Source organism: Gopherus evgoodei, chromosome 10 (assembly GCF_007399415.2).
Source record: "Gopherus evgoodei ecotype Sinaloan lineage chromosome 10, rGopEvg1_v1.p, whole genome shotgun sequence".
Classification (NCBI taxonomy): Eukaryota; Metazoa; Chordata; order Testudines; family Testudinidae; genus Gopherus; species Gopherus evgoodei.
In genome coordinates this window covers 60,213,473-60,483,887 of record NC_044331.1, presented here as the reverse complement: position 1 = coordinate 60,483,887, position 270,415 = coordinate 60,213,473, and the positions used below count along the sequence as shown (strand labels likewise).

Genomic DNA, 270,415 nt, shown 5'->3' with positions numbered 1-270,415 from the left:
CAAGATGCACCTGGCCCTTCTACTCAGGCGTCACCTTCCCTGCACAGAGCTCTGAGATCAGAGCATAGTTCCTAGATGGTTCTTGAGTATGGAGCTAACCTGACTGGATAACGTCCAATGAACCTAGCAGAAAACCTAGTACTTGCAAATACCTTCAAAAGAAAAATGCTTCCATTCCTGGTGGTCTCCTGGGAACTTCTGAGGCTTAAGAGTGCCTCCCACATCCTACTGTGACTGGGGTCCCAGGTTGCTTAATTAGGGCAAACAGGCATGAGTGCAGTTCTGAGATCAGTTTCATAGTGAACTTTGGAGTTAGAAAGAGTTCTTAGAATTAGATTCAGTCCACTGTTCATGTCCAGGATGATCCAGCTGGGACTGGAGATCTCAGTCTTATGACTTGAGCTTCCCTTGCATAAAGCTCAAGCATATCTGAGATTAAAAGGGCTCAGGACCTAAGCATCACTGGTAATTAGCTACACAGATTAACATAAGGCAATTGCCTTATGTTATATATGCTTTAATGAGAAATCAATATGCTGATATCACTATATTTACAGTTCATTTACATGTTAAGATTTCTGAATTAGCAGAATACAGCATTACCATATATACGTAATCAAACAGGTCCTGTCTGAGGTTGACCATGTGAAGCCTGCAGGATGCTTAACCCTTTCCGGCCGTCTGGCCCCTCCTAGACTGCCTGTTGGATTTAAAGACCATGTACTCTGTCAGAGTACATTTGGCCACTATCACAACTTCCCATTTAGGGCTGCTTGGTTGTTGCCCACACTCCTACAGCCAAATTGCTGAGGGTTACACAACTTATTTTCTTCCTGTATAGAATCCAGCCCAAATGAGATTTTAATGTGGGTCTCAGTGCCCTCAGGAACTCTCCCATCATCTTTGAACCGATGGCTTTCCATCCCCTCTCCCTCCCCACCCTTGCTTCCTGTTTAAGGTCTCTTTGGAAACCATATTCATCCCACAAGCTGCCTACCAGTGAACTATCTCAAAGCCTTATGCCAGCAGATAGGAAACCAGCCTCCCTACCCTCGATGATAGAAGGGCTCGCGGCTGCTACCTTGTCAGTACTAAGACCCTCTGGGCCTCTCCTAGATCATTTGCAGAGAGGATGAAGGAACAATCTATTTCGACTCAAAGACCATCAAAGTGGGTTGTGGGTTGCTGTTTAACCGGTTATGAATCTGCTGGGAGGCAGGCTCCCCCTTCCCACCCCACCCCACCCCAAAAGAGCCAGCATATTGAACTAGCACTCAGTCCACAGCTATAGTTCTACTAAAATGTCCCAATAGCAGAAACCTGTAGGGCTGCAACTTGGTCTTCCATTTGCCAAGCATTATGCCCTTTTTACCTGCTGTGACACTCCTCTGAACAGTTGTCCCTCCTTGAGATCTTTTGTCCCTATGAGCGTGCCACTGCCTGCGTGCCTATCCCTCAGTGCTGCCGCTCAAGTGAGCAAGCATAGAGTGGTGGTAGGGGGCCATGCTTCCCGTTTTGTGTTGCAGAAACTGCTTTGCATTCTTCTGTTGCGCATGCATGGGTGACTCTTACAGGGGTGTGGCCCATGGGGATAAAACATCTTGACTGCTAACATCATCTGACAATAGCAAAAAGCTCCTTAGCACACAAAGACTGAGCTGTGAAGACAATTCAGACAGCTCGTACTAGAACAAATGTGTGCTAAGACAGACTCAGGAAATTGTATATTGAAACATCAGTCAAAGCTGTATCAGATGAGTCTCTTGAATGATGGGCTGAAAAACACAGGAAGGGTTGGAGCTTCCTAAAGTTCTTTTTAACCATCTTCTAGAAAATGGATTGGCAACAGTACAAAAAAACCCAACACTACATGAACAAGGTTAGTTCTGTGCCTTTTACACTGCTAATGAGAGCAATATGCAGAGCTGTTCCTTTTTTTAAAAGGTAATTTCAGTGTTGCTAGCATACACACAGTGAGCTTTGTCTCAGGCCAGTCAACAACTTTGACCAAGAGAGGGAAAACAGCAATACCATAGAACAGAGGTACTCAATTATTTTTTTGCCTACATAATACAAAAACACCACCACTAATGATACTGTCCATTCAGTCTGCATTTGGCCTGTGGTCCACTTATTGACTATCCCTGCCATAGATGACAAATTCAGCCCAATTCTCTTAGGACTAGGTCACTTCAGCAGTAATAAGCAGTATTTCCCCTTACTAAGCTGCAGATTGATATTTTTTGTTACAAAGAGGTTGCGTTTACGTATATAAGGCAATGAAAAACTAGGTAATACTGTAACATTCAGGACTCTGATACAAGACACATGAACCACAGTAACTGAAGAGTAAAAAAAGAGGGGGCTGCAGTATTCTCAGTGCAGGTGCCTATGACAAGCTTTCCAGTGACTTAAATAACATTTGCATTGCCTTTTGACCAATGAAATTACACTAAGGTTGAACTAACCCCACCTGTGGGGCATTGTGGCTCATTCTGAGTACTTTGGTCAGCTTTAGTCATATCCTGTTCACTGGTTTGTCTGCAAGCTGTTTTTTGTTTACATAGAGGCTTATTTGTATGCATGAGACAAAATTCAGTACCAAACTTGTTTCTCAGTGCCTTGAAGTCTTCGGCTCACAACAACAAATAGTAACTTGTATCCCAGGTTTTCCAACTTTCATCTTCCATTTAAGCTTCATACAAAATCTAAAATAGTTTAAAACCTTCAGTATGCACATTACTTTTAGTGTGCAATGCAGTGTGAACAATTTGTTGCAGCACTATCATTTCCCTGTATAACTAACACTCTAGGATCTGCTCTTAGACCAGAATGTACAGTACGGGCAACATTCTGCTTTGCTACTATCTCACATAGTTGATTCTTCAACTTGTTATTAAATATACAAACCCCTCTCTCTCAGTACAGACTAGTTTGCAAGGCATGATTAATGTTCTGACAAGTTAATTATCCTACACTGTTACTATCTACACTCATAGATGTGACAGTTACACTTTGCAAGGAAAACACAGTAAAGAGTGAGACATTTTAAAGGTAATTTACACAGAGATAAAGGTGCTGGGCCTTTTGTGACAGTTTGTTATATTTAAAGCACACATCTAAGCATCAGTAATTTTGCTGGAGTTAACCTTAGAGGACGATGGGAGCCATGTTGGCTCTTTAGCTCAAATATTTGGTTGAACTGCAGTTAGCAACACAGCTTAACTGAGAAGGGAAGAGATGTTTGTTTATGGCATTGGAAGTGGAACTAATTGGTCCTCCAGGCTTTCAGGTAAAACAAGACGACTTGAGAAAAAAACCTCCACCCCAAACAAAAACCGCAGTGTTCTTTATAAAGTATAGAAAGCAGGAAAAAAGAAAGAGAGAAAGGCATACATTAGTCCCTCCAGCACCCTTTTGCAGGTCATTTTTAAGGATCTTCCATCAGAAAACAGAATTCACTATAGCTTAAGTCTGTTTCAGTATTTCCAGTGTTAAGAAATGGGCATTTCTTAATTGCCAGCTTTTCCCCACAGGTCCCATTTCATTAGGTAAGAAAACCTCTTTGGATGCAGAGATTACTTTATTTGAAGGTCACAAGTCTCGCTCCCTCTTTTTTACTACACCTGTTTTTAAAGCACATTAGCTTAATGGTGTCATTCCTCCCTTATCACAGAATCCACTACATCTAAATCCAAAACTAACATTACTAGGAATCAAATATGCCAGTGAATTTTTAATTTTAACCTATGAGGAGTTAAATCAGGTAGTGTTAATTTGAGCCAAAAATGTCTAGTTGTAGGAGTTTTCAATTATGTTCCCAAATGTACCACTTCAGAGAAAAAACAGCTGAATCTACATATCCTAGTTAGATAACTCATTTTTAAAAAGACATCAGTACATAACTGAATTAAGCAGCAAAGAATCCTGTGGCACCTTATAGACTAACAGACGTTTTGGACCATGAGCTTTCGTGGGTGAACACCCACTTCGTCAGATGCATGAATTAAACTTGTGTCTATGGGAATACAAAAGAGTTGTTCCTAAACAAATTTTGCTATACTTGACAAATCAACACTGAATTTTGCTAGTGATGTATGATTAACAGGACATTTGCTGTTTGTGAACCATTAAGAAAAAACACCACCGGAAAGAAGTGAAATTTCATGTTTGAAGGGATTGGTATTTGTTCGTGACTTTAGCTAACAGAGTGTTTGGCTGCTGTCAAATCTAAAGGAAAACAGTCATTTATTTAAAAAAAGAGCTCTTCACAGATTCTTCTTGTGTCCTCTGGTGATGTGACGCTGTGGCCTACTGTTCGAGAGTCTGTGTAGATTTCATAATCATTTCCACCCTGTGGACAAGAGAGATAAGTCAGTCAGCTGCCTTCTTCCTAGTATACATGCATGCCTGCTTACATACATTAAGGACATTGTGTGTGTTGTGAAAAGGGTGGATGTCAATGGTTTTCAAACGCAAAGGGAGCAACAGTCCACTAAAAAGTTTGCTGGAGAGCCAGCTTGTGCAGCACAAACCACACACAGGTTAGGCTTAACCAGCATTTGAATTGTTGTTTACTGTGATAGTAACTTAACACATTTGTAACTTGAGGTATTCACCAAACCGTGTATAAAATAGAAAAATACTAAACAACTGGACCAGTATGCTAAAAGCTGATTTATATACAAGTGATTAGACGGTGTACTAAAGTCAGTCTGTCACTTACTGGTCAATACGCTCAGATTATTTTCTTAGAAAAATTTCTCCAGTGTATCATTTAACCAATTCAGTGTCCTTCAAAGATGGGAATAATTAAAGAAATACTAAAGTCACTTTTAAAAAGCCTGAGCTAAATAGTACAAACCTTTTGGCCAGGTCTAACACTACACAGTTTTGTTAGTCAGATGTGTGCCAACAGGCTCGCAAAATCCCCATGTATATGCTGCCATAAAAATGGTGAACATATGCTGTGTCTACACAAGGGAGATTAGTCCTTCAGATTTTACTAGCCCAACTTGACACTCACAAGTAACTTACTTATACCGCAAATAGGAAGCTTGTCTGTAAAACGTCTACTGTACAGTTGATAAGTGTGACAAATCACGACTGAGTTATGCATGTTATTTCCAACTCGCGCTAATAAACTTTTATCCCATCCCACAGCTTGTACTTTCCCTATCACATTTTACAGAGAAACTATTTTAGATGTTTTGTTTTAATAAAAGGTGCTTTTAAAAAAAAAATCAGTCTGTCTTACTATTGTGATTGTACAGATCTCACAGCTACAAATAGATAAATGCTAATCTTTAAAGCCTCTTTATTTCAACATCTCGATTTATTAAAAAAACCCACCCTTTTCAGCCCTAGAAAGATGCTTAAAACCTTCTGATAGAGGGGATGTGAAAAGGCTGATGGGCAGGGGCAAGGTCTTCCCCCACAATTTGATGTTGGGAGGGAGCTGTATCAGGCACTCTGCCAGCTACACAACACAGCTGTGCAAGGGGACTGGGACCTTACTCCTTCATATTTCCGTGTGTGACCACAATAGAGTTTAGTATCAAGTGGTTTTTAAAAATCTAACCACGTGGATATCTCTTCAATTTGATCTGTAAAAGCTGGGTTGGAAACAGAGGCAGAGGTTACATTAGTATATCCAACATATGATTTTTCAGAAGCCAATGCAAGTCCTTGTTTTCATGGTGTGAACTAACTGTCTATGTGGACCCTGCTGGTGTGCACTAGGGAGCTTTTAGTGCATGTTAGCAGGGGCCACTGGTGTGCACTGATGCACCTTGTAGACAAGCTAAGTAACTGCAGCTAGCTTGGTCTGTGCACTCTGATTTAAAATCACTCCAACAGCACACCTGTACAGTTTAGTAACACCACACTGGAAGAGAGTTTGTTTCACACACAAAGTTCTTGTGGTTTTGAGCCTGCACAGCACAAGCTGTTCTGACCCAACAGTGCTGCTGAATAAGTCTAATCCAGAGGTTCTCAAACTTTTTGTCCTGGTGACCTCTTTCACACAGCAAGCCTCCGAGTGTGGACCCCCCCCCACTCCTTATTAATTAGGGTGTAAAGCAGGAGCCCAGGCAGAAGAACTCGCTTTCAGTGTGTAACATGCCAGAGGCCCTTTGAACTAGAGAATTTTTATGATTTTACACTGAATGGGTTAGAGCTCATGTCTAGTACAACTTTTATAAAGGTAGGAGGGAGAGATTTTATTCTGTCAAATGGCTAAACAGAAATTGGGTTAAACATTTTTGAGGAAGAAAATGCAGGGTATTAAATGGAGGTAAAAAAGTTCAGCAATGTGAGGAGGTGCCAATCCCACAAATGGGAGTATGCAGAGGCAACACTCTTGAACAGCATCAATTCGCTGTAAGTAACCCCTCTCTCATAGTAATACCAGAGAGAAAGTCGTCATTCTTATTTCCAGCTTGGGGACAAAGCCTTCTCTCCTTTGCTCTGCTTGGGTAGAAGTCAACTGTCTCAAATAATACAGTGAAACAGTTTTTATGGACCCTTATACCTAGATGTAATAAAGTCTTCAGCTGACTCTTGTGAACTTCAAAATGGAATTCTGTTCCTTCGCCACTGTTCTCTCCAGCAAAGGGTCTGATCTGAAACTTACTGAAATCAACTGATTCTAACTGGATAATTTACTAAACTTTCTAATCCTTTTGCTCATGTGCGCAGAAACAACTTTGGTGAGTTAAGAATTGCTACAGAGGAAGCTCACAATAGTAGATTAAAAAAAAACAACACAAAACTTGAGAGAATATTCATCAGTATATTTTAAAATAGAGTCTAAGTTGGGGCAAACATCATTGATTTGCCCCAAGAAAAGATTAGTTTTAAAAGCTCTCTTTGCTAGCAGAACACATAGTAATGAAAACACCAGATACAAGATTTTTCCTTTTAAATTTTCTGGACTGAAATTTATTAATCCGATTTAGTAGTTTCTACACCCTGCATTTGCATCCTCAAAACAAAAAGTATTTAAGACAATTTCTGTGTAGCCATGGCAGAATAATTTTGCAAAATCCCAGAAGTAAATTGAAATCTTTCCATATTATGATTTTGAGGTTAGGTGATATTTCATATTATAGCCCAAGAAGCAGGCAGATGCAAGCACCTTAGAAACATTTCACTTCTGAATTAATTATAAACTGCAATAGTTTTAAAGAAAATGTATCATAAAATCTGATTAGGAATATTTTGAGAAATATTTTGAAAGGGCATTCTGAAAATACACGAATGTTATGAAAATACTTGAATAGTAAATGCTGGAGCTGTGTTCATATCACTAAATGTCATTACTTAGACCAGAGGAAAATCTGTTTTCAAATGGAAGATTTAATATATTTTAATCTAAACTGAAATGTTAATAAGAGTGTTTTTAGATCAGACACTTTCATTAAAATATGTTCTTGCTGAATAACTATACTGGAAAATCTCTGTTCTTAAGTATACAACCATCAAGATAAATGGTTGGTGTATCTGGTTATGCCTTGTACATGTTGTCAATTACAAACCCATGTCAAAAACACAATGGAAGTAAATCATTTAGTCTGGAGAAGGCTTCAGAATAGGTCACCAAGTTCTCACCTATAGATTTCACCACAGTGTGTCATAGCTCTGAATACAGAGTACTGGTGTTGATCATTAACATTTACCTCTTTTACTAAGATGCCCCTCAGTATTGTTACAAGCTGGATTAAACTTTATCATGGGGTTGTGTTAAAATCCCATTGATAGCTGTGAACTCACCCTTCAGTTACCATAACTGTAAGCATAATCCCCCACCCAAGAATAAAAGTGTGAGAGAACCTGCCCAAGACATTTTAGCAGAGCACTGGTTTTGGTGGGGGTATTGGGGGAGGGAGAGATCACACCAAATGAGAACAGAGAAGTGGCAAGAAAGCCAAGCAGCAGACTAAGCACAGTCTGACGCTGGAATAAGCCGCACAACGAGCTTTTGGGTCTGGTTTTCACAAAAAAATGCTTGGGGGCTATAAACTAAGCAACTGCTCCTCTTGTTCTTTTGCACTCAGAAAGTCAGGAATTGATACATTCCTTGTAAATAAACAAGATAGCATCAAAGAAGATACCAGACTATCAATTTCTACTTACAACTGGAACATCCCATGGGCCCTGAAGACTCGCTGCTCTGGTCGAAAAGGGGCAATAGTATAATTTGGATCACCTCAGTGAGGAATGAGGAGGTTCAATCAAGCTACTCCCAGTTTACAGACATGTGAAATCAGAATCAGGCCTAGATGTTTGAATATAAGATGACAGTAGTAAAATTCTTCTATCATCATCTCTGGTAGATGCTTTGTATTCCTTTCAGGAGAGGGAAAACTGCTCACACTCTGGAGCCAATTTGCTTGCTGTGACTGCCTAATATTACATAAGGCATGTTAAGGGAGGTAAATATGTTTGACAAAAGATTAAAGCCATAGCATGGATTCAGTCTCTAATGTAACTGATTAAAAAGTCCTGTTTCTGGAGCTTTCAGTTTGGGAAAGGGATTCTAAACGTATATGCAGAAACAGTGCAGTACTCACTGGCATGGTCTTATCTCCAAAGAAATAGATAGTCTTGTATCCATCGTTGCAGGCAATTCCTAAGCAGTATGTCTTATCCCAGCCGTTTGGAAATACATCAAAGCTTATCTGCCCCCCTAAGTAAAAGGTAGAAAAGAGGCAAGTGTTAAGGGGCAGGGGGAAGGAACTCTGCTTTTATGGAGGGAGAATGACGGAGGCTGAACTCCATTGAAGCAGATTCTGATAGAGGAAACTGAACAAGTCCGAGACAAAAACTACAATGAAATGGAGTTAAGGCTGAGAGAGGACATCAAGACTTTAGTGTAAAACACATTACAGGGATGTTACAATTGTTATCAACCCAAATGTTCTACACTCAGGATATTCAGATGTTTACATTTAAAAGAAATCCAAACATCTTTAGCACACCTAACCCAACCCAACCCTGGCCTGGGCCCACAGGATGCAAGACCACAGGATTTTGACTAAGGGATGTTAGTGTGTGTGGTCCCACATTAAACTGATTTTTAAAGGTTTAGATTTCTTCCTGTCCACGGTATCATGCATCTACTAGGACCAAACTTCAATTCAGACATCTCTCAAAAAATTTAAAAATAAATGTTTGAAGTTCAAGTGCCCGCTTCTGAGTGAAAGCAGATCATGCCACACCCTTGTTCTACAAGCAGAAAGGGTTTCAGGCTTGGCAGATTCAGATATTAAAGAAAAGGTAAGTGAAGCCTTTACTCCATTGGTCCCCTTTTTTCCCAGCCCGTAGAAGCTTCAGAGGCTTGCCTACAGGCTTGCTGCAGCATTTCTGTGTAGACATTATCTATGCCAACAGAAGGGATTCTCCCATCAGCATAGGTAATCCACCTTTCCAAGAGGTGGAAGCTAAGCTGATGGAAGAATTCTGTGTAATGCTGTCTTCACAGGGACGTGGGCAGGCTTAACTACATCGCTCAGAGATGTTGATTTTTCCCACCGTGACCGATGCAGTTAAATTGACCTAATTTTCTAGTGTAGACCAGTCCCCAGTGGGAATCAAGCTCTACAAGTGTGTTTGAATGTGTGCTAGGGGTGTGTCAGCTACTCTCCCTGACACCAACTTTGCAACCAATTCAGCAGAAAATGAGTGTAAATTAAGTTTTTTTCTATTAATGAGGATTGTCAGGTTATCACTTTATGCTTTGAACCAATTCATTCTGAATGGAGCCAATGCCAGAATCCCCATCACCTCTACAAAAACAATGACCATTTTCAGGGATACCATATATCAAGGACTGTATAATGCTGAGTAGAAATGTTTATGCTTGAGAACTTATAGATATACAATTAAACTCACCCACTGAGATAATCCCTCAGCATTGGAAGGAACCTATATGACTCAGTGCATACCATCTTCTGGAAAGATGCTTTCATACACAAGTAAGATTTTCAGGTAAGAATTCCAATCACTGAGAAACAAATCCATTTGAATAGCCTGTGTGGAGTGCACAAGACCTGCTCTTACTCCTTTTCGCTATGATCCAAAGGAATATACAACATTATGGGTGAGTTCCTGGTTCTTTGAATATGACTGTGTTTACACTATCAGATTTCATAAGAGTTTTGAAATTGACTTCCTCCTTTTTGCCTATCTTTTTAATGGCTTGCCTACACTGGCACTTTACAGTGCTGCAACTTTCTCACTCAGAGGAGTGAAAAACACCCCCCCCCGAGCGCAGCAAGTTTCAGCGCTGTAAAGAGCCAGGGTAAGCAGTGCACCAGCGCTGGAAGCTGTGCTCCCAGTGCTGGTAGCTACGCCTCTCATGGAGGTGGGTTTTTTAGAGTTCTGGGCAAGGCTGCCTGGGGGGGAGGGGGGGCAAGAGGGCCAATTTGCCCCAGGCCCCAGGCTCCGCAGGGGCCCCCATGAGAGTTTTTCGGGGCCCCTGGAGCGGGGTCCTTCACTCGGGGGCCCCAGAAAACTCTTGCGGGGCCGGGCCCCGGAGCGTCTTCCGCTCCCGGTCTTCGCTGGTGGGGGAGTCCTTCCGCTCCGGGGCGGAAGGACCCCTTGCTATCGCATTACCGCCAAAGCGGGACGTGCCTGCCTGCAACCCGGTCTTCAGCGGTAATTCGGCGGCGGGGGGCCCTTCCGTTCAGGGACCCGCCGCCAAAGTGCCCCGAAGACCTGCGGCGGGGGCCCCCTGCCACCAAATTACCGCCGAAGAGCGGGCTGCACTTTGGCAGCGGGTCCCGCTTCGGCGGTAATTCGCCGGTGGGGGGCCCCCGCCGCGGGTCTTCGGGGCACTTCAGCGGTGGGTCCCAGAACGGAAGGGCCCCCCTCCACCGAACAGGACTGGCTCTAGACATTTCACTGTGCGGGGGGCCCCCTGCCGCTTGCCGGTCCCACGGCTCCAGTGGACCTCCCGCAGGCGTGGCTGCGAGGGGGGTCCGCTGGTCCCGCAGCTCTGGTGGACCTCCCACAGGCGTGCCAATGGCCCCAGGCCCCAGGAATCCTCTGGGCGGCCCTGGTTCTGGGAGATCTCTCTCCCAGCGTTCTGCTGCGACTACGCAAGCCATGTTAAAGTGCTGCCACCGCAGCACTTTTGCATTGCCAGTGTAGACTAGCCCTAAGATAGTGGTCTTATAAAGCAAAGCTTTTCACTCTATTCCGGTGAACTTTGAGTTGCTACTTTTATTGTAAAAGTATTTGTTTCCAAGGGATTTTTAATAATGTCAAGCTTAACACTGGGCTGAAATTTGACCCAAAGTCTCAAACAGGAGGATTCCTTGATATTTTAAAACCATTTTGCCCAGTTTAAGTGGATGTCAGCATAGAGGATTGTTCATGGCAAGCCCTGTTTGAAACTCATTTTGCCCCAAATGTTTAACACTGCCAGAGGTAGAGGCAGACAACCATTTGTTCTTTCTACTGTAAATGAAAGAGAAAGGGGAGAATTTGCCCAGAGATTTTTAGTAGGAAAAATTAGGAAAGAGAAGTCTAGAAAGACACATTCCTACTGTACAGAATCACTGTGCATCTTGTGTCTCCTGTTGAATTTCCTTTGTCTCAACCCCCCCGGCCCCGCTCTCCCCACACACACACAATACAACCACTGAAATTAAAAGTCAAGGGCTAGTAATGGAGGCAGTGTTAATGCAGTAAGGATTTGTAATGTACGTGGTGGACAGAAGAAGCATCTCTCATTTGTAAAAATGTATTACACATTTCTGACTAATCAAGCAAAATCAACTGTATTAGAGACATCAGAAGATAATAAACTAATGAAAAGAGATGCAGTTTTCCTTTTGTTGTGGTGTCTTCTACCACAACGTACCTAATGAAAAAGACTTCATGTACTAAATGGCAGCAGCCACCCCCACCCTGACAACTGAATCACACAGCGGGAGCCAGCAAGAGGATATGATTTTTTTTTAAATGAAATTCTTTTTTTTTAAAAATGTGATACCTATAGAAAATGTGAGGCCTTTTCCTGCAAATTCTCTTTGTAAATCAGCTACAAATTTCTCTCTTATATGTTCCCTCTGTTAAAAACAAAAACAAAAGATGCATCAGTTAAGTGATTTCTATTTAGCAATCAGTATCAGAAAAGGCAATATTAAGCAGGGAACTGTGGTTCAGCCAGCCACTCACAAGTCCACAAATGGAGTGGTGCAGTACTAGTATTATAGTGCTAAATTCTGCTCAGCATACACATGTGTAGTCTGGAGTATCTCCATAGGGCTACTATGACATTACACAAGTATACAGTAAATGCGAACAGAAATTTGACCTATACCATGTTATTTTTCACTTCCATCTGAGGATCTCAACGTATTCTACATACTAATGAACTACAAATTAATTAATTATGTATTATACCCTTGCTGAAAAGCACAGTTTCACAGATGGGGAAACTGAGGTATTGTGCAGTTAAGAACAAATTTTCAAAAGTGGTCTCTAATTTTGGATGCCTTACACTTTGGGGCCTGAGATACACTGAAAATCAAACCCTAGTTGTCTAAAAGTCAGAGTACCTCAGTTACTGGGTGCCTAAATTAGAGACATTGTTTGAAATCTTGGGTCTTGGTGACATGCCCATGGTCACAAAAGTCTGAGACAATATAGGAAACAGAGCCCAGATTTCTCAATTCCCAGTCTTATGCGTTTAGGCACAAAACTATCTCTGCCCTGGTAAACATAACTGCATTTTAAAGAAGGCTAATGCTGCGTAGTTTAACCTCAAGTTTAGGCTTTGTTTAAAAAGTATTAGAGAAGGTAATAAATTTTTTTTACTTGTTTAAAAAGTATTAGAGAAGGTAATAAATTTTTTTTACTTTCATTAATTTTCAAAACATAAAAGCTACTATAGTGATCGGTACTATAAAAAACCCAAGATACACGGATAGATGAGGGTTTTTTGGAAGGACCTGGTGCAGGGTGAGAAGGGAGGGAGATTTATAGTGTTGGAAACACCTCTCAACAGCATTGTGCTAGAGCACCAGAAAGACACAGTGAAATCAGCTAATCTGTTTTTTACATTTCCTGCAGTTTGAACAATGAAACTCAATCAACAGCAGGGAGAAAGGTGTTAAATGCAAGAAGGGGAGTTATCGAAAATACTGTCCTTTAGAACAGTGAGGAATAAGAGATGTGAAGCATTTTAAAAATTGACTCACTTTATCAAGTTCATAGAACTCAATTCGCTCTTCCTGGCTGCAGCTTCTCCCAACAGGGGAGACATTCAGCATCCCATTTCGGAACTCAATAAAAGTACCCCTGAAAAAAAGAGTCAACTGTCACTGCTGAAAAGGGACATAAGTCCACATATATCTGAAAGACAAAAAACAGTTATGATCAGATTGTTGAAGTTTAATCTCAAGAACTTTTGCTCTATTACTGAGATCTCCAAAATTGGCATTATGTGATGAAAATATTAGTTTAAAGGAATTGTGTTTGCCCATTACATTAGTGAGAGCTGAGGAACACACATAAATTTGCATTTCAAATTGCAGAAGTAATTACCCAAGTAGAAATTTGCTTAGAACGTCAGCATAAACATGATTACTACATATCCTGCATTGCTGATAAAAACAGTTATAAGTGCTCAAGACCTTGTGGGTCAGATGCTCAGCCCCATTCCTCTTCCTTTGTGTAAGCAGCCAGAAACCCAGCAGGATTCGATTCCCCTGGCGTGGAGGAATCTGTCCTTGGTGCAAAGCCCCTTTAGTCATCTCTACACTACCCATGCTGATCTCTGGTACAGAAGACACTCCCAGTGAAAAAGAATGCATGGCGGATGCACCCCTTCACTCTAGCAATCGCTCCTTTGCTGCTGGATCAGCTCTTCTGAGGCAGTGGCTGGACAGAACTGAAAGCAACCTTAGGACAGTTCTTAGCCAGCCCCAATATTGGGGCACTGCAAGGGTAACTTAAACCTGTCTTTCACACTCCTTGTCCTAACTGTGTGGAACAAAGGGTCTAGCTCAGCATCTCCAGCAGCTGCATTCCCAAGTATGGTGCAGGGCAACTGGTCTCAAATTTTAGAAGAAAACTTGCAAACTTATAATTTATGGAAGAAATAATGCCTTTGAATTCCAACTGCATCAAGAAAATTCCTTTTACATCGACTTTAATTCCACCCCCTGGGAAATGAAAATAAGAGGTATCCCAAACAGTACCCAATGTTCTGTCTGTCTAGATTTTTATAGAACAATTTGTTCTATGGGGAATAAGTAATTCCCTGTTCCCTGGCAAGCAACTTTGGACAATCTTTTCTTTTGATCCTTCTTCACCTGCTCCAATAGCAGAACTTGTCTTCCTATGGATGGGATTGCTGGAACAATAATATATATCTCTATCTCAATTATACAGTGTGCCCTCAAACACAACCATCCATCTCTAAGTGGACTGGACATTGTCTTCCCTATTGATGCTCAACATCCCAGAAGTGGGAATATCCTCTCCCAACGATGTGCATGCGCATATACCTACCTTTTCTTTGGCAGTTTAATCTTTGCAATGTAACTCAGACAATAGTTGATTAGATCTTGGAGCAGGTCCTCACCCAGGTGACTTTGAATGCTCTAAACATACAAAAAGACCTATCAGCTATAGGTCCAGAATTTAAGGTTCTGAAAATAGCTAATTGACAACACAGATTTTGGATATTCATGTATAGCAGATCCCAGAAAAACATGCCTTACATAAGTGATTCTCCGTTAGTATGAGTATGGTATGGTAGGCTCCTATTCTCTATCTTAATTACATACTGCTGTGCTGGGCAGCTGATCACCTCTCCGTATAACATCCTCCTCCAAGCCCCTACTTCAAACTGTGGGTTAGAAAATGCAGGATTGAATGGAAAAGGACAGACGGTGGCGAGTACAGTGTGGGATACAACTGCCTCAGATATCAATCTGGGTCCTAAACTATTTTATTTTCCATTCTCCAATAGCTAGATTGAGACAGTTAAGATTATCACAATATTAGATTTAATCAACAGTATTTTCTCATCCACTTACAGTATTTCTTGCAACTTATAAAATACACTAATCAATTAAGAGTTCACTCTATGAGCTACATCCTAAGCAGCAGCCAGGGTACACTCCACTCATTCGGAGGGTGGTGAGGGAAAGAAGATGAAAACCGCCTTTCCAGTTTCCCAAATCTGAGGCCTGTCAGGGATCAGACATAATTTAGAGTAGCCTCAAGTTTGCTCTAAAGGAGGCCCAATTGTCATGGATATTCTCTGAGCTGGGGCTCACTAGAGGGTTCCAGCTATGATCCCTATGCCAGAGGCTAGGAGAGATGTCACTCAAGAATTTCCCATGCTGAAAAAATTCTCATCTAACCAAATCTACCAGGTTTTGAGCTGCACAAAACAGGAGGTCTGAGGCAAGGATCTGGCCCATACCTTGTGTTAGTCTACAACGAGCAAAACAGTCAATTATACAAATAAAAGACAACATATCAAATAATTTCAGACTTTATTAAAAAATGATCACTAAAACTGCATACATACCTGCTTGCACAAAAATTTCCCATCTTTGTATGCTACAAGACCATTTTCTGGAAAGACGTAGTCAAATTTTTCAACCACTAAGATACAAACAAAAAAATGTTGCAGCTTATACTTTAATTTGTCATTCCTCATACTTTATAGTATGCAAACCTTTTCAGGTCAAAATACAGTAGTTTTTAGAATATTAAGCCCAAAAGCTACACACTTGTAACGTTCAGTGAGAAACTTCAAGGACCTAATTCTGCACTCCTCTGTATTTGTTCCTCCTTCTGAAGTCACCAGAAGTCTAATATCATGTGAAGAGTTTGTAGTTAAGTTACATGCATTTAGTGTTAAGGATCTGACTCCATCCTTAACACATTTCTTTGTGCTTTATTACTGTAAATGGTCCTGGATCCAGTAAGTATTGCAAAACCTTGGAACAACTATCTGGATTTAAATTGATAAAAAGATGAAGGAAAGTGTACCTATTTGAGTGTGATTTTTTTAATGCAACTCCGTCTTATGGTGTGTGTGTGTGTGTGTGTGTGTGTGTGTGTGTGTGTGTGTGTGTGTGTGTGTGTGTGTGTGTGTGTGTGTAAATTGAATTATAGGAGTATTGAGTCTCCTCTGAAATATGTAAGTAGTATTAGAAGATGAAAATATATGGTTACAAAATGATAAATCCAAGCAGCTTGTTCTGGACCACTATATTTCAATAGGAAAATGTACAGTACTTTTTATTTCACTATAAGCTGTGTGATACCGCTGCTGAAATTCAGCATTTGGATTCAAATGAATTTGGCAGGAATAGGTTGAAAAACACTATCAGATCTTTTCTTGAAACAGAATATTCTGTTCCACAACTGCTGTGGAATCACATCCTTATCTGAACATTTGCAGTAGTTGTAATACTGCTGGCGATTATTTCAAGGTGACAGGATGACTTCCTGGAGGCTCCTTCCAGGCCACGGGAAACAATGATTAGATAAAATGTTCATGGCATGTAATAGGCTTGCATACTTGTGAATTATGGAAGGCTATTAACATTGATCTTCCACATTAAAAATATTATATAGAATTAAAAAGGAAAAGAAGTAGATTTTCTTTTCAGAGCCACCATCTAATAAAATCAGCTCCTGCATGGATGAACACATTAGATAATTCAACAACCTATGTAATGAGATATACACAACTCCAATTTATAAAGTTGTTAAAATATACCTGTTACTACAATGCTAGTGTTGAGTCAGTAATTCATTCTGAGTAGCAAGCCCTTAAGAAGAAATTTCAAGATCTTTAAGATATAAATAATTCTACCCAAAAGCATAGGTACTAGATAGGACTTTTAATCTAGCTGGTAGCTGTCCACATAAGGTATAAAATCCAGCAATTGTCATATGCTAACCTGGGCAGGTTCTGAGTGGGACAGTAAATAACTAACATTTCATTAAACTGGTGTGATAATAAACACAGAGAAACTGATACTCAGAACAAGGAATAAGGAAGCTTGCATTTAATATGCAACTGTTCCAGGAGAAAGGGTTTGTATTTACGCATCAGGACTTTTTCATAAACCATTCATTTCAACTTGGATTGCATCATCCTCTTTTCTTACCATCGTCTCCCAGCTGCTCTTGAACTTTGTCAAAGTCTGAACCACCTACAACTCCAACTCTCACCTTCTTCCGCAGCTTCTGCAGAAAATCTGCCATTTCTGCTGTGATTTTCTATATTAAAAGAAGAGTTTACAATTTTTAGGTAATCTAGGTACTTTTAGCATGAGTTATCAGTTGACCATAAATACAACAGTTCAGTGGGAGAAAGGTCACTGGGAACTAAATTGTGTGGGGCTTTAACAAACAATATGAAATCTTTTAAAAAATGTCTATGAGAAAATCTTCTATTAAGGTAAAAATGTCTTAAATAACAAGTCAGTCACTATAGCATTTGGCTCACTAATGTGGCGTGTTCCCTACTGCTAAAAAGTCAAAAAACTGCACTGGCTTCTGAAGTGTCTTCTAGGGCAGCCTCCACATAGACTGAACTAATCCCCCTCCTGCCCCTAGTTTGAAAGTCAGAGGCATCAGTAAGCGTGGCACAACGTCCATATCAGAATAAATGGCTTATCATCATCACACTGAACTCACAGATTAAAAAAATGGCGCTTATGGGCAATGCTGCTTCCTGAAACGAAGAAAAATTGAGAATCCAGGAGCTCCCTCCCTTAAACTGAAAGCCAACAACATACTATACACCTCAACTCTCTCAAGATGGAACAGTAGGCATTTCTTCCGAATTACTGCCATTATCTCCATTTGTAATTCACTGAGCTTCAGTCAGCTCACTCTCATTCCAGCCAGCCAGCTATTATTTATTGGGACAAAGTTATTCCTAAAAACAGAATAAAAGACTGTAAATAATATTAAGGTACCCCACCATCTCAAAGCTAATGAATTTAAAAAACAAAAAAAAGTTAAATTACTTTCAGGCCAGACAACTGCCCACAAGCATCCTTGCCAAATTTGTGTGGCTTTAGAATAACTTTTTTTTTTTTAAGATGTCTCTTCTGTTACTGTGTGAAACGCTCATGCAAAACAAAGGAAACAACAAAACTGGCTATATGCGAAATACTGTCAAAGGTACAAAGTAAATAAACCGAAAAACAGTTGAAAATGTCATCTGTGTTTTCGAGTATAATTACACTGAATATACAAAATATTCAAAGGTAATATGATTTTTATTTTGAAGCTGGTTACAAAAAAATCTCAGTTTGATATAAACTCAATGCATATGACTGTATAATTATTCATTTCCTAAACCTCGCATGCACCTTGTTATTTTTAAATCAATAGAAAATAAATATTCCAGCCATCTGGGGAAAAAACGTGAACTGCACTTTTATTTATTTGTCTGAATCTCAAAGTGAGATCTATTAATTTCTGTTCAACAAAATCCATCCCCCAGTGGAATATAATTAGTGCTAGCAGAGGGGTTTTGGAATAATTAAGGAAAGAAGCTCCTGTGACAATTAAACATTGGAGCTGACAACACAACATGCTTCTTAAAGCAGAATCCCAATAATCAGGATATTATAAAAAAGTTATAATCCAGAAATTATGTTTTCTTCCTTGCCCACACACTGAACTCATCCTATGTGGCAGCAATGGATACTTTAAGATTGCTTTATATAACACCTCTTCTGTCACTCCGACCCTCAGTGTACTGGTTCCTATCCTTTCAGGACTACTGTTCCAGTTTATCAGACAAAGGCCTCACGTGAACTAGTCAAACAGTCTCCCATTTAGCAGTATGCACTATAATATCATGTGGCATTTGTTTTAATCCAGTCTCAAAAGTCACCTAAACTATTACCAAAAAATGACTGCAATCAGAATGGACAGGGCTCATCATTAAAAATAGCAACACAGAGTACTTGTCACAAAGCCCTAAGTTTCTGGGTGGCTTTTTCAGAGTTTGCACATGGGACAGAATTGGCACTCAGGATGTCACAGCAACAAATGATTTTTGTAGTGTAGTATGTATTTTCTAAATGGACAACCAACCTAATTCTCAATTACTGGGGGACAATCCCCACTCATTGGTATATTTTGCTTTCCACAACCAAATCTCTGTATAACTTTTCATGAGTGATGTACCTGAGTATTTGAATTCTAATATCTAAACTGTATTGTTCAATCTATTCACCTAAATTTGGGTTATTGTGGATTAAGTACCATATGCCTTTTGAAAAATAACTTCGTATATGTGGCTAATCTAAGCACTACACCCACATGTACAACTACTCTTTTCCCAAGCTATTATATAATTTTTTTAACATTAGCTTTAATACAAATTTTAAATCTATCACAAGTGCAGCTTGTGTGAATATTTTAAGCTAAAACCGATTTTTGCTGAAGAATACAGATTTGGGTCAACCAACAATTAATGCAAAGCCATGACAAATTTGCAGAACAGTTTCATACCAAAAAACTTTTTAAAAAGTTTTGATTTTTTTGTACTTGAAATGAGTTTTGTTCTGAAGTTTACTTCAGTTTTAGAGCTTTTTTAAATAAAACAGAATGAAATATTTAGTCTGGTCCAAACTAATTTTTTTTTTTAACATTTTGGTTAACTGAAAAGTTCAAAAAATGTTCATCTCATGTCAACTTGAAACTATTTTCTGCTCCAATTTCTCAGCATGGCCAGTTGAGTTGAGGGAGCAGGGAAATCAGTTATTTGCACAGCTCTAATCATAAATCATGGTCACATGGTGTTGACAAGCCATAATACTAAATGGCAACGTTACCATCTTCCATCAGTATGACAAACACAGCATGAAATGAAGATGCCAGTAATACAGGGTCCCCCTACTGGTGTAAAAGTGATGCAGGGAATGTTAGTACAGGAGGGCAATTGCAGGTGTCAGATCTTTGGTGGGACTGGAAACGGCTATTTTCTAGGTCTTTAATAGCAGGGCTTTGGTGGCGGAGCCCGGAGCTGGAGGTTTTTGCGAGGAGCTGGAGTGGAACCGGAGCACAGCTCCAAAGCCCTGTTTGATAGTGTAACTCTCAGGGTTTGTCAATTGCATATCTTGGGAGTCAGAGCTGACTGGTCCGAGACCGTATCACTGATAACCCCGCCCAAAGACATCCCTCACCCCAGTAACCCACCCTATAACCTCCCCAGGCTCCCAGTCCAGTCAGAGACTCCCCTAATAACCACCTGCCCAGGTCCTTCTGCCCTGCAACTCCAGACTCTGTGCCCCACAAGCTCATCCCTATACTCCATAACCTCCCATATGTCCCCCATGTAACCCCACAGCCCAGCCCACCCCAGTAACCTCCCTCACCCCAATCCCATAACCTCCCATATGTCCCCCATGTAACCCCACAGCCCAGCCCACCCCACCAACCTCCCTCACCCCAATCCCATAGCCTCCCATATGTCCCCCATGTAACCCCACAGCCCAGCCCACCCCACCAACCTCCCCCACCCCAATCCCATAACCTCCCATATGTCCCCCATGTAACCCCACAGCCCAGCCCACCCCACCAACCTCCCTCACCCCAATCCCATAGCCTCCCATATGTCCCCCATGTAACCCCACAGCACACCCCACCCCAGTATCCTCCCTCACCCCAATCCCATAACCTCCCATATGTCCCCCATGTAACCCCACAGCACACCCCACCCCAGTAACCTCCCCCACCCCAATCCCATAACCTCCCATATGTCCCCCATGTAACCCCACAGCCCAGCCCACCGCAGTAACCTCCCCCACCCCAATCCCATAACCTCCCATATGTCCCCCATGTAACCCCACAGCACAGCACACCCCACCCCAGTATCCTCCCTCACCCCAATCCCATAGCCTCCCATATGTCCCCCATGTAACCCCACAGCACACCCCACCCAACCCCATAACCTCCCATATATGACCCCCCACCCCAGACCCCTCTCCAGGTCCAAAGCCCCAGGGACGCCCCCGCCGGCTCACCTGCCTGGGGGCGGTCAAGGTCCCGTCCACATCGAAGAGGCACAGCACGCTGCTGCCCGGCGCCGCCATACTGCGGATGAATGAGGTGGCTCAGCCCACCCAGCCGGGCGCTGCACTGGCTTCCGGCTCTGCGCGATCCCGCCGCGGTGGATGCCGGGAACCCAAACAGCTCCAGCGGAAGGCGCCCGCCGGCCGCCACCCTCCCCCCGCGCCAGCTGCCAACTGGTTCCACAGGGCGCCGGCGCAGTAGAGTAACGGTAGCGGCGGTGGCGCACGCGCAGTGTGTGTTCGCGTATCCTCGTCTCTCTCCGCGTGGAGATGGTAAGGGGGGGCCGGGGACTGGCGTTGGGGGATGCGGCCCGGTGCTCTCCTCGCTTGCGGTTTCCGGCCCGAGGTGCCGTCCGGACCCAGCGCCCGCTCGCCGGGCACGGCCCTGGCGGGATTCGCAGCAGTGCTGTCCAGGGTCGGCTCCAGGCGGCTCCGGTGGCCCTCCCGCAGACACGCCTGCGGCAGCGCCACCGGAGCTGCCGGACCGGTGAGCGGCAGAGCGCCCCCCGCGGCGTGCCGCCTTGCTTGGGGTGGCGAAATTGCTAGAGCCGGCCCTGCTGCTCTCGGTGCTAGGCGCTGTACATAGCGCACAGCTAGCGCACAGCGGGACGGGCCCCGCCCCGCCCCCCAGCGCTAATACTCCGCCAATCAAGGTCCGGCCCCAGCAGCAGCTGGGCTGGGGAGGGGGAAGAGGGGAGGCAGGCCGCCCTAAGCCGCGGGGCGGGAGGCGCGGTAGTACAGTTTCCATGGAGGGAAGCGTGTGGCACCTTGCCGGCAGACAAGCCGGGGAGGTGGCGCTACTAGCGCCTGGACAGCCCCGACAGGCATCATGACGTTCACAGCGTGCTGGGGCTGGTGCCAGTCACCTTGCTGCCCTAAAAAGAGGAGAAGGGGCACTCCAGGGCCCTTCAGCCTGTGTACACCATGCATTCAGGTGCTCCTGGTCAGATCTAGGCCTCTGTAGCAAGTAATTTTGGCTCTTCTGTGCTGTGTAAACAGGTCTCAAAGTGAAATATACATATGACTAAGTTTCTCAACAGGAACATGAGCTTCACCAGTTCGCTTAGAACAAGCTTAGGAATGTAACTTAGGGCTTGGCTACACTGGAGAGTTGCAGCGCTGGTGGTGAGTTTACAGTGCTGCAACTTACTCACCGTCCACACTTGCAAGGCACATACAGTGCTGCATCTCCCTGGCTGCAGCGCTGGCTGTACTCCTGCTCTGCCTGGGGTATAAGGATTGCAGCGCTGGTGATACAGTGCTGCTCCGCCAGTGTGGCCACCAAAAGCACTGTAATTGGCCTCCAGAGATATTTGGAGGTATCCCAGAATGCCTGTTCAGCCACTTCCACCAGCGCTGCAAATGTGGCCACACTGCAGTGCTTTCTCTACACAGCTGTAACTCCCAGCGCTGTACAGCTGCAAGTGTAGCCATACCCTTATATACACCAATTGTCCTTAAGCTGCTTGAGACACAAATATTGTAATAACTGCAATTCTCTTGTAATGCCAGTATTGAAGGATTTAATGGTGTGGTATGGGAATCTTCTCTTTTAGGCTGGAATCTTCAAAATTAGGACTAGTCTCCACTTGCTACCTTCCTTTGGGAGATCTCTACCAAGGGAGTTATCAACAAGATTGTGGAAAAAAGAAGACAAGTGCCTACCCCGTTGCTTTGGGACCCATATGTTCTTAAAGCCACAGAAATGGCAACCTGACAGTGCTTATTTTTATCCTGGGACAGGGCTGGTGCCATACAGATGTGCTGGCAGCTTAACCCCCACCAACAGTGTCTTGGAAAAGTCGATGATTGAGAACAAAGAACAGTTCAAACTGGTCTACAAGTTTCCAGGAATTAAATATTGTAGAATATTTTCAAGAATGAAGTTGCTACAGACTGCTCTAACCATAGTCATCCTCCCACCTGTCTATCATCTCTATCTGCAGGAACAAGTTTCTCAGGGTTTTGTGTTGTATGTCACTGGCACCGCTTGCTTTGCTGCTACAATGCTGTATGGTATAAGTTATTTTCTCAGACGAATGATTGGACTGATGTACTTAAATGAAGCTGGCACCGTGGTAAAAGTGGCACACTTGACATTTTGGGGAAGAAAGAAAGAAATTTATTGTCCAGTTGAAAACGTGATGACCTTGGGTGACACTGGAGATACCAAGAATGAAGTACTGCTCCAGTTTAAACAGCATAATAGTACACAGGTTTTATATTTTACTCTAACATTTGGCCATATTGTGGATAAACAGAAGTTTGCCCAAATATTTGGAGGATTTTAGTAACTCATTAGATGCAATGACCAACATTTCCCAAAAGTCTTGCTTGTTTAATGTTTTCCATTGCTCTTCATGCTGAATTCATCACATCCATAGCTGAATAGATTTGTAAGCACACAAATACAAAGCCTCTGAGCAAATATGCACACCTGTATTTGCGATACAGCGATGTGGCAACCCACTAGATAGATGTTCCTGTACAACTAGTTTCAGATGAAAGCGGAATCTCATCCTACACACACAACCATTATGTAAAGAAATATAGTTTAATACTCATATCTGATGGTAAGTTACACAGTTGAAATCATGTTAATATAAATAAGTTATTAAAACGGTATCTTGGGACACGGATTTGCAAAGATATTGTATGGAGATGTGGTGGAATTGCTTGCTCAGTCCCTTGTCTTCTGGGCTGGCACCAGCTGGGAAGTGTGCCACTCGCTTTTTTCTGAAACAGTTCTTCTGTCAGATCAAAACGTGTTAATGTGATCCTGAGTGAACTTTGTCCATTGTTCATCAGTGGCTTGTGGGTTCAATGCTTGGATGATTTTCACAAGGCGCTAAGCATTACTTGGAGAAAAATATGTTGCAAGAGAATATCTGCTTCAACTATGTGAAAGCAAATAAAGTAGCTGAACAGTGTCTTGAGAGCCCCAGTAAAGCATTTTAACTTGTGTACATAGTGAAAAGGATCAAAAATTCTGAAGAGAAGTATGTTACAGTAGTACTATTTACAGACACATCATCAGGCCCCTGTTCAAGTTTAAAAAACATTTTCTTACCCTGGGCTATAGACAATATCTTAGGTTATTGAAACAGATAATTTTAAGCATTCATTTTTCAGTGCTTGTGCTTGTGCTCTGTTGGGATTTTCTTTTTCAATTTAACCAACTGAAACGGTCAATTTCATTTTCTTAGGTGTAGCATCATCATAGGGGGGTTGTAAAAACAGCAGGGAAATGGTTATTTTAAAAAAAGATTTACATTAGAACAAAGAATCATGGAAATATTTGAATTGGGCTGAGATTTTATAAAACGTGTGTGCATACACAGCTTCATTTCATCACTGGTTCAGATCTTTCACCAGCAAGAGTGCCCATACAGGAGCTAAATGGCACATCAGTTCAAAATATCTTTTCACTGACTGGACTACAGTTAGAATAAATTTGCTTTTCTGCTGTGTACTGTAGATATCACAAATTAAAAAAAGCCAAAGTTGTACTATATAAGTGTTAACAGACTCCAGATGTGTTGCTTACTGTATAGAATGACAGGTAATTAAGCAGATTTATACAGCACAGTATGTATTTGAATAAAAATGTAATGGCTGCCTTTGTTACTACCATGTGAAAAATTACAAGTGTTAACACAAGCAGACCATATGATATAGTGGGAGTTGTTTAATGAAAGCTGCACCACTTCACATAGTATGAAAGTTCACAGGAGTAAATGTTGCCCAATGCCTCTCCAGATATGGAATGCTCTGGTTACAGAAGCAGTATGTGTGTTTGTGTTGGCTTTTGGCAGTCTCACAGAGGGCATATAAGGTCCCGTCCCCCACCCCTGCAACTGCTTGCACAGCTGTGCACACCTGGGGAGGCTGGAAGGACCAATATTCAAATCCTCTATTTTCCCCCCTACCAACTGAGGACAGCAGCTTTACTGCTCCATGACCTTGGGTGGGGAATAGTCCTTACCAGCCAGCTGAAAATCAGGAGCAAGATTTATTCCATAATGAGAAGCAGACCTGTACATGGAGAAAATATGGACTCAGGGCAACCCCTGGTGGGGCAAAAGGGGCAGTTTGCCCAGGAGCCCTGTTTGAGAGGGCCCGCAAACCTAGTGGCATTGCAAGCTGATGTATCAGGTTGCAACATCACTCACTGAAATTTGGCCCAGTGAGCCTTACCCTGGGGTGAGTGTGGGGCAGGCTCACTCTCCAACCCCTGCCCCTCAGTGGTAATCTTTTTGGAAGGGTGGGGAGCCTCTGTTTTAGATTTTGCCCTGGCCCTGTATGGACTTTACACCTCTAATAAATTTCATTATGTATTAATGAAGAGCCTAATCCTGAGAGGGGCAAAGCACTGCAATTTTCTCATTTTCACATTAAAATAACTGAATTAGTAAAGGGAGAGGATGGCTGATGGGATAAGATAGATTACTCTGTACAAAAACACTTGAAATTGACCAAATAAAGTACTACACGAAGTCATGGTTTTAGAAGCACAAAGTATTCTTCCAGGGTAGGCTTAGATAAGATCAGAGCAGCTGCCAAAGGAGGTCACTAGGACATCATAAATGGAAATGTTCAAGAAGAACATAGCTAACGCATGTGATCACCTTAGAGTTCATTCCATCTTTAACATCTTTGGAGGTTCCATTTGTCATTACATAGCTGCTCTTGATTATTCTGGAATTACTGATTTCTGTGACAGATTTACAATTCACTGTCAAATGTTTTGCCTAAAGTCAAATAATTCCTAAAAATGTACTGCACGTTACTGCAAAATCCTCTGTGCTGCACTGGTATGCAAGAGAGTGGAGGAAGAAAGATAAGGATTAGGAAACAAGCAGCAAGGCAGGATCTTATGAGTGCTAGGATAAAAGGCCAGCCAATGTGAGATTGCCATGTCCCTAAGGATATGTCTGCACTTTGAGCTGGGGTTTCATTCCCAGCTTGAGAAGGCATCTCTGTACTAGCTATGATTGAGCTAGCACACTAAGGGCTTGTCTATACTGGCAATTTACAGGGCTGCAACTTTCTCGCTTGGGTGTGAACCCCTCCCCCCCAATGCAGCAAGTTTCAGTGTTGTCCGAGTGCCAGTGTAGACAGCATTGGGAGCTATGCCCCTCATGGAATTGGTTTCTTTAGAGTTCTGGGAGCACTTTAGAGCGTTCTGCAATGACCACACAAGTCACGTTAAAGCGCTGCCGTGGCAGCACTTTAGCATTGCCAATGTAGACTAGCCCTAAAAATAGAACATAGCCACGGAGGCACAAAGGGCAGGAGGAGCTAGCCATCCCAAGTACAAACCTGTCTGAGATGCTAGGCACATATTTGGGGTGGCTACCGCCTCCTGCTACCACAGCTACACACAGGTTTTAATGCATTAGTTAAAGCTAGCACAGTTGTGTCCTCAAAATGGGAATTACACTCCCAGCTTGAAGTGTTAGACATACCTTAAGGGATGGAGATGTAACCCTACCCCACTCAATCAAATGGATTATATGCTGCAGTCACAGCCGCATGAAGTGCACAAAGTGCACGTTGCTTCTGCTTGTAAGGAGCACCTTCAAGCCTGTCCTGTGAAATCCTGCTACAACTGGATGAAGTTCATAGTAGGACTTAGCAGGGAGTATGTCTACTCCCTCCACTGTGCTGAACTGGGCAGGATTTTGCTCACTGATGTACAGTGAACCTTGAGGTCTGAAGGTGGGGATGAATTGTGTCTACAGTAGAGAAATGGGAGTTTGGAGTAAAATGTTCTAATCCCAGTTATCACTGACTCACTGTGTGAATGCTGACTGATATTTAAACTCTAGGTCTCAGTATCCCCATCTATGAAATGGATAAATTTCTTAGGTTTTTTTTTTTAAATCCATCCTCAACTCCCATAATTACACCTACCCTGCTGGCATGTTGTGATACTTAATCAACTGATGTTGAGAAAACTACTGATTCAGAGAATGAAACGATAGTCATCTGGAAGGGGCTCCCTCTGCGCTGAGTATAAATCAAAGACCTGTACATGAAGTCTGCTAGATGGTAACATTAACATTTCTATCACAAATACAAGGAAAACTTACATATGTTGAGTTGTTCTGGAAGTGCTTAAGTCAAGTCCTTACAGCATTTTTTTATCTGTCATGCATTTTTACGTCACGTAGCAAACCTAGGACAATGGCAAATAATTCAGCTCTCAATGTTCACTTACCTTGTGTTGGGGTTGTCTCTATCCCAGACTTTTCAGGTTCGTTATCTGATCGCAAAAGACAGACAACCCAGCAAAGTCCAAATACCAAGTTCTTTATTGATGAATGCACACAAACAACAAAGAACAAGCCCGTTTTCCACACAGAACTAGCCCCCCTTCCGCAAATACAAATTGCTTTTTATTAGCTACTCTGTCGCCTCATCACTTACGTCACGTCATCACTGTACCTTCCCAGTTATACTTTCCCAGCATACAAGAGAAAAAGAGCAACTGTTATTTCTTGATAAGCTTCAAAAAGGTACAAGTTGCTTCACAAAGTGTCTGCAAGCATTTTCCCCAGACTTTGCAAGCATTCTCTTATCTAACAAGGTCATAAATCTGGCCTGTCTACCCCAGCCAGTAAATTTTTCAGTAGGCCTTCATCGGTTGCTAGGCTGAACCGGTTTGCTAAGCAGAACAGGTCATCAAGGCAAACTCATCACTTGGAAGAATTAGCTATAATTTTCAGGGTTGGCGCTCTCTGGTATTTTCAGGGGAAAATCATAAATGCATCACTCAGACCAACCCTGATTTGCAGTCTACTAACAGAGCCAGTAGGGGGAGTTCACATCATTTATATGACTTGGCAGAACTCAATACTACTGCAGTAAAGCAAAAGGAAACGATGAAGCAGTCATGTTGGCTAATGCTTCCTCTTGGCCTAAATAGCAATGCAGCCAGAGGTATCACCAGAATGAGTGGGCTATGTGTATGGTGTACAATCCCCCAAAGAGTATATAAAAATACAGAACTATGTAGTGAGCATAACATTTATGAGTGTATATTTTTATTTAAAAAGTGTATTTCTAACAATAAAAAGGGCTACTTACTGGAGGAGTTCAATTATAAATATTTTATTTAAGAATACTGATTACACAGGAAACTTACTTATTTCATGGAGTCGTGTGCATTGTTACCAGTTACATCATGAAGTGCAGTTAGGTATTTTTGTTTAAACATTTATTTGGCACTGTCCACAATATGCTGTAAACAATATTACTTTATTATGCTTAGGTTGCAGTGCTCTATGAGTATGTTTTCTAACAATCTGATCAACATACATTGTGCACAATTTTACACAGTTACTGAGTGTCAGTAAAAGTTAGTAAAAACACCTAGAGTATTTATAATAAAAGTGAGGATGTGATAAGACTTCATTACTGGACCTTTGATTCTGTAAAAGTACAAGACTTGCTAGAGACATTTACTAAAATCTACTGCACTGATATGTTGAATGAACTAATTCCCAAAATGTTGTCACATGAGGAATTTCTTAGTTTGACTTTCTTCTTGATAGTATTATATCTACTAGGACTGTGATGACAATGAGGTTTCACTGTACAGTTATTTACCAACCCTCCATCAAGTCTTTTGTAATCTACAATTCCAAGTTTTACCCTGACTTTTGCTGGCTATTTCCCCAACTATGAACTTTTACAGATAATCATCAGAAAACTTATAGTCAAAAGCCCTGTCTACACTATGAAAATTCTGACCAACAAGTTCCAGAACAGTGTGTGGCACAGACAGGCTTACATGGGCCTGCTTATTTTTAAATCAGCAGAAGTGAATTTCCTTGGTTGCTAGTTGCCAGTAATTTTGAAAGTTACTTGTTAGGCAGAAATATTTTCAAAGCAGACCAGAAGACTTAGACACGTTTCACCGAACTTATCAGAACGTATGTCTAAATCTCCTATGCTGCTGTGCAGGTCTCAACCTAAATATTGAAGTGCTTCCACTGAATTACATTGTAGAACCTATTGGCCACTGGGAGCTTAATAGTTTAATTTGTAATACTTCTCTATTCTCTATCTGGACATGGAAAATTCACAAATCAGTTCAAAAGATTTTTCACCCCGAATAACGTTCAGTTATTATTCAGTCAAAATTCAAACGTTCACTAGGGAAGAGAAAGGGAATACATAACACTATTAGTTCAGCAAATCAGCTTCATGAAAATATCCTTTCTACTAGACAGAGGAAAGCCATATATAAAGGAGCTATGTCTAGTAGAAAGGATATTTTCATGAAGCTGATTTGCTGAACTAATACTGTTTATGTATTCCCTTTCTCTTCCCTAGTGAACAGGGAACAAAACAACTGTCTGATAGTGAACAGATTAACAGACCACCGACATTTACAGATCCTGTGATTTTCTAAAGGACCCTTCAAGCATGAGAGAAGAAATCTACTAAAACAATAGAATTATTTTGAATTAGAGCTGTGCACTTAGTAAGGACCCCATCGCAACAGATCTGATGTCAAGTAATGGCTCGATACAAAACAATGCATCTGTGGTTTTGCAAAATATCTTGAATATTTGCTTAGAAATTTTGCTAAATCAATGGCTGCATATTATGGGCAAGCCAGTTAAATAATCCTGCAGCCCAACACATTTTAGATTGCTAAAATAAGGCAGCAGTACATGCTTCATTTTATTTCTTAAGTTTCAGCAATTCAGAAACCTTTGGGTACAGTTGTGTGTGCACAAGGCTGACTTTTTACATTAGGAATAACTAATCAAGGGCCAGAAAGGAATTATTTCCCCCTCTCACTTCCATGTAGCACTCAACTGCATCAGTGCCTCTGAAGAACTAGGTATAGGCCGAAGGTAGCAGATCTGATGGTCCCTTGGTCCACTCTGGTATGGCAGATTGTGTGTTTGTATTTATGGGAACACAGCTGGAAGCAATTCTCTGAAATACTGTACTTGGCAGTGCTGGAAAGCAGAGCTTGCTTTGAAACATCTGTTCTTTCCTCCCAGTCACTGTCAGACAATGGCACTTTCTGCTTGGCAGACATCCCCTAAGCTTCTACCCCACACTCACAAGACCTGCTGCTTCATCTGGACACAAAGTGGAGAAAGGAAAGTTACAGCATTTACCTATGAAAATATATATATTATTGTGTTCTTTTTAAATAATCAAATATGCAAGGCAGTGCATGTCTGTAGGGTTTTTCCTTGTTTCCTGCTTTGACCCAAGGCTGAAAATGGAGTGCAATCTAGCACTCAAGTGCAATATCCCTTGCAAACACACTGCTCAGAGCATTTGGATGCACTTGCTGGGGGTCTATGAAACTCCAAAGCTCCATGTGCGTCCAGAGATTCAGTTTAAAGCAGCCTGACTTGATGGTAAGCATGGGAAAAAACCAACAGCTTCATTTTATGAATTCACATTTTGTCCTGTAAGTGAAAATATGTACCAATTAAGTAAACTAATTTCATAATCTTAGAGGACAGGACAGGACTGTTCAGTGCAAGGAAAATGTGTGTTTACTTGAAGTCTGCTAAGATGTCACTGAAGATGTTCAGAAAGAGGTGCGCATGGTGATCCTTGAAGATCAGAGTTGGGCGGAAACGGATCGATCTGTCGCCACAGCCTCCCAGCACAACACCTAAGGCAATAAGATGTACCATAGTGACTTCCCTCTTTGGAGGATACACAACACATACCATTCTCTCAGGATGAAGTTCACCCAAGTGCTGAGGGCCAGTATAAGCTTCTCCACAGCACTGCAGACCCATGTAAAGCCATAAATGGGGTTTCAGTGATGCAGCGGGGCCTGGAGCTGATCACTTGACACAATAACAAACATAAGCAGCATGGTAGCTGTTTGATGCTGTTCACCAGATGTTTGAAATGTTGGAAGTAGTCCTAGCCGTGACAAGGGAGGCCATATAGTATCACAAAGAGACTGATGCTCAGACAGTGACAGACTGAAAATGAGCATTAATACTCTCAACACAGTCATTGCCTACATCACAGAACAAGATGTTTGCTTGTTTTCATCTTTGGTGTGACATTTTTGTATTTAATACACTGTTGAGTACAGGAGGTCAAGGGTAACCATCCAAAGGGACTGGCCAATCATTTCATCTCTGTTACGTTTTTAAAAAAAATGTAAAGTATTCTAATTCTGAAACAATCTATCCGTTTTCCCAATCAAAGGCTGCAGTACTGTTAAAATCTCTGTTGTCAGCTGGGGCCATGTCTACACTACAGAGTTTTGTTGACAAAAGTTACGCCGCCCTAACTAAACTGCTTTAATTAAACCACTATTGCACATCCACACTATACTCCTTGTGTTAGCCGAGTGCTTCCACACTAGCAACTCTTGCATTGACACAGAGCAGTGCACTGTGGGTAGCTATCCCACTGTGAAACTGGCTGCAGGATGCTTTGGAAAGGGTTTGCAGTGCCTCATGGGATGGGTACAGTGTCACGTGATATAGGTTCCTCAAACCCATTGTTCCATGGGCATCTTACGAGATTGCCAGCTGATTTTCAACTGAAGGTGGGGGGAGATGAGGGGGAGGGAAGAGGGAGGGACTGTGACAGGGATATGGTTGCCAACCCTCCAGGATTGTTCTGGAGTCTCCAGGAACGAAAGATTAATTTTTAATTAAAGATCATGTCATGTGATGAAACCTCCAGGAATTCATCCAACCAGCAACCCTAGACAGTTCTATAAACTATGAATTATTGTAAGCTACAATGCAAGAACAGTGGATTATATAGGGATACACACACACACACACGTGATTATGGGGTTTTCGATACACAAATACATTTTGAGTATTACCAGCCTAACTAGAACATTTAACTGTTATAGAAAAAAGATCTCATTTTCTAATTAAAACATTTGAATTATAAATGGCATTATAAAATATTACTTATAAATACATGATAAATTAGCATGGTGGTATAAATGTATTCACTAACAAAAAACAGCCTTGGTAGAACTAGCCTCTATTTTAATATAAAAATTAAAATCTCCACTGAAGTGATATTAGGCTTTACATAGAACATAAGGAGAACATTTCTGTTGTCTTACATCCCGAATGTGGAAACAACCTGAGGCTTTGGTATCATGCTTACAGAAATAGTATGTTATTTCCCCAGCCAGGGAAAACAAAATTTTCTGGAACTTTTCATTCATATGCCACAGGAGAAAAATCAAATGCATGAGGGGATGAGATACTGAAAGCCACTCTCCTGCATGACATGCAGACAGACTTTATCATACCTTTGTTTCTGGCTATTGCAATTAGCTTGTTCCTAGTTGTATCATCTGGAGTATCAAATGAACAGAATGTTCCTCGCCCTCTCACTCTGCTGATGAGATGGGGGTAACGAGCCTAGAATAAAGAGAGTTAGGAGAACATTACTCTTACATCTGCTGTCAGACTTTTCCAGCAGAGAATTCAGGGCATCTTACTGGTGAGCGGTGCACCTAGGCATTCTACAACATGGAAACTTTGCCTTCTCAGTTTCTGCAGACATGGAAACATTACACAGTTTTAATTTCTGTGACCTATTTACCCAGCTGCAAAAACTGCCTGGTGCTGCTGGAGAGTTTAGTAATCAGAAGATTAGATGTCTATGGCTGGAAGAAATTTTGTTCTCTCTCTCTCTCATAAGGATATAAAGGAGTCTGACAGAGTTTACACCACAGAACAGGATCAATAGGCAATATTTACTTGGATTTTTAAAATGCACCCATTCCATACATTTAGGATACTACCAAGGCAAATCAGCACAAATGGCTTACTGAATGGTGCTAGAAACCAGCTTACCTTCATGTTGCAATAAGCTGCAAGTTTTGCTAGACACAAATATATTCAGTTGCTAAAAATACATATGGACAGTAGATATATTCAACCCCTTGGCCTATATGATGCTTATTTCTAGGGACGTGGTAACTCTGTTTTCTAAGTGAGACTAGAAAGAGTTTAGCTCTTTATTCCCCAAGGAAGCATGCGCTGCTGTGTGGCTGGGACATAGCCTTTTTTAATGAAAAGAGAAAAAGGAAAAAAGGGCAACAGCGGAAATTTCTATATAGGAAGAAAAATCTCATTCCCCAATATAAGAGCATAAGAACTGCCATACTGTGTCAGATCATAATCCATCTTGCCCATATCCTGTCTCCAATGGTGGCCCATTAGAGCTTCAGGGGGAGTGTACAGAACGGGGCAATTATGGAAAGATCCATCCAGTCTTCCTCTCTGGGCTCTGGTAGTCAGAGGTTTACAGTTGCTCTGAGCACAGAGTTGCATTCCTGACCATCATGACTAATAGTCATCCTCCATGAACTTATGTCTGAATCCATTATATTTTATATTTACCACACTTTGAGGTGATGGCCTTATGTATGACTGTCTCTGTGCAGCACATTGAACTAATGTCTGGTATATTCTATAGGATTGCCTTTAATTAAAAAACAAAAACACAACCACCCATGATCAGTAGTTTAGTACAGGCAGCGAGATCTGTCATGTCCACAGGCAGAACCCATCAAAACTCAGCTTCAGGACACAAATCCTGCAAACTGAAGCTAAGGGTAAACAATTTTGATTTGCCCCATAAATCTCAAAGAAAAATAAACCACATTGTCACTTCTCCCTGTCTCCTTGGGCAGGATCAATTAATAAGTAGATCCTGAGGGAGAACAGCGTTAACCATTTGCAAACAAATGTGCTGACTGTGCTCCTCTCTGCCCACCTACTATTCACAGATTGGACAATCCCCTATCTTAGTCACACAGCTAAGTGCCAATAGATTCCCAGTTCAGAAGTACTTCTAGCATTAGCTTAGTATCTAACAATAAATTACCATTAAAAAACATTTTGTGCTAGTACAGATTGGCCTGATTATTGTAAAGGCATCAGTAAGCCCAGATTTTATTTGTATTAAAAACAACTTCAGTGAATGCACCAGGATTGTATGTATGAGGCAGTCTGCAGGTGATCACAATGGGGCTCAGACACTATGCTGAGCAGTGCGATGAAGACCTCAGTTGATAAAAACCTCTAATACTTGTGGTGGAAAAGGCCCACTATCTCTTCATTTTCTTGTCTAGAAGACAAGTGGGACTTCTGTATTACAAGGAGATATTTAACCTTAAAACACTAAAACTAGGACAATTAAATCTGTGAACACTGATTATACACCACACAGTAGAACTCAGACTCATAGACTTTAAGGCCAGAAGGGACTATTGTGATCATCTAGTCCAGGTGTGGGGAACCTACTGCCTGTGGTCTGGATCCAGCCTGCAGCAAGTCTCCATGCTCTGGGCTGGAAGCCACAAGCTTCAGCACCCCCACACCATCTCGGCGGGGCTGGAGCCACAAGTGCCGGCTCACCGGGAAGCTAGGATTGCCAGGCCGTTAAAAGTCTGGTCAGCTCTGCATAGCTCCCAGAAACAGCCGGCATGTCCAGCCCCTAGGCACAGGGGCGATTAGGGAAATGCATGTTGCCGCTGCCCTCAGCACCGGCTCCGCAGCTCCCATTGGCTGGGAGCTGTGGGGGCAGCACTTTGGGCGCGTACAGCATTCAGAGCCACTTGGCCACACCTCTACCTAGAGGCAGGACATGCCAACTGTTTCTGGGAGAAGCATGGAGCCAGGGGAGGCATGGAGCCTGCCTTAGCCCTGCTGTGTCGCCAACTGGGAGCCGTCTTTGGTAAACGTAGCCCAGCTGGAGCCTGCATCCTGAACCCTCTGCCCCAGGTCGGAATCCCCTTCTGCACTCTCCAAGTCACCTGTAAGTCCAGCAGCCCGGCCAGTAGAGCTTTCCCTGCATGGGTTGCATTGTTTAGAAGGTCTTCCCTCTTAATAACATTAATGACTTCAGCAAGCATGAGGTTCTTGGAGGGATCTCCAAGCCAGGTGTTAAAAATCCGATACGGCTGGAGAGAGAGGGGAAAAAAATTGTGGAAGATGGTGAGAGGCAATTTGAAATCAAAGCAATGCTCTACACAAAGGAGAGTGAGCATATGGGCATCAACAAATTTCTGGGGCACCAGAAATGAACACTAGGCGCCTCTTCTGTGCCGTAGGAACAGAAAGCCTGCCTAGAAGGGAGCAGATCCACAGCATTTAGGACGAACTACGGAGAAGCCACTCTGCACTGAGAATGGCACCCTGTTCTTTGTGACCTCACTGAAATGAATGTTTGTGTAACTGAGGCCAGCAGTTAGCACGGTGTGATTTTGCCTCAGTGTTTCCATTGTTGTCCCATTGGCTCAGTTTCCATATGTTAAGTTTACAACTACGCACAGATTGCTAATTGTCTTAAAAAAATTCTGATTAAAAGAATCTGCAGATCTTGAAGAAAAGAGATATAGCTTCCAAAAGTACAAGGTCAATTCTTACTCACATTTGGTGCTGAAAATAAAGCATATCAGAAATACCAGCCCTGATTCTTCACTCCCTGACACCAGTTTTATACAAGCAGAACTTCAGTGTAGTTAAACTAGTGTAAGGGCATGGAGAACTAAGCCCACTGTCTGTGCTTGTGAAACTACAATAACTCCCCACTTAATGTCCTTTCGTTTAACATTGTTTCGATCTTACGTCCCTACCCAATTACAGAACATGCTCCATTTAAAGTTGTGCAACGCTTCACTATAACATCATTTGGCTGCCTGCTTTGTCCACAGCTGGCAGCCCCCCTACAACCCACCCCCCCCAGTGCCTCCCGCCCGACCCCGCGGATCAGTGCCTTCCCCCTCCTCCTCCCACTGGCAATCAGCTGCCTTGCGGTAGGAGAGAGGAGAAGCAAGGACTTAGTTCACAGGCTCCCCCTTCCTCCCCCACCTCCCGAATGCCACAAGCCAGCTGATTGCCACATGCAAGAGACAAAGGAGGGAGGGGGGAGGCAGCGCACCGGGTCCTCGCTCCTCCCTCCTGAATGTCGCAAACCAGCTGATTGCCGCAGGCAGGAGGGAGGGGAAGTCTGCGTGCCGTGTCCTCACTCCTCCCTCCCCTGCCTCCTGGCTGCAGCAATCAGCTGGCTTGTGGTGTTCAGGAGGCAGGGGGAGCCTGCATGCCACATCCTCGCTTTTCCCCCTCTCCTGAATGCCGCAAGCCAGATGATTGCTGTGGGCAGGAAGCAGAGGAGGGAGTGGGGAGGAGCGAGGACGCGGCGTGTGGAGTAAAGGGGGAAGGGGGAGAAGAGGCAAGATAAGAGTGGGGGCTTGGAGGAAGGAGGGGTGTGGGCAGGCTGAGGGTTGAGCCCCCCACCCCTGGTGCTTGGGGAAGCTGCCGCTGCTGCTGCGCAACGTGCTTCTCCTAGCCTACCGCACCTTCAGCCTCCTTACCTGCCTCATTGTCTCCAGTGCCAGTGGGCTGTGCCTGTGTAGGGCAAGGCGGGGGCACCTCCCAACTATAGTACTGGACTGTAATGTACTGCATGGCAAAAATAATTTCCCTGGAACCTACCTCTCCATTTACATTCATTCTTATGCGGAAATTGGATTCACTTAACATCATTTCACTTAAAGTCGCATTTTTCAGTAACTAAAACGTTCAGTGAGGAATTACTGTATACAGAATGTGCGTGTCAAATAATAGCTCCATCGTATTCAAATAAGCAAATATGTGCATTGCCACATATCAGATGAACTCAGCTGCAGGACAGCTGAGTTTATTATACATGCAGCAATACTGTTCACCAGGCATTTGAGGACAGAAGCATGTCCCAAGGTTCAGCATATTTTAGAATCACTCCCAGAAATGGACCATCTTCCTTCACTCATTAACACTTAGGACTACAGAATCCAAGGTACACTAAAACACTTACACCATTGGGCCTGAACTCCTCCTTGTGAAAAAATCCTCCTGTCATCATCTTCTTACTAAATGTTACCACATCGGCTGGGTCATCTAGGCCCCAGTGTTCATGGGCCCAAAACTTCCCAGTGCAGCCGCCTCCTGTCTGCACCTCGTCCACCAGAAATGCACAGCCATGCTATTCAGAGAGATTGAGAGATCAGGGAACCTGAATCCATGTTTCCAAAACAAATATTCACCTCTCTTACTAAACACAAATACTAAGAGTTAAAGAATAGTGCACAGAACAATATGTCAGGAGAACTGTTTTGAACACCTCTCTCATGTCAGTCTGTAAAACAGTTGATCATTTAGGTCTTTGTGACTACAGCATCAAAAGAAATTCAGTTATTTTTCAGGAAGGTACACAGTAATTTGGTTTCTATACAAGCTTGTCAGGACAACAGAGAAAAGAACTATGTTTTATATAGACTGTCTCAAAACATTTATAAGGGATATTAGAAAACACTAGAGGAGAGATTTTAAAAAGTTCAAAAAGCAGTTAGACTTTAAACTCCCAATGAAAGTCAATGGGAGTTTAGAGCTTAACTTCCATTTGTGCTTTTGAACGTTTCCACCTACAACACTGGGGGCCAGTCACGTTCGATAGACACAGGCAACATCCCAGCACATCTGACTAGCTGAAAATTCCAGGTTTAAAAAAAAAAAAGATGTTACTTGCAATGGACTACTCCACTGATCCTGTGCAGGCAAGGAGATTTTGAAAAGTCACATTAAAACAGATTACTAAGTGTTCTCAACACATTTATTGTTACAACATTGGCACATCCTCAGTTTGGGCAAGAAAAAACTGCTTGACTTAGCCTCATACTTGCCCATCTAATCTAAACTGCTCAAATGATGAGAAAAATGAGTGGGCAATGAGAGCACTTGTTAACAAAGGAAAATTATGCTGCTTCATCCTACAGAACAGGGTTACTCAAATGTCATTAACATGTTTTTCCATGAACACACATTCAGGTTTCTCGCCCGGAACATTTACAAGAAGAAACTGAAAGGCAGGTCTCATCTCCCCTTTTAAATAGTTCCCAAGATATTCCAAATGTCATAAGACATCTTATCTATTTTTGTCATTTACTGGAACATCTGAACTTACATCTGGACTCAGCTTCTGCTTTTACTGTTCCTGGGTCTATAGTTGCAAGTGCAAATGTTCCAGAAAGAAAAATACTTCTTCACCATTCCAACTACTATTCCTGGAATTGCGTGAGCCTCTCTATGGAAGTTAGCTTTATAGCTTAAGGAACATGGATATGGAACCAGGATTTATCAGACTGGACCAATCCCTCAGTCTCCCTTGAGAGTGGGGGAATTTATTCAACAGAACAATTACTACTAACTCTCTGAGAACACTTCAAATGGAACAGGACATGTTACTGTGCTGGTGAAGAGGCACTGTTGGGTCTGAGCTTACACACATCATTGCCACCAGTGCCATTTTAGAGGTCTTCCAGGAGGTCTTCCAGGATGTTTGGACTCTTACGTTAGTCTTCAGAAGGGGATTATGGGAAACCCATTGAAATGGTCTGGAGAAAATGCCAGTTAACTTGAGAAGCAAGAATGAAGTCTGGCAGACTGAACTAACCAGTTAGTGGACCTCTAAATGTTTGATTTACCTTTCTGGTAATGTCCCGTAGCTTCCTGAAGAATTTATCTGAAGCATGATTGTCTCCCCCTTCTGACTGAATTGGTTCAATGATTATTCCAGCAACAATCCTCTTCTTTTTCCTGTACTTTACAATCAGATCTTCTACCTGTATCAATCACAGATATTACATTTTCTTTCCAAGACATAATGGCAAGTTTCTTCCCAGGAAAAACTAGTCCTTCCTGGCACTAGAAGCTGGACTTCTTTGGTGCAAAGAGCATTGGTGATATCAAAACCCACAAACATTAACATGTGGTTGCTGCAGAAATTAGAATGGTTACCTACTTCTTAATTTTAATTATGTTAAAGTGCTATAATTTTAAACCATTTTAACACAACTCACATTAATTTACAATAATGCTTATTTGAAAGTTGTAGCAAAACTCAGGGAAATAATGGAAACCACTTTTGTTTATTAAGCCACTCAAATGATGCTGAAGAAAAAACAGTTATATATTGTGCTACTAAGTGAAATCTCATCTAATCATTTTGAATTATTAGTATTACAAGGAAATATACTGCAGATGCTTTGAAAATTAATCAGATTAAATAGTGCAGAACTTTTGTTGCTGAGAACATCTTATAGAAACATTTTAATTAATCCCAGAGTACCAGTTGTTGATGGTTAGTAATATAATTTGTGCCTGGTAATTTCTACTCCAAGCTTCCTGGGGCTGGTAACAGTTTATGCTATTTAAAGTGACACTTTTCTGAAGGTGCTGATCAGCTTCTAATGGGTCTTTCAAACAAATCACCATCTCTTTATAATCTTTAAGTTTGTGAACTGATCCTTTGCATCCTTGCTTTCTACACTGACATGTTGTTTTTTGCTGTTTGTCATAACAGCATGTATCCCCAAAGCATTTTGCTAGGCTTGTAGTTTTTCCTGTTGTTATCCAGTGTGACAAAGTTCCTTCTCTACCTTGTATCAGAGGAGTAGCTGTGTTAGTCTGGATCTGTAAAAGCAGCAAAGAATCCTGTGGCACCTTATAGACTCAGACGTTTTGGAGCACGAGCTTTCATGCATCTGACGAAGTGGATATTCACCCACGAAAGCTCATGCTCCAAAACATCTGTTGGTCTATAAGGTGCCACAGGATTCTTTGCTGCTTCTCCACCTTGGTGGGTCCTGTGCTTATTGGCAGATTTGCTCACCTCAGTGATCTTCTCCACAGCCTGGGTCAACTTCTCCTGAGTCTGATCAGAAGTTGGGAGGTTTGGGGGGAACCTGGGCCCGCCCTCTACTCCAGGTTCCAGCCCAGGGCCCTGTGGATTGCAGCTGTCTATAATGCCTCCTGTAACAGCTGCATGACAGCTACAACTCCCTGGGCTACTTCCCCATGGCCTCCTCCAAACACCTTCTTTATCCTCACCACAGGACCTTCCTCCTGCTGTCTGATAACGCTTGTACTCCTTAGTCCTCCAGCAGCACACCCTCTCACTCTCAGCTCCTTGCTCCTCTTGCTCCCAGCTCCTCTCACACTTCCTCTCCTTTAGCTCCCCCTCCCTGATTGGAGTGAACTCCTTTTTAAACCCAGGTGCCCTGATTAGTCTGCCTTGATTGGCTAGGTGTTCTAATCAGCCTGTCTGCCTTAATTGGTTCTAGCAGGTTCCTGATTACTCTAGTACAGCCCCTGCTCTGGTCACTCAGGGAACAAAAACCTGCTTCTCCTGTGGCCAGTAGATCTCCCTTCTATTCCTCTGCTGTAGAGGGAAGGAGAGAGAGGGCTGCTGCTGCTGTTCCTGCTGAGCACTGGGCCCTCGTTGCTGCTGCTCTTCCTGCTGCTCCCTTGGCTGGGCCAGACACCACCACTTCCATCCCAGCCTCCCTCCTTCTCTGCTACCCTCTAGTTGGCTGGCTGCTGATCCCCTCACCGCTCCCACCCTCAATTACTGCTATTACTCCACCTAGAGCCCTGGGGGGGAGGAGAAGGCTGCTGAAGGCCTGCTTTCCAGAGAAGGAGGAGAGTGAGGGACCCCAGCTCTTGTTGCTGAGGCCACCACCATCTGAGGAGGGTCCCTCCTGCCTGGACACCAGACCACCACCTGGAGCTGCTGGGACTACTGTGGCTGTTGCTGGGGAGCTGTTGGAGCCCCGAGGAGGAGGAGGAGAAGAGGACCACCCGCTGCTGGAAGACCACGTGAGGACCGTTGTGGAGGGGGCTTTACGAACTGTGCTCTTCTGGTGGGGGTTTGGACTGTGTCTGTTGGGACACCGGGGGTGTGGCGTGGAGCCTGCCCCCAGTCCATCCGTGTCCCCCTTCGCCCCCACCACCATTGTTGCCCCCTCCACCACCCCTGCTGGCTGCTTTCCTTCTACTTTGACCTCCTACCTTTGGGACTGAGCTGCTTGCCTGGCTCACCACACCCACTTCCACCATTTGAGCCTGCAGCAACAGCAGCCAAGCATTTACTTTTGTGCATGAGTGCCCGTGGGCGCACCCCCCTCTGCCCCCTGGACGTGACAGAGGGCAGGGTCCTTGCAGCCCAACGGGAGAGGGCTGATGACGGAGATGGGGCGCCCCAGGGCAGAAAGGGTGGGCAGCAGGGTGGCATTGGGCAGGAAGGGAGGGACAGAGGTCAGGATCAAGCGGACCCCCAGATCTTCCAACGGCTTCAGGGGGACAAACATGCCCCCCACCGCCAGGCCCGTCTCTACCACCTCCTGGGCGGTGGCCTCCGATGCCAGAAAGAAGACCACCCTCCCGTACATTTTAGAGGCCGCCATGATGTCCGTGGGCTCCACCACCCTCGCCAACGCCCACACGTAGGTCTCCACATGGAGCGAGGTGGGCACCATGAGGCAACGGACGCCGTGCTTCCTGGCCAAGGTGGGGAAGGGGCCCCGGCCGCTATAGATGGAGGAGATTGAGGCCCTGGGTCTGACTCTGGTCACGCAGAAGGAGGATGACCCTCTGCCAGTGGGCCTCGATCTGGGCGACCTCACCTCAGTCCCCTTGTCCCCGTGTTCCCTTCCCCTAACCGCTGCTTCTGCTCCCGCCTCTGAGGGTCTCCTGGAATCTTCCATCAGCCTGGCTGCAGGTGGCACCCTGCTGACGGCCGCTGAGCCCATTGAGGCAACGGCCAGTGCCCTGCGGCTGGGACCCGGTTCCCAGGGGGTGTCCCTCTTGGGTGTGGAGCAGGGACCCCGTTGACGACCATCCATCTCCTGATGTTGGGGCTACTGCCCAAACCATAGTGGCTGAGCCTGGCATCGTTGGGGGTCTCCTTCCCACTCCCCAGATCTCTGAGCCTAACCAGGAGGGGCCAGCTTCCAGCGGCCCAACTACTGAGGCTCAGGATCCTACTTCTGCCCCCCTGCCCGGTTCCCTTCCTGATCCCTGCCCTACTCCTGTCCCCTACCCTATTCCTGATGCCAGCTCTGTCCTTGTCCCCTCCACCTCCCATGCTGCCAGTGCGGCCCCTGGGGATACTCTCTAGGGAGTGGTTTTAGTTGTTTTTCCCCGTCCCGACCCATTGGGGGCTGCTGTTTTCCTTATGCCGCCCCTGTTGAACCGGGGAGTGGGGCAGGTCGCGTGGCGTCAGCCCATCGGACGCCACGTCGGGATTCTTCCCCCTCCCTGCCTGCCTCGGTGGGCCACGGGGCTGCAACAGGGGCCTCACTGGGGGACAGTCGTAGATCAGTGACCCCGCCCCCCCCCCATGCGCTGAAGGAGAATCTGCGGGAGTTCCTTGAGGATGTCCGTGGCTCCCGTAACAAAGTCCAGCTTGTGCTCCAGCGGTGGGGGGATTTCCATCAGGTCCTCCGGGCCGCAAGAGCCCTCATGGGGGAGGGTAAGAGGACCGGGAAGCAGGCCGCTGTGGCCTACCAGCGAGTCCGTCTTTTCCGCGACTCTTTACTCACCTATGGGGTAGGTCATGGACTGCTGCGTGGCCTGACGGAGGCCGTGGGGGTGTCTGCCGGCAAGGATCCCCCCCAGCCCTCCTCATGGCACCAATCATCTTTGCCACATTAAACACCCGGGGTTCTAGGATGGGTCTCCACAGGAGCCAGGTGCTCTCCTTCCTTCAGGACGGGGGGGGGTACTCTGTGGTTTTCCTGCAGGAGACCCATACAGATCCGGCCGCTGAAGCTAGCTGGTGGCTGGAGTGGGGGGACGGGGTCTACTTTAGCCACCTCTCGGTCTGCACGGCTGGAGTGGTGACCCTGTTCTCCCCCGACCTACGGCCTGAGGTGCTGGGGGTCGCCGAGGCTGTGCCGGGCCACCTGCTGTGCCTCCGGGTCCATATGGAGGGGCTTGTGGTTAATCTTGTCAACGTTTACGCCCCCACATCGGGCCCGGAGAGGTTGCGTTTTTATCAGCAGACGTCCACCTTCCTCGGCTCCCTGGATCCTCGTGAATGCCTGGTCCTGGGTGGGGACTTTAACACCACCCTCAAGGAACGAGACCGCTCAGGGACCGAGTAGTGCCCAGCTGCCGCAGATGTCCTCCGGGAGATCTCGATTGCCACTCATCTCAACGTTCACCTTCGTCCGGGTGGAGGCCCATTGGTCGCACCACTCCTGGCTGGACCGCATTTACCTGTCGCGTTTCCACCTTTCACGGGCCCACTCCTCCAGTGTTTGGCCAGCCCCCTTTTCAGATCACCACCTTGCCACTGTGACGGCCTCTCTCTGCGTGGAGAGGCCGGGGCCGGTCTATTGGCACTTTAATAATAGTTTGCTGGAGGATGCAGGCTTTGTGGCGTCCTTCTGGGAGTTCTGGCTGGCCTGGCGAGGGCAGAGGCGCGCCTTTCCCTCGGCGCGGCGGTGGTGGGATCTGGGGAAGGTGTGCGCCCGGCTTTTCTGCCGTGACTACATTCGGGTGCCAGCCGACAGAGGGATGCGGCGATAGGGCAGTTGGAACGGGAGGTCTTGGAGCTGGAGAGGCGTCTGGCCGCCAGCCCCGAGGATCCATCCTTCTGCGGAGCGTGCCGGGAGAAGCGGGAGGAGCTCCGGGCCCTCGAAGACCATCAGGCCCGGTGTGCTTTTGTTCGATCCCGCATTCACCTCCTTCGGGAGATGGATTGCAGCTCCCGCTTCTTCTATGCCCTGGAGAAAAGGAGGGGGGCCAAGAAGCACGTCGCCTGCCTCCTGGTGGAGGACGGCACCCCCCCCCCCATGGATCCGGCGGAGATGTGTGAGAGGGCCAGGGCCTTCTACGTGACTCTTTTCTCCCCTGATCCGACCGATCCTAATGCTTGCAGAGTGCTCTGAGACGGACTCCCGACGGTCAGCATGGGCGACTGGGACCGGCCAGAGCTGCCTCTCACTGTGGCCTAGTTCTCGGAAGCCCTCCGTCGCATGCCCACCAATAAATCTCCAGGCATGGATGGGCTGGCCGTGGAGTTCTACCGCGTGTTCTGGAACGTCCTCGGCCCAGACCTGGTCACCATCGGGGCTGAGTCTTTGCAGGGTGGGGTCCTCCCTGTCTCGTGCAGGTGAGCCATGCTTGCCTTATTGCCGAAGAGGGGGGATCTCCGTGACTTACAGAATTGGCGTCCCGTCTCGCTTCTCAGCACAGACTACAAAATCATTGTGAAGGCCATCTCGATGCGGCTAGGGTCCGTGCTGGCGGATGTGATCCACCCAGATCAGACCTACACCATCCCGGGCCATATGATCTTTGATAACCTGTATCTGGTCCGGGACCTTCTGGAATTAGGGTGTAGGGATGGTCTGTCGTTCGCCCTCTTGTCCCTGGATCAGGAGAAGGCGTTCGACATGGTGGACCACGATTATCTCCTGAGCACTCTGCGAGCGTTTGGCTTCGGACCCCGGTTTGCGGGTTTTCTCCAGGTGTTGTACGCTTCTGCGGAGTGTCTGGTCAGGCTCAACTGGACAGTGACCGAGCCAATCAGCTTTGGGCGAGGAGTGCAGCAGGGGTGTCCCCTCTCGGGTCAGCTGTAAGCTCTGGCGATCGAGCCCTTCCTCTGTCTCCTCCGTCGGAGGCTGATGGGGTTGGTGCTTCGAGAGCCGAAGCTGCGGCTGGTCCTGTCGGCATATGCCGACAATGTGCTCCTCGTGGTCCAGGACCCGGGCGACTTGGTGCGGGTTGAGGCTTGCCAGGCCATCTACTCGGCTGTCTCCTCTGCCCGAGTCAACTGGGTTAAGAGCTCTGGCCTGGTGGTCGGGGACGGGTGGCAGGCAAGCTCCCTCCCACCCGCGCTTCAGGCCATCCGGTGGAGCACAGGTCCAAGGCTCTATCTTGGCGTTTACCTTTCTGCCATGCATCCGTCTCTGCCGGAGAACTGGCATGGTTTAGAGGGCAGGGTGACGGAGCGGCTCCGGAAATGGACGGAACTACTCCGGTGTCTCTTCCTTCGAGGGAGGGCGCTGGTGCTCAATCAACTGGTCCTGTCCATGCTCTGGTACCGGCTCAACACCCTGGTCCCGGCCCCGGGTTTCCTGGCCAACCTCCGGATGAAAACTCTGGAGTTCTTTTGGCCAGGGATGCACTGGGTCTCTGCAGGGGTCCTCCACTTGCCCCTGGAGGAGGGAGGACAGGGCCTGAAATGCCTACACACTCAGGTCCATGTCTTCCGCCTCCAGGCCCTGCAGAGACTCCTGTATGGTGCAGGTAGTCCGGCGTAGAGTGTATTGGCTCACGCCTTCCTCTGCTGGTTCTGAGGGCTCCGATACAACCGGCAGCTCTTTTACGTCCATCCAAGAGGTCTTCCACGAGACCTCTCCGGGCTGCCGGTCTTCTACCAAGACCTCCTCTGGACCTGGAAGCTATTTTCAATGACCAGGTCCATGGCGGCCACCGTGGGGGCCGATCTCCTCGCAGAGCCCCTGCTACACAATCCCCAGCTTCGTGTGCAGGTGGCGGAGTCCCCTGTGGTGCGCCAGAGGCTGGTTTTGGCGGGAGTCACCAGGGTCGGAGACCTCCTGGACTACGATGGGGGAGACTGGCTGGATCCCCTGATGCTCTCCAGACCTCGTGCTCCCCGGCACGTACTTCAGGAGGTGAAGGCCGCTTTACTGCCTGCTGCTCAGGCTTACCTCAACTGGGTCCTGCGAGAGGGCATTCCCTGCCCACCCTCCACCCCAGGCCCCGTGGACATTTTTATCGGGCCCCTGCCCCGTGGACCCAATCGGCCACCTCATCCTTTCACTGTGAGCCAGCTGCACGAGCTGCAGCTGGTTCTGTTCCAGGCCGCACCACGGAAACACCTGTACACGCTCGTGCTCCACACTCTCCACTACCTCACCCTCGCTTCCCGCCCTGATACCAAATGGCGGGACCTCCTGCCACCTCGAGGGTGAGAGGCCCAGGTGGGCCAGCTTATACTCTGCCCTGGTTCCGAGGCCCGCCGGGATGTCAGTTGGTGGCTCCTTCACGGGGCCATGAGCACGGGCGTGTATTTGGCGCGGTTTACCCCTGTCCCCAACACCTGCCCTTTTTGTGGCATAAAAGAGACCCTGGCGCACATTTATTTAGAGTGCGCCAGATTTCAGCCCCTGTTCCAGCTCCTCTTGAACCTTTTATTGCGTTTTTGGTTGCACTTTTCCCCTCACCTGTTGATCTACGCACTCCCCATCCGTGGCCCCACAAAGACACGGGATCTCCTTGTCAGCCTCTTCTTGGCCCTAGCCAAACTAGCCATCTACAAAACCAGGGAGAGGAGGTTGGCCGACAGGATTTCCTGCGACTGTGGGCCTATTTCTGCTCCTCCGTCCGTTCACGTATCCGGGCAGAGTTCCTCTGGGCGGCATCCACTGGCTCCCTTGATGCTTTCAAGGAGCAGTGGGTGTTTTCTGGAGTTCTCTGCTCGGTGTCCCCATCAGGTTCCCTTCATTTAGCCCTTTGTGACCTCACTCCCAATCCTGTTTTTTCATTAGTTGTCCCCCGTACTTATTTGGTGTCACGGACCTGTGGATCCTCCCCTTAAGCTAGGGGGAGGTCCTTTAGAAGTGGGTGGCCTTTGCCCGCCCACCTCCTGGATACCAATAGGAACAGACTCCTGTACCCCCACTGGTCTGGGTCTGTCACACCAGGTTTGAATAAAAAAAAATAATAAAAAAACCTCTCCAGTGTAACCCAACATGCCCATCTGAATGATCCTGCTGTGGAGTGATAGTGCTTTGTTTAGGATATCCTAGCCTGTTGAAGTATAAACAGTTATGAGGTCTCAAATTCATCACTTTTGTGTCTGAGATCACAGAGCTGCTATGTCTTGTAACCCTCTGCAGTCTTTTGTGAGGACGTGCTTCAAGGTGATGGGCTTGGGCCTCCACTTCATTGCCACTCTCAGGGCAGGTCTACACTACAGCAGGGACTGATGCTCTGAGATCGAACCACTGGCGGTCGATTTAGCAGGTCTAATAAAGACCCACCAAATCGACTGCAGATTGCTCTCCAGTCGACCCATGTACTCTACCCCTGACGAGAAGAGTAAGGTAAGTCTATGGGAGATTTTCTCTCGTCAACTCCCTGCGGTGTAGACCCCGCAGTAACTCGACCTAAGGTACGTTGACTTCAGCTACGTTATTCACGTAGCTGGAGTTGCGTAGCATAGGTCAACTTACCACAGTGGTGTAGACATAGCCTCAGACTGGGTGTCCCTTGGCTGCGACACCCCTTGTTTCCCACCATGGCTTCTTTATCAGTGCCAATCTGGCTTGGCTCCTTGCAGGAGTATTCTCTCTTGGAAGTTCTGTAACCACAAAATGTATGTATTCAGCCTTTTCAAAACAAAGTACTTCTTATTAGTCTACTTCTTATTAGTCAGCAAGAACACAGTCAGAGAAATGGGTTAAAATAACAAATAAGGCTGACATGGAGGAACCTTACTTAAACTTCATTTTCTCCTTGCAAGTTATGGGTAAGTTCCAATCAGCCGAGACATTCCTACTCTTGGGCTAGGAGAGACAGCCCATGCAGCATACCCTCAGGGTATGTCTACACTGCAATTAAAACCCCACGGCTGGCCCATACCAGCTGACTCTGGCTCATGTGGCTCAGGCTAAGGGGCTGTTTAACTGCAATGCAGATGTTCGGGCTCAGGCTGCAGCCTGAACTCTGGGACCCTCCCACCTTGCAGGGTCCAGGAGCCTAGGCTCCAGCCCAAGCCTGAACCTCTACACTGCAATTAAACAGCCTCTTAGTTTGAGGCCGAGTCAGCTGGCATGGGTTAGCTGCGGGCTTTTAATCGCAGTGTAGACATACCCTCAGTATCTCTGTCACAGCCTTACGTCCAGCTGCTCCTGCCTGCTCAATAGACAGAGGACTTTAAGGGTTTAGTATCCTTTTGATCCTATGTTTGGATCTTGGAAAAATAAACTAGGTACTTGATTGGAGCCATGCAAGGGCACATTTCCCTATTAATAGCTTAGTTCGGTTGAGGACCCTTGGTATTCTCTGCAGAAATACCTTATCTGTCATTGTTTTATTTCCTGTTTGTTTTCCCAGTAACAACCTCCTCTGCTTTACTCACATGCAGTGTGACAGACCCAGACCAGTGGGGTACATGAGTCTGGTAGAGGGCAAATATACTAGTCACTGGATGAGTAGTTTTCTGTTCCCTGAGTGACCAGAGCAGGGGCTGCACTAGAGCAATCAGGAACCTGCTAGAACCAATTAAGGCAGACAGGCTGATTAGATCACCTGCAGCCAATCAAGGCAGGCTAATCAGGACACCTGGGTTTAAAAAGGAGCTCACTCCAGTCAGGCAAGGAGCTGCCAAAGGAGAAGAAGTGCATGTGAGGAGCTGGGAGCAAGAGGCGCAAGAAGCTGAGTGAGAGGCTGTGCTGCTGGAGGACTAAGGAGTACAAGCATTATCAGACACCAAGAGGAAGGTCCTGTGGTGAGGATAAAGAAGGTGTTTGGAGGTGGCCATGGGGAAGTAGCCCAGGGAGGTGTAGCTGTCATGCAGCTGTTACAAGAGGCACTATAGACAGCTGCAATCCACAGGGCCCTGGGCTGGAACCCAGAGTAGAGGGTGGACCCGGGTTCCCCCCAAACCTCCCAACTCCTGATCAGACAAAGGAGGAGTTGATCCAGACTGTGGGGAAGATCACTGAGGTGAGCAAATCTGCCAATAAGCGCAGGACCCACCAAAGTAGAGGAAGAATTTTGTCACAGCAGTTATACAGAATAACACTGAGCAGCTAAATTGGGGCAGATATAATATTCATAGAAATAACACAGAAACCTACCATGTTCTGCATAACTTTACTGCAGGATTGTGCAGAGGAAAGAAGAGGGTTTATAAGCATGATAAAACTCTTCCTGAAGCAGAAATATCTAAATAATCAGGAAGAGTTGACCAGAATATTGAGAATCATGAAAGGGGAATATTTAAGCTATGTTAAGATCATGCTGAAAAGTGTCTATGAAAAACCCATACACCTCTTTACTCAACAACATGTGTCTGCCCAGAGTAATTTCTACTAATAAAACAAACATTTACTTATCTTAGCACAGCAACCTGGACTTTGTTCTGCATTACGCTTCAACAGAAATATCAGCTATATTCTGACTGCAGTGCTATTAGTGATGATGAAGGCTCCGTGTTTGTCACAGAGGTCACGGATTCCATGACTTTCCGTGACCTCTGTGACTGCTGCAGTGGCTGGTGTGCCTGGCCCAGGGGCCACCTGAGCAGCTCGGGCAGCCTCTAGGCCAGTTTCGCCTCCCCTTCTCCTGCCCCGCCCCCCCAGCAGCAGGAGTTTAGGTATGGGAGGCTGGGGACGGGGTGGTGCTTACCTAAGGCAGGTTCCCTGGAAGGGCTACAGGAACTCCCCTCCCTCAGCTCCTAGCTCCACAGGCTGCCTATGCGGGCAGGCACTGCCCCCTCAGCTCCTATTGGCCACGATTCCCAGCCAATGAGAGCTGCAGAACTGGGGTTTGGGGCAGAGAGGAGGTGCATGTGGAGCTCAGGAGCTAGGCAGGGAGCAAGCCCCAGCCCCATCAACCCCACAGGCCATCCCCCCAATTTCCCCCCACACCTCCCAAGTTTTAGTCAGGAGTGTATAGTAAAAGTCATGGACAGTCACGGGCTGTGAATTTTTCTTTACTGCTTGTGACAGGTCTGTGACTTTTACTAAAAATAGCTGTGACTAAAATGTAGCCTTAGCGAGGATGTGAAAGGCAGAATGGAACAAAGCTTGATTTCCAGATTTAGTATGGAAATGAAGCCTCAGTCCCACAACTGAGTCTGCATAGGACCTCACTACACCTGCACAGGAAGACCTCATTGGCTTCACTGGGGAGCCACACTGGCATATAAGTTCATGGAGCTGGTTATAGGATCAGAGCCTGAATCCAGAAATTTTGGATAGAAAAGCAGGGAAATCCATGTCACTTTTACAGAGATGCTTTTCAGAGGACTAAACACACTGAGGTTTACCCTAGTGCACATTTTCCTCTCCCAAATTTGGGCAAGAAAATTAATTCAGACATTTTTAAACCAACCTTTCCTTGTATGTGAAATTTCACTCTGAGGCAAATTTCTGCAGACCATTCATAATATCATAGCAGACAGTTCCTTTTAAATGGCAGCGGAGGCAGGCTACTAACTGTAACAGCTTAAGGAGTACTGCTTTCATCGAAAGCCATTCCAATTCCTGAAAATTTTCTTCCAAGTTAGCAGCAGCTAATCCCACTAACTTCATTATTTCAAAATGAAAACAGAATGCAGATAGTGAAGTACTCACCTCTTCTAAACAGCGGGCTTCTTCCTGTTGATTCTCTTTCACAAACTCTTCCAGGGGGTATTTTAGTCTTGGGAACGGAGCAATTGGCCAGTCAAATGATGGAATGTCTAATTTGTGAATTGCTTTAGAGTGAGTTGTAGCTAAGCAACCTAAAAACCAGAAAAACCAAAATTAAAACAAAAATTCACTAGAAGTAAGAAAAGAAACATTCTGAGAGGTGAGAAACAGTCTTCTTCTGAGCTACTGGAAAGAATTGGATGGTTCCATTTTAACTGCAGTGTTCAGATTAATTTATATTTGATTATTCTGGAGTACTGATTGATTGGGTTTGGGGATTTCTACTAGGCGGAGCATCATTCTGAAGTGTTGGAAGGCATCCACACTATTTAAAATGTAATTTAAAAAAGCTAGGAGAATCTGGTTACAGGATGGTAATGGACACCACGGTTAAATCTGGGTTTCATCTTCCCAGTATTGGAGAAGACCAAACCATGTTCTGAATCACGCTACAGCCCTGCAAAGTTCAAAGCAGCAGCAGAGTTAGGTAACGTTTAAAATATGACACTCTCCCATCTGCACTGGCAGGACCAGATAATATCCTGTAAAACAGGTCCTCCCCAATACGGTAGATTTTTAATAGTGTAGATAGCAAAACAATGGGCCTAGAATGAAATTGGGCCATCTCCCGAAGATGAAAATCCACAATTAACCATACCTCCAGTTGAAATAAAATGCTGTTTCAGTACATTTCTAACAAATTCCATTAGCATCAGATTTAGGTTCCAAATATTTTAATAAATCTATGTTTTGTTTTGTTTTTTTACTGATCGTATTTCTATCACCAATTCATTGCAAAAGAACCTTTCATTTAAAAAATATAAATACAATGAGATAAATATGCACTGCTGTGTCCAATATCAGCTGAGAAAGGAAGAGGGAAAAATATATAGATTACTGGGAGTGTTTTACTTACCCATGGTTCTTCCATGGAATCCACCCATAAAGGACAGAATACTATAGTCAGGGCACCCTGGATACTAAAATAAAATACAGGATATGTCAATGAACTATTCAAACAACAGGAAGGTGGCAGTGTAGCTTATTGGAATGGAATCATAAGCAGCATTACATAACTGGACTGAAGAACACACAAACATCCTACTTGTAATCAAATGGTCAGTCAAGAATACGTCCATCAGAGCATTAGGAAAGACAGGAAGATTTTTACTACTTTTGGCTGTTGCCTCAACTAAAATGCAAGCAAGTTTCACTCTTCAGGCAGCAAGTTCAGTAAAGTATATTCACACATTTCTTTGCCAAGAAATATTTTTCATCCCTTTAAAATTATCTGACCTCCTGTAAATACCATGAATATTAAAGACAAATATCAGCTAATTTAGCATTTCATCTTCAGAATGCTTTGCAATTACTAACTAATTAATCCTCCCAACACACGAGGGGTGTCTGTGTGTCTCAATCAGCCCAGTTTTTTAGAAATCAAGACAGATGGTAAATTGCCAAAGGTCACAAGGGAATTAGTGCCCAACAAATGGATCAATGACTTCAATACTTATAAGCGTAAGCATGTATGTAGGTGTTTGCAGGATTGGGTCCAAAGCAGCAATTAGGCACAGGAACACCTGAGTCCTCAGTGCTGCACTCAGATCATCACACACACCTCTCTATTTTGATTCACTTATTAGATGCTGAATGAAAAATAAACTAATATAAAGCGTATGGAAACTTTACATTAGCTGAACTTTAAAAGGGACACTGCTGGGTTATTTTAAAGAAACTGGTCCCCTTCTGTGTGATTTAATCTTAAAAGTGATAGAACTCCCTCCACTCCTGCTGTTGGTTTATATCTTGTGCTAATCAGTCTCTCTCTCTCTGTCTCTCTCTCTCTCTGGTTCCCAAGTCCCCAACATTTAGTTTCCAAACACCAAAGGTGAATATTAAAATTATACAAACCCCTCTTCTTTCTGCATTTGTTCTTTTCTTTTAGGATTTCATGGAAACTCTTCTACTGTTATGTTTTCTAAGGTTTGTTTCTGTTAAATGCAAATCCTAAATTTTGGGCCTAAAAATACTCAAACTAGTTTTTCTTTAGCTATTAATAATTCAATCCCACTGCATGGTGGGGAGCACTGGAGAGAAAAGCAGGCCCAGCACCCCTTGGAACAGAGGCAGGGAGTGCCTTAACTTCACACTAAGGAAGGATGGCCCATATATATCACAAGACTGGTGACTTCATTGGGACCTTTGCAGCTTTGGAGAGGCAGAAGATACCCTTCCTAGGACGAGCAAAAAAATGGTTGGATCAAACACACTGTGAGTTTAATACTAAACTGCAATGAGCTCACACAAGATGTAGCTGTGTGATAAAAGTACTTCTAGCACATTTACTACTTCACTCAATCCTAGGGTTGCTGATATAAATCAGAGTAGTCATAGGGCTGCTTTAACTCATGCCAGCTGGAATGGTCCCTATGAGATCATTCCATCAGTCCAAGATCGCAAAAACACAGTGTGCTCCAGTACCCAGTTCTCTCCCTGGCTGTGGCCCAATTTAAAGCACATCCCAGCTCCCCTGCCAGCAGAACCACCTCCAGGAGCCTCTTCAGACAGTTTTAAGCATTGCACCACTGGAGCAACACAACAGGAACATACCCTGGGCCAAGGATCTGGCCCTGGAGTTATAGATCCTGTAATTTCCAAGATGCTCACATCTTAGAAGATGTCCCAAATTAAACACATCCCCCCACTTCATTAGTAACCTTGTGTATTAAGGTTTGTGACTGGCTAGAGCAACACAATCTGGGTTAGAGCTGAATTGGCACTGCACGGGTTTTCCAACTGTATGTTAATTTCTTGCTCCCATGTGATTAAGTGATTATTCCATGGCAAACTAGCTTCTTGTTTAATTTTAAGACATTAAACCCCAGTTTTGGAAAAAATTATGAGGACTGTTAACGTTCTTAATCTTTATTTATAAAATCTGTGTATATTAGTGCTCCCCATAGTCTCTCTCAGCACATGCACGTCTCTCTAGCAGATGGTGTATCACATAAAAAGGGCAGTTTTAACACAAGTCACAACTACTATCTTGGAAGGTAGCAGGGTGCCAGTAGCAGGCCTAGAATTTTGGTTTGGAGTGAGTTATAATTGGCCATTCTTGAGGCTTTTGTTAGAATATTGCAATGTTAGAAAGCCCTGGATTTTTTTCTGTGAACAAATCAAACACTAACCATCTGGGTAAGATAACAGAACAGTAAAGTTACCTGGTTAATCATGCACGTCTCCAGTTCTTCCTTTGTGACATTATTGTTACCCCTTTCTTTGTTCTGCAAAAGTAATGAAGAAGTTTTCATGAGGTATCCTAGATGAATCTCTCATTACTTGCTGGTGAAGTCTTGCTGAAAAATCCTAGTGTAATAAAGTGTCTGAAGGATTAACCAGCAGGTAAAATGACAGACTTGATGAAACCATATATGGATTTTTAAGCCACAAATTACATGAGATCTCTGAAGCTTAACAGGCACAAGTCTATCTGGAGTGGGCATGAGAAAACAGTCAGAAATTCCTTTTTATGTCTCTCTTTTTAAAAAGAGAATAAGACTTTTCAGTATTTCAGATGTAGTGGAAGCACCAGGGTTTGTCTGTGCGACCACTCTTGACTGCCCGTTTGTCTCTTCTTTAGCTAATTATGAGTTTGTTTAGTCTAAAGTTTTTCCTCCCAAGAGCTACATACATTGTTTCTCGAGTGTCATGTCGTGTGGGATGATCTAGCATTAGAGGCATTATATGCTCATTCTGAAAGTCAAATGGAGAATGAAGGGACTTATCTATTTTGTTATTAGATGAATTTAGAGGGGCCAGAGAATGGCTTAGGGAACTAGTAAAAAGATTAGCTTCTTTCAGATGGTAAGCTCTACAGAGCAAGGACTCTCTCTTTATCTATGTTAGCATAGGGACAACGGGGCATGAATCCTAATTGGGACCTTTGGGCTCTACTGTAATATACAAGGCAATAATTCCAGCATATGGATTTAAATTAATGGTTGCTGCAGCTTTAACTGGTTGACTGTATGCTACTGTTACCCAAAAACATTCCATTCGGTATATATCTTCTATGCACAGATGTTAAAAGATTGGCCAGCACTAGTTTAGTTCACAATATTAGGAGAGAGAGACTGTGAATGAGCACAGCTACTTGTGACATAGGCTTTGTTTATACTAGCACTTCTTCACACCCCTGACCGACGGAAGTTTCACCAACAAAAGCGCCGGTGTGGACAGCGCTATGTTGGACAGGACAGCGTCTCCCACTGACATAGCTACCACCACTCTTTGGGGGTGGATTACTTATGCCGGCAGGAGAGTTCTGTTCCACCAGCATACAGCAGCTATGCAGGAGACCTTACAGTGGTGCAGCTGCAGCAATATAGCTGTGCCGCCTTAAGGTCCATAGTGTAGATGTAACTTAATACTGTATTTCCAAACCAGGGCCAAGGAAAATTTTATATCAGACCCTTGCATTTTTAGTTTAGGAAACACATTTTAAGACAAAAGCTTGAAAAATATGTTTGTTTAAAAAGACAGCCTCACTGGTACTTTTGTAACCAACTTCTTCTAACCCCTTTTTGTCCTAGAATCACACACAGACCTTGAAATGCCGGAAACAAAAATGCACTGCAACAATTTTAAAGAAAGCAGCTTTTCCAAAATCGTTTTGCTATGAGCCATATGGGCCTACTGGCTTCAAGGTGGAATTTCACGTGTTGGTTTTGACCTAAAAAACGCAGAAATTGCTTGGTATCTGTCCCTCCTTCCCTCGTCCCCCCTCCAATGCCTTACTATCACAGTTGCATCAGCTGCTTTCCTTTCATTTGGAATGTTTTTGTCCCTTTCTTCCCCTCACCGCACCCAAGTCTGAAATAGCCCAATTTTATACACTGCAAAGCCCCTTTGTTTGCATAAGCATTGTCAGAAGACAGTTGAGGGTAGAATTTCTGGTTAGTGCTGGAGGGTTTGAAGCTGCATCAGTCACATGATTTCTCATAGTAAAGAGAGATGAAGGAGTGCTGCTGCACTGACTGATCTTTACTCTATCTCCTGTGTTCTTATGTTTTTAAAATGCATGTCAAGGAAGCCCAAAGCCCTATATGGGTGCCTTTCAATGCGGAGTTGGTAGCAGATTCGAATCTAAATAAATATTGTAGAAACCAGGATAGAAACACAGCCTCTGTTTGGAGCCCTGCCAGCTCATGAGAGAGCAGATCTTTAAATATTCACTTGTTCAAGCAAAATGTGAATTGTATATCTCTATTTTAACCTGATCCACCTAATTCTGACCAGGGTGAGGCAGCAGCACAGGGAGAAAAAAAAATAGTTTTGTAGTGAGAAAGCTGCTGACACATCTGGGATCTTCCAAGTGAGAAAGTCGAAAGTGCAAAGGTCTATTCTGGTTTCTACAGTTTAATCCATAGTTGTATAACTAAAGGAACACATTCCATTCAGTTCTTACGAAGCACTGTCGATGTCTAGGTTCTGCAGTATTGTAAAGAGTCACACTCAGTATTTTGACTCACCCTGTACCACATGAATATTGCTTTAAAGGCATTTTCATTAGAGCAGGATCCACAGGACATGGTCATAACCTGTTGCAGGCCCTTAGGAGCCACCTGTCAACAAAGAGACATAATACATCTAAATTGCAGTTATGGAACTAAGCAATAATACTAACCAGCCCCATTTCATTCCCTTACTCAAATAAATTCAGTGTGGTGTCTGCATGCAGACACCACCACCACCTCTCACATTCAGCTCTTAAGAGAATCAAAGGTTTGATTTCATCATGGTGGGGGGTGGGAGGTTCTCTTTGAAATTTCATCTGCACAGTTCTCTGCATGGGAACATCCAGCTTCATTTATGGATCCTATTCTCTTGAAAAGGGGAAGGCAGGTGATTCAGCTGCTAACAGTTAAACCACAACATATCCTATTCAAATGTTTTTATTTTTACCCTGGTAAGTCTGTACCCTGAATACCATGTGTTTCTTCTTCCTTTTAAGAAGGAAAGAGAAAACACACATTCCCTTACAGAATAGTTACACAAATAACCATCATCTGCAGAAAGCACACATGGAAAATAACCTCAATGCCAAGCTCCACATGCTCAGCATACAAGGAAAAGAAGGTTGACAAACCGTGCCTCACTTGGAGAAAGCCTCTAGTGAAAATACAGTGAAAGGTTTGGAGGCCTCATCTTTAGCTATTCACACTTTGAGCTAAAGGATTGTTAACTTTAGCCTTGTACTTTCTGGGTTCCATGTGAAATTTCCCATTTACGAATGGACATTCATAAACCGGAAAAGAGGTAGAACACTAACAAAGCAAAACCATTGCTTCCTTTGATGCTTAGTTCTTCAGTCTGTAAGCAATGATTACTCTCAACACTCAGTCTCATTATCCATAATTTCAGTCAACATCTTCAAGAATATAGAATGGTTATTTAATAATAGTTCCAACTTTTGAATCTCTTCAAGAGCAGAAGAGCAGCACCATCTGGTCAGTTCTCTGATGATCTTTAAAAAAAATCCTATCGTTCCTTAAAATCTCTTCAAATCCTGTTTCCATCATAGCTTTAAGCATTGTAGGTTGGATTATGTTATGCTCTTTAGGCCCTGATCAAGCAAAGCAGGTAAACACATGCTTAACTTTAAGAATATGAGTAGTCTCATTAACTAAAGCAGCTACTGCATTTTTCATTGCGTTTCATACCTTCTGAACCCCTTCATTGGTGTTAACATGGATGGTAGGAATATTCTAATGGGGGGTGTTTAAGATAAGTGCACAGTGCTCTATTTCTTATTTGTGATTAAGTAACTTTGCAATTTACTGCTGCAACAGAAATTTCAGATCCTTCCTCTCGGGGCGGGTTCATACCATACATGCACTTTGGAGAACACGCAGACTTAGAATACGGTAAATGATCATAGTTCATTCTTAAACTTACGGAAAGCAAAGATTCCTTTAATTTTTCAGCAAAATTCTCTGGAGGTAAAATCCCAAGAGCAGGTCTGTTAACAAATGTACTCTGAAAAGTGAAGGAAGGGAAACAGTAAGTATTTAACGTCATAAGAAAAAATCTGCGATGTTCAGACTGCGATTCAAAAAATATGAATATAAATTGAAGTCTAAAGTTCAAGTATACTAACATCAGGCAAATTCTTAAATATTTGTAGTCATGATACAGAAGTTTAAAAAAGACTGAAAATATTCAAGTCTCAATAAATTCACCCATTTTTCTGTCTAAGCCCAAATTTTATTCTCTTTGAGGATCAACTTTAAAGAGAGAGGTTCTAGATTGCATTAAATGTTTTTTCTTTAACACTGATTTTTTATCCCTTCACCCTATTCTTTCACCAAAATCTCAGTTCCTTTTATACAGAGGAAATAAACTTTAAAGCCTTAATTATTTGGCTTCAGTAAGAACGGCTAAATCCAAATTTAATTAAGATAGTGTAACAGTTTCTTCCTTATCAGGCTTCAAGGGAGACCAGTTCTGAACACTGTAGGTATAAACACCCTCCAGATATTATAACAATATAGGATTTTGAGGCTGGGGGAACTAGACAAAGATATGTTCAAAGGACAAGAGAAAGATAAGCTGCAAGAATCAGCAAAGCAATGTTGCAATAAAATAGTTTCCCTGCAATAAAATTATGCACACAAACACACATGCTCTCTCTCTTATAAAATCCTCTCATACATTTACAATAGTGAGTGTACATCAAGGGAGTAACATGTTAGGCAAAACCATGTCTGGATGAATGGGGATTTGTGTTCTGATTTAATGAGAGATACTGCTACACCATATTATGTAAAATTGCATTCAGTGGCTTTGTGCAGCTTAGTTTTAGTAGCAACTTGATTCTGCACTCATAGATTGATCAGATTGGTACTGGATTGTGAGAGAAGGGGGTTAAAATCATCAAAACTACTGGCCATAGTTACCATTTTGAGTTGATTGTGTCTACTCAGCTGCACATAAGTGTCTCAGAATGCTGTTGCAGACCTGAACCAGTTCCAATCCCCAATACTCATGATGGTAATCTCACCGGTGAGACAGAGCTACGCAGAGAAGACTGACATGAACAATGGCTGAGAAAGCAGAGATGATATTCACAGAATCACAGAAATGTAGGACTGAAAGGACCTTGATAGGACATCTAGTTCAGTCCCCTGCATTGAGGCAGAACTAAGGATTATCCAGCTCATCTCTGACATGTGTTTAACCTGTTTTTAAAAACTTCCAATGATGAAGATTCCACAACCTCCCTAGGTAATTTGTTCTGGTGCTTAACTACCCTAAGGCCTGGTCTATACTGGGGCGGGAAATCAATCTAAGATACACAACTTCAGCTGCGAGAACAGCATAGCTGAAGTCGACGTATCTTAGATCGACTTACCTCCCGTTCTCATGGCGCGGGATCGACGGCCGCAGCTCCCCTGTCGACTCCGCTTCCGCCTTTCACCCTGGTGGAGTTCCAGAGTCGACAGGAGTGCGTTCAGGGATCGATTTATTGCATCTAGCCGAGACGCAATAAATTGATCCCCAATAGATCGATCGCTACCCGCCGATCCAGCAGGTAGTGTGGACGTGCCCTTATAGTTAGCAAGTTTTTCCTAATGGCTAACCTAAATCTCCCTTGTTGCAATTTAAACCCATTCCTTCTTCTCCTGTCCTGTCCTCAGTAGTTAAGGGGAACAATTAAATCACTCGCTTCTTTATAACAACCTTTACATACTAGAAGACTTCTGTTCCCCCAACATAAGTCTTCTCATCTCCAGCTTAAACAAACCCAATTTTTTCAATAGTTCCTCATGTCATGTTTTCTAGACCTTTAATTAGTGCTTTATTTGTAATGAAAGAGGTGCCAAGGCTCAAGCAATTTTGTTAAAAAACTTTTATAACAGATGCAGCAAGCTCAGAGGTGCAAGGACGATGAACTGCCAAGCCTAAAGGTGCTGGGTCTCAGCCTTGGCAAGCCCAGACACAAATTAAGTACTGCCTTTAATCATTTTTGTTGCTCTCCTCTGGTCTTTCTCTAATTTGTCCCCATCTTTCCTGAAGTGTGGTTCCCAGAACAGGACACAGTACTCCAGTTGAGGCCTTATGCTGAGTAGAATGAAAGAATTACTTCGTGTGTCTTGCTTACAACACTCCTGCAAATAGATCCCTGAATGATTGTTTGCTTTCTTCAGTTCTGTTTTCCATGCTGTTTTTGGGAGATACCTGGAAGGCTCTATTGTAGTGTAGTATATTTGTGTTTGCTGTTTAAAGCAAATGGCATGATAAATAATATTTAACACCTTTCACCCATAGATCTCAAACACTTTGCAAAGGAGAGCAACATTATCCTTATTTTATGGATGGGGAAGTGGAGGCACAGAGAGGTGAAGTGCTTTCTCCAAGAGTCCACACCCAGTCAGTGGCTAAGCTGGAAGTAGAATCCAAGACTCTTGGATTCCCAGTCCATTGACTGATCCACTGGACCATTGCCACTGTACGTGTAACTCTCTCACACATTAGGATGTGTGGGTAAGGATAAAAGGGGTAAAAACAAGGGTGATGTCTTGGTAGGGGTCTACTACAGAACACCTGACCAGAAAGAAGAGGTAGATTAGGCTTTTTTTTTTAAACAACTAACAAAATCATTCAAAGCACAGGACTTGGTGGTGATGGGGGACTTCAACTACTCAGATATCTGTTGGGAAAATAACACAACATGGCACAGATTATCCAACAAGCTCTTGGAATGTATTGGAATGTATTTTTATTTCAGAAGCTGGAGAAAGCTACTAAGGGAGAGGCTGTTCTTGATTTGATTTTGACAAAGAGGTTGAGAATTTGAAAGTGGAAGGAAGCTTGGGTGAAAGTGATCATGAAATGGTAGAGTTCATGATTTGAAGGAATGGTAGGAGGGAGAATAGCAAAAAAGAGAATATGGATTTTAAGAAGGCAGACTTCAGCAAACTCAGGGAGCTGGTAGGTAAGATCCCCTGGGAAGCAAATCTAAGGGGAGAAACAACTGAAGATAGTTGGCAGTTTTTCAAAGAGAGGTTATTAAGGGCACAAGAGCAAACTATCCCACTGCGTAGGAAAGGTAGGGAGTATGGCAAGAGACCACCCCTGGCCTAATCAGGAGATCTTCAGTGATCTAAAAATCAAAAGAGAGTCCTACAAAAAACTAGGTCAAATTACAAAGGATGAATATAAACAAACAATACAAGTATGTAGATACAAAATTAGAAAGGCCAACGCACAAAACAAGATCAAACTAGCTAGAGACAAAGGGTAACAAGAAAACATTCTTCAGATACATTAGAAGCAAGAGGAAGACCAAGGACAAGGTAGGCCCGTTACTCAATGATGGGGAAAAACAACAAGAGAGCATGTGGAAATGGCAAGGGTGCTCAATGACGACTTTGTTTTGGTTTTCTCCAAAAAAGTTGGTGGTGATAGGACATCTAACATAGTGAATGCCAGTGAAAATGAGGTAGGATCAGAGGCTAAAATAGGGAAAGAACAAGTTAAAAATTAGACAAATTAGATGTCTTCAAGTCACCAGGGCCTGATGAAATGCATCCTAGAATACCCAAGGAACTGACTGAGGAGATATGAGCCATTAGCGATTACCTTTGAAAAGTCATGGAAGATGGGAGAGATAATGAAGCAAATAATTAAGCAATCAATTTGCAAACATCTAGAAGATAATAAGGAGATAAGTAACAGTCAGCATGGATTTGTGAAGAACAAATCCTGTCAAACCAACCTGACAGCTTTTCTTTGACAGAGTAATGAGCTTTGTGGATTGGGAGGAAGCAGTAGATGCGTTATATCTTGACATTAGTAAAGCTTTTGATCCTGTCTCGCATGACCTTCTCATAAACAAACTATGGTAATGCAACCTAGATGGAGCTACTATAAGGTGGGTGCAAAACTGATAGAAAAACCGTTCCCAGAAAGTAGTTATCAGTGGTTCACAGTCATGCTGGAAGGGCATAATGAGTGGGGTCCTGCAGGGATCAGTTCTGGGTCCAGTTCTGTTCAATATCTTCATCCATGATTTAGATAATGGCATACAGAATACACTTATAAAGTTTGTGGACGATACCAAGCTGGGAGGGGTTGCAAGTGCTTTGGAGGATAGGATTAAAATTCAAAATGATCTGGACAAAGTGGAGAAATGGTCTGAAGTAAATAGCATGAAATTCAATAAGGACAAATGCAAAGTACTCCACTTAGAAAGAAATAATCAGTTGCACACACAAAATGGGAAATGACTGCCTAAGAAGGAGTGCTATGGAAAGGGATCTGTGGGTCATAGTGGACCACAAGCTAAATATGAGTCAACAGTGTAACACTGTTGTAAAAAAAGCAAACATCTTTCTGGGATGTATTAGCAGGAGTGTTGAAAGCAATACATGAGAAATAATTCTTCCGCTCTACTCCACGCTGATGAGGCAGGAATAAGTATGATCTAGACCATCCCTGACAAGTATTTGTCTAACCCGCTTTTAAAAATCTCCAATGATGAGATTCCACAACCTCCCTAGGCAATTTATTCCAGTGCTTAACCACCCTGACAGTTAGGAAGTTTTTCTTAATATCCAACTTAAACCTCCCTTGCTGCAATTTAAGCCCATTGCTTCTTGTCCTATCCTGTTGTTATGTCCCCGCTCAGTCTTCTCTTCTCCAGACTAAACAAACCAAGTTATTTCAATCTTCCCTCATAGGTGATGTTTTCTAGACCTTTAATCATTTTTGTTGCTCTTCTTTGGACATTCTCCAATTTGTCCACATCTTTCCTGAAATGTGGCGCCCAGAACTAGAGAATACTCCAGTTGAGGCCGGTCCCTCCTAGCTCCCCCATAAGATCTGCGGTTGAGCTATTGGTCCCATCGACCCCGGAGACTTTTGCTTCGGCACGGGACCTGATCGCTCTTACAGAGCCAACTCAGCCTCCATCCCCGGTACCCCCGGCTCGGGTTGTGTCCAGAGGCAAGTCGATGATCAGAGCGCCGTCTCGGGATTCACGTTCACTGTCGAGGCCCTGTCACCGTGGACGCTCCCGATCCCGGCGCCGCTCGCAGTCCCGGCACCGCTCCCCTCGGCGGTACCGGTCGCACTCGCGGCGCCGGTCATCCTCCAGACAGTCCCGGTCTGGTTCAAGTCACCAACACCGGCACCGGGACTCTAGGAGCCGTTCCCGTCGGCGATCAACTCCCCGGTCAACCTCCTGGCACCGAGCTGGTGGCAGGTCTCGGTCCCGGTCCCGCTCCCAGCACCGAGTCGGCGGCAGGCCCCGGTCCCGATCCCGGCACCGAGTCGGCGGCAGCCCTGGTCCCGATCCCGGCACCGAGTCGGCGGCAGCCCTGGTCCCGATCCCGGCACCGAGTCGGCGGCAGGCCCCGGTCCCGATCCCAGCACCGGTATGATTCCCGGTACCGGTCCCCGGCACCGAGAACATCTTCGGCGTCAGGACGAAGGGATCCCTACCAACCGCGTTCGGCCCCTCCATGGCCTTCCAGTGTTTATGCGCTGGACACAGACAGGCACGCGGCCCTTTTTCAAGACCCTCCTCCGCAGGACCAGGGGCCACAGCAGTGGGGTTCTGGACACCCTTGGCGTACCACCAAGTCCAGGGCCCCCAGAAGCTTCCTCCTAGGCCTGCGATGGCTGAGCACAGGGCGCCGGAGGCATCGCTGTCTCGCCCCCCTCCCTCTCCGGACAGGGAGGACAGGTCCAAACAGCAGGACCCTGAGCTCCCTCCGGAGTCAGAGGCACTGGCTCAGACAGACCCCCCCCATGGACACTCTCTTGCCAGGGGTCTCCTCCTCATCCTCTCCCGATGAGGCAGTGGCAGGCACTTCTTCCACCAGCCCTCCCCCACTCGACCTCAGGGCACACCAGGACCTCCTCAGGCGCATAGCGCAGAACTTAAACCTGCAAGCTGAGGAGGTCTCCGAGATTGAAGATCCCGTGGTGAGCATCCTCTCCTCAGATGCTCCCACCAGGGTCGCCCTGCCCTTTATTCGGACTATCCAGGCCAACGCCAATACGATCTGGCAGTCGCCGGCCTCCATCCCCCCTGCTGCACGAGGCGTGGAGCGTAAGTACATGGCCCCCTCCAGGGGCTATGAGTACCTCCATGTTCACCCAACACCGTGCTCCCTCGTAGTGCAGTCGGTGAATGAGAGGGAGCTTCATGGACAAGAGGCCCCAGCTCCCAAGTCCGAGGAGGCCAGGCGTATGGACCTCCTCGGCTGCAAGGTCTATTTGGCGGGGGCCCTTCAGCTCAGGGTTTCCAACCAACAAGCCCTCCTTAGTCGCTACGCCTTTAACTGTTGGGTGGCAGCGGATAAGTTTAAGGAGCTGTTGCCACAGGAGGCGCGTCAAGAATTTGCGGCAATTCTTGATGAGGGCAAGAAGGTCGCAAAAACCTCGTTGCAGGCCTCCTTGGACACAGCAGACTCGGCTGCTCGTACCCTCGCCTCCGGGGTTACAATGCGCCGCATCTCCTGGCTTCAGGTTTCTGGCCTTCCACCGGAGCTCCAATATACCATCCAGGACCTCCCGTTCGAAGGTCAGGGCCTGTTCTCGGAGAAGACAGACCCCAGACTAAAAAGTCTGAAGGACAATCGGGTCATCATGCGCTCCCTTGGGATGCACACGCCCGGGACACAACGCAGACCCTTCTGGCCGCAACAACAGCAGCAGCGCCGGCCGTACTCCCAGTTCCGTCAGCGGCAGGACCTCAATAGGCGCCGCGGCAGAAATGGCAGGCGTAGACAGTCGGGGAACCAAGGGGGGCAGAACCAGAGCTCCTCCAAAGCCACACCTGGGCCCAAACCTTCGTTTTGAAGGTGCACCCGAGGGCGCGGTACCAGTTTCCCCCACGGATCCTTCCCCCCCCCGTTTTCCAACCGCCTTTCGTTTTTCCTCCAGGCGTGGACCCAAATAACATCCGACTGCTGGGTCTTACGCACTGTGCAGACGGGATACCATCTGCAGTTTACGTCTTTCCCTCCTTCCCGCCCCCCACCCTCGTCCCTCTTCAGGGACCCCTCTCACGAGCAATTCCTCCGCCAGGAGGTGCAGACGCTCCTCGACAAAGGAGCCATAGAGGCGATTCCGGAGAATGAGAAGGGCAAGGGGTTTTATTCCTGCTACTTCCTGATCCCCAAGGCCAAGGGAGGCCTCAGACCTATCCTCGACCTGCGGGAACTCAACAAACATCTGGTGAAGTTGAAGTTCCGCATGGTATCCCTGGGGACCATTATCCCATCTTTGGATCCTGGAGACTGGTACGCCGCCCTTGACATGCAGGACGCTTATTTTCATATTGCCATATTGCCACAACACAGACATTTCCTTCAGTTCGTGGTCGACCGCCATCATTACCAATTTGCGGTCCTCCCGTTTGGCCTCTCCACGGCCCCGAGGGTATTCACCAAATGCATGGCTGTCGTTGTCGCACATCTTCGGCGCAGTCGCATTCACGTGTTCCATTACCTCGACGATTGGCTGATTCGGGGCACATCAGAGCTGCAGGTCCGCAACCACGTCCGCAGGATCACCGGCCTCTTTACTACCTTGGGCCTCATTATCAACGTGGACAAGTCCACTCTGCTCCCCACGCAGAGGATAGAGTTCATCGGGGCCGTTCTGGACTCCACCTTGGCCAGGGCCCTTCTGCCGTTGCCCAGGTTCCAGTCGCTGTCAGCCATCATTCAGCGCTTGCAGGCGGCCCCCCTGACCTCTATAAGGACATGCCTAACCCTCTTAGACCACATGGTGGCCTGCACATTTGTGACAGGTTATGCGCGGCTCCGCATGAGGCCCCTCCAATCTTGACTCATCGCGCAGTACCGGCCGACCAGACATTCGCTGGACATGGTTGTCACCATCCCCCAGGGGGTATTGGATTCCCTCCGCTGGTGGCTAGACCAGTCCGTCGTGTGTGCAGGGCTCCCGTTTCATCCGCCCCAACCCTCGGTGTCCCTAACAACGGATGCCTCAGATCTCGGCTGGGGGGCCCACCTGGGAACCCTGAGGACACAGGGCCTGTGGTCCTCTCAGGAGGTGAATCTACACATCAACATACGGGAGTTGAGAGTGGTCCATCTTGCTTGTCAAGCGTTCTCCCATCAGCTTCGAGGTCGTTGTGTCGCGGTGTTCACCGACAACACGACGACCATGTACTATATCAACAAGCAGGGCGGCACCAGATCCTCTCCCCTATGTCAGGAGGCGATGCGGCTCTGGGACTTTTGTATAGCCCACTCCATTCACCTCACGGCTTCCTTCCTCCCCGGAGTACGGAACACGCTGGCGGACCGCCTGAGCAGATCCTTCCTCTCGCACGAGTGGTCTCTTCGCCCGGACGTCGCCCTCTCACTCTTCCAGAGGTGGAGTTGTCCCCGCGTGGACCTCTTCGCGTCCAGGGGGAACAGGAAATGCCAGGCGTTCTGCTCCTTTCAGGGCCGGGAACCCAGGTCGGTAGCGGACGCCTTCCTTATCCCGTGGACGACCCACTTGTTCTACGCGTTCCCACTGGTCCACAAGGTCCTTCTGAAGGTGCGCAGGGACAGGGCCCGTTTGATTATGATAGCTCCAGCGTGGCCCAGGCAACATTGGTACCCCATGTTGCTGGACCTGGCCATAGCCAACCCAGTCCCCCTGCCCCTTCACCCGGACCTCCAGTCACTGCACCTGGCGGCGTGGCTCCTGCGTGGCTGACCAGATCCGAGTTACGCTGCTCTACCCCGGTACGTGAAGTACTCCTGGGCAGCAGGAAGCCTTCCACCAGAGCGATGTACTCGGCCAAGTGGAACCGTTTCTCCTGTTGGTGTACAGAGAGGGGTTTCCTCCCTATGGAGGTTTCTGTCACCAATATTTTGGACTACATTTGGTCCCTCAAGCAACAGGGCCTGGCGATATCGTCCCTTCGGGTTCACCTGGCGGCTATCTCCACCTTTCATCTGGGTGGGGATGGCCTCTCGCTTTTCTCTCACCCGACGGTGACTAGATTCCTGAAGGGACTAGAACGTCTCTACCCCCAGGTCCGACCCCCTGCCCCTACCTGGGATCTCAACCTGGTTCTGGCTTGGCTCATGGGGCCTCCCTTTGAGCCGTTAGCGACTCGTTCCCTGCTCTATCTTTCCTGGAAGACTGCCTTTCTAGTGACCATCACCTCAGCTAGACGGGTGTCGGAACTCCGGGCCCTCACGGTAGATCCCCCGTATACGGTCTTCCATAAAGATAAGGTACAGCTGAGACCGCACCCTGCCTTTCTCCTCAAGGTGGTCTCAGCCTTTCACATCAACCAGGCAATCTTCCTCCCCGTCTTTTTCCCAAAGCCTCATTCATCATGCAGGGAGCAACAACTCCACTCGCTTGATGTCCGTCGGGCTCTCGCGTTTTATGTGGACAGAACCAAGCCGTTCTGCAAATCCCCCCAGCTTTTCAAGGCAGAAGCGGACCGCATTAAGGGGCTTCCCATTTCCTCGCAGAGGTTATCCTCGTGGGTAACGTCCTGTATCAGGATTTGCTATGACTTGGCTCACGTCCCTACGGGCCGTGTAACTGCGCACTCTACCAGGGCGCAGGCGTCGTCGCTGGCTATCCTCGCCCGCGTGCCCATCCAAGAGATCTGTCGGGCAGCGACCTGGTCATCGGTCCACACCTTTGCTTCCCATTACGCCCCTGGTCCAGCAGTCCAGAGATGACGCGGCCTTCGGCTCTGCAGTACTCCATGCTGCGACTTCTCACTCCGACCCCACCGCCTAGGTAAGGCTTGGGATTCACCTACTGGAATGGATATGAGCAATCACTCGAAGAAGAAAAGATGGTTACTCACCTTTGTAATTGTTGTTCTTCGAGATGTGTTGCTCATATCCATTCCACACCCGCCCTCCTTCCCCACTGTCGGAGTAGTCGGCAAGAAGGAACTGAGGAGCGGGTGGGCCGGCAGGGGTATATATCAAGCGCCATGGCGGCGCCACTCTAGGGGGCGACCTGCCGGCCCACTGGAGTTGCTAGGGTAAAAAGTTTCCAACAAACATGCACGTGCGGCGCGCACACCTAACTGGAATGGATATGAGCAACACATCTCGAAGAACAACAGTTACAAAGGTGAGTAACCGTCTTATCTAGGTGGTGGAATAAGAGTGTATAGTTGCTGCAGAGCAAAGGGCCAGTGTACATAAATGCCTGAAACTCTGTCTCCTAGCAACTGATGGCCTAGGCCCCTCCTCTGCAAAGGTGCCAACTGAAGGTGTTGGACACAAAGAAATCAAGTGACTTCCTGGCCCAAGAAAGGAACTGAGCAGAGGAGGAGGAGTTAGAGGGGGTTCTCAGTCTGGAGCTGGCTGGGGACGAGGAGTGAAGTGCAGACATGGGTGTCTGGCTCACTGCCCCCCAAAATGGACCTGGCTGAGGGGTCCGGTTCTCTGTACTTACAAGCTCTGTTTTAGATCATGCTCTTGTCATCAAATAAACCTCTTTTTACTGATTGGCTGAGAGTCTTGTCTGACTGCGAAGTGGGGGTGCAGGACCCTGTGGCTTCCCCAGGATCCCGCCTGGATGGACACGCTGTAGGAAGTGCACAGAGGGGCAGAGGATGCTGAATTCTCCAAGGAGAGACCCAGGAGGTGAAGCTATGTGAGCTTCTTGCCCTGGAGACAGTCTGCTCCAAGGGAGAGGAGGCTCCCCAAAGTCCTGCCTGGTTTGGTGGGGAGCAGTTCCAGAGCATCACCTCTGACACCCCCAAACCCCTACACTCCTTTTCCTGGGGAGGCTTGAGAATAATATCCTCACCAATCGGTACAGGTGAACAGACCCAAACCCTTGGATCTTAAAACAATGAAAAATCGATCAGGTTCTTAAAAGAAGAATTTTAATTAAAAAAAAGCTAAAAGAATTACCTCTGTAAAACTGGGATGGTAAGTACTTTACAGAATAACAAAATACTGAAGAAAACAGAGGATCTCCCCTCTAGGTAAAACCTTAAAACAGTGGTCCCCAACCTTTTTCATCTGAAGGACCATGGCGGCAGTCGAGCATCCGCCGAAATGCCACCGAAATTTGGCGCATTTCAGCAGCGACACCTCTGGATGATGTCACAAACCAAAATAAAAGTAAGCGAACGCATTCCTTCGCTAGTAATTACTAATACTAATGGAGTTGGATAGCTTGCTTTCTTTATCAGTCTCCGGGAAGCACACAGAACAGACAGACAAAGAACAGACAAAACAAAGCCTCCCCCACAGATCTGAAAGTATCTTGTCTCCTTATTGGTCCTTTTGGTCAGGTGCCAGCTAGGTTACCAGAGCTTCTTAACCCTTTACAGGTAAAAGGATTTTGTGCCTCTGGCCAGGAGGTGGATTTTATAATACTGTATACAGGAAGGTTGTTACCCTTCCCTTTTTTATTTATGACAAGCTCTATCCCCAATTTTCTTCTGTGCAACAACATGCAGGGACACACTGTGGAGCTGGACTCCTCTTTGCTTCCCAGGGATGGGGTCCTCCCCAACTCTTCCCTCTCTTACTCAGTAGAAACAAAATGTCTCCACAACAAGAGTCCTTGGCACCTACAGAGGTGGCAGCAGCAAAATTTGCCCCACCACAGAGAAGCTAGCAAAAGACTAACTACAAGCTCATCTAAGTGAAGCCAACATACTAGCCCCAGCACAATCTAGCTTTAGTGGCACTGATGGATGATGATCTGACAATGGATTCTCACCGCCCTACACCTCTCTGCAGCATTCAACACTATTGACCATGAGAGACTGCTGTTTCACCTGACAGAGGTGGCAGGAGTTCAGGGTGATGCACCAAAATGTTTTCAGTCCTTCCTGGAGTGATGCACCAAAGAACAGTAATGGGAACTGCACTTCCATCACCACATCCTTCATTTGGGGGGTTACACAAACATTAATTTTCTCTTTGGTTCTTTTCCACATCTATATGGAACCACTGGTGAACTGATCAGATGACATGGACTCAAGTGCCAGTGATATGCAGATGATACACAGCTCTTCAACACTTTTGACCATATCAACCACCACCAAGATGGCTCAGTGCTTGGATGAGATCAGCTTATGGATGAACAACAACTGGATGAATCTGAATCCAAGCAAAAGAGGGCAAAGCAAAGTATTCTGAGGAGTTTTCTGCCATGATAGAGTCTTCTGTGATTGAAGGTTCACATCCACAATTGGTCAATTCAGTCCATAGTCCAGGAATACTCTTGAATTCCTCACACCACAACAGCCACAAGTAATGCTTTCTACCTTCTCTGGTTGGCTGGGAGACTCCCTCCCCTCCTGAAGGATGAAAACCTGGCCTTAGTTATTCAGGACTTCATCACCTCTCAGATGGACTGTAGCAATGTAATATACCTGGGCATGAAACCTTCAACACTTACAAAACTCCAATTAATATAAAATGCTCTTCAGCAACACAGAACAGGTGTGATGTGCTCGCAGTAATCTCTGTACTCTACACTGGCTTAGGAAATTAACTCTCCAGGACAGGACTATCACAAACCTCACCACTTTCCGTTCCAAGTGCAAGGTGGATTTCTTTGACCTTGCTTTCTCTAATATATACACACAGAAAAAAACAAACAAAAGAAATCCATGCTATCAAAACAAGACACTCCACTGCTTCTTCCTCTGGGAATAGGATGAGTGAACAAAACATGACAACAGTTAGTCAAGTTGCTTAATGCACTCCTAGAAGGTATTCAGATACTATGGCAATGACCATGATATAAAAACCCTTATAGAATAGAGTTTGGTGTTGGTGGTCAGTAGGTGGTAACTGAGTGGGGAGTCAGTAAGCACCAACTTGTACAGTACACTGTTTGAAAAACAGTTTTTGTTCTTCAAAATCATTGTTAAATTATTAATACAGATGAATTTGGTAAATTTATTCAAGTGACTTGAATGGAATGTCATGGATTGAAGTGTTCCTCCATAGCACAGATTTTAATCTTTGCAGATGTTCTATTGTCAAACAATATGCTACTTTTATCGGTATATTAAAAGTGAATTAAGTACAAGTCAATAATGTTTGGCAATGAATTCACGTATGAAAGCAGGCTCAACAACCCATGAGTACTACAAAACAATGTTACTTTTTTCAAGTTCTCATTAGAATTACAGTCTGAGCTCCAGTGAAGTAAGTCCTTATAGGTCTCCAGAGAGAAGAGACTGTTTTCCTAAATCCTCTATGTTTTTCAGTGAAAAGCAGTCTGCATATTATCTGATATTTTTCAAATCTCTTTCTTTGGGAGAGAAGCTCATCTTATTCAGGAAATGCATGGAACATGATCAGAGCAACGAGAAATGTGAATTGCAATATTTACAATGTGTAAGGAAAACATCATCAGAATTCTTGAAAAATACACAGGGTCTAACTGGACACTAGCCAAAATTTCATAATTTATAAAAATATGTCATTTCTGAAACAATGTTTACTTCTGTAGGCTCAGATTAAATAAATCTAAATACAGATATTCCTCTCCAATTGTTTGAACAGCAAATTTTTTTGGTGTGTACTTGAGCTCTTATTTAACTTTTGTCTTTACGAGAGAAAAGTTGCCATATAAAACTAGATGCTTGAGAAAAATTCACAACAGATTAATGGATTATGGGCCATTTTGAGAAGAAAGTGTGTTTTTTTTTTGTTGTTAAAAAGAGACAAGCCCAACAACAAGAGAAACAGAACATTCAAATCATCTGCCACCATTTCAAATTAATGAGAATAGATTCCTCACAATGGGATAAAAATATAGTACATGATGGATTAAAAAAATAAGGACAATCCCCAGAAGTAAATTTTATTTTTATAATTAACAATAAAGTCCCTGGAATATTTTGGTGCCTCAGGGGAGATTACTCCAGTAAGACTAAGGGCTAGTCTACACTGAAGTGCTACAGTGGCACAGCTACGTGCTTCAGCTGCACCACTGTAGTGATTCAGTGTAGATGCTACCTATACTGACAGAAGGGGTCCTTCAACTGGTGTAGACAATCAACCTCCATCCATCTAGTACTATCTACACAAGGCCTTAGGTTGTCTTAACTACGTTGCCCAGGAGTATGGATTTTTCACATCCTTGAGTGACACAGCTTTGCCAATCAAATTTTCTAGTGGAGACCAGCCCTGGGAACATGAATGGATTTTCACAGTATGGCTGACACTTAGCAGTCTGCAATCACACCCCCATATACCAGTTGGCTGCAGTAGGTTTCCAGAAGCCCTTGCTTTTCATAATTCCCTAACTATAGAACTAAATGCTTTCAGTATACTTCAGTGGAAATGGACATATTGCCTACAGTTGCCAAGACAAAGCATTGCCAGAAATAGACAATGCACAGACGGTTTCTGGCTGACTCAATTCTGTCTTTTTTCCCCACTGAACTGGCGGAGGCCTATATCATCTACTCTAGAAATAAAACCACAATACTAACAGTGTCTGTGCAGATCATGTTTAGGAGAGGTGGACCGAGCTATAAAGTTCCTATCTGGACTTTGCAGGCATTCTGATCTGAGATTTGTTCCAAGCTTTTCTCTGACATTTAAAGTGCCAGGAGACAAACAGGCTAGTGCCACTAAACACCATAGTGGTAGACAGCTCTTTTTTAGATTAATGCTGCACTGTAATTAGGGTGCTTTGAGCTGACCTAGCTCTCCATGTTGGTTTTTAAAAAAGTTTTGAGGCATTTTGTTTTACCTTCAGGGAAGGTAGAATCACCCACCCTGGAGAAATGAGAACTTCCCTTGAGAATTCACTGGTCTGGTCTTTCACATCTACACAGTGCTGCTGAGCTTTTGCGTTCAGACTCTCAAACAGTTCAGAGCTTAACTTGGAATCATGCAAAGTTTTCAGTTAAGTTAATTCAGTTCATCATTCGATGCATCCAGGGGCGGCTCCTGGCACCAGAGAAGGAAGCAGGTGCCTGGAGCGGCCAATAGAAAGGAGCGGCACTCTGTCCGTTATTGGGCAGTACGTCTGGGTCTTCAGTGGCACTTTGGCGGCAGCTCAAGCACTCCGTTTTAGTCTTCGGCGGAAATTCGGCGGCGAGTCCTTCACTCAGTCTCTTCCTCTTCAGTGGCACTTCAGCGGCGGCTCAATTGGGTTTTTCTTTCTTTTTTTTTCTGGTTGGGGCAGCAAAATACCTAGAGCTGATCCTCGATGCATCTACTCATATGCACAAGCTAAACTCAAAAGTCATGGAAATTAAAAAATATATATATACAAAAATCATGGAACCCATGACTTCCAGAAAAGCTATGGCAAAAAAGCAGATTGAATTAAAATGCAATATTATTCAAACATCTTTTATGTGGGATTCCCTCCCATAATTTCCAATTCATAGGCAACAAGGGTGTAGGATGCTGTTCTTTTTGAAGACTTAGGCTTTGGCTACACCTGCGACTTACAACACAATAAAGCTGCCCCGGGTGCTCTAGCTCCCCATCCACACTGGGAAGGCATGTAGAGCGCTCTGACTCTGCAGCTACAGTACTGCTGGTATCACTGCTCTACAGCCAAAATGCTTCTGAAATAAATGTAGTCCAACTTTACTAATTCTGGGTCACTGAGAACAAAAATGATGCTTAATATTGTTGATTGGCTCTAGTTTTCAAGATATGCTATTGGGTCAGTATATACGACCCTTGACTTGGGAATGGCGGAGGATAAGTGAGTTATAAAGGGAAGGGATCTCAATTTAAACCAGAAATGACTAAAATACATCTTTGACTGGATCTATGAATAAATCTATGACTGGGTTTGGACAGTACTTGCTTTTGAGGCAAAACAATGAATGATGCAATCTGAAGCTGGTGTTGTGTCATACATGATATGAATTGCATCATGTTATTCCTAGAAGTCATGGATGATGCAATCATAACGAAGCTTACATCACTCTGCTGAACAAATTGCCTTAGATCAGCTCTAGAAATCATACAGTGTCATGCTCTCTTATTTGTCAGTGTTTGATTTTGCAAAGGGACACATTTCTGTTTAGCCGAAGTGAGCAGAGATGCCTCGTGCTTGTGTGAACAGTGCAGATAACTTCTGCTATGTTTGTGGTGAAGTGACTTTTGCATCACAAAAGCGCAGTATAACCACTATGGTTAAGAAAGCCTATCACCTTTCTTTTGGCTGCAAAATTGGAGATCATGACAAGAGGTGGGCCCCACACATATGCTGCAGCACTTGTGCAACAAATCTTCGCCAGTGGTTGAACAGGAAAAGGAAATCTATGCCTTTTGCAGTGCCAATGATTTGGAGAGAGCCAACAGATCAGACCAGCAATTGTTACTTCTGCATGGTGCCTCCAGTTGGGAAAGGTGTGTCAAAGAAGAAAAAGGGGACTGTGCATTATCCAAACATTCCATCAGCTATACACCCAGTACCCCACGGAGAAGGACTGCCGGTTCCTGATGCACCAGAATCATTCTCACTTGAGGCAGATGAGGAAGAGGATGAAACTTCTGGTCCTGAACCATCCATGTCACAGGACCCACATTTTCTCCCATCCTCCTCCTCTGAACCACACCTCATAACACAAGGTTAACTGAATGACCTTGTCAGGGATTTGGAACTACCCAAGAGTAAGGCAGAGCTGTTGGGCTCCAGACTACAGCAGCGGCATCTCCTGGCAGGCTATCAGGGCGAACGGAGCTCATCAATGCTTGCAGACTATTGCTGGACAGTGACAAGAGATGCTCCATTTAATGAATCCAAGAGACAAGCCAAGAAGCGCCAAGTAGACACCGAATAGGACTAAACTATGTACATAATAGTTTTTTGCCTTTTGTTTCATAATAAATTTTATTTATATAACCTTTTTGCTGATTTTTAAAGTGTTACATAAACAGGACAGGTGAAATATTATCATGTAAAGCAACCATAAACACATGAAAAGACCTAGGTTTACAATTTATGATTAAAACTCTACTATTTACACAATATACATAGATATAAAATGTAGAAACTTAAATATCTTAGAAACAGTAGCCAATCAGTTGTTTTAATTGTCATATTTGAATTCAGCACATCAAAATACATAATAAATATCACATTTTATCTCTGAAGCAGATGACTTCTCAAAAATTGTAGACCAGTGTATTCCACCTCGGCGAGTGGGATAACGTTTGCTGTGCCCCTGCTGGAGCACTGGGGCACCAGTGTGAACAAGGTATTACATTACTGTGCCGTGATCAGCCTCTGGAAACGTCCCATAATCACCTTAAATCAAGTGGCCACTCTTGTCATTGTCGTGAAATCGGTTGCAGGAATACGGAAATGCCCTTTCAAAGCTCTGTTTTGGAGAAACCAGCTGCTTATCAGCTCTGAGAAGAGCAAACATTTACTGTTTGCTTTGAGTGAGTGAGAAGGGGTGGGGGTCTGAACTTACAAGACAGCATGCTGACATACTCTCAGCACCCCAAAAATCCACTCTCCCCCCCACATACACACTCCCTGTCACACTCCCCTCCATCCTCTCCCCCCCCATTTGAAAAGCACATTGCAGTCACTTGCATGCTGGGATAGCTGCCCATAATGCACCACTCCCAAAGCCGCTGCAAGTGCCACAAATGTGGCCATGCCAATGCGCTTGAAGCTGTCAGTGTGGACAGACTGCAGCGCTTTCCCTACTGCACTACGAAGGCAGGTTTAACTCACAGCACTCTATATCTGCAAGTGCAGCCATGCCCTTACACTGATAAACAATATATTCACATTATCTGCATAATTACTCCATATCTGACATCCCAGTCCTTGTCCTCAAAGGACACCTGCACAACACCTTCAAAAGACAAGCCTGAGAATTTAAATTTACAACTCTGCTAGACACTGAAAATCATGGACTTAAGACACTGAATTTATGGCTCATTACAACAGTCTATAAGCCACAAACCCTCCTTTGTCCTACTCATATCACTTTGAATGGTCTTCTGCAATATGTGTTAAGTCCTTATCTGTTCCACCATCTATTTAGCTGTAAGCCTTGGCTACTCTTGGAGGTGTGCAGCGCTGGGAGTTACAGCTGTCTTCGTACAGCTGTGTAGGGATAGCGCTGCAGTGTGGCCACATTTGCAGCGCTGTTGGGAGTGGTGCATTGTGGGCAGCTATCCCACAGAGCACCTCGTCCCATTTTGGCGCCGTGGGTTGTGGGAAGGGGACGGAAGGGTGAGGGTCATTCCGCTTCCTGTCCCAACGCCCCATGGTGTATCGCTTCACATCCCAGCAGTCATTGTTTTTCCGCCCATGTTTGGTGCCATTGTGAGTCTCCCAACGGTTTCAGTGCAGCATGATTTCTGTGGGAAATGGAGCCCGAGTTGCTGAGGACTTTGCTGATGAGTGTCGCCAGCACATCACATTTGGCAGTTGAGCTATTCCTTCAGCTCCAAAGTGACAGTGAGGAATCCGACGATGATAGCGAATCGCCTGACGCGTATGACACTAAATTGCTTGTGGCAGTAATGGAAATGCTCAGCACTGTGGAACGCCGCTTTTGGGCTCGGGAAACAAGCACTGAGTGGTGGGATCGCATCGTCATGGATGTCTGGGATGACAAGCAGTGGCTGCAGAACTTTCGGATGAGAAAAGCCACTTTCATGGGACTGTGTGCTGAGCTCACCCCCACCCTGCGGCACAAGGACACGAGATTGAGAGCTGCCCTGCCGGTGGAGAAGCGGGTGGCTATTGCAATCTGGAAGCTGGCAACTCCAGACAGCTACCGATCAGTCAGGAACCAGTTTGGAGTGGGAAAGTCGACCGTTGGAATCATTTTGATGCAAGTTTGCAGGGCCATTAATCGCATCCTGCTAAGAAGAACCGTGACTCTGGGGAACGTGCAGGACATTGTGGATGGCTTTGCACAAATGGGTTTACCTAACTGTGGAGGGGCGATAGATGGGACACATATTCCTATTCTGGCACCACCCCACCTAGCATCCGAGTATATTAATCAGAAGGGGTATTTCTCTGTGGTTCTCCAGGCGCTTGTGGATCACCGTGGGCGTTTCATTGACATTAACACAGGCTGGCCTGGAAAGGTGCATGATGCACGCATCTTTCGGAATACTGGCCTGTTCAGGAAGCTGCAGGCTGGGACTTTTTTCCCCAGACCGGAAGATCACAGTAGCGGATGTTGAAATGCCCATTGTGATCCTTGGAGACCCCGCTTACCCGTTAAATGCCTTGGCTCATGAAACCGTATACAGGGAAGCTTGACAGGAGCAAGGACCGGTTCAACTACAGGCGGAGCCGGTGTCGAATGATTGTGGAGTGTGCGTTTGGCCGTTTAAAAGGGCGCTGGAGATCTCTTTATGGGAAGCTAGACTTGGGGGAAAGCAGCATCCCTGCGGTTATATCCGTGTGCTGTACCCTCCATAATCTTTGTGAAGGGAAGGGTGAAACATTCAGTCAGGCATGGACCTCCAAGGTTCAACGCCTGGAGGCTGAATTTGCACAGCCAGAGAGCAGGGCTAATAGAGAGGCCCAGCACAGGGCTACAAGGATTAGGGATGCCTTGAGGGAGGAATTTGAGGCTGAAAGCCAACAGTAATGTTTGGTGCCTTCCACGGGAGTGAAGTGCAGTGGTTACAATGATTTGCAGTGGCTGTTTTTTCCTTGGGGTACGGTATCTTTCACTTTCTGCAATAATAAAAACTGTTTTAAAAGCCAAGAAATCATTTACTGAAAAGAAAGTAAGTAAAAGGGCAGGGGGGTAGGGTGGTGAACTGTACAGCCAGAGGTTTGAATATGTCCTGCCTGGAGTGTTGTGCAATGACTGCTGCACTTCAGGATGAAAATGCTACATGCTGATGGGGGTTGAGTGCAGAGGGTAAGGGTCCTAGTTCTCAGGGCTGGTAGGTGAACGTACAGGTGTTGGGGGCAGCTGGTGGTGGTAAGAACCTGGATGCTGGAGAAGGGGGGTTTGAGCTGACACTGGGGAACAAGGGAGAGAGCTTTGGGACTGGGGGAGGGGTGGCACGGTAGTGCTCTGCCTGCATGGCTACGAGTGACTGGATACAGTCTGTTTGGCGCGCCAGGAGGCTTATCAGCTGCTTCGTGCTTTTCTTCTTAGCCAATGCCTTTCTCCTGCGTTCTCTTTCCCTCCAGTGCTGCATTTTTTCTCTCCAGTCCTGCAGCGTCTTACTCTCTCTGGCAGACTGATTCATAACTGCTTTCACCATATCTTCTTTGCTTTTTCGTGGCTTTTTCCTCAGGTTTTGTAGCCTTTCAGCAGTCTCTGATATGGCCAGTCGAGTAGTAGTAGTTGTCGTCGTCGTTGTCAAGGACACTTATTAGAAAGACAAAAATTGGAACATTTAACAGAGAGGCAGCATTGTGTATAATCACAGTGAAGGAGTTTACAGTCTCACTTTAGCATACTTTCCACATACCAAACAGAGCACAGAAAGCCCACAGCAGTGAAGACATGGTGAGTAAGGGGGAATGAGTGCAGGAGTTAATTAATCCTGGAAGCTATCTTGCTTCTGCGGGTCACCTGGGAAGGGGGACTGATTGGTTCAGGGCTGCACTGGGGTTTCTGTGCGTTGGGGAAAGCAAAGAGCTGCAGGGTAACCTACACTGAACACTATCCCTACATTTTCCACAGGAGTTAATCCTGGAAGATATCTCACTGCTGCGGGTCACCAGGGAAGCAAGGGAGGGTCTTCTACAGCAATGCGGATTCCGCCCTGGCCCCTATGCAGCTTGCCTGTGTGCAGCAATGGTCCCCCCACCCCTCGTGGCACAGTGGCGCGGACGCGTTAGCCTGACTGGGACAAGGACCACAGTGGCTCTCCCTATAAACTTGCGCAAGCGCATTGCCCGTGCTCTGGCAGAAACTTTTGAGGAGATTACCGAGGCCGATTACAGCGACATGATAGACCACATCAATGGGCTATTCCACATCTAGGCATGCATGCATGCAGCCCTAACCCCCCTAACCCCCCTCCCAAAACATTTCCATCATGAAAATAAAAGCTGCTTACCGGGAACCCGCTCCTCTGCTTCTTCTTCACCAACAAGTTCCAGCTGCTGTGACTGGCTACCTTCCTCCTGGCTTGAGAAGAGCTCCTAGCTGCATGCCTCCTGGGACTCTGGGGTATCTCCCCCCACCCCAGTACCCTCACTCTCGGTTTCCTCCCCCCCTCCACCTCCCTCTCCTCTCCCCGCTCTGAACTGTCCAAACAACCAAAAATAATGAATTCAAAACAGCCTGGCTTTGAAAGGAGCATTTATTTGAATTAGTCTGCATCCATAAAAACAACAAGGAGTCCAGTGGCACCTTAAAGAACTGGGTTTTTTACCCACAAAAGTTTATGCCCAAATAAATCAGTTAGTCCAGGGGTCCCCAATGCAGTGTCCGCGGGTGCCACTGAGCATCCGCCGAAATTCAGCAGCATTTCGGCGGTGATGCTTCTGGATGACGCTGCTTGCCGCCAACAAGCAATGTCATCCAGAGGCGTCGCCGCCGAAATGCTGCCGAAATTCGGTGGCATTTCGGCAGATGCTCCACCGCCACCACGGTCCTTCATCTGGCGCCCGCCAGATGAAAAGGTTGGGGACCACTGTGTTAGTCTTTAAGGTGCCACTGGACTCCTTGTTATTTTTATTTGAATTCTCTCTTTCAAATATGTACAAAGTGATGCATAAATATGTCACATCAAATTCCCTTCTTCTGGAACTTGCATATAGTCATTGTTGTTGTCCTTAAACTTTACAGAGCTTTTTTTTAAAATAGTGAGTCTCCCCACCTACCCCCAAAAAATAAAGCCTGTCCACTCACACACAAAAATGATTTGCGAACATGCCATTTTTAAAAAGTTAACACAAGATAAAGCAATAACAAGGGTGGGAGGAGTGAAGAACTGATTTAAATTATTTTGTGTCTTTTATACAAACCACTTACCAAGTTCTGTGGCTGCTGGAGAAGTTTCATCAGAGATGGATGGCTGTAACCTAAAAAAAAAGAAGGAGACTATTTCCATCTGGTTTCAAGTAGCCTTTTTGAGATTTATTCATCAGTATGTACTGTAGGGAATAACTTTATTTTCTTAACTTGCTTTTTCTTTAGTATCAGAGGGGTAGCCGTGTTAGTCTGGATCTGTAAAAGCAGCAAAGAGCCCTGTGGCACCTTATAGACTAACAGACGTTTTGGAGCATGAGCATGACATGCATCTGACGAAGTGGGTATTCACCCACAAAAGCTCATGCTCCAAAACGTCTGTTAGTCTATAAGGTGCCACAGGACTCTCTGCTGCTTTTTTCTTAGTGTCATCTCTAACCTTTGCATGTATTAAAGTATTAAAGGTTGATTCTTTTCTAAAGTGGCACAAACTGTTATATCCCTATGACTGACAAACTTTTCAGTGGCTTTGGGACAAATGAAGCATCCGATTACAGGGAAGCGTGCAATACCACCAAAGACTCTGGTGTAAGACTTCACCAGTCTTAGGGTTTATCACCAAATTGACAATCAGGTTGAAATGGACACAACATGATCAATCTGCTCTCTGTATGTATATATATCTCCTCAATATATGTTCTAGTCTATGCATCCGATGAAGTAGGCTGTAGCCCACGAAAACTTATGCTCAAATAAAATTTGTTAGTCTCTAAAGTGCCACAAATACTCTTGTTCTTTTTGTGGATACAGACTAACACGGGCTGCTACTCTGAAACAACACGATCAATTGCCCTATTAAAGTTTGATTAAAACAGATAAAACAATTACAGACAGTTTGAAAAGGAATCAGGCCCACAGGTGACATATGTGAATCTTTCTTGTACAAATTAAGCTCTTTGGTGATTAGTTTGAAGTGCTACCATCCGCTTGAGTGGTGGAAATTTGCTTCCTCTTCACTCTGGGGTTACCAAGTTAACACTTCCCATTTCTCTTTAGTACCAAATGTATCTGTCATCCGCTTTCTTTTACTGAGAATGGTATCACTGTCACTAGATCGGCTCAGATTCTATTACTGTCAACGTTTAAAAAGCATGCACTGTGGACTTTTTATTTTCCCACTCTGAAGAGATTCTTTCCAAGAACAGAGGGATAGTAATCATAACCATGGCTTGTTTGAGTAAAATGACCTTCATCAAGCACTAAACATTGTACTTTTGTACACAGTCATTTGTCCACTCAAAGTCAGTCTGGAAAATTATGCTCCATCCTTATGCTTCTCAGCCCATAATAGTCCCCCACTTCCAAGCACAAAAAGGATACAAATATCACTCAAAAGTGGCCGATCACAAAGTGAGAGGAAAGGACCCTACGTAGCATCATTCCACCTTTCACCCTTCAACTTGTGGAAGTTCATACACAAGAATGGAGCATTGTTTTGGCTCTGATTTGGTGAAGGAGGTATCTGATGTAATCCCAGGGCCGGCCTACAACATTTTAGCATCTGAGGCGGGGAGCTCAAATGACACTCCCATACCCTCTCGCTTGGGCCAAAACATTGAAAGATCTCAATTCTACCTTCTTCCTGTTCTACTCCTCTCATGGTAGTGCTCTGCTACTTACCCCAATAAAGAAGAACTAACAACTTAAAATGCCTTGTTCAAAAAAAGACGGTTACTCACCTTTGTAACTGTTGTTCTTCGAGATGTGTTGCTCATATCCATTCCAGTTAGGTGTGGGCGCCGCGCGTGCACATTCGTCGGAAAACTTTTACCCTAGCAACTCAGTGGGCCGGCAGGTCGCCCCCTAGAGTGGCGCCATCATGGCGCTTGATATATACCCCTGCCGGCCCACCCGCTCCTCAGTTCCTTCTTGCCGGCTACTCCGACGGTGGGGAAGGAGGGCGGGTGTGGAATGGATATGAGCAACACATCTCGAAGAACAACAGTTACAAAGGTGAGTAACCGTCTTTTCTTCTTCGAGTGATTGCTCATATCCATTCCAGTCAGGTGAATCCCAAGCCTTACGTAGGCGGTGGGGTCGGAGTGAAATGTGGCAGAATGAAAACTGCTGAGCCAGAGGCTACAGCAGCTCTTGACCGTTGAACCAGGGGATACTGCGAAGCAAAGGTATGGACCGAGGACCAATGGAGCTGCGCGACAGATCTCGTGGGAAGGAACACGAGCCAGCAAGGCGGCAGATGAAGCCTGAGCCCTGGTAGAATGCACGGTGATGTGGCTTGGGGAAATATGAGCCAAATCATAACAAGTGCGGACGTCCGCCATCACCCAAGATGAGATCCTCTGAGAGGAAAACAAGCAAGCCCTCCCTTTGGCCCGCTACCGTGACAGAGCTGGGGCACCTTACGAAATGGTTCTGTCAGCGCAATATAAATGCGAGCACTGCACAGATGCTCAAGGAGTGCAATGGTTGTGCCCATTGCGTTGAGCTGTGGGTAACATGAAAGGCCAAAACCACCTTAGGGAGGAAAGCCGGGTGCGGTCATAACTGCACCTTGTCTTTGTGAAACCTAGTGTACGGCGGAACCACCGTAAGAGCTCTGAGCTCGGAGACCCGTCTGGCCGATGTAACAGCTATGAGGAAAGATGTCGTCCAAGACAGGTATAGCAGAGGGCCAGTCGTGAACGGCTTGACTGGGGGAGACATAAGTCTGGCTAAAACTAGGTTGAGGTCCCAGGTTGGGGCTGGGCGGCGCACCCGAGGGTGCAAGCGCTTCAAGCCCTTGAGGGACCTCGAACCCATAGAGCGTGAGAACACGGAACGTCCACCTTAGCCTGGCTGGAAGGTAGAGATGGCTGCTGAGTGTATCCTCAGCGATGATACCGCCAGGTCCTGCCGCTGAAGGCCAGAGGCAGGCCAAATAGAGGGGATCGAGACCTCAGCAGGAGCAAGATGGAGTGTATTGCAGCTGTAGAAGAAACGCTTCCACCTGGCCCGGTACGTTGACCAGGTGGAAGGCTTCCTGTCACCCCGGCTCAGTTACGCAGCAGCCACACCGTGAGGCGAAGAGGCTGCAGGTCCAAGTGACGAAGCCTGTCGTTGCCCTGAGTGATGAGGTCTGGGTGGGGTGGCAGGGTAATTGGGTCTGTTATTGACAGGCCGAGCAACGTGGTATATCAGTGCTGCCTGGACCACTCTGGAGTGATCATGATGATGCGCGCTCTGCCCCTGCGGAGTTTGAGCAGGACCTAATGAACCAGTGGGAACAGTGGGAAGGCATAATGGAGTTGGCCTTTCCCCGGCACCAGGAATGCGTCCAAGATCGATCCCGAGGAGAGACCTTGGAAGGAGCAGAACATCTGGCATTTTCTGCTCTCGCGGTGAGCGAACAGGTCTATGTGAGGAAACATCTCCACTTCTGGAAAGCAGAACGCCTCACATGGGGCAGAGTGATCACTCGTAAGACAGGAAAGACCTGCTAAGTCAAAGCGCCAAGACGTTCTGAACGCCTGGGAGAAAGGACGTCACCAGCTCCATCGAGTGGGCCATGCAAAAGTCCCGGAAATGGATGGCCTCCTGACAAAAGGGGGGAGGACCATGTCCCTCCCTGGATATTCATGAAGCACATGGCCGTTGTGTTGGCTGTAAATACCGAGATACAACGGCCTCGCAGCTGCCGCTGGAACCCCTGGCACGCCAGGCGGACTCCTCTCATTTTTGGGGCATTGATGTGGAATGCCAGCTCCCGAGAAGACCAAAGGCCTTAAGCTCGGAGGTGACCATGAGCACTCGAGCAGAGAGATGACATGTCCGTCGTCAGAGGCAGTGAGGGCTGGGGCGGATGAAACCGCATCCCTGCCCACATCAGGGAGGTAGTTAGCCACCACTCTAGGGAGCCTAAGGTGCTCGAGGGAACGGTGACTACCATGACCATCGGCTCCCTGTCCGGGTGGTACGCCGAGGTGAGCCGGACTTGGAGAGGACGGAGGCGGAGCTTGGCGTGTTTGGTTACAAACTTGCGGGCAACCATGGACCCAGGAGACTGAGACAAGTACGAGCCGAGGTCGTTGGGAAAGCCTGCAGACCTCAGATGATTGTTGCCATCGCCTAAAACCGCAGTTGTGATAAGCAGGCTCCGGCTAGGTAGGAGACCAGGATAGCCCCTAGAAAGTCCAACCTCTGCGTGGGAACCAGAGTGGATTGCTCTATAGTAATCATCAGGCCTTGACCCGTGAATAAGACCGTGACGATGCCCACGCGCTGAGTGGTTTGTGTCTCAGAGTCTCCTCGGATAAGCGAATCGTCCAGATACGGAAAAACGCATATCCGACATCAGCGAAGGTAGGCGGCGACTATGGCCGTAAACCAGAAGTACTGACAGTTGGCTAGAAAGCGGAGGTATCTCCTGTGCGGAGGGAAGATGGCGTTGCGAAAGTACGCGTCCTTCATAGCCAGGGCGGCATAGTAGCCCCCAGGAGGCAAGGATGGAATAATGGTTCCCAGGGATACCGTGCGGAACTTCAACCTTATCCTAAACCGGTTGAGTCCGTGCAGGACTAGGAAGGTCTGAGACCTGCGTTCGAGTGGGGGACTAGGGCATAACGGGAGTAAAACCCCTTGCCCCTTTCGTCCGCTGAAGGGGGACAGGGCTGGAACAAATTAGAGGTGTGTCATAAACAGATAGCTAAGGGTTAATGTCTCTTTCACCTGAAACACCTGACCAGAGAACCAATCAGGAAACCGGATTTTTTCAACTTTGGGTGGAGGGAAGTGGGTGTCTGAGTCTTTGGTCCGTCTGCCTGTTTCCTCTGAGCTTTGGAGAAGTAGTTCTATTTTCTAGTCTTCTGTTTCTAAGTGTAAGGACAAAGAGATCAGATAGTAAGTTCTATGGTTTCTTTTCTTTGGTATTTGCATGAATATAAGTGCTGAAATGCTTTGATTTGTATTCTTTTTGAATAAGGCTGTTTATTCAATATTCTTTTAAGAAATTGACCCTGTGTTGTATCATCTTAATACAGAGAGAACATTTGTATTTTTTCTTTCTTTTTTATATAAAGCTTTCTTTTAAGACCTGTTGGAGTTTTTCTTTACTTCAGGGAAATTGAGTCTGTACTCACCAGGGAATTGGTGGGAGGAAGAAATCAAGGGGAGAGCTGTGGGTTGGATTGCTAGCCTGATTTGGCATTTCCTCTGGGTGAAGAGGAAAGTGCTTTTGTTCCAGGATTGGGAACGGAGAGGGGGAATCACTCTGCGTAGTTTCACAGAGCTTGTGTCTGGGTATCTCTCCAGGAGCATCTGGAGGGGGGAAGGGAAAAAGGATTATTTCCCTTTGTTGTGAGACTCAAGGGATTTGGGTCTTGGGTCCCCAGGGAAGGTTTTTCAGGGGGACCAGAGTGCCCCAAAACACTCTAATTTTTTGGGTGGTGGCAGCAGTACCAGGTCCAAGCTGGTAACTAAGCTTGGAGGTTTTCATGCTAACCCCCAAATTTTGGACGCTAAGGTCCAGAATCTGGGAATAAGGTTATGTCATGGTGGCAGTGGCGGGAGATAGACAGAATCCAGAAGCCAGTAGGAATATTATATTTTTCTTTTCTCTGCTAAGGGCTTTTTAGCAGAGAGAAACAGTTTGGTTTTAAAAGGGAACCAGAGAGAATTTTTTTTTCTGCTCTCTAGCAGTTTGTGGTTTGCATATTAAGCGAGAAGACTGTTAAGGGTCTTTTGTCATGCAATAGCCCTCCCATTAGGAGGCAAATACCAGCACTTATATGCATGCAGATAAAGTGGTTTTTCTGGTTTCCCTTAATTGAACATTAGCTAGAGAGAGAAAAGGAAAAAAGCACTGTTGCTAGGCAGACTTCAGGAGGCAACAGAGAGCCTGCAGTTCAAAAGATAAACATCGGAGGGCACCCCAACACAAGAAAACAGGAACCATGACTTCTAAGGCAAGGATTGACGCCGAAGAACAAATCAAAGACGCTGAACACAGGCGACAGATGGAGATGAAAGAAAAGGAAGAAAGCCTCAAACTGGCAGCCTACCAAAGAGAACAGGCAGCCCAAGAGGCAGCACACAAAAGAAAACTAGAAGAAGAAGAGGTGGCCCACCGCCGAGAAATGGAAAAGCACCAAAAAGAAATGGAAAAGCACCAAAAAGAAATGGAAAAACAACAAAAAGAGAATGAAGAGAAGGAAAAACACAGAAAACATGAACTGGAGATGGCAAAAGCTGGGCTGCATGTGCCAGCCAACCCTAACAACCCGGCGCCAATTATTGCTCCCCAGCACAGGAAATTTCCCACCTACAAGGCAGGTGATGACACCGAGGCCTTCTTGGAAAATTTTGAAAGAGCCTGTCTTGGGTACAGCATCCCCGAAGACCAGTACATGGTAGAATTAAGGCCACACCTCAGTGGACCTTTAGCAGAGGTGGCAGCTGAAATGCCCAAGCCGCAAATGAATGACTATAAACTTTTTCAAACCAAGGCCAAATACAGGATGGGGATAACCCCAGATCATGCCCGTCGGCGCTTCAGAACCCAAAAATGGAAACCAGAGGTGTCATTTCCCAAACACGCCTACTACATTGCAAAAAACTATAAGGCCTGGTTAACAGGAAACAACATTCAAACCTTGGAAGAAGTGAACCTCCTCATACAAATGGAGCAGTTCTTGGATGGTGTTCCTGAAGACATCACACGGTACATACAAGATAGAAATCCCAAAACTATCGCTGAGGCGGGGGAGATTGGAGCCAAATGGATGGAACTGGCAGAAAGCAAAAAAGCTACTGTCAAGGGGAACAATTACCCCAGGGGGCACACAGACCATAAACCCTACAACCGAGGACAGCCAAAGACCCTCCATACCACCCAAGTAAAGCCACAGATACCCTACTCTTCAACCTCACCAGTCTCCAGTAACTCACCTCGGCCCAGTGACCCATCAGATGGAAGATGCTTTAAGTGTAATGAACTGGGACATATCAAGGCCAACTGTCCCAAGAACACCATGCGAGTGCAATTCATTACACCACCATCACCCCAAAGATCCCCAGGCCCAGATGCCTCTCAAATACCCTTGGAGCGAAGGGAAAATTTGAGAGTGGGCGGAAAGAAGGTTACTGCGTAGAGAGACACGGGGGCACAAGTGTCAGCTATCCACCAATCCTTCGTTGACCCCAAATTCATCAACCCAAAGGCCAAAGTTACAATTTACCCCTTCATGTCACAAGCTGTAGACTTGCCTACAGCTGAACTGCCTGTCCAGTACAAAGGCTGGTCAGGAATGTGGACTTTTGCAGTCTATGACAATTATCCTATCCCCATGCTACTGGGGGAAGACTTGGCCAACCAGGTGAGGCGGGCCAAGAGAGTGGGAATGGTTACCCGTAGCCAAACCAGGCAAGCTTCCAGACCCATTCCTGTTCCTGAGCCGTCCACAGAGGCCCCGTCTGTGTTACCAGAGACCCAGACAGAGGTAGTGGACCCGGATTCCATGCCTACCACTGAAACAGCCACAGCATCTCCAGTCCCAGGCCAGGAACTGGAACAGCAACCAGCACCAGCAAGTGCAACCACATCTTCAAACTCAACGCCAGAGGGCGCCAGCGAGCCAGAACTGGCAGAAGCACACGACAGCCATACCCAAAAGGCTCAGCCAGAGCCTGAAATACCCTCAGGTGCACCAGCGGAGAGCGGTTCACCAGCAACTGAAACAACCCCATCACCTACATCGCTTCCAGAGGGACCAAGCCCAAGTCCACAGTCTGAGGAAGAACTGGTGACCCCAGCCTCAAGGGAACAGTTCCAGGCTGAGCAGGAAGCAGATGACAGCCTTCAGAAAGCGTGGGCGGCGGCACGGAGCACCCCACCACCTCTCAGCTCTTCTAATCGATCCCGGTTTGTTATAGACCAAGGACTTTTATACAAGGAAATTCTTTCTGGTGGACACCGGGAAGAATGGCAGCCGCAAAAACAGTTGGTGGTCCCAACTAAGTACCGGGAGAAGCTCTTAAGCTTAGCCCATGATCATCCCAGTGGCCATGCTGGGGTGAACAGAACCAAGGACCGGTTGGGGAAGTCCTTCCACTGGGAGGGGATGGGCAAGGATGTTGCCAAGTATGTCCGGTCTTGTGAGGTATGCCAAAGAGTAGGTAAGCCTCAAGACCAGGTCAAGGCCCCTCTCCAGCCACTCCCCATAATTGAGGTCCCATTTCAGCGAGTAGCTGTGGATATTCTGGGCCCTTTCCCAAAAAAGACGCCCAGAGGAAAGCAGTACGTACTGACTTTAGTGGACTTTGCTACCCGATGGCCAGAAGCAGTAGCTCTAGGCAACACCAGGGCTAACACTGTGTGCCTGGCCCTAACAGACATCTTTGCCAGGATAGGTTGGCCCTCCGACATCCTTACAGATTCAGGGTCTAATTTCCTGGCAGGGACCATGGAAAAACTGTGGGAAACTCATGGGGTGAATCACTTGGTTGCCACCCCGTACCACCATCAAACCAATGGCCTGGTGGAAAGGTTCAATGGAACTTTGGGGGCCATGATAAGAAAATTCATCAACGAATTCTCCAATAATTGGGACCTAGTGTTGCAGCAGTTGCTGTTTGCCTACAGGGCTGTACCACATCCCAGTTTAGGGTTTTCACCATTTGAACTTGTGTATGGTCACGAGGTTAAGGGGCCATTACAGTTGGTGAAGCAGCAATGGGAGGGGTTTACGCCTTCTCCAGGAACTAACATTCTGGACTTTGTAAGCAACCTACAAAGCACCCTCCGACACTCTTTAGCCCTTGCTAGAGAGAACCTAAAGGATGCTCAAGAAGAGCAAAAGGCCTGGTATGACAGACATGCCAGAGAACGTTCCTTCAAGGTAGGAGACCAGGTTATGGTCTTGAAGGCGCAACAGGCCCATAAGATGGAAGCATCATGGGAAGGGCCATTCACGGTCCAAGAGCGCCTGGGAGCTGTAAACTACCTCATAGCATTCCCCAATTCCTCACTAAAACCTAAAGTGTACCATGTTAATTCTCTCAAGCCTTTCTATTCCAGAGACTTACAGGTTTGTCAGTTTACAGTCCAGGGAGATGATGCTGAGTGGCCTGACGGTGTCTACTACGACGGAAAAAAAGACGGTGGCGTGGAAGAGGTAAACCTCTCAACCACCCTGGAACGTCTGCAGCGGCAACAAATCAAGGAGCTGTGCACTAGCTTCGCCCCATTGTTCTCAGCCACCCCAGGACGGACTGAATGGGCATACCACTCCATTGATACAGGTAATGCTCACCCAATCAGAACCCCACCCTACCGGGTGTCTCCTCATGCCCAAGCTGCTATAGAACGGGAGATCCAGAACATGCTACAGATGGGTATAATCCGCCCATCTACCAGTGCATGGGCATCTCCAGTGGTTCTGGTACCCAAACCAGATGGGGAAATACACTTTTGCGTGGACTACCGTAAGCTAAATGCTGTAACTCGTCCGGACAACTATCCGATGCCACGTACTGATGAGCTATTGGAAAAGTTGGGACGTGCCCAGTTCATCTCTACAATAGACTTAACCAAGGGGTACTGGCAAGTACCGCTAGATGAACCTGCCAAGGAGAGGTCAGCATTCGTCACCCATGCGGGGGTGTATGAATTCAATGTCCTTCCTTTCGGCCTTCGAAATGCACCCGCCACCTTCCAGAGGCTGGTAAATGGTCTACTAGCTGGACTGGGAGAATTCGCAGTTGCCTACCTCGATGATGTGGCCATTTTTTCAGACTCCTGGCCCGAACACCTACTCCACCTGGAAAAGGTCTTTGAGCGCATCAGGCAGGCAGGACTAACTGTTAAGGCCAAAAAGTGTCAAATAGGCCAAAACAAAGTAACTTACCTGGGGCACCAGGTGGGTCGAGGAACCATAAACCCCCTACAGGCCAAGGTGGATGCTATCCAAAAGTGGCCTGTCCCAAGGTCAAAGAAACAGGTCCAATCCTTCTTAGGCTTGGCCGGATACTACAGGCGATTTGTACCACACTACAGCCAAATCGCTGCCCCATTAACCGACCTAACCAAAAAGACCCAGCCAAATGCCGTTAAGTGGACTAATGAGTGTCAAGAGGCCTTTACCCAGCTTAAGGCGATGCTCATGTCTGACCCTGTGCTCAGGGCCCCGGACTTTAACAAGCCATTCCTAGTAACCACAGATGCATCTGAGCGTGGTATAGGAGCAGTGCTCATGCAGGAAGCAACAGATCACAACTTCCATCCTGTCGTGTTTCTCAGCAAGAAACTGTCTGAGAGGGAAAGTCACTGGTCAGTCAGTGAAAAGGAATGCTATGCCATTGTGTACGCCCTGGAAAAGCTACGCCCATATGTTTGGGGACGGCGGTTCCAACTACAAACTGACCATGCTGCACTAAAGTGGCTTCATACTGCCAAGGGGAACAACAAGAAACTTCTTCGGTGGAGTTTAGCTCTCCAAGATTTTGATTTTAAAATTCAACACATCACAGGAGCTTCTAACAAAGTTGCTGATGCACTCTCCCGTGAGAGTTTCCCAGAATCCAGTAGTTAAAAAGTGTTCTTAAAATGTAAAAGTCTGTTAGTTATATACTTAGTAGTATATGTAAAGGTGCATGTGTTGTATTAATCTGTTTATTTTCAAGTTCTAGAAGGAAATTGCCGCCAGTGAGCTTCCCCACTGTCTGCAATTTGGGGGGCGTGTCATAAACAGATAGCTAAGGGTTAATGTCTCTTTCACCTGAAACACCTGACCAGAGAACCAATCAGGAAACCGGATTTTTTCAACTTTGGGTGGAGGGAAGTGGGTGTCTGAGTCTTTGGTCTGTCTGCCTGTTTCCTCTGAGCTTTGGAGAAGTAGTTCTATTTTCTAGTCTTCTGTTTCTAAGTGTAAGGACAAAGAGATCAGATAGTAAGTTCTATGGTTTCTTTTCTTTGGTATTTGCATGAATATAAGTGCTGAAATGCTTTGATTTGTATTCTTTTTGAATAAGGCTGTTTATTCAATATTCTTTTAAGAAATTGACCCTGTGTTGTATCATCTTAATACAGAGAGAACATTTGTATTTTTTCTTTCTTTTTTATATAAAGCTTTCTTTTAAGACCTGTTGGAGTTTTTCTTTACTTCAGGGAAATTGAGTCTGTACTCACCAGGGAATTGGTGGGAGGAAGAAATCAAGGGGAGAGCTGTGGGTTGGATTGCTAGCCTGATTTGGCATTTCCTCTGGGTGAAGAGGAAAGTGCTTTTGTTCCAGGATTGGGAACGGAGAGGGGGAATCACTCTGCGTAGTTTCACAGAGCTTGTGTCTGGGTATCTCTCCAGGAGCATCTGGAGGGGGGAAGGGAAAAAGGATTATTTCCCTTTGTTGTGAGACTCAAGGGATTTGGGTCTTGGGTCCCCAGGGAAGGTTTTTCAGGGGGACCAGAGTGCCCCAAAACACTCTAATTTTTTGGGTGGTGGCAGCAGTACCAGGTCCAAGCTGGTAACTAAGCTTGGAGGTTTTCATGCTAACCCCCAAATTTTGGACGCTAAGGTCCAGAATCTGGGAATAAGGTTATGTCAAGGTGGTACCTATGCTCCACCGTGCGCAGGACCCAGCGATCTGAAATTAACTGGGGCCACGCCAGGAGAAAGCGGGATTGGGATCCCGGCCTGTGACTGGTACACCGCCCTCAGGCGCACCTTGGAAGGTTCGTCTTTGGTCCCAGTGGTAATTGCGAGGGACCTTGACCTTGGCTCTTTAGGGGCCTGACGTTCGTCTGCGACCACCTTGGCCTCGCCGTTTGCCAAAGTCCTGTCTCTGGCTAGGCACAGAGTATGGTGGCTGGGGACAGAAAAGGCCTGCGTTTGGTCGCTGGCATATGCATGCTGAGAGAGCGCATTAGGACCCTATTGTCCATCAGGCTTCGCAGCCTGGGGCTGTCCTTGCCGCGTAGAGGCCTGTACCAACAAAGGGTAAATCCTGAATGGCATACTGCAGCTCTGGCCGGAGGTTTGAAACCTGAAGCCATGAGATGCACCTCATGGCGACACCAAAGGCCAGAGTCCTGGCTGCAGAGTCTGCTGCGTCCAATGAGGCCTGGAGGGACGCTCTGGGTACCCTTTTTCCCCCGTCCTCCAAGACGGCAGCGAACTCTTGGCGGGAGTTTTGAGGGAGAAACTCCATAAACTAAACTACCTTCACCCAGGTGCTACAATTATCGCAGCTAAGCAAGGCTTGTTGCTTTGCTACCCAGAGCTGCAGGGCCTCTGCAGAGTACACCTGGCGGCCAAGCAGGTTCATTCGCCAAGCCTCTTTCGGTTTCGGAGCTGGCGCCCGCTGGCCATCATATCAGAATCGTGGTCCTGAGCATAAGATCTGCGCATGTGGGATGACACGGATGCATGTCCGGATGACCATGGGGGTACTAAAAGAAGGCACAGGCAGAGTCTCTGACTCTATCGGACCTTGCCAAACTTGGCACCGGGGACCGGCACCGGGAGGCGTATCGGTACCTGGAACGAGATCCAGACCCGCAACCAGAACGGTGCCGGGAGGTCGACCGAGATCTCGAGGCTCGGGGAAAGGCTACAGGAGTCAAGGTACCTGTCGCGGTGCCGGGAGTCGGAACGGTGCCGATAGTGGGTCGGCGAACGGGATACCGACCGGTGCAGCGAGTGCGACCAGTACCGATGAGGAAAGCAGCACCGGGACTGTAAGTGGTGTCGGGCATGCCGACAGGACCTGGAGTGTCTGCGGGACCGTGATCATGGATGGTGCCACTCTGCTGTGCTGACAGAGGACGGTCACATGAAGAGACTGTATTACCCGCACCGGCGGTGCCGGGGTCAGGCAGCATCGACTCTGTCATGGCAATGAGATCCCTCGCCGTTGGTAATGTCTCCGGCGTGGAGGGAACAGCAGGCTCAACCACAGTGCATACTGGGGAGCTGTCAGGCACCGGATTCGACGGCCCTCGTGGGACTGGAATCGACGATGCCGACGTTGTCGGTGCCTCCAAGGTGTCGGTGCCGGGCAATCCGACTTAGAGGAGCTCTCTGGCTGCGGTGCCGTTGGCACGGAAGCAGCAGGAGCAGTAGCTCAACCACGGTGCGTGCCGGAGAGCCGTCAGGCACTGGATTCTACGGCCCTTGTGGGACCGGGATCGACGGTGCCGACATCGTCGGTGCCGCAGCAGGTGTCGGTGCCGGGCGATCCGACTTAGACGAGCTCTCTGGCTGCGGTGCAGTTGGCACGGAAGCAGCAGGAGCAGTGAGCTCTACCACGGCGTGTGCCGGGGAGCTGTCAGGCACCGGATTCAATGGCCCTGGGGGACTGGAATCGACGGTGCCGATGTCGTCGGTGCCTCTGCAGGTGCCGGTGCTGGGCGATCCGACTTAGACGATCTCTCTGGCTGCGATGCAGGTGGCACGGAAGCAGCAGGAGCAGGGGGCTCAACCACGGCGCGTGCCGGGGAGCCGTCAGGCACCAGCAGGAATCGTAGGCTCTCTCGACCTCGGAGGAAGGGAGCGGTGCGGAGTCGACTTCGGTGCCGGCGACGGCCGGTGCCGAAAGGCCGTGGCAGTACCGGCGGGGTCCGGTGCCGAGGAGGCGCTTCTGCCAGCCGCTTGATCATCGCTCGGCGCCCAAGGTGGAGGGGTAAGTGAAAGTCCCGCTCCTTTTTGTTCTCGGCTTAAAAGCCTTGCAAATGGGGCACTTAGCTGTCAAGTGTGATTCCCTGAGGCACTTCAAACAGGAGTCGTGTGGATCTCCCTTCGGCATCGGCTTCTGGCAGGCCGAGCCCATTTTAAAACCCGGTGAGCCGTGCATGGGCTCCGGCACCAGGTTCATGGAAGGGGCTACTTCCTGAACCCCGCTAACAATTACTAAACTAACTATGTTAGCAAAGAAAAACGTATAACTATACAAATATATATATAAAAGGGTTATAACTGCATAACTATATAGGAGAACTACGAGTAGCTAGGGAAGTGGAGGTCAGCTAAGCCGCGCTCCACTGTTCCAACGACCGACACGGGCGGTAAGAAGGAACTGAGGAGCGGGTGGGCCGGCAGGGGTATATATCAAGCGCCATGATGGCGCCACTCTAGGGGGCGACCTGCCGGCCCACTGAGTTGCTAGGGTAAAAGTTTTCCGATGAATGTGCACGCGCGGCGCACACACCTAACTGGAATGGATATGAGCAATCACTCGAAGAAGAACTTTAAGTAACACTTAACTTTCAAACACCTGAACAGCAAATGTAACTTTTCTTGTCTGCATAGTAAACATTGGCATTTTTATCTGTTTGAATAATCAAAGTGGTGCTTTCCATGCCTTCTTGGCTACAAAGATTTGAACTGCTTCCTGCTGAAGGGCCAGCTTATGCTCTACTGAGATGGTTGCAAAGTTGACCAGCCTCTCCTGTGTCATTGTGGAGCGTAGATGTGTTTTTATTAACTTTAGGTTGGAGAAGCTGTGTTCTCCCACGGCAACTGTTACAGGAAGTGTTAGATGTATGCACAGAGCAACAAAAGCATTTGGAAAGAGGGTGGTCATCTTATTTGTGCACATATATTCCAGAACAGCCTTTGGAGTTGATCCTGCTGAAATGTATCTTGAAAGAGCTTTCAGTTCATCACCTAAATCACTCGCATCAATACTGCATGTCATCATGAGTCAACACTGTCTCTAGTGCCCTGCATTACTGGTGTAGGTCTTCTTCAGGTACAGTCAGGAGTTTTGGAATATCATACAACATCCCAAATATACTGTTGTGTTCCTTGAGCTGCATGAAACGTTCTTCAGCTAACTGTATTGCATAATCTAGCACCTGGTTAAAGAATTCAACTTTGAACTGTTGTTTGGAGTCTCTTATGGGATTATCTCATGCCTCATAATCAAAACGTTTTCTTCTTCGGTGACTCTTGTATTCTTGAATGGGAAAATAGCTTCAGTGTGAAGTTCCTCTGCCAATTTCCATGCACTCTTTAGAACTTTTTGAAATCCCTCATCTGACCAGTAAGACTGTAGGTATGACTTTGCTTTGTCCAGTTGTTCCATTGCTCCAGATATATCAAGGTCAACATCTTGGAGTCTCTTGCTTACAGCATTTATTTCAAAGAGTATGTCATGTCACAACATTAAGCCACACAGAAATTTAAAGTTATGTATGTCTCTGGTGATTCCATTTCCCTCTACTAATGTTCTCCCATGAACAGTTAATGTCATAGCATTATCCTCCATAATGGCAAAAGACGGTTACTCACCTTTGTAACTGTTGTTCTTCGAGATGTGTTGCTCACATCCATTCCAGTTAGGTGTGCGCGCCGCGCGTGCACGTTCGTCGGAAACTTTTTTACCCTAGCAACTCCAGTGGGCCGGCAGGTCGCCCCCTGGAGTGGCGCCGCCATGGCGCCCAATATATATCCCTGCCGGCCCGCCCGCTCCTCAGTTCCTTCTTGCCGGCTACTCCGACAGTGGGGAAGGAGGGCGGGTGTGGAATGGATGTGAGCAACACATCTCGAAGAACAACAGTTACAAAGGTGAGTAACCGTCTTTTCTTCTTCGAGTGATTGCTCACATCCATTCCAGTTAGGTGAATCCCAAGCCATACCTAGGCGGTGGGGTCGGAGTGAGAAGTCGCGGCACGGAGCACTGCAGTTCCGAAGGCCGCATCCTCTCTCGACTGCTGGACCAGGGCGTAGTGGGAAGCAAAGGTGTGGACCGATGACCAGGTCGCTGCCCGACAGATTTCCTGGATGGGCACACGGGCGAGGAAAGCCAGCGACGACGCCTGCGCCCTGGTAGAATGCGCAGTCACACGGCCCGTAGGGACATGGGCCAAGTCATAACAGGTCCTGATACAGGACGTAACCCAAGAGGATAACCTCTGGGAGGAGATAGGAAGCCCTTTCATACGGTCCGCTACCGCCACGAAAAGCTGGGGGGATTTGCGGAAGGGTTTGGTCCTCTCTATGTAGAACGCGAGAGCCCTACGGACATCCAGCGAGTGGAGCTGCTGCTCCCTGCCTGAGGAGTGAGGTTTTGGGAAAAAAACCGGAAGGAAAATCTCTTGGTTGACGTGGAAGGCTGAGACCACCTTGGGCAGAAAAGCAGGGTGTGGTCTCAGCTGCACCTTGTCCTTGTGGAAGACCGTATATGGGGGGTCTACCACAAGAGCTCGGAGCTCCGACACCCGTCTAGCTGAGGTGATAGCCACTAGAAAGGCAGTTTTCCAAGAGAGGTAGAGCAGGGAGCAAGTAGCTAACGGCTCAAAGGGGGGCCCCATGAGCCGGGACAACACCAGGTTAAGATCCCAGGTCGGAGCAGGGGGACGGACGTTAGGGAATAAACGTTCCAGCCCTTTAAGGAATCTCGACACCGTCGGGTGAGAAAAAACGGAGCGACCGTCCGCACCCGGGTGAAAGGTGGAGATAGCTGCCAGGTGGACTCGCAACGACGATAAGGCCAGGCCTTGCCCTTTGAGGGACCAAACATAGTCTAAGATTTCGGTTACCGAAACTTCCATAGGGCGGAGATTTCTCTCTACGCACCAACAGGAGAAGCGTTTCCATTTCGCCGAATATGTGGCTCTTGTGGACGGTTTCCTGCTGCTCAAGAGCACCTCTCTCACAGGCGTGGAGCAGCGCAGCTCGGAACCAGTCAGCCACGCAGGAGCCACGCCGCTAGGTGCAGCGACTGCAGGTCTGGGTGACAGAGGGTCCCATGGTCCTGGGTAATCAGGTCTGGATGAAGGGGCAGGGGAACTGGGTCGGCAATGGCCAAGTCCAGCAGCATGGTGTACCAGTGCTGCCTGGGCCATGCCGGGGCCACCATGATCACGAGAGCCCTGTCTCTGCGCACCTTCAGGAGGACCTTGTGGACCAGAGGGAACGGGGGAAACGCATAGTAAAGGTGGGTCGACCACTGAATGAGGAAGGCATCCGCTATCGACCCCGGCTCCCTGCCCTGAAAGGAGCAGAACGCTTGGCACTTCCTGTTCCCCTTGGACGCGAAGAGGTCCACCCGGGGATAACCCCACCTCCGGAAAATGGAGAGAGCGATGTCCGGGCGAAGGGACTACTCGTGTGACAGGAAGGATCTGCTCAATCGATCCGCCAGTGTGTTCCGTACTCCAGGGAGGAAGGAAGCCCTGAGGTGAATGGAGTGGGCTACGCAAAAGTCCCAGAGTCGTATCGCCTCGAGGCACAGGGAGGAGGACCTGGTGCCGCCCTGCTTGTTGATATAGTACATGGTCGTCGTGTTGTCCGTGAACACGGCGACACAACGACCCTGAAGCTGATGACAGAACGCTTGACAAGCAAGGCGGACCGCTCTCAACTCCCGCATGTTGATGTGTAGCCCCACCTCCTCCTGGGACCACAGGCCCTGTGTCCGCAGGGTCCCTAGGTGGGCCCCCCAGCCTAGATCTGAGGCATCCGTTGTCAGGGATACCGAGGGCTGAGAGGGGTGGAAGGGAAGACCCGCACATAATACGGACTGGTCTAACCACCAGCCGAGAGAATCTAAGACCTTCTGGGGGATTGTGACTAACATGTCTAACGGTTGCCTTGCCGGCCTGTAATGACTGATAAGCCACAGCTGGAGAGGCCTCACGTGGAGCCGAGCGTAGTCGGTCACAAAGGTGCACGCCGCCATGTGGCCTAACAGGGTTAGACATGTCCTCACTGACGTCAATGGGGCTGACCGTAAATGTTGAACGATCGCCGCCATGGTCTGGAACCGTTGCAGAGGCAGCGAGGCCCTGCCCACAGTGGCGTCCAGGACGGCCCCGATAAATTCCACCTTCTGAGTGGGCCTCAGGGTGGACTTGTCTGTGTTTATCAAGAGGCCCAGACTTGCAAACATGCCGGTGATCACGCGGACATGGCTGTTGACTTGCTGTTCCGACGTGCCCCGAATCAACCAGTCGTCCAGATAAGGGAACACGTGGACACGGTTGCGCCGAAGATGCGCCACGACAACTGCCATGCATTTTGTAAACACCCTCGGGGCCGTGGACAGGCCGAATGGGAGGACTGCAAATTGATAATGAAGAGCCCCCACAACGAAGCGGAGAAAGCGTCTGTGGCGCGGCCAAATGGCAATGTGGAAATACACGTCCTGCATGTCGAGGGCGGCGTACCAGTCTCCCGGATCCAGGGATGGAATAATGGTCCCCAGGGATACCATGCGGAACTTCAACTTCACGAGGTATTTGTTGAGCTCTCGCAGGTCGAGGATAGGCCTGAGGCCCCCCTTGGCCTTGGGGATCAGAAAGTAGCGGGAATAAAACCCCTTGCCTTTCTCGTTTTCCGGAACCGCCTCTATAGCTCCTTTGCTGAGGAGCGTCTGCACCTCCTGCCGAAGGAATTGCTCGTGAGAGGGGTCCCTGAAGAGGGACGAGGAAGGAGGGCGGGAAGGAGGATATGAAACAAACTGCAGGCGGTATCCCGTCTGCACCATGCTTAAGACCCAGCGGTCCGATGTTATTTGGGACCACGCCGGGAGGAAAAACGAAAGGCGGTTGGAAAACGGGGGGGAAGGATCCATAGGGGAAACTGTTACTGCGCCCTCGGGCGCACCTTCAAAATGAAGGCTTAGGACCAGGCGGGGGTTTTGAGGAGCCTTGGTTCTGCCCCCCTTGGTTCCCCGACTGCCTGCGCCTTCCGTTCCTGCCGCGGCGCCTGTAAAGGTCCTGCCGCTGGCGGAACTGGGAAAACGGCCTGCGCTGTTGCTGTTGTTGCGACCTAAAGGGTCTACGCTGCGTCACGGGGGTGTGCATCCCGAGGGACCGCATAATGACCCGGTTGTCTTTTAGACTCTTGAGTCTGGAGTCTGTCTTGTCAGAAAACAGGCCCTGGCCTTCGAAAGGAAGGTCCTGTATAGTATGCTGGAGCTCCGGCGGAAGGCCGGAAACCTGCAGCCAGGAGATGCGACGCATCGTAACTCCTGATGCGAGGGTACGGGCAGCCGAGTCCGCAGCGTCCAAGGAGGCTTGTAAGGCCGTGCGTGCGACCTTCTTGCCTTCGTCCAAGATGGCCGTAAACTCTTGGCGAGCATCCTGTGGCAGCAGCTCCTTAAATTTGTCCACTGCCACCCAGGAATTAAAGGCATATCTGCTCAGCAGGGCCTGCTGGTTGGAGACCCTGAGCTGCAGCGCCCCAGCCGAATACACCTTACGGCCAAGGAGGTCCATCCGCCTGGCTTCTCTGGATTTGGGGGCTGGAGCCTCCTGGCCGTGACGCTCCCTATCGTTCACTGATTGCACCACCAGTGAACCCGGAGTCGGGTGTACATGGAGATATTCGTATCCCCTAGAAGGGGCCATGTACTTCCTCTCGACTCCTTTCGCTGTCGGAGGGATGGAGGCCGGGGACTGCCAGATGGTATTGGCGTTGGCCTGGATGGTCCGTATGAAGGGCAGAGCGACCCTGGTGGGAGCATCAGAAGAGAGGATGGTTACAATTGGATCCTCTATCTCCGAGACCTCCTCTGCCTGCAGACTCAGATTTTGAGCCAATCGCCTGAGGAGGTCTTGGTGCGCCCTGAGATCCAGCGGGGGGGGACTGTTGGAGGAGGTACCCGCCACCGCCTCATCCGGGGAGGAGGATGATGAGACCCCAGGCACGAGAGTGTCTAACTGAGGGTCTTCCTCAGCCCTCGCCTCTGCCTCCGGAGCCACAGCGGAGTCCTGCTGCTTGGACCCTTCCAACCCTTCCGGGGAGGGAGGGGGGCGAGACAACGAGGCTTCAGGGGCCCTACGCTCCGCAGTCGCCGGCCTAGCAGGGAGCTGCTGGGGGCCCTGGGCCTGATGGTATGCCCAGGGTGTCCAGAATCCCCACTGTTGTGGGCCTTGGTCCTGCAGCGGCGGATCACTGAACAGCGCCGCCTGCAGGTCGGTGCCCAGCGCATACCCGCTGTCCATCTGGGAGGATACGGACGGCTGTCTAGAGGGCCACGGAGGGGCCGACCCTGGATGGTAAGTATCTGCGCGGGTCGGCACGGAGGATCGTCTCGGTGCCGGGGACCGGTGCCGGGAGTCATAACGGTGCCGGGATCGGGACCGAGTTCTGTCACGGTGCCGGGATCCTGACCGGTACCGGGCGCCGCTTCGGTGCCGGGACCTGCCACCAGCTCGGTGCCGGGAAGTCGACCGGGACCTGCCACCAGCTCGGTGCCGGGAGGTCGACCGAGACCGGGACCTGCCACCAGCTCGGTGCCGGGAGGTCGACCGGTGCGGCGAGTAGCGTCGGGACCTGCTCCTGGAATCGCGGTGCCGCTTTCGACGACTGGAGCCTGACCGCGACCGTCTCGATGTTGACCGGTGCCGCGAGTGCGACCGGTACCGCTGAGGGGAGCGGTGCTGGGACTGCGAGCGGCGTCGGGATCTGGAGCGCCCAAGACGTCGGGACCTGGATCGTGAACGAGTGTCTCTGGGCGGTGCCGACATCATGGGCTTGCCTCTGGACATGACCCGCACCGGAGGTACCGGGGGTGGCAGCCAAGTGGGCTCAGTCAGGGCAATGAGGTCCCGAGCCGAGGCGAAGGTCTCCGGTGTGGATGGGACCACTATCTCAACCCCAGATCTCATGGGGGAGCTCGGCGGCACCGGACTCGACGGACCCGCCGGGCCCGGAGTCGACGGTGCTAGCGGCGCCGCGGCCGATGTCGAGGCCGGGCGCTCTAGCCGGGTCTGCCTGGCCGGAGTATCGGACTTCGACGGCCTTGGCTCTGACTCCAGTGCCGGAGAGGGTCGGTGCCGGGGAGTCTTCTCGGTGCCGGTGCGATCCGGTGCCGATACCACGGCCTGCGAAGCCGTCGGGTCAAGTGCCGCCTCCATAAGGAGAGTCCGGAGCCTTTGATCCCTCTCCTTCTTTGTCCTCGGCTTAAAAGCCTTACAGATGCGGCACTTGTCGGATCTGTGCGATTCCCCGAGGCACTTCAGGCACGCTTCGTGGGGATCGCTGGTAGGCATGGGCTTCTTGCAGGCCGCACACTGCTTGAAGCCTGGCGAAACAGGCATGAGCCTGGCGCCGGGTGCCGGGAAGGGCTAAGCCCCCGGCGAAGAACTACTTAACAACTATTTAACTTAACTATCTACTTAACAAACTAATTAACAACTATAATGTAACTAGAGATGAACGATAGATAAACGATAGATAACTAGGAGAGCTAGGGACGTGGAGGACAGCTATGCCGCGCTCCACAGTTCCAACGACCGACATGGCGGTAAGAAGGAACTGAGGAGCGGGCGGGCCGGCAGGGATATATATTGGGCGCCATGGCGGCGCCACTCCAGGGGGCGACCTGCCGGCCCACTGGAGTTGCTAGGGTAAAAAAGTTTCCGACGAACGTGCACGCTCGGCGCGCACACCTAACTGGAATGGATGTGAGCAATCACTCGAAGAAGAACTATGGCATCATCTATCATCCCAACTTGGTGTTTGATAGGCTTTATCACCTCCACTCAACCTTCCCATCGTATGGCACTCAGTGGTTTCAGTGTCAGTGAGGATGTTCCCAGATGTTGCTTCAAAATTTGCCATCAATGAGTTGATGCAGAGAAAAATACATAGATGCTTTGAATTACATTACAAAATTCAGCAGTTTCACTAGAAGCTGATGCTGCATCACTGACCACCAAGTTCAATGAATGAGAGCTGCATGGGACAAAAAAAGCTGGAGGGTTTAACTCTCAGATCCATGTCTGCACTCCCCTGTTCTTTCCTCTCATGTTGGCACCATTATCATAGCCCTGATCTCTCATGTCAGCTATCGCAATTCCCGTATCTTCCAGCTTTTTAAGAAGCATATTTGTCATACCAGCACCTGTAGTATCATCAATGTCAATTAATTCTAGAAAATGCTCTCTGACAGTCACCATGGCAGGGACATTTTCACTAGGTTCTGTTTCTGTTACAAAACACACCATTAAAGTCATTTGTTCTGTATGGCTGATGTCAGGTGTGCAGTCCAGAATAACAGAGTAATATCTTGCTGACTTCAGATCTGCCACAATCTTCTGTTTGACTTTTGTTGCCAGTAACTGTATGATCTCATTTTAAATTGTTTTTCCAAGATAGTGGTGTTTGTACATTTCTTGGGTGGTGACTCTTCTTAGATGTTCCTGGAGTACAGCATCAGCTCCACAATTTTAAGGAAGTTTCTATAGTTTGGCACATACAGCTGATCTGAGTGCCATGCAGTGCTAGGTTTTGGGTAGTGCAGCAAGCACTCTCACAATGGCAATGAGCCTTTTCAGAACATTTTGCCAGTAAAGAGACTCCGATGCAATCTTCTCTTGATGCTGATCATCTATGGTGGCCTTTAACCTTAGTCTCATCTCAAGCTCTTTCCACCTACGGAATGCTCTCTGGTGATTTGCTTCCTTCTCATGGCATGCCAGATTTCTAGCCATATTTTTCCAGTCCTTTGTTCCTGTAGAACCCAATGTGGCTGGAACATTAGACTGGAAGAGTCTGCAACAAAAACAGTATGCAGCATTCTGTTTTTTTTAGTACATAAGCCATGGCCTCTCTACTTTGTCACCATTGGGGATTTCACGCCAGTAATGTGTTGGATGGAAACTTCTATTTTCATTGTCTTTGGGGAACATGAAGTTTTTCACTTGCTGTGGCCCATGCTGCATAAGGAAGTCCCTCAGGCTACTGCTCAAGTGAGTCCACAATCCTGGATCATCTAGCCTTAAGAAACTAAACTCAGCAGCCTCCACCATACTCTTCTCTGATCTACACTTTTCTTCAGGAATGTGCATGGTTATATCCATTTGAGATGGAGATATGGATGCTGCAGTAGCTGCCAGGTCACCTGCACTCTGACTAACTGGAAGATCAGGCATCTCCTCACCAATCACATCCTCACTGGAGCCAGAAGGCTCACCGTGAATGTTTGTGTCTATGTATCTCAGGAGAGCTCCTTCCTGCTTAGATAGAAAAGCTTCCTTTGCTTGCTTTCTTCTTTTGAATGCTGCCCCAGAGGGGCGTTTTCTTCTTTCACTCATGACTGCTGTTCCGTGCCAGCTATAGTGGCTCTCAACACTCAGTTGAAGGGGACAAATAAGCAGGCTCTTGGTAGGGCTTGAGTGAGGGAAGATATCAGCGTCTTAAGGGCCTAACTGGCTCCTCCTGCTTCAGTTTCTTTTACCCAGATTCTGGTGTGGGCTTGCAAAGACTGTAACTTGCAGTTTCCACTTACTGATATCCAGGCTGGGGGGGGGGAGCATTCAATGTGAAAGGTGCCTACTGGTGAAATCTCTCAGGCAGCAGGTGGGAGAGCTACAGGAGGAGGTGGCTAGGCTGAGGAACATCCATATCCATGAGCAATTCCTGGACAGTATCCATGTGGAGACAACTGACGTAGCTGTCCCAGTTCACGGGACTACTGACACACCAGTGGAGGAGGAGATGGCTCAGGGTGGACACTGGGAGCTGGTTACTTCTGGCAGCAGGCAGTGCTCCACCCCTGCTGCGAACCCTCCTACTGTGGTAATAGATAACCATTATGCTCTTCTTGATACAGGAGAGAAGGAATCACCCCCAACAGTTAAGGAGGCGAAGCCTCATACCCCTAAGGCTGGGAGGTCTGCTGCCACCACTGATAATAAGAAACGTAGGGTAGTGGTGGTTGGAGACTCTCTGCTGAGGGGGACGGAGACAACCATCTGTCGCCCTGACCATTCATCCTGGGAGGTATGCTGCCTGCCAGGGGCCCGTATCCGAGATGTTACAGAGGCATTGTCGAGGATTATCCGGCCTTCTGACTACTACCCCATGCTACTCATCCATGTGGGCACAAATGATACTGTGAGGTGTGACACTGAGCAAATCAAGAGTGACTACAGGGCTCTCGGAGTACGGGTTAAGGAGTTTGGGGTGCAGGTGGTATTCTCTTCGATTCTTCCTGTCAAAAGTAGGGGCCCGGGCAGAGACGGATGCATCGTGGAGGTGAATGCCTGGCTGCGAAGATGGTGTCGCCAGGAGGGCTTTGGCTTCCTCAACCACGGGATGCTATTCAAGGAAGGACTGCTAGGCACAGATGGCGTTCACCTTTCGAGGAGGGGAAAGGCCTTATTTGCGCACAGACTGGCTAACCTAGTAAGAAGGGCTTTAAACTAGGTTCGACGGGGACAGGTGAGCAAACCCCACAGGTAAGTGGGGAACAAGACCTGGGAGATGGGTTGGAAACAGGAGGGAGCCCGGGCTATAATGGCAGAGAGAAAGGAGGGTCACGGCAAAGCTGGGAGGCAAGATCAAACCAGTATCTTAGATGCCTATATACAAATGCAAGAAGTATGGGTAATAAGCAAGAAGAACTGGAAGTGCTAATAAATAAATACAACTATGACATTGTTGGCATTACTGAAACTTGGTGGGATAATACACACGACTGGAATGTTGGTGTGGATGGGTATAGTTTGCTCAGGAAGGATAGACGGGGAAAAAGGAGGAGGTGTTGCCTTATATATTAAAAATGTACACACTTGGACTGAGGTGGAGATGGACATAGGAGATGGAAGTGTTGAGAGTCTCTGGGTTAGGCTAAAAGGGGTAAGAACACGGGTGATGTTGTGCTGGGAGTCTACTACAGGCCACCTAATCAGGTGGAAGAGGTGGATGAGGCTTTTTTCAAACAACTAACAAAATCATCCAAAGCCCAAGATTTGGTGGTGATGGGGGACTTCAACTATCCAGATATATGTTAGGAAAATAACACCACGGGGCACAGACTATCCAATAAGTTCCTGGACTGCATTGCAGACAATTTTTTATTTCAGAAAGTTGAAAAAGCTACCGGGGGGAAGCTGTTCTAGGCTTGATTTTAACAAATAGGGAGGAACTCGTTGAGAATTTGAAAGTAGAAGGAAGCTTAGGTGAAAGTGATCATGAAATCATAGAGTTTGCAATTCTAAGGAAGGGTAGAAGGGAGTACAGCAAAATAGAGACAATGGATTTCAGGAAGGCGGATTTTGGTAAGCTCAGAGAGCTGATAGGTAAGGTCCCATGGGAATCAAGACTGAGGGGAAAAATAACTGAGGAGAGTTGGCAGTTTTTCAAAGGGACGCTATTAAGGGCCCAAAAGCAAGCTATTCCGATGGTTAGGAAAGATAGAAAATGTGGCAAAAGACCACCTTGGCTTAACCACGAGATCTTGCGTGACCTACAAAATAAAAAGGAGTCATATAAAAAATGGAAACTAGGTCAGATTACAAAGGATGAATATAGGCAAATAACACAGGAATGCAGAGGCAAGATTAGAAAGGCAAAGGCACAAAATGAGCTCAAACTAGCTATGGGAATAAAGGGAAACAAGAAGACTTTTTATCAATACATTAGAAGCAAGAGGAAGACCAAGGACAGGGTAGGCCCACTGCTCAGTGAGGAGGGGGAAACCGTAACGGGAGACTTGGAAATGGCAGAGATGCTTAATGACTTCTTTGTTTCGGGCTCCACTGAGAAGTCTGAATTAATGTCTAATATAGTGAATGCTTACGGGAAGAGGGTAGGTTTAGAAGATAAAATAAAAAAAGAGCAAGTAAAAAATCACTTAGAAAAGTTAGATGCCTGCAAGTCACCAGGGCCTGATGAAATGCATCCTAGAATACTCAAGGAGTTAATAGAGGAGGTATCTGAGCCTCTAGCTATTATCTTTGGGAAATCATGGGAGACAGGGGAGATTCCAGAAGACTGGAAGGGGGCAAATATAGTGCCCATCTATAAAAAGCGAAATAAAAACAACCCAGGAAATTACAGACCAGTTAGTTTAACTTCTGTGCCAGGGAAAATAACGGAGCAGGTAATTAAAGAAATCATCTGCAAACACTTCGAAGGTGGTAAGGTGATAGGGAATAGCCAGCATGGATTTGTAAAGCACAAATCGTGTCAAACTAAAAAATGGAATAGGTACAGGGTCTTTCAGCTATAGACACTGGGAACACCCTCCCAGACTAAGTATACAAGCACAAATTAAAATCTTTTCAGCAAAATAGGATTTGATAGGATAACGAGCCTTGTGGATAAGGGAGAAGCGGTGGATGTGATATACCTAGACTTTAGTAAGGCATTTGATACGGTCTCACATGATATTCTTATAGATAAACTAGGAAAGTACAATTTAGATTGGGCCACTATAAGTTGGGTGCATAACTGGCTGGATAACCGTACTCAGAGAGTAGTTATTAATGGCTCCCAATCCTGCTGGAAAGGTATAACAAGTGGGGTTCCGCAGGGGTCTGTTTTGGGACCGGTTCTGTTCAATATCTTCATCAACGATTTAGATGTTGGCATAGAAAGTACGCTTATTAAGTTTGCAGACGATACCAAACTGGGAGGGATTGCAACTGCTTTGGAGGACAGGGTCAAAATTCAAAATGATCTGGACAAATTGGAGAAATGGTCTGAGGTAAACAGGATGAAGTTCAATAAAGACAAATGCAAAGTGCTCCACTTAGGAAGGAACAATCAGTTTCACACATACAGAATGGGAAGACTGTCTAGGAAGGAGTATGGTAGAAAGAGATCTAGGGGTCATAGTAGACCCACAAGCTTAATATGAGTCAACGATGTGACACTGTTGCAAGAAAAGAAAACGTGATTCTGGGATGCATTAACAGGTGTGTTGTAAACAAGACATGAGAAGTCATTCTTCCGCTTTACTCTGCGCTGGTTAGGCCTCAACTGGAGTATTGTGTCCAGTTCTGGGCACCGCATTTCAAGAAAGATCTGGAGAAATTGGAGAGGGTCCAGAGAAGAGCAACAAGAATGATTAAAGGTCTTGAGAACATGACCTCTGAAGGAAGGCTGAAGGAATTGGGTTCGTTTAGTTTGGAAAAGAGAAAACTGAGAGGGGACATGATAGCAGTTTTCAGGTATCTAAAAGGGTGTCATCAGGAGGAGGGAGAAAACTTGTTCACCTTAGCCTCTAATGATAGAACAAGAAGCAATGGGCTTAAACTGCAGCAAGGGAGATTTAGGTTGGACATTAGGAAAAAGTTCCTAACTGTCAGTGAAACACTGGAATAGATTGCCTAGGAAAGTTGTGGAATCTCCATCTCTGGAGATATTTAAGAGTAGGTTAGATAAATGTCTATTAGGGATGGTCTAGACAGTATTTGGTCCTGCCATGAGGGCAGGGGACTGGACTCGATGACCTCTCGAGGTCCTTTCCAGTCCTAGAGTCTATGAGTTGACTGCCTGTTCTCCCCAAGTGGATTCAGGGAAGCAGCAGGAAACAGGAAGCTCCCTGAGAAGCTGGTGTTAAACAGTCCAGGCTCCTGGGGGTGTTGGGATTTACATAAAAGGTTCCTCCTCCTCTCTCTCCCTGCAGCTCCTGCTGCTTTCTGTTACTCCCTCTCACCTTTTCTCCTGCCTGCCTGGTATGTCTCTTGTGCCCTCCTTTCTCCAGCACAGCACTCCACCATCTCTGTGCATCTAGAGCAGAGAGAATATATATACACCAGCAGCAGACACAATTTTCTACACTCTGGGTCCTAGGGGTGCCCTCCACAGTCTGGCACCTGAGGTGGTCGCCTCAGTTCACCTCATGGTAAGGCCAGCCCTGTATAATCCCTGGCAAAGTAGCATATTATATCCAAATGAAGAGCATGAACTGACACTGTATAGCAACAGGGTTTGGTTGCTTTAGAGCTATAAGAGTTCCTGTGGCCAATGAATACAAGAGCATCCAGTGACCTGTCACCCAACAGCAGACCCACAAGTTCACTGTTCCCTACGAGAACTTTTGGCCAGGCCCACTTCCCCGTGACATGCTGCCTCAGAAAGCCAGCTTCAAAAACATAAAGTTGTGAGAGTTATTGTTCCCTTCCCACCTGTTTTTTTCCCAAAAGGGAACAACAGTTTGCAGGAAAAATAGCACTTTACTTAATTAATACTGAGGACTTCAGTTTCTCAGCCAGAGGTTAAGGCCCTATTACAGTAGTGGCTGGGAAAGGTTCTATGGCCTGCAACGTGCAAGAGATCAGACTGGTGATCATAACTGTCCCTTCTGAACTTAAAGTTTACAAATCTATAAAGGAAAGACAACGCCAAGTAAGTCTGCATTAAAGTAGGCATGGGTGGCAACTACACATTTACTGAACTCTTAGGGTAAGTTCATTTAGCTATTATAAGTTTCATTACATAATGCAGCCTATCAGAGAATTATGGACCAGGTTTAAATAAAAAGGTCCAGTTATAATTGTACAGCACAGGGGAAATTCAATGGCACAATAGCACTGTTCTAGCGAACGTTTTGTACAGATACCAACAACGCTGAGGCCTACTCAGCAGCGAGAAACACTAGGCATCACACAGAGCTCTGCCAATGGCTTGACAGCTCTCTCTGGCACATTAGTTACATTTGGATAGCATTCATAGCTACTTTCCCACATTAAACATTCATTGCACACAATCTCTGAAAGATTCTGCCTTTTTAAAAAAGAACATATATTGGGCCACATTCTTAGCCATGCCTTCATTTGTGCACATGCATCTACATAAACCTACATTTTGCAGGTACAGACACCAGTGCATGATCTTTAATAATCCAAATAAAAGGTGTGGGTAAACATGTACATATCAGGGCTGGCTCCATGCCCCAGCAAGCCAAGCACGTGCTTGGGGCAGCACGCCGTGGGGGACACACTGCTGGTTGCCGGGAGGGTGGCAGGCGGCTCCGGTGGATCTGCTGCAGGCGTGCCTGCGGAGGGTCCGCTGGTCCCACGGCTCCGGTGGAGCATCCGCAGGCACGCCTGCAGGAGGTCCACCGGAGCCCGCAAGACCAGCAGACCCTCCGCAGCCAAGTCTGCAGGAGATCCACCGGAGCCACAGGACCAGCGAGCGGCAGAGCGCCTCCCGTGGCGTGCCGCCGTGCTTGGAGCAGTGAAATGGCTAGAGCTGGCCCTGGTACACATACATCAAAGTACATGGACAGGTGGATGACGAGGCTGTAAGTCAATCCTACTGTATTTGTTTGAGGTGTCACACACGCACTAATGCTACAATGGCAGTGGAGTGTACAAGTCTTTGTAACATGTTATAACAGTTGTTCACCTCCATTACCACTAGAGATCCCTAGTTATGAATTACTTTTTAAAGTCAAGAAAACCATACCAAAACTTATGTTAGATGTGCTGATTTTATCATCTTTCATTATGCTGGGGGTGGGAGGAGAGAAGACAGGAGCTAATCTTTATGCAAGATGTATGCAAGTGCAAGATCACTCAATCCATCTCAGTGTACAATAAATCTCTCCTTATAAAACTGCTGCTAATGATCTCTTACTCACGCTATACATTTCCAAATAAGAGGCAGCAGACATTTTTCATACATGGAGGTGAAGTACACATTGTGCAGGATCAGCAGCAAAGAATCCTGTGGCACCTGGTAGACTAAGGGACGTTTTGGAGCATGAGCTTTCGTGGGTGAATACCCACTTTGCCGGATGCATGTAGTGGAAATTTCCAGGGGCAGGTATATATATGCAAGCAAGAAGCAAGCTAGAGATAACGAGGTTAGTTCAATCAGGGAGGATGAGGCCCTGTTCTAGCAGTTGAGGTGTGAAAACCAAAGGAGGAGAAAACAGGATGTGCAGGATGTGGTCCAGGGGCTTAAGAAAGGTCCTCATCAAGGTATCAACTCTGCTGAACTCAACTCCTTACTACCTTTAATTCCCTGGCAGTATCTCAGAACATGCCACAGACCTAAAGTGAGACCAAATCCAGGTCATCCTCGTTACTTAAAGTAATATTCCCAGTGCATTAGAAACACACAGTTACCTAAAGAAAAACTATATATTCCTCTTACTTGTCAAATAGAGAGGCACATTTTCTAAATTTCAGGGAACAATACGACTGGTACAAGACAGGAAGGCAGAGAGGGTTGGGAAGATGAGCAGACTGGTACCTAAAATGCTATCAAAGCAAGAAGAAATTATTGCTGGGGGAATTTTGTGCCAAAAAATTAAAAATTCTGCACACGATATTTTAAAATTCTGCATATTTTGTCAAAATAACACAATATAATCACACCAGTTTCAATTATAATTTATTTCAAATTAACTGCCAGCAAGTATGTCAACAATACAGACAACAAAAATTATTCCCCCAGGAGTAGAGAATTAAAGAAACTCCTATGATAACCCAGTTCCAGTTGGGGAGCGCTGGAGAGGGCTGCATGGTGCCTCCTCTGGTCCAGACACGTCTCTCCCCTACCCGAGCCCAGCAGCAGGCTCCCCTGGCCCAGATACGTGCCCCCTCTCCTCTCCAGAGCCCAGCAACAGAGACCCTCAGCCCAGACACGTGCCGGGGGATATAGTGCAGCCCTGCCCTTCCTCATCCTTTGCCAGAGACAGGTCTCCCAGGCCCACTCCTGTCCCCAGTGGATGAGGAGCAAGCCCTGGAGCCAGAGAATGCAGAACCTCCATCCTCATCAGGCTGGGCACTCAGCTCACTGACAGCCAGGCTCTGCAGAGTGCAGCAGCCTCTAGTGGTGGCCAGCAGCTCTGCAGCCCAAATTCTGAAGGAAAAGCATGACATTCTGTGCAGAACATTAATTCTGCGCAAATTCTGCATTGCTCACTAGCACTGAATTCTCCCAGGACTAAAAAATTCTTGGCTGGCTTCTGGTTTGCTTCTTCCCTCCCCCGCTCTCAGTCCCCTGCTAGAGGCAAGCTGGTAGCTGGTTATGAGCTCAGGACCCAGAGCTGTCATCCAAATTCACTGTATCCTAGGGATGGCTCTGAATGTGATATTACATTTGCTCACAGTAGTTAATTTTTAACACTACTTCAGAATATCAAAACAGGAGGATTCTTCTTCAACTACAATACAGTTCATCTGGAACTCAACCTGTATAACCTGTGGCTACTGATATATAACATACAGTTGGAGTTGAGTGGAAAAGGAGAGTTAAAAAAATTGTTTTGATTTTCCAACAAGCTTTGTTCTCCAACATCACTCCAATGAGCTCTCTATGAATTGGAGGCCTGATATCACAGGGTGCTGAATGCCATCAATTCACACTGATTTCACTGGGAGTAGAGGGTATTCAGTACCTAGTAGGAAGTGCTCAAGATCTTTCAGGATCAAGTCATCAGCAGGGCCAATCCAAGGCGAAACTTCCACCTTGCGCCCCTCTCCTTCCCCGGAGCATCACTTATTATAAACTTTCAAAAATGAATACTGCATAATGTGGCATTGTTCATTAGAATTAATACAGAGAGGGAGGATTTGGCCCATGAAACAATAACTGTATTAAGATGTGGCCTGTGAAAAACTTTGAGAAACCCTGACTTAAATTTCTTTGGTGACATGATGTAATATTCAGTATTGCCAACCTCAACCATTCAGAACTCATGAGTTAGGTCAGATACCGAGTGATTTTATGGGGGCCCATCAGTCCTCATCCTCAAAGGAAACCTGCAAAATGCTTTTCAAAAGATGAGCCTGGAAGCTTGAATTCAAAATGTTGCTAGACATTAAAAATCATGATCTTCATAAAGATATTGGATTTATGGTTAATTACAACAACTTGAAACCTACTAATCCCTCCTTTTGTCCTGGGATTACAAGGGAGTTAATGGGCTACTTCACCTTGAATACGTGCTAACTACTTGTGCTAAACTAACTGTTAGATCTAGTGTTTAGCTGTGACACTGTTAGTACCTTTTCAGACCTGAAAAAAACTGTGTAGCTGGAAAACTTGTCCATGTCACTAACAGAAGTTGGTCCAGTAAAAGATGTCACCTCATCCACTTTGTGCTATCACATTATTTAAAAGAGACAAGGGATTGTATAAAATCACGTGTCCCTGTAGCTAAACCCCATCAACCTGGTCCTTTTCAAGTGTTCATAGTAATAAGTTCAATAACAGATTTGCAGACCTTTGACATCTCTACTTAAAAATGAACTGTTCTTTATAAAACAGGCGTCTCCCATATGATTTCATATTGTAAAGTTTGTCTAAGTTTAAACTAATATTTACGGAAATTTCTGTTTCTATTTGACATTGACTCTGCTTGTGCATAATGTGTTTCTTACTTTACTAATCACTTCCTTATGTGGGAAGTGTGAAACCAACTGTCTTGGCATGATTTTCCTAGTTTTGTAGCCATGTTTTATAATCACTTGAATTACTTTTTAAAATGTTAGCTACATTAATTTCTTTGTATGCTGTGGGTTTCTGAACAGTTTAAAGAGCAGGACACATCATTGCAGTTGGAATTGTTTTCTTGATTTAAACACTGCAAATAAAAAAAGTTGGAGCATATTTTTGAAAGTTAGGTTAATGCAAATATCAAGTTTTTAATCATGTAACTTTTAAAATAGGTTGTTTTCTCAGATTAATCCATACACGGAAATACAACTAAAAAGTCCAGGGTTTTTTTGAGTGGTGGAGGCTTGGCCCATGCAACATGCAGGGAAGGGGACCCAAGTGGCTGCATCTTACAACTCCCAGATTCAGGGTGGCGCCGGAAAGGTTTCCTGCCAAACCACATAGACAGAAATACCAAAATGCCCCAAAAAATAGTATTGCAAGGTATTTCCAACATAATTGAAAAACACGGGAAGTTACATGAAAGTATGTCCTCACCAGACATGCCAAACCCGTGGAAAAAAAAAGCAGAAATTCGGCTTGCTTTTGACTTAAGTGGCTCGTGAGTTGCTCGTTGGCTAGTTTTTGGCTTGTAACTTGTTGCTTGTTTGGCTTGTAGCTTGATGTTTTGTTTTTTTTTTATCAGCTCCTGGCAAGCAGGGGTAACGGGGGCAAGCAGGGGCAAGGGTGGGAGAGTCAGGGGTGTACAGTGGGCCTACCACAGTCCCAGACTGCTCACCAGGGTGATCTAGTCACATAGTGTGTTAGGGTTCTTAGGGATTGGCTTGTTTTGGCCTTGTTTTGAAATGGAATTTAGCTTGATTTTTGGCTTACTGTGAAAGTTGGGATGCTTATTTACCGTGTGAAAGTTGGCAACTGTGGTTCTCACCAGTTTTTTAGATGGAAAAGATTCAGGAAAGCATCAGATCTTTAGAAGTTAATCTGAAAAGAACCCCCCTGAGTCTTTTGAGAACTAACTTCCCTAACAGGACACCACTGTTCCACATTCTCACAATCAAGAATGCAGATCTAATAATAAATCAATAATAATAGGACAAGTAATTAGAAGTGGAAACAATTAATACACTTGTTTTCAAGCCATCTGACACTCAGTTATTGGTCTGACATCTGGGAACATTGGCATTCAGATGAATTTTCAAATAAATTGCTGACAGTAAAAATCAACTGAACCCAGCGTTTTCTTTACCTTTAGCTCAGACTGGAACTTTGAGTCCTTTTAAACATATTTTTATTTTAATAACAACCCTCATCAAAGACCAAGATTAAATCTTGGTCTGTTTCAACACTGAATGCTTAAACTTCTGCATTAATATTTCTCTTCCCTACTACAACAACATGCGTAAGAGAATACATTAAATTTTTAAGATCTAACTCTGATAAAACCTGGAAACGCTAAATATGAAACAACACTCATATGGCACACAGTTCATTTGTTACAAAGCAACATGTCTGAAGGCAGCATTAGACGGAATTCAAGCAATGCTAACTGCTGTAGTTTGGGCCCCAGGAATTTCTCTTAACTTGGAGAGAAGTCATGATCAAATTTTTTTTCAGAACTTAAAAAAAAAAAAAAGGGACCCTTAATCTGGGTCTCAACCCATAGTTGAGAACCCCTGTCCTAATCACACCTTCTCAAGGCTTAACTTTTTCTTAAACATTCTTCCCACTCTATACATCAGACACTGCAGTGCTCCACCATCTAACACCTAAATGCATCTTTTCAATCATGACCAATACCACGCACACTGGGCTAAATTCTGATCTCAGTTACTCTGATAATGCAGAGTAATGTCAATGAGGTCAACAGAGTGACTCAATTCACAAGAGTATAACGGAGATCAGAATCTGGCCTTATATTTCAAAGGAGTCCCTAATAAAGACACTACATAGGAACACCATTATTTTCTTGAATTAAGTTGCTCTGAAAATACAGCCTACCTCCTGTTCTCCTCTCTGCATGTAGTTCCTTTTATACTAATTTCTCCTTACCTCTGTTCCAGCTATACAGTACATCATCCTTCACTTGTCAGTAATTCTACAGCAGATAATTATCTTTCAAAGAAGAAAAATCTGGCAGCTAGAAGGTATCAAGGAGGAAAAAACCAACTTCCTAACACCCTAGTTTTTACGTACAAAACACATCATACTACATTCTTCCACAATTAATCACCACACATTCCTCAAATGTAAGAAAAAGGAAAAGCGAAAATTACATTAGAAAAGCCCCCACCAACTTACATACTAATGAAAACATCTCCCTAATTATCTCTAGTATAAAATTACAGAACCACAAGTGGCAACTATGTACCTAGCTGAAAGACATCTGCCCTGTGTTCTGATACACTAAACAATAGCTCTGACTGATCCAGCTGCATGGCCTTTCCACTGAAAATGCCCTCATACTATGGCTACAGGGATGTTACTCCCAGGAACCAAGAGCAAGAAAGACTTTCCAGATCTTAAAGTCTGTGACTGGATATGGGTGATCTTTTAAATAACTCTACCTCAAGCTATTTAGGGCTTTACAGACTGTACTTGTGATGGGTTCTGTAAGGGAACATAACCTCCCCCGCCCCCCTCATTGGATAGAGTTTTGCAACTGTTTATATGGGATCTTGTCTTGCCATCAAAGCCTTTTGGAGGTTGCTGTCACTGGTCGGATACTGTAGCAGGGCCTTGACTGAAATAGTAAACTGTCAGTCCCTGCTGCAGAGCCCTGCCATTGATATAAGCATCTGTGATTTTAACATGTAATATTGCAACAATTATACGCTTTTAGCTTTATTAGTTTACAGGTCCATGCAAGCTAAATAAATGCAAAATAAAAGCCATGGTTTTAGTTCTCAAAGAAACTTGTATTACTGTGGCATTGGGTGTGCAGAAACTAGATATGAGGAAAGCGGGGTATGGAACACTAACAAAAGAGGAACTAGGAGGGGACAAGGGGTCCCTTGGAGGCCAGTTCAACTATAGGCAAACATAGTAGCTTTGCTTGCATAAGGTAGATCACAAGGAGAGGTCACAAGATAACCAGCTCAACACTGCCCAAAACACAGGATATCTGTTAAAACAGCTTGCTAATTTGCAATATTCTATATTCTATACAATATTCTATACAAGAAGCAATGGGCTTAAACTGCAGCAAGGGAGATTTAGGTTGGACATTAGGAAAAAGTTCCTAACTGTCAGGGTAGTTAAACACTGGAATAGATTGCCTACGGAAGTTGTGGAATCTCCATCTCTGGAGATATTTAAGAGTAGGTTAGATAAATGTCTATTAGGGATGGTCTAGACAGTGTTTGGTCCTGCCATGAGGGCAGGGGACTGGACTCGATGACCTCTCGAGGTCCCTTCCAGTCCTAGAGTCTATGAGTCTATATGGTAATGCTTTTGCAATATGTAATTGCAACCAAGGGGTCATAGAACAGTCAGCATAATTAACAATAACTGGAAATACCCCAAGCTAAGCTTACAGTAAATAACCAGCTGATTTGCAATATTAATTACCAAAAAAAGGCAAATAACTTGTGTAATCAATATGACGTTTTGCAGTTTTAACCTTTATAAGCTTGGTGAAAATTGTGAAGGGCAGAGCAGCCTACCTCTTGCGTGAGGTTACGCTGTCTCTCCCTGTATGCATACTTGTAATCTTGTTTTTATTAATAAAGGTGCCTCCGGCTGTCTGAACCAAAATCAACTGGGTGGTGGTCTTTTCCACAATAGTTCGGTCACAGAGACCCCCTTGGGACTGTCACTTGATATGCTGAAATTAGCTCTGAGCCCCATTTTCCCTGCCAGTTTGTGACTTTCAGAACCCCATCTTGTTGAGCCAGACACTCTAGCCTGCTGCAACACAGACCCAGGGTCTGGTCCATGCCCCCAAAGCTTTAGACTTAACTGAAAACAGCTTAGCAGGTTACTTGTCTTCAGCACCCAGACACCCAGTTCCCAATGGGATCCAACCCCCAAATAAATCTGTTTTATTCTGTATACAGTTTATACAGGGTAAACTCAAATTAACCACCCTCTATAACACTGATAGATAGGCACAGCTGTTTGCTCCCCCAGGTATTAATCACTTACTCTATGTTTATTAATAAACAAAAGTGATTTTATTAAGTATAAAAAGTACAATTTAAGTGGTTTCAAGTAACAACAGACAAAACAAAGCAAGTCACCAAGCAAAATAAAGCAAAAACATGCAAGGCTAAGCCTAATACATTAAGAAACTGGATTACAGGTAATATCCGAACCTTAGAGATGTTCCAATAAGCTTCTTTCACAGACTAGACTTTTTCCTAGTCTGGACCCAATCCTTTCCCCTGGTACAGTCCTTGTTAGTTCCAACATACATCTCCGGTGGTAAGCAGGGATTTCCTCATGACTGCCAGCCCCTTTTGTCCTGCTCCACCCCCTTTTATAGCTTTGGCACAAGGCGGGAATCTTTTGTCGCTCTGGGTCTCCACCCCTCCTTCTAAATGTAAAAGTACCAGATTTAAGATGGATTTCATTATCAGGTGACATGGTCCCATGTCACTGTAAGACCCCTTGTTTCCCTTCCCCATGGGTTGGCCCACACGTACACAGAAAGGCTTTCAAGTAACTATGGCCATTTACAATTGATTGTTTCTGAAGCACCCTTAATGGCCTCCACTTAATACGTTTACATCAGTGATACAAGTTCATATTTTATTCTCCTAAGTGCAGATATAGAAATAATACATGCAGACAAGCAGGATGAACACACTTCGTAGTTTACAAGCTTTCTAATGACACCATACAAGGGGTATTTACCATAAAGCGTATTCCAGTTATGTCATATTCATAAGCATATTTCCATTAAGTATATGGAGTGCAACGTCACAGTACTCACACACCTGCAAAAAGATAGCCAATGCAGAGCAGAAAGCAGGTTGATTTATGAATTCAATGTGGCTCAGCAAACTCAAGAGAAGGGCAGCTACATCCCATACTACCTGCAGGTCTTGAGTCCCTGTTATGGGTAGCCCCAACCAGAGTGCATATAAATAATCGAGCCTGAGAGTCATAGGACATTGATCAATGATGCATAGTCTGCTTTTGAGAGAAATGTTGCCAGCCATTAGTGACTACACCATCTATGGTAGCTACTTCCTATCTGTGAATCTACAGCCTGTAATGGATCCAATGTAACCTTGAACAGGTATCTATATTGGTAAAGGTCAGACAAACTCCTGCAGTCAAAGCTGTACTCTCAGCCTGTTCATCAAAATGCTTTCCTTACCTATCAGCATCAATTTGTCTTAACTCAACTGAGCCCCAGCCAGTTCGCATGCACCCAGTCTCTTCTATTTGCTATCAGTTGCTGTTCTTTCTCACTGTTTAAATTAGAAAAGATGTAGACCTAAAGCACTGTTATCACTGCAGACCAAAGTATGTTCCCTAAACAGGCACAGATATACATTGAACACAAGAGTCAGAAAATGGAACCCCCAAAAAACACTCTGGGGAAGAAAAAGAACCGATTACCTACTCTTTGAGCACTCCAGACAGAAGGAGCAAACCTTTGAAATACTATTTCATCAACAGTAAGTCACTGCAGGAAAGACAATCAAGCATTGTGGTCAGTGGTAGCTTTAATGTATGTTGTATAACTTATGATTTTATTTTCTCTGTACTAAAACTTTAAATTCCTATGGTTCTGCCTGTCTGCAGAAGTATTTCTGTTCTCAGAGTTGCTGTGGCGTATTACAGCTGAGACCATGCACTCTCCAGGTTGCTTCTTGCTTTCCTTAAACTAAAACAAGTGAGTCTATTTGAGACTGAAAGAATACATTCTGCCCTTTTCACAGGGAAACATTACAGTATTGCAGGCTGCTGATAGGGCTAACTAAATCAAAGGATGCTTAACTTATGCCCATCACTAGTCAATTGGACTACTTGCATGCTTAAGAGTAAACAGACATGTAGATATATGCAGGACTGGGGCCAAGTATACCTATTTTAAAGTCTGATTTTAAAATAATATAAGGCCCCAGGCAGGAACTAGTATATTATTTTATACTCCCTCTGTTTGGTAATTTGGAAACCTCATTTTCCTTGGTACTGGCAGACCCTCACTTCACATTGATTCATAACTAAGCACATCATGCCCCTAAATTCCTTGTTCTAGTTTCATCATAACAGCCTATCTTTTCTTTCCAAGCACTGACACATTAAACTAACATGAGAGAGGATCAATTTTAAATACTGTTTTGAATATTTTGGTCTACAGTGAGTAAAATCTCAACAGTATTTTAACTGTGTGTCATGCTAGCAAGAATCAGTTAAGATTATTATGAAGAAAGTAGATCTGGTTACTCAGAGAAAGACAACACAACTGAGTATGCATTGAATCTATCAGGGAAGTATCAGGGGTATGTTGAGGGAATGAAGTGATTAGCTGCTGCTGTTGAAAAACTACCCGCTGTATGAGAGACTTCCAGATTAAACCCTATGGAACACTGACATTAACAGAGGCTACTATCCAAGAAGCTTAGGCCATGTCTACATCTAAAATTTTGCAGCGCTGGTTGTTACAGCTGTATTAGTACAGCTGTATAGGGCCAGCGCTGCAGAGTGGCCACACTTACAGCAACCAGCGCTGCAAGTGGTGTTAGATGTGGCCACACTGCAGCGCTGTTGGGCGGCTTCAATGGGGGTTCAGGGAACGAGAGAGCAAACCGGGAAAGGAGACCAGCTTCGCCGCGGTTTGCTCTCGCGCTCCCCGAACCACCCTGCAAACCGCAGGGAAGGAGACCTGTTTGCTTGGGGTTCGGGGAACGCGAGAGCAAACCAGGGAAAGGAGACCAGCTTCGCCGCGGTTTGCTCTCGCGTTCCCCGAACCACCCAGCAAACCGCAGGGAAGGAGACCTGCTTGTTCGGGGAACGCGAGAGCAAACCAGGAAAGGAGACCAGCTTCGCCGCGGTTTGCTCTCGCGTTCCCGGAACCACCCAGCAAACCTCAGGGAAGGAGACCTGCTTGCTCGGGGTTCGGGGAACACGAGAGCAAGCTGGGGAAGGAGACCAGTTTGATTACCAGAGGCTTCCTCAGGTATGCTGGGATACCTGCTTATTCCACGGAGGTCAAGAAAAGCGCTGGTAAGTGTCTATACTTGATTACCAGCGCTGGATCACCAGCGCTGGATCCTCTACACCCGAGACAAAACGGGAGTACGGCCAGCGCTGCAAACAGGGAGTTGCAGCGCTGGTGGTGCCCTGCAGATGTGTACACCTCCTAAGTTGCAGCGCTGTAACTCCCTCACCAGCGCTGCAACTTTCTGATGTAGACAAGCCCATAGATACTAACTTCCACATTGCTTGTAAAAATGTGTAGATATGCTGCCTTTATTCAGATGCCGCCTCCCTCTCCAAAGCACAAATTCAGAGCGTCCTCTCCCCATTCTCTTTCATTTTTCCATCCACACACAATGTCCATCCTGACTCATGCCATCCTCTTCTTAATCTCCATACCCCAGCCCCTGTCATTCTGAACCCCTCCTCATGTTGTTCATTCTTCTCTCTTCTCTGGTACATCTTGTTGCTTTCCTACTCTGCATACAAACCCCAGACAATTGAGGTGGAGCCCCTGAAGCCTGACTCTTTCCCCAAAGCACGGCAGCTCCTACTAGGCTGCTGGATTTGTGGCCCCCTAAGCACTTCTGAGCAGGACTTACATCCATGCGAGTTTGATAATTCAGTTCCTCTTCTTGCCATTTAATCTTTATATAAATATTATGAACAAAGAAAAAGTCCAAAAAGCAGAATATAATGGTCATTTTAGGCTGGACATTTTAAGCTGCTGGCACTTGGGTCAGCAGCCTCAGGGCTTCCATTCTCCCAACTTATGTCTATACTACTGTTAGACACCCACGGCTGGCCCGGGCTCACAGGGCTAAGGCTATGGCTAGGGCTAAGCGAGTGTTTAATTGGGGTGCAGACGTTCAGGCTTGGACTGCAGCATGAGCTCTGGGACCTTCTCGCTAACCAATTCATCCCTGTTGCTCAACCCCAGATCCAAAATGGATGACCCTCTAGTTGTTTCCTTGTCTTCCTGAAAAACTGTGCCTGTAGGGTATGCCATAAATGCTCCAATTTCACCAACCCACCAGGCAGAGGTGATAGCAACAAAAAATGCTCTTTTCATAAATAAATGAGTATAGGAGCATATTGCCATTGGTTCGAATGGAGGTCTAGTAAGAGAGTGTAGGAAGAGGCCAGGGTTGGATCCTGTATGTGAGGGTAAAGATTTTGGAGGCCTTTTAGGAATCGTTCCATGGGTGAAGACAGCGTGGCCGTCTATCTCTTAGTGAAAGGTCATGATGGTTGCCAAATGCACATGAATGGAGCTTGTGAATAACCCCAATTGCTTAAGTTGTAAAAAATAGTCCCGGGTAAGTGGTAATGGAGCACTCATTGCCTTGACTCGATTGGAGGTGCACCAGGATTGGAATCTAGTCCATTTGTGGAGGTAAGTGTGTCAAGTCATAGCACGCCTGCTATTAAACAATACTTGTTTAACTGCTTCCCAACAGGTTATTTCCACATTCCAGAACCATGGAGGAGCCATGCTTTTAGGTGGAGCAGGTTGATTGGGATGGAGGATGTGACCTGTAACCTGTGAAAGGAGTCAAGGAGTTGAATGGAGAGAGATCAGAGGGCATACCATCATGCAAATGAAGGAAGTATACCAGATCTGTTGTGGCTATGTCAGAGCTATAAGGATGACATGGGCTTTGTCCCCCAGGATCTTGTGGAGTACTCTGAACAGAAGGGGAAAGGGAGGAAAGGCACAGAGAAGCAGCACATCCCATGTGATGAGGAATGCATCTCCCAGAGCCTTGTTTTAGCTATTGGCATTTGGCAGGAAATAGTCCAGTGTCTTTAGTCTAAGAGTCTTTCAAACTTCATTTCTTATCTCTCTGCACAGGAGCTTATTACTTCTTGGTCTTTGCTGATAAGGATGTTCTAGCCTGGCAGTCCATTATTAAATCTTGTGGCGTACAAAGTCTAACAGATCCATGCAAAGTTTATTGGATTTACTTGCAGAGAGATAAGCACAAAAAAGACTAGTGCCCTGATCCAAGTATTCACATTCATGCTGACTTTGACATAATTTTGCTCAAGTATCCTTTTCCAAAACATGCAATCTACAGCTCCACTAGCATCTACCACATGTCTAGCAGTGCCTTCATGCTCCTAGAGACCAGTCATCTCTACTGACATGTTGTTTTTCACAGCAGATCTCCAGCAAAGATCTACACAATTTATTAAATATATGTAGTTCAGAAAGCTTGCTGTTTCTGCACATTTTAAATCCATATCCTGAGCAGCTGTCAAGAACTAAATTACAGTTCCTTAATTGTAGGATTTTCACCATGCTCCCAAGAGAGCAAAACAAGTGGCTTTTGGAGAGTAAGAGTTGGGCTTATGGTAATCAGCTATGATTTGTGATACCCAAAGCAGATCCTGAGAGGTAAAGCTGTACTGAACAGAGTAGAGAAAAGCCAGTTTGCACCATGTCACTATATAAGAAAGCTGAAGGGTGTAAAAAAACCAGGGGAATTATACGGAGCAATTAAACATTTTTTTTTTTAAAAGATGCCTTGATTGTGGAGACAAGGATGATACTGAAGAAAGGGGCCCAATGCTGAAATAATAGCACAGCCAGTGGATTCTGACATCTTACAACTTCATATGGACAGAGAGTGAGAATGGAGGAGAAGATTTTTCTAATAGAAAAGAGCCCACAGACTTTCTTTGGGATGTGTACACTTTTTGTACCACTTTACATTGGTTTAGAAACCACTCAAGTTAAAGCAGTACAACCACTGAGCATGGGCATGGTTATACCAGTATATAGGTATTAGCATCTACATTGCATGTTTCTGTAAATTTACAAAAACTGATATAGTTAATGACTTTGCTGCATTACACATAGGGGAAGATTGGTGTAATTTTAAACGTTCATTTGTTGAAAATGTATAGTAATGCTGAAGGTTAATGCTGAAATAAAAAAATCCTACTAGAGTCATTACAAAAAGGAGTTGGTGCCATTATCATCATATGTCTGTGGCACTGTGGCCACATTTTTAATACACTGGCACAGTTAGTTCCTGCTTAAGAAAGGGCCAGAATAGGAACAATAGTGATTACTCACATTACACTCAGCTCCAGCCTTTGAAGTTAGGCTCTCCTTGCTTTTATATGCATCAAACACTCAAACTCACCAATGGCCTAAAACAGATATGGAAGATACAGTATAGGAATATAACAGACAGATCAGATAGCTAAATCTCTCTTCCTCAAGCAGGTTTAAAAAGATATTGAACTAAGGGCAATGGATGACTGAGGGGACTGGTAACAGGTTAGGGAGTCTTCTACACTTAGGTCACTGGTTTGAACCAAGAAAGTGAAGTCCAGAAGTTCTTTCTATCTGTTGGGGTTTCACTGTCTAGATGGAGGTGAGTTGGTGGGTTTCAGTCCAATTCTAGTCATTCACTATATTAAGGGCACATTTATGAACAATTTATAGAGGGTTAATAAACTATTAATAGATGTTATAGACCTGAGCAATATGTATTATAGATGGTTGTAACAACCATTTCTAATACCTTCTGATATGATTAGCAGCAACAACTTCTTTATCTCTTGGATTCCATAACCACTCATTATGCATTTATTATGATGTCTATCAATCAGTTATTAACCCATTATAAACTATATATAAATGTACCCTAATATAAAGCATGCCCCAGTTCTTATTTCACACCTGTTCATATCGCAAAAATCATGAAGTGCTAAGGATGGGATGGGCACAAATAGTGAACTGCCCCTAAAGATTATCTCTCTGATTCAGATTGGAGGCACACTGACAGAGCAATGTAAGTGGGTGCTACACTTCCACTCTCTGTGCTGTACTTGTTCTGCGAGTAGAGGATTTAAGTCTCTGATGCAGTCTATCTGGCATTAAATTCACTTAGCAGTTATAGTCTATCCTCCTCATCAGCTGACAAGAGGATGATCTATTACAATTCTGAGAAATTCATTACCTATCAGATAAAATCCTGGACTTTTTTCAGCTAGCTGCAGAGCTCCATACTGAATTCTGAAAAATCAAATTAAGTGAGACTTGCCAAAGTTCTGTTTTTCATAAACAGGAATGGGGGAAGGAAGAGCCACACTTGACTAGCCAAACAGCCTGGAAAATTTAACTTCAAGCCATAATCTTTGCTCACTGTTTCGATTCTTTTCTATCCTTGAAGCTCACCACTGAAAATTATGTAAAGTATTAGAATGGATATATCAAACATTCCCCCTCCTTCACCTCGGATAGGCATATCATCAAATCCCATTCATTTCCCATAAATCTACTTTTCCATCTTTTAACCCTACCCCAAGAATATCACCCAAAGTTGACTGCACTTCATCTCTGTAGACACCATGCATCCAATTAACCCATTCCTCCTCATTTCTCATTAGACAGCTACAGTGTGAAAACAGAGATGTTCATATAAAATCACTTCTGGGTTACAATGTAGTTCAACAAACACTCACTTTTTTTTTTTTTTTTTTTTTTTTTTTTTTTACACACAATAAACTGGGAAAGAAAGAATTTTTCTAATTTACATTTTAGGGAAGAATTATTACTTGTTTTTTCAGATGTGTGGATGGGATGAAGTTTACCACAAAGAAGAAGAGAAAGAGAAAAATGGAGGAAAGAATTTGACTTAGTACATACAACATAGCGACCTAAGCTACCATATACTGTTGAAAAATCCAACCCACTTGCTCTGTGCCAGAAGAGGATACTAGCAATGGAGTGTTAACAATACACAGCAATGGGCAAGTACCATTGTCTACTTAAATCATTTCACCTGTTATGGAAGTTTCTTCTCCATTGACTAAGCAAGATCATAATTTCTCATCTTATTTGTTCATTTTATTTTAGATTTCACGTGAAAAGGAGTTCGAGTTGTCAGGTATTTTTCATTATTAAGTTACAAAATTTTTTGAGATCTTGTACCAAAAGTGATTTTATCCTAACAGATTTGTTTTCTAATCGTAATAATTTGTGTTTCAAATATTAAGCCATCTCCTTTTGCAAATTCCTGACAGGCATCTAACAACTGATAATGCTCCTATTACTGTGGCAATTACATGCAAAATACGGTGAAGACTAGAATAACTTTAAAATATAATTGGTGATTAGTACACAAATTAAGAAACCAATTCCTTAAAGGATCTGGACTACATACACCCAGACATATCTTTCATGAATGTCATTACCTGACTCCAGTAATAAGAACATGAGAACAGCCATTCTGGATCAGACCAAAGGTCCATCTAGCCCAGTATCCTGTCTTCCGACAGTGGCCAATTTCAGGTGCCCCAAAGGGAATGAACAGAACAGGTAATCATCAAGTGATCCATCCCGTGATTGCCCACTTCCAGCTTCTGGCAAATAGAGGCTAGGGACACCATCCCTGCCCATCCTGCCAAATAGCCATTGATGGACCTATCTTCCATGAATTGATCTAGTTCCTTTTTGAAGCCTGTGATGGTCTTGGCCTTCACAACATCCTCTGGCAAGGCGTTCCACAGGTTGACTGTGCATTGTGTGAAAAAAATTACTTCTTTTTGTTTGTTTTAAATCTGCTGCCTTTTAATTTTATTTGGTGGCCCCTAGTTCTTTGTTCTGAGAAGTAACACTTTCTTATTTACTTTCTTCACACCAGTGATGATTTTATAGACCTCGATCATATCCCCCTTGGTCTTATTAATCTCTCCGCCTACAGCAGTCATTCCCATACCCCCAATCATTTTTGTTGCCCTTTCCTGAACCTTTTCCAAGTCCAATATATCTTTGAGATAGGGCAACCACATCTGCATACAGTATTCAAGATGTGGATGTACCATGGGTTTATATAGAGGCAATATTATATTTTCTGTCTTATTATCTATCCTTTTCTTAATGGATTCCCAAAAAGCATGGCATATGTGCTCTAGACATATATTTCAAAATATAAGAATATACAATATATATATATATATTGCGTAACAACTTTTTGCACATCTACATCTCCCCCCCCAAGTTAAAAGAACACTAAGGTTGTAAAGTCATGCACTTTAAAGTTAGGAACTGCCAGAATTAATGCTATCTACAGCCTCAATCTGGCCCTCTTGTGTATTTGTATTATGATACAATTTTTAATTACATAAATCACACAATTTTTTCCCCAGGACCCCTATCTCATGAGGCAATTTTGTGATGCAGATGAATGGGAGACTAGGATAATACCAAACTCATTTACATTTCTAGAAATCCAGGGTCAAATCCATTTAGATTAGATGTAGTTAGTGCACAAACACAGTGTTCCCTAAAACCAGTGTTATTTCCGCATTGGAAACAACCAAATTGGTTTCCCAAAAGCAGCCTCAGAGAGAAAGCACAGCAATTGTCCTAACAGACCTGGGTCAAGATCAGCAACCAGTTGGCGTATGCTAACAACTTTGGTTAATGCATCTTACCTTTCAAACCAGAGGGTAAATACTTCCTCTTCTATTCTAAACTTCCAGACTCACTCCCCAGGTGACCTTTTACAAAAGTATGTTATGGGATCAAAACAGCAAGAGAAAGTAGTCATGAACCTGAATTCTGGGCAATACAAGACTTGATATAAACAACATTGTTTGGTTTAATTTTGGATTCTTTCCAGTCTAATGATGTGCAAACATATCTAGCAAGTCCATATAGGATGACCTAGCTTAAATACTTTAGAACCAAATTGTTTCAATTGCTGTGATCAACATAAACAATGTACAAAGTGGGCTAGCACTGGTCAGGTATATGATAACACCAAGGGAACTCTGCAGGGCTAGCCCCACAGTATGCGAATAATGTATTTCATCACACAGACTGATAAGGAACTAGAGAAAATGGATTTCAGAAGCAAGATGTTTGGTATCTACAGAAGAGAGATGTGAGGATAAGAATGCCTTCAAATGAATGTGTTTTGTCTGCAATTGGGAAGAGGTCGAGTGGGTGGACAGTCTGTCTCAGAAGGGCAGCTGTGTCTACGGCAATATGAATGGGCAAATATTGCATTTAGGCCATTAAATTTAATAAGGACCTTTTTTTTCAAAGTTATAGAACCCCCATGATTCAATCCAAAATTAATACTATGGCTCCTTCTAGGTCCCAATATATGCTTCAAGTGAGCCATGTGTATTGAATCCTAAAGCAGATCCTCCAGCTATATAGAGATGCAGTTATGGAATACAAAGCACTGAAACACTGTGACTGCAATGAGGCATACATGGTGTCAGCTATTTCACTGTTTAATCAATTAGCTTCTCCAGCAGAGACTGAGAGAAAGAAGCAGTTTCATAGAAAACCAAGAGCTTTAGCGCAATCTGGCTCTTACCTATTGGGATGGATGAAATCTGAGAGTAGAGATCCAGCATGCGGTTGCCATCTACGTCTACAAGGTAGTTCCCTCGGCTCTCTTGATAATTGCAAAAAAAGTGAACGGCTTCTGCATTCTTACAGGAAAAAAAAAACCAATAAATCTAGCAGGTGGCACAATATTCAGTTCAATCTGGAGATAGTAAATGGGGGACACTTACAGCAAAACCTTTTAAAATATCTATTGATAAAATACAAATATACACATCTCTGTTGTATGGGAATTAAGTTTACTGTAGCCTCTTATAAAAATTGATTTTAATAAGAAGTGCAGTAAAGACACAGGAGGGAACAGTATGCAGTACAGTAGTATTTCACAACTCCTCATCTAAGGCTCTCAAGGTGTTTTACAAGCATCAGTGAATTAAATTAAGATAATGATTGCCCAAGGTCAAATACTAAGTCAGTAGCAGAATAGAGAATAAAACACAGTATTCTTGACTCAATCTGTTCCTCTAATAATCCGCACACACACTATATGTGTGGGGGGAAGGCCTTGCAAGTACCAGTTGGTGAGTAAAGTTGAACAACTGCAAGGGTGCAGTTTCTGCACATAAATCAACTGTGCACATTGCAGAATTGCTCTTTTGATCAAGGAAATATATAGTTATATTGATAAACTTTTAAACTCAAAGATTGCAGTGCTCATATCCTCTGCTTAATAGCAATTAAAAAAAACCCACCACATTCAGTAGGAATCCCTAAAGAGGTAAATAATAAACAGACAATATGGTACACTGATTTCACAAAACATTTCAGCATTTAAAACCTGTTATAGAGTTATTTTCTATTAAACACTGTACAATAATGTAACCATCAAATACTACTGTCACAATTCAGGGCAACTGCACCTGTATTCCCCCTTCAGTGGCCCATTTCCCTATGTTACTCTCAGCAATGATAGTCTGCCTAAACAAACCTGCATCTCTCTCTTCAGAGACTGATAACAGACTGATTGCTACAGTTGTAAGTAACATACAGCTCTTTCTAAGCAAGCCTATTTTATTCTTAAGGTAAAAAGCATTACAAAGAAAACATAATAAAAACAATAAAAGAATCTACACATATGCTCAGAAGCTAACCAGAGACCACCACAACTCTAACACAGGCTCAGGCAAGAGCAGTCTTTCAACACTCCACCCTGATGGCTTCCTTGTGGTTACAAGTTCATGACAACTTCAGCTCAGAACAAGCACACAGTTTTATAGGCCCCAGTAAGCCAAGTTCTTTCAATCCTTCCCTAAGGATGGGGCCTGCTGTGGACTAGAGTTCCTTTCCATTGGCTGTCAGTCTTTGGAGAAGTCGGTTTGAACTAGTATGTGTGTGTCCGGGGGGAAGGAAGGGAGAAATAGCTTCAAAGGCTGATAATGGAGGAAGTATATTAGCATCCCCCTCCCTATTTGAAACTGTACATACAATGCCACAGTGACACATACACAACTGCACTTGTAATACAGTTTATTCCAAAGGTATTAAGCCCAATTCAATAATGTTTAACTTTATTGAATAAAGTTTATCTTAATTCCATAAGGTTTGTTCAGGATATTATCAATCTGTCACAACTACTCCTAGATTTAAATCTTTTTTTCCTAGTTTTGCAGTATGAACATAAAGCTAGAAAATCTGATTTTAAAATGGAAATGCTGAGAGATTGGCAGCAAAAAATAAATTTGATGAGTTACCTGTATTCCATTTAGCTGTTTCATTAACTCCTGAAAGGAAATAATAAAAAAAAAATCAAGAGCATGATAAACATAGTTTGTACACTTCAACTGAACTGCTTTAATGATTCTATTAAATACTTGACTATCAGAAGGCAATAGTGTCCAGCTAATTGAAACCCTTATGCCACTTTCAAAACTTAATGTATCAATTTGTAATCAGCACAACCAGTCCTGTGCTCCAGCTGGAGGACTAGAGACAAGCAAATACACTGTGCTCTCCTGCAGATAGGAGGTTTCATTAGACTCACTTGCTTCTAATTCTTAATACTAGCAATAGATGTTAGGAAACCAGGAGGTTAGACACAAAGGGCAAAATCTCCTCTCTGATCAGCCATTGCGAATCTTTACTCAGATACTCCGCCATCTCCCCAGCAGCTCCTTTAGTTGCCCCTCCCCCACATCTTGCAGACCCTGATGCAACTGGACCACTTGCACCACTGAAGTTACACTGTAGAAGCAGAACTTTACAGGTGAGATCTTTCATGCAGATCTGGGAGGAGAATTTTGTCTTAAAATATTTTGACATACACCTTTGCCTAACTTTTCATAATCTGATCTAGGTGTGTGCACAGTTATTTACTTGCTGCTAGGAACACTGGTGTTCTTCAGTGTTGTTTCTTCCATTTTAGTCTCTCATTCTGGGGGTCTTGAAAGAAAATGGATTCTGTGTATTGTGTGATCATATTTATGTAGCAATAACAATAATCTTTAGCTCCCGGTTTTTATATATCAGGCATGGTACTGTATTTTGGTCAATCAAAATATGGCTAGGGGAATGTGGTGGGGTGGTGGAACTAAAACCACCTCACTTTGTGAACTTACTCTGGACCTAGGCCCAGGAACTTCTGTCTTCATTAACGGTCCATCATAATCAAAGTCCACATCAATTTTAGCTGCAGTTTGACTGATCAATCTGTGCCCTGTAAGAAATAAAAACAATGAAGAAAAAAAAAAACTAAATTAAACTCCCCCTGAAAATAAATATCCAATTCTTCTTCTTTATAAGAATATCCATTAGCTGAAGATATCTATGTTGTACTCTGTGAAGAAAAAACTTTCCGGGCCTGATTCTGATCTTGTACCAATGTAAATTAAGAGTAACTTCAAGGAAGACAATAGCATTATCCCAGTACAAGTGAGATCAGAAATGGGCCTCCCCAGCTCTGCACTAGAGAAGAGGAGACAGTCTACTTTGTAGAGAAGGAGGAAAGGGAGTCAGGAATCCTAGGTTCTATTTCTATCTCTGCTACTGACTTGATGTGTTACATTGAGCAAGTCTATCCCTGGACTCTCATCTGTAAGATGGGAGTGATTCACTGCCTGCAGAAGTGCAGTGACCATTTGAAAATTCCCATGGAGTCCTCAAATGAAAGGTCTTACGTTATGCTCAGTAATAATTCTAAGGGTGTAAAAGAAGATGTGTATATCAGAAAAGAAAAATGACTTTGTTAAACAAATGAATACTGCATGACGAAGACAGCATGCACTGCAGCTCAGAGAGCTGGATCATATTGTGGTTATCTTTATTCTGACCTATAGGTAGACTGCTGCTCTGTAGCCATGCGTGTAATGGAGGAACGACAGCAGACCTGACATCTCTAATGAAGCAGAAAGGCAGAAAACTACCATGCTTCATCAGTAACAGACTGCTCCAGTTTTTTAAAGGAACTTCTACAAAATACACCTCTACCTCGACATAATGCACTCCTCAGGAGCCAAAAAATCTTCCTGTGTTATAGATGAAACTGCGTTATATTGAACTTGCTTTGATCCGCTGGAGTGTGCAGCCCCTCCCCCCGGACCACTGCTTTACCGCATTATATCCAAATTTGTGTTATATCGGATCGTGTTATATCAAGGTAGAAGTGTATAGGATTTGCATGTGGCTTTAAAGGATGTAGAAAATAGCTTTTTCTATTGTCCACACCAAAACTATAAGATGTAATATTCAAGAGCAAAACAGTTCACAAGATACAATCTAAGCAGTATTTACTGAGTAAAATCTGAGGCATTCACATGTGATGAAAAAGAGCAAGGCAAATCTTGTAGGATCTTAAGGTTTTTAAACTTACATCATATTCAAGGAAACGTTATCAGTGGAGTTTCTGGTCAAGGGTCCACATTAATTTCCTGTGTATACTGATATGAACACAAAGTATTAAGAGTGCCAAAGTATGTAATAAGCAGTACTTACAGATCAAAAGTGCTAAGCAAAGTAAACTTTGCAAACCTGATATTGCTAACAGTTAGCAGCAATAGAAGCGTGCTCTACATTTGTGATGCTCTGTACAAATACTAATTAATCAATCAGCTCTTAGCAACAGAGTATCCTCCTCTTACACAGATTATTTGTAGATTATACCCCTAAAATCATCCCATCAATTTGCAGCATACATTCAAAAATGTTTAATAAATACCAATTTCCTTAATAGCTAGATCCTATTATACATACATGAGATTTTATCCAATAGACAACTGTCGAATACTGAATTACTTCACTGAATGTCTGATGTAAAACATTAAGTGCATATTCAGAGTGAGTATAAAATGCATTTGTTGTGAATTTTTCTATGTTCCTGTCAGAGAGCAGACAAATGAACTGCAACAACTGAGCACTAGAGGATATTTAAAGTGATACATACTCTGAGGAGTCCCTTGCCATGTTCAGGGATGCAGGCCAAAACTGTTTCAATGTTACATTTTTCCAGATTATAATTTGACACTTCACAATTAAAAAAAAAGCAACACTTTATTTATTTATATCTCCTGTCACTTAAGAGCAGGGTGCCTGAAGTCAAGAAACAAAGGGATGTAGAACCAAGGTAGGAGCCTGAAGGCCACACATGGGCTGATTAGTTTCCCGTTGGAACCAGAGTCTTTCCACTGCCTTTATTAGGAGTTGGATTAGCCCCATAGTTTCCATATAATTTTCATTATTACAGTAGCTTTTATCTGCAGATCTCAAAACCCTTTATACAGGTGAGCATCGCCCTCCTCCCTTTACACATGGGAAAACCAAAGTACAGAGAGGTTAAGCAATAAGAATTGGGAGGCCCATCTGTGCTCAGGTCAACAGGTGAGAAGTCATTTTATGGAGTGGATTTCTGATTTCCTGGCAGGGAAGATGTGGGTGTCAGGAGGTGGTTCCAGCAATCAAGATGGGAGATGATCAGAGCACAGATGAGTATTATAGCAGCCAGGATACATAAAGTGTAGCACCTCTGAAAGAAAGCATAGGAAGAAACAGCAAGCTTTTGAGGACATGGCCTGGATGTATGGGGAGGAGCAGAGGAGGATGAAGATAGCCCCCAAGTGACAAGTCTGGACGAAAGGAGGCTGCTTGTGTAGCCACCAGAACATGAGGAAGTAGAGTGAGCTAACAAGCTCAGTGTAGGCTGTTGCCTGTCCCTAAGCCCAGGAAGGACTAACACCATCGCCAAAGTCTGAACAGACCCCTCCTTCAGGGCACATAAATTCAAAACACAAGACTCACAAAGTAACACTAAAACAAAGCTATTGCCATGACCAAAGTAGGCTGTAGGGGCATAGAACCTTTTCCATTGCATCACACCTGCCACAGGAGCCCACTTCCTTCTTGCAGCTCCCTCCTTCATCTGAGCTCTCTCAGCCACCTGTCCCTTCACAGCTGATCTGAATCCAAGAGCTGGCTGTTCCCGGTTCCCAAGCCCTCCCAGTCCCAAGGGGCAAACTACCCTGTTACACTTGGACCTAGCCATGTTAAGTTGTAAACATGCATGTTTGTAATCTCCATTAAAGTAGGATGGGAGTTACATCCACAGCAAGGAGAGTACAGATGCCAGAGCATTACCAGGAAACCAAGAAAAAAAGACAAGAAGTTTGTCTCTGTATTCTTCAACTACAGCAAAATTAACTGTACAACCAAACTAACATTCTCATCCACAGTTTTTGCTGCGGGGTATCCAAGGGCCATTCCCCAAGCAAATTATCTGCTGTCAATTAATCTCAATTGGTGTAACTGACTCAGAGCTTTTGTAGCATCACTCCTACACCAGGTCGATACCTGGTAAACGGATGCTAGCTGGATTCATCAGAGCACAGGTAGAAGTTACCACTCAACAATATCACATTGAGTGCCAGGAACAGATCTGTCAATCACCCCTAAGGTGAAATGCAACACAGCAGGGCCGCCCAGAGGGGGGGCAAGTGGGGCAATTTGCCCCAGGCCCCACAGGAGCCCCCATGAGACTATAGTATTCTATAATATTGCAACTTTTTTTTATGGAAGGGGCCCCTGAAATTGCTTTGTCCCAGGCCTCCTGAATCCTCTGGGCAGCCCTGCAACAGAGTGTACCAGAGCTCCAGAAAGATAAACATATGGGAAGGCAGGCAAATACCCAGGTATATGGAAAGCATCCTGTAGCAGAGTGCAGTATTATCAGCTGTCTAACCCTCTACTTTTCTGCAGATAAATTATACTGCGGAAAAATAATACAGAATTCCACAGCTCCATCCTGGAGGCTCACTTTCCCCCACAAGATTTTAGATTCAGAAGGGGCTTGAGAAGCTTAGAGTCATTTTGCTTGAAATAAGTATTTAGTAAAAGAAATAATGGAAGGAATCTCAGACCTGCATTTCTCAGCAGAAATTTTGCATTTTGAATAGAACCATTTGGCCAAGATTTTCAGAAATGACTTGTAATTTTATATGCCTCCGTTTTTGGGTGCCCAACTTGAGACACCTTAAAGAGGTCTGATTTTCAAAAAGTGCTCAGCACCCAGCCTCTAACTGGTAGCCACGTTTAACTTATCTGTAGCTGAGTTCTCAACTGCTGCTCACTTTGGAAAATCTAGGCCACTGAGTACAGTTATTCTCATCAGTTTTAATTCTGAGTACTACACCTTAGTTTAAGTGACAACACCATAAAGAAGTGCATAATTAATGAGCTTTGTTTGGACAGCAATGTCACTCCTTTTTTGTACCACTCCTGTTTAGCAATGGTATAAATAGTGGGCTACACGACAAAGTAGTTTCACCAGAGAAGTTACTGGATATAAAAGTTTTGATGTTCATTAAAAGCGACATAATTCATAGCCAATAAGGGCTGTACATTTAGTAGCTCAGCTATAAAGTCACAAAGATTAAAAGGCAGATAATAGACTAAAATAACCTTTAATTTTGCCCTCAGAGAATGAGATCACAACATACCCTATGACACAAATTGATCCTCTCTTCCTCCAGCACTGCAGTTTTCCTTGGCAAATAGCTCTATTTCTCTTCCCTCAGTCCCACACCTTCCAAACATCTATTTACTGCCTTCGTCTCTCCTTCAGTCTGCTCTGCCCTCTCTCTCTGCACAGGAACACATCACCTACTTCAAAGACAAGATCCTCTGCTGTCTCCCTCCCCAATTCCCTTTTCCTCCTTCCCAGTGTCACTACAGCTCTCTCTTATTTGCACCAGCCTATGTATCCAATCCAGCTTTTTATAACTTTCAACAAACAGCCAATTAGCTAATGAAGACAGGAAAGGCGTGGGTACAGTGATTCAAACCCCTTCACAGGGACATAGTACTACTTTTCCGCCTTCTTGGATATAGGCGGAATGGAAGGCAGGGACTCCTGGGTGGACAGGCAATGCGACCTGGGCTGGGGAGGAGGAGAGGATGACACTGAAGAGGTTGTCGGATTCCCCAGTTAGTTTCTTGACCTCCAAATTCAGGCTGGCAGCCACCCTCTTGAGCAGGCCTTGGCATAGGTGCCAACTTTTCCTGGCGCTGCTGGATGCTCAGTCCCCCCTCCCCTAGCTCCACCCTGACTCCACCCCTGCCCTGCCCCATTCCAACCCCTTCCCCAAAGCCCCCAACTCAACTTCACTCTCTCTCTGCCCCTATTGGACTCCTTCCCCAAATCCCCGCCCCAGCCCACCTCTTCCCTGAGAACACCATATTCCCTCTCCTCCCTCTCCCTCCTAGCACTTGCTGCTGCAAAACAGCAGCTCTGCGGTGGCAACCACTGGGAGCTAGGGGGAGAAGAGGAGCCGCGGTGCACTCAGGGGAGGAGGCGGAGCGGAGGCGGAGGTGAACTGGGTCGGGGAGCTAGCAGTGGATGCAGAATCAGCACCTATGAGCCTTAGTGCTCCCTGAAGTCATGGGGGGTGGGGAGGACTATTGATTTGTGAGGGCTCTGCCACCACCTCATCCAGGGATGATGAGGACGACTGAACCACTGGAGGGTGGGGAGCATCCCCTTCCTCAATTGAAGACTGCTCTGTGGCCTCTGGAGCCTCCCGCGAAGCTCCTGCATCCCACTCAGTACCATGCTCGAACTCTGGTGCCAGCTGTGCTGGGGGTGTCCAATGCAGCCTGGGTGAAGAGATGGGAGTAAGGTGCCGGTATAACAGGTACACTCCCACAGGTTCCAACATTGCCACTGGGCAGGCCATTGCCCTTAACCCCATGTTGGTGCCGCAGGCGCCTTGGAGAGTTCCCGTCTGGAAGGCAATTTGCCTTTTACAGGGGAAATGCTGAACTTGGCCCTCCGATCTGGACTACTGCCTTTCTGGTGACCAGGGCAAGGCCGTCGATGCTCGAGTCTGTCAACTGTCCCTCGTCGGCACCAGCATGGAGAAGGCGAGGACTGGAGCCTGCCTGAAGAACAGTACCAGGATCCCGGCAACCGGTATCATGACCAGGAATGATCCCGTACTGGAGGGAACCGATGCCTGGGAAACCTGTGAGGCGATGGTGATTGGCACCTTGCCGATCTCTGGCGGGAGAACGTAAGCTACTGTCAGTATGAGGATTGGTGCTGTGACTCCGGAGTCCCATGTCTTGTTGGTGGGGACCATGGCATCAGAGATGTAGACCTCCTGGCTGGAGACTGAGGCTGCAGTGCCAGGTTCCTGGGCCGTGGCAAAGGGGAATGATGCCTGCGGTCCAGAGACATTCCACTGCTTTCGGGGGTGGCCCCATAACTGGCCTGGCCATCGGGACCATTGTCTTGGCAGAACCCGCCATGCAGCCAGGAGTCTGCGGTGCCGGTCGGCCTAAATTTTCTTTGGCCGCTGGGCCAGCTTTGGGCGCAGATGGTCCGCTACCGCTCCCCAGAGTCGGAGGCGGGTCCTTGGCTGGGCTAGGTGGTCCCACCACAGCAGTATTCCCGAGAGCCTCCGTAATGGGCACGAGGCCTAACACAGGTCCTTTGCCCAAAGTTCCCTTCTTGCGTGGTGCCAGCGGACCAGTCGACTTACACTGCTTCTTTGGTTTCGAGTGAGGGGGAATGGTGCCAGGCGGATTCTGGTGCTGACGGTGCACTGCATGGTGAAGCCAAAGTAGCAGGCATGGAGTCTAAGTGTGAGGGCTCTGATGTTGGGTCAGAGCAGCCTCCATGAGGAGGGCCCTCAATCAAATGTCCTGGTCTTTCTGAGTCCAGGGGTGAAAGTTTTTGCAGATCCATCCCTTGTCTTTTCTATGGGATTCCCCCAGACACTTTAAACAGCTATCGTGAGGGTCACTGATGGGCATTAGCTGGCTGTACTCAAAACATGGCTTGAAGCCTGGGGAACAGGGCATGCCCTGCTCCGGTACAAAGTCCCAGTTGGGACTAACTACTAAACTACTACTGAAACACATAAACTAATCACTCAACTAAATAAAGGAGAATGATCTAAACAATGAAGAACCACGAATGCTCTTGCGATGCAAGACCAGGTGCTCCAACCAACAGCTGCGAGCGGAAAGAAGCAACTGAGAGCGCGTATGGCCGGCATGAGCGCAGCACTCCAGAGGGCCCCACAGCCAACCCTACGGATATCACTAAGGGAGAAATCTCTGACAGCTGTGCATTTGGGCGTGCACACACCTAGAATGGAATCAAAATAAGCAAGCACTCGAAAAAGAAAGGAAAGTTTTAGGAGTGTTTTTTAAGTTTAGAGATACTACAGAAGGGTCAGACTATGATACCCTTTGCCACATTAAAAGCATCTTGAGCCATGAGTGACCCCACCAACTTCAATGAGACTACATGTATGGTGAGGCACCAGCCAATCTGTTAAGTATTGTAATCTGGCCTTAATGATAATATTCATCTGAAAATTTTCCTTTTAATTTCAGCCAGACTCTCCAAGTAAACATACTTGTTCTGAAGGCCATTCAAGGTTTGCTGCCTAGTTTAACAATCAAATCATGCTCAGAAAAACAAACATGTATGCTTCCTTAAGGACAGACACATTACAATTACCCCAGTAACACACTCCCCACTTGCAAAATGGGGGGGGGGGTTTGTAAAGCACTGAGAGCTAGGTATTCTATCCATCCCTTGGATTTATTTTATTTATAATTGTTTAATAAAATAAAAATCTAATGTCAACTCCATGGGCAAATTCTGCTCTGGACAGTGCAGCAAAGGAAGCAAAAGGTATTTCCCAGTGCATCCGCCTTAACATAAATCTCACCAGCCAGGACAAGAGCTACACTGTGGGGAAGCTATCTGGAGTATTCTCTGCTGCTCCCTTGGCTAGTAGTTTTCACAGCATAAGTCACTAAGGATTCATTTCTTTCAGCAGCTAGATTTATTGCATAGTAAAATGATCTACATTGCACTGCTTTTCAGAGGTTCTGAGCACTTCTGAGAAATCAGGCCATATATTGAAGAAAACAGACTAGGTGCAGATTAAGAACACCTTTTGAAAACACTCACAGCAAAAGCAATAATCCATTGGTAACTGTGCATATGCGCTCTCTCTCTCTCTCTTTGAAGGGATCAGTTTAGGAAAAAAAAAGAGTACATTACAGCATTCCAAGGAATACTGAAAGGAAAAACAATAAAATACTCAGCAGAGCAGCAAAGAGCTAAGCAAGGGTCATTCCCACCCCTTTTTGTTGTTGGTATTTATGCAAAAGTTTCTGTGAACTAGATATTTGCTCAGGGCACGTAATAGTACTTTAAAAACAAACAACTGTACTGTGCAGTGCTGTATAAATTTACATTGTCATAGCTCATGTGTCTTATTGTATGACTAAACTAAATCTCTGGTACACAGTGCAGGAATTATTCAACTGATCTGAAAACATGTTACTGCTCCCCAGTTAACACAATCGTCCTTGTGCCTTAAAGGTGATTTCATCAAATTAGAAATGTTGATCAATTTGTGGAACAGGTTTTTTTTTTGTTGTTGTTTTTTGTTTGTTTGTTTTTTTAATAAAACCTTTTCAGGGGCAGTTTGTCCAAACTATCTTAATTTTCAGTAATCCTGAGCCATTTGAAAATAAGACATGCAAATATCAATTTTCTCCATTTGTTTGCTGTTGTCTGCAATATATTACACTTCATTTTCCACCAAAGGCAAATAACTTTTAGACTGTTTCACAGATATAATATACAAATGCATTTTTTACTCATTTTCTAAACAAGAAGCCTACATATCCTGTTAACAGAGCACCTGGATTTATGAGAACCTGTGTAATGGCAGATCTGATTTATTACTCTCTACTATTTCAGAAGGAATCTCTCCCCTTCTCCTTATCGTTACACCTTCCCCCCGCCCCTTTGAAACTGAGCTTTGCCATATGCAACACAATCGAATTCCCTTCTCTTCTTGGGTTGGAAACTGAAGAGATGTCCAGGTGGGAGGGGGGAACTTAAAGCCTTTGGTGAATTAGTCCCAGTTTGGCTTCAGACAGATATATTTTCTGACTATCAATACCTGTAAATTTGTTTTAACTTCTGGCCACTTAGAGCAAGTGCTGGGCAGATTATGGATGCACAGTAGCTCACACATATTTCAGCTGTGCCAAGAACAGATATATTCTCTCAGCCTTGCAGTATTCCATTTACCCACTTACACAGGACATGCATTTTTGTTTAAAAGGGAAACAAAATTTTTAACTAAAGTAAATCATTAGTCTGTGCACATATACTTTCATGACAATTCTGAGAGGCTGATTTGCTGATCTCTTGTTTCTTATCTGAATATCATCATAGTCAAGTTCTAGAATAAATTTGCATAGGGAAATAAGTAAAGAGCTCTCACCTTAACAGCTAGGAAACAGATTAAACCAGGGGTCAGCAACCTTTCAGAAGTGGTGTGCTGAGTCTTCATTTATTCACTCTAATTTAAGGTTTTGCATGCCAGTAATACATTTTAACGTTTTTAGAAGGTCTCTTTCTATAAGTCTATAATATATAACTAAAGTATTGTTGTATGTAAAGTAAATAAAGTTTTAAAAATGTTTAAGAAGCTTCATTTAAAATTAAATTAAAATGCAGAGCCCCCCGGACCAGTGGCCAGGACTTGGGCAATGCAAGTGCCACTGAAAACCAGCTCGCATGCTGCCTTTGGCACCCGTGCCATAGGTTGCCTACCCCTGGATTAAACAATTGTCAAAATGGCCCAGAAAGCACATTTGCATATTGCTCAGGTCAAATCCTACAACAAGACCTGGGGACAGATGCTCAACTCATGTAAATGGTCAAAACTCCATTGAAGTCAATGAACTGAGACAATTTACACCAGCTGAGGAATCTCCCTCCAAGCTACTCTGACACAGCACTGTTGTACTGAAAGAAGAGATACTGATGCTGCACTGTTAGAGGTGATGTTTTTCAGATGATGTGTTAAATACAGGTCCCTTCTGAAGGACACTGTCCAGACAAAATTTAAGGAGCCCAGCCCACTTTGTAAAAGAGTAAGAGATAAAAATTTTCTGCACAAACATTCCCACTCATGTCCAAAATGGTGTCCATTATTCCTGAGTGCAGAATGGTTTATACATTGACCCACATGTTTGCAGCTTTATCATTATCTAAATTGTTACAGAATGTTGTGGATCTTTTCATCCTGGAGGGATCCCATAAACCCAAATAGACTAAGCAAAAACAGAATAAGTTCTAGGAATTTTATGGCTTGTCAGAACTCTCTCCAAGATACTGAGCCAAAGTCTTTGCTCTCTGTAACTGGTCTTATATCCAACTGAGTTAGGACCTACCAGATAATTACTTGTTATGTTTAATGTTATGGTTATTTTTAATGAACCTTTGTTCTATATATCCAAACAAGAGAGACTTGCACACTGAGATTATAACCAGATCCCAAACTACATTTCCCAACAAGTCTGATATTTTAATATTAATGTAACCTGCAAAAGGAAAGCAACAGGAGTACTGGAGTTGCTCTGAAAATCAGGCACATAAAATGGAAGTGACCTACCTCTGGGCGCCAGATTTTGAAAAATGTGGCCTTTGTCCTTAAAAGTAACTGTAATTGCATGGTTGAAAAAAAACAACAACACAGTTTTAGGTGTTCCCTGCTCCCGATTATTAATACTGTCTTTACTATTATAGGATGCTCACACGTGAAATGTCACTGGGGTTATGTTACAGCCTCACTCCTCAGAACTAGAAAGCATTAGCATCTGAAACTTCCCTCCAACAACCCCATGTACTTTGCATACTTATGCTGATCATTTGCCAGTAGCAGACTAAGTGCTTGTCCACATGGGAAAGTTTTATCATTTATGCTGATGTTGTTACACCAGTATAACCGCCTGTGTGAACACTTTTATCTTGGTCTAAGAGTGGTTTTTTTTTGGTTTAGTTTAAACTTCTCCAAATGTGACATAAGATAAACAAATAAACAAAACAAAATGAAAGAAACAAAGAAAGAAAAGACCACTCTTAGACTAGAATAAGAGTGGCTGTGCAGTGGCATACTGGTGAGTTAAATTCACAGGTTTAGTTTACAGCAGTATAACTTTCTTGAGTAAACAAGGCCTAACTTATAGCTGGGTTTGTAAATTTCATCCAGTGGGCCAAATTCATCCACTGACTTTTGTAAAATATGTAGGAAATGTCTTGATTGGCAAAAAGAGGTACTTTCTTACACTGTGTTAGCTTATGACGATTGTAAAGCCTTCTGTACGCTTGTTATGCTAGGCTATGTCTCTGAAGTTGTTAGCTGTTCCTGATATAGCTGCAGGTATTTAGTCTGAAGTATTGGCCTGTGAACAAGCATTAAGAGGGCTTTTCAACCGTGTTTGACTAACATAACAGCACTCTTTCTGCCTGTCAGATAGGGCCTTGGAGATGCTCAGATAAAAGATGTTCTGTAAATATAAGTATTACTACTAATATACTATATAATTTGTAGAGAATTTTCTAGCAGCAAAACAATCTTCAGTTTAAAGATTGTCAGTATATTAAGTTAAATTCCACCCTTCCTTACTGCTGGCTTTTCAAACTTCTACAGAGCCCATGTATTTTGCTGTTAAATATGTCAGCAACATTAACAAATAAGTACAATGTAAATTTAATATAACAGGGATGGCATCATTTGCTTTAGGACGGAAAAGAGTAGTTTTCTGCTCTTTTTTTCTATTTGCCGCCATCACTCACCAGCCTTTTCTCTCAGCATTTCTAATAATCATACTTAGGCTTGGAAGAATTAGACTTTTATCAGTAAATATTGATAAACATCGATTTCACTGTATATACACAAACCAATGAAAGATTATTTCCATCAATGATCAAATAATCAAAATTTATAGATATGAAAAGTAAGAGAAGGGCTACTTGAAAACTTTAATTAGAGTTTGATTTAAGGCTATGTATGTACTTTGTATATTTGGACACACAATGTGGACAATTTGTGTTTAATGGTTAAAGCTTGAACTTTTTGATTCTCAATGATCTACTATTGTTAAATAAAAACCATCTTCCCCCCCAATTTCCCATGACTGCAAAAATTTAAATAGATAAAAATTGCTTAACAAACAGATATTTTCCATCAAAAGTAACATAAAAATCAAGTTCTACGAAGTGTAACAATACTTCACATTACTATAGAAACTTCCAGCCAAAGATCTCAGACATTAATTAATAGCTTCATCCTTTTATTAGCCCTGCAGTGTCATCGGCAGTGCCGCTCCTTGTGCTCCAGCCTTGTGGTTACATGTCTACATGGTAAAAGGGCAGCAGTGATGGAGGGAGCTGTGCTTAGTATAGGCCTGCAGAGAGAGTGCTTACCCCTGAAAGGCCAATAGGAGGATGGATGTAAACACCACGGTTCAATTCTGGTCTCTGAGAACACTGATGTAAATCAGCAGTAACTTCACTGAAGGAAATGGAGTTAAACCAGCGTAATCAAGAGGAAAAACCAATTTAAGGAAGGAGAAGAGAAAACTGGGTCTGAGAATAAAAACTTACATTTAGGAATCCCCATCCTTCCCTAGGGTGACCAGATGTCCGGATTTTATAGGGATAGTCCCGATATTTGGGCTTTTTTCTTATATAGAGGCCTATTACCCCTCACGCCCATCCCGATTTTTCACACTTGCTATCTGGTCACACTATCCTTCCCTCTGCAAGAGCATGGGGAGTGAGAGCTCCTTTTCCCCAAAGGCAGACTGTCTTTCTGCATTGCCACATGATAGCAGTAATACTGCATATCATAACATATGCAGATCTATTACTGCAATATTCACTGTCCTACGTCATTGTGTTCGATTAAAAAAAACAGCTAGGAGCTGGAAGGCTGCAAGCCTATGCAAGAATGATTTTGATTTTCCAGGCTCTCTCTTTCAGCTACCGGAAGAAGAATCTATTTACTAAGGGATCTTGACAGGGAGAGGTAATAGGCCAGGCTAGCATGAGCTGCTTGAAGATCAAACACTGCTATTGCATCACACCCCAAAACCTGAGACTGTTTATACAGAATGCTTACAGTGTAACATTAGAGCCAGTAAGTGCAACAAATTCCATATGAGGTGGCTTGTGCTTTGGTATCCCCTCCCCCACTCAGGGCTAGCTAGGAATAGGGAAAGAATTCCCCACTGCAGAGAAACACAGAAACCTGATACAAACAGGCTGTACAGTGGAAATGCTCACCCCAAAGAGCAAGGCAACAGCAGGTGCCAGGCCATGCGAAACCTGAGAAAGAGAGGGCCCAGATGAGTGGACTGCTGCTCATGAAAAATATGTAGTATCAGTGAGGACTATAATGCTCCAAACACCCTGGACAGCAATGGGAAGGAACCACAGTCATGACTGCATCCTTTCACACACTGGACTGGACACAAGACAGAGGAGCAGCTCTATATAGCTCTAACCAAAATCACCTCCTCCACCCCCTGAGAAGAATGAACTACTAGAATCTGTCTCAAGATACAAGAGAAACAGGGTGCACAATGTAAACTGTCCCCTAGAAGGTAAAAGGGACAAAACCCCTGGTCTGGAAAAGGCAGCAACCTTGTATATACCCAAGGATCTCAGACCCACTGCTCCTCTCCCACCACCTCCCCAGCAGCACAAAAGTAGAACTTTGAGACCCTATAGTTATAGCAGACGCTAGGACCAATTCTCTTCTTACATCAATGTGTAGCAGGAGTTACTTCACTGAAAACAGTGGAGTGATACCAGCATAAGTGGGAGGAGAATCAGGCCCAAAACATGGTAGCGAGAGTACAGATCACTCTGTCCCAGGCCCTAATTTGTTCAGCATTACACTTTAGGCATCTCCCTTACATCTATAAAAAACTAAAAGCAAACTTTAAAAGTGCAGGGGGGGGGAGGATGGGTGGCAAATATTAATATAGACTAAGGAATAGGACTGACAGTGAGGAATCTTCATGGCTTTTCATTTTACAATTAAAGATCAATAGTATCTGAAAGCCCTACAATCTTTCACATGTTTATCCTCACAACAATCCTGTGAAACAGGGAAGTGCTATAATTCCCATTTTACTGCTGGGGGAATGGAGGCACAAGGAAAGTGACTTGCCCAGGGTCACATAGGCAGACTGTGGCTGAGCAGCAAAATGAACCCATGTCTCTCAAGTCCCAGGCTAGTGCCCTACGACTGGATCATCCTGCCTCTCTACAACTGCTTTTTCAGTGAAAGAAAATGTGTGTGTGTGTACATATATATGGCAGAAGACTGTGTTCATACCACAGCGAGTGTATGCATCGGAGAGCAAAGCAAAAACTCTGCCAGTGCTAGTGAGAAGTGGAACAAATATTTAGACTGAAGCTACCAATTCTGATTAATTTGCAGTGTGTTGGACTGGTGACTGAAACAAAAATTTTATCTTATTAAGAATCTAAATCACATGCAATCCAGAGAGGAGGAACTACCTAGAGCAGAGGTGGGCAAGCTACGGCCCATGGGCCATATCCAGCCCGTGGGACCCTCCTGCCCGGCCCCTGAGCTCCTGGCCTGGGAGGCTAGCCCCCGGCCTCTCCCCAGCTGTTCCCCCTCCCACACAGCCTCAGCTAGCCCCGCCACTGGCGCAATGCTCTGGGCAGTGGGGCTGTGAGCTCCTGGTGCAGCACAGCTGCAGAGCCAGGGCCTGACCCAGTGCTCTGTGCTGCACGGTGGCGCGGCTGGCTCCAGTCGGGCGACACGGCTGCCTGTCCTGGTGCTCTCGTTGGCGCGGCTGTAGCACGGCCAGCCGCTGGTGCTCCAAGCGGCTCAGTAAGGGGGCAGGGAGTGTTGGATAGAGGGCAGGGGAGTTCGAGGTGGTGGTCAGCGGTGTCTAGGGTTTGGAGCAGTCAGAGGGTGGGGAAAAGGGGGGTTGAATGGAGGCAGGGGGGTTGGATTGGGCAGCATGGGGCAGGGGTTCCGGGGGTGGTCAGGGAGAAGGAGTGGTTAGATGGGGTGGTTAGATGGGGCAGGTGTCCCGTGGAGGCAGTCAGTAATGAGAAAAGGGGTTGGATGGAATAGCGGCAGCAGTCAGGGGCGGGGGTTCCGGGAGTGGTCAGGGGACAGGGAGGAAGGGGTGGTTGGATGGGACAGTGGTCCCAGGGGGGCAGTCAGGAATGAGAGGAGGGGTTGGATGGGGTGGCAGGGGGCAGTCAGGGACAGGGGTTCCAGGGCCTGTCAGGGGACAGGAAACAGCGGGGGTTGGATGGGACAGGAGTCCCAGGGGGCCATTAGGGGTCGAGAAGCAGGAAGGGTCAGATAGTGGGCGGGGACCAGGCCACACTTGACTCTTCGAGGAGGCACAGCCTCCCCTAACCGGCCCTCCATACAATTTCGGAAACCCAATGCAGCCCTCAGGCCAAAAAGTTTGCCCGCTCCTGACCTAGAGTCACTATTGTTTCTATAACATAAAAGCTCTCATACACAGATTTCCTGCAAGTTATTCTACTGATATCTCAGGAAACATTACAACAGGATTACAAATTTCATATAAATCTACATATCCTTTGTGCTCAGTCTATTTTGTTTAAGTTAAATCAGCCATCTTTTCATTTCTGGGCTAGAAACTATTTTTAAGGACAGCCATCGTGAGATCAAGTAGCGAAGAAAAATAAGGGGAGACTGGTTAAAAGTCCTTTTAAAAATAACAGATATTTTAATGGGTGTTTTTACATAAATACTTTAGATACCAAAACAGAAATTTAAAAGTTCAGCTTGCTTTTCAGATTAAAATGCAAAAACAAAGTCAACAGAATCAATCAGCTTGGACTGTGAACACACTAGTCAGTTCCCTTTCTGGTTCTCTTCTCATGGACTAGCACAGTCCTGCACTGCCATTGCTTTGAAAACACTGCAGGGGATGTTTACATTAGAAATGAGCTCCCACTCCAGAATCAGATCTCCACCCCTCCCTAAAGCTTATGGGGAGTTAATATCTATCTTAGTTTAAATGCAACCATTTCTTTTTCCACTGACACAAGTTCCCTGAACTTTTTTTTTGATTAAATATTATGTTCTAGTGAAACTTTTCTCCCACACACTCTTCAACACGTAATTTGGGGGTTACTCATCTTTTTACATTTGCCTGCTGCACTGAATTTCAGCTAATCAATTTCCCCATTTCTTCACACATACCCCTTTGTCAGATGACTGGTTTATTTCACTCTGATGGGCAACACAGTTCAGACTCCCATACTTGTGCTTTTGAAGTCAGGAATAATCAAGCACAGCGATCCTTTTATTGAGAATACATTTGTTGTAGAGGCAAGCTGTACATAATTATTCTGCTCAATATGTGCTCACAGCTGAAGCATGACAGCGCACAGCCACACAGATTTCTACTAGGGAACAGTCAATTTCTCCCCCTCCCCCAAAACTTACATTTTGTCATTTAAATATTGAAATATACAAACATCCAGCTTATTTGATATCATTGTAATGGCTTTGATACACATCGGAGTGCTTTAGGTTTTGCTGCAACTGAAAACCAAGGCAATCTGTTATATTAATTTTGATGGAATAAATGGGCCCAAAGAGTCAAAGGGGTGAACATGACCCTATCACCATCCAACATTAAAAACAATTTTAAACAAAGGTTCGAGCTTTGCTACCATGGCAAACACAACATTAAAAATTCTTTTAACCTTTTATTAAAGATAAAGAAAAAAGGAAGAAGAGGTAAGCATCTGAAATATAAAATATTAAGTAAAGCTTTCTTTTTAACAACATCCCTTATTCCTTTTCTCTTCATCCGGAGAGAATTTTTAGAAGGAATTCTGCCCTATTTGACAGTCTTTTAGATAGTAACAACTGTCCTTTTTGAAGAAAAGAGAAGTTAGTTGAGATGGGTTGGAGCTGTTAAAATCTGATCCCATTTCCTAAGAGACAAAACAAGACACAAACGCACAAGAGTGAAGAGAAAAGAACTGCAAAAATAGAAAACGCAGCTTCTAGGCCTGGTGTTAGTTCTCACTTGCAGCCTCACTGCTGGAGAAACACAGGCACAGTACACAGTCTTAGGGTACGTCTTCACTACCCGCCGTATCGGCGGGTAGCAATCGATTGCTCAGGGATTGATATATCGCGTCTCATCTAGACGCGATATATCGATCCCCGAATGCGCTTATATCGATTCTGTAACTCCACCAACCTGAACGGAGTTGCGGAATCAACAGGGGGAGTCGCGGACATCGATCCCGCGCCGTGAGGACGGTTAGTAATTCGATCTTAGATACTTCGACTTCAGCTACATTATTCACGTAGCTGAAGTTGCGTATCTAAAATTGATTTCCCCTCTAGTGTAGACCAGCCCTTAGCAGCCACTCCAAGACTTGGGAAACTTGTACCAGCATTGGGCTGTTTAAGGCATTGCTATTAGCTGCCATTCTGGTCTAAGACTCACAGCAGTGTTGAAAAATATGTAGTCTTGGCCGGCTAAGCCAGATTCTCATTAAGCAGAAAGCAAAAGAGGAGGGATAGGAAAGAGAAGAAATAAGGTAGGGAAAGAAAAAGACACACAAGTTGGGGAGAGAGGGGGAAGAGTAAGCACACACACCAGTGGAAGTGGCAATGTCATTTGGGTCCCTCTTTCTGGTCAGGACAACACTCAGGATTAGGATAGGAAGGCCCAGTGGTGGATCCCAGGAGACAGTGGAGGTGACAGCCATGATGGTGAAACTCACTCCTTCCTTTTCTTCTCTCTTTCAGTAAGCCAGTGCCCATGGTCACCAATTTTCATTCCCAAGTCTCTCTCTCCCTCTTTTTTTTTTTTTTTTTTTTTTTAAAAAGGACCCCAAAAGGGAGTGATGGGTGCAAGAGCACAGCCCCTCATTATTTTCTCCACCAATTAGGCCTAATTTCCAACGTACCAATTTTGGTCTGTTAATTTCCAGTCCCACATTTCTCTTGTTTACCAGACATGAGATTAACATAGTCCTTGAGTTATATCATCAAGTCTTTTTGTTTAGACTAATTAGTCTGTGTCCCTTTTGCAACTTTTCCAATCAACATTTATTGTGACAAGTTATTCTGACATTTTATGAACTTTTATTCACTGTTCAGCTCACAAGTGAAATACATTTATGGCCCAATTATCAATAAAGCTCCCAGGGGCAGGTCTTTCTCTGTTCTGTACAGCACTGCACACTCTGAGTGCTTAATAATAATGGAAAATCTATGGAAGAGGGTTTCAGTGGTGGCATACTCAAGGTGGTTTCCACATATTGTTCTCCAGAGTGGAGAGCTGTAACATCGTGCTCCTGGGTATCTTTTAAACAGCAGGGATTAAACCTATGATCTCTGCCTCTAAGAACATGAGCCTGCTCCCACTGCCTAAGCTAAAAGACACCACTCTGTTAGCCAAGGATGTAGTAGGCTCATCAATCTCGATGTGGCCCAGTCACCACTAGAAGGGGACAGAGAACCACAAAAAGTGGGTGGGGTTACAGATGCTTGCCCTCAAGCCTCCTATATTCTTCAATCTCAGCGGATACATTCACAGCACAGAACTACTCATGTGGAAGCCTTGAACCCATACCTGGTTCCAGGATCATCTGCTCTTCCCTCTAACTCCCTGGTGGGGCTTCTCCACATTCAAGGAAGTTCCCCAATATAGAGAGAACACTTCTGAGAAGTGGTGGAGCCATTTACTGCAGATTTACTGCCATTTGTGGTGGACTGGCAAGGAAGACAAGGCAGTGCTCATCCAACCCAACCCTCATCACACTGTCACCAAAGTGGATCCCCAGACCCATGGATGCCATGGAGGTGGATGACCTACTACTCCAAACCTCTCAGACTTCTCCTCCCTCCCCCACCCCCCACTGCAGTGTAATTATTGTCCTGGTTTGGGAAGCATAATTCTAAGACACAAATGAACTCAAAGCACGGATAGCCAATAAGGGCTTGGTTGCTCCAAGCACTTTCCTTTGTCCATTATTGACTGGATGATCCCTGATTTACACAAACACAGACCATCAGTGCGTCACAGGCATAAATACAACTGTATTTTCCTGACTGCAGCATTGACCTGATGCAGTCACATGGTTACAAGAATAGACTGAGTATGTCAGGCAGAGGTCAGCTGTTCTCTGAAGTACAGCATTTGAAAGGAAGTCAATTCCTTCAGCATGGAGTTTAGTTTTTGAGTGGAGGTGAGGCTTCTTTGTTTGTCTGGGTTTTTTCAGGGTAGGTTTAACATTTATTAGCAAAGAAGCAGCAGCCATTTCAGTCCAAATTCTATTTGATATAAAACTGGATAAAAACAGATGCCGGATCTAAATTTTAATACTGTTTTACCTATCATACAACACCCAGTTCAATCTACACCTTTAGAAAAGATCATGAGGGCCAAGGAGTTTAATATTTGCTTTGAAGAGATTGTAGGCTTAATATTTCTATATAGTATACTAACATACAAGGCAGTATCCAAGCAAGAACTTTTTCATTATAAAGCTAGGATCAGATAATAGTTTGACACTTTATATAGCTCTTCCATGAAATACATAGCTACCTGGTGCACTGTCAGAAAAGTAATGTGCTCTCAATAAGGGAGCTCTTGCTAATGCAAAACTCCCACTGACTTCACTGAAGTAAGGAATGCAGGATCATACATAAAGTGCATGAAAAAAAAAAAACAATAAAGGCCACTTTTGATGGTTGATTTCTCATGTCCACACAGTTCGATGTCAGAAAGATGTTCCATAAAAGCAGAATTCAGTGTTTGAAAAAAAGATTTGTTTCAGTTAGTAAAAATTCTATTGTAGCACAAAACAGCTCCTAACTGAGTATTTCTTCCACTGCTTGCAGTCTTTAAGAACAACTGTTTCTGACATTTCTGGGCTATGACTGCAGCATTAGCTAAAACTGCTGAAAGCAGTGGTAATTCTTCAAAATCTGGAGGACTGAAGACTATTAGACAGAACCTGGCAATAGTAAATTACATTGATAATATTTTACATATGCATGAAGGCAATACTCACCGCATGCAAACAGCCTGGAGTTCTGTTGCAGAGAACAAGTCAGCTGTCGACTGAGCAACATCAAGGCCATTTTACTTTCTTTAACCAGAAAAACCTCAAACTGGAGAGAGCACCTTATTCCAGGTGATGTTCTGGAAAAAAAACACAAAAACTATTTATGTTCCCATTGATCTAGTCATCACGATTACCATTTCACTCATCCAAATGGAGAGAGCCAGAAAGGATGTCAAATACAGTGGGGTGGTGCTGGAATCTAACGAGAGTGCAAGGACTGAGAACACAACCTATCTGATGACGTCGTCTTCTCCAGGCAGATGACTCCGAGCCATCATCTATACCTTTTATCCCTAATAAAGGCTTACAAGTCCCGTGGATGCCAAACCAAATCTTACAATTTACATCAGCCACAGAGGACCTCATTTTAGCAACATGAAACAAGATCAACAAGCCATGAGTTAACTGAGAGAAGGGGATTTCCCTCCCCCTTATTATTATTACAAAATAACAATAATATTTTTTTACCTAGCTCTTATATAGCACTTTCATTAGTAGCTCTCAAAGCTCTTAAAAATGTCAGTATCATTATTACCATGTTGCACATGGGGAAACTGAGGTACAGGCAGAGCGTCTTGCCAAGGTTACCAAGCAAACTAGTGACAGAACCAGAACTCAGGTCTTCTAATTCCCAGTCCATGTACTAAGCCACAGTGCCTCCCTGTGGTATCTTCAATTCTTGTTGGCAACTTACAATTTGTGACTCTTGTGCTTCCAGGAATTGCGAACGTCAAGCAAGATATAAGATCCCCTTTATGTTATGAACTAAGGTCCACCATCTAACACTAAAAGACTCTTTTTGCACAGAAGATCACCTTTCATTTTATGTTATCTCTCTGGCATGCTTTGTTGTGGAACTATATTGATTAAAAATTGTTACTAGTCTGTGGCTCTTAAAGAGATTTGTCATTTAGATTCATCATAAATTATGGGACGTGGTTGTGACTTTTTTTCCTTTTGACTTCATATAATAAAACACATCCAGAGAGACTCTGCAAAAGAAGCTACAAAGCCAAGATGAAGGAAAGGACTTCAGGAAGGAGGTAGATGGGGGGCAGAACAAATCCCCTGAAAACATTCAATATCATCTACAGATAGTTCAAAGACCAAATTAAATCACCAAAGCCATGGATGCTTGTGATGCTGTATGATTGGAACATGATCATTTATATCATTAGTACTGCCACTACTGGACAACTGCAACAAATCTTGTACAAAGTATTATCACGTGAGGTGCTGGTAAGAAAGCTAGGATTTGCTGAGTATGATTATCCTTTTGTATGCATGTATGATCTTTGTATCTAAAGTTATGAATATTGACTATGTAGCAGTATTTCAAATGTGTTTGTTCCTGGGGTAACACCCACAAGATAGTTACATCTAGTATAGCCAGCACAATGTGAATGGACCATTCAAGTAGATGGCTCATTAAAGAACACGTAACTCTCACAATGGGCCATAGAAGAAATTCATCCAGCACAGCGAGCCTTCCTGTGGATGCTTTAGCCAGAATACAGGTAATGGCTGCTCCTATGAGTCATCAAAGCATGCAAGGGCATGTGACGGTGGACTCCATCTTGTGCCTATAATTTTCCACAAACTAAGACTGAGAGAATTCCCTCCACATGGGAGAAGTTATACTAAAGGACCGTAGAAGTATCCCCATTTTGACTCTTTCCTGCTCTGATCTCTGCATTATGGACTTACACTAAAAGGAGCATATTGACTGAAGAGCTTCCAATTTTTTGGAAGTTACCAGAGTCTTTACAAGCCAGCAATCTGTAATATCACTGCTATAAACCTGATCCAGGAACTTTGCAATGGATTGTTATGTATATGACTTCCTTAACCTTTTAAAATCTCTCCTTCTTTTCTCTTATACATAAACCTTTAGATATTAGATGCTAAAGAATTGGCAACAGTGTGATTATTGGGTAAGATCTGAGTTATATACTGACCTGGCTATGTGGCTGATCTCTTGGGATTAGAGAACCCCATATGTGATGGTTTTCAGCAATAACTCATCATAGAGTTCAGTGTCTGGGTGGTGAGACAAGGGCTGGAATGCCTAAGGAGACTGCATTTCTGACTTCTTGCTAACCAGTGCAGTGAGACAGAAGTTTACTTTTGTTACTTGCTCGATATACCAAATGGAAGAATAACCACTGGTTTTGGGTGAGTCTGTCAGCTTGTCCTGAATCTGGTATTCTCAGCTGTGACCCACTGAGGCACAGTGACAGTGCAGCGCACAGGTAGGTATCCAAGGGAAGACACTGCAGTCTAAGTAGCCTTGCTAGTGAAGACTTGGACCTGGACTGTAATATGGCTGTTTTTTTACTCTGAATTATCTACAGTAATGGGAATAGTGTCTAGCTGAGCTATCATCTCCATTCATGACTGTAGACCAATTAGCCAATGCGGGCAAGGGGATTTAAATTAAAATCTTATTCTTAAAAACATGAACTCATGTTTGACTAAGTGCAGCAAATATCTTTCCACCAGCTTCCCTTCCCCAACACAGCTCATGGCAATTCTTATGCTGTTGCTTTTCATGGGCCTCCTCTTGATTGCCAGAAGTTGTTGGAACAGTTTTACGAAATTTCAGGTATAAATATGCAGTTCACAGGCAAGGTCACTTGTACCCTCCATAGGTCACCATGGGAACAGACCTATATCTTGTTATGTGATAGGCCATGAAAATGCATCTGCTTTTCCAGCCTTCTTTCACAGAAGCATTCTGCCTTTACTGCATATATCATTTCTATACATCTAATAAAATATTGGAACTTACGCTTATGACTAAATGCCCAGGAAGCTGCTAGTTTATTGTTGCATGGATGAAAAGTATGTTTTAGCAAACACTAAAAACGTCAGAAGTTTAATCTCTATGTTACCATTATCCAAGATGGCATTTGCTTTACTTTACACATCAGTATTTTCTGACAATTCCAGACAGTCTCTGCCAATCTGAGTTTATTAATTCGGAAAGACAATTTTTGTATTGAAAAGAGCCCCTATGTCTTCCCTAAGATAATCAGCCTGACACTTGGTTGCACTTAGATTAAACATAGTTAAATTTAAAATCAAACCTATTTTAAAATTTGCCAAGCTGAGAAAACACATTTGTTGTGTACTTTGGAAAAGTCAGAGACTCACTGTAATGACATGACACCCACTTCTCATGAGCGCCTCTTCTGGTTGGATGTGTCTGTGGTCTTTAAACAGTCCCAGCCCTGGTATCAGGTCGTACCCACAAGGCTTCCTCCCTGGAGGCAATGGTTTTGCCATTTCTAGGTCCTTCTGGCCCCAGCTGGGTCACTAAGTAGTTCAGATCCCCTTCTGGGTGTCTACCGCTGTCCGATTGTAGGCCATTTCCCCAGTGGCCTATTGGAGGAGAGGGGGGCAGCACCACCAGGCCCACTCACTACTCCGGGTCCCAGCCAAGGACCTCAAGAATAGCAGCCACGCACCACCCTGTCCCTTTAACAAAATTACTTTCAGTTCCTTCGGCCACTTCCCCACCGTCCCAGCCTTCATGGATGCTTCACCCTTATCTAAGGGCCCTCCTGTTTTCAGCCCAGTAGCCAGCCAGGAGTGCTTCCACACCCCCAAACCCCATCCACCAGCACTGAACTGTCCATGGTGCTGCAGTTCCCTTTAGCCAGCCTGGAACATCATCCACTCCTGAGGGCATTCTGCACTAAAAATTAATAATTCTGTGCACAGTATTTTAAAATTCTGCAAATGTTATTTGTCAAATGGGGAGGCTCCAGTGTGGCAGCAGGGAGCATAGGCCACTGGCTGCACAGAGGTGGGAGATCATGGTGCAGCTCCCCTCCTGGGACACAGACTCAGCGGTGAGGCTGCGTCAAACCCTGACACAGCGCAAGGACTGGACCTGCCCCAGAAATACCCCAGGCCCTGCCCCTCCGTGCCAGGTGCACCAGGTGTGGGCAGGCAGGCTCAGCATGGCAGTATCCAAGTATTGAGGGGCTTAGTGTGGGGGGTTCCAGATGTGGGTTGAGAGGGTTCTGCGGGGTGCCAATCTGTGTGTGGGCGGCTTAGTGAGGGATCCAGGTGCACGGGGAATCTGGATGCACAGGGCTTGTTGCGGGGTTCTGGGTGCAATGGTAATAGTACTCTGCAGGGGAGTCCAGATGAAAGGTGGTTGTGGCTCAGCAGCAGGGTCTGAATGTCGGGAGGGAAAGAGCTCAGTGGGAATCGTCCAGATGCTGGGGGAGTGGGGCTCAGGTGCAGCTGGTTGGGGTTCGGTTAGAGTGGGCAACTGGATATGGATGGCTTGTTGGGGTAATCCAGGTGCAGAGGGAGCGAGGCTTTTTGGGGGGCGGGTTTCTAGGTATGTGCAGGGGGGGGTGAGGCTCGGTGAGAAGGTCTTGGTATGAGGGGGGCTGGATGCATGGAGGTTGGGAGGATGGGGGAGCAGCTCCCTGTACAGTGATCCTTCCCCCTGCAGCTGAGGAGTGATGGGTACAGGAAGCACAGGGGGTGGGGGTGGGAGAGTTTGCAGAGCTTACTACAGCTGGAAAAGAAATCTGGGGATGGGTCTGACATTCCCGGATGCCATGCAGGGGAAGAGAAAGTCTCATCTTCCCCAGCCCAGCTGCAATTAGCAGCTGAGTCTGGCGCAGGGTAGGCACCACCAGCTGGGTCTTCGAGTCCCAGCCCCTGCCTCACAGTGATTTACCTCTCTGCTGGGTTCCCTTGGCACCCAAAACATACTGCTGGGGAAGGTTTTATGACTGCTCTTGTGGCTTCCCTTTGCTTCCCCATCAGAAAGTCACTTTTCTGCGAGGAAACAAAAATCTGCGGGAAACAAATTCTGTGCATGTACAGTGGCGCAAAACTTCCCCAGGAGTAATCAGCTGCACTCCTCTGGCTCCTGGAAGAAACTGACTGGCTTCTCCCTGCAGCCTCTCTAGGCCACTTAGAGGACTTAGCTCCACTGCTCCGTTCCTCAGATGGGCATGACAGGACCCTGACGCCTCCAGCAGGGGGCCTCTGGGCCTAGTCCACCCCATCATACTTATGATATACATTTATTAATTTGTGATCAGGAGCTTAATGAAGCTGGAGTTACCACTTGTAGAAAGCAGAGTTACTTGGTTTCCAGCAGAAGGTTCATTTAATTTGGTCTCCCTTAATGCCTATTAATATTTTCCATCACAATTCCTCTCCATTTCCTCCATACAGGCTCAGACCCTTCAAAGACTTACACACCTGCTGAACTTCACACACTGTGTATTCCCATTTACTTCAAATGAGACCCCTCACCAGTGTATAAAACGTTAAGCATGTGCTGTATCAGAATTGTACTTTATATATTGATTTTATGATATATTCTGTTTTTCTGGCACATGCCTGGGTCAAAACCCAATATCACTATGGTAGGGAATTGTTTTCAGGAAAAAAAAAAAAAGTCATGTCCTCACCCACTCCCCCTCTAGTCATAAGCCAGGATCTTACAGCTCTGAGCTATCTACTTGTTCTTTACTACTGTAATCCCTGGTTTCCTTCACAGCCCTTAACTAAATTTGCTTGATAAGACATTGCCTCAGAAACTTCCCTAGGAAACCAATTAAACTGTAATCGGCCATTATTTTCTGTAACAACAACACACAAAACATGGCAATGAAGTTCTACCCATGGCACAATGCTAAAATTTAACTTGGGGAAAAACAATGGATTTATTATGTTTATTAGGTCATCTAGTCTAGTCCCTCTCAGGACTGATCCCTTCTGCATGTTCTGCAGCAGTTTGTCTAAGCCACCTTCCTTCTGAATTATGAGATGCTTCTGTGTATGCGGATCAAACACACACTGGCTTTAGTTTTGCAGCCATATCACACTGCATATCTACTTTTTTTCCACTATCACCCCTAGTTCTCTTTCAGCATTATTGCTTTTCACACATCTTCCTTCCCACTAAATCTCTGTGTTACCAACTGTTTCCCCTGAACAGATTAGCTCATATTTTTGCTGGCAGAATCTTATTTTATTATTTCCTATCTAGCATCCTTTAAGTTATAATGTTCATGCAATGTTTAAAATTACATTTTGAGATGGTATTGGCTTTATGTAAAAGCTCCTTGAAGACAACACAAAATTATTATTACGAGAGTTTAAGAATTAAGTAGCTTGCTTTAATTTTGTTTGGCAGCTGTTTTTAAAAGTTTTATTATTTTGCAGCCTGAGGTCAGATCATATCATAGATAAGGCTAAAATTTAATCACAGGTATTTTTGGTAAAAATCATGGACAAGTCATGGGGCAACAAATAAAAATTCACAGCCTGCCCATGACTTTTACCAAAAATACCCCGATTAAATCTCCAATTCTGGGGCTCCATTGCACTAGGGGGGAGCCTGCTCCAGTGCTGGGGGTTGACTGTCACCCTACCACTGGGGACCACTCTCTGGATGGCCTCCAGGCACCCCAGGGTTGCTACTTCAGCTGCCCAGGGACCGCTGTTCGGGCACTCCCCAGAGTAAGCCACATCGGTCGCTGTTCCAGCAGTCCCAGGAGCCAGCTACCCAGGATTGCCTGAGCAACGGCCGGTGCAGCTGGCCCTGGGGCAGCCCCCAGGACCACTGCTCAGACATCCCCCTGGGGCTCTCCAGAACTGCTGCATGGGTGGTCCTTAGGACCAGCCGCACTGGCCACTGCTGGCCAGGACCACCGTACCAGCTGGTCCTGGGTCACTCCGGCAACAGTCGGTGCGGATGGCAGTGGAGTGCCCAAGCTTGAAGTCATGGAATCAGTGACTTCTACAACCTTTGTAAAAGAATTGCAGCCTTAATCATAGAAATATAGATCTGGAATGCACCTCAAGAGGTCATATAACCGCAGGCTGAGGCAGGAATAAGTATATTTAGACTATTCATAACGGGTACTCACCTAAACTGTTCTTAGAAACCTCGACTAACAGGAATGCCACAATCTCCCTTGGTAACCTGTTCTTCAGATTAATTATACTTTATCATATAGTAAAGAAAACCAACTCCCTCTCTACTTCCATTATGCATAGCTCCTCTCACAAAGCTGTATCTTTTAACTGATTGGTACATTTGCCTAAATGTCCATTAAGTTGTTGCTATTTGTGAATCCTGTCTGATTTAGGAGTTTTCTTCTAATTTCCCATCAGTGTAGCACTATCAATGCAAGCAATCTCAGTATAATTCACTCTACAAGGCACGTAAACTTAAGGGCATACGTTTTTATTTATTTTAGGTTTACCTGTTGTTTTAAATACATAAACCCAGTTTAGTATTGGGAATACTTTGCATTTTACTAAAACATACCCTGCAAGACAAATCTACATTTCAGAATGGAGTTCACAGGATCTGTATCTGAAACCACTGTTCAGCAAAAGTGCCAGAGTAAGGAGGTAAAACACACATATTTCAAGAATGTGAGACAGACGATATCGTTGCTGCGGACTGCAGCCTTCTAGCTCATTCTTTCTGTTTAAAGTACAGGAACCTGTTTTAAATTCATGGGGGCAGATTCATTTCTCCCTCAACTGCTGAAAAACCATTTAACCAGGAACAATGAAGTTGTTTAGTAAATTGCAGCACAAGCAGTGCGGTGCAGTTACACCAAAGATCTCCAGAACAATTTGGAGAGAATGGGCTCTCTAGCTGCCCTCACTTTTGAAAAACCTTGACTTTGGTAGGCAGGCCTGGCAGTCATGCCACTATGCGAGGAGTTAACTGTTCATATCCTCAAGCTCACACACTGTTCGTTTACTTCCAACACAGATCTGAGAGCAAGAAGGGCTTTTTAATTTCATGTAGAAAATTTAGTGCTGGTGAAAGGTGGAAGACTGACAGCCCTAGGGACTTCAGTTCTGTCATTAGCCATTGACCTGGTTCCAAGCAGGCAGCCACAGTGCAAACTTCACCATACCATTCCATCAACATGCCTAAAGGCAGAAGTGGAAATACAACCTCCAAAAAGCAAAAGAGTAGCTCCTTTTCCAAGCACCTTGGATCATTTATATGATAGATATTTACCCAAAAGCTGCGATGAGTAGTTCATTTCATAATTCAGTACACTGTTGTCAGGTGACATTTTAATTTAAAAAAGGGAGGGCAAAGTGTAGACAGCACTAGGTCAATGGAAGAATTCTTCCATCAATCTAGCTGCTGCTTCTTTATGCCAATGTGCTGCTGTAGCATTTTAAGCATAGACGAGCCCCAAATCACCTAGGATAACTGCTCCTGATCCTAGAGTCAACAGTCAGGAATGGCACTATTCACAGCAAGAAGGGACATAATTAGAAGCTAGGCAAATACTGCAAAGAGGATTCATAAATACTGTTTGGAATAATCCCTGAATTTGCTAGGATGATCTATACAAGCATTTTTAATACTTCTTCACAAGAATATTCATGGTAAGACAAAGTGTCCCGAATAATGTACAAATATGTATATGCAAGCATTCACACTGCAAATAAATATTATCTCCTAGATAGGGAAGTGGCACTTATGAGAGCAGTTCTCCCAACCCACAGACACAATAATCCAAAAGGAGAGAGATGTAGATGTGTCATCTCAATGCACCCTTTGCAAAACAGATTGTGCATCTGAAAGCAAAACAGAATTACTCTGTGTGAATGTGACAAGAAAAAAACATGAACAGTAAGTCTGCAAAAGAGCCAATACATCTCTCTTTAGAGCATGAGGATTCAGTTGTTTTCAAAGCTAGGGTCCATATATGTAGCTAAATGTAATACATTCTCTTGTGGAAAAGAGACTAGGGAAAGCTTTAAAAGCATCCAAAATCTCCCTCAGTGTTTATCTCCTGCTGGCTCTCCCCTTCCTCATTCCCATCATAACCTTCCCCAAAACACATAAAAGTCCCCCAATGAATTAAATCAGACTTCTTTCCTGTTTGTAGATGTTAGGTAACACCACCATCATATTTAATATTGAACAGATAATACTGGAAAAATTACTCACAAAGAGCCCAAAGGCTGAACTATTTTTGTATATTTCGCAAACAGCTGGGGGTTAGGGTTGGGTCCAGTTCTCAGAATAAATTGCTTGTTCATCTAGCCTCTACTCATAGTCATGTTCTTCCCCAAGATTTATCCGAGCAAGGGTGGGTGAATCTAATGACTTCCTGCCAACTACATCAAAGACAGACTATTTATACAGGGCCTCAAAATGCATGGCATTCATTAACCATCACCACCCTTGTGAAGTAGGTTATACACCTTTTCACCAGTGAATGATAGCAACTTGACAACCTTCACGTTATTAACCTTGTTACATGTTACTGATTAACATAACGAATGTCATTAAAGGCTACCAGACATTGATCAATCAATCAATCTACCCGTAGGATTAGCAGTGTGAAATCTGTTAAGAGCCCTTGTCCAGGACAGCATCAAAGAACATAGAACAAGTGCTGTGTATGTACCAACTTAATGCTTAAGAGTTCTTAAGGAGAATGACACTGATTTTGTTGCTTTGCAAGAAACTCATGCTGCAGACTATAAGCAAGCTGTAAAATATAAAATTAATGGCTATGAACTCGTTGTCACCATGAATGATGCAAAATATGGTCTCACCAAGTACATCAGGCATGGACTTAAGATGTCTATCCTGGAGGAATCCAGGGTGCTCATTATGGTCTGTTGTCTGATTCTTAGGTCAGCAACAGAGATTCCCATGTTAACTTGTAAGTTAATGGAGAGGGTTTTATTGGCCCATCTCACCCCATCTTTGAAGTCATGCTACCAAAGGAACAGGCCAGTTTCGGACTGGGACGAAGTTGCTGCAACCAGGTTCACACCACTACTAGTTATATTGAGGGGGGCTGCCAGCAGAATGTAAGAATCAAAACAGCACTGCCTGATTTATCCACTGTCTATGATGCAGTATGGAGATATGGGCTATTGCCCAAGGCATCAAGGGTCATCAAATACCATAGCACTATGTGACTCCTGGCCACAATGTTGAGCAAATGTAACCTAGGTGTCCTTTTGAATGGGCAGATCAGCAAAGCACATGCCCTCTGTGGTGGTTTACTTCAAGGATCTGCGTTGTCCCCCTTTCACTATACAATACCTATATTAATGCTTTACCTGACACAATTTTGGATATGTTATCAGCATAAATGAACATCACTCTTGCAGTACAGGCAAAGACCTCACTGACATCAGTGACACCCTCTCCACCAGCTTCAAGATAATGTAGGAATACTTTCAGTACTGGAAGCTCTGCCCCAGTGCCGCCAAAAGCTTAGTAAGAGCCTTTTCCCTAAGCAACAAAGCTGTCGAGGAACCACTTAACGTCATCTTTCACCATCAACAGATCCGAAATGAGCCCTGTCTGAAGTGTAACTCTAGGGAGAAGCTTGTCTTTTAAAGCTCATCTGGAAAAGACACGTGAAAAGGTAAAAGCAACAATTAGCCTTATCTGAAAACTCACAGGAGCTGCTAACAGGGAGTTTTGCAAGGGAGTTCTCCAGGTGAAGGAGGAGCACAGACAGCATCTGTGGGCAGAGAGGAGCGGACAGGGAACTGTAGACGGGAATTTGCGAGAGTTTGACAGAGGGAGGCTTACAATGGTGAGGAGGACCCGCAACACCTGTGCCAGCACTGCTTCTGTCTCCTCCACCTGCGCCTGTAGCCAGACAGAGCACCAAAGCATGGATGCTTTTACCCAGATTCTGGTGTGGGCTTGCAAAGACTGTAATTTGCAATTTCCACTTACTGATATCCAGGTTGGGGGTGGCATCCAATGTGAAAGGTGCCTGCTGGTGGAATCTCTCAGGCAGCAGGTGGGAGAGCTACAGGAGGAGGTGGCCAGGCTGAGGAACATCTATGTCCATGAGCAATTCCTGGACAGTATCCATGTGGAGACAGCTGATGGTGCTGTCCCAGTTGACAGGACTACCGACACACCAGTGGAGGAGGAGATGCCTCAGGGTGTATCTGACACACCAGTGGAGGAGGAGGCTCAGGGTGGACACAGCCAGCTGGTTACTTCTAGCAGCAGGCAGTGCTCCACCGCTGCTGCGAACCCTCCTGTTGTGGTAAAAGATAACCATTATGCTCTTCTTGATACAGGAGAGAAGAAATCACCCCCAACAGTGAAGGGGGTGAAGCCTCGTACCCCTAAGGCTGGGAGGTCTGCTGCCACCACTGATAAGAAACGTAGGGTAGTGGTGGTTGGAGACTCTCTGCTGAGGGGGACAGAGACACCCATCTGTCGCCCTGACCGTTCATCCCGGGAGGTATGCTGCCTGCCAGGGGCCCGTATCCGAGATGTTACAGAGGCTTTGTCGAGAATTATCCGGCCTTCTGACTACTATCCCATGCTACTCATCCATGTGGGCACAAATGATACTGCGAGGTGTGACGCTGAGCAGATCAAGAGTGACTACAGGGCTCTGGGAGTACGGGTTAAGGAGTTTGGAGCGCAGGTGGTATTCTCTTCGATTCTTCCTGTTGAAGGTAGGGGTCCGGGCAGAAACAGATGCATCGTGGAGGTGAATGCCTGGCTGCAAAGATGGTGTCGCCAGGAGGGCTTTGGCTTCCTCGACCACGGGATGCTATTTGAGGAAGGACTGCTAGGAACAGATGGCGTTCACCTTTCGAAGCGGGGAAAGGCCTTATTTGCGCACAGACTGGCTAACCTAGTAAGGAGGGCTTTAAACTAGGTTCGACGGGGACAGGTGAGCAAAGCCCACAGGTAAGTGGGGAACAAGACCTGGGAGATGGGTTGGAAACAGGAGGGAGCACAGGCTATAATGGCAGAGAGGAAGGAGGGTCAGGGCGAAGCTGGGAGGCAAGATCAAACCAGTATCTTAGATGCCTTTATACAAATGCAAGAAGTATGGGTAATAAGCAGGAAGAACTGGAAGTGCTAATAAATAAATACAACTATGACATTATTGGCATTACTGAAACTTGGTGGGATAATACACACGACTGGAATGTTGGTGTGGATGGGTATAGTTTGCTCAGGAAGGATAGACAGGGGAAAAAGGGAGGAGGTGTTGCCTTATATATTAAAAATGTACACACTTGGACTGAGGTGGAGATGGACATAGGAGACGGAAGGGTGGAGAGTCTCTGGGTTAGGCTAAAAGGGGTAAAAAACACAGGTGATGTCGTGCTGGGAGTCTACTACAGGCCACCTAATCAGGCGGAAGAGGTGGATGAGGCTTTTTTCAAACAACTAACAAAATCATCCAAAGCCCAAGATTTGGTGGTGATGGGGGACTTCAACTATCCAGATATATGTTGGGAAAATAACACCGCGGGGCACAGACTATCCAATAAGTTCCTGGACTGTATTGCAGACAACTTTTTATTTCAGAAAATTGAAAAAGCTACTAGGGGGGAAGCTGTTCTAGACTTGATTTTAACCAACAGGGAGGAACTTGTTGAGAATTTAAAAGTAGAAGGAAGATTGGGTGAAAGTGATCATGAAATCATAGAATTTGCAATTCTAAGGAAGGGTAGAAAGGAGTACAGCAGAATAGAGACAACGGATTTCAGGAAGGCGGATTTTGGTAAGCTCAGAGAGCTGATAGGCAAGGTCCCATGGGAATTAAGACTGAGGGGAAAAACAACTGAGGAAAGTTGGCAGTTTTTCAAAGGGACGCTATTAAGGGCCCAGAAGCAAGTTATTCCGATGGTTAGGAAAGATAGAAAATGTGGCAAAAGACCACCTTGGCTTACCCTTGAGATCTTGCGTGACCTACAAAATAAAAAGGCGGCATATAAAAAATGGAAACTAGGTCAGATCACGAAGGATGAATATAGGCAAATAACACAGGAATGCAGAGGCAAGATTAGAAAAGCAAAGGCACAAAATGAACTCAAACTAGCTATGGGAATAAAGGGAAACAAGAAGACTTTTTATCAATACATTAGAAGCAAGAGGAAGACTAAGGACAGGGTAGGCCCACTGCTCAATGAGGAGGGGGTAACAGTAACGGGAGACTTGGAAATGGCAGAGATGCTTAATGACTTCTTTGTTTCGGTCTTCACTGAGAAGTCTGAAGGAATGTCTAGTATAGTGAATGCTTACGGGAAGAGGGTAGGTTTAGAAGAGAAAATAAGGAAAGAGCAAGTAAAAAAGCACTTAGAAAAGTTAGATGCCTGCAAGTCACCAGGGCCTGATGAAATGCATCCTAGAATACTCAAGGAGTTAATAGAGGAGGTATCTGAGCCTCTAGCTATTATCTTTGGGAAATCATGGGAGACGGGGGAGATTCCAGAAGACTGGAAGGGGGCAAATATAGTGCCCATCTATAAAAAGGGAAATAAAAACAACCCAGGAAACTACAGACCAGTTAGTTTAACTTCTGTGCCAGGGAAGATAATGGAGCAGGTAATCAAAGAAATCATCTGCAAACACTTGGAAGGTGGTAAGGTGATAGGGAATAGCCAGCATGGATTTGTAAAGAACAAATCGTGTCAAACTAATCTGATAGCGTTCTTTGATAGGATAACGAGCCTTGTGGATAAGGGAGAAGCGGTGGATGTGATATACCTAGACTTTAGTAAGGCATTTGATACAGTTTCGCATGATATTCTTATAGATAAGCTAGGAAAGTACAATTTAGATGGGGCTACTATAAGGTGGGTGCATAACTGGCTGGATAACCGTACTCAGAGAGTAGTTGTTAATGGCTCCCAATCCTGCTGGAAAGGTATAACAAGTGGGGTTCCGCAGGGGTCTGTTTTGGGACCAGTTCTGTTCAATATCTTCATCAACGATTTAGATGTTGGCATAGAAAGTACGCTTATTAAGTTTGCGGACGATACCAAACTGGGAGGGATTGCAACTGCTTTGGAGGACAGGGTCAAAATTCAAAATGATCTGGACAAATTGGAGAAATGGTCTGAGGTAAACAGGATGAAGTTCAATAATGATAAATGCAAAGTGCTCCACTTAGGAAGGAACAATCAGTTTCACACATACAGAATGGGAAGAGACTGTCTAGGAAGGAGTATGGCAGAAAGAGATCTAGGGGTCATAGTGGACCACAAGCTTAATATGAGTGAACAGTGTGATACTGTTGCAAAAAAAGCAAACGTGATTCTGGGATGCATTAACAGGTGTGTTGTAAACAAGACACGAGAAGTCATTCTTCCGCTTTACTCTGCGCTGGTTAGGCCTCAACTGGAGTATTGTGTCCAGTTCTGGGCACCGCATTTCAAGAAAGATGTGGAGAAATTGGAGAGGGTCCAGAGAAGAGCAACAAGAATGATTAAAGGTCTTGAGAACATGACCTATGAAGGAAGGCTGAAGGAATTGGGTTTATTTAGTTTGGAAAAGAGAAGACTGAGAGGGGACCTGATATCAGTTTTCAGGTATCTAAAAGGGTGTCATCAGGAGGAGGGAGAAAACTTGTTCACCTTAGCCTCCAATGATAGAACAAGAAGCAATGGGCTTAAACTGCAGCAAGGGAGATTTAGGTTGGACATTAGGAAAAAGTTCCTAACTGTCAGGGTAGTTAAACACTGGAATAGATTGCCTAGGGAAGTTGTGGAATCTCCATCTCTGGAGATATTTAAGAGTAGGTTAGATAAATGTCTATTAGGGATGGTCTAGACAATATTTGGTCCTGCCATGAGGGCAGGGGACTGGACTCGATGACCTCTCGAGGTCCCTTCCAGTCCTAGAGTCTATGAGTCTATGAGGAGCAACATGGGGTGCCAATGTGCACACACTTCGAACAGCCACTGTAGAACGGATATACTTGATCACTAAATTTAGTACACTAGTCTGAGCAGGCAGCTCTCACATTCCAAATCTCTGGATGTGTAGCTTAATGCCACAAAGAGAATTACAGATGCAACATTAAAATCAACATCTGTTCAATGGATGCCCACTCTGGCATGTATATCTGGCTGCACCCAAGATCTGGAGTGACAGGCATCGAGAGAGAGACAGTTACAAGTGAACCATGACCAACTTGAACTTATCAATCCATGAGGACCTCCAGAACTTTACGAAGACATGCAAGAAATCGTGCAAGCCTTTTTGGCATTGGGCTAAAGCTCTTAAAAATGTCCTAATTCAGGGGTTCTCAAACATCATTGCATGGGGACCCCCTTCTGACAACAAAGTTACAACATGACCCCGGGATTGAGGGAGGCATGGAGCCTGAGCCCTGCCACCTTGGATAAGGGTGGAGCTTGGGCATCAGCTTCAGGTCCCAGCAAGTCTAATGCTGACCCTGACAAACCCTTTAAAATGGGGTCACAGCCCACTTTGGGGTTCCAACCCACAGTTTGAGAACCGCTGCCCTAATTCGATCTGGAGGCACACTGGAAAGAATTCTGGGCTAATACTAATGTCTCAAACAACATCTGATTGCCAACCCACAAAAGAACTTCCAGAACTTTCAATCTATGCCAGAAACAATGATCCACACTGAACATTTTCAGAACATAGCATGGCAGGTGCTGTCATCTCTTACATCTCTGGAAGATGAGACACAATGTAACTGTGGACACCAGTCACAAACTATGGACCACACTGTAAAAAATAGTGCCCGTGTCGATCTTTTGCTGGTGGCATCTCAGACTTACACCAAGCCACTTCTGAAGCTACTCATTTATCTGGACTCGGCTATTTGAACATTGCTAATCACTTCTTTTGCCATACAATGATGATGGTAGGTGAATACATCAAAGCAGAGAGAAAGTAAGCAACTTGCCTGAGGATTACACAGTTATTAGCAGAGCTAAGGATAGTACCTAGAAATCCTGACTTACTGCTCTAACCATTAAAAAAAAAAGCAAAGGAAAAAAAACTGGCAGTATGTTAGTTAAGGGTATTTGAGGATTGTTTAATTGTAATTCACTCAGCCACAGGAAGAGAGTGAAGAATTCAGCAGTCTGTGTATGTGCAATGAAAGTACAATAGACCACGTTAAGTCTTTTTCCTTCAAGACTTTTTCTCAGATCATTCATGGTGTTATTCTCTGTCTGCATGTCCAAGACTGGCAATGAATGGCACACTGGTAAAATATTGCTCCCGTTTCCAAATACTGAGCTCAAGCCTGACTGTGAATTTGGGAGGGAAAAAAAACCCCGCAAGAAGCCATCTTCCAAAGCAGGCTAACAGCATTTTGGGCTGTATAAGTAGAAGCACTGCCAGCAGATCGAAGGACACGATCATTTCCCTCTATTCGGCATTGGTGAGGCCTCATCTGGAGTATTGTGTCCAGTTTTGGGTCCCACACTACAAGAAGGATGTGGAAAAATTGGACAGAGTGCAGCAGAGGGCAACAAAAATGATTAGGGGGCTGGAGCACATGACTTATGAGGAGAGGCTGGGGGAACTGGGATTATTTAGTCTACAGAAGAGAAGAATGAGCTGCTTTCAACTACCTGAAAGGGGGTTCCAAAGAGGATGGATCTAGACTGTTCTCAGTGGTACCAGATGACAAAACAAGGAGTAATGGTCTCAAGTTGCAGTGGGGGAGATATAGGTAGGATATTAGGAAATACTATTTCACTAGGAAGCTGGTGAAGCACTGGAATGGGTTACCTAGGGAGGTGGTGGAATCTCCTTCCTTAGAGGTTTTTAAGGTCAGGCGTGACAAAGCCCTGGCTGAGATGATTTAATTGGGGACTAGTCCTGCTTTGAGCAGGGGGTTAGACTAGATGACCTCCTGAGGTCCCTTCCAACCCTGATATTCTGTGATTCAAAGTTCCACACGCTCCTTCTGTCAGAAGTCTTCTTTTTCCACTGGTCAGATCTGGGCCGTTATTGAACAGTTTGTTCAGCCCCTGCCGGAGGGCCTGAGCCCCTGACTGTTTATTGCCCCACCCTGATCCAGGGCTGGGGCTTGCTAATATTAAACTGTTCGCTCAGCCCCTGCCTGAGGGCCTCAGCTGGTGACTGTTTGCTGCTCTGCCAGGCTAATTCCCCCGATTCGCTGGACCTAAGTAGTGAGGCAGCCTGGTTCCCAGTCGCCGCGAAGGAGAACGAACCCTGACCGAACTCCGACAGGCCTCCTTTCCATGGGTCCAGATGATAAAGATATCATCAATGTAGCGCAAGTAGAGTAGGGGCATAAGGGGATGAGAGCTGAGGAAGTGTTGTTCTAAGTCAGCCACAAAAATGTTGGCATATTGAGGGGTCATGCAGGTACCCCTAGCAGTCCCGCTGACTTGGAAGGTATAAATTGTCCCCAAATCTGAAATAGTTGTGGATGAGAACAAAGTCACAAAGTTCAGCCACCAGGTTTGCAGTGATGGTATCGGGGATGCTATTCCTGATGACACCTACAGAATCTCTGCCAAGAATTCTTAAAACTGCAATACCCACCTGGTGAAGTGAAGAAACAGACTGACAGAGCCAGAAGGGTACCAAGAAGTCACCTACTACAGGACAGCCCCAACAACAGTAACAGAATGCCACTAGCCGTCACCTACAGCCCCCAACTAAAACCTCTGCAGTGCATCATCAAGGATCTATAACCTATCCTGAAGGACGATCCCTCACTCTCACAAACCTTGGGAGATGGGCCAGTCCTTGCTTACAGACAGCCCCCCAACCTGAAGCAAATACTCACCAGCAACTACACACTACACAACAAAAACACCAACCCAGGAGCCAAACCCTACTACAAACCCCAGTGCCAACTCTGTCCATATATCTATTCAAGAGACATCATCATAGGACCTACCCACATCAGCCACACCATCTAGGGCTCGTTCACCTCCACATCTACCAATGTGATATATGCCATCATGTGCCAGCAATGCCCCCCTGCCATGTACATTGGTCAAACCGGACAGTCTCTATGCAAAAGAATAAATGGACACAAATCTGACATCAGGAATCATAACATTCAAAAACCAGTAGGAGAACACTTCAATCTCTGTGATCACTCATTAACAGACCTCTAAGTGGCAATTCTTCAACAAAAAAACTTCAGAAACAGACTCCAACGTGAAGCTGCAGAACTGGAATTAATTTGCAAACTAGATACCATCAGATTAGGCCTGAATAAAGACTGGGAGTGGTTGGGTCATTACAAAACCTAAACGTAATTTCCCCAATACTAATTTCTCCCTACTGTTACTCACATCTTCCTGTCAACTGTCTGTAATGGGCCACTCTCTTACCACTTCAAAAGTTATTTTTCCTCCCTTGGTATCCTGCTGTTAATTATCTTATCTCGTTAGACTGACCTAACACTTGGTAAAGCAACCCCCATCCTTTCATGTATTTATACCTTATACCTGCTCCTGTATCTTTTACTTCATACATCTGATGAAGAGGATTCTAGCCCATGAAAGCTTACGCACAAATAAATTTGTTAGTCTCTAAGGTGCCACAAGGACTCCTCATTGTTTGTCTTTTTGTGTTTTTGTTTCTTTGGGTTTTATTATTTTTTTTTTTTTTTTGCTGATACAGACTAACACAGCTACCACTGAAACTTATAGCAACTGAGCCATGTTCAGTGGAAGGATTCTGCTCAGTATGTGTTGGGTTCATAGTATGACAGTCCACAGCCATCAGCATCTCAGAGAGAACAGGATTCCTCAAGGCCTCTCAGCATTTGAAAGAGGAGACGACACTTATTTGACAGACAAAGTTTCTCAGGGAATAGTCAGAAAGCCAGCACAAAAAAGAACCACCAGTGAGTACTCTACTTTGGATTGCACAGTTCACCAGAAGCATTATCACCAGCATTATTAACAATGGAATGAGCAATGACTATCAGGGAATGGAAACATGCATTCCCACAGGGTACATCCACATTGCACCTGGGAGCATGCTTCCCAGCTGAGACAGACAAACACTAGTTCTACTCGAGCAGTGTAGCTGGTGGTAGCTCAGGCTAGCCCAGGGGTTCCAGGCAGGTTTGTACTCAGGCAACCAGCCCAAGCTACTGCCCTTACTGCCATTTTAGCCATGGATACATTTTGCACACTGATATTTACTTTAAGACTATTAGAGGAACAAATAGTCAAAAGGTTCTCTGTAGAACAGGATATAATTGGGTATGCCACAATTGCATTTGAGTTCTAAAGCACACAGGTTGTCATAGTTACAAACAACCTGAGCTTTTGTTCTTCCTATGTGCTTATTTACTTTCATTTTCTTGCTCAAACACTCCTTCCCACCACTACCCTGGAAGATGTTTACCGTTTAGAAAATAAGTGGGCCTGTTCTACTTTTCACAGTCTTGACAGTGAGCAGCAGATTTGCCATGGTAGTGACATACAGGTGAACATAGCAACAGTGAGGACATAGTGACACGGAAGGGCTTTGGCAGTGTGTCTGCTCACACCCACGGTAGGTCAATCTGGGTGCTCAGACGTGGAAGCTGATCACAAAAGTTAACTCAGCAGTGAAGACATATCCTAATGGATCACACTATTAGAAAAATCTCCTCCACAATATTCAGCCTAACCTTATGAAGGCTTTTGACCTGGTCAGAAGAAAAAAAAAGTCTTTTCCAACTGCTAGAGAGGCATGGTTGCACCCCATTCTCCTCAGTCTGATTCAATCCTTCCCCAATGGCATGATGTCTGAAGTTCAGTATTATGGTGGCCAACCTGACAGCTTTGAAATCTGCCGTGGTGTCAAACAGCAATGTATTTTGGCACCAACACTCTTCAGTACATTCTTCTTTCTCACCTAGCACCAGCGATGTACATCACCATATGTCAGGATTCCTTCCCCACTCGAAACTCTAGGGTACAGATGTAAGGACCCGCATGAAAGACCCTCAAGCTTATTGTACCATCTTAGGTTAAAAATTTTCCCAAGGCACAAATTCCACCTTGTCCTTGAACAGAATGCTGCCACCACCAAGTGAGTTAGACAAAGATTCAGGAAAAGGACCAGTTGGAGTTCCTATTTCCCCAAAATATGCCCCCAAGCCCTTCACCCCTTTTCCTGGGAAGGCTTGAGAATACTCTACCAACCAGATAGGTAACAAAGTGAGCACAGACCAGATCCTTAGGTTTTAGGGCACTAAAACCCAGTTAGGTTCTTAAAAAAACCAAATAGACTTTATTATAAAGAAAGAAAAAGTAAAAGAAGCACCTCTGTAAAATCAGGACAGAAGATAACTTTACAGGGAAATCAGATTCAAAACATAGAGGATTTCCCCTCTAAGTAAAACTTTTAAGTTACAAAAACAAGGACAAACGTCCCTCTTAGCACAGGAAAAATTAACAAGCTAAAACAAAAGATAATCTAACACATTTCTTTGCTATTACTTACTATTTCTGCAATATTAGATGCTTAGTCCAGATATGCTGAGGGAGATGTATTTGCCCTGCCCTGGTTCCTTTGCTGACTGCGAGAGAACAGAACAAAGACCTTCCCCCACAGATATGAAAGTATCTTCTCTCCTTTTTGGTCCTTTTGGTCAGATGCCAAACAGGTTATCAGAGATTCTTAACCCTTTACAGGTAAGAAAGGATTTTATGCTACCCTTAGCTGTATGTTTATGACCCCATATCAGATCAGATAGAAAACTCTTCAACTTTACACATGTAAGAGCAAAAAGCAAAGTCAAACTCCTGTGATAACTAAAGTTTTTTTCCACCAATGACGCAGTGTTCATCACCTACACAGGAGTTCCAGCACCGTGGCAATAGCTTTGCTCTAGCTTTTGTTGAATTTTGACTAACCATCACTCTAAAGAAGATAATGATTATGGCACAAGGTGTGTCGACTGCATCAGATGTTTTAATATTTAGTTCCACACGAGAAGTTCTGCATAAGTTCTGCTATTCAGGATCAATTTTGAATAAGCTTGTCACCTAGAGACAAGTTAGTTCTTGCACCTGAAAGGCAGCTACCCCATTTGGTCACTGACCAAATGCATGTGGGAAAATAGGAAACTAACACTGAACACTAAAATGTGGGTCTATTAGACATGCACTCTGAGAATGCTTCTATATGGTAGTGAGACCTACACCACTTACTTACAGGATCAGAGAAGACTAACCACTTTCCGCACTTGCTGTCTTTGTTGTATTCTAAATATCAAGTGAGAAACCTGAGTTCCTGACACCAAAGTACTTGAGAAAGCAAAATTGCCAACTCTAATTTTTTCCCCAACTCATATGTTTCTGTTGGCTTGGTCATTTGTACTGGATAGACAATGGATGCATTCCAAAGGACCTCTTGTATGAGAACTTGCAAAAGATCCAAGGCCACTGGGATGACCTAGGCTTAAGTTCAAGGACGTTTGTAAGCAGGACTTGAAAAGTTTCAACACTGCAAGCTAGGAAGATTCAGCTAGCAACAGGACACAGTAGAAGGTTGTGCTGCACCAGGGAGTCAAAGAGGCTGAAGAGAGTTGTTTAAGAGAGAGGAAAGCGAAGATGGCATCAAGGGCTAGTAGCACACCAGTTTCATCCTCTGGTCTTGCACTTTTTGCCTGCATTATTTGTGGCAAGGACTGTTGCTTGAGAACTGGACTTTTTTGCCACTTGCGATGCAGCAGCATGACATGCAGTAACTGAACTGCTTTGGTGCTCACACCATCGTCTTTCGAGATGGATGGCTGCCATATAACTCACTGTGTCACCCTGAACTATGCCTTGCTTTTCTTAGTGCTTATATTCCTCAAATACTTGGCAACAATTAAGTCTCCACCATGCTCCTTATCTATTCACCAGAATATTGTAGCAAAAATGCTAAAGATATGAAATGTCACAAAATAATATATGTGAGATGGGATTCCCAAGAGAACAGTAAAACCAGTCACAAAATATCCTAAATATTGTAACCCACTAAGCTAATGAACCACTGCTTAAAGGAACATCAGTGGGGAAATTTAGATCATCCTTATGTCAACTAATGCCTCACTTATCAATCCAAAAGCAGAGTTTCTTTTCAAACATACTAAGTAGAATAGAAGGTAGTAATACCATTGAAAACAATGAGGCCAGGCCTCCCCTCTAAGGCTTTGTGTAGACTAGGATTTAAAGGTGTGCTGTTTGACTGGTTTAAGTATCTGATTCCAACACTTTCTAAGACTCATCAGGACAAGACAAGTTATACTTTAGCATATGTTTTGACAACAAACCCTTCACAACAGGGACCATCTTTTTGTTACATGTTTATATAGCGCATAGCACAAGAGTGCCTTAAGGCCACATACAAGAAGCCACCTAGTCAAGTTAAGGCCTAGTCTCCATTCGAGGTTTTAACTTGGCTAGTTTAGCATCTGCTAAAGTACAATTTAGTATATCTCATTGCCTAAGAAGGTGTTCAGTAGATTGAGCTAGTTAATATGATCTAACGTCACATCTTTAATCCAAGTCTACATAAAGCCCTAGAGGGAAAAAAAGCCTGAAGCCCAAATTCAGACACATTAATTTGAAGCCCTGAGTTATTCTGAATGATAACACTTTGTGGGAGAGATGAGGTGTAGTAACAACTTTCCCACAAAAAATAAACAGTGAGTTGGAAAGACATAAATGCAGAAATACTGCAGAAGTGGGAGTAGTGTCTTGGATGTAGCATTAAATCAAAAGAATACAGTCTGATTGGGTACTTGATCGGAGCAGTTTGCTGGAGTTGTGAGAGCATTGTGCTCTATGTAAATTATAAACTGGGTTTTCCTTTTATCATCTGATATCCCTTATCAACAATACACATACTTCTCTGATTAATTAGACTGAAAACAAAGTATCCTGTGTCTCGATCAAATCATGTCTACTGGAACAAGGAAAATAGCCCACTACTGGTGTTCAATCTTTCTTAACTGCTCAGAAGCCACTCAATAGAAGTTGGTGGTGCCTAGTTTTAGTGAACTAGGTTTGTGTGCTGGGCAGAATCTGTATATATGTGGGGGAAGAAAGGACGGAGAAACATCAAGGACCTGGGGGCAAGGTGCAAATAGGGATGGTTAAGACTCAGGCTAGAGACCTAGAGACTGACGGTCTAGAAGGAAGGAGTTGGTAGGGAAAGGACATAGGCTTATATAGTGTGTGTCAGAACAAGGATGCAGACTTAACACTAACAATCCACTAAAGTAGTATACATAATGGAAATAAATAGCATATGTGTGAGCTTGCACACCTCAGACCATGCAGCAGGTCAGCTGTGCCAAAGGATGCTCCTGGCCTCATGGATCTTACAGAGTAGTAGTGATGGTGCCTGTGAACAAGGAAGAATCATGATGTGAACAGCATTTCTTTCTATCCCACAAAAGTCAAGATAGGGTTTTGGGATAGGGAAGTGGAACATCAGTAAAAATCTAATAGAGTTGTCAGTTTCTGTGCCCTTATAATAGAGAGTGACAAGAAGGTACAGATTTAAAAGGTTTGGGTTTTATTTATATTTAAAAAGTTTCTCCTCTGAAGTATAACAACTAATATCTATATTTTAAGTGAATTGTAATCCTGTTGAAAGGTGCCAAATGGACAGCCCTGGAGACAGAAGACCTTCATTTAGCCACAGAACAGACACAGCAAGGGCAATAGCAGTTAAAGCTTCCATACAGACCCACAGGGACAACTTTGGGGGTCAGAGTATAGTTCAGTCTAAATAGCCCCTTTAGTCCTTCCCTGTTTAGTAAGACTACTAATATGGATACCAGTTAGAACAGGGATTGTCTGTTTTGTGTTTTTCTTCAGTGTCTAGCACAATGAGGTACAAGTCCATGAGTGGGGCTCCTTAATGCTACATAAAAAGACGGTTACTTACCTTTTCGTCACTGTTGTTCTTCGAGATGTGTTGTTCACGTCCATTCCACATTAGGTGTGCGCACGCCGCATGCATGAGCGTCAGAAACTTTTTCCCTTAGCAGTTCCCATTGGGCCAGCGGGGCCACCGCCAGAGTAGCGCCACTGCACCATGCATATATACCTCCGCTGGCCCAACCTCCTCCAGTTCCTTCTTGCTGGTGACTCCGACAGAGGGATAGGAGGGTGTGGTGGTGGAAAGGTTGTGAACACCACATCTCGAAGAACAACCGTTACGAAAAGGTAAGTAACCATCTTTTTTTCAAGTGCTTGTTCATGTCGATTCCACATTAGGTGAATCACAAGCTTATCTTTGGAGGAGGGTAGGAATCACGAAACAATAGACCGGAGGACCACCCTGCCGCGTCCTCCTGTGCCTGCTGGTTGACCGTGTAGTGGGTCGTGAAGGTGTGCACCAAGGACCAGGTGGCTGCCCTGCAGATCTCCTGGACTGGGACCTGTGCCAGGAAGGCAGCGGAAACTGCCTGTGCTCTGGTTGAGTGGGCCGTGACTGCCGGAGCCGGGCTGAGATTTATGCTGACCTTGGCTCTGGCTCGGCCTATTGGAGGAGTTGTTATTATTGCGCTGCCTTCTGTTGTCTCCGCCTCACCTGCGGTAAGGCTCCTGTCGAAGACAAGGCTGGTACTGGTGCTGGGGAGGAGGCTGCGGCTTAAAGGGCTTCCTCTGAGTTGCCGGGGTGTGCATACCCAGCGACTTGAGTGTAGCTCTAGAGTCCTTGAGGCTATGCAGCTTTGTGTCTATCTGGTCCGAGAAGAGTCTGGACCCTTCGAAGGGGAGGTCCTGGAGCGAATTCTGGACCTCAAGCGGCAGACCTGACTCCTGAAGCCACGCCGCATGCCGCATGACCACGCCTGACGCGATTGTCCTGGCTGCCGTGTCTGCTGAATTCAAGGATGCTTGGAGGGAGGTTTTCGCTATGGCCTTGCCTTCCTCCACCAGGGCCGTGAACTCCTGTTGGGAGCCATGCGGGAGGTTGTCCTTAAACTTCTCCACTGCCAACCAGGAGTTGAAGTTATGCCTGTTAAGGATGGCCTGCTGGTTAGCAATCCTCAACTGGAGGCCCCCGACGAATACAACTTCCTGCCGAACAGGTCTAGGCGTTTTGCTTCCTTGGCCTTAGGGGCCGGGGCTTGTGGCCCATAGCGCGCTCTCTCGTTTCTCATTTACCGCCATTCAGGTGGCAGAACAAGAAGTTGTATCCTTTTGACGGGGTGAAGTACTTGTGCTCCCCACCTTTGGCTGTTGGTGCTCTGGATGCCGAGGTCTGCCACATAGTTGTGTAATTAGACTGAATGGTCTTAATGAGCGGGAGCACTACTCTGGATGGACCTTCTGGGCTCATAATATCCACCCTGGAGTCCTCCTGCTCAACCGTCTCCTCGGCTTGCAACCCCAAGTTATGGGCCACCTTACGTAGCAGCTCTTGATGGGCTTTGTGGTCTATTGGCAAAGGTCCTCTTACTGCCGTATCTGCTACTGCTTCATCCGGGGATGACGAGGAAGTTAGCAGCTGCTCAGCTTCTTCCAGCTGGCCTCCCTGGTCCCCCTCCCCCAGGGGAGGGCTTCCGGCTCAAGCTGGGGCCGGCGGCGTTGGGGCGGCACTGGGTATGGTGCCAGACTCTCCGGTCTCTCACTCGGCGAGGCTGTATGTGGCTTGGACACCGTAGCTTCCCTTACGGAAGAGCATCGGTGAGGGGAATGCTGTACCAAACAGCTAGCCCTGGAGGGAGCACCTTGTTGCCACTGTGGTTGCCAACCAGTTTGTTGTTCCCTGCTGTCCAGAACCTGTTGCAGGTAGCTATATCGGCCTGAATTAGCGCTGGACTTTGGTGACACAGAGCGCGAGGGCCACAGCGGTGCCGTCGATCTGTGCCGGCGACAGGTTGATGATCGGCTTCTTGCTGATCGGGAGCGGCACTGGTACCGCTGCTCTCTGGACAGGGACTGATGCTCCCGAGACCGGGACCTTCTGGGAGCCCTTGGTGACTCCCGGCTCATCTCCTCCTGGTGCCAGTCTCGGGGGGGCGCCAGGGAGTGCCATGCACTAACTCCATGCGTTGACTCGCCTCTGGTACAGAGACTTCCTTCTGAGTGAAGGGTAACGGAGTCCACAGATTCCGATCTTGACTGGGGCCAACGCCGGGAGCAGTGCCGGGACGGTGTCCTCGAACGGCGCACCAATGCCGGCTTTCCCTTTGATGGAATCCTTGGTCCGGGTGCCGGAGGCTTCTCCCTGGCCGGGAGGGGGCTCGCCGCCAATCCGATGAGGTCTTTTGCAGCCTCAAAGGTGTCAGGCGTGAAGGGCTGATCTATTATGCCCTCGAGCCCTTCGTCCGCACTGAGTTCACTTATGGCTGGACTCGGTGCCACTGGTGCCAAAGTAGGTGCAGTGTCCATCCCGCTCTTCCCAGTACCCGGGGCCTGATATGGCGCTGGCCTCCTTTGCGGGGAATGTCCGTGTCCCTCCTTTGGTTTTGCCTTGGGCCGCACCGGGGAGGATAAGCGGTGCCAGGGTCTACTTAGGCATTCCGAGGCTGACGGCTTGTGGTGCTTGGCCGGTACCGGATCTCTTAATGACTCCGGGGCACTCTGCACTGAGTAGGCGGGGGCTGGTGTCAGACGTTCCCCGCTCAATGGCTGCAGCGCAGCCTCCATCAACCACTGCTTTAAGCAAAAGTCTCTCTCTTTTTGTTCTCGGCTTAAAGGCCTTGCAAATCTTACACTTCTCTGTTTGGTGAGCTTCCCCCAGGCAATGTAGACAGGAGTTATGAGGGTCACTAAAGGCATAGACTTGTGGCACATGGCGCAAGCCTTAATTCCTTGGGCCCGTGGCATGCCCCACGGCTCACAGCGGGCACTGGAATCCTTCAAGCATCTAATCTATTAAGTGTCCAACAACAATGAAATGTTAACTAACATAACTAATTGATAACAGGGATGCAACTCTAAGGTTGCTTCTCTTACAAGAGCAAGAGGTTGCTCCAACACCGCCATGACAGTAAGAAGGAACTAGAGGGGGTCGGGCCAGCGGGGGTATATATGCATGGCGCAGTGGCGCCACTCTGGCGGGGGCCCTGCTGGACCGCCAGGAGCCGCTAAGGGAAAGTTTCCAACACTCGTGCACGCGGTTCATTCCCTAATGTGGAATGGACGTGAACAAGCACTTGAAGAAGACTACAAACATAATTATAGTGCCACTTCTATTCAGAAGTGGATTTAGGCTAAACAGGATCTGACTTCAAATACTTAAGTTTTCCCAAGGCAGATTCTTACTCCCAGCCCTCATCCTCTAGCACAGTGTTTCCCAAACTTGGGACATCGCTCGTGCAGGGAAAGCCGCAAACCTGCGGATGCGGCAGGTAAACAAATCGGTTGGCCCGCCAGGGGCTTTCCCTACACAAGCAGCATCCCAAGTTTGGGAAACACCGCTCTAGCGCTTTGTCCCCACTTCCACTTTTTGAGCCCTTCGTATTCCTCTAAACGGGGTTGCTCAAGCCCAGTTCCCTGGCAGGCTGTGCCAGCTGACAGAAATTAGATATGCACTGGGTCACTTCCTACTGCTACACCTGTGAGTCACTGCTGCATGTGGAGTTGGACCATTTCTACTCCCAGTGTCTTCATCCAGTGATTCTCCATTAATATATCCCTGAGCGAGGGGGTGGTGATTTTAAAACAAAGATCTGAACAAACTACCACCCTGTGATTTCAAGCCCAAAGATGGTGGTAACTTTTCATTTCTCAAATCTTGAGCTAAATGATAGATACATGATCTAATTAACATACTGTTGAAGCCACTTGTGAGGACAACCTCATTACTTTCTCCGCTTTGAAGCACAGTACAGCCTTCCCAAAGGAAACAATGGAGAATCAGAGTACAGAACTAAAACTGTACTGGAACAGAATCAAATGCGGGAGGTATGTTTGAGGGTTTAGAATCAGTTTCTTACAAGTTCAGTGAGTTCTGGTTACAGTTATGGGACTATTCTTATATTTGGCATAAACCTATGTGTTAGGTTCATGGATAAATGACTGGTAGAACACACAAAACTATACACTTATTACTCTGTTAGCAGCCAAATTTAAAAAAAAGTCTTAAATTGCATAAAATTGAGATTGCAATGATTACCTTGGTTACTAATCTGTATGTACAAATCCTAATTCTCAAATATTTCCTTTAACTGGCATATTTTGACTCAAACTGTGCACTTTATTATTCATTCAAAAAAACTGGAAAAATACCCCAAATTAAAACCTCATTATGAAGCTTCTGATGTTTCATAAAAAGGAACATCCAGCCTAGTTTTCAAAGGGGTCAAACAAACCAACCCCATAATGACAGACTCATACTTTTAGATTAATTTTCCCACAATTATTTCCAACCCCCCAGAATGCTAAATCTAAAGTAAAGGTTTATCTGCTCAAACCTTATCTGTATTTGTTCACCAAGCCAACAATCCACCTAAGCTTTCTAAGAGATCATGAAACTAACAAGATACAAATTGTCAAATGAAACTGATTCTAAAAGTGCCATTCGTTCATCTGTTTCCTGAAGACAAAACTAATCCATATAAAACAAAAAACACCCCACACATTACGGAGGGAGGATTAGAAACGTAAGAGAGCGCTCTAGCTTCCTTAAGGTGACCCTCTTTTTATTTGAAGGAACAGGAAAGCAAATGGTGACTATAAGGTGACTAGCAAACATTTCAAAAAATAGTTACACACACACACACACACACACGTACAAAGACACATCTTTGAATACAGCAAAGGATGTTAAGGGTAACAAGAAGGGTTTCTACAGGTATGTTAGCAACAAAAAAAAGGTCAGGGAAAGTATGGAACCCTTAATGAATGGGGGAGGCAACCTAGTAACAGATGATGTGGAAAAAGCTGAAGTATTCAATGCTTTTTTTGCCTCTGTCTTCACAGACAAAGTCAGCTCCCACACTGCTGTCCTGGGCAACATAGTATGGAGAGGAGCTGAGCAACCCTTAGCAGTGAAAGAACAGGTTAAGGGCTATTTACAAAATCTGGACATGCACAAGTCCATGGGTCCAGATCTAATGCACCCGAGGGTGCTTAGGGAATTGGCTGATGTGATTGCAGAGCCATTGGCCATTATCTTTGAAAACTCATGGCAATCAGGGAAGGTCCCAGATGATTGAAAAATGGAAAATATAGTGCCCCTCTTTAAAAAAGGGAAGGAGGAGAACCCAGGGAACTACACACTGGTCCTCAAGGAAACCATTTTGAAGCACTTGGAGTAGAGGAAGGTGTTCAGGAACAGTCAACATGGATTCACCAAGGGCAAGTCATGCCTGACCAACCTGATTGCATTCTATGATGAGATAACTGGATCTGTGGATATGAGGAAAGCAGTGAACATGATATCTTGACTTTAGCAAGGCTTTTGATACGGTCTGCCACAGTATTCTTGCCAGCAAGTTAAAAAAAATATGGATTGGATGAATGGACTAGAAGGTGGATAGAAAGCTGGCTAGATTGTCGGGCTCAAGGGGTAGTGATCAACAGCTTGATGTCTAGTTGGCAGCCGGTATCAAGCAGAGTGCCTCAGGGGTAAGTTTTGTTCAATATCTTTATTAATCATCTGATGATGGGATGGATTGCAACCTCAGCAAGTTCGCAGATGACACTAAGTTGGGGAGAGAGGTAGCTACACTGGAGGGTGGGGATAGGGTCCAGAGTGACCTAGACAAATTGGAGGATTGGGCTAAAAGAAATCTGATGAGGTTCAACAAGGACAAGGCCAGAGTCCTACACTTAGGAAGGAAGAATTCCATGCATTGCTACAGACTAGGGACCGAATGGCTAGGCAGCAGTTCTGCAGAAAAGGACCTGGGGATTACAGTGGATGAGAAGCTGGATGAGTCACCAGTGTGCCCTTGTTGCCAAGTAGGTTAACGGCATATTGGCTGCATTAGTAGGAGCATTGCCACCAGATTGAGGGAAGTGATTATTCCCCTCTATCTGGCACTGGTGAGGCCACATCTGAAGTATGGTGTCCAGTTTTGGGCCTCCCATTACAGAAAGAATGTGAACAAATTGGAGCACAGGGCAACAAAAGGTGCTGGGGCACATGACTTACGAGGAGAGGCTGAGGGAACTGGGCTTGTTTAATCTGCAGAAGAGAAGAGTGAGGGAGGATTTGACAGCAGTCCTCAAGTACCTGAAGGGGGGTTTCAAAGAGGATGGAGCTAGGCTATTCTCAGCGGTGGCAGATGACAGAACAAGAAGCAATGGTCTCAAATTACAGTAGAGAAGGTCTAGGTTGGATATTAGGAAACACTGTTTCACTAGGAGGGTGGTGAAATCTCCATCCTTAGAGATTTTTATGACCCGGCTTGACAAAACCCTGGCTGGGATGATTTAGTTAGTGTTGGTCCTGCTTTGAGCAGGGGATTGGACTAGATGACCTCCTGAGGTCTCCTCCAACCCTAATCTTCTATGATTCTATGAAGATCTAAAAACATACATACGCACACACCTTTCAACAACAAATTTTCTTCTTAGTAATTAAACTCTTCAATTTGTCATTTTGTAAAAAGCATTCAAAGTAAACAAAGTTCATGACACTTAGGGTACGTCTTCACTACCCGCCGTATCGGCAGGTTACAATCGATTGCTCGGGGATCGATATATCGCGTCTCATCTAGACACGATATATCGATCCCCGAACGTGCTTATATCGATTCCGTAACTCCACCAACCCGAACAGAGTTGCGGAATCGACAGGGGGAGCCGCAGACATCGATCCCGTGCTGTGAGGACAGTGAGTAATTCGATCTTAGATACTTCAACTTCAGCTACGTTATTCTCGTAGCTGAAGTTGCGTATCTAAGATCGATTTTCCCTCGTAGTGTAGACCAGTCCTTACATTACTTGGTTGAAAATATGTAAGTTTAAGTTGTACTTTCCTTTTATTCCTTTTAAAGCAGCTGCTGCTAACTGCATTGTAAAGAAATATCATTGATGTCAGCTCCCTTCAGTAACTGCCATAAGACCAAAGAGCCATCAGAGAAAAGAATCTAGCAGCAACTCTGCAGTTCAACTGAAGAGAAAAAACAGCCATCTATTTTAATGCATCTAGCTCTTACAAATTGCCAGTGCTCAATCTAAACCCAGGCTGAATGAGGTTGGGGAGAAAGATAGCCAATTCAGTTCAAAAAAAGGCCACATGACAACATAGGGTAGCACTTTAACTAACATCTGTATAAGATTCAAAATCAACTCAATGAATGTTCTTGTCCAGAAATAAAGTAGTGACAGATCTAGAACTGGAATGTATTTTTTTCAAATGACTTCCTAGTTTCCAAATACTGTATCTTCCTTATAACTGTGGGATTAAAAAATAGCTAATGTCTCTAAAGATTAGCTCTGTAACACATCACTTGTGCTCTGGTTTATAATGCCACAGCTGTAATATCGGGGAACACGATTCCTACAAAATATTTAGTCTTATATTTGTTTCCTTGATATCCTGCACAGTAAGCATGCATGCATGAATGCGTGTATGTCTATATAATTAGCCATCATGATGCAATGTACTTTCATCTCCCCATGGTGATTCATTCTCTGAACTGTGGAGTTAAAGAGAAATACATATGCACACAATAACAGCAGTGACTATGTAGTAACAGTAACAAAAACCAAGAGCTGGCTGTCTTGCTAGTTGCACCAAGAAACACAGCAGACTTGAATGCCACTGATGGGTTGCCATGGCTGCAAGGGGGCAGGGGAGGAAACAAGAGGAAAGATGAACCAGTGTGCAGTAAAAGGCTAAGCTATTTCAGTTTTAAATCACTGTGACAGCTCTTCAGCTGAGCTATTACATGGCTGCTGTAGTAACAAATAGGAGAAAAATCACAGAGGAAATCTGTAATTATTACAAGGGAGATAGTGACTTACCCAGTTCAGTAACCAGCACATTACAGTGATTCAAGCTGTCATGAACACCTAACCACTATGGAATAATGCAGGGTCATCGAGCCATACCTGCTGCAGTGCCACACTAGAATGAAATGCAAGCAAGATCCAGTCTTGGTTGCTTCACACTATGTCTCAGCAAGAGAGTTTCCTAACAGCTCTAGGTAGCCAAGTCCAGCTGCTTTGCATTACTGCAGTGGTCCTCAACCTTTTCATCTGGCGGGCGCCAAATGAAGGACTGTGCCAGCAGTTGAGCATCCGCCGAAATGCCACCGAATTTCAGCCTCTCGATGACATCGCTTGTCGGGCACCGCTTTGGGGACCCCTGCATTAATGCAATGCTTAGTGTAATGCTCCCTCACTCTCGGTCAGAGGGAGGCCACTCAGGCTAGTCCTGTGAGGTCAGGACCAGAGACTGTAAGACAGGCAAAAGTCCCAATAGGGCTGCACGGTTAATAATCAATACTGGGCTTTAGCCTGGACTTGGGTAGCTCAAGTAGTCAGCCCTTAACTACATTCTATCAGTGGAGCTCATGCAGCCAGCAAACAAACAGTCTCTAAAGGTGAGTGGTAAGGGAGCTCTTGTCCTGGGCTAGAGCCTCCTTGCATCGTGTAGGAGGTCAGCCAACCGGGGTAGGGTGGCAGGGGGACACGGGCCCACTCTACTCCACTGTGTCCCAACCCAGGGCCTTGGCAGGGGCAGGATTGGCTGCCCCTGTGTCGGTGGGGATCCAGAAGCAACATGCCAACTGAGCCTCGCTGGGCTCTGCAGTCAGCTGCTCCGTGGCTGCCCCGGGCTACTTCCTGCCTCTCCGGGGTTTGGTACCTGTAGCCTCCAGGTCCCTTCCAGCTCTTCAGGGTAAACTGCAGTGGGTACTCCGGGCCAGTCATCGTCCATGTCTGGAGATTGGGAAGAGCCAGGCGCAGGCTCCTCTCGGGGCCCCTGGAGAACAGGCCGAGCGTCGTCCTCCATTACAGACTCTCCCCCAGCTGTGCTGCAGGGCCGGTCTCTTATACTCCCAGACATGCCCCAGTGCTTCTGGGGATGGGGGCAGGGCAATCTAGGCTCCACCCTCCAAGGAGCACGTAATGCTCCCTCACTCTCCCAGTCAGAGGGAGGCCACTCAGCCTCACTACACTTAGACACATGCAATATTAGAAGAGAAGAAAACCATGGAACTGGATTCAAGAAGGAAGAGGAATTAAACTGTATATCATATATGATTCAAACATCACTACACTGTTCTTTAATTCCTTTCTCAAGACCTCTTGTAATAAATGGCCAACTGACAACATCTGGACTCACTGCCAGTAGGAATACTGATACTTATAAGGAAGAGAACTCCCTTCTGCATAGAGCCAGGGGAGGCTGTTGCTCCTCTCTCCTTGGCCATGCAACCATTTCCTGGGACCTCAAGTGGCTCCTTGGTAGCAGCCGGGAGGGAACACAGACGGAGGTAGCATAGATCCCTGCTATGTTGCCTATACCATGTGGAAGTCTAAACACTGAGCAAGACATGGTGACTTAGAAAATGAATCAGCCTGTGCTCCACTCTGGGAAATCTGTGACGGGGTATACATGGAACCAGGAAAAGCAGAGAGTGGTGATATCACATCACAGGGGTAGCATGCCACTCCATCCCTCCATGGAAATCACTGGAAAGTGATCAACCTTTTGTGCATATATGCATGTGTGCACTGTACATATGGGATTTTCTTTAACATCACAAAATAATATTTAAGGTATACCACATCTCGTAACCTTTGACTATTTATTATTCAGTGAATCAGTGAATCTGAAAACTAATTTGGGGTTCTGATGGATAATCAGCTGAACATGAGCTCCCAGTGCAACACTGTGGCCAAAAGAATGCATAACCATGGGAATCTCAAGCAGGAGTAGAGAGGTTATGTTATCTCTGTATTTGGCACTGGTGCAACTGCTGCTGGAATACTGCATCCAGTTCCGTTGCCCACAATTCAAGAATGATGCTGATAAATTTGAGAGGGTTCAGAGAAGAAGCCACAAGAATCATCAAAGGATTAGAAAATGTGCTTTATAATGGTAGACTCAGGGGCTCAATCTATTTATATTAAAGGGAAGGTTAAGGCAGGACTTGATTACAGTCTATAAGTAACTACATCGGGAACGAAAATTTGATAACAAGTTTCTCAATCTAGCAGAGAAAGGTAAAACATGATCCAAAGGCTGGAATTTCAAGCTAGACAAATTCAGACTGGTAATAACATATACATTTTTAACAGGGAGGGTGATTAACTATTGGAACAATATACTAAGGGTCATGGCAGCTTCTCTATCACTGGCAATTTTAAAATCAAGATTGGACAGTTTTCTAAAAAATATATTCTAGGAATTATTTTGGGGATGTTCTCTGGCCTGTTTTATACAGGAAGGTAAGATGACATGATCACAATGCTCCTTTCAGGCCTTGGAATCTAACAGTGGTATCACAAATGTCAGTCATTTGCTAGAAGTATACCAAGCAATCCACAGATCACAGGTGTTCAAGATGATTTGGATTAAATATTGATGTTAATCCTTTACCCCATTTATTCTAGGGCTGAGTGCAGATTTCTTAGTTGAATATCTGTTTAAACATATCAGTTATCCCATATAATTATTATTATTAATATAAATTAGAGTGACCAGACATCCCGATAAAATTGGGACTGTCCTGATATTCAGTTGTTTGTCCCGTGTCTCGACAGATGTGAGGTCAGGACGCCATTTGTCCCAATATTCTGGCAGTATTATGGAGATATTACATCACCGATGGCAAACACTCAGCTTGATGAGTTATAGCTGAATTCATTAAGGTTTATAAGGCAATTTGAAATCCTTGGCTAGGAGGTGCTATCAAAGCTCAAAACATTATAGTAATAGTAATTTATTATTAATTATTATTATTATTATTGTTATTTACATTGCAGTAGCACCCAGAGGCCCCAGTCAGGATAGGGACTCCGTTGTGCTAGGCACTGCATAAAACACAGCCTCCTGCTCCAAAAATATCACCATCGAATTCAGCGCTAGAGACCGATTTTGTAATTCCTGCACCAAAAGAGTCAATGTAAAGACTAAATTATATCTTCCTACCAATCTCAAGCTGGAATGTACGTTCTGAAAGAAGGTGTGGCTGCTCTGAATCTCTTCTCCCCACTCCCCGTACACTTTACTACATATATTTTCTACATCAATATCCATCTGGATACTTAGGCTTCCCCCCCCATCACCATAATATTTGAACATCTCACAGACATTAACAAATGTATCCTTAACGACCCTGTGAGGACAGGAAGCATTATCATCCCCATTTTCAAAGATGGGGACTCAGTGCATGAGATATTAAACAACATATCCAGGGTCACACAGAAAGTCTGTGGCAGAGCAAGGAATTGAACTCAGGTATGCTGAGATCCAGTTCAGTAATCTAACAGGACTATCATTCTTTTCATGATTGCAACAAAACTGGGTCATAACACAAGCCAACCATTGACTTCAACACTAACTCATTAGGACTAATGTTGGTAATAAGCCGGGGGAGGGATAGCTCAGTGGTTTGAGCATTGGCCTGTTAAACCCAGCATTGAGAGTTCAATCCTTGAGGGGGCCACTTAGGGATCTGGGGCAAAAATCAGTACTTGGTCCTGCTAGTGAAGGCAGGGGGCTGGACTTGATGACCTTTCGAGGTCCCTTCCAGTTCTAGGAGATAAATAAATAATTGGAGATATACCTAAGGAAAGAACACAGCCAACCAACGAAAGTAGTAGTGCAATCTCAAAACAGCACATTGGATTTTTCCAGGGAAACTTATAGTACATTTTCTGCTCTTTTGAACTCATCCTTCTACTTATTATGTTCTTATTCAAAAGCAAACTTTTCTGTCAAGTGTATTCTTTCATATGTGCACCAGTTTCAGTGTATTATCACGAGACGCATGTGCTAAAAGGAAAAGGATCAAGATCAAGAAAGATTGGTGCACAGCAGCAAATGAAAGCACAAGGTAACTATGAAGACTGGTTATTTGTACCCCCAGTAATATAAGGTCTAGTCATGTTACTTATTGCTGTAATATTTACAGACACGTGGTTTTACTATAAGTGACCAGACATACTGGCAAAGAAAATGATTTATTGTATACACCTTCAATAGGCAGTGGTTCCGACACATTAGAAAGAAACAGCCGGAGACCTGTTAGGAAACACAAAATGTTCCATAAAATGCACAGAACTTTAACACTCAAGAAAAACAAAATACCCAGACATAGCAGCTCCTAGGGGGTAGAGACAAAATGTCAAAAACATAAATGTCATATATGCCTTCAAGAAATAGAAATAGAACACATCAGCATCAAGCAGTAAAGGGCAAAACAAACTGGGACATTCACCACCACATTCTGTTTATAATTTAAAACACTGACTTGCTAAGAGACTAAAAAGTAAGCCCTGAGAACTCCAAACTTCTTGAGGAGGAAATGTCACTCATTTAAAATGCCTGCAGTCCTTGAAAAGGAATGGAGCATCTTGTTTTCACTGGAGTATCAAATCAACATTTACTTTGGCCTTGGCTACACTAGAGAGTTGCAGCGCTGGTGGTGGCTTTACAGCGCTGCAACTCACTCACCGTCCACACTTGCAAGGCGCATACAGCGCTGTATCTCCCTGGCTACAGCGCTGGCTGTACTCCACCTCTGCCTGGGGAATAACGACTGCAGCGCTGGTCATGCAGCGCTGCTCCACCAGTGTGGCCACCAAAAGCGCTGTTATTGGCCTAGAGGTATTTGGAGGTATCCCAGAATGCCTATTCAGTCACTCTGCTCATCAGTACGAACTCTACTGCCCTGGCCTCAGGTGACTCGCCCTTTAAATGCCCCGGGAATTTTAAAAATCCCCTTCCCGTTTCCTCAGCCAGGTGTGGAGTGCAATCAGTGAATCTTTCCAGGTGACAATGCCTCCACACGCCAAACGAGCCCCAGCATGGAGCAATGGCGAGTTGCTGGACCTCATCAGTGTTTGGGGGGAGGAAGCTGTGCAGTCACAGCTGCGCTCCAGCCGTAGGAATTACGATACCTATGGGCAGATATCAAGGGCCATGCTGGAAAGGGGCCATGACCAGGACGCGCTGCAGTGCAGGGTTAAAGTGAAGGAGCTGTGGAGTGCCTATTGCAAAGCCCGTGAGGGAAATCGTCGCTCCAGCGCCGCTCCCATGACCTGTTGTGTTTACAAGGAGCTGGACACGATACCTGGGGATGACCCCACCGCCAATCCGAGGACCACGATGGACACTTCAGAGCGGGGGGGGGCAGGAGGAGGAGGGGAGGGGAGGAGGAAACCGAGAGTGAGGGTACTAGGGTGGGGAAGACACCCTGGAGTCCCAGGAGGCATGCAGCCAGGAGCTCTTCTCAAGCCAGGAGGAAAGCACCCAGTCGCAGCAGCTGGTACTTGGTGAAGGACAAGCAGAGGAGCGGGTTCCCAGTAAGCAGCTTTTATTTTCAGGATGGAAATGTTTCGGGAGAGGAGGGAGGGTTAGGGCTGCATGCATGCATGCCTAGATGTGGAATAGCCCATTGATGTGGTCTATCACATCGTGGTAATCGGCCTTGGTAATCTCTTCAAAAGTTTCAGCCAGAGCACGGGCAATGCGCTTGCGCAAGTTTATAGGGAGAGCCACTATGGCTCTTGTTCCAGTCAGGATAACGCATCCGTGCCACTGTGAAGCGAGGGGTAGGGGGACCATTACTGCACACAGACAAGCTGCATAGGGGCCAGGGCTGAATCCGCATTGCAGTAGAAGACTCTCCCATTCTTCCAAGGTGACCCGCAGCAGCGAGATATCTTCCAGGATCAACTCCTGTGGAAAATGTTGGGAGAGTGTTCAGTGTAGATGCCCCCTCCAGCTGTTTGTTTTTCCCAACGCACAGAAACCCCAGGACAGCCCTGAAGCAATCAGTCCCCCTTATTCACCATTTCAGGGCTCCTGTGGGTTACGTGCGCTCTCTTTGGTATGGGAACATTATGCTAAAGTGAAGACTGTAAACTCTTTCACTGTGTGGAAATAACTGTCTGAGATATAAACAATGCTGCCTCTGTTAAGTGTTGTCTTTTTTGCCTTTCCACAAGCAACCTTGAGTTCTCGGCTGCCCGTGTTATCAACAGCTCAAAGACTCCAAAACCTCCAGAAGAAGCCGCGAAAAAGCAAAGACGACCTGCTGCAAGCAGTTATGATCACTCTGCCAGAGAGAATCAAAAAGTGCAGGATTGGAGAGAAAGGGAAAGCAGGATCCGCCAGAGAAACGCAGCGGCCAGGAAGAAAAGCACAAAGCAGCTGATAAGCATCCTGGCATGCCAAGCGGACTCTATCCAGGTGCTCGTAGCCATGCAGGCAGAGCACTACCGCGCCGGCCCCGTCTCCGTCCCAACGCTCTTTCCCTCGTGCCCCAATGTCAGCTCAAAACACCCTTCCCCAGCATCCAGGTTCTTACCACCACCAGCTGCCTCCAACACCTGTACGTTCACCTACCAGCCCTGAGAACTATGACCCTTACCCTCTGCACTCAACCCCCATCACCATGCAGTATAGGCATCCTGAAGTGCAGCAGTCACTGCACAGGACTCCAGACAGGACATATTCAAACCTGTGACTGTACAGTTCCCCACCGCACCCTCCTGCTTTTAGGTTCCCAAAATGTTGTGTGTCTGTCAATAAAGTTATTTTCTTTTCAATAAATGAATTCTTGGCTTTGAAAACAGTCTTTATTAATGCAGAAAGTCAAAGATACCTTAGCCCAGGAAAGAAACAAGCACTGCAAATCAGCTTAGGAAAAACAGATTCCTACTAACATTGTAACCACTGCACTTCACTCCTGTGCAAGGCACCAAACATTACTGTTGGTTTTCAGCCTCAAATTCTTCCCTCAAGGCATCCCTAATCCTTGTAGCCCTCTGCTAGGCCTCTCTAGTAGCCCTGCTCTCTGGCTGTGCAAATTCAGCCTCCAGGTGTTGAACCTCGGAGGTCCATGCCTGACTGAATGTTTCACCCTTCCCTTCACAAATATTATGGAGGGTACAGCATGCGGATATAACCGCAGGGATGCTGCTTTCTCCCAAGTCTAGCTTCTCATACAGAGATCGCCAGCACCCTTTTAAACGGCCAAAAGCATACTCCACAGTCATTCGGCACCGGCTCCGCCTGTAGTTGAACCGGTCCTTGCTCCCGTCAAGCTTCCCTGTATACGGTTTCATGAGCCAAGGCATTAACGGGTAAGCGGGGTCTCCAAGGATCACAATGGGCATTTCAACGTCCCCTACTGTCATCTTCCGGTCTGGGAAAAAGTCCCTGGCCTGCAGCTTCCTGAACAGGCCAGTGTTCCGAAAGATGCGTGCATCATGCACCTTTCCAGGCCAGCCTGTGTTAATGTCAATGAAACACCCAAGGTGATCCACAAGCGCCTGGAGAACCATAGAGAAATACCCCTTCCGATTAACATACTCAGATGCTAGGTGGGGTGGTGCCAGAATAGGAATATGCGTCCCATCTATCGCCCCTCCACAGTTAGGGAAACCCATTTGTGCAAAGCCATCCACAATGTCCTGCACGTTCCCCAGAGTCACGGTTCTTCTTAGCAGGATGCGATTAATGGCCCTGCAAACTTGCATCAACATGATTCCAACGGTCGACTTTCCCACTCCAAACTGGTTCGCGACCGATCGGTAGCTGTCTGGAGTTGCCAGCTTCCAGATTGCAATAGCCACCCGCTTCTCCACTGGCAGGGCAGCTCTCAATCTCGTGTCCTTGCGCCGCAGGGTGGGGGTGAGCTCAGCACACAGTCCCATGAAAGTGGCTTTTCTCATCCTAAAGTTCTGCAGCCACTGCTCGTTATCCCAGACTTCCATGACGATGTGATCCCACCACTCAGTGCTTGTTTCCCGAGCCCAAAAGCAGCGTTCCATAGTGCTGAGCATTTCCATTACTGCCACAAGCAATTTAGTGTCATACGCGTCAGGCGATTCGCTATCATCGTCGGACTCCTCACTGTCACTTTGGAGCTGAAGGAATAGCTCAACTGCCAAACGTGATGTGTTGGCGAGACTCGTCAGCATACTCCTCAGCAGTTCGGGTTCCATTTCCCATAGAAACCATGCTGCATAGAAACTGTTGAGAGAGTCAAGATGGTGCCAAACGTGGACGAAAAAACAGGGATTGCTGGGATGTGAAGCGATGCATCACGGGGCGTTGGGACAGAAAGCAGAATGACCCGCACCCTCCGCCCCCTTCCCACAACCCACAGCGCCAAAATAGGACGAGGTGCTCTGTGGGATAGCTGCCCATAATGTACCACTCCCAGCACCGCTGCAAATGCTGCAAATGTGGCTACACTGCAGCACTGGTAGCTGTCAGTGCGGCTACACTCCAGCGCTTTCCCTACACAGCTATACGAAGACAGCTGTAACTCCCAGCGTTGCACACCTGCAAGTGTAGCCAAGCCCATAGTGACAATTAATACAATCAGAGTGATTCGATTACACTTAATCAAAACCCACACCACCATAGGTGTCCTCCATAAAGAGGCACACCACATACACTAACAGGAGATAGACAATCATTTCTATTTACAACTGCTCTTGAAACAGGAAATCAAACCTTTAAGATTCCTGCAGCAAAGGGATTGCAGAACTTTATGGCCCTATCTTCCTTAATCAGCTATTTAACTCCTTGAGCCAAGTCACTGTTTCAGGGAGAGGAAGACACACCTTTGGACAGCTTTTCAATTTGTCTTCATCGTCACTAATTAAGGACTTTCCTGTCTCTCAGCACCCTATCGGGGATAGGATCAGTTATTATGATTACTCCTTTGGGCTTTCTGCACCAAAAAATTAAAAATTCTGCACACAATATTTCAAAATTCTGCAAATTTTATTTGTCAAAATAACACTACATAATAACGCCATTTTCAATTATTTTGGTAATTTATTTAAAAAACCTGTCAGCAAGTATGTCTGTAACAATACAGACACAAAAACTCCCCCAGGAGTAGAGAGTTAAAACAATCCCTATGACAACCCAGTTCCTGTTCCTCTGCCCCCTTCCCCCCACCAGAGCCCAGCCGGGGAACCAGACACCCACAACCCCTCCCCACAGAGGCCAGCCATGGCCACTCCACCCAGCCCAGATACCCACAGCCCCTCCCCCCAGAGCCCAGCCATGGGTCCCCCCTTTTCCCAGATACCCGCATCCCCTCCCCTCCATAGCTCAGCCACAGGGGTCCCCAAGCCCAGATACCTGCACCCCACTCCCGAGCCGACGCAAAGACACCCCTTTCCCAGACACCTGCACCCCCTCCTCCCTAGAGCCCAGCCATGGCCCCCCCAGCCCAAATATCCACCCCTTTCCCCACCCAGAGCCAAGGGATCTAGAGGGAGAAACAGACTGATGCTCGGTCCCAGGCTTGCACTGACTTTCCTGCATGCCACCCTCTCCTTCCCTCAGGGCATGTTGGGAACTGCAACTGACAGGAACCCTCTAGCGTCCTCTCCCTCCCCCCGACAGTGTCTTCTATGTGCGAGCTGGGCTCTGCCAGGTCCAGTGGTCCCTATTGGCAGCTAGCAGCACTGCAGCCCATTTCTACGGAGGAAAAGGAAATTCTGCATGCATGTTAATTTCTGCAAAATTCTGCATTGTATAGTGGCGCAGAATTCCCCCAGGAGTAATTATGGGGAGTGATGTGGCAGAAAATCACAAGCAGAGGGACTCATGGCCCAATACCACTTTCTATTACACATGTGCAACTCTAATTAAGCCAATTAGCTCGTATGCATAACTAAGAGCAAAATTTGGTCCCCAATCACTATAAATAGTCCACAAACTTAGGTTATCTGTTGTAATAATCAATACCATAACCAGCCTAACTAGTTTGATCACTAGCTTAACTGTAAACTACAGCTATGAAATTTTCAGTGTAGCTGGAAGGGAATTATGAAACAATGCAGACACTGGCTAAAAAATTAATAAGTCAGGCCAACTTCTTTGCACTTTAAAACTTAAATGTTTAGATGGTTGCACTTTTCCTTTACTCACTGGTGCAAGAGCTACCAAAACCAAAACATACCTACTGAAGCTCACAAATGGGAATTACTATTGTAAACAGCATGCAATTTTCTAGCAAGTAGAAACTGGGGAAAAGAGTTGGAACCTTATTTGGACAAAAGTGATGGGATAACCTCAAAGAAAAGCACATCAGAAAATGGAGTGAGAGAAAAAAAAAAAACCAGCGTTCGATTGCTCAGTTTCAGTGGATATCCAAATAGCCACAGTGGTGAAAAATGCTCTCTTCCATTTATGGTTGACTAAAAGACTGTGTCCCATACTACTGAACTCTTTCAAACTTTGAAGCTAAACCAATTTTCAGGACACAACTGTACTCTCTGAAGAGAAAATAAGCATCATGAATGCTGGATATTCAGTGCAATCAACCTCAGTACATCACTAGGAACCTGTTATTTTCCAACAAATTTGAGGGATGGATGCCTGTATGTATGCATGGCAGGGACAGGTTTGCATAATATCACTCAAGTATCAGCTGTATGATATAATTCACTCAGACAAGCAAAACCAGTGTCCCAGTCTCCGTTTTAGGACTAATTTGGAGTTGTAAGTGTCAAAGCCGTTTAGACACTAGCTACTTAAATTCACATCAAAGAGGAGAGAAGTCAAATCTTTTTTAAAAAATGATTAAATAACATGAAAGAATGAACTAAGGGGCTACACAGAAGTCAGGCAGGGTCTCGCATACCTATACACCCAACATTATTTCATCATTGCTCACTTGTCAGAATTAGGCTGAAGCAAACCTTGCAGCATTCAGCTTGAGATTTTCAAAGCTAGATACAGATGTTCTAATAACTTTAAAGGAAAATGTGTCTAAACCCCTAAACTGTTTTGAAAACCTCAACAACCATCTCCAGACTCCAGCTGATGAGACTCCTTGGACAGCAGAATTAAATTAGCATTGATCTAATTCAATAAAGTACTTAAGCTCATGTGCAACTTTAAGCATATGAATAGTCTCAATGAGATAAATGAGACTACTCATGTTTAAGATTACTCATGAGCTTAAGTATCTCACCAACTCTCGGCCACAGCGCAGAACCTCACAAATATCTGGAAGACTCAGTGGAAAGCAAATACTACAAATCAGCAAGGGAACAAAGAAAAAGGCTTGGCAACTAAATCTAAACTGCAATGTATTCACTTACTTGACAAGTGTAGTTTAATGATCATTCTGTAATTGTAAGTGGTCTGCAGTACATTTTGACAAAATAATTAAGCTATTATTACAACTGCTAACAAATCTGATGAAAAATGGGAATAAATGGTCTTTTTTGTGGGTGGGAGAATTACAAGATGCATGGAGTAGGCAAACATGAAATAGCCCAGCTCATATTTTAGTTTCTTTTTAGCCCCTAACTCTTTTAAAAGCAGCACATTCATGTCTACTAAACTTTGGGCAGTTATTTTCATTTTTAATCTTTCTATCACATTTCCAGCCAATTTAATATACTGTCATAATAGCAATCCCCATCAGAGCCAGATAATGAGCTAGGAGGTTATTTCCTCCACTCTTCTTCATTTCCTCTTATGACATCAGTATCAATGTTTATAATGCAACATCAGTTCATATATTATTTTTGCAGCAGGAGAGTTTAACTCTTTAATAAGTCACAGGAAGACAAAAGATTAAATGCATCAATTCAATTCTACACTAAAACTTAACATGCAAGATTGGAGTTTTCAAGCACATGTGGCAGGGATGGGTCATCCTAGCCCCTGCATACCCTAAGATTTTGGTAACTGTCTGCTGCTCTTTATACACAGTAGCCTATATCCAGTTTACCAAGATATGTATATATCAAGTTCCAGTTTGATACGAATATAAGAATGTATTCGATGCCTGTAATTACACATTTGCTCTTAAGACAAAACCCAAACCCAGCATATCTCAATAGCCACAGAAGATATTTCCCATTTCTGAAAGTAAACACCCTTTCTCCCATGGTTGCAGACTGACAGATCAGATATACAGTGGCTGACAAGAGAGTCCCCCTTCCCAAGAGAACAGTCTGTGTTCCATCCAACATGGCAATAACTGAAGCTTTGAGAAGTGTGTCCACATGTGTAAAATACCTATTTTAATTATAGATTCATAGCAGTTAGAAATGGAGATGGCCTATTTGGTCAGGTTGTCCAGTTCCCTGCTAATACAGCACTGATCCCCGCAATACATTCTCCTAGTAATGTTTATCTATTCTACTAATTTAAATGTCAAAAATGATGGCACTGTCTCCCCTTCCCTTGAAATCCTGTTACACGTCTTAGTTGATCAGAGCAGAGAGTGGGAATTATGATGAACGGTCAATTAAATGTAGGCATGGAAAAACAAAAGCTTTTTAGTGGTTTGGGGGAAAACATTGTCTGACTGCTGAGGAGCAGCTACTTGAACAACAGTCAACTCATACATGTTCAGATGTTCATTACATTCATTAGCTTTAGTATTTTTTGAGTAAACATTAGAAAAGACTGTATTTGTTTGCTGACGTTCCCATGAGAAAAAGACGGCTGCCATATGTTTGACATTTGTTGTGTTGCTAGTGGAATCCACCTTTAAAGCTCTCATCTCAATCCATTTTTCCTGATCATGACTTTTAAAGGGAAAGGTCTGAATAACTGCAGAATTTCCTGGCTGAAAGAGAGGATTTTGGTAGCAGGAACTACAACATAAAATAAAGTTTCCAGTCCTTTTTACAAGTCACTTGACATATTCAAACTTCATTCTGCTAAAGATTCATGGTTCCAATGACAATTCTTTCATCATATTCATTTCAATTTATTCTGAGAACCTCCCAAGCTGTGTTTTTACAATAAGCTCTAGAGAGCAGGCTCAGTCCATCCCTAAAACTGGAGAAATGCCTTATAAGGAGAACTAATTTCTATAGTTAGGAGAATGGAAATCTCAAAATAAGCTATGTCAGAGGTAGGCAACCTATGGCACGTGTGCAGACGGCGGCCCGCGAGCCGATTCTCAGTGGCACTCACAGTGCCCGAGTCCTGGCCACCGGTTTGGGGGGCTCGGCATTATAATTTAATTTTAAATTAAGCTTCTTAAACATTTTAAAACCTTATTTACTTTACATACAACAATAGCTCAGTTATATATTATAGACTCATAGAAAGAGACCTTCTAAAGACATTGAAATGTATTACTGGCATGCGAAACCTTAAACTAGAGTGAATAAATGAATACTCGGCACATCACTTCTGAAAGGTTGCCAACCCCTGAGCTATGTGCTGCTGTAGAATATGATACAAAAGAACAAATATTACAGGTAGACATTTTTTATTTGGAGGCTAGATAAAAGAAGAGGTAGTACAGAGGAGGAAAAAAGTCTGGGGAGAACTGAGTATAGGAACTTAAGACCACAGAAAAAGGAATAATATATAGTGGAAAAAAGGAAGCCAACAATCTGAAGTCTCTCTCATACTCCAAGAGCCTTCCTTTACCTCACGCTGCTGACAGACTCTCCCTACAAGAGCTGTAACACCCAGATTACGTAGATTCCTGAATCAGGCCCCAGTTTAACCTCAAGCACATATAGTATTTAAATGCTTTGCTGAATAGGGATGGACCGCTGAATCGGAGGCCTCCATGAATTCCTAAGTCAAACCTCTTTTACTATGGTCAGATGAAAATAAGACATTTTCTGCACTACACAGTGTTGTAGCCATGTTGGTCAGTGGCACAGCCAGGTTCTAACATCAGGGGCAGCGAACACATAAAAAAGGTATCACCCATTTGGGAGGCTAAAAATGCCCCGGATGTGATTGATTTAAAAAAACAAAAACAAAAACAACACACTGTCTACACAGCAGCCAGGTCATTTTGAAAACAAAATTGAAAATGTCGGAATTTCTGAGTTTTCACTAGCTCAAGATGAAATTCTTCACAGAAAAATAAATTCCCCAAAAAATCTCTATTCAGAAACATCCAAATATTTTGCTTGGGCCTCTCTTCATTGAACAGAAACATTTTAATTTTGGTTTGTGTAGTCAAAATGAATCTGTGTCCAACTGAGCAGCCATCGTGCCTCAAGGAAGTTATAATTCCAGTTCCCTCATGCTGCCTTTCTCCTTCACATGCCTTAGTCCCCAGCTACACTGTCTACCATGATGCACCACAGTCTCTCCCTGTGACTGAGCCACCAGAGTGCATTGTAAGACTCCCATTAGGCATAGACCATGGCAAGATATGTAACTGGCAAAAAAGCTAAAAACTTTCTTCCTAAACTCTTGGCCACTGCTGCTATCTAAATATCTAGATCAAGATTTCCCAGTTTGTAAACCTGAGTAACAAAAGGTAGGCATAGTCCTTCAGGTAAAAGAACTGCTGTAAATCTCGTCACTTCTTCTGGCTGATTCCCCCAGACTACTACTATTATTTCTTATTCAAATTAAGAATAACCCAGCTAGTTCACATCTAAGTACCCACCTCTGTTAGAGACTGAGAAGGCTCACCTCATGTACTGTATAAGTCACATAAAATGGAGATGCAGAACTGTGTATCATCTGCATACTGAAGGCTCAACAGCCCACTGATGGTTACATATACACTGAATTAGAGGGGCGAGAGAATAGAACCACCTTGTACCCAGTATGAGAATTCCCTCAGTGCAGATGAACATTTGCCCCAAAGCTGTCTCTTTGACAGGCTAGAATGGAGCTACTCAAGAGACACTCCTTATGTCCCTACTCCGGTCCTCAACCTGTCAGCAAATGGTGTCTAAAGCTGGTAACATAAATAAAAGAATTAGAATGGGCATCTAAGGCCAGATTCTCAGATGAAGTGAATTGGTGTTGCTCTATTGACTTCAGTGCAGCTACACTGATTTACACCAGCTGAGTATATGGCCCATTTTAAGCCATTTTTAGAAGGGCATCAAACATTCACACCAATGTAGCCTGTGTGTCACATCCAAGCCTAAAAACAGACTGACAGTGACCAAGAAAATTTTTGGACTCTGGATTTGTCAGAGTTGTCCTTTCCACATAACATTTCCAACTATATTCTCAAGAAAAGGAAGATTAGAGATAGAAGATACAGGGCTGAATTCTGAGAATCAAGGTTTCTTCAGCAAGGGCCAACCAAAGGAAGGGATTGACAGTCTCCTCAAAAAACAGCCTCAGTACTTCCCTACTTGATCTTACCAGCCTGTCAGGACACAGGTCAAGTCTGCAACTCATAGCTCGGAGCTTCCCAAGCACCTCTAGCTCCTCCATGAATAACAGAGGCTTATGGTCAAACAGGCAAGATTCACATTTGTCTGTACCTAGGGTGACCAGACAGCAAGTGTGAAAAATCGGGACAGGGTGTGGGGGGTAATAGGAGCCTATGTAAGAAAAATCGGGACAGCTGGTCACCCTATCTGTACCAGGCATGACTTTGCCTCCACAGAGATCATTAATCGGAATCTGACCAGACTTCTCTTTTCAATAAAGAAAACAGACAGCTCCTCACAACAAGAAACATTCAACTCTTTCTGAACAATGTTCAAGTTTGCGAACCCCAAGTTCCCTAAGGCTATTCACCAACCTTCACAGGACAGGGGCTCAGCACTGTACTCTGGGATTAGCATAGTCTGGCTAAGTACTCCTTGTGGGACAGCTCAGACCACTCACATTTCACCAAAATGGAGATGCTGATGTATTTATCTTTCTCCTCAGGGGATGGAATGGTGCAGTGCACTAATTTATTCCCCTAGATTCAACTGCTACTTTCACTTACTTCAACCCCTGGTTAATTTGATCCTCCATCTAATTATATCAGCACCTCAGGAGCTCAGTCATTTGTGCTAACAGGAAGACAACTTCCACCCTTTCTTTTGATCAATGCCGATCCATTCAGGAAGCTATTACAGGATAATTTGACCACTGGCTATAAAAAAAAGCAGCCATTTAATTGCTGAGGGCAAGATCCTCTTCTCAGTGACACTAGTGAAAACTTGGAGAATCCTCGCTGTCAAATTCTTTTGTGGCATATCTGGGTACAGCTCCATAGGCTTCAGTGGTTTTGCAGAGCTGAACCCGAGATCAGAATCCAGCCCTAAGGTTGAACCGTAATTCTGCAGTTAAAGAAGAAAGAGGCCAAGGAAGCCCCTGAAAATAAAAGACAACAGAATATGACTAACAGGCATTGGAGTCTGGAGGACATTCCCCAGTAGGTCAGGACCTTGTGAAAATAGAGCCTATTTTGAGGCTCTGCAGTATTGTCTTTAACTTTAACTTTCTGGGGTTGACATGAGCAGCCTATCCTATTCAATGAAAGGCCTGATCCTGCAAGATGCTGAGGGAGTAGGAAGTGAGAGTTGCTAGCAGTTCCCAGGCTCAACCCCCAGCAGTCTATTCCAAGAGACCCCTAACTCACTGATCCAAAGCCAGTAAAGTCAACAGGAGTCTTTCAGCTGACCTCAGCGGGCTTTGAGACTCAAACCCTATTATGATGGACTTAGTAGGACTGGGGGATTTTTGCTCTCCCTCCTTCATTCCATGCTGCAATGCTGGCCCTGCTGTTAATTATTATTTAGCATTACCTCTCCCCTCCCTATTCCCCCCAACCCAAATGTCAGCTGCATCTGGACATTATCCATAGCGGTGAGGCACTCATACATTCATGTAATAGCCACCAGGCAGGGATGATGACCAGTGTTATCTGTCTGCCACCCTTCCTCCTCAGAGATTGCATCTCCTCTGTCAGACTCACAGCAGGACTCCAGAGCTAGTTGGCTCAGATCCTCAAAAGGTTTTTAGGCACCTAAGGCCCATTGGGAATTAGGAGCCTAAATACCTTTAAGGATCTGGGTTGTTGTTCTCAAACCCACTCTCTCCTGCAGGGGAGAGCAGGAGTTTATTGAAGAATTAAACAAGAGAACGCCTGTCCCTAGCTATTTTGGTGCCCTACACAGCCCCCCTGCAGAAATACTGCAGCCTATGGGGGGGCTGTGTGGGACCCCAGGCCTCTGTGGGTGGGAGTGGGGGGCGATCTGGCCCCAGGCCTCCACGGGGGGGAGGGAGGGGCTGGCCACTTCTTGTGGGAAGTGCAGTGACCCAGCCCCAGCCTGCTCCGCTCCCCAGGGGAGCCAGGGGAGCAAAGTAGGCTGGGGCCGGGTCACTCCACTTACCGGTAAGTGCAGGGTCGGGCCTGGCTGCAGTCCTCAGGAGAGTGGGGGCAGGAAGAGGCAGGGCTGAGGTGGAGCAGGGGCAGGGGCCATGGAGGAGAGCCAGAGCAGGGGCTGGAGCAGGCACAGAATGAGACCTGGAAGCAGCCCCAAGTAAGTATGAAAATTAAAAAGGCACAACTTTTGGGGAAAGCACAAAAGCTTGTCTCTCTCACCAACAGAAGTTGGTTCAATAGAAGATATCACCTCGTTCATCTTGTCTCTTCAGTTTTCTGCAGTCAGACAAGCCTGTCCAAATTACTTATCATTTTAGAAAGGCACTGATGAACATCGGTAATGTGGCAATCTTTCTGAGACATTGGGCTAAATTCACTGTCAGTGGGACTCAGTGTGACTTCAAAGAAGTTACACAGGGATGAATTTAGCCTATTTGGACACTGGAAGAAATAAGCCATTAGGTTTAGCATTTTAGTTATTACAGACTCTGCAAACTGGAACTTTTATTTTTCACTTACAGTATGCTGAAACAAACAGCCCCAGTGCAATGGCTCAGCAGAGCACTTTCCTTAAGGGTGTTTCCTTTAGTTGTTCTTGGATTGTATTTAACTTCCCTTGTGCTCAGCTATGCAGTGGGAGCATTGTTGTAGACAGCTCAAAAAAAGAAGACAGTCCAAAGTGTATCCTCTCACCTATAAAACATACCTTATAAGTGAGACTCAAATGTAGGGTTTAACAAAGTAATTTTACAGGACACTGCCAAGTCAAAATCCTTTGATAACCTACTGAAGCCTTGAACAAAAAATACTGCAGCCTGCACCTCCTCCCTTGCTGCTTCTAGTTAATGGCAGAAAGTTAATCAGAAGCTGAAGTTTTATGATATGCTTTGGGAACACCATTGCATGCCTGCAACGCCAGCTTACTAACTGGAATGTAGAAATCCATTATATCAGAGCCATTTGTGGATTTTGACCACATTAATAAACCAGTTACTTTCCCTCCCCTCCCCCAACAGTATAATAAAACTTAACCTTAAGAGCTGATCCAAGTAATTTAACAGACAGTTCAGGAACATTGCACTGTAGATTTCCTGCATTCACACCAATGGCCATACAGAGGAGTGAAAATCATAATTTTTAAGAAACTGCTCTCTACACAACTTAAAATATTGCAGTATTTCATCTGAACTTGGTTCAGTCCTCAGCACAGAGAGGACAAGTATTGAAGAAACCTTGTGAAAAACTGATGCTAGAAACTAATGTACGTTTGCTTGGTTATTTTGTTCCTTTTACAAGTTTTATTGCAGGACCTTTGGCTAGATAGGATTACATGAATATGGAAATCAAGACAGAAAAACACAGGGAGATATTATTTCTCTTAAATACATACAGACCTTTCTTGGACTGTAAAGACTGGCCCATACACTAAAAAACTGGGTGTGCAGAAACGTGCTTTCTATCCTACCCCAAAAGCCCTTCCTTTTATCTTTACTGAGTCCTCGTTATTTGCTCTTCTTCTGTACAAATTCCAAAGTATCTTCCTACTGGTGTGTAGAGTTTCTCTCCCCTTATCTTCCTCCTTCGATATCCATCCCAGCCTGGCCTCTAACAGTTTGGAAAGCTGCACATGCACCAGTTCCTTCTTGCCTATTACTTCTGGCCCATTGTGCCTCCTGTCTGCTTCTATGATACCAAAAAAACCAATATGCACACTGAGCAAAGGTGTCAGCAAGAGCATGCATGTGTTTAGTAATGCATGGGCGAAAGAGGGGAGAAAATAACAAAAAAGCCCAAAGAAAAACATCCTTCCTTCTGTTGGTGCCACTAGGTAGAAATTCTCTTGCTTAAGGCCTATGTGAACCAAAGTACCTCCATGTTAGAAGCCCTTGTGTTAGCCTCACTAAACTTTCGTAACTTTTTGTACTAAAGTGCTGACTGTAACTTTCTGTACTAAAGTGCTGACTGTAACCACCTGTGTTATAAGCTAACTGCTAAACAATAAGGCCGTAGTTAGCAGGCCCAGTTAATACTAGACACTGCTAATACTAGATAAGATAGATGAAAAGCAGATGTTATGGCCAACGCCATGTGCATGAGAAAGCAGCCCACACAATGAATAGCACAGAAAGAAAGATACAAGAGGCGGGGTATAAAAACTAGTGCCCCGCCTGCGTGCAGCATGCAGGATTTGAGATTGTTATTTCTCCCGTGCACCTCATTTGAGCTCAAATAAACTTGTGTTTTGCTTCTCCACCCGGGTGTGTTTATTCGAGCCAGACACACCGGGCCACGAACCGCTGTTGCTTGGCCTCTGGCACTTTGTGTCGGCAACTCTTCCTTCTCTTTGCTTGGACTGTTCTGAGGCTGCCCATCAGCTGGAATTCTTGCCATACACACACTTCCCAAGACTTCTCAATGACTCTGCTGTGTCTCACACATAGTCAAGCATGGACTCTCAGGTTCTCTTCTCTCCCTTCCAACAGCAAAGCCAAGCAATTTGCTACTTTCTTGGATCAGTCAAGAAACTGACTAAGCACAGAATAGGGCTACAGGAGCTAGGGTTACAACCTGGCCAGTATCTGACTGGCCTGAATCTTTCTTTTTTTTTAAATGAATTTGTCAGTTGGCAGAAAAGTAATGTAATCTTCCTAGTTTTTTTTTAACCTGGGTTTTAAGATTTGCATTATTATCACAATACACTGGGATATCTAATGTTAAAAGTTTCTGTGTCCAGCTGAAGATGCTGCAGTTTTCCAACTTCTGCAGTTTAAGCGATCACAGATCAAAACTGTTGAAAATACAGCAGCTCTTTGCCCACCAACACACAAGCACACCACACACGTGTGAGAGAGGGTTTGAGTCATATGAGAATGAGGAGATATGCGAGGCATATTAAACGATGGAAGATCAGGACAATAGTTCAAGTGCTCCTACTACACCCCTGAAAAAAAACTAGCATCAGAAACTGCACATTCAATGACAACTGGCTAAATGAAACAGACTGCAAAGACTGGCTAGCAAAATGTGCTAATAAAACAACCCCCCATTTGTTATCAATCTTACCTGTATGGGTTCTCTATCTAGATATTGAGCAGCTGTTGAAGTGAGGTTGTGAAGTTGCCTTGTGGCTGAGGTTGCAGGGGCTTGCCTTGGGGGGGATGCTTTTTTTTTTTGCGTTCATTTCAAAGGTGGTCACTCTAACACAGCACCCCCCAGCTTAGCTTATCTTCTTAAAGGGTCTGCTTCCAACCTTGCTGTCATGTTCTGTAATGTAGATATGCGTGCCCTGATCTCACTGTGCGCCAGATTGCTCCACAGTTTAGAGAGACGCCACACAGGGATGCCGCACTGATGCAGCTTGGCCCCAAACTCCGTTTCAGAGGAAGGGAATAATCTCAGTGAAAAAAAATCTCTGTAGATGGTGTATGGGGCAGAGGCCTATACAAAAGCTAGATCCTCCCTGGAACAATGGCTGGAATGGCCACTCCAAAATTCAACTCACAACTCACCCACATCAAACACAGAGTAACAAGTAACATTCTTATAATGTGAAGAGGTAAGAGACACAAATAAAGCAGTGATTTGGTCCCTCTAATAATCAGTACTGGACATCTCTTGAATAGCATTGTCCCTCATTTTAGATATTTTATGATGCTGTTAGACATACCAGTCCTGGCTGCATTCCAGAAAAACTCAAGAATGGCAAGCTAAGACTGAGAAGTAGGAGAGCTGCACATCCAGATGGAGGTACACTAGCAAAATAATGTTGCAGATGCTTACACTATACCTGTTTACACCAGCACTGTTCATCTTTCATTTGAAACCCCCACATATTTAATAACAAGCTGATTTTAAAAAAGAATTAATATGAACACCCACCTACCCCCAACCCTCAGGATGTTTATAATCAGTTTCACTTCTGTCTAGGGACTGAGTCCCACCACGCCACTGTGGACAGGCCTCTGGACAGCAATTCTGGGCCCCAATGCAGAACAGTCAATGGCCCCCACAGAAAGGGATGGCTGAGGTTTATGACAACTTTTTATCCTATGTACTTTGACAACATATTAGAACCCACTATACATAAGTTGTGGAGTTGTTTGATCTAGTTAACTTTTTTCCCCAGTTACAGCACCAGTATTAAACAAACTGTGAGCCTAAATATAAGATGTAGAATTTGTTGTTCTGAATTATATATTCAAATCAAATAAATACATTATGGAATAAAATTAATTAAGATATGAAACATTTAAAGAAGCACAAAGTAAGAAAACACCTGAAGTATCAAGTAAGCTAATTAAACACCTAATCATAATTTATGGGTGATCTAAAGACAAGAAAAAAAACGATATACCACATGTAACTGAATATGAACAATAAAGTTAAAATATACAATACAATACTTGCACTGTTGGTGTTGTGGGACATCAACACCCAGAGCAATGAGGAGACAGCAGGTATGGTGTGCCACATCCCCTGGAAGATCTCTGAGGAGGTGGCCGGGGCGAAGGCAGAAGGAAAACCTACACCTCGTTCCCTGGCTGAGCGGTGAAGGCGGCCCCTCATCCTGTGCTCATGATAGTGGCTCGTCAGCCAGTGCTAGTGGCAGTGAAGGGAGGGCTAGCCCCAGCTGCCTCTCAGCAAACTTAGGGCAGCTCAGTTGGGTGGCTGAACTTGCTGGCTTGTGTTTGGCAAGGAGCTGCAGCCCTGGGAGAGAAAATCTGGTAGCAGAGGGAGCTTGTTCCTCTTTAGTCTCCCTGTCCTCAGCCCCGCAGCCAGAGCGCCAGCACGGCAGGCACAGCGGCTCCTGAGCAGTCAGAGGAGGGGAAAAGCTCCATGGTTCCCAGGCTGCTGCTCCTGATGCTCTGCCAGACCAGTAGGGTGCAGCAGCACGCTGACAAACTGTTATTGTCACAATGAGAGATGGTGCTCTGTCCAGAGCAGCAGGAGGAGGAGACCAGATTTCTTTGGGTACGTCTACACTATGGGATTATTCTGATTTTACAGAAACTGTTGTTTTTTTAAAACAGATTATATAAAGTCGAGTGCACCCGGCCACACTAAGCACATTAATTCAGTGGTGTGCGTCCATGTACCGAGGCTAGTGTCAATTTCCGGATCATTGCACTATGGGTAGCTATTCTATAGTTCCCACAGTCTCCTCTGCCCCTTGGAATTCTGGGTTGAGATCCCAGTGCCTGATGGGGCAAAAACCATTGTCGCGGGCGGTTCTGGGTACAGCCTCACTCCTCCCTCCGTGAAAGCAGCAGACAACCGTTTCGCGCCTTTTTTCCTGGGTGAACTGTGCAAATACCACAGCACAGCAAGCATGGACCCTGCTCAGATCAAGACCACAATCTTGGACGTTGTAAACATCTCGCGCATTCTCGTGCAGTCTATGCTGAACCAGGACCTGCAAAACCAGGCGAGGAGGCGGCAGCTACGACAGCACGGCGACGAGAGTGATGAGGTCACGGACACAGAATTCTCTCAAACCACGGGCCCCTGTGCTTTGGAGATCCTGCTGGTAATGGGGCAGGTTACAGCCATTGAACGCCGATTTGGGGCTCGGGAAACAAGCACAGACTGGTGGGACCGCATAGTTTTGCGGGGTTTGGACAATTCCCAGTGGCTGCGAAACTTTCGCATGCATAAGGGCACTTTCATGGAACTTTGTGACTTGCTTTCCTCTGCCCTGAAACGCCATAATACCAAGATGAGAGCAGCCCTCACAGTTGAGAAGCAAGTGGCAATAGCCCTCTGGAAGCTTGCAATGCCAGACAGCTACTGGTCAGTCAGGAATCAATTTGGAGTGGGAAAATCTACTGTGGGGGCTGTTGTGATGCAAGTAGCCAAAGCAATCATTAAGCTGCTACTACGAAAGGTAGTGACTCTGGGAAATGTGCAGGTCATAGTGGATGGCTTTGCTCCAATGGGATTCCCTAACTGTGGTGGGGCGATAGATGGAACCCATATCCCTATCTTGGCACCGGAGCACCAGGGCACCCAGTATGTAAACCCCAAAGGGTACTTTTCCACGGTGCTGCAAGCACTGGTGGATCACAGGGGACGTTTCACCAACATCCACGTGGGATGGCCGGGAAGGGTTCATGACACTCGCGTCTTCAGGAACACTACTGTTTAAACAGCTCCAGCAAGGGACTTACTTCCCAGACCAGAAAACAACAGTTGGGGATGCTGAAATGCCTGTAGTTATCCTGGGGGACCCAGCCTACCCCTTGATGCCATGGCTCATGAAGCCATACACAGGCAGCCTGGACAGTAGTCAGGAGCTGTTCAACTACAGGCTGAGCAAGTGCAGAATGGTGGTAGAATGTGCATTTGGACGTTTAAAGGTGCGCTGGCGCACATTACTGACTCGCTCTGACCTCAGCCAAATCAATGTCCCCATTGTTATTGCTGCTTGCTGTGTGCTCCACAATCTCTGTGAGAGTAAGGGGGAGACCTTTATGGCGGGGTGGGAGGCTGTGGCAAATCACCTGGCCGCTGATTATGCGCAGCCAGACACAAAGGTGATTAGAACACACCAGGAAGCGGTGCGCATCAGAGAAGCTTTGAAAACCAGTTTCATCACAGGCCAGGGTACTGTCTGACTGCTGTGTTTGTTTCTCCTTGATGAACCCCCGCCCTTGATTGACTCATTCCCTGTAAGCAACACACCTTCCCGCTTCGATTACAGCTTGCTTTCTAAGGAAATAAAGTCACTGTTGTTTAAAAATCATGTATTCTTTATTAATTCATTATAAAAAGAGGGAGAGAACTGACAAGGTAGCCCGGGTGTGGTTTGGGAGAAGGATAGGAGGGAAGGAAAAGGCCACTAAAAAAATTTCAAAGTAATGACAGCCTTTGGTTGGGCTGTCCACGGGGGTGGAGTGGACGGGTTCATGAAGCCTTCCCCCATGCGTTCTTACACGTGTGGGTGAGGAGGATATGGAACATGGTGAGGGTGTTTACACAGGGGCGGCAGCGGCACTCTGTGATCCTGCTGCTGTTCCTGAAGCTCCACCAGACGTCGGAGGATGTCAGTTTGATCACGCAGCAGCCCCAGTGTTGCGTCATGCCTCCTCAGATCTTCCTGCCACCACCTCTCATCTCGAGCGTCCCTCCTGTCCTCACGTTCACTGGCATCTTTCCTGTAATTTGATACCACATCCTTCCACTCATTCAGATGAACTCTTTCATTGCGGGTCACTTCCATGATTTCCGAGAACATTTCGTCTCGCATCTTTTTTTTCCGTCGCCTTATCTGAGATAGCCTTTGGGAGGCTTGAAAAATTTGCAGCTGCATGAGGGAGGGAAAAAAGGGAGAGAAGTACTTAAAAAGATACATTTTACAGAACAATGCTTATACTCTTTCACGGTTAACAACCCTATTCACCTTACATAGCACATGTGATTTCACTACAAGGTCCCATTTTGCATCTTAATATTGAGTGCCTGTGGCTCTGGTGTTAGAGATCTCACAGACACAGGTCTGGGCAGCAGAATTCAGCTTGCATGCGTCCATGGTAAGCCACTGTCTTTCGACTTCTGCAGCCTTCATATACACAGTGCCCTCCTTTCCCAAATACCAAGCAAATCCCGTTCAGTGCTGCTTTTTTCCTGTTAACATGCAGCAGCAGAAACCACGCCCCCATCCAATTCTCTGGGATGATCGCTTTACCCCTCCCCCCACGGCATGGCTGGTATCATGGAATATCATTGCTAGCCAAACGTGAAAAAGCTCAGTGCCAATCCCCCCTCCCCTCCACTTGGCCACCTGCAAGGAAGGATTTCTTTTAAGCAACAGGCAAACAGCCCAGTAGGAATGGCCATGTCTGTCCCCTTAATTGAATTCCTGAATTTCAACTAGGTTACCATGAACGATATCACTCTTCTGAGGATAACACAGCGAGATAAAGAACGGATGTTGCTTGAATGCCAGCAATCACCAAGACCATACGCAGCTAGGCTTTGTCATGCAATGATACCAGATTACTTGCTACATGCATGGCGTGGTCAAGTGTCCTATCATGGAGGACAGAATAAGGCTGCCCTGCCCAGAAACCTTCTGCAAAGGCTTTTGGAGTACCTCCAGGAGAGGTTAATGGAGATGTCCCTGGAGGATTTCCGCTCCATCCCAAGACATGTTAACAGACTTTTCCAATAACTGTACTGGCCACGAATGCATCCAAAGTCCTCAGGGCAAACTAATCATTAAAAAACACTTGCTTTTAAACCATGTTTTATATTTACAAAGCTGCACTCACCAGAGGTCCCTTCCATGGCTTCATTGTCTGGGCTAGTGGCTTGGGAGGGCTGGGAGGGTAATTCCGTCAGGGTGAGAAAAAGCTCCTGGCTGTTGGGGAGAAAGGACTGCAGTGTGCTCTCTGCAAGTTCATCCTCCTCTTCCTCCTCCTCCTCCTCATCTTCCCCGTCCGCAGAATCCTCAGCCATGACTGAGATTACCACCCCCACCTCGGAATCCACAGACAGGGGTAGGGAACTGGTGGCGGACCCCCCTAGAATTGCATGCATCTCAGCGTAGAAGCGGCATGTTTTTGGCCCTGCCCAGGACCTTCCGTTTGCTTCTTTGGTTTTCTGGTAGGCTTTTCTGAGCTCCTTAACTTTCACACGGCACTGTACTGAGTCCCTGGTGTGGCCTCTCTGCATCATGGCCTTGGAAATTTTTTCAAATGTTTTTTCATTTCGTCTTTTGGAACGGAGTTCTATTAGCACAGAATCCTCTCCCCATATAGTGATCAGATCCAGTACCTCCCGTGCTGGAGCTCTTTTTCAATTCTCAGGAGACTGCATTGTTACCTGTGCTGATGAGCTCTGCATGGTCACCTGTGCTGGTGAGCTCTCCACGCTGGCCAAACAGGAAATGAAATTCAAACGTTTGCGGGGTTTTTCCTGTCTACCTGGCCACTGCATCTGAGTTCAGATGGCTTTCCAGAGAAGTCACAATGGTGCACTGTGGGATACCGCTCGGAGGCCAATACCGTCGATTTGTGGCCACACTAACCCTAATCCGACATGCCAATACCGATTTCAGCGCTACTCCTCTCGTCAGGGAGGAGTACAGAAACCAGTTTAAAGAGCCCTTTATATCGATATAAAGGGCCTCGTTGTGTGGACGGGTGCAGGGTTAAATCGGTTTAACGCTGCTAAATTCGGTTTAAACACGTAGTGTAGACCAGGCCTTAATCTTAATTTTTATTACAAAAAATATACTCATCTATCCCATCTCCTGCTGGGCCCCTGAGCAAATAACCCTTTTGCCCCCCGTCCATTGGCGGGCCTGAGTGTAGAGACTGAGGGCCAGATTCTGATCTCAGTTACAGAAGTGTAAGTCCATAGTTACCTCTCTTATTTACTGAGATCAGAATCTCACCCTTTGGGTTGAAATGGAGACCTGCATGTGTGGCCATTTAAAAATTAGGGTACTGATTACAATTAAAGAACAAGAACAGCTGATCACTTCCTGTGGCTGCAGACAGACATGCAAAAAGAATAGTTATTTTGGCTTTAAGAATGGGAAGAAAAAAAATAGTACTAAAAGGTTTGTCACCTACAATTATTCCACCAAAAAGAAAGCATCTGAGAATGTTATTAATGTATAATTCAAGGCTCTTCCCAACCTAATAAAGTCCACATCCAAGGCACATTTTGAATACAACCACTACTGCTACTTGCCATTACCTCAAGTTCACAGAACCCTGTCTCTAAACACTTTTACAACAGAAACAGGATCTATTAGAATTCTTTGAGGGTGTCAGCAAGGGGGATCCAGTGGATATAGTTCAGTGGATTTGATTTAAATCATTATTTAAATCACTAGTCAGGAAGACAATTCAATCATGGATTTCTACATAAAAGTGCATTCTTGTTGGTTGTTTTAATCTTAAAACACATTCTTCACAACTCAGAGATAGATGTAAGTTTTATTTTTAGAAGGTTACACACTATACATTTTTAAGTAATTTTTGAAAACTTTTCAGTTTAGTTTTACTGCTATATCAAAAAATGAATAATTGTTTAGTTATTTCATTTATCAAAGGTAATTGAAGTAGATATTTATTAAGTCATTGGGAGGTGAACTATCTACAATTCAACAGGTTACTCATTAATATTTGGAGGATTTTCTTGCCAAGCTCTATCAGGAGAGCATCACCAGACAGACATTTAAATTGTTGTTTTAGTTAAACAAAACGTTATGTATTCTGGATTTTTTTTCCAACAACAAACATATAATATTTTAACAAAACAAGCATATGAATTTTTGAGATTGTTTTTGTTAAAATTGTTCTTTTACTAAAATAATTAAATGAAATATTTTTAAAAAAAAACAACAAAAATTTAATCAGCTATGTCAGCTAGGTCAACATGAGAAACTTAAAATATTGGCTTCTGTAGCTAACTCAGTTGTCTTCACCTTCATTTCCCTGTTTGTTCACAAGCTGGAAAAGAAAAACAAGCTTTCCTGCTTTTTCAGGTTCCAAACGATTTTTCAATTTGGAATGAATTAGTCCAAAGGAAGAAAATATTCTTTCTACACTGGCAGAAGAAGCTACTGCTATTAAAAGTGAGATCATCACTTCAACAGTCTCTGAATCCAAGTGCTTAAGTGACTTCCACCAGTTCATTGGTATCTTTTACGGCCTGCTGCCATTATAAGTTTTCTCTTCTAGTGTGAGAATGGTATGGTAGATCTCAAATCAATGAAGGCTACACCCAGAAAGACCTCAAGACTTCTGGAATATGCTGCTCAAACAGTTTCACTTTTGTTTCTACTGCCTTTCCCTCCCTTCTCACATTTATCTCCGGACTTCTTCTCCTTGTCCAGATCTATTCCACTCCAACAATCTTCTTATTCATTGAACTTTTTGAAACTTTGCACTTTTAGAGAGAAGAAAGGGGTTGACTCTGTGTACACAAATTTGCAGAGGGACAATAGGGTTGAGATCTGTTATTTCTCACCTCTATATATTACTTATGTATTTTAAAATATTTTTTTTTTTGCTGTTAACAAGCAGGTTATCTCTGGAGACATAAATCCACAGTTTGAGAACTGCAAAACTAAGCATCTCTGATAGTATCTTCCAGACTGAGCACTGAGTCTCTTTGGGTAGATAGAAAGATCAACCTAAATAATCTGTACAGAAGCACTGGAACCCCATAAGATTGGAGCCCTAATCCATGACCTATTGGAACTCATTTACAAAACTTTTCTTAAACATTACATGAATAGATTGTCTCATACTACAGAACTAGAATAGTATAATTGAGCTATAATGTATCTTAATTAAAACTATCTTTAGATAATATTTTTGAGGAAAAAACTTATCAAAAAATCCAATTTTTTAAAAAATCATTAATTTTTATCCACTCTGATATAGTGTACTTAGATTTTCAGAAAGTCTTTGACAAAGTCCCACACCAAAGGCTCTTACGCAAAGTAAGATGTCATGGGATAAGAGGGAAGGTGCTCTCATGGATTGGGCAGGGTTTAATTAAGTTCCAAGAATAAATCTTAGCAGATGTCAAGTGAGTATTGCTCAAAAGTGATTACTCAGCCTCTTCACTATTATCCAATCAATTTCTCTCTCCAGATTTGAATTATGGAAATATTCCAAGATGAGTATTACACATATGCCAATTTCAAAGTTCAGCCGTTTCAAGTAATCTGTGCAAAAAAGCGTGGCAATTTTTTTTTTTTTACACTGGGGGGTGGGGAAGACTCTTCATCCTCACAGTTCAAAAGAGCTAAACATATTTTCCACTTAAACTTGCAAAAAGAAATTGACCTTTTGGCTGAGAACCAACATGGAAGGTTTTTGTTTTTTTTAAAGATACAAGTAAGCAAAAACACAGATAACAGGGTTATAAACAAATGTCTTGCAACAATAATTATAGCTATACAGCTTATATAGTAATTTTTCCATGTCGTATTGCCCAGACAAGGAGACACACCACTGCTGTTCCTCACTGGATCACGGTAGAAAGCTCAGAATAAACGTAGCCAACTTTGTGGCTCATGGATTAAGAAAGCTTGAAGACGTCAGGATTTATTTATGTTTTTGGGTAAATTAACTACATGTGTTTTTTTAATGGAGACAGAAAGCTTTAATCAGTATATCTCACCAATACATGAAATCTTGAAATTTCTTGCCTTTAAATTGCCCAGAATCTTGCCACAGAAAACGAAATGAGCTGCAGTTCCATAGACTTACACATTTTAGACCCAGAGGCAAAACCACAAACTTTATGCAGTACAATACAGCCATTCATTTGAACAAATGCTTCCTTTTTGTATTAAAACTCAGACGTATATTTGTGATGGGTCCTTTGAAAGGTCTGTGCAAGACAACCTAAAGGCAGGCAAGCTATTTGGGTTTGAGGGAAATTCTGTATCAGTAACCGAAACATTGTGAGTTCATATACCTGATCATCTATTTTCTCTTTGTGCAATAACAAACAACTATGCAGCAGGCCCAGTAAGCACAGCACTTTAGCTAGCACACTGTAGCATTGTCTTTTATAAAAGCCAGCCTAGTTATTAGGAGTCAGATGTGCATCCTTAATACTACAGGTGAAACGCTTTCAGCTGTGTCCCCAGTTTACATTCACTAAGACAGTTAGTGAAAAATTTCCTCATCTGCTGTAGCAGAAGAATGAACAGATTCAACAGCCTGAGCTGGAACTGCAGCTGCACAGGAACATTTTCACTGCAGTACCTGTCACTATGGCAGCTACCAAGTACTATGGAGAGAAAGACTAAAATCCACACACAGTAGGAACAGAGAAATTTACCACTGCATGTCTATGGGCTTGTCTACATCAGAAAGTTGCAGCGCTGGTGAGGGAGTTACAGCGCTGCAACTTTGAGAGTGTCCACATCTGCAGGGCATCACCAGCGCTGCAACTCCCTGTTTGCAGCGCTGGCCGTACTCCCGTTTTGTCTCGGGTGTAGAGGATCCAGCGCTGGTGATCCAGCGCTGGTAATGCAATGTAGACACCCACCAGCGCTTTTCTTGACCTCCGTGGAAGGAGGAAGCCTCTGGTAATCAAGCTGGTTTCCTTTCCCGGTTTGCTCTCTCGGTCCCGGAGCCAGCCAGCAAACCGCGGGGAAGGAGACCTGCTTGCTCGGGGTTCCGGGACCGAGAGAGCAAACCGGGAACGCCGCGGTTTGCTCTCTCGGTCCCGGAGCCAGCCAGCAAACCGCGGGGAAGGAGACCTGCTTGCTCGGGGTTCCGGGACCGAGAGAGCAAACCGGGAAAGGAAACCAGCTTCGCCGCGGTTTGCTCTCTCGGTCCCGGAACCCCGAGCAAGCAGGTCTCCTTCCCCGCGGTTTGCTGGCTGGCTCCGGGACCGAGAGAGCAAACCGCGGCGTTCCCGGTTTGCTCTCTCGGTCCCGGAACCCCGAGCAAGCAGGTCTCCTTCCCCGCGGTTTGCTGGCTGGCTCCGGGACCGAGAGAGCAAACCGCGGCGTTCCCGGTTTGCTCTCTCGGTCCCGGAACCCCGAGCAAGCAGGTCTCCTTCCCCGCGGTTTGCTGGCTGGCTCCGGGACCGAGAGAGCAAACCGCGGCGTTCCCGGTTTGCTCTCTCGGTCCCGGAACCCCGAGCAAGCAGGTCTCCTTCCCCGCGGTTTGCTGGCTGGCTGGCTGGCTCCGGGACCGAGAGAGCAAACCGCGGCGTTCCCGGTTTGCTCTCTCGGTCCCGGAACCCCGAGCAAGCAGGTCTCCTTCCCTGCGGTTTGCTGGCTGGCTCCGGGACCGAGAGAGCAAACCGCGGCGAAGCTGGTTTCCTTTCCCGGTTTGCTCTCTCGGTCCCGGAACCCCCCTTGAAGCCGCCCAACAGCGCTGCAGTGTGGCCACATCTAACACCACTTGCAGCGCTGGTTGCTGTAAGTGTGGCCACTCTGCAGCGCTGGCCCTATACAGCTGTACTAATACAGCTGTAACAACCAGCGCTGCAAAATTTTAGATGTAGACATGGCCTAAGTGTCACAGTTCAAGGAACCATGTGATCATTTATTCTAAGGTGCTGCAATATGTAATTTCATGGAATAGGATGAGAAACTAACAACATTGCAATAGCTCTTTGTTCTCTTGGTCACAGGTAGCAAGTTTATACACTTTTACTAAAATCTTAAAACATTTTTAAAAAATTCACTACAGTAAGTTTGCTCACCATCTAAGCACACAAGGTCTTTTCTCACAAAGCTAACAAATGCAATGGTTTTAGCACAGAATATGCCCGCACCCTTGCCTTCTAAGGTACATTAGCACCAGTGAGCACATCTCCACAGGGCACTAACCCAATGTACTATACAGCAACAGGCACACAAATGATTAACCACCTCCTAGATGTTCTGTTTGCTTTGCTAGGTTTCTAAGAAGTACCTCCCTCCTCTAAGGATGGGGGACTGAGGGAGACCTGAGGAGCAGGATCCTACTTTTCCTAAGGGGATGGGGTCATGAACTAGCACTGAGGCAAGATACAGACTCCAGCTCCTATAAATCAGAAAAGAAGTTAAAAGCTACAAAGAAAGAATTTATGACAATATTTTGACTTTGAGCCATTTTGCAGGCTTTGGAAAAAACAGAGAACTCTTATTTTAGCACAAATACCATGTGCCCAACAAATACATTGTTTTTACCTTTTTCCTACCCTCTGAGTATCATTTCAGGCAATGGGCAAAAGTATCCACATACCCACGATTCACATTGGCACTGCAATTACAGATGTTTAGTGCTAGGATTTATGGGGCATATCCCAGCTTCCTAGCACCTCATCAAGTAGATCTGCAGTATATTGTGGGAGACCTTGTCTGTTCTTGCTGGACCCTTGTGCATATGTCGTTTTGCTCCTGGATCTATTCCTGGGACTTTGCCCCCCACGCCACTGTGGTCTCCTCCAGTACTTGAGAAAAGCAGGCCACTAAGTAAGCAGTCTTCTTCAAGAAGAAAAGGATGGGTCTTTGCTTCACACATTTGCTGCAGAGCATAAGCCCTTGGCAAGAATTGGCAAAGCTCACCAGGCATGTAGCTGTGCCACAGCTGCCCACAAGAGAACAGCAGAGGTATCAACAGCACACCACTACTCCCTCCCCTGAATCACACACACGGGGGCAAGGGGCCACCAAGTAAGAAGGGGAGGGGGTACAGACCACCACCAGCACCCTGCAGCAGCTCCCGGGGTGCCCAGCAGCCTCACCACCTGCTGGGTGAGCAGAAGGTGCCAGCAGCCACCACTCCCAGGGTTAAAGTAAAGGTTGTGAGGAAGGCACGGAGGGAGATAGAGGGAGCCTATCAGCCCCCCCCCGCCCCAAGCTGAAGTGGAGGCTGAAGAAGGCAGGGGCAATGGGATACGCCTGGCAGCCCTCACCCCGCTCCCAGGTTGAAGTACGGGCTGTGAGGAGGGCAGGGATGGAGGCGGGGGAGCCTGGCAGCCCCTCCCCGGGCTGAAGTGAGGGCTGTGAGGAGGGCAGGGGGCAGTGGGATAAGCCTGGCAGCCCCTCCCCGGGCTGAAGTGAGGGTTGTGAGGAGGGCAGGGGCGGTGGGATAAGCCTGGCAGCCCCTCCCCGGGCTGAAGTGGGGCTGTGAGGAGGGCAGGGGGCGGTGGGATAAGCCTGAGAGCCCCTCCCCGGGCTGAAGTGGGGCTGTGAGGAGGGCAGGGGGCGGTGGGATAAGCCTGGCAGCCCCTCCCCGGGCTGAAGTGGGGCTGTGAGGAGGGCAGGGGGCGGTGGGATAAGCCTGACAGCCCCTCCCCGGGCTGAAGTGGGGCTGTGAGGAGGGCAGGGGGCGGTGGGATAAGCCTGGCAGCCCCTCCCCGGGCTGAAGTGGGGCTGTGAGGAGGGCAGGGGGCGGTGGGATAAGCCTGGCAGCCCCTCCCCGGGCTGAAGTGGGGGTTGTGAGGAGGGCAGGGGGCGGTGGGATAAGCCTCGCAGCCCCCCGGGCTGAAGTAGGGCTGTGAGGAGGGCAGGGGGCGGTGGGATAAGCCTGGCAGCCCCCCCGGGCTGAAGTGGGGCTGTGAGGAGGGCAGGGCCAGGGAAGCAAGTGGCGGGAGGGCTCCCAGAAGCGGCTCGCGGGCGAGGAGTGGGACGGGGCAGGGCTAAGGGGCGCCGGGCCAGCAGCCTCCCCCTGCCTCGCCCGGCCGGGCGGTTTGGGGACGCCCGGCTGCCCCGATGGGGACGCGGTGCTGGCAGCCAGCCTCCCCTAGGGCCTGGGCCTGGACCTCCCCCGGCTGTGACCAGCGGTCCCCCCGACTCACCGCGGGCTGCCGGCGGACTCTCCCTCCCCGGGTTCGCGCTCCAGGCTGAGCGAACAGAGCCCCAGGAACCGCTGCTCGCTCTCGCCGCGGCCCGGCTCTGCTCGCCACAGCCAATCCGCGCCACCGGCCCGGCCAATCAGAGGCCACAGCCCGGGCACCCGCCCCCAGAGGGGCGGGGCTGCCTGGCCGGAGAGGGGGCGGACAGCGCAGTGCGGGCAGGGGTGAGGACGAGCCCCGCTGGGGAGGGGGGCGGGCAGCTGGAGTTGTGTAGGGATCACACAGGGTCAGGGCTAAGCCCCACCCACTCTGAGCATCGCCTGCGGCCCAGTGCCTCTCAGGAGCCTGCAAGGTGCTGAGCGCACCCCGTTCCCCATGAAGCCCAGGGAGGGGCTGGTGGCACTGAACGCCGCATCGCGGACCCCTAGACAGTGGCACAGCTCAGTTAATTAGCAGAAGAGAAGCTGGCTTGTTTTGCTGCCTGTACCAAGTCTCAGGAATTGATAGGGGGGCGAGGCAGGACCTTGGCAGCCTCTAAATGCTGGTGCAGTTCCTAGGCTGGAGCTGAAATGACATCATCACAGTGACCTACTTCCCCTGCTGATCGCTCCAGGCTAGATCACACTTGTCCCCAGGCCGGATCATTCACACCACATCTCATTCCAGAATGGTAGGGGTGTGTGAACAGAATCAGCTCAAATATGAACTGAGCTGAACCCTGGTGGTATCTTCCCCACAAAGCCCAGGAATCTCTTCTCTGAAGCAAACCTAATCTTAAACCTATGTTCTTAAATCATGTGTTTTTCAGGGTTATTAGTAGCAGGCCTCACATGCACCTATTGATTATATATGTCAAGAGCACCCTGCCCAGAATAGTGCATTCATTTCTGGTCACCTTTCAGAGACAAATAACCAAAATGTTTATAGATACACAAAAAACCCTAGAAACTGAAAGGATGTGGACTGTTTAGAGTGGACACATAATAGGAGTTGCATAAAATAGGTAAATGAGGTGCCCTCCTTTACTCTTTTTCATCATAATACAACAAAAAAGGAAGGGACGTTCAATGAAAATGAAAGGAACCAAATTTACAACTAATACAAGCAAAGGTGTTAAATGTTTTTTGTTTGTTTTACATAATGCATAATTATCCTATGGAACTCATCCCTGTAGGATCTCACGGTGACTAAGAGTTTAATGGGATTAATACAAATATTAGATCTTTCTCTAAATAATGAGACTGTGTCCAGTTGTAACATTTATTTCTACAAGGGTTATATGCCCATAGGTTACAGAGCATAAGCCAATTACTGTCTGATGGGGTTAGAAAGAAACTTCTCCAAGGGCAGTTTTTTTCCATAACTGTCTCCTAAGGAGTCCCACAACTTCCTTCATCTGAAGCCTCTGCCACATCAGAGACAGGATACCCGGATAGATGGATGATTAGTCTGTTGCAGTATGGAAACTCCTTGGTTCTCAGGCATAAAAGTTAATGGTACAACCCATGGAGATCACAAATATCTCTGGACACACAGAGGTCTGAGCAACGGGGTCACCTCTCAATCCCCTACTTGTTTTTGTGTGAGAGAACTTTAAAACCATTTTCTATAGCAGTCTATGGGTTTCCATTGTTGTAAAGGAAAGGCAAAAGCCTCCACCAAGGTTTTGCAGTTCATGTCTATGCTTTTACATCCTTGCACACCATTGTATTAGACTTTAGGATTAATGTCTGTTCTGCGTATTGGCCAAATCTGATTATACATCTGGATGGAGAAACTGAAGAAAGGGGTTTCAGCAACTGAAGAACCATGTTTAGGCTGCCCCTTTGAGCACTGTAGATTCTTTTAGGCCCAGATCTTACAAAGTCTTCAGCATAGATGTTACCTTGTATACAGGGGTGGTGGGTATAATAGGCCAGGACTTAGCCTTCCCTGGCACTGCCACCAACCCACAATCGGACACCTAGGCTGCAGTGGCCCCACCCCTTCCCTGTGGCCCCCCACCAACAGCTGCTGCCTGCCTGCCATGTCTCCTCCACTCCACACCCGTCTAGATGTCCTCACTGCTCACTGCAACCCTCCTCCTCAGGGACAGGGGGATTGAGGAGGGATGCAGAAAGCAAGCAGTGGGTAGGGGGGGAGCGAGGAGGCTCAGCTGGGTGCTGGGGGTCGGTGGCCCAGCCAGGGGGGGCTGTCGGGGGTGGAAGGGTCGGGTGGCTCAGCCTGGTACTGGGGCCATCCTAGTGCGGGGGGGGGGTAAGCTTGGCCCAGCACTGAGGGAGCCTGGTGACTCAGCTGGGCGGAGGGGAGGCTGGCATCTGGAGCTGGCCCGGTGCTCAGGAGGGCCACTAACTCAGCCCAGCGCTGGCAGGGGAGCATGGGGACTCAGCTCGGGGACCTTTAGGGGTAGGGGGGGCAGTAAATCAGAGGGGCTGGCAGCTTGGCCTGGGCTGCCCCTCCCTCAGGGCTTCTGTTACAGTGCTCCAGCATGCAGGAAGCGAGGGGTCTTAGGCAGAAGAGGCATGGCTGGCAAGCTAGCCTCCCCAAAGCAAGCATTCAGCTGCTGCCCATGCTTGTATATCAAACATGTATAGCCTTGCACTGAGGTTGAGACAGAAATGGGAGGCAATCCTGCTGCAAGTCTCTAGGTAAGAATAAAGGGGGTAAAAAACCGAGGGTCAGATCATGATAGGTGTCTAATATAGATTGCCTCCGAGGAAGAAGAGGCAGATGAGGCTTTTTTTTTTTTTTAAACTAAAGAAATCGTCCAAAACATAGGACTTGGTGATAATGGGAGACCTCAACTAACCAGAAATCTATTAGGGAAATAATGGAGCAGGGCACAGATTATCTAACAAGTTCTTGGAATACAGAGGAGACAACTTTTTATTACAGAAGGTAGAGAAAGTGACTAGGGGAGAGGCTATTCTGATTTGATTCTGACAAAAAGAAAAGGAACTAGATGAGAATCTGAAGGAGGGAGGCCGCTAGGGTGAAAGTGATCCTTAGAATCATCAACTTGATCATTTCATGAATTGTAGGAGGGAAAAACAGCAGAATAAAGACAATGGACTTCAAGAAGGTAGAGTTTAGTAAACAGAGAACTGGTAGGTAAGATTCCATGGGAAGTAAGTCTAAGAGGGGAAAAAGAGTTCAAGAGAGTTGGCATTTAAGAAAGATACAAACATTATTAAGGGCACAAGAGCAAACTAGACTAATGTGTAGAAAAGACAGGCTATACAGTAAGAGGCCACCCTTCCTTAACCGAAGATCTTCCATGAATCATACAAAAAGTAGAAACTAAAAAATTACAAAGGATGAATATAAAAATACAACACGAACAGTTAGAGACAAAATTAGAAAGGCGACGGCACAAAACGAGATTAAATTAGCAAGAGCTCTAAAAGGGTAACAAGAAAACATTTTACAAATACATGAGAAACTAGATGATGATCAAGGACAAGTAAGGCTCATTACTCAATGAAGGTGGAAAGACAATAACTGTAAACATAGCAACAGCTAAACTGTTAAATGTCTTTTTTGTTTCAGCTTTCACCAAAAAAATTATGTTATCAGATGACAAATATAGAGAACACCAGTGTAAATGAGGTAGGCTCAGAAGCTAAACTAGGAAAAGAACAAAGTTAAAAATTACTTAGGCCATGTCTACACTAGAGAGTTTACAGCGGCACAACTGTACTGATGCAGCTGCGCTGCTGTAAGAACTCCCTTTTAGCTGCTTGCTCGTCGGAATAATTAAACCACCCCCAATGAGCAGCAGTAGCTACATCGGTGGGAGAGTGTCTCCCACTGACATAGCACTGTCAACACTCGCGCTTCTGCCAGTGTAACTTATGTTACTCAAGGGTGTTTTTTTCACATCCCAAGAGACATAATTTATATCAACAAGTTAGATGTTAGATCCTGATAAAATACATCCTAAAATATGTAAGGAACTGGCTGAAGAGATCTGAGCCATAACCAATTATCTTTGCGAACTGATGGAGGACGGAAGAGATCCCAGAGGATTGGAAAAGGACAAATATAGTACCTATCTATGAAAAGGTGAATAAGGACAAATTATAGACCAGTCAGCTTAACTGCAGTACCTGAAAAGATAATGGAGCAAAGGACAACAGAAGAGGAAAACGTTACTGAACTGAAAGAATTGCTGTACAGTACATATTACACCTTCGTCACACAAACAAAACCCCACACAGATGATAGAAAGGAAGCAGGAGTGTGTAGTAGGAACTCACCTTATTGAAGCAGCAGAGGTTATCTCACATCTCACCTTTCAGATGCCAGTAGAACTAACTGAAGCAAGCAGTTTGTAAAAATACAAATACATGTAGATAATTTTATTGCTACATTTGGCTGCTGATGTTGCTGTTAATAGAGACTCCATATGCCACCTGCTGGAAGAAATTTCTCTCACTCTCAATTTTGAAGAAAATGGGGCAGATTCTCATCTTGTGAAAGAAATCCTTGATGTCAAAGGAGCTGATGATTTACCTCAATTTATATTTACACCAGCTGAGAATCTGACACATTGTTGGATTTGACCCCAGAAGTCATCATCATTTTACTGCATGCTTCTGACCTGCAAAGAATCTAAAACATAAGAGGAGAATATAACTGCTCTTTGACAAAAATGCTGGAAGAAAGCCTAACTGGGGGACTGAGGATGATGATGATGAGGAATCTTTTTTAAAAGTAACACTGGGCCAGCTCCTCCACTAGTGTAATTTGGAGTAGTGCTATTGTAATTAGTTGACTGATTAAAGCAGCCGAGGATCTGGCCCGTGACCTGAATTATCTTTTTAATTCCTATCCTCCTGTGTCTCTCCCCCTCTTTTCCCCCCTCCCTCACATATGGGAGTAGACTTGACTGAGTGAGGCACTAACCTAGGCATTTGTACAATCTTGTGCTACAGAAAACTACAACAACTTGCTCACATAGTCCCCATTTCCTCTGTTACTTTATCTAGGCTAGCAGAGAAACTCCTTTTGTTTAGCCTGTTGGAATCCAATTGACTTCCTCGAAAAAAGCAGTTACTCACCTTCCCGTAACTGTTCTTCTTTGAGATGTGTTGCTCATATCCATTCCAGTTAGGTGTTTGTGTGCCACGTACACAGTTCGCCAGAAGGTTTTTCCCCTAGCAGCACCCGTCGGGTCAGCTCTAGAGCCCCCTGGAGTCACGCCTTCCTGGCGCCACATATAGGGTCCTGCAGACTCGCCTTATCTCCAGTTCCTTCTTGCCAGATACTCTAACAGAGGGGAAGGTGGGTGGGTTTGGAACGGATATGAGCAACACATCTCGAAGAACAGTTACGAGAAGGTGAATAACCGTTTTTTTCTTCGAGTGCTTGCTCATATCAATTCCAATTAGGTGATTCCCAAGCCTTACCTAGGAGATGGGGTTGGAGTTTATGGAATCGCTGATTGAAGCACTGGCGTGCTGGATGATGGTGTAATGTGAAAGGAAGGTGTGGACCGAAGACCACATACACGCTTTGCATATCTCCTGGATCATTACCTGGGCAGGAAAGCCACCAAAGATGCCCGAGCTCCAGTGGAGTTTGCAGTCAGAGCAAGGGCAGGGACCTTAGTGAGGTCATAATAAACCCGGATACAGGATGTGATCCACAATGATATCCTTTGTGTGGACACTGGGAGGCCTTTCATCCTGTCCGCCATAGCAACAAACAGCTGGTTCGACTTTTAGAACAGCTTAGTTCGTTCAATATAAAATGTCAACGCATGCTGCAGATCCAGAGAATGGATGGGCTTCAGGGGAAAAAACAGAAGGAATATGTCTTGATTGGTGTGGAAACTCAAGACCACTTTCAGGAGGAACGCCAGGTGGGGTCGCAGTTGCACCTTAACTTTGTAGAAAATGGTATATGGAGGGTTGGATCTGAGAACCTTGAGCATGGACACCCTTCTGGCTAATGTTATTGCAATCAAAAAGGCCACCTTGTAGGAAATGTAGAGGAGTGAGCACGTAGCTTGGGGCTCGAACGGGAGCCCCATCAGCCTTGAGAGTACCAAGTTAAGGTCCCAAGCGGGGATGGGTTGGTGAATATGAGAATATAATCTGTCTAACCACTTGAAGAAGCGCCACACCATTTTGTTAGTGAAGATGGTGCCTCCATGCTCTCCTGGGTGAAAAGTTGAGATGGCAGCCAGATGAACCTTTATTGAGGAGTAAGACAAGCTCTGCTGTTTCAACTTTTGGAGGTAGTCCAAGATAAAGGGGATCAACGATTGTGTTGGAGGGATATGACTCAGTAAACACCAAATCATTAATCTCTTCCACTTGGCTAGGTAAGTCGTTCTGGTTGAAGGCTTTCTGCTACCCAGTAGAACCTCTCTAACAGGGTCTGAGCATGTAAGCTGTAGCGGGTTCAACCGCACAGCTTCCAAGCCGTGAGGTGGAGAGACTCAAGATTGGGGTGTCAAAGCCTTCTGTGATGTTATGTGATGAGGTCCGGAACTAGCAGTACTGATTGGAGTGTCCACAGATAGCTACAGTAGGGTGGTGTACCAATACTGATATGGCCAGGCTGGTACCACCAAGATCACTGAGGTTCCATTGCTCCAGATTTTGAGGACCACCTTGTGAATCAGTGGTATGGGACGGAACGCATAGAACAGGCAGTCTTTCCATGGAAGGAGAAATGCGTCTGCCAACAAATCTGGGCTGTGGTTTAGGAAGGAGCAGAAGAGAAGTTCACTCACCTTGCAATAACTGAGATTCTTCAAGATGTGTCCCCCTGTGGGTGCGCCACTGCAGGTGACAAGGCGTCCCCGCGCCTTTGATCAGAGATCTTCGGTAGCAGTGCCTGGTCGGGACGCACGCACTCAGCTGCTGTCTCATGGCATCGTTAGGGTCTGCCTGAGTGCTTGCTTCCCGCACCCCCCTCAGTTCCTTCTCTACTTTAGAGATGTCAGAGTAGTACTCCAAAATAGAGAGGAGGAGGGTGGGTAGTGGAGCACCCACAGGGGGACACATCTCGAAAAACCTGTTACTGCAAGGTGAGTAACCTTCTCTTCTTCGAATGCTGTCCCTGTGGGTGCTCCACTCCCAGTGAATGTGAAGCAGTACCCAATATGGTTGGTGGGAGTTTGGAGTTGTGACAGTGGCTACTGTAGTGTACTGTGTGGCCTACTATGGTGTCTTCTGTGGTATCCTCTGTGATAACATAATGTTTAGCAAATGTGTGGTCAGATGTCCATGTGACCGCCTTGCAGATGTCAGTAATAAGCACATTATGAGGGATAGCTCAGGGGTTTGAGCATTGGCCTACTAAACCCAGGGTTGTGAGTTCAATCCCTGAGGGGGCCATTAAGGGAACTGGGGTAAAAAAAAATCTGGGGATGGTCCTGCTTGGAGCAGGGGGTTGGACTAGATGACCTCCTGAGGTCCCTTCTAACCCTAATAGTCTATGATTATGGAGGGAAGCAATGGATGTTGAAATTGCCTGAGTAGAATGAGTTCTGATGCCCTTGGGTGGTTGAGCATTCTGAATCTGGTAACAGGATCTGATGCAGTCAGAGATCCACTTGGAGAATCATTGCTCAGAGATAGCCGCACATTTCTTAAATCCTTGGGGACCCTGGCATTATCGAACTAGGAATGCCTTGGGAGGGTCTCTCAATGGGAAACAAACCTGAGGAAAAAAGTTTGTTTTGTTTTAAATAGGTAACTATTCTAAGGGAAGGGAAAAAGCTGAGATATTTCTATCTATTTCTTATGTCTTTGTATTTATTTCCTCCAGTGACCAGAGAAGAGGTTCAGCACTGCCCCGAGTCTCATCTTCAGCTGAGCATGGTTGAGAAGGAACTGGGGGGGAGGGGTGCGTGCAAGACGCGCACACTCAGGCAGACACTAACAATGCCACGAGACAGCAGCTGAGCACATGCATCCCAACCAGGCACTTCCTCGGCCTCGCATGTTGCACTACATACGTTCAAGATGCCATGTGACCTAGGAGTTTTAAGCAACTCCTTACTGTTGTTATAGGGAATTGTTTGAGGTCCTATATGATGTCATGAATGGCCTGGAAACGGGGTTGCAGCAGGAATGCTCTGGCAGGTACGGAGTATAGCACTTCCCCTATGAACTCTATTCTCTGAGTAAGGGTGAGTGTTGGCTTTTGAGTGTTTAGGAGGAAGCCCAATGCATTGAAGGTGGATCGTATGAGGGAGACATGTTGATCCATTTGTGTTCTGGACCAGCTCTTGACTAGCCAGTAATCTCAGTAAGGAAATACCTGAACCTGCTTTTTTCATAGAAAAGCAGCCACGACTGACATACATTTGGTAAACAATCGAGGTGATGATGATAGGCCAAATGGTAGTATTGTGAATTTGTAGTGAGAACTCCTATTAACCTTAAGTGCCTGTGGGGCGGGATTATGAAAATATGGAAGTATGTGTCCTTCAAGTTGAAGGTGGCATACCAATCTCCTGCATCCAGGCACGGGATGATAGTGGCCAAAGAGACATTGGAAACTTTAGTTTCTTCATGAACCTGTTGAGGTTGTGCAGGTCCAAGCTCGGTCTGAGTCCCCCTTTTAATTTTGGAATTAGGAAATACCAGGAGTAAAACTTCTTTTCCCTGAGCTCCAGTGGAACCTCTTCCACAGCCCCCACTGACAGGAAGGTTTGTACCTCCTGAACCAGAAGCTGCTCATGAGAGGGGTCCCTGAAAAGGGATGGTGAAGGAAGGTGGTAGAGGAAAATTGGAGAGAATATCCCATCTCTACCGTGCGGAGTACCCGACAGTCTGAGGTGATTTGGGACCACACTTGGTAGAAATGAGATACGTTCTGAAAACGGGAAAGAAGGATCCAGTTGAGAAGTTGGTATAATCCCCTCGAGCATATCCTCCTCAAAATGTCTGCCTAGGGCCTGGTGGCTGCCTGGATCATCCATATCCCATTATCCCAGAGTCCTTCCTCTGCAGCTCCGAGACTGAAGCTGGCATGCTTCGCACCGATGCTGAGGAGCCCCATCCATGGAGCTCACCTCTACACAGTGTGATGAGCTGCTTCTATTAGCTGCAACTTTAGTCTGTGATCATGGGAGGGAGGGAGCATGAAACCTCCTCCCTTCTAATTCCCATCCAAGCTATTCCAGCTTAATGATTTTGTCATCTACCACCTGTAGTTTGTTTTGCAGGCTATGTGAATGGAATCTGAGGTCCCATGGCAATTTCTAGTGGACAGCTATCTGCATCATGAAAATGACCAACAAAATTGGTATGCTTGATTGTTGTCTCAGTAGAAAAGGACAGGCAGTGAAAGAGAAGGAAGGCTGAAAAACACTCAGATAAATCAGCAGGAATCTGAGCTATAGCTGTTTGGGGTTGAGGGTTTGTTTCCATTGCAGCATCTTTGCCTACGTATTCAGCTCCTTCCACCAACGTTCAAATTCACTGGAAGAGTCACTTGCTCAAATTACCCACTTAGGCTAAGTCTACACTGGGGGGGGAAGAGGGGTTGTCGACCTAAAACACGCAACTTCAGCTACGCTATTCATGTGGCTGAAGTTGGCGTATCTTAAGTCGATTTACCTAGCTGTGAGGACGGTGGCGAGTCGACCGCTGCCACTCCCCCGTCGACTCCGCTTCCATCTCTTGCCGCGGTGGAGTTTCAGAGTTGATGGCAGAGTGATTGGGGAATTGATTTTATCGCGTCTACACTAGACACAATAAAATCGATCTCCAATAGGTCGAACACTATCTGCCAATCCGGTGGGTACTGTAGCCATACCCTCAATAAAAAGGGAGAAAAAACTACCAGGGGAGATCTGATGCCTGTTGCTTCAGCTACTGAACCCTAATGAGCTATATTGTTGCACTAAATATTCTGGCCAACATTCTAAGATCTGAGGTTGTGTCCAAAACACAATTCAAGCACCAAACAGTTTTCATGTCTGCCACCATCTAGGGACACTACAAGTGGATATTTTTCAAAGGTTAATTACAACACAGGCTTAGTAGCATTTTCTAAATCATGCTTTATTAGGAAAAAATATCATTTGCCAAATATACAATGGAAGTCAAATTAGAGAAGGTGAAAACTAAATTTATGGATGCATCACTCGTATATACAGTTTTGTACAAACTTTTGGTTTTGTTGCTCTCAATAGAACAAATTAAATTGCTTTAGGCTGAAATGTGCATAGTAAGTCCTCAGTAAGATCACATGGTATTAGTACTACTTAAAAAGTGGTGTTATGGTCAGAAACATGGCTATGTAAGCACTGCACATTCTTACTCAAAACTTTTACTCTAGATATGCTGAGTAATACCTGCCTAACTTTCTGGCATAGGTTTTTCCTTTTTTTATATGCTAGTACTGGACAACTAAGTACATTGATGAGAGCGAAAGTTCCCTTTCTGGCTTTTGCACCCTCAGAGCTGTTACCCATTTTTGGTTGCAGAATCTGTTACTGGTGATAAGGAGCAACACAGCAGGACTTCAACTGAAACTGCAGCCACAGCCATTTTTAATCATAATGGGAGCAACTCTAAATGAAAGTCATTAGTCCAAAAACGTAACCAATATTTTTAAAAAAAACAGCATCACTTTTAAAGTATAGCCAAACTTAAACATTCCAGAGAGAGAAAAGAATTACCTTTGATTACCTACAAAATTATTTATTTTAAGTGAATAAATACCACCCTCTCTTTTATTTTAAACATAACTGGCTTTCACTTTCCCTCATACAATGGATCTCAGTATGCAATACTCCATTTAGATCTAATCAGAACCAGTTATGTTAAAAAAAGTGAATACATCTACGTCACTACCTGTATGATCCAAAGTTTCCTTCTGCTGGTGGTTGGGTGGCCTTTTCAAGCTTCTCTGAAAGTAAAAAATCTGCACAGAAATAGTAAAAACCCTCCCTTAAGCACACACAACTTTTCCACATAAAGGTGCTGTTTCATTTTTCTTGTTACACCACACTTTCAAAACACAAATTAATTTTCAAAGTAAAATCATGGCTTTAGTATTTGCCCAAGAACAAAAGCCTTTCGCCACATTAATTACGCAGCAAAACAGTTTTGCAAAAAGCACATTCCACAACTGCAAAGGCTGCACTTCCTTTCAGCAGTCACCACTGACCCAAGATCTCCATATTTTCTAAACCTTATAACTTGGTTGTAAAAGTTTGTTTCTGGCTGAAACTTCTTTGGCAGCAATTTATTGACATTATACAGCAAGCTAAGAAATATGAAACAATTGCTCGTTTGCTGTGTTAATATCACTTTTAAAAATGCAAAAACTGTAGAGTTTTGATATATTAGATAAATGCTGTAAGGCACATTTCAGCACACCTATTAAATTGTCAATGTACTTCATAAAATTAAATACAAGTTTTTCCCCTAAAAGTGATCAACACAAACAGCTCAACTCCAACTTGGGTACCTACATGAAGTGGCCAGACTTCTAACACTGCTCAGCACCTGGCAGCAGCTTGTCTACTGCTGGGCATGATGCAGTTTTAAAGAGCTGGCCACTTCTTTAGATGCCCAAATGGGAGGTTCTGGGCTCTTGAAGTCAGTCTTACCACATATTATCCAAGATACAATATGTAGCCTCTCTGATCAATGCACCTATCTGGTATAATGAACTACACCTGGACTAAGATCATCATTACAAAATAATTACCCAAGTGTTTTAAGATGGTTAAATAAGGGTTTTCACAGACTGATGTGCTACACAAATCTAGTCAAGGATATATTAAACCATATGGTTAATGGATCAACTGTGCTATCTAAAGTGCTTCTAACCAAAAACAAACAAAACCACCAACAAAACCCTCCCACAAAACTCTTTTAACCCAACTAAGAACATCACATAGAAATAATATCCTCATGCATGTAAAGAGAAAAGCAGTAATTAATTCCCTAGAAGAATGAACCAAATCAAGCATAAACCCTCTTTTAAAACTACTACTAGAGGCCTTGTTTGGCAATCTAGTATAAAGTGCAACACATTACTACATGGAAGATCACAGCTCTCTGGGCTGGAAGAACTATGGAAGCAGCACGTTCAGACACTGGGAGCAGCATGCAGCACTTTAACCCACTAAAAACGACTCTAGAGAAGAAGTCTAGAGCTCTTCAGCAGGAGGAAGAGTTCCCATGACTGCAGGTGTGGGGAAGTGGGCGACCATGATGGATTACCTCCACCCAAAAAAAATTATGGCAGAAATATAAACATATATTGTGAGGGGTGTTTTTATTAACCAGGAGAGCTGTGATCAACAAACCTTACTTTTATTTAATAGCCGAGGTCCAAGAATGTGTGAGTGGGCAATGCAAAAGAGGCTCAATGGCATTAACTTCCTCCTTCTCCTATAATCTCACCCACCCACAGGTATGTTGTGAGGCTAGAATTCCATGGACTGAAAGAGGGTGGACAATTCATGCCACCCTCAGCTTAGCAGGGATTGAACAGCATAAGATGTGAGCAGGATTGCTCCAGAGGGAGGCATACAAAACCTGAAGGCTGAACTCTGTGCGTCAGTTGAAATCCTGGCCTCTACACTAAAAAGGTCCATGTAGGGGAAAAGGTAAAGGTAGTCCTCCATTTTCATAGTTCATTCCAAAGTTTTAAAAATAGATCGCTCTGAACTGAGGAAACACCACCTGGTGAAAAGCAGTTTGGCCTATTGCAGATCACTCCACAAGAGTCTATAATATCAACATGGTATGGAATTAGAATCTGGGTCTGACTGAGTTTACTGATTATTAGATATAAATATAAGTGTATGAGACTGACACTTCTGTAACATGGAAAGAGGTTGGATAGGTGGTTATTAGGGTACAGGGACAAAGTCATAGGAAAAAAAATTACTGGTCCCAGGAGTAGAGACACCTTATCACTACTATTAGACAGCCAGTTATCTGTGGATCCATCACAAAGTTGACAGAAGTAGTTAAAAGCAGTTTTCAGATCTGTACTATGAGAAGCAATTTAAAAACAGCATCATATAAATTAAACTATAAAGAAATCATCCTCTAAGTGATACAAGATATATTTAATTAATTTAAGGCAAATCTGCATCAAATTCAGTTTCATGCCTTATGGTTCCATTGGGAACACATCTTCTGGAAAAAACTCTCAACTGTTTTATTTGTAGAATAGCATTAATTTTCTGCGTCAAGGTTTTCAGCTATCTTATGTGAAAGAGGTCACATAAGTGGTTCAGCAATGATCTTCCATAGCTCCTGTGAAGAGGGAAAAAAAAAGTGTATTTTCAGAATGCACTCAGGTCACTGTATCATGATAATTATTAAGGACTATTAAATTAGTTTCAACACCTGCCCCTTACATAAATTGGCTTGCAGCATGCATAAGGTAAGAATTATCTTTGAAGACTAATTTAATTTAGCTATTATTCTTGGAGCTTTGTACTTTTAGCTGCAATAAAAGAAGTTGAATCTACCTATTCCTGAAGTTAGCAAAGGGAATTTTTGTATTCTAAATAATTAATATTGCCATAAATTAAATATCATTACAATAATTTCACAAATTCTAGGGTTGCAGAAAGTATGTTTTCTCTGATAACTTGTTCTGTATTCTTTGCTGGTTCTGCAAATGGTTCCTCATAATGCCTTCAAGGGTCTAACAGAATATGTGCACTCAATATATTTTACTACAAAAACGTGAGGAACAGGAGACATTGAAAAGTATCTCTATTTCTGGATAATGAACAGTAGCAGATGTGTGTTTGCTAAATGGAACATTATAAAGAAGACTATTGGTCACAAGTGTAATTTATAAGCAATCCTCCATCACCACATATTTTAAATTGTGATTGGAGATTTTACCTATAGTTTCAAGTAGAACGGAAACAGTACATTAAGTTTTTATTACATACAGATCACTAAAGACCAACATGATCATAATATAATCTTTGGCAAAAAAACATTTATGAAGTGAGCATATGAAATCTAGAAAATACGAAACACAAAAATAGCATGTTGTTATTTCTTATGGTTTTGGTCATTTTACACATCAAAGCTGAATAAAAAAATTAACTATGAAACTAGGGCTCCGTCCAAATCAGGTCTCATTACAGACTTTAAAAAGAAAAAAAAAAATAGAATTTGACCAAATGAGTTTCAATCTTTATGAACCTCCAAGAGATTTAAAATCTAGTTTAAGGTTACTTATTTCTTCTGCAACAACAGATAATAATCACTAACATCTAAAATGGTAGAAACGGTTACATTCTTTACGTGACTTCAGGTATTACAGCTACAGGTATTACACTTGGGATAACAGAGCCCTCTGGTAAAGTAAGTAAATATGGAAACCATTTTAAAATTACTGCATTTAGTAATTTTTAAGATTATTAAAATTTATGATAAAGTGTACTGAAAGAGATCAAATTAAGTAGCAATGTTTTTTGACTCAAAACTTGGAAAGAAGCTTTCCTTACATAGAGAAATATATCTTGGCACTATTATAAGCATTTACTAGCAAATAAATGAATATATTTTAGTTCTGTTTTGTAGTTACTCTGAAAATCATGTTTTCTGTTGCTCCAGTGAGCATGTTCATGATGCAGATTATATTAATTTACTCAAAGGTAAAAAAAATGCTTATCAACATAAACTTTCCTATGCTATGACATAACCCAGCATAAAAAATGTAAATATAAATGATAGGTCATTTCTTGGGCAACAAATAGCTTCTTTATGAACATAAATAAAATGGTGAATTGTTTCTGTTTTTCCTCACTATAATGGCTAAATAACTGAAAACTAATTTGAAGTGATTCTCTTAACACATTACATTTAGTTCGATAAATACCACTCACCAACTGCTCAATCCGTTCATAAACGAGAAATTGGCAGAAACCAAGCTTAATGGGCTCAGAAGTATATTTCATTTTGCTATCTTGTAAGTTTTCCAGATCATTCAAAGTATTTCGAAAATGATTGTAAGCTTCACATGTAATGTCCATATGTCTTAAGGTGAAGTTCAGCCTGGCAAGAAAATATCCATTTAAAGTGATATCTCAAAACATTTTTCCTGTCCCTTGTATCTTAAATAGCTAGTTAACTTCCCCAAATATAGCAGCAAATAGAAAACGTAATATAAATTCTTTTTATTGATGTCAAACAATAATGACCATGTTCTTTTCATGGCAAATGTGTTATCTTAATTAGGATCAGAATAAGTTCTGGATAATATTTCTGTCTCAAAAGAAGAAACTCCCTCCCTTCCCACCAATTTTAGGCCCTTTTCTCCACGTGAATTCAGCCTTGTGGTTTGTGTTTCTACAGAAATGATGCCAATGCTCACATAGCAACCCATTACTTGCAGATCTACAGAGACTCAAACAAGGCCTGTTATTCACATTTTAACATGGGAATAGGCAGTCACATTCATTCTTACCCAAAAAAGAACCCAAGGCAATGTAGTACAAGGAATTATATGAAAAGACTATTATGGCAGTGAATTAAAACCCACAAATAGTCTATATTCGTGTATTTAGCAATATTTGCATAACTCTATCCAAGGATGGCATGACATGATACATAGCAAGAACAATGATAAAGAATCGTAACTCTTTCACTTGATTTTTATAGATTCAGAACCTTAGAATGCTAGGACGCTAAAGAACATATAGTGCACTGAATATTCATTGAAGTGTCTGATCAGTTACCGCTGAGTCAAAAGATTTAATTCTGAAGCAAAAACAAAGATCTTAAAGAAGATCAAGATGGCGCTTACCTCTTTTCTATTGATAAGTAAATTGTACAAGAGTTTTTCAAGTTGTGGGTGATTTTGTACAGTGTTTTGAATAAAGCATCTGTTAAGTCATCATCATAAAAAACTAAAATACAAAGAAACATTAAACAGCGATGAACGTTTGACTGTCTTAGTCATACATGATCTTAACATAAAACAACCATCCTTACTTATGCAGATTATTTCTAATGAACAATCTCTGGGATAAATCCAGACACTGGTGTAGCAGAAAGTAGGAAGAGCTTTTAATGGCAACAATTGATGCTGCTATATTAATCGCAGCTGCTTTTTGTCAAGCCTTCACTGGTTTCTCAAATGTCAATGCAAATCATTAGTCTGGCAACTTGCATTATCCATAAACAGGCTGTCTCCTGACCAAGAAATCTTACTGAAGTTTTAAAGGAAGGAGGAGACATAAATCATGGGGCCTTATGTCTCACATAAGGACAAAATGGTAGTGGTTCCACTGAATTCAAAGTTAAACTTGTCTGAGAAGAGAATCAGGCACATCAAGTTCCTTAAAGTCAAAACATGTAGTATGCAAAAAAAAAAAAAAAAGCAGCAGCCATCCAGGGACTGGTTATATCATCAGCCACAAAATCATATGATATATAAGAAACTTTGTCTCCTGATCTGACTGTCTAAAGACACTAGGCTGGACTTACACAAACAACTGAGTTCAACAAATTCAGGCACTACTTACTATGAAACATACTGCAGAACAGCTACACTAGAAAATTATCACCAATTTAGGATAGAAATGAAAGGCTGAAAGTGTGATCAAATTCATAAAAAAGAGTAAACAGCTTGGTTTTCAAGGAAAAACGTCTTGTTTTTCCAACGTCTACAGTGAATGGTACAGAGTTCGAAAAATACCATCTAGATAATTTTCATTTTCTGAGAGATAAGGTGTGGTAACTTCACTACTGACTGTATGAACTGTGCTGAGTTTACAACAAGTTTGTTTCAGAGAAGTTAAAATTTCGTATGTGGTAAAAGAATATCAACACAATCCCAACACTGCCTGAAACTTTGTTTTACCCAGTATTGTTAGAAGTTAACACCTACGACAATTAAAACTCGAACATAAGAGAAACATGTCCCATTAGTCAATTTACTTCACTGTCAATATTTTGCTGTTTCTCCTATATGGTGAGGTCAGTCTGTTAGCTTGTTCTGTTATTTGTATGGGTCTTTCACTCAGCAACAGGACAGAGAAAAACATGTAAGAAAATAGGAAAATATAAAACCACACAAGTTGGCAGGGAGACTCTGGGCAGATGTAGTTGCAACTGTTTAAAAAAATTTAGTAGATTTCAAGTTGCTGCTTCCATTAAACAGTTTATCCAGATTTTATAACATTGTTTATCACCACAAATGAAAGAACAGGCTATGTTTCAGAAAGTGTTTCAATTTCTAAATTGTAATTATAACCTATAATTTTTAAGACAGACAGCAAGATACTTCAGATAGTGAAGACTATCATAACTCCTTGAAGTCAATTAACTTCAAAAGAGCTGTGATAATTTAGATCAGCTGAGGATCTGGTCTACTTTTTAAACAAAAACCTGAGTAATCATATTCAAAGTTAAATATTTGACACTTGCACATTCAGTTGTCACTTTCATCAAGTTCCCTGGCTTCAGCTACTTTCTCTTACCATCAGCTGCCAGTATCACCGTGGTGTGGTCATGCAAATCAGCAATCTCTGCTTCAGACCAACTGTAGGGAGCTTCAGGGTCTGTAACAAAGAACATACAAATGGCCTTACTGGGTCAGACCAATGGTCCATCTAGCGCAGTAGCCTATCTTCCAACAGTGACCAATGCCAGATGCTTCTAAGGGAATGAAGAGAACAGAGCAATCATCGAGTGATCCAGCCCACTGTCCAGTATTTTCTAAACCCAGTTATACTTTTAGCCTTCACAATATCCCCTGGCAATGAGTTCCACAGGTTGACTGTGCATTGAAGTAGTACTTCCTTTTGTTTTAAACCTATTGTCTAATAATTTCATTAGGTGACCCTCGGTTCTTGCATTATGTGAAAGGGTAAACAACACTTCCCTATTCACTTTCTCCACATCATTCATGATTTTATAGACTTCTATCATAACCTCCACCTCCGAGTCATCTCTTTTCCAAGATGAAAAAGTCTGTCTTTTTAATCTCTCAATCTCATCATCATTTTTGTTGCCTCTCTCTGTACCTTTTCCATTTTTATTATATCTTTTTTGAATTGGGCAACCAGCACTGAACACGGTATTCAAGGTGTTGGCATACCATGGATTTATATAGAGGGACTATGATATTTATTGTCTTATTGTTTATCCCTTTCCTAATGGTTCCTAATCTTGTTATCTTTTTTGGATTGCCGCTGCACATTGACTCAGATTTCTCTCGAGTGGCAATAGCTAATTTAGAACCCATCATTTTGTATGTATAGTTGGGATTGTTTTCCAATATGTATTACTTTTTATTTATCAACACTGAATGCCATCTGCATTTTGCTGCACAGTCACTCAGGTTTTTGAGATTTTGTAATTCTTCAAAGTCTGCTTTGGACTTAACTATCTTGAGTAGTTTTGTATCTGAAAACTTTGCCACATCACTGTTCATCCCTTTTTTCAAGATCATTTATGAATATATTGAACAGCACTAGTCCCAGTACAGATCCCTGTGGGACACTATTATTTATCTATCTCCATTCTGAAAACTGACCATTTATTCCTACCCTTTGTTTCCAATTGTTTAACCAGATACTAATCCATGAGAAGACCTTCCCCCTTATCCAATGACTGCTTACTTTGCTTAAGAGCCTTTGATAAGGTACCCTGTCAAAGGTTTTCTGAAAGTCCAAGTACACTATATCAACTGGATCCCCCTTGTCCACATGCTTGTTGACCGCCTCAGATTTCTAATATATTGGCGAGGCACTATTTCTCTTTAAAAAAGTCATGTTGATTCTTCCCCAACAGATCATGTTTATTTATGTGTCTGATAATTCTGGTTGTTACCATAGGTTTAATCAATTTGCCTTGTTCTGAAGTTAGGCTTACTGGCCTGCAACTGACAGGATCATCTGTGGAGCCTTTTAAAATAATTGGCATCATATTAACTATCCTCCAGTCATCTGGTACAGAATCTGACTTAAGTGATAGGTTACATACTACAGTTAGTAGTTTTGGTATGGTCAATGCAAAAGGCACATGGCCTATTGAGTGAAGATTCCACTGCCCCCACCTCACAATAATGTATCTCCCACAACAGTTTGGGGGATGTGGTGTTACTAGGGCAGCAGTAAAAGCCACAGCCACAATGGGGAGAAAGGAGTGGATGAGAATTCACAGAAGGCTCCTTGGGGTTGGGTACTGATGCGTTTGTTTACATGAAACTCCTATCCCCTTCAGGAGCATCAAATCCCACTCTAATGAATGCTCTGCTTTCCTTTCTCTATTAAGACTGATTCTTAATGGGGCGGGGGGTTCTGGGGGGGCAGTCACCCAGCACTCTGCCCTGCACCCTGACCCCCACACACACCCCCAGGCCCCTGCCCTGAGCCCTGTACCACCCAGCCCTCTATTGACTCCTTCACCCCACCCATGACCCCAGCCCTGACTGGCACCCCCACACATACCCAGCCCCCCTATCCTGACACCTCCACCCCCCTCACGTGCCCCCAGCCCTCTGCCCTGACTCTTGCACTCCCCACATCCCCAGCCCCCCCACATCCCATGCACCCTGCACATCCCCATCCCCAACCCCACCCTGAGCACCAAACGGGAGCCCCTGCACCCTCACTCATATTCCCACTTGCACCCCTCAGACTACATGGGAGCTGCTCAGGTAAGTGCCCCCACACCCAAACCTCCTGCCCCAACTCTGAGCCCCCTTCTTCATTCTAGCTCCTGGCCAGACCCTTCACTCCCAGCCCTGTGCTTGGTCCACTCCAACTCTCAGCTCCGTGCAGAGAGAGGAAGAGAATGGGCCAGAACCAGGGAGAAGATATGTGGGCAGGGCCGGGACCCCAGACCAGCACTGGGCTGAGCGGGTCCGGCAGCCAGGATCCCGGCTGGCAGGAGCTGGAGGATGGAACCCCTGAGCGGCAGTGGGCTGAGCCACTCAGCCCACTGCTGATCTGGGGTCCTGGCCACTAGCCCCACACAGCCCGCTGCCAGACCAAGGTTCTGGCTGCCAGACCCTTCCCAGCTGGAGTCCCAGCCGCAGGCCTCACTCAGCCCACTGCCGGCCTAGGTGAACAGAACCCCAGACCAGCAGCGGGCTGAGCGGGTCGGTGGCATAAGATCAACATTTTAATTTAATTTAATTTTAAATGAAGCTTCTTAAACATTTTGAAAACCTTGTTTATTTTACAATACAACACTAGTTTAGTTATATAATATATAGACTTGTAGAGAGAGACCTTCAAAAAAACATTAAAATGTATGACCGGCACGTGAAACCTTAAATTAAATTAAAGGGAATAAATGAAGATTCGGCACACCACTTCTGAAAGGTTGCCGACCCCTGGTGTAGAATATACTGGTTTGTATGTTTTTTCATGTAATGGTTTTGTCCTAAACAAATTTACTGTACTCTTAAAGCTGGATGGTCACTCTCATAAGCCCCTGGGAGATAGCAGAAAGGCAGGAATAAGACTAAGGTCAGAATTGCTGGGATAAACACAGTGCATTGCAATAAGACTGCAAGCGAGTCCCAAGTCTGGAGGGAGATGGACACGAGTCCCTGCTCATAGAGAATTGATGGCTGGAGGCCTGAGACCTATGGGGGCACCCTTGAAGAGACCACGGAGGGAGAAGAGGTGCAATTAGCACCTGTGACACTTACTGGTTTAATGCAGACTTTCGTAACTCAATACTCCCGCTCTTGGAAACGATCACTAATTTCAGAAGGGGCCACTCCGACTTATTAAAAAGTCATTTTTACTAGAACCTGATGTAACTGAAGAGTTGTTAGTTGCAGTTTAGTATGCTATTATGGAAAACAGTTTGAATAAAAACACATCACAACTACTTACCTGTACAGAACTCATCTTTCAGCCAGTCCAGCTCTTTTACCTTAACTTCACCTCCTGTACACACACACAAAAACCACACCTGATGAGCAAATTAATTGCATCCACCCTTCAAATGGCAACTTAGTGGAGATCAAAGGCCAAAAATCAGCAGTGAAGCAAGTGGAAAAATTGACATGAACTGATCTGGCATTCAGCCAAATCAGATAGCTGCACATGCAGGAGAAAATGATGGGAGACATGCAGAAGAGGGAGCTTGCTTTCTTTACCTTATGCTCTCCTGTTAGCTCCCATCCCTTTGACATCTATTTTATACATTCCAATGTGAAACAATTATACTACTTCACCATTGACACTCAATTTACACCACTGCTGACTTAGGCCCAAAGACTTCATTGACTCCCAATTATTCTAGGTGACTCTTGAAGGATTCCGTATTACACAATAGCTTTGTGCAGCAACCATGGTTACCTGTATCTGATTGGAAGAGAGCAGTGCTCTGAGTCTCCTGCGCTGTGCTCAGAAGAGCAGCAGCCCCAATGTGGACCCTATAGAGTTTTCATATCTTTGTTTCTATGAGCCATATTTTCAATTAAGATAAAAAAGTTTCATTATTTGTAAACATTTATATAGTGACATCAACCTATGTGGCCACTACTCTATATGCTAGGAACAGTTCTACTGACAAAGGCACAAACTTGCAATTGAGAAACAACAAATGGTTCTTACCTGCTGGCTCTGTAAGATGTTTGTTTAATGTTACATTTTGCTCACACATAGAGAGAAGATCTTCACCAACATCTGGAAATAATTGATAATTGTACTGAAAACAATATTATATTCAGAATGTGCTGAAACTCTAACCTACATGATTGAGCGATCCTCTCATCCCAAGAAGTCAATCTCCAGGGCCTGTTCATAGTTCTTGTGCTCTCCACTGACACTGCCAATAACAAAGCCCAAAATTAAGGCCAGCAGTGATGAGCATATTGTATGATCTGGACACCTCTTCACGAAGAGCTGAACTTAAGACTGCCAAACATTTTCACACAGACAACTAGCAGTTAAATACCTAGAATGTATTTGAACAGGAGACCTAGAGTTGAAAGGCTCTCTCTATCCATACGAGCAATCATTTTTTGTAAAAACAATCGTTTTCTAGAGAGTTACAACCAAAGGCAGATTCATTTATTCTGGAAAACAAATTTAGGCAGGATCCACACTGTTAGTTGTTCTTAGTATTATCTTTTTCAGACTTTTTGTCTGTTTTAGAACTGCAGTTTTAGCAAAAGCTAAGCTAATACGTAATTGAGTGACAAGGTTATCTCCAATGAGCAGATGAAATTTCAAATGGTATATCAATAAAATAAGATCCGCAAATGAATACAAAAATAGCCATAGAATTGTTTTTTCATTTGCTGGTATCAATCAAGTTTGAGACACTATGCAAGCTGCTCAAATAAAGTTAAAATCTCTAAGTTTCTTAACAAAATATACAGAAGCTAACTTTCCAAAATGCTGTACATTAGAGACAAGCTTTTTGGTGTACACAGCTTCCTTATGAGAAATGTAGCTGCTACCCAGGCATGTTTTATTTAAATTCAAAGTAGAAAGGTAACATTCCCTAAAATGAGGATCCTGATTCCATTTCACACTCATAAGAAGGCACCACTTCTTTTTTGTGTCACCTACTGAGAAATTTCGTGCACGGTATTATCAATAAATTGAGAACCTGTTACTTGGTGTCATTATGTATAACCAGAAAAAAAGAAAGGAGTAAAACAGAAAAAAAACAGCAGAAATAAGAGATGCTTCATTCAAATTTCCTGTGCTTTTACACAATTAGACTTTTTTTCATGTTAGTGTTTAATTAAAAATAATTGCAAAGTACCTGTGCAGTATACAGTCTTAGCAACCATGGCCATGACAATGCTTGTAATTCCAGTGCCTCCTCCAAGCTCTAGTACCGTGCAACATCTGAACATATCCCGTTTGAACAAGATATAATCTGCAAGAAGAAAGGCTCCTCGCCAGACCTTCAGGAGAGAGCAGAAGCCACAGAAAGTTAAGGCTCTGATGCACAGTTCACGAAGTGCAGGATACTATGAAGAAGATACGTACTTGTTTACCAACATCTTCCAATGGTGTTGCCATTGTATGCTCTAGTAAAATGAAAGCAAAAAATGAAGTAAGTACTAAAAAAATAAAATCCTTAGCTATGACTCTTATTTATGTTACTTGTTAAAAAAAATGTGGTTAAACTTAATCTTTATCATCTGGGATCATATTTTTTAAGTTACATGAATAAGGAAATTTTTAAAAATTGTATTTTTAGACTTGCACATAAAAACACAGTAAAAAGTAATGTGTGTAACACTATACATGCAATCTCTGAACATAAGCAAGGAACTATTTACAGTAACATAACAATGAATAGGTATTTATAAGTGGTTGTTTTTATGTTAGAACATTTATCACAGATCTTCCATTTAATATCATATAACAGATGGACTACAGGCAGCGGTAGCATAAGCTTCTTTTGTAATTTATCAACCTGCCTCAATCCTGACTTGAAAAAGACAAAACTCTAAGGATGAGAGAGATTTTGTTGCGGAGGTCTGAGACCATCAAGGTAGTGCCAGCTATAATGGTGGTTTGAGAGGTGGACAACTACCCTCCAACAACTGGACTAAGATCACATATATGCCACTGAAGAGCCACATGATAACAGCTTTTGTTCAGTAACATCTTAATCTAGTATAGTTCAGCTGAAAAAGCTTTCTGGAATTTTGGATCCCTGGAAAGCATCGGACCAACCCTGATTCCCTGTATAATCAATCCCCTTCCTAACTAAGAAGTTTTAAATAGAGTAACAGAAGCACTGTTATTGTAGCCATGTCGGTCCTAGGATATTAGAGAGACAAGGAAAGTGAGGTAACATCTTTTATTGGACCAACTTCAGTTGGGGAGAGAGACAAGCTTTCCAACTTATACAGAGCTCTTCGTCCTGAATGAATAATCATACTATGTAAAGAACTACACACCTGAACATTTTGCTTTAGTAGCTAATACATGAAAGAGGCAAATATAAACAGTTCACATTCTTCTTGCACTACTGATAAATACCAGCAAAGGTGAATTGACAATACAAACTGCCATATACAGCAGCATGTTTACAATATGTCCCCCTGTATTTAGGATTTATTATAAATTGAAAAAGAAGAGAACCCATTTGAACCATATTAGCCGTAAAAACTACACATCTTAAACCAGCCTTAAAAAGAGAAGTGTCTGTTTTTCAAGCAAATGAAAGGATTCCAAACGTAAAGAATGACAACTACAAGCTTGAGTTTATGCTTTGCAACCACTAAAGGCCAGTAAAAGCTATATTTCAGAGCCTTGACAGGTGCAGAATGTCAGGAACTTCCTGCGTTACAAGAAAATTAAATTCCCCATCAACCAGATGTCAAAAATAAAATTTCATATTTAGGTAACAAAGAGTTACTACTCAACTAATTATCAAAGCAAGAGCAAATCAAGTTGGGAGCACTTGTTCATTTGGCATAAAATAACTCAATCGATTTGAAAAAACTAAATGCTCAGTGTCAAGGCCTCAAGTTAACAGCCACAGACACCAAACCTAAACAGAATGCCTTAATGTAGGGCTCACCAGCATCCCAGCACTAAGAGAAAAGGGGTGATTTTGCAAACCTATAGCGTGAGTTTTAAAGCATAAACAATAATATGTGGTTGTTTTCTTTGATTTTTCTTTTTAGTGTAAAAAAAAAAAAGTATTTTTTAAAGGTCCTCCTTGTTACACAGGTGGTCTGCATAAGGAAAGGAGATGACAGGAATAAGCACTTTTCTTGGAACATTCTGAATTACCAAACTGCTGAATCAATTAGTACTGAACAAATTTATGAAATGTGCCTAAGTATTCAAAGTACATGTAGTTTCACAATATTTGGTGAAAGGGGATATGTTAAGCATGAGAGCTTCTTCTTGATCTACAGATTAGCATGAAAACCATTGTGCTACAGTAGCACTCTTGCTACTGCTGTATTACATAGCCCATGTTTTCTTTTGTATGAACAAAAGTAAGTGATTACTGTCTGTGTATCAGCCTATAGCTTTGCTTACCTATTTTAATAATATTATTGTAGGTACTTTCTTGCTTTGCATCTTCAAAAATACCTTCTCCTCCTTTCATCAGAATTATGGGATATACTTTGTCCCTCGAAAGATCCTCCACTTCTGGATCAGACACATATCGAGGTCTTCTGACCACTTCCAGATCCCCATCATCATCCAGCAGAGCTTCTATCCCTTTAAAATTGTTTGCTTCTCTTCCATTTTTGTTGAGAAAATCTAGATCATTACTACCTTTGTCACACAATTCCTTCCCACCTCTGGTTTGGTATCCCGTATTTTCTGTTGTAAGTTCTTTTTCATTTTCTGTCTCAGACTCCCAATTATTTTTGTTCAAAAGAAGCTGAAATTGTGACAGAAATACTAAAACAAAAACAGAAAAAAGGATGTCAAATACAAACAATAAAAGCTTAAAGACAGAATCAATATAAAACTTGCATTTTAAAAATGTATTTCAGTATAACATATAAAAACAAACGTAACATGATTTTTTTTGATAAATCACTTAGTTTACATGAGAGCTAAACCAGATTATGAGACACCTCTCTGTAGCTGGAAAACTTGGCACTATGATTACAGTGAAATATGTTTCTCTGTAAACATTAACAACTATTAAAATATTTTATAACTAAATATAATTAACGCTGACATTTCTGTTTGGAGGCAAATTTTTAATGACCAATTAAGAATTTAATTTAATCCTTGAAACCAGGCTTCATTGTTAAAAATAAGTAGGTAAATTTAAGATAAGATAGATACGTGCAATATAAGAGCTAGATATTTATTTTTCATCTGTATATCACAAAGCACTTTACAAAGGAGGAGGAGATCATTATCCCCATTTTACCAGTCGTGAAACTCTAAGCATCCTCTGATTGTAAATTACCTGGCTGTCCAACAGTATTCAACCGCACCATGAGATGTCTTTTGCTTGGGATGTGCAGATGAACATCAGAAAGTACAGTGTTGCTTCTATATGTGATGTCATCCATAGTCTCTTCCTTTGCCACATCTACCATGGTATGCTGGGGACATCTAAAACAAGACAGTACCTTGTGAAATGCTGTCACAACAGGAGATGCTTCTCTTCTCAATACACTTTATTTAAAATGTTTGCTCATTGGAATAACCTCACAAGACAGTTCTGGTGAAGATCTCAGACAAGTCAGAATCATGTAAACTTAGTACATCACTCACCAATAAGATATTTTCAAAAAAAGCAGGATGTTCACTGTAAAAACAAATCAATATAAATATAGCTTTGAGTTATAGCCTGGTAGTTTTAAAAATTGCCATATCATTCCTTATAAGAAAAAACTACAGATGTCAGCAACTTCACTGAATGTATAAATGATATCATCTCATTCTGTCCTCCACAAAACCAAGGCTTCAATGTGCTGTCAATACCTGTTAAAACCCAGGATTTTACAGGCTGGCACAAATGGTGCACCAAACTGTTTGGAAAGGGAAGTTTTGTTTGTTGTTGTGTAAAAAAAAAATATTGTACCACATTGTCAAACCACATCAAACAGGTCTTTACTTTGGTACGTATATACACAGCTCAAAGTTTTCAAAGAGACTAATGGCTTTTGGTGGCCAGGTTGAGACAGCTTTAAAATGCCTGATTTTTAAGACGGTGAGTGCTCAGCACTTTCAAAAAGTCTGGCAACTTAAATGCATTTCATTTTGGGCAACCAAAATCACCAGTCATTGTTGCAAGCTGTGGCCAGAGTGTCTAAGTGCTTCATTACAAGAGCAAAGTAAACCCCAACTCTTGGCAACATCAATATTTCAACATACTGCAGTGATCACAGGCATTCACAAATCTGATTTTCTGTCCTGCAGCTTCAGAATCAGAGGGCAAAGAGCTTTAAAAAAATATTAGTTACATTCTTTCTAGTAATTCATCCATACATGCTTAGGTGCACTAATGTCAAGGGCAAAACCATGCTCTCTCTACAGAGACAAACACACAAATTAATAGAAAATAACCCCTCACTATGGAAATGCTTTTCAACATTTGAAAATCTCTATAACTTACATGATAATTTTGAACCTTATCTGGGATCCTGTGGATAGACAAACACAAACATCAGCTGTTTGGTTTCTTTTTGAAAAATGGAAACTTTTGGCTCCTTTCTTAGAATACATTTTGTGAATAGTCTGTTCTAACCTAAAACTATAACTGAATCAGTACAAAAAATGTATTTAAAAAAAAAATGTTCCTAAACGTGGTCTTTTATCAGAGGTGTTAGGGAAGCTGATGTGTAGACCCTAGTAGAAAAGAAGAAACTAGAAGAATGTGGTAAGCTCTGAGGTGAATATAGAAGGGATCAAAAGTATCTTGTATTTGGCCCTCGGTCTTTGTAACCAATAAACCAAGGAGTATAAGCTATTTCAACTAAAATTTGGGCTCCTATGTGTCTTCTCAAGCAAGTAAACTCCCCCCTATCCATGACTCTTAAAGAATCTCCCTGTCTCTCTGCAGGTAAGAGTTACATATTCTAGTGCAGGGATGGGCAAATTTTTTGGCCTGAGCGCCACATCGGGTTTCTGAAATGGTATGGAGGGACAGTTAGGGGAGGTTGTGCCTCCCCAAATAGCCAGGCGTTGCCAGGCCTCCACCCCCGACCTCCTCTGCTTCTCACCCTGATGGCCCCACCAGGACTCCTGCCCCATCCAACCCCACCCCCGACAACCCCCCTGGGATTCCTGCCCCATCCTCTCCTTCCTCACTGCCCCCCCAGGACCCCAACCCCATCCAACTGCCCCTTCTCCCTGTCCCGACTGCCCCCTGGCACTCCATCCAACCCCCCCTCCTCCCTGACAGCCTCCCAGGACCCTTGCCCCCATTCAACCCCCGTTCTGCACCCTCTGACTGCCCCAAGCCCTATCCATCCCCTTCAACCACCACCCCAAACTCCTCTATCCAACCCCTCCTGCTCCCTGCCCCTGACCACGCTGCCTGGAGCACTGGTAACTGGCAGCGCTACAGCCACACCGCCCAGAGCACCAGAAGAGACAGCCATGCAGCCCAGCTGGAGCCAGCCACGCCACCGTGCAGCACAGAGCACCAGATCAGGCAGCAGCTCTGCAGCTGCGCTGCCACCCAGAGCTTAATGCCAGTGGCACAGTGAGGTGAGGCTGTGGGGGAGGGAGGACAGTAGGAAGGGGTAGTCAGCACAGGAAGGACCAGGGACTAGTCTCCCAGGCCAGGAGCGCAGGGGCCCCACCAGGAGGGTCCCATGGGCCATAGTTTGCCTACCTCTGTTCTATTGGAAGGAGATGACAACTAAAGGGAAAAATGGAGTGATACAAAATCTTTTGAATGCATTTCTGATGAGGAACATGAGATCAGGACAAATTAAAAACAGGATATACACAGGGTGGCAATTAACTCTTGGTGAAGCTGCCAACAGTCAACTTTCGAATTCAGCACACATCATATAGGCATACTTTAGCTCCTGTTCAGAGACAAAAGTATCACAACAAGGACAAGCCACTAAGGATATCACCACTGGTTGGTCCTTTAAATTTCAAATAATAGGTATCCCCCCCTTTTCTCATGAAAGCTCAGCTGCTTGTGCACTCCTCCACAAAATGAGGCCCAAACCCCTCTATGTGCTTTTCTGATGAGGAGTAGGCTTTTCCTCCAAGGCAAATAAGATAAATTTAGATTTTCTATTTGTTTTAAATTAGGCGTAGTGTTTCCAGTCTAAAAAGCAGTGTGTCAGTATTACAGCATAGAAATGTTCTGAGAACATAATTGTTGTTTTGCTGTCACAGAACAAAAATAGAAGGTAATCTCTTGTTAAACATCTCTTTACCTCATTTCATCTGTATCACGTTCATTTTAACTCATTCTTATTCTGGGGATTTTTAATACACAGGCCATGTGCTGAGTCTTGTCCAAGGACACAAACTAGAGTGTAAGCCTTATGAATACTAGATAAATGCAGGCAGGAGTAAGAAACATTATCACTTGTTTGTGATAAGCAGTATTTCGCAGGCTGTATACTTTGTAAATAAAATAAAAAGTTAGCCCACTCAAAAAAAAAATCCCATGAACCACTGTTTAATTAATGAACATGAAAGACAATTTCTGTCTGAATACTTACTACCACAAATAAACTTACTAGACAAATAAAAATGACCAGAATTGGTAACTAAATATTTTGTTTCACATTAGCAGAAAAACTCCTTAATTTCAAAATACAGTAGTAAAATGAAAATAGAATGATTGCTTTATTTTTATTCTGGAGGGGGGTGTAAAATTCCCTAGCAAAGACAAGACCTTTAAGGACAGCTACAAGCTACACTTCACAACTTGGATGCAATTGCTGTATTTTGGGCCTTCCCCACTGACGGGCTTCTCAATGTTTCAGGCAAGGAAGCAAGATGCTATTTCAAAGAAGCAGGTGGCAAGTCGTAAAGACAAGCTGTAAAGAAAAAATTGGACTCGTGCCTCCTCTCCCTCTACCCCACTGCTTCTTGATGACAATTCAAGCCGGCATGGGACATTTTGTTCTCCCCACAGCCGTACAGAAAGGAGAAACCCCAATTCTGCGTCTCTTCCCCAACTGACTGGGGTTGGGGAGGGGGTTGCTAACTGACTTCTTTCTCCAAAACACTCGTACTTAACCAAACAAAACACGCCGGGCTGCCACAGGTGGCGAAGAACCCTTGTTTCAGGGACTCCGCTTCCCTTCCCTGCAGCGCGGGGCGGGCTGCGCCTGCCAGAAACAAAGCCGCGCCGGGCTCTGGCTGACAGCACGTCCCACCGCAGCTGCGGCTCCCGCAGTAGGACAGACACCGCCCCCGCCAGCCCCCGCACCGCCTGCCATGGCTGCGGCAGCGCCGCGGTGTCACCCGCTCCCAGGCCCGGCATTCCCAGCCCCGGCCACTGGTGCGGGCCCCCGGCGTGCCGGAGTGTCAGGCCCGGGCCCTTGCGGGGAGAGGCCCGGCAGGCTGCGCGGGAGCCCGTGCGGCCCAGCCCCTGCGTTACGGGACCCGAGCTGGCTGGGAGGAGCCCGGCGCCGCAATACCTCCCGCGCTGCCCCGCCGCTCACCTCTCCCGGCAGCGCTGAGGCAGCCGCCGCCGCCCCCGCATGACGCCATCACCCTGAGTCCCGCCCAGGAGTTGAAGTGGGGGAGGGGCCTTAGCAGGGACGTGGCCTGTTGCGAGCTAGAGGGGGAAGAAAGCGGGCGGCAGGGCTCGGGATGCTGCTGTTGCTGCTCCCTCACTTGCCTAAGAGCCCTCTCGCTAAGGGGTGGGGCCAGGCTGGATTCACGCTTTTAAGGAGCCTGGCTTGGTGGCCCGAGTCCTGGCTTTTAACCTGCCCTCCCCCAGGCTTTAGGCACCTCTCTGCTCTTTGGGTCCCTCACCTGCCCCAGGGCTGCCCCACTGGCTCCTTCAGCCTCCTGCATTTTTACATGCACCTGCACTCCCCACCTGTGTGTGGACATTCAGAGGCTTCAGCTCCAGCACCACATGTCTCTAACGGGCTGGCTGCCATGGCCGCTGGGTGGTTTGCACAGTCACTGCTAGCACTGCATATCTGATGAATCAGTGCTGACGCAGGATGTTCCCTAAAACCCTTTGGAGACACGCCATGGGATTGTCTCCACATTGTGGCAATGCAGGCTACAGCAGCGTGATTGCTAAGGCACACTAACCTATTACAAATTAGTTGGTCTGTAGTCAATTATTTTTTGGCAAGGTCCAAATTTCTTGGTCAAAGTATAGTCAAGGTTCAGACTCCAGAGAAAATAATAATAAAAAAGAATATAAATATTAGGGTCTGTACAAAAGTGTCTGGTACTCCAGATCTAGCCCATGGTTTGCCTATTGAATACCTGCTGGTGCACACTAAAGGTTCCCCTGTGCACTGTAATGTAAAGTTTGAAATGGCAGTACATTAAAGTTCACTAAAGAATCTTCAGTGCACACCAGCAACATCCGCAAGGACCAATTAATGCACAACAGGTTAGTGTGCTTTCAAAGTCACACACCTGTAGTGCACGTTGCCCCACTGTGTAGACAAACCAAACCCTTATTAATTTTCTATAAGAGTGATAAGGGGCTCAGAGGACGAGGTAGCCTAGTAATTAATGCATCCAACTTGCTGCTCTTTGCCCCTTTGCCAGGATAGTAGCAATATTTGTGCCTGACCTTAAGCCAGGAATCTGCAGCTTTCTCTCCATTTCCGGGCCTTTACCCTTGTAGGGTGCGGTAGGGAGACCTGGGCCCTCCCTCTCCACTGTGTCCCACCTCAGGGCCCCGTGGGAAGCAACACAGGCACGGTTGTCCCTATAGGAAGTCCAAATTAATCTTTCTGGGCTACTTCCTACCACAATATCTCTTCAATTTGGGGTGTGACCCTTGTTGGTGTCACTAAGCATAACCCTACGTAACTCGGGAGGGTGGAAGGCCACAAGAGTATGGAGCCTTCCTGGTTTTAGGCCTCAGCAGACAAGAGTCCCTCCATGTTTGAACTTTAATCGACCTAAAAGGCCAGGTGTAACAGCCGTTATCAGTTGCAACAGTTCTAACTGGTCTAAAGCAGAAATAATGAGGCCTGTGCACCTTTAGCAGAAGGACAAGATAACTTGCAGAAGGAAAACTTACTAACGAGCTGCCGCGGCCAAGATTACTTAATGCACCTGCGCTTACGTAATTGCTACAGGGGGAGGAAGGAGGAGGAGGGAGGGGAAACGGGGGATTGCTAGTCAGTGAGAAAAGTTCTCATGGATATAAAGGAACAGACTGCTTGTTTTAGGTGTGCTTGATCTGAGTCAATCTCCCTGCACCGCTTTGAGATCTCAAATAAACTTGGTTTGTTTCTCCACCCTGGTGTGTTTATTGGCGCGGCACACCAGGCGACGGACCCCCCCGCTGTTGCTTGGCCTCAGGCAGTTATCTGCCGGTAACAGTTCTTGGCGCCCAACGTGGGGCATTGAGGCTAAAATTAGCCTTGCCTGGATCCCTTCTGGTGGTCGACAGATCGCGGCGATGACCGACGCCCAGCGTGCACCGGTGACTTCACCGGGGGCCTCGGCGGAGACGCAGTTCGACTGACCCCAGAGGGCACAACGGTGCAACGCGCTCGAGTAGTGGTCAAGCAGTTGAGGGCGACGGTGAGGAACCGGTCCCTTGGATAAGGTAGGAACAGTCCAGTGGTCTGGATTTTTGCCTGTTATGACCTGGGGACGCCCAGTGTCACCCTAGGATATGGGGCAGGGACAGAGTACAGGCAGGGCACGGTGTACACCCTTAGAATGCATTCTAGCGAATTGGGAAGTGCTTGGATCAGATCCACTAACTAAAAGCAAACTAAAAAGTTCTGTATAGTAGACTGGCCTCAATATCAACTAGAGGACCAGAAAGGTGGCCACCGGAAGGATCACTTAATTATAACATGATCCTCCAATTACTCCTGTTTTGTCAGCAAATGGGTAGCTTCTGAAGCTGTTTGTATGGAGAGCTCTTGTAAAAATACCCCACTGTAGCTCCAGTTCCTCCCTCTGTCTGGCAGAGTGCAAGGATCCAAAAGCAGGTTAGGGATAGTGCAGGGACAAAGGAGGGACCTGTCTAGAAAGGGGAGACCCTATGTCCTAGTGCACTCTCTCCCTGTTGTAGCTAAAAAGCAAGATCAGATGCAGAATGGTACTGGGGGCCAGTGTGAGTGACTGTTACCGGAAGACGCCCAGAGTACCCTGTGAAGCAAAAGCTCGTGATCAGGACTACTCTAACGCAAGCCCGGTAACTAGTGGATCTTTAGGAGGTCCGACCCATGGTGGGCTGACTTGGCCTGGCATCGTCCGGTGAGGAAGCTGCCTGGGTCTAGGAGTGTGTGTACCCATCTTCCCTTCCCCTTTCCTTTCCGTGTGGGCTACTGACAGTCTGATCATCTCACTGGGTGCAATCAGAGTAAGCGGCGCCGTCTCCCAGAGACTAGCCGACGCTCTTTGCTGAAGGGAGGTGTAGGAGGGTCGTGGCCATCCTCATTAGCCTCTCCTGTGTGAGTACCCTGTAGGGAAAAATCCTTAGTTTATGAGACGCTAGCGCGGACAGGGCACCCTCCCTGTGTGTGTAAGTGGAAAATGGGTGGGGGGGGCAGTCTAAACATTCCACCTCACCCCCTAGGGTACCCCAGCATATTACATGTACGTACATTATAGTTCAACAACCTGCAGGTATTTAGAGAAATGGAATATTTACACGCGTGAAAATCCATCCATCCATCTAAACAATGCCCACTAGAAGGTACTTCAATCTAGATAAGATCATACATCTAAGAGGAGCATTTAATCACCAAAAAGCCCTGACACAGGGTGAGCAAATTTGTCTATTGAGGAAAGGAACGGGTTAATTTAAAAATCATCTTGGCCCAGGGATGGAAGGGGGGGATTGCTCTGCGTTCAAGGTCCAGAATCAAAGCAGACTATGCTAAGTACAAAGAAAAACTGCTTTCGGCCTCAGCTGGCTGTGAAGGAAAAAATATAGACAGAGGCAAACCAAAGGCAATACAAGTTACAGAACTAAGATTACATTTGCAAAGCTTAACTGTCCAGTAAGATCCAACAGTGTGCCTTTGTGACCCCGGAGCCGGTGTGGCTTGGTGACACTGAAGAAGCCGCAGGCAGCTGACCTGGATTGGAATCTCTGAAAGAGACGCTGCAGAAGATTCCAGGGTGCAAGAGAACAGCCCTCCAAAGAACGGAAGCATGTTAGAAATTCTGGACAAGCTGTATACAGGATAATCTCCAGTCCACCTCTCCCCCCTTCTCTGAACATTATACACAGAAGTGGCCAGTCTGGACGTACGTGTGTGGGTATGAAAGGGGCTTGGGGCATTAATGTTTTCCTGAGTGATGAGGGAGCGTTCCCAACACTCTCCGTTGTTGTTTTATTATTTTATTAATGAAGCTTTAAAATTCAGTTATATGGTGTGTTTTCTTTATCTTCCCCCAACGATCCTGTAGTGTCAGCCTGATCACCTGACATGAGGGATAGATTGGTAACAGAAATTTGTCACAGTTTGGTGAGCAATTAAGAAGGGGGGAGCCCTGCAGAATTTACACCATCTATTTGTTTTACCCTTGTTATTTTGTGTTTGCTTTGCTTGGTACTGTTGGTGTTATATGTTGAGAACTGCATGAGTAAAAGTGAGTCCAAATAGGATAAGAAAATGCTATCTGGTTCTGTTCTGTTTAACCGGTTACTGTTGTTTTTTTGCTCTGTTCATTTAGGCGTTAGGAGTGTGGGCAGAACTGAACCTCTTGTTCGTAATTCCTCGGAGTGGAAGCCATGTGTGCGAGAAAGTTCTGAGGTTGAACTGAGATCCTTCTGTCCCGTCCCCTGTAGCGGTCAGTGTATAGAAGTGGGAAAGTCTGGCTTAGACTGTAATTCCCTCTGCTCTCTGTGTAATTCTCTTTTCTGTTTAAGTGTCAAACAGATGAATGAGTCTCTGGGTAAACCCTCTAAGAATAGTCCTTTAAATTATATGTTAAGTAAATGGCCTTTGCCCAATGGGCCATGTGTTTTTGTCCAGGTGGCAAGCCTCATGAAGGAGGACTCGGGTAGTCTTGTGAGTAAGAATGTTTAAGGGAAGAGACCAGGAGGGGTGGGGGCTAGATGAGAAGCCCACCCTCCTAGCTAAACTGGTAGTGGAACAAGTTGGTGCCCATGGAAGGGACGGTTCAGCAAGAAAAGCAGGATCGGGCCCAGGCAGGCAGGCAACAGAGAGAGAGAGAGAGAGAGAGAGAGAGAGAGATTGGAAAGCAGGTTGGAAAACTTTAAGGGTGTAGTGGAAGGAAGGAGTCAGTAAGGGTAAGCATGGAGATTTCAAATACCCAGGACTTACTTGGAATGGTGATTGAAGTTGATAAAAGTGGCTGTTGGGAGACAAGCAAGTGATTTAAGGGAGAGTGAGAAGTTAACTCTGTAGTTGCTGGAGAAAACGGCAGTTGAACTTTGTAAAAATGCTAAAGAAAAAAAGTTTTTGGTGTCTGTGAAATGTTTGTAAATAAATTCAGGCAAAGAAGTTATTGGATTGCAATCATTTGGTTTGGCTATGAACAATTTAGTTGAATTAGCTGAAGAATGTATACAGTGTTATGTAATTGAAAACCTGGGCTGCCTATGAAACAAATACAAGAAACTATGGGGTAATTCCTCTGTTTTGCCTGAAGCCAACAAGAGTATTTGTATATTTCAAGTGATGATTGTCTGCCCAGAAAGGGTGGGTAGACCTCTTGTTTTTTTGTCTTTCAGATAATCAGAGAAAACTGATGCCAGCTGAACAGCATTCAACATACCATGCATTTACTGGCACAATAGAAATTATGTTTTGTGTTCTATGTTCTGTCTTGTGGTGTTTGTCTTGTGGCTGGAATTTTTGTGTTTAATATTTTTATAAAATAGTCTAGTTTAAAATCAAACAAAAAGGTTAAATTAAAATGCAGATATTTGTTTTGTTCAAATTGGAATACAAAGTGTTTGGATAAATCAGGAGAATGTGATATACTAAAGTCTAATGCATTTCCTCAAGAAAAAGAAATTTCATTGGCCAAACTGTTAATTGCAAAAATTGTTGTTAAAATTTGCATACCAACAGTCTTTGGAAGCAGACATGAAAAGTTAACCCACTCCCCATATTGTACATGGGATCTTTCTGGCTACCTCAGATTTCTAGCCAGAGGGCTGGGATGGTGGAAGGCTATTGGACTAGAAGTTGTATTGAGTTAACTCCTCAAAGTGGGTGTGCTTGTCCTGGCTTGTTGCTCCAAAGCTCTGTAATAAGGTTATTTTAGTAAAAGGGTGTGTGTGGCATATATTAAATAATAAGACTAATTACTGTATAATGACAATGTTTATGTCTTCATTGTTGGGAAAAAGGTGTATAAGTAAAAAGTGGAAGTTTCCTTTGCAGGTTAAAAGAAGACAAGAAAGGAAGAAGAACAAAGCACAGAATGAGTTAACGGGGAAAAAAAAATTAGCTAGCAAGCTCAGGCTATAGATAAGACACTGACTCCATTCAAGGACACTGCTCACAGTTAAGACTTGGCTAATAACTAGGAAAAGGAGGGCTTGAATTTGCCCACACAGCTATGAGATCTGAAAAACATTGCCAGGCACTAATGAAATGTGTTAAGTTTCTTTTCTCACAGGTAAAGAAGGGCTACCCAAAGACCCTAGCAGCCCTGCCACTCCTTGGAACCAGGAGACGGGACTGATGTAAAGGTCCACTGACAAAAGACTGCCTTGGCTCCATGCTGGAAAGGCCCTTATTAAGTCCTGCTACCTACCAACACCACTGTGAAGTGCCAAAGACTGACTGCTTGGACCCAAGATTCTCACTGCAAAAAGACCCCTCCACATCGGGAGAATTCTCCTACTGATGCTTAGCCTATTTCACCTTCTAGCTCCACTGTGCCTTCTGGACAGTAGGGAAAAAGTACAAGGATGCTGCACCACGACTGTTTCGGGAAAGAAGAAGGAACACTCAGAAATTGGCAAAGTCCAGGAATTCCTGACTAGAAAGGACATTAAGAACTGACCCTGGTGAAGAAACAAAGAATTATACACTGGTGGGAGGACATTTGTGGGACCCATGTTTGGGAATGTGGTATTAATTGGATTTTGGGGTTTATTCTACAGGCTGCGCCCTGTGTTTTGGATAAATCCTTCAGCATATATATCTCTCTCTAATTGGATTTTAAATAACAAGTACCCAAAGAGTTTGTTCTGCTACTAGAAATTTTACCCGTATTGAAACCATTCCAGTGACTAATAATGTATGCTATTAATGGAAATGCCTTTTGACAGTACCTGAAAATAGTTAAATAATAGGTGTATTATAGTACTACACCAAGAAAAGATGGTATTAAATATAACTGAGGCTGGGAAGGCATTGCAGTGGGATCTAGTATGTTTAGGAATTCAGGATTTCCTGAATTACCAGCTGATGGCCATTCGGAGTGATCTAGAGTACCAGACTTGGCCCACTGCCCTTACAGACGCATCAGAAATACCATCTGATCTGTGATCATGGAGACATACTTGGACACTTCCTGGGTGGAAGTGTGTCTTCCCAGGGCTGGGTGTGCGCCCTTATAGGGGATGAATGCTGTACTTATGTCCCAGAAAGCGCACAGGATATTAACAGGCACATCCTGTCAGCCAAACAGGCTTTTGAACAGTGGAAGGCCCAGGAAAGTAAACCCACTATTTCTAATTCCCTCTGGGGCTGGTTACTCAACCTGGGAGAACTAGGGGAAGGCATTGTTCACCTCCTGCTCACTGGTGTGGTGTTGTGTATTGTTACTCTTCTCTTGCTTGCTTGCTGTAAAGCACTCCAGCTCCCTAGAGCTTAATCACATGTTATCCTTTAAATGTGAGAACACTCAGCCAAAAGTTTGTTGAGTATTCTCAAAGGAGGGAGTTGTTGGTGTCACTAAGCATAACCCTACGTAACTCGGGAGGGTGGAAGGCCACAAGAGTATGGAGCCTTCCTGGTTTTAGGCCTCAGCAGACAAGAGTCCCTCCATGTTTGAACTTTAATCGACCTAAAAGGCCAGGTGTAACAGCCGTTATCAGTTGCAACAGTTCTAACTGGTCTAAAGCAGAAATAATGAGGCCTGTGCACCTTTAGCAGAAGGACAAGATAACTTGCAGAAGGAAAACTTACTAACGAGTTGCCGCGGCCAAGATTACTTAATGCACCTGCGCTTACGTAATTGCTACAGGGGGAGGAAGGAGGAGGAGGGAGGGGAAACGGGGGATTGCTAGTCAGTGAGAAAAGTTCTCATGGATATAAAGGAACAGACTGCTTGTTTTAGGTGTGCTTGATCTGAGTCAATCTCCCTGCACCGCTTTGAGATCTCAAATAAACTTGGTTTGTTTCTCCACCCTGGTGTGTTTATTGGCGCGGCACACCAGGCGACGGACCCCCCCGCTGTTGCTTGGCCTCAGGCAGTTATCTGCCGGCAACACCCTTATAGTCCAAACAGTCTCGCCCCCCCACCCCCAAAGTTTCAAGGCCCTGCATGATCTGCTGGTTCTCAAAGAAAGACGTATTTAAAGGAGGCATTGCCTGTGGGCTTTACCTGCTCTCCCCTTTCAGGCTCAGCCTGCAGGAAACCAGTCAGAAGAATGGCTCCTCTCTCCTGCAGGTTGTCTACCACTCTTCACCTTGGCTTCTGAGTCCCCTTTTAATCAGCTCCTCCAGTCACAGCATGTTCTGCTGGGGCAACATAGGCCAAGTATTGTCTTTTAACCTGTTCAGACAGTGTGAGGGTTTTGTACCCCATCACAAGGCCCCATGAAGGTCCTTGGAATTACATGTATCCGGCTGCAGGAAAATCAGGTCAAAGAGCTTTCAGCTACAGCAGACTTAACCTTGACCTGATTTTGACAGCTGTGCCTGTAACTGGTCCTTGAGAATCCCTTACACCTTATAGGGTTGCCAGGCATCTGGTTTTTGACCAGAACTCCTGCTGACTGAGCCATTAAAAGTCCTCCTGCACCCTAACTCTCTCCCTGAGCCTGTACCCCAAACCCCCTGCCCCATCCCTGAGCCCCCTCCTACACCCCAAAACCCTCATCCCCAGCCCCACTGCAGAGCCCTCACCCCCAGCTGGAGCCTTCATCCCCTCCCACACTCTGAACCCCTCGGCCCCAGCCCAGAGCCCCATCCTACACCCCAATCCCTCATCCCGGGCCCAACCCCACAGCCCACACTCTGAGCCCTCACCCCCTCCCACACCCAGTACCCATTTCTGTCCCCACCCCAAAGCCCTCACCCCCTTCTGCACCCCAAATTCCTGCCCCAGCCCAGCGAAAGTGAATGAGGGTGGGGAAGAGCGAGTGGACAGAGGGAGGAGGGATGGAGTGAGTGGGTGGCAGGGCCTCAGAGATGGGGTGAGGCATGGTGAAGCCTTGGAGAAGGAACGGGGTAGGGAGTGGGGCAAGGGTGTTCAGTTTTGTGCGATTAGAAAGTTGGCACCCTAAAACCTTAGCTGCCTCATTTCCTTATATGTCTCTTATAAGGGTTGTCTTGGGCTAGACAGAGAGGGGAAAGGTTGTGAGGGTTAATGAGTTAATGTTGGTAAAGCTCTCTGAAATTGCAAAGCATTCATTTATAGACTTTTTCTGACTCTCATCACCATAGTAGCTGAGCCCTCCTATACATACTATCAGCAGTGCCGACTTCCTAATGTGCTGTGGGGTGCTCAACCCTGGCTTTCCCCAGTCCCCGTCTTCACACCACCCCTTCCATGCAGCTCCCATCCTGCCTCTTCCAATCTGTGTTTCACCCCCACCCTGCCCCCACTCCACCCGACCCCACCCCGCCTCTTCCCACATGTTCTCCTCCTTCCCTGGAGCGTGCCCAGCCCTCGCTCCTCCCTGCTCCCCCACAGTGTCTCCTGCATGCCACAGAACAGCTGATTGCAGCAGGTGGGAGGTGCTGGGAGGGAGGGGAAGGTACTGATCAGTGGGGCTGCTGGGGAGCAGGAGGCACTGGGCAGGAAAGGGGGTTGGCTGCTGGGGGGGGCTCAGCATCCACCATTTTTTTCCTGTAGGTGCTCCAGCCCTAGAGCACCCATGGAATCGGTGACTATGAATACTATGGAATATTAGGAACTTCAGGCTGTGGAACTCTTACGGTCCACAATGTACAAGTTGTAAGGGGAGAGAAATATCCAGCCTTTCACATCCATTATTGTAATTACTGTTATAAATTATTTTGGGTCAGCATCAGAGAAAAGTGCTTTGAAGATTTTTTTCTTCCTTTCATCTGCCTCTCGTGAAAAGACCAGAATATTATTTTGACTCATGGGGTGCTATGCAGCCACTTAAGTTATTACAGGAGCCTCTCTATGCTAGCATAGTCCCTGCTGCTGCAAAGTGCTAAAACCATTCGTAGAAGCAAAGCAGGTCATGTTCATTATGAAATCTTATCAATTCACAACAGAGAAAAACAACACAAAAACTAAATCAGTAAATGTCACTAACAGTGTATCTAAAAAGTTAAATACTATTTACTTTACACAAAGAGGTTTTTAGACCAAAGTGCAAATTATATAACTATTAATTAGTTTTGGAACTTCTGTCCCAGGGAGTCTGAAGAAGAATTACATTATCAGGCCTCTATATGTTATTTACCCAGTAAGCGCTATAGGCAAAATCTTGTGGGTGTCAGAGGGGTCTCCTAGGAACCGGAGCTGCATTGTACAGAGGTCCAGTTGTGGAGAGGCTCTGCATATGGGGGCTCCTTTTGTGGTACAGGATTCCACAGTAGCTCTCTGTGTCTCTGCCCAGGAATGCTTTGGGGACAAGGTAGGCCATGGATGGGAAGAGGTAGGGCACTGGGCCCAGGTGCTTGATGTTGGCCTAAGTCCCCTGCAGAGGGAGAGTAGAGGATGCTAATGACGTTTCAGGGGACAGATATTGCAGAGTGGCACTGCCAAGGATTTTAAAACTAGGCAGAACTTTTATAGAAATTAATCCTATTTAGTGGACAGGAAACGACCAGACTGTGTGTCTGCCAGATCTGGAGCTAGGAAAATAGAAGCCATATGTAATGCTTACATTTCAGAGCCTTTTGTCCAGAGTTTCCGGGAGACCCATTCCTAACTAAGCTGCTGTAGCCTCTCATAGAATTTCCAGCAGCAGTCATAGCTCAAATGAAAAATGAAAGTGTGGGGATATGTAAGCGTAAAACAGAAAACTGGGAGACTGCTGGTGTGTAGACATGCCATTGGGGAATGGAAGCACGAGCAGGCACTGCCTCTAAGCTTGATAGATAAAGTGCAGGCACCTGTCTCAGCTTGATAGATAAAGTGCTACCCCCCTCCCTGCCCTTCTTGTTACGGGATTGATAAGCTTATAGCTACATAAGGAATGTAGGAATCTAAGGAATACCCTTTAGGTAAAGCAGTGTTATCTCCCCTTCCCTTCCTTTCCCAGCTACACAAATGAGCTCGGGGTCATGGCCACTTCTTCCCTTCCCTGCAAACTGCTGATCCAGGGAATTTGTGGCTGCAATTATTGTAAAGAAATGTATCTTTAAAGTAAAAGTTATCTGTAGACTATGTTAATGCTGTAAACAGTAATCAGGGGCGGGGATAATTATGTTCAGTATATAATTATTAATATTCATTGTATGGGCATTCATATTACTTAATAAGGGTTTTGGGGGTGTTGTAGTAATTGTAAATATTTACATACTAACTTAGATTAAAAGAGTGTGTTGTAACTAATGCAGTGCTTACTCGACAATTGAGTCGAGGGGAACAAGTACCACAGTAAAGAAGACCATCTACTCAAATCCGCCTTTGGGTCAACCTGCTCATTCTCTAACAGATAGCGTGTTTATATCTAGCTGACATTTTCATTATGTAACTCATTTCAGTTTTTCTCTCCTGAGCTCTCTCTCTCTGCATGTACTGTACATTACTGCCAGGAATGCAAGCAGAAGCATGATGAGAATTCAAACAGTTTTTAGTTTTAATTGATAAAATCTCTCGTCCACAAACTGATGATTTCTTTTCTTACATCTCATTTCGTCCTCTCCCCTCACCTTGTTCCCCACCCCCCGCTGTGTATCAATCATGCTGCTAAATAACAGTATTATAATTCCTGTAGAATTAATGTGCCATAACTTAATTACTGAAATAAATTCTACATTCACTTTTAAAAATTAAATTATAGAAGTGGTGTGAGGTGTCTAACAGACAGGCCTGCTGAAGACCAAAGCCCTCTGTTTATAAAACATGGGGCTGGGGGGCACCCCATTGCTAGGCTCTGTGGGGTAGGGGCTGAGGGGTGTCTGGGCTGGGGGGGAACCCTTCAGCTAGGCTCTGGGTGTTAGAGGGTGTGGGTGTTTGGGCTGGGGGTGGTCCCGAAGCTGGACTCTGGGGGTAAGGGTTATGGGTGTCTGGGTTGGGGTATATTCCACAGCTGGGCTTGGGTGTGGGAGGTGTGAAAGTAGAATGAATTATATTGTGAAAATAGAAAGGATTAAAGAAATGCTGTCTGTACCTTTAAGCAAAACTATTGGCATGCTGCAATCCAGGTGTCAGGAATACAGACATTAACATAGAACAATTGCCCTGTTTAAGGGCAATTGGTGAAGTATTAGCCTTAGATCAATAAGAGTTAGTAAGGAAGTAGGATATGAATGCTGTGCCCTAGATGAATTTTACTGTTTTGCTTTCTTTGTCCCTTTGTCTAATTCCCGCTCTTTTATCTGTATAAATAAGACTGTTTGGGTCTTGCATGGCCACTCACATTATCTGGGTGTTATTGGCGGAGCGCTGCGCTTACAAAACAGAGCAGTCTGACAAATTGTGAGTCCTGATTCTAACTTTGACAATTTGGAGGTTCCACCGAGATGGCAACCGTCTTCACTGGGGCTGTGTGATTCCTGACTGTTTTTGTAGGATGACTGTGGCAGCTGGCACCTGGGCATTTGGCCCGAGCGGTCCTCCAGTAGAGCGGAAAGGCGCAGAGCCACAGTGAGGTCTACGCCATCGAACCTGTTGGTTCCCACTCTGTTCTGGTAGGGATCCCGGGATCTGACATCAGGAATCTGGTCAGGTAATTATTTCTGTGTTTTGTCTGGACTGAGGACTGTCCTGTCTCTGTGTCTACCCATCCTCTTGTGGAGTGTTTGAGTCTGGGTGCCGTCTCTGTCCGGGGATCAGCCGACCAAGGGGTTCCTGTCCCCGCGGTCTGAGTGAGTGGAATCTGCACAATCGCAGCCGCACCGCACTTTGGGTAAAACCCCTGGTGTGAAAGCAAGGGCAATTGAGGCAGTAGCCTGTGGACTCCTTTTGTGTGTTGCACTGGGCATCGCTCTGACGAACCCGAATTTCCTTCTTGTGTGATTGGTGTGTGAAATCCTCCTGTATTGGTAACCAGACGTCTAAGTCGGGACAGTTCCCTAAATGAACGCCAGCTCATTTTATGTATTTAGAATGAGTCCGGACTCCTGTAGAAAGGGTCCAGACTCCTGTAAATGTCTGGAAAAATGGTCTACGCTAACTCAGGGGGATCCCAAAACTCAGTGGCCACTGTTAAAGCCTTTAAACAAAGACTGAGTGGACGTCTTAAAAGACAAACTCGGCCAACCTAAAACTAAATTGGCTAAAGGAGAGATTAATTGTTTCATGCAGTGGTGGCAAGAGGCAAATCATAGGTGGACAAAATCAAAACTTGCCTCTCTCAAATATTCAAATAATAAGTTAAAAGCTTTATTAAAAGCCTCCTCTCCCACCACCAGACTGAGTGCTCCCCTTGACCCCGTTCTCCAAACCCCAGATCGATCCAACCCCCTTCATACTCCCATCTCATTGTAAAAAGGACAAAAAGCCCCTTGTTCTGTTCCCCTTTGTTGTCTGCCTCAAAAACTGATTCTTTAGTGTTCCACTACCAATTCAGCAAGGAGGGTGGGCTCCTCAACTAGCCCCCACCCTTCCTGGTACCTTTCCTTGAACATTTCTTTCAAAATTGTAAAATGACCACAATATCACTCACAAACGGTTCATTGAAAAAAAAAAAAAAGCAGGCTCAGGCCCAGACAAGCAGGCAAGCAACAGATAAACAAACTCAAAAACAGGTTGAAAGCCCTAAGAAAATAGTGTCAGGAGTCAGAAAAGCAGTAAGTGCAGGCATAAACTCCTGGAACAATACTTAAAATGGTAAAATCTGAGGTAAAAACATGTTATTTTGGGACATAAACAAGTAATTTAAGAAAAGAAAGTGAAAAGTTAACTCTACAAAGGCTGGAGAAAATTAAGCAGTTAAACTTTGTAAAAATGTTAAAAAAGGACCATGTTAAAAAGAGAAAACTCTTGGTTTCTTTGCAGCCATTCTGAAGGGAAAATGGGCCCTTTTTCCAGAAGAATGCCTGTAAATAATCTATATATATATATACAGCTATGTAAAAACAAAGCAGTGTAAAGGAATGTTAAGGAAAAGAAAATGTGTATGTATCTATTTGTCTGTGAAAATATGTAATGTTCTAAGAATCGAAACCAACACCTCTGGTTTGTAAAACTCCTGTTTTCTAGGTGTGAGATAAATTGGTTTTGTTTTTGTTTCTAATGCCACTAAAAATTCATTTGACTCTTTAATTCAAAGTTGCAAAACTGACAGACCTTTTTGCAAGACCCAGGTAATTAGTGCTGTTTGGCTTTGGAATTTAGCATTTAACCCTTAAGAGGTAACTTGATTCTTTACAAAAATTAAAATGTTTTTAAATAAAGACCAAGTCATGGCTGCAATAGGGCAGTCAAAATCAGGAGAATAGGGAGAGATTCTGAAGTCTTTTTATTTGTTTGGTTTTATTTTTGTAACAATAGCAGATAAAAGCTGTAATAAAAAAATAAGAAATTAACAGTAACCCTCTGAAGCAACAGTAGAGGTGAGGTGCACAAAACAAAAAGAAGCAATGTTAAAAACACTGAGCCTTAAAATAGCTCTGTGTAATCAGACTGTCACTTTTATAAGGGTACATAAAAACTCTGTAAGAACAAAACAAACAGTTACACCTTATGTAAAAATTAATATGGCTAATGTTTTTAAAAAGTTATAGTATAGAAGAAATGTGCATTTTCCCTACGACATGTGCAGTGTATATTGTAAAAAGGGGTAAAAAAAAATGCAAATAAAACGTGCTGCTGAATTAAAATCCTATTAGGGCTCCAAAAAGAGCCGCAGTAGGCTGTGTTTTCTTTTTCTGATCCCTGTGTGTTAAGACAGAGTCTCTGAGCTCTGCTGATGGCTTTGAATCCAAAAGCCAAGCCTGTGTTAATGCAAATTACCTAACTGATAAAGAAAGGTAAAAATTGCCAACACAAAAGAAGCTGCAAATAAAGAACATACCTGGTCAGCAAACAAATTGCCTACATAAAAGGCATGGTATAACAAGATACCTTTAATAAATTTGATGCTAATGTTACTGTTAATATTAAACATTAAAATAACTTTAATGTTAGTAAGTACCCCTGTAACAACTTATAGTGTGTATGATTTTTGAAAAAATCCTTTAAAGTAATATGGTAATAATGCTTCTCAGCTATTACCTGTGAATAAACTTAAAGCTTAACACAGCAGAAAAAAACATTACAAACTGAAATGTTTAAAATGTGCTGGTGAATAAAACAAATGTATGCAAAGCTAAAGCCACAGGCCCAAATCACCTCCCAGTATTTTCTATTGTGTGGACTAAATAAAAAGTGACACTGGCGATTAATAATCTTAGTGTCAAAAGGGGGATATGTAGGAGCAGGATTTTGAGGGATATGTAGGAGCAGGATTTTATAATGTCCCATAAGAATTAAAGTATAATTTGATTTCATCCTGTTAGCCACCTTTTTTAAATAGCAGAAAGAAATGACCCCCTGGGACTATAAGATTCTGTTTTCCCATATGCATTACAAATTGGGCCCTCTCCAACTCTTTGTTTTAAAATTTAGGTAGTAAGAGACAGGATTCTCTATTGTGTCTATGTTAAGTAAATTAGAGAAACATTGAAGGCCTGGGTCTCAATGTAAATTGTCTTGGTTATTAATTGTAAAACTTAGCAAGGTTTAATTTGCAATGCTTTTTTGCTCAATATAAAATACTACTGTTTGTGTTCTCAATCTATTTGTGTAAATGAGGAATGTATGCATCAGGAAAAGATAAGGTGTGAAGGCCCTTGTTATAGCCAGAGTCAAGGAAGAAGTAGTAAAGAAACTTAAAGAACATCAAAGAATCATCAGGCACTGCTTACTAACCTGACGGCTGTTAAACTGTCTGGCATCTCAGAGTGGATACATGCTTCACCGTGTAAAAATGCACCACCCCCAGTGAACCAATCATCACCTCAGGACCATGTAGAGTCAATTTTAACTCCAGAAGAAGACATAGAGAAACAGCCTGCAATACCTTACAATCTACGCTCTCGTAAGGGTTGCCGGAAATAGATGACTACATAAAGCAAGGCCCAAGAAGAGGCAGTAGTGAGCCTAGCGCCTGCTGCCTGGTGGACATAAAACTGTGACGGCAGTTCCCTCAGTTGAGGTTGTTAGAACCAGAAGGGTCCTGCCTCCAACATGCACCTCTGGTGGTGCCTGTTCCTCGGCTGTTGGTGTCTTAAGGTCTGGGGAGTGCACAATGACAATTCTTTTATCCAGCAGCAAGTGTGGATAGCTCAGACCCTTATTATTTCTAAATGCTGGGTCTGCAGCCACATCCCAGCCCACTCTCAAACTGGTGTTCCTGTCCTGGCTATCCCATGCAATTCCCCAGACCTCACTGGAGGACCTTGTCCGTTTAACACAATATGGAACAGTAATGACACCTGGGAAGAGGCTATTGGCAGTTCCTTTATCCCACTTGGGGGAGTAACACACCAGGCAAAAAGGCTCCTGAGGTTACAAGCAGTAGTTAAAATAATGGCAAATAAAACCGGAGAAAGTTTAAGAGCCCCGGCCAAAAAAACAGGGGTGATCCGACAGGTGGCCCTCCAGAACTGTCAGGCATTGGACATAGTGCTGGCGGCCAAAGGAGGGACCTGTGCTCTCACTGAAAAACAATGTTGTCTTTTTATACCTGACAATACCAATAAGGTAATAGATCGCGCTACCACTTAGAACAAATCTCATATCTTCCCCATGAAAAGCCGAGTTCTTTATGGAAGTAGCTAAGTAACCTGTTCAATTTCTCTGGCATAGGAAACTGGTTGTTTCAGGGTGCCCTAACTATCCTGTTTGGAATCTTAGTGATTTTTGTATGCTTTCAGTTAATCTCTTGTTGTATCCAGAATTGTGTCACCCAGGTGACTGCCCCAAAACAGAGTGCTAATATGATAATTTTGAATATCACTGATAAACAAAGAGCTAAGGAACAGTTAATTTGTGGAACCCAGTAATTGTTGGTCATGGCATGCGCTTGACCAAAAGGAGGGATTGTGAAAGTAGAATGAATTATATTGTGAAAATAGAAAGGATTAAAGAAATGCTGACTGTACCTTTAAGCAAAACTGTTGGAATGCTGCAATCCAGGTGTCAGGAATACAGACATTAACATAGAACAATTGCCCTGTTTAAGGGCAATTGGTGAAGTATTAGCCTTAGATCGATAAGAGTTAGTAAGGAAGTAGGATATGCATGCTATGAATTTTACTGTTTTGCTTTCTTTGTCCCTTTGTCTAATTCCTGCTCTTTTATCTGTATAAATAAGACTGTTTGGGTCTTGCATGGCCACTCACATTATCTGGGTGTTATTGGCGGAGCGCTGCGCTAATAAAACAGAGTGGTCTGACAAATTGTGAGTCCTGATTCTAACTTTGACAGAGGGGAGGGAACAGTTGTCTGAGCCGGGGGCACCCTGTGGTGGGATCTGGGGGGAAGAGATATGGGTGTCTGAGACCAGAGGGGCAGAGTTTTTCCCCAGATGTGCCCAGCTGACACACCCAGACTGAGGTGCACAGTTGCCAACTTTCACACGGTAAATAAGCACACCGACTTTCACAATAAGCCAACAATCAAGCTAATTCCATTTCAAAACAAGCCAATCCCTAAGAACCCCAACAATTCACAAGCCAATTAAACCAAAAACAACTGGTTTTTTTTTACCAGGTTTGGCATGTCTGCTGAGGTGCCCAATAGAGAAACAGGAACTGAGTTGTCATAGGGATTTCTTTAACTTTCTGCTCCTGGGGGAATCTTTTTTGTTGTCTGTGTTGTTACCGACATAATTGCTGACAGGTATTTTGAAATAAATTACTAAAATAATTGAAACTGGTGTGATTATATTGTGTTATTTTGAGAAATGAAATATGCAGATTTTTTGGCGCAGAATTCCCTCAGGAGTAGTAAAGTTTTCAAATGGTTAATTACTCTCACTGCTAAAATGTTATGCCTTATTTCCAGTCTGAATTTGTCCAGCTTCATCTTCCAGCAAGTGGATCGAGTTATATCTTTATCTGCTACACATTATGCAGCCATGGATTGCCATAGTTGTTTTGGCCGCAGAGTGTCATATTAGGAGCTCATGGTCAGCTGATTATCCTCCGTGACTCCCAAATCATTTTCAGAGTTACTGCTTCCCACGAACATACATACTTTGTGCCTAGATGTATATACCTTTAGCTATATTAAAACACATATTGTTTGCTTGCACCCCTCTTACCAAGCTATCAAGATTGCTCTGTATCAGTTTCCTGTCCTGTTCATTATTTACCATTCCCTCAATTTTTCTGCTATCTGCAAACTTAATCAGTGATGACTTTATGTTTTCTTCCAGGTCATTGATAAAACTGTGTTAAATTGCGTAAGGCCGAGAACTGATCCTATATAGGACTCCACCGGAAACATACCTGCTTGTCAAGTATCAGAGGGGTAGCCATGTTAGCCTGGATCTGTAAAAGCAGCAAAGAGTCCTGTGGCACCTTATAGACTAACAGACGTATTGGAGCATGAGCTTTCGTGGGTGAACACCCACTTCGTCGGATGCATGATATCAAGCATCATACCTGTTTAATGATGATTCCCCATTCACTATCACAGTTTGAGACCTGTCAGTTAGCCAGCTGTTCATCCATTTAATATTCTAGTGTTCATTTTTTAAAATTAGTAGCTGCTGGTTAACATCCTCTCGAGCAACTAGTGAAATGAAAACATAATGGTCATCATATGATATGCAAGTCTTCTACCTTATTTCACTGCTTTCTGCTTCTAGTCCTTAATGTGTTTGCATGTTGTAAAGAGCTGCAGATGCTTTTAGAGATAGGTCTACAAATCAAATGAAGTATGTTTATAAACCTTTATATTCTTACTGCATTCTTTTGTGTCTGATGCTTAGATGGAGAATTTTCCTTAAACAATTGCTGCAAAAAACCCTCTACTTCCTGCTCTTGCACTTCAGTCAGAAGCCAGCCTTCCCCTCTGTTAAAGCAGTGTTGAGTCCGATGAGACATTTGAGCACAGTAATCACATCAGGGTTTTCAAGCTGACATTCTTACTTGTCCATATTTTATATTTTATTAAATTGCTTCACTCTGGTCTGCTTCTCTTCCTACTAATAGACTATTATAGTTACTATTCTCTTTAGGCCCTTTGCTACTAGCATAATACAAGCTACACACATTTTCCCTTATGTTTCCCTATAGATTAAACAATTTTCTCTTTCTTATCTTGAAATGAAAAGCATTATCTTTTTCTGAGCAGTTCTTAACAAGTGTATTTTTCCCCTCAGCATTTTGATGATACCATCTAATTACAAAGCTCCCTTTAGATTTTGAAACATTACAAGGCAGAGCAATCTTTTGTCAGCAATAGATTTGTGATACTAGCTTTCCTTATTCAATACAAAAGCATAGAACTAAAATTCTATTAAATGCCAGTGCTTATTTCTTACACAGTCCCATATATCAATAAATCGTTGTCTCTTGTCTGAGCCTTACTAAACTTTTATTGCTTTCTATGCCAACTATCCACATTGCGATTCAGAATGTCAGCACTGTCAGCCTCATTTGTTAAAAACTCATGAGACAGACACACAGACAAAAAATCATGACACTGGCTTAAAAAAATCACGAAATTTTTAAAAATACATAAGTATATTTTAGAATTTTTTAAATTTGCCTTCTGGTTTCTGAGCTGTAGGGTGCACTGTGACCATGTTTCCAAGCTTTTCTCCACAGCCATAAAGGCTAGAAACTTTCTTTGTTTGAAAAAAATAAAAGCAGAGGGTTTCCTGTAATCACATGATTCCAGAAGCTAGGACTTTAAGAGAAAAAACAAATCTCATAAGAATTGCAATAAGATCATGACATTTGGCAACACTGGATAGCAGCAGTAATAACTTTTACCCGAAGCTGCATTAATGTTTGCCCATTTCTTCCATGCTAGGAAACTGCCCTTAAAAAGGGACATTACTACCAGGGCTGTTGACAGGAAATGTCCTTGCACGGTGGCTCCAAGGGAGCTGTGCTATCAGGGCACAGGAGCTGGTGCAGTAGTAATCAAGAAGAGAATATCTATGCAGATGACCCTAGGACAACCATGTAGTTTGGGGCCAATCCTAGCCCTTTAGAGCAATTAACAATATGTTTACACTGAAGTCAAAGCATGTGATTGCAGGACACATGGACATACCAGAGCTAGCTTTAATGGTGCTCGCTTGCCTACTGAAGGAAGTGAAGCCACAGCAACATGGGTGTACAAGCTCACCTGAGACCATGGCAATTCCTTAGATTGCTAGTCTGTGCTGAAGTTTATGCTGCTGTGGCTTCTCTGTTATTAGTATGTAAATCAGATTAGATTAAAGCTACTCGATATTCCTGGTGAACCAAGATGGAACAATAATGGAGGTACCTGCAGAAATCAAAAATGGCCAGCAGGATAAGGCCTAAAACAGGAGCTGGAGGCTTCATGAATGGAATTCAAGGAGTATCTGAAGGTTTGCCAGAAAGGGGTCACAAAGAACTTGCAGCCAGAGGTGAAATCTCTGTTGGAGCAACAACTACAAAACATCTGGGCAGATCTGCAGCTGGGCTTCCCAAACTCCTAGTCTAGAATGGTAAAACGGAGTGATAAGGTGACCAATAATCTGGCCGCCATAGACAAGAAGCTCTTCCGTGAAACAGTGGAGACCAAGCAAGTTTTAGTCAATCTGGAATTTGCCTATAGAGATGAGATGCAGCAAGGACTTTTGAAGCTAAAAATTCAGTGACAGAAGGAAATCCAAGGTCATAGACCACAGTGGAAGACAGCCATCAGGATAAAGAATTGAGTCAGCCAGAGGACTAGGGTAAAACCAGACATTTACAACAGTTTTCTACCCTGCTTGTAACCCACAGAGGCCCAGAAGGGAGAGGGCAGGCTATAGCAGCTCAGTGTAAAAGCCCATGATTTTTGAGGGGGAAACTCTCTGGGTGGGCTTATTTGACTCAATTAAATATTATAGCTCAAATGAATGGCTATGAAAGGAGACAGAATGGTGGATTTCTAGCAGCCAGCTTGTGTGGCCCAACTCTGATTGTGCTGCAGAACTTACCCACATAAAAGAGACTGAACTAACCAGACCTGGTACAAGCCTTGGGCCTATCCATTAATCTGAGTTGGCTTGGGCACAGCTAAGGGCTTGAAGAGGGAAAGAAGAAACACCACCTGAAGTGGCAGAGGACCTGTGATGGCTTGTGCTCCTGGCATATCCAGATGCCACAGATGTATAGATGCTCAGCTGGACTTGCAGATCCAGATCACCAAAAGGAAGCCAAAGACACTCCAGCAGGCTGAGGAATATGCCACAGATAGAACTTGAATCTTTTCTTGCAGCAGTTCCCCAGAAGGAGAAGCAGCTGCTAGTCAGGAATATGGGAACTGATTACCATGAGCCCTCTAAGTACAGGTCTTTGTCTAATATGTATGACGAAAGAGGGGATCCTAATCTGGTTCAGGACCATATTCAATGGTAGAACAGATAATAAATGTAGTTTGAAAAAAAAAAAGAAGGGGAATTGGGCAACAAGGTAAAAATCATAGGAAACAGTTCAATAAAAAATGCAGATAGTGTGACAAAATTGGCCACAAAATTTAAAGTGGGAGAAGACAGACTGCCGCAGGTGTCTAGGTGCCTCTCTCCCAGTTTGGGAAACTGGGGGACACAAAGCTGAAGGGGCAAAGCTTGGAGATAGAAGGATCAGCTCCACAGTTTTAGTTTAATCTTGGCAGTTAAACAACAATAATAGAAGTTTGGCTACTGAGTGTATAATAGAGTCTGTGATATGTATAGGGCTAATTGACACAGGCTCAAACATAACAGTTATTAGACCAGAAACACTAAAACGGTGCAGGAATAGGGGATCCAAAACTGAACCACCTAATTGGTCTCCAATGGAGACAGTGACTGGAGCAAAGGCTCCAGTCCAAAGACTGGAAAATTGAGTTTGAAGACTGGACCTCTACAATTTGAGCAAGAAGTCTGGGTAGCTGAAATAGTGGATGAGCTAATAATTGGCTTGGATTTTATTGTGCTCTAATAGCTGTATAATCAGGAGAAGTGTCTTGAAAATTCACTCAGTGGAAATCTCTTTGAAAGATATGGCCCAGGCAGACAACTGTTTTGTAGACACTTAGTTTGCAGTGAATAAATTGCCCTGCCCTTAGGGACAGTAGCCATTATAACAACTATATGCTGTGGTTGCTTTCCTCCAGGGGACAGATGGTAAGTAGTTGAAAGCTGTTTTGAGACTTAGGGTCTCGGTGGAATCTTAGCTGCTAAAGTTCTTGTGGATCTGAACTGATCCCTATTCATTTACTGAATGTTTCTGATAAGTAGAAAATAGTAAAAAAATGGAAACTGCAGTTGTAAAATAGGAGCCAGTGGGTATTGGCAAGTGGAAGTTGATCCAAAACACAAGGAAAAAAACTGCTTTCACAGCAGGACAAAGCCTGTGGCAATTTAAAGTGATAGCTTTTGGCTTGTACAATGCACCAGTCACATTTGAGAGGCTAACGGGAGAGAATTACATGACATGCCCCTCTCAGCCTGTCTGTTGTCCACGGATGCTATCCTTTTACATGCTACAGTCTTTGAGCAAGAACTAAAACATTTACAAATGGTCTGTGATAATCTGAAGATGGCCAATATGAAACTGAACACAAAGAAATGTGAGTTGTTCCAGAAGGAGGTAATGTACCTTCAGCATACAATTAGTAAGGAGGGAATCTCCACTGACAAAAGGAAAATTGAGGCTGTATAGAGCTGGCCAACTCCCCAGACATTCACAGATGTGCAGAGTTTTATAGGGGTCTGATCCTATTACAGAAGGTTCATTTGTGGGTCTGCCTATATTGCAACACCACTGCATAGGTTGGGTGAGAAAGGGAAACCATTCCAGTGGTCAGCAGAGTGTGATGTAGCATTTTCAGAGTTGAAAGAGACTCTAATAATTGCTCGTATCTTGGCCTACCCATGTTTCAAAACTCCTTACAGAGATGCTAGTGCTTATGCAAGTGCAAAGGACTTGTGGGGTAGTTTATTATATCGAAAGTCTAAGTTTTCCTGTGAGAAATTATTGCACCACCTGAAAGAATTTCTTTGCAGTTGCTAAATCTATAGAACTTTTTCATCACTACAGTATCTGTATGGGGGAAGTTTATGGTCAAAACCTACCACCATACTTCCCTGCAGTGGCTCCTTAGATTCAGGGATCCTACAGGACAGTTTGCCAGGTGGGCGGAGAATAAGTACAGTGAATCGCAACCCCATTTTAATGGGGTCACCAGGGCCTGGCATTTGCATTGCTGGGGTCCAGGACTGAAACCTGAGCCCCACTGCCTGGGGCTGAAGCCCAAGGGCTTGAGCCCTGAGTGTGTGTCTGGCTCCCCCACTGCCAAGAGCTTTGCCCCTCTGTTGGGGGTGGCAGGCATCGGGCAGGCTCAGGCTTCAGTCCCCACCTCCTGGGGTCATGTAGCAATTTTTTTGTCAGAAGGGGGTTGCAGTGCATTGAAGTTGGAGAACCCTTGAACTAGGCTCTCATTGTCAGGTGTTCCTAGATACCAAGGCCAGAAGGGACCATTATGATCATGTAGTCTGACATCCTGTGCAATACAGGCTATAGAGTTCCCCCAAAACAATTCCTTCTTGAACTAGACCCTACCTTTAAAAAGACCCCATCCAATCTTCATTTAAAAATTGCCAGTGATGGAGAATCCACTACGACCCTTAGAAAATTGTTCCAATGGTTAGTTGCTCTCTCTGTTAAAAATTTACACATTATTTCTAGTCCGAATTTGTCTAACGTCAAGTTCCAGCCTTTCGCTCTTGTTATACCTGTATCTGCTAGACTGAAGAGCCCATTATAATTATCTACATGGGAAACAAATATTTGATAGATGAGACCAATTCAACTCAACTTTCCTCTTTGTTAAGCTATACAGTTAAAGATGGAGTCTTTAACACAAGGCAGAGCTCAGTTTGCCCTGGTACAGTGTGTCATCCCAAAGAGCTACTGAATGTGGGAGAGGGGATGCCATCTTTCAGCTCACATTGAGGAACACAAGCAGACTGTAAAAAAATCAGTATTCTGAGAAACAGGCCCACAATTTCTCAGACTCTTACAGAGTGGAATGTTACAGTCTGTACATAGCCAAAGCTCTCCTATTGCAGAGCTCATTCTATTTTATGTCAGACAAGTCAATGGGTTACATAGAAGGCCTCCAACCTTGGAGTGCATATGGGACTTGATCCTCTGCACAGTGTAGGCTTAAAGAATTACATTTTAGTGCAAGGTAAAAACCATGATGAGCAGGGTAGGGACCACACAGGAACTCGATCCTGCTTGAGTGAGAGCATCATACTGCCCACTGCAGGAGTAAAACCAAAGAAGGGAATGTTTGGCTAAGACCCCCATCAAGAATGATGGCTTAAGCCCATGATTCCTCAGAAACACTCATTCTCTGCTGCCATCCTTTGCTCCTTGCTTTCCCTCCCCTCAACAAAACCCTCTGTACTCTTGAGAGTAAGGAAGTGGGCATGTAGGTAGCCTGAGACATACTCTGTTTAGTGCGATCAAAATAAGAACCCATGGTGAAGTTCTGGTCCCACTAGCTCTTATCCTTACTTCCATGGAGTAGCCTTCACCCATGTTTGTGCTGCAGTGCAACAACATTGCAATCTCTGCTCCCAGTTATGTAAGCAGATGCTATAGATAATGCAGATAGAGGATGCCAGGGAAGCTGTTGCCATAACAGGTACAATCTCTTTCTTTCATAAGTGTATTATTTTTCTAGTCACACCTCTCCACTGCCAGATAACAATACTCTGGTGTTTGAATTCAACTTCCTACCTGCCAGCATCTGAGGGGAAGTATGACACACTGCCTGACACTTGCTCCTCTAAAGATCTGCTTTGATCAAGCAATCTGAGTGGTAGGATGAAGTTGACACAAAAAAAAAAGGGAGAAAAATCCCCCAAAAATTGATATTAATATACTTTTGTTCAGGATTGAGTGCATCTCTAATTTCCCAAGGCATACTGACAAAGTGAATTGCATTTTTCCATAGATATGCCATTGTCATGAGCCCAAACACTGAAAATATTTTAAAGTTTAAGAAACAAATAGCTGAAAGTAAGTTCAGAGCTCTTATTTCAAATTGTATTTAATCCAACATGGACGCTGACCTTCTGATCTTCCTATTTTAAATTAATAACTGTGGAAACTTGCAAAGACTGCAGGATTTGTCCCATTATGATTATTGCAATAACATTATTGGAATCAATGACAAAACTCCCATTAATGTCAATTTCATCAAGGGGCAGGATATTTAGTACTGCCACATCATACAGTTCTTAACCGTGACCTGCTACTCCCAACCTCCAAAATATAAACACCAATTTGTTAGCATGTGTGGAAATGACAGTTTAAAGAAGACTTTTTCTGGTTCAGTATCATTACAAGTTTGACACAAAGCCAGATTTTCATTTTTATAAATATCATATTTGTTTTTATCTCATACAAAGTAGCTCCTAACACAATCAAGAGGAGATATTAGAATTAGCTCGATGGGATCACTTAGCAACTGTGTTTTCACATGAGGGGAAAAGTAACAATTTCTCTCCCTTTATCTTGTTGGCCTCCTTTAGTGTGTAGATTCAGATTTTGATTTTCACTTGAGGCAGCACTGGGGGTTGGGGTGTATGTGCAAGATAGTGTAGTTCAGATTCAAGCTCAAAGCACCCTCCGAGTGTCCAGATTATTTTACTATTTCCAGACAAGAATTACATTAAAGTGGAACTAAAGCCGAGAGTACACGCCAGCAATTTAGGGTAAAACATCAGATAAAATGTGTGGCTCTGTGTGGCATATACTCTGTATTTCATTGTATGAGTGAGAGCCACAAGAGCCTTGATACACCAGCTGGTGTGCGGAATCCATAAAATTAAGTTCCTTGCACCATGTTCTTGTCAAATGGTATGGAGGAGCAGCAGGCAGCATAGCTAGCAACTGGCCTTTGGGCCAGTGCTCCCCCCCTCCCCACAATAAACAGTGCCAGAATGATATTGATCTCAGATGTTCAGACTCTCCCAGGTGGAGTTCCTAGGTAGCTGATGAGAATTTGCCTCTGAAATAAAATACTTGCAAAACGGGTGGGTGCACAGCATAGGGTGGGGTGAGGGGAGACTCTAAAATCCAGTAGACAAACAGGGTCTCTCTGCAGGAGACATCTAATTTTCCAAGCCTCCAGGAAAACGGTACACAGTAGTTTCTTTTCTCCTTCTTCTTCCCTGCCTTAGCTGCAATTCTGCCCTGTGTTAGTGTCTTAAAAGATGACTTACAGTCCACGTATACAGGCAACAAAATATCCTTTATCTCAGAGCACATAACCCTCAATGCATTTCTTTTCTTCATTAAATATGATATGGCTATTAAACGCATGGATTTACTCTACTTGCTTTACAGCATCTTTCTACCATTGAATCGTTCAAGATAAAAGATAGAGAAGACATCTTAGGTCATCTTATCCATACTCCCAGGGCCCAGTCCATGTGGGTTCTCACAGGTTATTTTCTAGTACTCTTGTCCAAGCTGATAAGAAATATCTTAAATGATATTTAGAACAACAGGAGTCCCAGGATTTGGGTTAGGAAACAACAAATGAATATTTCTGCAGCAAGAAAGAAGTAATGTCAAAGAGCGTAAAATCTTGTCTTCAGCTTCTTTCATTTCCACTACACTATGTCACTAAGCAATTTATCACAGCCTAATACTTGCTAATAGAGGTTTCATATCCTTCTGCAACCAGAGAGAATTAATTGGTTCTTGACCCTAAATAAACTGATCCCTCTAAGCTAGATGATGATGATGGAGCGCAGAGACATGTTTCTTTGGGCTAATCTGGAGTGTATCTGCTCTGCA

At 44.8% G+C, this 270,415-nt stretch overlaps 4 protein-coding genes across 17 annotated transcripts; 1 reads left to right on the top strand and 3 right to left on the bottom strand.

The window, feature by feature from the left end:
- Positions 1 to 575: 575 nt before the first annotated feature.
- On the bottom strand, positions 576 to 21,122 carry PMM2 (phosphomannomutase 2). Of its 3 annotated transcripts, none has more exons than XM_030577518.1 (8): positions 21,036 to 21,122; positions 17,154 to 17,265; positions 15,557 to 15,633; positions 14,527 to 14,618; positions 13,212 to 13,311; positions 12,002 to 12,077; positions 8,574 to 8,689; positions 576 to 4,354 (listed from the first exon to the last, which is right to left on the bottom strand). In XM_030577518.1, exons 1-8 carry the CDS (start codon positions 21,102 to 21,104, stop codon positions 4,253 to 4,255), a joined length of 744 nt encoding a protein of 247 aa, XP_030433378.1. In that variant the 5' UTR covers positions 21,105 to 21,122; the 3' UTR covers positions 576 to 4,252. The 3 variants fall into 3 exon arrangements, with proteins under 3 accessions (XP_030433378.1, XP_030433379.1, XP_030433380.1); XM_030577519.1 differs by having other exon boundaries at positions 21,040 to 21,117; XM_030577520.1 differs by lacking the exons at positions 576 to 4,354; positions 12,002 to 12,077 and having other exon boundaries at positions 8,586 to 8,689.
- On the top strand, positions 21,096 to 24,710 carry TMEM186 (transmembrane protein 186). Of its 2 annotated transcripts, none has more exons than XM_030577515.1 (2): positions 21,096 to 21,356; positions 22,827 to 24,710. In XM_030577515.1, the coding sequence occupies exons 1-2, from the start codon at positions 21,116 to 21,118 to the stop codon at positions 23,372 to 23,374; spliced, it is 789 nt and encodes a 262-aa protein (XP_030433375.1). In that variant the 5' UTR covers positions 21,096 to 21,115; the 3' UTR covers positions 23,375 to 24,710. The 2 variants fall into 2 exon arrangements, with proteins under 2 accessions (XP_030433375.1, XP_030433376.1); XM_030577516.1 differs by having other exon boundaries at positions 21,275 to 21,356; positions 22,640 to 24,710.
- Positions 24,711 to 27,382: 2,672 nt separating this feature from the next.
- Positions 27,383 to 213,621, bottom strand: ABAT (4-aminobutyrate aminotransferase). 3 transcript variants are annotated; one of them, XM_030577512.1, is made up of 17 exons: positions 213,527 to 213,621; positions 171,376 to 171,453; positions 148,260 to 148,390; positions 128,428 to 128,525; positions 127,564 to 127,593; positions 125,841 to 125,958; positions 79,316 to 79,365; positions 57,310 to 57,390; positions 55,884 to 55,976; positions 53,574 to 53,636; positions 51,266 to 51,329; positions 50,293 to 50,441; positions 38,599 to 38,736; positions 36,933 to 37,100; positions 34,891 to 35,037; positions 32,374 to 32,485; positions 27,383 to 30,741 (listed from the first exon to the last, which is right to left on the bottom strand). In XM_030577512.1, the coding sequence occupies exons 2-17, from the start codon at positions 171,423 to 171,425 to the stop codon at positions 30,620 to 30,622; spliced, it is 1,614 nt and encodes a 537-aa protein (XP_030433372.1). In that variant the 5' UTR covers positions 171,426 to 171,453; positions 213,527 to 213,621; the 3' UTR covers positions 27,383 to 30,619. The 3 variants fall into 3 exon arrangements, with proteins under 3 accessions (XP_030433372.1, XP_030433373.1, XP_030433374.1); XM_030577513.1 differs by lacking the exon at positions 171,376 to 171,453; XM_030577514.1 differs by lacking the exons at positions 171,376 to 171,453; positions 213,527 to 213,621 and adding an exon at positions 129,678 to 129,744 and having other exon boundaries at positions 148,260 to 148,345.
- Positions 213,622 to 223,529: 9,908 nt separating this feature from the next.
- METTL22 (methyltransferase like 22) lies at positions 223,530 to 244,016 on the bottom strand. 9 transcript variants are annotated; one of them, XM_030577712.1, is made up of 12 exons: positions 243,563 to 243,840; positions 240,535 to 240,562; positions 239,380 to 239,528; positions 238,485 to 238,856; positions 236,466 to 236,506; positions 236,236 to 236,380; positions 235,074 to 235,145; positions 234,348 to 234,401; positions 230,973 to 231,053; positions 229,295 to 229,397; positions 228,375 to 228,543; positions 223,530 to 226,776 (listed from the first exon to the last, which is right to left on the bottom strand). In XM_030577712.1, exons 1-12 carry the CDS (start codon positions 243,609 to 243,611, stop codon positions 226,741 to 226,743), a joined length of 1,299 nt encoding a protein of 432 aa, XP_030433572.1. In that variant the 5' UTR covers positions 243,612 to 243,840; the 3' UTR covers positions 223,530 to 226,740. The 9 variants fall into 9 exon arrangements, with proteins under 9 accessions (XP_030433572.1, XP_030433577.1, XP_030433574.1 ...); XM_030577717.1 differs by lacking the exons at positions 240,535 to 240,562; positions 243,563 to 243,840 and adding exons at positions 239,691 to 239,724; positions 239,901 to 240,477; XM_030577714.1 differs by lacking the exons at positions 240,535 to 240,562; positions 243,563 to 243,840 and adding an exon at positions 243,946 to 244,016.
- Positions 244,017 to 270,415: the final 26,399 nt, after the last annotated feature.

Coding starts and splice junctions, on each gene's coding strand:
- ABAT (XM_030577512.1), bottom strand. CDS start 171,425: ATGAGGCCAGGAGCATCCTTTGGCACAGCTGACCTGCTGCATGGTCTG. Junction 127,594..128,427: donor TTCCTGGGCCTAGGTCCAGA/GTAAGTTCACAA, acceptor ATTTCCTTTCAG/GAGTTAATGAAACAGCTAAA. Junction 53,637..55,883: donor CAATATTCATGTGGTACAGG/GTGAGTCAAAAT, acceptor TTACTTTTGCAG/AACAAAGAAAGGGGTAACAA.
- TMEM186 (XM_030577515.1), top strand. CDS start 21,116: ATGAGGTGGCTCAGCCCACCCAGCCGGGCGCTGCACTGGCTTCCGGCT. Junction 21,357..22,826: donor TCTCTCTCCGCGTGGAGATG/GTAAGGGGGGGC, acceptor ATCCTGGGACAG/GGCTGGTGCCATACAGATGT.
- PMM2 (XM_030577518.1), bottom strand. CDS start 21,104: ATGGCGGCGCCGGGCAGCAGCGTGCTGTGCCTCTTCGATGTGGACGGG. Junction 17,266..21,035: donor CCTTGACCGCCCCCAGGCAG/GTGAGCCGGCGG, acceptor CTTTTAATATAG/AAAATCACAGCAGAAATGGC. Junction 14,619..15,556: donor GGAAATTTTTGTGCAAGCAG/GTATGTATGCAG, acceptor TTGTATGTTTAG/AGCATTCAAAGTCACCTGGG.
- METTL22 (XM_030577710.1), bottom strand. CDS start 240,644: ATGTATTCTAAGAAAGGAGCCAAAAGTTTCCATTTTTCAAAAAGAAAC. Junction 236,507..238,484: donor CAATAATATTATTAAAATAG/GTAAGCAAAGCT, acceptor TCATTTTACTAG/AGCATACAATGGCAACACCA. Junction 229,398..230,972: donor GGTGATACTGGCAGCTGATG/GTAAGAGAAAGT, acceptor TTTGTATTTTAG/TTTTTTATGATGATGACTTA.